We start from the raw sequence: 288358 nt of genomic DNA, 5'->3' as shown, positions 1-288358 counted from the left end.
CCAAGAGACCTGGGCTCGTACGGAGCATCTCAGGGTAGGCTTTGCTTCTTTCTATGTCCCGGCAGTCTGGAGAGGGAGAGGTCATCCGTCAGGAGGACTCGCAATTTGGGTTGGATCCCATTTGGTCTGCAATGCTAAGGCACCAAACACCTTTTCTAAAGACATCCAATGTGTGGTCCTTGTTTGGCCCAATGCCTTTAAATTAGCATTGATTAATGTGTACTCGCGCCCTGTTAGCATAGCTAAAGAGTCCAGCACTATTGACGACCTCTCCTCTTTTATTTCAATAATCCCGAGTGATACCCACATATTGATGGGGGTGATTTGAATTGCCATTTTGAGCCCCTAGAGGGCCTTAATGAAGGAGCCTTAATGGCAGAGGATGACCATTGGTCAATTCCCTTGACCCGCCCCCGCCCCCACGGCATGGTCCCCATTAGCCATACAGTTCATGGCACTAACCATCACTCACTCCCTACGTGCATGTAATGGCCGTACCCCCTCTGACATCACAGCCAAATGTACATTTAATAAACCGGGACAAATGTCCCATCTTGATTACATCTTGCTGAAAACCAGGCTTTTGCCAGAGGTAATAGATTTCACGGTATTGACAAGAATGGACAGCGATCACAATGCTCTAATTCTAGAAATAGGCCTGCCCGAGACCGGCAGGAGCGGTGCTCTACCCCTGGGGGATATCGCTAATGATCTTACCCTGTCTAATAACAGGCGTAGAGTTAGATGGTCCAAACTTATGGAACATCCAGAACAAATAGCAAAATTGTATAACTTGGAAATTCCCTCTTAGATGGAGGTTGCAGCGCTAGTTAACCAACCTTCCCCCTCTGATTTTATAACACAGTTGGAGGTTCTCCACGTGGGCCTAGTATCTAACTTGGTAGAGGTATTGAACTCTAGGGTGTCTAAGAAGGGAACCATGGCCCCTTGCTGCTCCAGGTACACTTCAGTGTGTAGGAAGGCCAAATCAGAGCTATTACTGGCCCTTAAAGATAATAACAGAACCGCAATAAAAGACAGGAGGGCTTATTATAAATGGATAACCAAGTGTGCCAATGAAGAGTGGGACCATGAAAAGTGTTCCAGTCTATCTTCTGCACTAGACACCAAAGATTTTCAGAAATTCTGGTCTATAATCAATACCGGCTCTGGTGAACCGAAAATTGCTATAGAACCTAATATAGCAGCAGCAGAAGTATGGGAAGGCCATTTTCGGGCTTTGTATTTTAGCGAGGCCCGCCCTGACGATTCTGCTAACTTACCAACTTATAGCTTACATACCACCCAGCCAGAGGAGAGCGAGGTTACGGTGGCCGAAGTGTGTGCTGCTATTAATAAACTCATCACCAGTAAAGCACCAGGCCTGGACAAACTTCCGGGTGACCTTTTTAAGCAAGAGCCCAAAATTTGGGGTCCATATCTCCAGATCCTTTTTAACACCATCTTGAGCGGTATGGCTATCCCTAGTACTTGGCTGGGAGCAGAGATAGTCCCTATCTTCAAGAAGGGCTCACCTCTACTCCCATCTAACTATAGACCCATAAGCCTTATTGATGTCCCTCAGAAGACCTTTGCGGGACTCATCTTGGATCGGGTACAGGACTAGATGGAGGAGTTTGCAATACTTGGCCCCTATCGGGCAGGGTTTAGGAAGAATACCTCCACTGTGGACCAAATCTTGCGACTAGTACATCTGTATTGGAAGACGGTGCGAATAGAGTGTGGCAGCATCTATATGGTATTCGTTGACCTTCGCTCTGCCTTTGACCTGTGCCTAGGGGGAAACTTTGGAGTGTCCTTCTCTAGCTGGGCATCTCCTTTCTATCCCGATGAGGCTGCATGAGGCTAACTTTGCCCAAGTTAGATGCAGGAAGAGCGGAGTATTGTCATCTAGATTCCCCGTTGACCGGGGGGTAAGGCAGGGTTGTGTGCTTGCACCAACCCTGTTTTGCCTCTATGTAAAAGGGGTAATCGCGCATCTAAATGGAGTCCAGAACAATGATGCGCCTAAGCTAGCCGGCAATAGGGTACCGGCTATTATGTTCACCGATGATACTCTCCTGCTCGCTAAATCCCCATTGGGCATCCAGCGAACATTGGATGGTTTTGTAGAATTCTGTACTGCTCGGGGCTGGAGATCAACTCGCTTAAAACAACATTTATGATCTCCAGTCCGCCTAGAACTACAAGACCGAATCCAATTCTAGGCATAACTAGACTCGAAGGGTGGGCACTCTTGATTATCTGGGGGTCACCATTGAGAGCCTGTCGTGGGATCCCCAGCAAACGAAATCACAACTTAAATTGGCCCAACTCTCGGGTGGAATCCTTGGACTATCCAACATGCCTACGATTAAACCAGTTGGACCCCCGTTGGAGGTTTACAAATCACAAGCTAGGGGTGCTATCATGTATGGAGGCGATTTATGAGGACATTGCAACTGGGCCAAAATCACCAGGGTCGAGAATACATTCTTAAGACTGCTGTTAGCACTCCCCTCCAGTACCCCGCTTCTCCCGCTAAGGCTTGATCTGGGGATTAGGCCAATCGACGAGGAGTTGGCTTTAAAACCACTTAGGTACTGGCGCCGGCTCTGGGTAACACCGGAGCTGCTAAATTACAGACAGGAGCTCAAAGAAATACTTACCTGTACGAGCGCATGGAAGATTACCTTGCTCCCTTTCATAAAGAATGAATTTACAAGGATAGGAGTCCCTGTCTTATGGGCTGGGGCTGTAAAGAGTTTTTGCGTACCATGCTTACGAAGGCATTTTGTGCTGATAACCTTAATGTGGCACTGTGCAGTTCTAAATTCTGATAGATACATCTGCCGTGTGGATTCCTCACCTTGTGAATATCCCCCTTGCGCCAGCAACATTCGGAAATTCTTTTTCGTAGCCTCGCGCCGACGTGGATAGGACGTCACAGAGACACGGCTCCGCTCGCGACTCCGCTGACGTCACCGACGCCTACAATAGGCCCACGCCGGCGTGATGACATCAGTTCCCTTTTTTCCGCGTCGTCGACGCTAACGGTTATCGGGAATCTCTGTAGCCTTCTGGTACATTGTTGCCGTTTTGTTACTTTATTCTGCTTCTCTGTATCCTGTCTCTTCGAAGATGTCATCCAAGAAGACTGGCTTCAAGCCCTGCAGGGAGTGCGGTAAAATGATGTCCATTACCGACCCCCATGAAGACTGCATCTGGTGTTTAAGTTCCGACCATGATGTGGAGGATTGTTCTTCGTGTCGGAAGATGAATCCGAAGGCCCTGAGGGAGAGAGAAGCCAAACTTCTGGTTGCTAAGGTGAAAGCTGGAAAGGAGAAGTCGTCGAGTTCTCGTTCTCGAAGGGCGAGGTCGAAGTCCAGGGCGAGGTCGAGATCTGCTTCTCGAGAGAGGTCGTCTTCGAAGTCGGCGTTGGATCATGTTTCGAAGTCGAAGAAGAAGCACAAGAAGAGGAGACATGAGTCCCGACGTCGCTCTGGTAAGGAGTCGAGGTCGAGGTCACCGAAGAAGGTACGTTGGAAGGTGGTGAGGCCTCGCCATCCGAGTCGCGTGGGCGGTCTCCATCTCCGGCTCCGAATGCTTCACCGGTTCCGAATCCGTCTCCGGCGCCGTCCCCGGCCCGAGAAGAGGAAGAGGCCCCGGAGGATGTGGATTCTGCGCCTGTCGATGAGCCGAATTCGATCCCTCCTCAGGACCGGCCTGATGGTTTTCAGCCGCCCTTTCCTGCTCCAGGCCAGGCCCCTTCAGCGTTTCTCAACGCAATGTATGGTGTCTTCTCAAGGGCGTGGTACCCCTCTGGTGCACCTTCGGGTCCCATGGGTCCTTTGGCTTTCAGCCTGGGAGTTCCTCACTCCTATCCTCCGGCTCCGTTTATGCCTTACATGCCGGCTCTGACGCCGCATTGGCAATTCCCGGCTCCGCCGAAGTCGTCGACGCCGATTCCGGCGTCGCCTGCTCCTGTTCAACCTCGAGGGCATTCTTCTGTGCCGTCGGATTCGATACCGGCGCCGGCCCCGAATCCGTCGAAGCCGCTGGTGGATCCGGCTGCGAGGCGTGTAAAGGAAAGGTCAAGAAGAGAAGCACAACGCCTTTTGGAGGAGCAGAGTTACTTGGGCTCACAGTCTGATGTTGAAGAAGGTGAACTAGAGGAGAGCTGTTTTGAGGAATTGGCGGATTCAGGGACCCTTGATTTCTCTCCAGAGTGGGAGTTGCCCTCAGGCTCAGGTGCTTCCTCTAAGGATATCCAGCCTTACCATCTGGTTATGAGGAAAGCTGCTGAGCTTCTTCAATTGACTCTGCCTACAGTGGAGTTCAAGTCTAATCTCCTCACAGAAGTCTTGCATTCACCAAATTCTGTGGTTGAGCCTTTACTTCCATTCAATGATGCCTTGACTGATCCTATTATGGAATTTTGGAAGAAACCTTTGTCGGCTCCTGCGGTATCAAAGAGTGTTGCAAGGAGGTACAGGGCCGCTCCTGAGGACCCGGCTTTTCTGTCTTCACATCCTTCGCCAGAGAGTCTGGTCATTCAGGCTGCCTGTTCAAAGAAGGGTCTTAGTGCCTTTCCTCAGGTTCCTTGTGAGAAGGAAGCAAAGAAACAGGACCAGGTGGCTAAAAAGACCTTTTCATTGGCTAGTATGGCCTTAAAGTCAACTAATGCCACATGCCTAATGGGGAGGCATGTGCATGCCCTGACTGACTCCTTGCGTATCCTGGCTCCTAAAATTCCTGACGCAAACCGAAAGGATTTTGAGGAGGTGATTTCTGACACTCAGGCGGCAGCCCGCCAGGTAATCCAAAGTGGTCTGGACACTGCTGACTCTGTGGCTCGTATTATGGGCACCGCTGTTGCCACTAGGAGATCAGCCTGGTTGAAGTCATCGGACTTTTCGGCTGATGTTCAGGCGACTCTGCTTGATCTTCCTTTTGATGGCTCAGGACTCTTTGGGAAGAAGGCGGATGCGGCTCTTGAGCGATTCAAGGATTGCAGGACGTGTATTTTCATATTCCCATCCTGAAGTCGCACAGGAAGTATCTCCGTTTCACGGTTGGGTCGCAGCACTACCAGTTTGCGGTCCTTCCGTTTGGTCTTACTACTGCGCCTCGAGTCTTCACCAAGGTGATGGCAGTGGTGGCAGCTCATCTCAGGAGATCGGGGATACCTGTGTTCCCGTATTTGGACGACTGGCTGATCAAAGCGGAGTCGTCAGAGAAGGTGCTCCATCATCTGCAAGAGACAACTCAGTTGTTGTTCAGGTTGGGTTTTTCGATAAATGTACCCAAGTCTCACCTGGTGCCCTCCCAGCGCAACCTGTTCATAGGTGCCGTACTGGACACTACTGTTTGTCGTTCATTCCCTCCTCCTCAAAGGATTCGCGACATACAGGAAATGATTCCTTTGTTTTACCCTGGAGCGGTCGTTCCAGTCCTGAAGGTCCTTCGCCTGCTCGGTCTGATGGCTTCTTGCATTCTCCTGGTCAACCATGCACGCTGGCACATGAGGGCACTCCAGTGGTGTCTCCGCAGGCAGTGGTATCATCACAACGGAGATCTCGGGGAGTCTGTGAAGATCTCCAGAGAAACTGCAGCGGATCTGTCTTGGTGGAGCGTGGAAGGCAACCTGTCACAAGGAAAGCCTTTCCATCTACCTCCATCGGTGGCCACGGTGAAAACGGATGCATCCACTCTAGGGTGGGGTGCTCATCTGGGGGATCTGGAGGTCAAGGGTCTTTGGTCTCCAGAGGAAAGGTTGCTTCACATCAACCTTCTAGAGTTGCGGGCGTTGCGTTTGGCGCTCAAGGCCTTCCTCCCTTCCCTTCGCGGTCAGTCGATCCAAGTCCTGACGGACAACACGACCGCGATGTGGTACATCAACAAGCAGGGAGGAGTGGGGTCGCAGTGTCTCTGCAGAGAGGCTCTGTGTCTCTGGTCCTGGGTTCAGGACCATCAGATTTGTCTGATGGCAAATCATCTGGCCGGGGTTCTGAACGTGCGTGCGGACAGTCTCAGTCGGCAGTTCTCTGCTGACCACGAGTGGAGGCTTCATCCGGAGGTGGTTCGTCACGTCTTTCGGACGTGGGGGACTCCTCGGGTGGACCTGTTCGCCACTCGCGAGAATGCTCACTGCCCGTTATTCTGCAGTCTCCAGTATCCGATGCAAGGAGCCTTGGGGGACGCGTTTCAGTTGAGTTGGGGAAGTCAACTCCTTTATGCGTTTCCTCCCATACCCTTGATTCCTCGGGTTCTGAGGAAAATTCGCCAAGACCGGGCCCAAGTTATATTGGTCGCCCCGGATTGGCCAAGAAGGGTGTGGTATACAGATCTACTCCACCTCTCCTCTCACCCGCCGCTCCGTCTCCCTCTCAGGGCAGACCTCCTCTCTCAGATGGAGGGGCAGGTTCTACACCCCCACCTCCAGACATTGCACCTTCATGCCTGGAGATTGAACGGGGCAACCTGATTTCCTATTCTCTCACACCTGATGTGGTGGATGTCATTTTGTCTGCCAGACGTGACTCCACTAAGACTGTCTATTCTTATAGATGGTCTAGGTTTGTTATTTGGTGTGGTGAGAATGATATTGATCCGTTGAGGGCCCATTTATCGGATGTGCTCCGGTTTGCTCTTTCTTTGGCGCAACAGGGGCTGGCAGTCGCCACAGTTAAGGGCTATCTTTCGGCGCTGTCGGCTTTTATTTGTTTGCCTGATCAGCCCTCTCTTTTTAAGTCACCTGTAGTCTTGAGGTTTTTGAAGGGTCTTGTAAACAAGTTCCCTCCTACTCCTTTTATTGTACCTCAGTGGGACTTGAATCTTGTTCTGACTTTTCTGATGGGCTCTCCCTTTGAGCCTCTTCATAAATGTCCTATGAGGCTTTTAACCTTTAAGGCAGTTTTCCTGGTTGCAATTACCTCGGCAAGGAGAGTGAGTGAGCTTCAAGCTCTAAGTTCCAAGCCCCCGTTCCTGACTATACATGCTGATCTGATGGTTCTTAGGACCAGGGCTGATTTTCTCCCTAAGGTGGTGACTCCTTTCCACCTTGGTCAATCCATTACCCTCCCTACCTTTTATCCTCCCCCACACCCTTCCAAGGAGGAGGAGAGGTTGCACCGTCTGGACCCTAAGAGGGCGGTGTCTTTTTATTTGGACAGAACTAAAGACTGTCGCTTGGACGATCAACTCTTCATTGGCTTTGCTGGCTGCAAGAAGGGGAGAGCGGTCCATAAAAGAACTTTATCAAGATGGATCGTTCTGTGTATTAAGATCTGCTACTCTTTGGCCGGTAAGGAACCTCCAGAGGGTATTAGGGCTCATTCCACTAGAGCTAAGTCAACTACCTCTGCTTTGGCTAGAGGTGTTCCTGTGGAGGACATTTGTAGGGCGGCAACTTGGTCTTCCCTCCACACTTTCGCGAAGCATTACTGCTTGGATACCGAAGTCAGGAAGGACGGCCACTTTGTGCGCTCTGTCCTTCAGGATTTCCTGGTTTAGAAGAGTGGACACCCTCCTCCGGGAGTGGGGACTGCTGTGGGACTCTATTCACAAGGTGAGGAATCCACACGGCAGATGTATCTATCAGAAGAACAAGTTACTTACCTTCGGTAACGCTTTTTCTGGTAGATACTATATCTGCCTGTGGATTCCTCACTGACCCACCCGCCTCCCCGTTGTCCACTCTTCTATGCCAGAGTTATTGTACTGTAATGTATATTTATTTTGTTGTCAAGGAAATGTTTCATTTGCTTTCCTGCATTTGCTTTACACTGTGTGTTTTGCCTTGGCTATTGTATGCTGTGTATACTTTGTATATATCTACTGTCATTGGTCCGTCCGTGTGCCTCGATGGCACGGAAAAAAGGCGGAACTGATGTCATCACGCCGGCGTGGGCCTATTGTAGGCGTCGGTGACGTCAGCGGAGTCGCGAGCGGAGCTGTGTCTCTGTGACGTCCTATCCACGTCGGCGCGAGGCTACGAAAAAGAATTTCCGAATGTTGCTGGCGCAAGGGGGATATTCACAAGGTGAGGAATCCACAGGCAGATATAGTATCTACCAGAAAAAGCGTTACCGAAGGTAAGTAACTTGTTCATTGGCTCTATAACTGACTCTTTTCTTATGGTTAAAGACTCATACCATTTTGAGTGATTTTTAGATGACATATATCCAGTTTTAGCCAGAAAATTGTATGTACAATGGAGGCACTGAGTTCTGCCTTTACTAGTAACTGGTCAACTCCTGCCCCGAAAAAATGTCCTGCTGGTGATTACGATACTGAATCTGAGTTGCATGTCTTTTTTTCTGTCCTGCGTATTATAAACCCAGAAAGTATTGGCTTGTTCCTCTGTGCAAAAATCTTGGCTTTCGGCAATGTGCACAGGCACTCGGAGTACTAAAGATTGACACAACTGAACCTATTGTATTCGCTGTTTCACAATTTCTGGCAGCCTTGTGGCGTACGCGCACAATTTTAATTTCTTGTGTTTAAGTCTGGCATGCCAGTTAAGTGACTTATCTTTGTTTTCTTTAGTGTTTTTATTAGAAACCTATTTATTGCTCTGATTTGAATGAAATCTGAAAATTATTTGCTATGATTAACTGATAATGCCATCTATTTGTATCGTTGTCACATGTTTTTAGTGTGCTTTTATGGTATTTTACCAAAATAAAGATTTTATGATGATGACTAGAGTAACAAAGACATTTTTACACCAGTCTATGCAAGATTACAGCGAGGTGTCACCATTGAAGACGTCCCGGGTAGCGTCAGCACTTTATAACAAGCCTTCATTCAGAGTCGTACATAAAGAGTAGGTATTAGCACATCTTCAAGGACATACTGTGCATATCTAGTTGGTACGCCAATTAGCTTTAAGAACAAAACAGCTTTCTATAAAATGCACTCCACAGTGTTACTTTCGAAAACACCCTATGTATCACACAATCATTTCGCATCTTTTCAAGATTATCCACTGGGCATAAACTTTAAAAAATGAAAGCACTTTTTTTTTTTTTTTTTATTTCACAGAGTTTTTTATTGAGAGAGTTTGGTATTGATATGAGCAGAACAAATAATAGCAGATAAAGACCATGGTACACGTACATAATAAACCGAGAGGCGGTGAAGTAACATAATATGGAGTAAACATAACATGCGGGGGGAAAAATATACCAGGTAAATAAAGAAAATGACAATCAAGCATCAAGTCCGTACAACACGGAAAGCACTTTTTAAAACCCTTCTCTGGGTGGGAAAAATTGGGCAAAAACGATATACTGGCACGAGGGAGAGGAATTGGGCATTGATATACATTGTGCATAACATGCAGAAGTACCTATACCTTGGTGTTCAAGAAGGTGATAACCTTAGCACATCTTTCCATCCAGGCCACTGCTCTTTGGTTCCATTTAATAAGTTGTAAGATGGAAACTAGCTTTCAGCAATGCTGAGCAAATATATTTGGCGGCTGCAAAGCAGCCACTGTGGATATTTATAATCACGAATGACATCACTACTGTTAAACAAAGATGGAAAACTATAACGGGCCGTAAGTGGAAAACCACCATACTATACTTAAAAAAGAAATAAAACATACACTGCCATGTAATGGCTAGGATGACAAATGTTCCCCATACAAACAACATTATGAATTAGATTTATTTTAATTTTTTTGTCCTCTACATAGCAATATTTCTCCTCTGATAACGCTACTTTCAGTGAATTCTCTCTCTCGCTGCAATAGTGCTGCATGTTCCTTTTTTTTTTTTTTTTTTTTTTTTTTTTTACAAATCTTGATTGTGATACGTGCAGAATGTCCCTGAATCCGACCGCTTTCTGATTCACCCGGTTTAGTCACCTACTCTGGAAGGGAAGCTGAGCTCGGGGGCATGGGAGTCTGATGTGCCAGCCGGAGGAAGAGGAAAGCCGCTGCCAAGCCCTTACCAGAAGGGCTGATTCCTTCTGACATTCACAGGGGCACGCTGAATCTAGGGAACCAGGACATTACAGAATGCGTGAGCTCGTGGCAAACGCACAGCTCACCACAGCAACGGGCACACTTACAGCGGGAGGGGGGACGGCACACTTACAGCGGGAGGGGGGACGGCACACATACAGTGGGCGGGGGGGCGGCACACTTACAGTGGGAGGGGGGGACGGCACACTTACAGCGGGAGGGGCGACGGCACACGGACAGCGGGAGGGGGGATGGCACACGGACAGCGGGAGGGGGGACGGAAGAAGGCAAGGACAGCAGCAAGCACTCACCAGAGGTCGGGGCAAATGACAAAATAAAAGGCGGCCAAAAAAAAAAGTAAACGCCCACCGCCGCAATGACGTTGTCAAAGGGGCAGGATGAGAAAAATCGCCGGGAACGCCCACCAATCGCCTCGCTGAAAGACGGATGCCTCTCTCTTCCAATGGCTAGCCTCCATTTTTGGAGCTAGCCAATGGAACAGACAGGCGGGACTTTTGTCCATACTAGTAAACAAAAGTTTTCGCTTGCGCGAAAGTCTGCTGCATCGCTTTCAGGTTTTCAAAACACATAAATAAAAGGTATTGCCATTTACAATGGCAATAGTTCAAACTCTCGCAAAATGAATTGCAAATGCTTGTTTAATTTGTTGTTTTGGGGATATCACTGCATAGAAGCATCTTTTCGTCAAAAAATACAAGCAATTAAATGAATTTCAAAGCAGAAATCAATCGCTAAAGAAAACTACATTGCAAACCACAATTTTATAGCAATACCAAACTGAAAACAAACACTGGCAAAGCCAATAGATTTAATGTTTGTGTGATCAAGCAGGTGCAACCCATTGTACTAAAGGTGCTGACAAAAGCATCAGAACAATAGATGCTATAGAAAACAAAGGTTAACTTTATATTCTATAGCATCCATTTTACAAATACTTTTACCAATTCTCACTTCCCAACGGATGTAAAAAGTCCCTCATGCATTCAAGTGGACACAAAAGAATGCACCCAAACAGCCAACAGACAAAACTGTGATAATGAAATAATCCAGTCACTTAATACAAGAGGAGTTAGAAAATACTGCAAATAAATGGATGAAGGCTCCAGAGCTAAAGAAGCTAACAACTGAAGGATGATCATCCAAAGCATGAAGACAAAGGCAAATTGAACAGCTCGCACTCCTTAGCGCTACACTTGCAGCAGCGCTCTCATTTTCAGCTCGTGATCTTCAGCTTGTGATTTTAAACCTCCCGTTTTGTCATTTAATTTGTAATTTTGTTTGGGCACCTTCCCCCTGATTTTAAAGCCTGGCCACGCATACCCCCACTGCTGCCACCTTACCTGCACTTTAATTTGGAAAACTCACCACATTTCGCGGGTCCTCTGCCCCTGTCTCGTCCGCGGCCATATTAGGTGAGGGGCACAGATCGCCCGCTCTAGTCTGCTTTCTGTTTCTCAAGGCGAGCATAAAGGCAGGCAAATTGAACAGCTCGCACTCCTTAGCCTTAGCGCTACACTTGCAGCAGCGCTCTCATTTTCAGCTCGTGATCTTCAGCTTGTGATTTTAAACCTCCCGTTTTGTCATTTAATTTGTAATTTTGTTTGGGCACCTTCCCCCTGATTTTAAAGCCTGGCCACGCGTACCCCCACTGCTGCCACCTTACCTGCACTTTAATTTGGAAAACTCACCACATTTCGCGGGTCCTCGGCCCCTGTCTCGTCCGCGGCCATATTAGGTGAGGGGCACAGATCGCCCGCTCTAGTCTGCTTTCTGTTTCTCGAGGCGAGCATAAAGGCAGGCAAATTGAACAGCTCGCACTCCTTAGCCTTAGCGCTACACTTGCAGCAGCGCTCTCATTTTCAGCTCGTGATCTTCAGCTTGTGATTTTAAACCTCCCGTTTTGTCATTTAATTTGTAATTTTGTTTGGGCACCTTCCCCCTGATTTTAAAGCCTGGCCACGCGTACCCCCACTGCTGCCACCTTACCTGCACTTTAATTTGGAAAACTCACCACATTTCGCGGGTCCTCGGCCCCTGTCTCGTCCGCGGCCATATTAGGTGAGGGGCACAGATCGCCCGCTCTAGTCTGCTTTATGTTTCTCGAGGCGAGCATAAAGGCAGGCAAATTGAACAGCTCGCACTCCTTAGCCTTAGCGCTACACTTGCAGCAGCGCTCTCATTTCCAGCTCGTGATCTTCAGCTTGTGATTTTAAACCTCCCGTTTTGTCATTTAATTTGTAATTTTGTTTGGGCACCTTCCCCCTGATTTTAAAGCCTGGTCACGCATACCCCCACTGCTGCCACCTTACCTGCACTTTAATTTGGAAAACTCGCCGCATTTCGCGGGTCCTCAGCCCCTGTCTCGTCGGCAGCCATATTAGGGGAGGGGCACAGATCGCGCGCTCTAGTCTGCTTTCTGTTTCTCGAGGTGAACATAAAGGCAGCCATGTCGGCGCGCAGCGGTAACGCGCAGTGGGGACGCCAGATTGACGCCGGAGTTACGCCAGAGTTCAGCCCGTCTGCGCCCGTCCGCGCTCAGGACGGGCTGCAGGTCGGGCCGGACCCTGCTCCTACTCTTTCCCCTCCTGACGGGATAACCAGGCTATATTCAAGGTCAGAAATTCTCTCACTTAGACCTGCTTCCCAGTCCTGTCTTCATCGTTATTCGCCTGAGGGTATCCTGAACTCTTATAGCTGTAGGGCTTGTATGGCCCCTTTTGATTTCTCCTGCAATGGCTCTGTAACATCTCTTCTCCCGCCCAAACCACCTGATGCGCCCTTGAGATCTGGCTTCTTGATTAACGCTTGTTCGCTCATTAAGCACAACGTCGCCTTTCACGATTTCGTGGATGAGCGACACCCGGATTGGGTGTTTATCACGGAGACCTGGGCCTCAGATACCTCAGGACATGACCTGATTATGGCCATTCCTGATGGTTACTCTCTCTATAGACAAGATAGACCTTTGCGCAGAGGAGGAGGCATTGCTATTCTTCTTAAATCCACCTTCTCTTGCCTGACTAAATCTCTATCGAAGTTCTCAGATCGGTTCGAAGCGCTATACTTCTGTATTACCCTCTCTCCATCGGTCTCTTTTACAGGGATTTTGATATATAGACCCCCCGGTCCCAGAGCCAGTTTCCCTTCAAAACTATTGACACTCTTGGAACCCTACTTTGGAAAAGCGGGTTTCACCATTCTGGGTGATTTTAATTTTCATTTGGATGAGGTCAATTCGAAGGACACAATATCGCTGGTCGATTCACTAGGAGCATGTGACCTCGCCCAGCTTGTGAATAGTCCCACTCATAAGGCTGGGCACATACTCGACTGGGTATTCTCTAACGACACCAGGCTCTCTACTGGCCTCCCGCTACCGTTGGTTTGGACTGATCATTGTGCCGTGCCATTGGAATTTTCTTTTCCTGCCTCATGTACTATTAACATGGGAACCTCTCCATTCATTCTTAGGAGAAATTTTAGGAAAATTTCGGATGAGGCTCTTGTCCCGCTTGTCTCCACCCCGAATCTTTATTATCAAAAGACATAGCTGTGGCAGCTCAAGACTTGACGGATTCTATTTCTAGGGCAGTGGAACAACTTGCCCCCTCATCTCTGCGCTATGTAGCTCGCCGAAAGCCTACGGCACCTTGGTTTTCTGATCAGTCGCGACTCCTGAGGCAGGGATGTAGGAGTAGTGAGAGAAACTGGAGGAAATCTTGGGACTCCAATGATCGAGAGGCCCACAAGTCTGCACTGCGGGAATATAAACGGAGAGTGGTGACAGAGAAGCAGGAGTACTTCTCCAACCTCACCAGCTCCCTCTCCTCCTCTAGGGAGCTCTTTAAAATCACTGACACCTTATGCTCCTTGCAACTCTCTGATCCCGTAGTCAGTTCGCAAGAACTTTGCAATAACATCTCCGACTTTTTTCACAATAAAATTCTTGACATACATGTCTCCCTGGAAGCTCATTATCATGCTTTGGACCAAAGCGTACTGCCTGTCATTTCCAGTCTGGATTCTTTAGGTACAGATCCCTCCTGTTCTCTTATGGAATTTCCATCTTTTTCCTTGGAAGGACTCCTGGACCCTCTACCTCTGAAAAAACTGAAAGAGTGTAGAAATAGCCTTCTTCCTCCTATGCTTGAGGTAATGAATAAGGCTATTACCCATGGTTCTTTTCCTTCTGTGTGGAAGAAGGCGATTGTGAAACCTCTCCTTAAGAAGCCGTCCCTCGATCCGGCCTTGCTGAAAAATTTCAGGCCGATCTACCTCCTCCCTGCCCCCGCCAAGATGCTTGAGGCGCATCTGAATTTCCATCTGTCCTCCTTCCTTGACTCATCCGAATACCTTGACAACACGCAACCCGGTTTTAGAAAACCTCATAGTACTGAGTCCGCCCTCACTTGTGTGGTCAATAACATCCGACGCAAAGTGGACTCTGGCCAAACCACGGTTTTGGTTTTGTTGGACCTCACGGCCGCGTTTGACACCCTGTCCCCGGCCATTCTTACATCTTGGCTCAGGGAAGCTGGTGTCACGGGACCGGCCTTGAGTCTCCTCAACTCCTTTCTGTTGGAAAGGGAGCAGAGAGTGATGCTCGGGAACCACCTCTCCCCTGCCAAGTCATTGCAGTGTGGGGTGCCACAAGGGTCTGCTTTAAGTCTGACCCTGTTTAACATCTATGTGGCTCCCCTGGCAAGACTAGTAAGACCGCAGGGGATGGAGGTGGTGTCCTATGCAGACGACACCCAGATTATGGTGTCGCTGGCTCACTCCTCTGTCATGACATCTGCCGCCAGTTTCAGGGTATGCATGCAGTATGTGGCAGACTGGATGACTATAAATTCCCTGAAACTGAACAGCGAAAAGACGGAGGTGTTGATCTTTGGGAAGGACCAAGAATTCTTGGTCAAGTGAGTGGTGGCCACCTTCTCTAGGCATCAGCCCCACCCCCTCCCAATCTGCCAGAAACCTTGGCGTAATTTTCGACACCTCGCTTTCCCTTTCCCTTCAAGTCAACAGGACCGTGGCCACTTGCTGGGGTGTGATCAGGATACTCAACAAAATCCGTGGGTATCTTTCCCCCCAGGCACGTAAACAGGTTGCAGTTGCCTTGGTAGGATCGAGGTTAGATTACTGCAACTCTCTGTATATGGAAGCCAATAAAAGCCTCATACATCAACTGCAGATTGTGCAGAATGCTGCAGCTCGCTTTGTCCTGGCCCTTCCTAAAACCTCCTCCGCTACTGCAGCCAGGAAAGAACTCCATTGGCTCCAGCACAGAATCTCTTTTAAAATTCTGTGTTTGGCCTACAGAGCTTTGACAGAAGGCTCCTCTAGTGCTATTGGCTCTCTCCTTACGCGCTATGTCCCTACAAGAGGCCTTCGTTCTGCGGGACTCTGTCAACTTGTTGTTCCGCGTTTTAAACTAGCCAGATGGGGAGCCAGAGCTTTCTCCGTGGGTGCCCCTCAGCTCTGGAATTCGATCCCTATCGAAATAAAAACCCTTCCCACAATTGAGTCATTCAAAAAGGCTCTTAAAACCTGCCTCTTTAAGAGGGCCTATCAATGAGAGAATGCTGTTGAGTGGGGGGCTTAGCTACTATATTTGATTTAGGCGCCTTGACGCCCACTGGGCTAAGTTTGCGCAAGATAAGATCTGTTTCATTTCACCTAAAGAATGTTTAGAATAAGTTTGACATGAATAACACAACCACCATAGACGTCTCATCAAAAGGACGTTCGTTCCTTACCCAGTGATAACATACATCTTTCTCAAATGGATAAAATAGCATTTCCAAAACCAGGGGAAAAAAATCTGCACTTTTTGGGTTAAGTTCCACCTGACATTTTTTGAACATTGGATGAGCCACAAAACAGAAATTATCCATTTTTTTATTTTTTTTTTATTTAAGTTCTCTCAGTGTAAAAGGAGCCTGCCATCTTTTTACCTCTTTGGGAAATGTGACCCTTCAAATGAGAAATGGCACAAGAGGGTACTTTTCTACTTTTGGTGGATGTATTCGTTTGAGTGCGCCATATAAAGTAAATATTCTTTTTCCATTTTAAATTATTTTTGTATTGTTGACGAGTTACCGAAAAAGAGGGGGAAGGAAACCCCTCTAACTCACGAAACAAAAAGAGCTTTAATTATATCTCACGGTGAGTAAATTTAGAATGAGGAAGATACTGTGAGGATAGATTAATGTTCTTATTCAATAAAATGATGGCTTTAAAAATAAATATGAAAGATGAGCCAATTGAATGCCTTTGCAGGCCACAAAACAATATATAACAAGGCACCTACAACATGGGGTCATTGGGAGGAGGAAAAGTGAACACAATAACAAAATAACTAGGTCTACATGAAAGAAGAGGGATTCATGAACACCGACCCCTCCCAACTCATCTCACAATGCCTGTGTGCCCTGACAAATATCCACCGTACGCTCACAGAACAACAACCTTTGAATCAGGAAGGTACTCCGAATGCTTAGTACACAATGCTTCCTACAATGGAGATAGCGTGATGCCGATTTCACATATAGAAAAGGCGGGCGCCTGTGTTGTTGATCTGAAAGGTTCGCCCATGTTGTTGATTTGAAAGTGGGTGCCCGTGCTCATACCTATAGTGCGTCGCCCAGAGGGGGGTGGGGGGGTGCGGGATAATGGGCTGCAAGCCATGGGGACATGACTCTGCTCAAGTGGTAATTGATGTCAGTGTGGCGCCCATATCAAAAGAAATGCAAACGCACAGCTCACCACAGCAACGGGCACACGGACAGTGGGAGGGGGGACGGCACACGGACAGCGGGAGGGGGGACGGCACACGGACAGCGGGAGGGGGGGACGGAGGAAGGCAGGACAGCAGCAAGCACTCACCAGAGGTCGGGGCAAATGACAAAATAAAAGGCGGCCAAAAAAAAAAAGTAAACGCCCCCCGCCGCAATGACGTTGTCAAAGGGGCAGGATGAGAAAAATCGCCGGGAACGCCCACCAATCGCCTCGCTGAAAGACGGACGCCTCTCTCTTCCAATGGCTAGCCTCCATTTATGGAGTTAGCCAATGGAACAGAGAGGCGGGACTTTTGTCCATACTAAAGTTTTCGCCTTGCGCGAAAGTCTGCTGTGCAGCTTTCGGCGAGGCGAAACCTAAAAATAATATACACAATTATTTAAGGGCTACTCGTATCATGTACTGCGTTTTAAAGTAAGTCATTCTTGTTACTGTATACTTGTTTCCCTGACTGTCGACATATTTTGTCTATCGCTCTGATTGCTCCTCTTGCTATTTTTCTGGGTTTTCTATACCTTAAACCTGTTTTTTCAGAAGATATGCAGTGCTTTAGAGGGCACCAATTCAACCATTCATCTCCCCTCCCTATATTTAAGTTTAAATTGTTTTATGCTGGCTTGTTGTAAAGCACTGATAACCGCTCTACAGTGGCCTCAGGGCACATCTGTCTCTATGTCTGGGCCGTTCCGGAGTACCGGTTGTTTGCCAGCCACTGGTTTCTGCAGCTGCTGGAGCCCTGCAGGGAGGGGAGGGCTGTGCAACACACAATCTCATTGGTCGAACCTGTGCTTCTCCCCATTTTAACATTCACCCATCTGCTGGTCGCTACTTTAGAAATAATCCTAAAGTGTTTTGTTTTCTTACTACAATGAACGTCTTTATTAAATGAACGGGCCCCCTAGCATCATAATAAAAAAAATACACATGGGCCGCACAATGTGCGTTTAGCACAGCATTAAATCATTGCCGACTTTTCATATGGAATCTCTCTCTCTTCAATGTTCTCTAGTATTGAAGAAATTAACAGTTCTATCACAAATCTTACAACATAGGTCATGTTTTCGTCGAGCCTAGGCAGCTCGCTTATGGAAAGCTGCTTTAAAACATTGGTTTATTGTTGTTTCCTAATGTTTTCTTTCTGTAGCTTGCTTTCCGCTCCTCTCACATACTCTTGTCCACTGAACTCTAGCAGCTGTGAAGGGGAGAGGGTTGCCACTGCCACCATATATCACCGGCATGTGCATCTCTTGTTTAAACTGTTGCAAATGCTGCCTCAACTCTTACGAGGAGGTTGTGCTGCTTGTAGCGGGCAATGCCAAACAGTCTTCATAGAACTCATGGTCAATAGGAGGTTCTCATTTTTAAAACATAACATTTGTTTGTGGAGGCTTGCCTGTGAATTCAGCAAGCCTTTCAGTGTGAACTCAGCAAGCTTTTGAATTTTTAGGCGCAAGCGTGCATGTATTTGTACAATTAGTGGTTTACCAAACGCGCACAAACAAGTTCATGTGAGGCTGAAAAATACAGTGCTGTTACATTTAAAGAAATCTGATTTTCCCTTACCGCACGTCATTATATGTAACAAATGCCAAGGCATGCAGCTTTAACCTGTTCTGCACGTCTTTTTTGATTGATCAACAATCCCTACTTTTAACCTGTGCAGTTGTAGGTGATTGTTAGAGAACCTGATGTGTACAGTAAATGGTTACCTATTTGCTATGGTTTTAACCAGAGGTAAAACGTGACGCATGTATTTTTTTAAATGAAATGGACTAATGTTTTAGCATCTTGCTAAAAAACGTTGATTTCTTTTAATTATATTCTCAAGCAGGCATTTTTATGTACTTGTGCAACAACCAGTAATCCACTACCAATTCTATGTCAGGACCGGAGGCTTCAGATTATGCTATATCTTCCTTCGCTTTATTAACATAAAGAAACCACAGCAGCTCAGGAAAAGATATAATAAGAACACAAGATGCTTTAAACATAAAGCATTGACGTAATGTTCAACAAAAAATCAACAACAACTCCCAAGAGTCTCTTTGCTTATAATCATAGACCACAGTCCTTTGTCTCTGTCCATCGTCCCTATATAACCGAACTTCCCATCATCTTCCCCCTCTTTCTTCGCTGCTCCCGCAGCCAGATAAGTGCTTTTCTATTTTGTCTTCTTTTATTGTGATTGACTGTCTTGCGGTCTTTGGGGACTCCTTGCATGGTTTATTCCCTTTCAGAGTCCCTGGTTGCGGGAACGTTCTGCCGTTCCTACGCGACTTTATTCCCACTTGTGTGCGGTGTGTACATAGACCGCAAGGGGGCGGCCTGTCGCCTCGCCGACCCTCCGGCGCGCCTCCGCAGTACGAGGAGCCGCGCCGTGGGGTCTGCTTGCGCAGGGGCCGACCCTCGCGTACCCCTCTGACACCTGGTGATCCGGGTCTGTACTTTCACAATTTTGACGCCCTCTGGGGTCTGTATAGCGGTTTTGACCGCGTGAATCGCCTCCGGGCGAGATCCGTGCACCTCTTTAACAGTGTGTGGCCTAGCGCGCTTGAGGGGTACGTAGACCCGGTCCCGGCGAGGAGGGTCTGCGCGCTTGGGGGTTGGTGCAGCCCACCTGCCACGTCAGCTGGCCCAAAACGTGATCGCAGCCGCTGGGCCTGCCCACATTCGAGAACTTTCTCGGTTGCCGCCCTCTTGGGTGCCCCGCATTTGCCCCTTGGTTCCGAGATGGAAGGGGAGTACGAGGAGGAGGCCTGCCCCTATCTGCAGGATGATGAGTTTTACCAGGCGGTGGACAACTCCATCTATCGTTGTGTGACGGAGGTGGTAGGGCCCATGGAGGACCGCCTTTCGGCCCGCATCGTGGAGGAGTGTGCGAAGCTGGCAGCGGCGCAGGTGCCGCCGTCCCCCGAACTCCCGGGGACGTCCGGCGGGCTGCCGCCCGCTCCGAAGAGACCCCTAGGTGAAGGGTCCAAGGCGTGGATAAGGGCGCTTTCGAGCGTCTCCGTGACGCCTTCCTGGCCAAGGCGACGGCGGTGCCTCCGACTTGGTGGAGCCTGGCACTTCGGGCGGCCTGTCGACGGCGCCCGCCTCCCCGATCTACGACTCTCCGGACACGGATGACGACGGGGAGTCGACCCGTTCTTGGCTCCCGGCGCCTTCAGGGAAGGAGATGCCCCGAGACGAGTCGGGCATGCTGGACCCGGACGAGATCGTCCACCCCCGATCCGCGGCCTGGGCCCCGGGGGAGACGGTGGCGAAGTTTGTCGCGGGCAGGTTGCGCAAGCCCCTGGAGAAGGAGGCGAGGGGTTGCCTGCGCGGGGAATGCCCTCGGCCTACTTTGGAGGGGAAAGTGGCCATGACACCAGAATTGGACCCCAAGATGGCCACCTTCCTGGCGAAATTCATGAAGGACCCCAGGAAGGGGATCGTCCGGTCCTGGCGGGCCTGCCAGGACAAGCTGTTGGATGCGGTCGGGCCCGCCACGAAGATCCTCGATATGGCGGAGGAGGCTCGAGCGAATGGCACCGCCATTCACCGGAGGTGCTCTCCAACTGGGCCCAGAGGGTGATCGTATTCTTGGGCAACGCCAACTGTGCCCTGTCCACGGAGCGGCGGCGGTCGCTCCTTATCAAGCTGGACCCGAAGCTGGGGGACCTGGCCTCGTCGGAGGCAGGTGCCGTGGCCCAGGGTGGCCTTTTCGGTGAGCCTTTCATCCGCGAGCTTGGAAAGTTCGTGAACACGTTCACGTCGCTGGACAAGGCCCAGTCCAGCATCAAGAGGGTGTTCCACCAGCGTTTTTCTGGAGGGGCCGGTCGCGGCAGGGGCCGCGCGATCGGCCGTGGTCAGCAGACCAACAACCGTGGACAAGGCTCCGGAAGAGGTCAGTACCAGACCTCGGCCAACTACACCAATTTCTACCCCACGAGGGGACAGCGCTATGGTGGCAGAGGATTCAAGAAGAACTCCGGACAAGGAAATGCCCCCGGTGAGTGTACTTTGCTTGGATCAAGTTCTGATTGGGGGGCGGCTGGCAAGCTTTTACGGGGAGTGGGAATTGCTCACTGCCGATGCTTGGGTTTTGCAAACTGTGAGAGGTTTCCATATAGAGTTTCACGACCAACCAACTCAGGTGAGGCCCCCGCGCCCGATGGTTTTCTCAGAATCCGACGCGCGTTTGATAGACGGGGAGGTCTCAGACTTGCTGCGCAAGGGAGCCATCCGTCTATCAACGCGCCACCCACATGGGTTCCTCAGCAACGTCTTCTTGGTAGACAAGACGGATGGGGGCAAGAGGCCTGTGATCAATCTCAAGGAATTCAATGGGTGGTTGGTCTACCGTCACTTCAAGATGGAGGGGATCCACCTCCTTCGGGACGTGCTCCTCCCTCGGGATTGGATGGTGCGACTGGATCTCAAGGATGCCTACTTGGTCGTTCCCATCCACCCCCCTCATCGTCGTTTCCTACAATTCCTGTGGGACGGCAAGGTGTTCGAATTCACCGCCCTGCCGTTCGGTCTTTCTTCGGCCCCGTGGTGCTTCACGAAGGTCCTTCACCCGGTGGTGGAGTTTCTCAGAAGCCAGGGGGTCCGTATGATAGTATACCTAGACGACATCCTCCTCATGGGACAGTGCCCAGAGGTGCTGGCAGGACAGCTGCGTCAAGCTGTCGGCCTGCTTCAGAGACTGGGGTTCGTCGTCAACGGCTCCAAGTCGGTCTTGGTTCCCACTCAGCGGATCACCTTTTTAGGTTTCGTGGTGGACTCGGTACAGGCGGTCTTGAGCCTACCGGGTCGGAAGGTCGCAAAGATACGACACCTGCTTCGGCAGACGATCGCGAGGGATCGTACGTCACTGCGCCACGTCGCCAAGGTGGTGGGTCTTCTATCGTCCTCCATCCAGGCGATTTTCCCGGGCCCGCTGCACTACAGGGCTCTTCAGCGCCTGAAGGCGCAGCATTTGCGCTGTGGGATGTGTTACGACCAGTGGGTTCCCCTCACGGACGAAGTGAAGGAGGAGATGTCATGGTGGCTGTCTCACATGGAGGCATGGAATGGGCGAGCGATCTTCGGGTCGGCTCCGGACTTGATCATAGAGTCCGACGCAAGCAGGTCGGGCTGGGGCGCCCGGTGCGGGGATTTTTCCACCGGCGGCGCCTGGTCGTCCGCAGAACAGCAATTGCATATCAATTGTTTGGAGCTCCTTGCGGGCTCCTTCGCGGTTCGCTGTTGGACCAAGGATTCGGTCAAGGCTTGTGTCCTGCTACGGATGGACAATATTTCGGCGGTCCGATATGTGAACCACCTGGGAGGTCCTCGGTCCCGCGCTTTGGCGGATCTAGCGAAGGACTTCTGGGATTATTGCCTGTCTCGTCACATTGCGGTGACGGCAGAGTATCTGCCAGGCCAGTCCAATCAAGTTGCGGATTGGCACTCTCGGCATCTCAGGGATGCCAGCCAGTGGAAACTGGATCCGGGAGTCTTCCGGTGGCTACTTTCCCTTTGGGGCCCCTTCTCGGTGGACCTCTTCGCGTCCCGCCTCGACCACCAGCTGCCGCGGTTCTACAGCTGGAGGCCGGACCCTCTGGCGGAGGCCACGGACGCGTTCTTACAGGATTGGAGTCGGGAACAACCGTTTGCGTTTCCCCCGTTCTCCATGATCATGCGAACGGCGGCTCAAATACGCCGCCAGGGTGCGGACCTGGTGTTGGTTACACCGCTGTGGAGGTCTCAAGTATGGTTTCCGGTTCTTCTGGAACTTTCCTGGGATTTTCCAATCCTACTCCCCCTGTTTCCTCTGCTCCTGACGAGCCCGGATCAGGAACCTCACCCTCTCGTCGTGCAGAACACTCTCCGCCTCGTGGCGTGGAGGCTCTCAGGAGACGCTGGACGCTCCCGGGCCTTTCGGGGTCAGCTGAGCACTTGCTCTCCAAAGCATGGGCCGATAGTACGACGAAGCGTTACAGATCCGCTTGGCTTAAGTGGATGCGTTGGTGTTTACGAAGGGATCTGGATCCCGTGGTCGCAGGCCTCGTTCCCGTGCTGAATTTCCTAGCGCATTTGGCCGACAAGGGTCTAGCGTATAGGACGATCAATGCTATTCGATCGGCGATTTCTGCTGGCCACGATAACATCGATGGCCATCCGGTAGGAGAACATCCTTTTGTGTGCCGGCTTCTGCGAGCTGTTCGCCTCGCGCTGCCGCCAGAGCCCAGGTACTCCGTCCTTTGGGACGTCAATTTGGTTCTGAATTTGTTCCTGTCGTGGCCGGCCAATTCCTATCTGTCTCTTAAGGAGCTGTCGGCGAAGTTAGCCATGTTGTTATGTCTGGTCTCTTGTAGGCGCGTCTCGGACGTGCGCGCGCTGGATGTTTCTGCACGCATTTTTTCCCCGGATGGGGTTACCTTTACGGTGGGCCGACGCACTAAGACGTCGTCGCGTTCCATTTCCTATCCAGCCTTTACTGACACTCCTAAGTTGTGTGTCGTGCAATGCCTCAAAGCTTATGAGGACCTGACCTTGGATCTGCGCCCTCCGGGCGAGCGTCAGTTGTTGATTGCCCTGCGGAAGCCACACAAAGCTGTCTCTTCCCCCACTATTGCTCGGTGGGTGCGTTGGGTCATGCAGGAAGCGGGCATCAATACTTCTCTCTTTGGAGCACACTCCGCCAGGGGAGCCATGGCCTCTAAGGCATTCTCGGTGGGTGCTCGTCTGGAGGACCTTATGCGAGCGGCGGATTGGTCCTCGGATTCCACCTTCAAGAGGTTTTATTTTAAGCCGGTGGTGGATTTGGCTCAGTTGGTGGTAAGTAAGCTTTAAACTAGCATAATCTGAAGCCTCCGGTCCTGACATAGAATCGAAATTTGCCTAGCTTACGTAACGGTAAGTTTCAATTCTATTAAGGACACGGAGGCGAGGATTATCCCACCCGGACTACGGTGGTGTCTCTACCCACCCGTATGGCAGTAAGTAAAGCGTTTTCCTTTACGTTGTCAGTACTGTGTTGTTCTCTGCATGCTCCTCGCCTTGTTGTCGCATTTCCTGGGCCACCTCGCTGATGCTGTTCCTTTTTTGGCAGGCAACGACGGTGCTAAACAGGACCAAAGAGGCTTAAGCGTGATCTGCGCGAAGAAAGAGGAGGAAGATGATGGGAAGTTCGGTTATATAGGGACGATGGACAGAGACAAAGGACTGTGGTCTATGATTATAAGCAAAGAGACTCTTGGGAGTTGTTGTTGATTTTTTGTTGAACATTACGTCAATGCTTTATGTTTAAAGCATCTTGTGTTCTTATTATATCTTTTCCTGAGCTGCTGTGGTTTCTTTATGTTAATAAAGCGAAGGAAGATATAGCATAATCCTCGCCTCCGTGTCCTTAATAGAATTGAAACTTACCGTTACGTAAGCTAGGCAAATTTCGATTCAGCATGTATATACTCTCTACTGCATCCTATGAGTGGCACTAAGGAAACCTAGTCTGTTTGTCCCACTTAGACACTGTCATCTCTCCCCTACATACCCACTTCCCCCATCGCTCGCACACTCCCACTACCCACTCTCATCTCGCAATACCACTGCCCTCTCTCATCCCTCCCTCGCACTTTCTAGTTCTACTCTATCCTGCCTACTCACACATGCTACCTTTCTCTACCTCCTCATGCTGTACGCTATTCTAGCTCTTGGCTTCCCCCTGGTGTCCCATCTACTTGTCCCTTTATCTCTCTGTCTTGTACTCTTTCTCACCCTCTCTTACACACATTTCCAGCCTCTCTCATATGGTTAACTTCAGGGCTTCAAACACAGTGCCTATCCCATAGCTTTTCAAAGTTTCCATCCCTCAAACCCACACTCTCCTCCTCTTCCTAGGGTACCTTGTGTGTGTACACAAAATCAACTCTCCCTATGCATCTATGCCATGCTCTCTCTGTCTTTCTATCCTTCTTACAAGAATATGTCTGCTCGTGTCTCAAGTTCAATAACCGCTTCCTACACAAACTACCTATCCCTCTTAATCTTCCTTTGTCTATTTTCTGTAGCTCTCGCCACTATCTATTCACCATGCCACATAATTCCACAACACAAATACACTACACACAATTCCACATCTATCAATTCCAATACCGCCCACATAATTCCACTTCACACTCATCTACTACACTGAAACAAAACGCATACGTGAAAAACATTCTCTATTAGAACGTTCTATCTCTCACAAATGCAAGACCTACTGCATTGCAAATGCTTGTTTTCTCTCTTGTTAGGCTAAACCCAGTGCCAAAGCCAATAGGTCTCAAAGACAAGACCTATTAACTTTGCCAGTACTGTTTACAACATGTCCTTTAAATAAAAATAGCGTTCTCGTTTATACCTCTGTGTTTCTAACCCGTGTTATGGCTTATTCATTTTACAAGCAAGGGAAAGTTTGTCTTTTCCTTAGCACTCATTAATTTCAGATGATGTTATAAAGGGATCCAAATTCAGTGAAGGTTAAAATCTAGATGGAGAAAAAGCAACAAGTTTTTAAGGTTTTCACAATATGCAGATGGAATTCTCTGCAGGTGCGGTCATGTGGTGGTGACAAAAAAATAAAGGCGCAGTCCTGGGAACCTGGGTCCATGAATGCAAAACAAAACTATTTTACCCTGTGGGGGGGAAGTTTGGGTTCACATTTAAGTTCAAACCGTATAAATTTAATAATAATTAAATTCACCATATCAGATGATAAAACAAATAGCAGGTGCTCCAAATCCGACGTAGTGAAAGTGGATAGTGACATCAGGGAGGAAGATAGGCGTAGTAACAACAGGATATATACTGATTAGCTTGGCTTATTTTCTTTTTTGCAGGTTGCTTCAATTGTCTTGTTTGCCCTGATGATGACCCTGACAAATTTTTTATTACGGTGTTAAAACGTCAACAGTTTTACTAGCCGATTGATTTGTCACTATGTACTCTCAGTTCGAGTTTTACATAGATTAATTCCATCAGCACCATGGTATCAATGTACATATCAACTGTATATTTTAGACACAATATTTTGTCTACACAATATTTTTACTCCGATATCTTGTTTGGATACCAATCCATACCATGTATTTTTCATATTATGCGCGCTGAAAATGGACGTTCAGTGGCCTCTAAAAGCGTTAATGGGGGAGCTGGTAATTACAGTATTTACTTCCTAACATTTGTTTGCAAGGCTTTGGCCTAGCTTGCCATTTTGCTGCTAACCATGTGCATAACTAATCTGATTTGAGTGAGAGATACACCCGAGCCACAAAACATCACGTGTCTTCTCAGTAAGTAAGAAGACGAGCTCTAGATTGAAGTGTTTCCTTATGGTATATTTTTTGTTCAGTTGTTAAAATGTCTGTATGCACTTAGTTATGCTTCAAGCTGAGCTCAAACCGATTTCCATTTGTTTTCTAGGACCTCTTGCTGTACTGGCCTGTTGCATATCAGAGACGCCTGCACTGTCCCCCTCCGCATCATGTCCAAGTTAAAGAGTTTAGAAACTGTCCGAGTGGTTGTAAGGTGTCGTCCTATGAATAGCAAGGAATTGACTGGAGGGTATGAAAAGGTCGTAGAGGTGAACGTCAAGTTTGGCCAGGTGGCAGTGAAGAACTCTAGAGGTGCCACGAATGAGCTACCCAAGACGTTCACCTTCGATGCAGTCTATGATTGCAACTCAAAGCAAGTTGAACTCTATGATGAAACTTTCAGGCCACTGGTGGACTCTGTCCTGCAAGGCTTTAATGGCACTATCTTTGCATATGGGCAGACTGGAACAGGTAAGACATTCACCATGGAAGGGGTGCGTAATGACCCTGAGAAAAGAGGGGTCATACCCAACTCCTTTGAACATATATTCACGCACATCTCACGGTCTCAGAATCAGCAGTACCTCGTCAGGGCATCTTATTTAGAAATTTACCAGGAAGAAATACGGGACCTATTGTCAAAGGATCAGAGCAAGCGCCTGGAGCTGAAAGAGCGACCCGACACGGGGGTCTATGTGAAAGATCTGTCCTCATTTGTAACTAAAAGTGTGAAAGAGATTGAGCATGTAATGAACGTAGGAAACCAGAACCGTTCAGTTGGAGCAACTAATATGAATGAGCATAGCTCTCGCTCCCATGCCATTTTCATGATCACAGTAGAGTGCAGTGAGGTGGGACTCGATGGAGAGAATCACATCCGTGTGGGGAAGTTAAACCTAGTTGATCTTGCTGGAAGTGAGCGCCAGTCCAAGACAGGTGCTCAGGGGGAAAGGCTTAAAGAAGCTACTAAGATTAACCTCTCTCTTTCTGCCTTGGGGAATGTTATTTCTGCTTTGGTGGATGGTAAAAGCACTCATATTCCCTATCGAGACTCAAAACTTACAAGACTGCTCCAGGACTCTTTGGGTGGCAATGCTAAAACAGTGATGGTGGCGAACATTGGCCCAGCATCATACAATGTGGAAGAAACTCTAACCACCCTTCGCTATGCCAACCGTGCCAAAAATATCAAAAACAAGCCTAGAGTAAATGAAGATCCCAAGGATGCCCTACTTCGGGAATTCCAGGAAGAAATTGCTCGGCTGAAAGCCCAGCTAGAGAAGCGTACAGTGGGCAAACTTCGGCGAAGGGGCAGGAGAAGAGGGGGAGATGAGGGAGGCGATGGGGAAGAGGCTGATGATGATGAGGTTGATGGGGAGGATGATGGTGAGGATGGAGTAGATGATAAAGAAGACTACTGGAGGGAGCAACAGGAGCGCTTGGAGAAGGAAAAGAAAGCAATTGTTGAAGATCACAGCTTGGTGGCAGAGGAGAAGATGAAGCTGCTTAAGGAGAAGGAGAAGAAGATGAATGATCTAAAGCGAGAGAAGGAAGCCACCGAAATGCTGGGTGCTAAAGTCAAGGTGGGTAATAAAAGGAAATCGAGCATTTGGTGGGGATTCGTCAAATAGATGTACTGTTAGTTGTGATATTTCCCTACCATACACGTATCCTCTTCAAATGTTGCAATGCTGTGGGGAAATACCATAAAACAGTGCTTTGAAATTTGGTATGCGCTGTTAAATCACTCCAATTGAATTGCACCATCATGTGCTAATTGCTAGTACTTCCTTGTCATGTGTGATACCTTCAGGTAATCCCTTTTTTGCCCTAAGAATTTGCCCTCTGGGAGTTGTGCTTTGACTTTGTTTGTCCAAAACAAATCTTCCCCGGCATTAGTTACAACACAAAGTTTGCATGTTAGCATGTTTGGAAGTGTGTCTAGGTGGAATTGTAAGTCTGGAGGTGTGTCCCAAACATGTAGTATGGTTCCTGGCATCGGTGTGAAAGTGTCAAGAGCTTTAGCTGTACTTATTCACTTACCAGCCTTACAAATTGAAAGGTAGGTGGACATTGGTCAGGTGGTTTGTAGCAGTCTCTTACTTGAAGGACAGTGAAATAGACTGTCAAAAAAGAGATTGCAAAGGTGTAAAATATAGCCTTGGCGTTCAAGGCCCAGCATTCCAATTGTTCCACTAAAAGGCGTCTTATATCATATGGTGCAACTCCCACATTTTTATTTGGAGAAGTTATGTTGCATTCTTTTATTATAAACCTCTGCTCCTTGGACATAAGAATTAACTCCGGATATATGCATACAGCTCCTTTCTGTAAGCATGTTTTCTTGAACTAGGGAATAATTTTAGACATTCATGCCATATGATTTCAATATAATTTTGGAAATGAAAACATAAAGGGGTGGGCTGTTTAATGGGAATACAATTATGCACAAGCAAAATTTTACTTTATATTATGGCCGACTCTTCACTGTATGTGTGGTGAAGGGATTCGTAAACTTGGAATAACTCAGTGGAGATCTGAGGGGAGGGGGGGGTCTGTCTCACTTCACCAGATTTTATATACACAGTAAATAAATAGCCAGACTGTCTACTGGATTTTTGATTAATCAAAAATTGACATTTGCTAAAAAAAGGCAGATTTTATAAAAGTGTAAATGGATCTACATTCATTCTACAGGAATGTTTATTAAGCTTTGCATCTTACCAGGTGGAGGTTGTAGTGTTACATAATTTACTGTGCTAAATACTGTTTTGAATGGTATTTTTTTCACGAACTTCTAATTTTGTTGTTGAAATGCAAGCATTAGTGGTAATAGTATAGTGTACATTGATGTGGACAAATAAATGAAAGACACTTAATCAGTATGTTTGGGTGCAACAAAGGGAATGGTGAGTCACTTTTGGTTTATTTTGATGATATATCTCAAAGTTACAGGGGAGTCCTCAAGGGGCATAAAAAGATGATCAATGAAGGATGGGACATGAGATGGTCCATCAAAATTGGAAATTGGGAAGACTCGCAACAGGTTAGGTGTTCGGAGCCTGACAGGATGTTTTTTAGAGGGGGAAAATGGAAGGGGAACGGGTGACAGAAAAGGGCTGTGTGAAATAATTTGTGATCGGTCATAAAGGATAGCCCATGTAGAAAAAGAGAGGGTGGGGTGTGAAAGGATACACATTGGGCCGCTGGAATACTAGAGGTTCAGTAAAACTGTTTGTGGGGGCCACTGTGGAATGCGGTGCGCAATTGTGATGTATCATAGTGGGAGAGAGCATGGTGAATGGTGGGATGGTCTAACATGATCAGAAGGTCCCATCAGGATTGAGAACGGGTGGATCCAGTAGTTGTTGTGGAAGGATCAACAACATAGACTCTAATGGATGAGTCTTAAAATGATAAGATCCAGACTGCTGTTTGTTTGAACCCATTTTGCAACTGTTCAAAGCCAAAATGAGCCCTCTAGTGTTGCAGGGAAGTCAAAATAAAATCTCACTTTTATGGGATTTACGATCCGCGACCATGGTGCTCTTGCATAAACAGTGTAAGCCTGCAAAGCAGTGTGCCTTATAGAGACCCATTAAGTTGCTCAACATATTGATTAAGATTTGGGAAAGATCCTTGCAAGCGGTCTCCTACAAGTCATTGATAAATGGGTTTTATGGCCCTAAGGTCGACACGCCACAATTTATGGCGACTTTTCAGCTGCTTAACTAGACACCTCTTAATGCAAGTTAACAATAAATAAGCTCTCGCAACTACATATGTGTATATCAAAACAAGGTTCAATGACCAACAGTAAAAAAGAAAACGCAGAAGCAGGTTCTTTGGTGTGATACTTCTTGTTACAGCAAGTTGTTTACTTTTCTCCAGACTTTGAGAAAGATATCAATCGCCGACACGTACACGAGAGACGACCGCCGGGAACAAACAGAGGAGGGATTGCCAGAAGCGGCACACCGCCTCAGAGGATACTTACTCGTTTCCTCAAAATTGGCACGAAATAGGAATCCCCTCCCGGCTTCCCGCCTGAAGGCATAGCGGGATACAGCGCTACACTATCTCTACAGGATTACCAAGGGGATATGATAACTTCACTCCGATACTACCATTGATCTTTCTTTCAACCAGCCTCGTCTGTGTATGTATACGCAGAATACCCTTTGCCTGAAACAGAGCTTGTAAAGACCCAGACTTACTCCAACCACACTGTGGTATTGGGAGTTTAAGCCCTGAAGAGTCGTGTTTGACTCACCCACACACGACGAAACACGTGTCGGCGATTGATATCTTTCTCAAAGTCTGGAGAAAAGTAAACAACTTGCTGTAACAAGAAGTATCACACCAAAGAACCTGCTTCTGCGTTTTCTTTTTTACTGTTGGTCATTGAACCTTGTTTTGATATACACATATGTAGTTGCGAGAGCTTATTTATTGTTAAATTGTCTTGTCTTTGACTTGTTTAGACGGTTAAGGAGGTTTTGCCGTCTGCTCTTTACGCACTACACAACGATACTCTTGCTTTTCACACACTTTGTAACGTTTTAGCCCAGGCAGTGCGCCCCCCTAGTCCTAATTTTCTAAAAACCCCATGCTCAGTACCTCTTAATGCAAGAGCCGGTGGTCATCCTGTCCCTAGATGCTGAATAAGCCTTTGATTAAATGGAGGCGCTTATCTAGTCACAATCTTGCAGAAGAGGGGGGTGGGCCTGGGATTCTCTGGTTATGGATACTATTTACAAACCCTGTGGCCAAGGTACAGGATAACCGCATGCTACATTTGGGGTAGGATGAATTAGCAGTTTGTGCTGAAGCCATTGGCATTCTGGGTGAGGATAGATGCTCAGATGAGGGGCTTTTGATGGGACCCAAACTGAAAATGTGTTCTTCCTTTACGCAGATTATATACTGCTCTTCCTGGCCGACCCCTGGAAATCCATACCTTGAGTTCTAGAGATCTTCAGGACATACTTAGTTATCCACATCAACTGGCACAAGTCTGTGGTGTTGTTGGTCACCCTGTGGCAGTTGCAGGCTGATTGGGAGGTTCCCCCTAGTATGGGTGCAGAAAGGGTTCCGGTAACTGGGCATCCACGTAACACCTGACGAGTTCTACAGGTGGAACCTGGGGCGGATCCTGGAGGTGTACAGTAGAGACATGGAACATTGGCGGGGGCCTCCCTATTTAGCTGCTGGGCAGGGCCGCTCTTTAGAAAATAGTGATGTTTCCCAAATTACTCTGTGGTTTACAGCCCATGATATTTGACGTCCCCAAGACCTTCTTTCCTTTGGTGGACACTGTGACACGTTCACTGCTCTAAAACGAAGAGGGTGGGGTTCCCAGAAGGGCATTGATGGCCCTTAAAGGGGGCCAATACGACATAAGTATAGCACTCCTGGACTTACTGCTTTACTACTGGGTCCGTTCAAGCAAGAGCCTGCAGTGCCAGCAAATATAAGAGAAATGGATCAGTGGGAGGGGGAGATGTACGTTCACAGTTTGTACAGTGCGAGTAAACTGGCCAGACATCTATCCCCAACAACATTAGTTATTGCTACATGGAGGACAGCGACCCACCTCGTGGGATGGGAGGGTGACACTGGAGCCTCCCCTTTGGGACTCGGATGAGTTGATGAAGTTCCAATTCTTGGAGGGACAGAGATAATGAGATCTACTAGGCATTTCGAATGAGGGGGACATGTGGGGCTCCCAGTGATCACTCCTGTTCCGAGAACTCCGGTGACAATATGAAGTCACTGACAGCCAATACTTCAGTGTACAAGTGTGCCACGCACTCACGAGGTTTAGGGCCAGCCCACAAAATGCAGCTGAGGAGACCCTTATAAAATATATCCTGCTCGCAGTCCTGCTGGGAACAAAGGCAGTATCCCAGATTTACAAAACATTCATTGCTAACTCCACACTTCTGCTGCAGGCCCTAGTGTAATAGTGGGCAAAGGATCTAGATACCATAGAGGAGGGGTGCTGGGACAAGGCGTGCTGAAACCCACGTGAGATGGCCATCGGGGCCGGGTTCCACCTAATACCGTTTAAGATTCCCCACAGAGCATATTTCACTAGAACTAGGCTGCTACGTATGGGGAGGATTGACATTGAGAGTGCTTGAGAGGCTGTCAAGTGGGAACATTGATCCACACTATATGGGATTGCTAGTGTTTAGTTGGAGAAGTGAATATGCAGGTAGCTTGAGAGAATGTTTCCCTTTTCCAGCACTGATCTTCCTGGGAATATGAGGCGATCAGAACCTGACATCCATTTTTTTTTTTTTTACTAGTTTTTATTAAGCATTTTGCAAACAGTGCTGTCGCCTTGAAGTCCATGAAATTGACTTGTTCAATAGCGATGCAACAGTAAACAAGATATATTAGTTTCATAACAAGAGGAAACATGAGCAACTCAGGGAAGTGCATCTGTACAGTTACAGAAAATGGAGGAAGATTGATCGGACAGAGCTACATAAGCGCACGCATCCAGCACACACAGACATCCGGTCTCTCACCACACACACACATGGACGTCCGTTGGCACTGAAGGAGAAAATTGAGCAGACACTGTCTAGATATACATTATTGTTCTGCAACATAGCCTTAGTCATAGCCAAAATAGAGATAATTGGGTTATGGGGGGGGGGGGGGGGGGTAATCGGCGGCGCCGAGAAGACTGGATCTGTAACATGGACTGATGTATGAGGGCAGAAGAAAATTTCTACAGCATGCGGATGCCCATGTAAGCTCTAGAAGGTTTGGGAACTCTAGAGGGGTTACCATGAGATGGACTGAAGCCGGACTACATTTCCACAGACCTATAAAGGGAGACTCTGGGAAGGGTTGTGGGTCCTGGAGGAGGGGGTGGTTTTTGGTGTGGCATGTCACCGCTTCAAGACTGCCCATAATGTTTGGTTCTGTCAAAGATTACTGACTAAAGTTGTGGAACTGTGTCTGACCAAATGTTCTGTCTTTGTCTTTTGCTTTTACTGTTATGCAATGTTTTCAGTATCCATGCAGTATAAAAAGTTTCAAAATGGTGAGCCCTGCAGAGCGTGATCTGTATGAGCAATAGTTTGGGTTGCTGATGAAATAGGGTGGGAAATTGGATAAATTATGATGCTACGCTGGATACAGCAGGTTTACTGTAAGATGGAATGGCTACAAAAAGTATCCTGGGGTATGGTCTTGTGCTCAGTCTCACTCCATAATTGTTCGTTGACTTGGTCGACACGAGCCAGCAGTTCTGATAAGTGTTGTGTAGTAACTCAGACTTGGCGCTCTACTTTCTTTTGTGTGCGTACCTATAATCAGTAAAATGTTGTGGATATTTAGAGATTACATTTGCTTCTCTTTTTGGCTACTTATTTTCCAGGCCATGGAGAGCAAGCTTCTTGTTGGAGGAAAGAACATAGTGGATCACACAAACGAGCAACAGAAAATTCTAGAACAGAAAAGGCATGAAATTGCAGAGCAGGTAAGAAGGAAATCCTTTGTTTTTGGCCTTAACCTGTGGCAATTTTGTAATTGTTGTATGTGAGGGATCCAACTAGGATAATGGAAATGGCAGAGCAAGCCAAGAAAACTCCTTGTTGAGCAATTGGTCTTCAAATGATAGTTAAGGATCCTAGTTGTATGTAAAAGAAAATAACTGTACGATCCCAGGGCTTCTTGTAAGGAGTCTTGGCTTGCAAACCATTGTAATGGTCTTACTTGAATCTGACCAAACTTGTGTTCCGTAGAAACGTAGAGAACGAGAGATGCAGCAGCAGATGGAAAGCCGAGATGAGGAGACCTTGGAGCTAAAGGAAACATACAGCTCACTGCAGCAGGAAGTGGACATCAAAACTAAAAAGTTGAAAAAGGTATGACCCATTTACTTGGAAGGTGGAATTGGTGCATGTAATAAACCAAATGTTTGCTTTAAATATTGGTGGCATTGGCAGGGGATATCTGTTCCAAGCCTCTTTTGTTAGTGTCTTACTCTGTTATATTTCATCTTCTGCTCGGTCCAGCTATTCTCCAAGCTGCAGGCAGTGAAGGCAGAAATCCATGACCTCCAGGAAGAACACATCAAGGAGCGCCAGGAGCTGGAGCAAACGCAGAACGAGCTCACCAGGGAACTAAAGCTCAAGTAGGTGTATGTGCGCTTAAAGCTTTGGCAATCGGAGTGGTGCCGATTGTTGTTTTTTTTTTTAAAGGAAACTGGGTCTAATTTCAGTTTGGCAGACTATATTATGTACTGTAAAAGAGTATAAAATGGGTTGATGGAGGACACCAAACACATTGATTACCCCTTTTCTCTTTCTTTAGGCACCTGATCATTGAGAACTTTATTCCTCTGGAGGAGAAGAACAAGATCACAAACCGGTCGTTCTATGATGAAGAAGGAGACCAGTGGAAATTGCACCCTATAACTCGGCTTGAGTAAGTCACTGTCCTTACGCATTGTTATATATTACTTAATCACTTTGCTGTATATATTCATACATTACTGTGTTCCTTTTTAGATGGCCGCACTCTCTTTAAACTTGTTTCTTTCCGACCATACTGACTTCCAATACCAGTTCTTAGCTTGTGCTCTGTTAGCCTCTTCTCCTTCCCTCCCTGCTGGTTCTGAAATGCCTGTACCAACAGCCAGGCTTGAAAACATTTTCTCGTTTATAAGGGTTATATGCTTCAAGACCAAAGAATGGGTGAATCCTAGCAGGCGGTTCTGCTGAGTCCTGAAGCCTCACATTCTAGGTACTGTTCAGAATATTCTTGCACCATGAACTAGGTCCTGGGAACAAAGAGGGGGGCGAGTTGAGACAGGAAAGGGAGAAACCCAGATTTATGGCTGTGCAACTCCAGACTGCGTCATCAAAACAGAAGCCGTCAACACACTCAGACCACGGAAAACATGCAATTCTTGTGTGTAGCAGGTAAATGAAAGTTTGACTCGTCACATAGAGGTTATATGGCAGCAATCAATCAATTCCAGTATACCAATGAATTTATTATTAGATACAGATGTTACAGATGTACAACGATATCCACTTTACAAAAAAATGCAGTTATATATTTTTTAAAACTCTTGAGAGAGCAATATTTTAAAGCGCATAATTTTATTCACAGGATCAAGTAGTTAATGCAATCCTTCTTGTGAGGATCGAACACCATATTTCAGAAATTACGGTTTCAATAAACTGCCGCGAATAAAACGCAGTGGGTGCAAACATAGAGTACATGTTCTAAAGTTTGTATGAAGTCCCGGCATAAATCACAAATAATGTTCTCCTAAGTCTCTGGTAATGTTTTTTATTGGCCAGATATTCATGCGAAACATTAGGAAAAACCAGTGAACTCCATGCTCCAAATTCAACTAGGCCTCTAAAAGCAAGTTCTTTACTAAGCAGAAGCCTATGACCTCATCGGAGGACACTGGCCTGCCCCCGAATGTAAATTTTTTAAGTTTTATTTTTTATTTTATTTATTTGAAAAAATGTTGTATATAGCGCTTTACATGAGTAGGTAGAATTGCTTCAAAACATAGTTACATAATAACTACAGTTTCAGGTACGTAGTGACTGGGGATACATGAATAACAAAGGTGTGGGGGAGAAAAAGCAGGCAGGGGGAGACAGATTTGAGGGAGGGAGGGAGGAAAGGAATAGAAGAGGAAGAATAAAGACGATCCGGAGGGTAGGTGCCGGCCAAGGGGGAACCAGAGCTAAACTCCTCAATAGTTGCGTAGAGCAACTCCACTGGTCATCGGCCAAAGTTTGCTCGGTCGCCGAGGTACATCAGACGGCTAAAGTATCAGCCTCACGAGGTCATTAAAAAGGTTTCAAAAAGAGCGCCTATCACGGTGTGCGATGCTTAGTTACCAGTGATAATGCGAACAATCCCAAACCTCTGCTATGTGTGAATCCCTTAACACTGTGGATTCTCTCAGAGGGGTATCTGAGACTCAAGGGCATAAATGCAGGATCTCTCCCCTACAAGGGGAAAAGGAGTGCTTCGGCAAGGGGCATCTAAGAGGAGGCCAATAAAGGCCATTTTCCTCTCCGTGTGAATCCCTTAACACTGTGGACTCTTTTAGAGGAGAATCTGAGACTCCGGAGCAAAAATGCTAGACCCCTCCCCAACAAGAAGAGAGGGAGTGCTTTGGCAAGGGGCACATTCATGGAGGCCGTTTAGGCACAGTTGAGTGGTAGGGGAGGACCTATACAGTAGAATGGGGGAGAAGAGAGTAGGAAAAAGCCAAGAAAATAATATGAATAGTCTGCCAAAAAGACCATAACTTTATCGAAATCAGATACCTTCATGGTCTAAAAAGGGAGGGCTAGCAGTAAACAGCGAGTTAAAGGGTGAAGAGAGCATAGGCTGAATGTAGTAACAGTCCTATGGATCATAGAGGGAGGCGGGGGAATAAAAGGGCTTAGCATGCTGATCGGGTTAGGCAGACCGGCCAGGGGGAAGAACATCAGGGGAACGTTGCAAAGTCACAATAAGCAAGCAATAGTACAGAACTGCATCAGTAACCAGAATACAAAAAACACAGCTTTGTAACACGTGAACAAAAAAGACTAAACACCATAGAGTCACATAGTCAACAAAGAACCAGGCAGATCAAGAACAGGGACATTTGTGGCCCGCTAAGTGGTGTCCATAGCGGTGTTAGTGCTCCGGCGCCACAATACACAGTCTCCTCGATTTTGAGCCCCCCTAGCCTCCCCTCCCCAATGGGTTACACCCTAATCCTGTGGGGAATCTGTCTGTCAGTCCCAGCTGCGCTTCTCCTTTGAGCCTCCGTAGTTGGGGCGCTATCGACATTTGCTGAGCTGGATGCAGGGGGGAGGGGGAGGTCAGGCGAGTCCCTCCACCCCACTTTATGGTGCCCCTTAGCGTACCCGTTGTTTGTATGCTTTAAGTGGGGGGCCCCAACGTCTACCTCAAGCAGCTCTGCAGGTTTTTTGGGGGGGGGGGGGCGTCGAGCCGCCGCTTCTAGACCTCCAATAGCTCCCATCGAAAGCTTTCAGGCACGCTTCCACTGCCGTTCTCACTGTGGCTGTAAATACTCAAAAGACCCTGTTCGAGGCGAGAAACGTTTGCTGGTGCAAGGATATTTAAATTACTAATTTTATTAAATATATGTTCCCCCATTGTATGCAAAAATTCCAATAATTAAAATCAATGACTTCAATAGCGTAGAGCAAAAGAGGGGGTATCTTTGCACTGTATATGGAAATTAAATTAATAAAATGTCTTTGTCCTAAAGCCCTATAAAGCGATGAAAGTGCATTTGTCTGGGTCATCGCTTATCCAGTAAGATGTGTTCCTTTGTAGAGAGGTTAGCGGAGAAATTTCTACCCAGCTCTTCTCTTATTAAAAACATTAACATTGTATCTGCAACCTACATAGCGTTTCTTTAAAGACCATAACGTTACTTTTATTGATCTTTAAATAATGACTTTCAGCATACCCAAGTACACAATCCAGGCTTTTCTGTAAACCTGTGGGAGTTAGATCCAGGATCACAATGCTATCCACATGAAGCAGAGAATCTATATTATGGTGACCTAATTTGGGGGGAGAGGAGGGGGGGGTCTGGGTTCATACAATGCCATGGATAAATCATAAATTGGAAGGAAACTAGTAAAGGAGCTGAAAAACATCCTTGTTTAAAACCATTATTCGTTTAGATGTCTGGTGATAGCCCATGGTCACCTCAAAGTAATACATGGCAGCAGGTAGAAGAATGAAACGCTATTATAAGATTGATTCTATGATCAGGCTTTTTTAAATTCCCGAGGTTACACCACAGAGTAGGTCTATCTACACAGTTAAAAACAGAAAAATTCAATATATGCGCATATAGAAGCATATTCTGAGGTATCGCACATTTTTGCAAAATCACTTGTAGGGCTGTGCTTTTTTTTAATCTAAGGTAGAACTGTTTTTGGTTTGAAACCTGCCTGCTCCCACTTAATAATGTTATTGGCATCCACTCAGTTTTGTGAATGATTGAACAGGCTCTTAGCAACAAAAAAAATCCAATAGAAAAAACAGCATCATTTGCCTATAATCCCAAGGAAAAGTAGCTGGCCCCTTCTTATGTAGTGGAAAAATAATGCTGCCTGCCACTAAGAGGGAATTGTTCTAGACTGATAACCATAATTAATAATAATAATATGAAACTTATAATGCGCTCAGCTTACCCTGGGGCATCCCGGCGCAGACAGACCAAAAGGAGAGACTCAACTAATCCCTCCTGTCTCGCATTAGGAAAGTTTGAGCTATTGGTCTTATAAATTACCTTTTTTTTATTTAATGTTTTGTTTTTTAAAATAGCCAAAATAATAGCTTTGTCATTTACAATGCCAATAGTTATAACTTTTGCAAATGTGACACCTATAGCATTTGTAATGCAATAGATGTATTGATATTACAAATAACAATGGTTTTTGATTTATTTAAATAATTAATACTTTTATTTAATTTGTAATGGCAATAGCTTAAACTTTTGTAATTAACTTTTGTGAAGATGATGTTCAGTGTTTTTTATTGTGACGAAAATTCAAGAACAAAAGTGAAATATTAACATTTTTGAAAACAGCTTGAAACATTGAAAGAACATATTCGAACCAGTGATGCTGTAGTTGCGCTGAGTGATGCTGTGGTTGCGCTGAGTGATGCTGTGGTTGCGCTGAGTGATGCTGTGGTTACGCTGAGTGATGCTGTGGTTGCGCTGAGTGATGCTGTGGTTGCGCTGAGTGATGCTGTGGTTGCGCTGAGTGATGCTGTGGTTGCGCTGAGTGATGCTGTGGTTGCGCTGAGTGATGCTGTGGTTGCGCTGAGTGATGCTGTGGTTGCGCTGAGTGAGGCTGTGGTTGCGCTGAGTGAGGCTGTGGTTGCGCTGAGTGATGATGTGGTGATGCTGAGTGGTGCTGTGGTGGTGCTGAGTGATGCGGAGTGATGATGTGGTGATGGTGAGTGGTGCTGAGTGATGCTGTGGTGTTGCCGATTGATGCTGTGGTGGTGCTGAGTGGTGCTGTGGTGCTGAGTGGTGCTGTGGTGGTGCTGAGTGATGCTGTGGTGGTGCTGAGTGATGCTGTGGTGGTGCTGAGTGATGCTGTGGTGGTGCTGAGTGATGCTGTGGTGTTGCTGAGTGGTGCTGAGTGATGCTGTGGTGTTGCTGAGTGATGCTGTGGTGGTGCTGAGTGATGCTGTGGTGGTGCTGAGTGGGAGATGGGGAGAGGGAGAAAAAGGAGAGCAGGGAGAGGGAGAGGGTAAAGAGAGGGAGACAGGGGGGGGGAGAGAGAAGAGAGAGGGGGAGAGAGGAGAGAGACAGACGGGGAGAGAGGAGAGGGAAGTGAGGGAAATGGAGAGAGGGAAAGGGAGAGAGGGTAGAGGGAGGGTAAGAAGAGAGGGGGAGGACGAGAGCGAAGGACGGAGGGGAGAGAGAGGGGAGGGAGAGAGAGAGGAGAGCAGGCAGAGGGGGAGATGGGGAGAGGGAGAACAAGCATTGGCATGGCCAATAGGGCTTGCTTTTGGGACCTTCTAAGTATTTATTTATGCAGTATAATATCCTTTGTGCAACTACATCAACTGTTGCGGGGCTAAACTCTTATAAGGTCCCAAATGGGAAACATATTGGTTATGCCAATGTTTTGTGTGGTTGTGTGTGTGGTTGTGTGTGTGTGGTTGTGTGCGTGTGGTTGTGGTTGTGTGCGTGGTTGTGTGTTTGTGGCCTGCGTGTGTGGTTGTATATGTGTTTGTGTGTGTTTGTGGTTGTGTGTGTGGTTGTGTGTGTGCTTTTGGTTGGTTGTGTGTGTGTGTGTGTGTGTGTCGTGTGTGTCTTATTGTGTGGTTGTGGTTGTGGTTGTGTGTGTGGTTGTGGTTGTGAGTCAGTGGCCGGCTCATCAGGAAAACGTTTTGTCCCTGAAATTAAAGACCGGATAAATCTATAAATCAAAATAAAATCAAGTGGCAAAAATGGGATTACATTGTTTAAATGTCACCACTTCATCATTGCCCCAACACACCTGACAAATCTAAACTCAACAGAACATTTATTAAAATGCAGAGCTACCAATTTGCTTCAAACCATATTCAGCACTTATTGCACCAATTACTTGCAAACGGTAGTTAGGAAAGTGAAAGAGGCATGCTAATGAAATTTAATGAAATATTTAGCAGGACCCGATCTTAACCCATTTGTGAGCAATACCACTGTTAACTAATCCAACATCAGACACCCGCTGTAGGGTAGAGAAGAATAGAAGTGTAATGCAGTAAAGGACTGTTCGAGGCATGTGGGCTGCTGAATTCATATCTGTGCATAGTCCGCCACCTAGTGTTGGGTCCGGATGATTGCACATTGTTGTCCTGGAAGAGTCTTCGAAGTATCACGAGATAGGTGGCTCCTCCCCTGGACTACAGTGCGCATGGGCATCGCCTCCATCCCCAGATTGTTTTTTTCCGCCATAGGGTTCGGATGTGTTTTCGGTTCCCTCCTTCGGAACCGATAGTTGTTCGATTTTACTTGAGACCAAAAGGTCTTTAGGCTGGGCGTCGGTATAGTTACGTTCGGGTTTTCTTACTGACTCTCAGCTCCGATCTCCTACTGCCCTTCCACGTGCTTCGACGCGGACGGGCCTACACTACCACATTTGCTATGGAGCGGACTCCATTCAAAAAGTGTCCGCTGTGTCACTCAAAATATTCGCACCTCGACGTGCACCCCGTGTGCAACACATGCTTGTCACCGGATCACCGTGAAGACACCTGCATGGCGTGTTCAAAGTTTAGGAGTAAGAAAACTTTGAAGATTCGCCGGGCTAATCGACTCCAGGCACAGTTGTCGGCTTCGGCGCCCCCACCTGATGACATCTTTCAGGAATCGGTCGAGGAAGAGTTCGACGTACAAGAGTCGGACTCTGGCCCCGCGTCCGAGGAAGAGACCTACGACGCGGATGAGGAGGCCTGCGACGAAGTCTCCGGTGAGGTAGGGGACGACGAACTGATTTGTGCCACGATGGGAGATAGCTCAGAGGAAGAGCATCCCCAACCAGTCTCCGGGGTTACCCCCCGTCATACGGCCCAGGTCGAGGGATCGCCTTCGGGCCTTACCCAAGATCTTACTATGAGTCCTACGTCCCCGCCTCCGGGCCCGGTCACGGACATTTCTAACAAGAAACCGAAAGTGAAGCCAACTGGTCCCGCACCCTCGGATGCGAAACCGAAACCGAAAGTGGCGTTGGTGAAGAAGGTTCTGGAGGCGTCAACTTCCACGAAACCCAAAATGGCCGACTCGAAGAGCCACGCCAAAATGGCCGACCACAAGAGCCGCGCCAAAATGGCCGACCCGAAGCCCTCTGGGTCGGCGCCGAAGGTGAAGGCATCCGACGCGGCTGCGTCGGCACCGAAAGGGGTCGCGGACCCGAAAACGGCTTCGAAGAAGCGTCACGCTGATGGTGCACCAGGCCAGGGGGCGTCGGCACCGAAGAAGAGGCCTACCGGCGACCGGACTCTCGGAGACGAAGAGTCGCTCGCGACGGTTCAGCCCTCGGCATCCCTTACAAAGAAGGTGGGGGAATCCTTAAAGCGGATCCAACAGTCCACTGTTGTTCCCAGCCAGGACACTGTAGTGCCTAGGCCCACGCCGAAGCCTGCCAAGGAACAAACGCCGATTCGTTTTACCCTTCCTCCCAAGTCGGCGCCGAAGGCCTTCGCGCCTAAGCAGAGCGGACACTCTCAGGAAGTATTGACGCCGAAGGCTGCCTTGGTGGTGTCGAAGCTTCGGCTCCAACCGCTCGCGGTGGAGGAACGTCGTGAGGTGACCATCGACGCCAACACCGGAAAATTGTCGCTCCTCAAACGAAAGATTACGTCGGAGCCGCCATTGGAACCTTTTAGGATTCCACTTAAGAACAAAAGGTGCTCTGCGGACTCTTCGGCTCTGATGGAACCTCTGTCTCCACAAGCCATGGAACACTCGCCGGCCCATTCCCCAGTGCCTGATGTGGACGAGGAGGACGACGAGTACAACTATCCTGCGTACTCGGATCCGGAAGAGGAGCAGGTGCCCTGGACAGCAGGAGGCGACACGGACGACCCGCAGTCAGGCCAGGACACTCAACTTTTCGCCGCGAAGACGTCCCCGACAGAGGACTCGGCGGCGTTTAATGCATTAATAGAGAGAGCTGCAGCGAACCATGACGTCGAACTGCACTCAGACCCTGTGGATGCGGACTTCTTAGTCGACACCTTCTCGGTAGCCGAAAAGCAAGTCAAGACGCTACCGATGCTCAAAGGGGTGCTGAAGCATGCACAGGAGGTATTCAAGGAGCCCACCCGGGCGCGGGTGGTCAATCCTCGCATCGACAGGAAGTATAAGGCGGCGCCCACGGATCCCACGTATATTAAGGGACATTTGCCATTGGACTCCCTGGTGGTGTCCAACGCTCGAAAGAGGGCGAATTTGCAGACTACTGGTGATGCTCCTCCCCCAGACAAAGAGTCAAAAATCTTTGAGGCATCAGGCAAACGCATTGCTGCACAGGCAGCGAACATCTGGAGGATCTCTAACACTCAAGCCCTGCTTGCACGTTATGATAGGGCCCATTATGACACATTAGAGGCCATCCTGCAACACTTGCCTGACCAATACAAGGAGGCGGGGGAGATGCTCATTCAGGAGGGTAAACTCATTACAAATGCATCCATCAAAAGTGCCCTAGATGTGGCAGACACTGCCTCCAGGGCTATCAATACAAGCGTGTTACTTAGACGCCATGCCTGGCTTCGAATTTCTGGGTTCAAACCCGACATACAAACCACAATACTGGGTCAAACAGTCAATCCTGACCATCTGTTCGGCCCCGAGGTGGATGCCTCCCTAGAAAAAATGAAGAAAGATACCGAAACCGCCAAGTCTATGGGGGCTTTACAAAGTCAGCAGTTTCGGGGTGGTTCTTTTCGCCGCTCCAATTCAAGAGGCACCTCAAGAGGCCAGGCATCCCAGTCCACGCAATACTACAAGGGTAACACCCAGTCCTCGTATAACAACAACAAGGGCAGGGGTGGCTACAGAGGCAATAATATCAAAGGCAGGGGACGTGGAAACAATGCCTCCAGGTCCACCACCTCCAACAAGCAGTGACGTCTTGTCACTTCCCCCCGATCACACCACACCTGTCGGGGGGAGACTCCAGCAGTTCCTGCCGGCGTGGAGGTCCATCACCACAGACAGGTGGGTGAGGTCTCTTATCCAGTACGGGTACTGTCTAGAACTTACGTCCATTCCACCGGACATACCGCCAAGAAGCCGTGCTATGTCCGACGAGCACTTGACCTTGTTGCAGCAAGAAGTACTGGTCATGCTGCAAAAAGGGGCGATAGAGCTCGTTCCATTGCAAGAACGGGGAACAGGGGTTTACTCCCTGTATTTTCTAATCCCCAAAAAGGACGGATCACTCAGGCCGATCCTGGACCTCAGGCCCCTGAACTGGTACATCAACTCAGAGCACTTCCATATGCTCACATTGCAGCAGGTGCTTCCCCTGCTTCAACGGGGGGACTTCCTAGCAACGCTGGATCTGAAGGATGCCTATTTCCATATTCCCCTGCATCCTTCACACAGAAAGTATCTCAGATTCAAGATCTTAGACCAGCATTACCAGTTCAGAGTCCTGCCGTTCGGGGTCACCACGGCACCGAGAGTTTTCACCAAATGCCTAGCGACTGTAGCAGCGCATCTCCGTCGCCAGCACGTCCATGTCTTTCCATACCTAGACGACTGGCTTATTCAGGCAAAGACGGAACAGCAGTGCGTAGACCACGTGTCACGCACCATTCACCTCCTGCACGATCTGGGATTCTCTCTGAACTACCCAAAGTCCCATCTCCAGCCCGCCCACGTGCGACAGTATCTGGGCGCGACAATCGACACTCTGGCAGCCACTGCGCAGCCGAGTTCAGTGAGACTCGCCAGTATCCAAGCGCTGATCCAACGATTCAGACCACAAGCCTCGCTTCCAGCGAGGGTGTTCATGCAGTTGATAGGCATGATGGCCTCCTGCATCTCCATTGTCCCGCACGCGAGACTACATATGCGTCCGCTTCAGGAGTGCCTGGCACGTCAGTGGACTCAGGCTCATGGGCAACTGACAGACCTAGTGTTGGTGAGCGGTCGGGCGTACAACTCTCTGCATTGGTGGAATCCACAAAACCTTTGCAAGGGCCGACCATTCCAAGAGCCTGTCCCACAGATCATCCTGACAACGGACGCCTCTCTCCAGGGATGGGGAGCGCATGTACTCCATTACACGGTGCAGGGACTATGGACACTTCAGCAAAGGAAGATGCACATCAATGTGTTGGAACTGATGGCAATCTTCATGGCCTTAAAGGCGTTCAAAGTACATCTGTGCAACAAGGTCGTGTTGATCCGGACGGACAACATGACGGCCATGTACTACATCCAGAAGCAGGGGGGAACACACTCTCCACAGCTGTCTCATCTGGCTCAGAGCATGTGGAAGTGGGCCATTCAGAGGAACATCTTCCTCATGGCAGAACATCTCCCAGGCAAGGACAACCAGATGGCGGATCTGCTCAGCAGACACAGCCATCAGATGCACGAGTGGGAGTTACATCCATCAGTACTCCAACCGTACTTCCAAAGGTGGGGTCATCCAGAGATAGACCTGTTCGCCACAAAGGAGAACGCAAAATGCCAAAGCTTCGCCGCCAGGTTCCCACACCCCCAATCACAGGGCAATGCGATGTGGATGAACTGGTCAGGCAGATTTGCGTACGCTTTTCCCCCAGCACCTCTGATACCGCTGGTGGCACGCAAGCTCAGGCAACACTCGATGACGCTCATCCTGGTTGCTCCGACGTGGGCTCGCCAACCATGGTACACCACGTTTCTGGAACTCTCCGTGGTACCGCATCAAAGGCTTCATCTCACTCCCAGCCTTTTGACGCAGAGCCATGGCGACATTCAGCACCCAGATCCGCAACAGCTCAACCTGGCGATCTGGCTCCTGAAGTCCTAGAGTTTGGCTACCTCAATCTTCCTCCCGATTGCATGGACATCATTCGGGAGGCGAGAAAGCCCACTACTAGAGCTTGTTATGCGGCTAAATGGAAGAGGTTTGTCGTCTACTGCGTGGAGCACAGCATTGACCCGCTAGACGCTTCCATTCAAAACATCATATGTTACCCCTTTCACCTGTATCGGTGTAATCTAGCTTACTCTTCCATCCGCATTCACCTGTCGGCTAAGGCAGCATACCTCCAAAATAGGCAACACCTGTCACTCTTTAAGGTCCCTGCTATCAAGGCTTTTCTGGAAGGACTCAAAAGAGTCATTCCACCAAGGACTCCACCAGCTCCGGAATGGAACCTCAATGTGGTTCTTACAAGGCTGATGGGTCCTCCCTTTGAGCCACTACACTCTTGCGAGCTGCAGTTTCTGACCTGGAAGGTGGCGTTCTTGGTAGCAATCACATCGCTACGGAGGGTTAGCGAACTGCAGGCGCTCACCATCCAAGAACCATTCTTCCAGGTACATGCCAACAGGGTGGTGCTCCGCACTAACCCTAAGTTCTTACCCAAAGTGGTCTCGCAGTTTCACATGAACCAAACTATTGAATTGCCGGTGTTCTTCCAAAACCCAGAGACGCTGGCGGGGCGGATGCTCCACACCCTTGATGTGAAGAGGGCCTTGATGTATTATGTGGACAGGACAAAAGATTTCCGCAAAACCAAACAACTTTTTGTTGCTTTTGCCACACAACACAAGGGAAATGCAATCTCCAAAGCAGGAATAGCTAGATGGATAGTAAAGTGCATTCAGATCTGCTACGCTAAAGCAAAGCGCACTCTCACTATACCACCGAGGGCCCACTCCACTAGGAAGTTGGGGGCCTCTATGGCGTTCTTAGGTAACATTCCCTTAGAAGACATCTGTAGAGCAGCCACATGGTCTACCACACATACTTTCACTAAACACTACTGTGTAGACGTGCATTCAAAACAACAGGCAGCTGTTGGTCAGGCTGTTCTAAAAACGCTTTTTCAGACTGCTGCAGCTGGCACGGGCGGCCGCCGCTAATGGAGGGACTGCTATGTATTCTATGCACAGATATGAATTCAGCAGCCCACATGCCTCGAACTGCAAATGCTACTTACCAGTATGCATCTGTTCTTGGCATGTAGGGCTGCTGACATTCATATCGCCCACCCTCCTCCCCGGCGCCTGTAGCAGCTGCAGTATGTATTCATATACAAACATATGCTCATAGCATGGTCATCACTCACTTCTTCACTCCATCTCTGCCTATGGCTAAAAACAATCTGGGGATGGAGGCGATGCCCATGCGCACTGTAGTCCAGGGGAGGAGCCACCTATCTCGTGATACTTCGAAGACTCTTCCAGGACAACAATGTGCAATCATCCGGACCCAACACTAGGTGGCGGACTATGCACAGATATGAATGTCAGCAGCCCTACATGCCAAGAACAGATGCATACTGGTAAGTAGCATTTGCATTAAAATACTCTATAAATGCACGCAACTGTAACTGAAAGAACCCAAATACCTGGCCTGACAACAATGACGGTACGGGGAAGTTAGCCTGGCACTGGTTAGGGATGGCAGAGGTCCGAGCAATGCTGGGACTGAAACCTGGTTGCATAGTTTCTAAGTCGGCAGTTCTAGCTTCTGGCAGGCCATAAAAACATGAAACTTCAAGCCTTGCATGACACTGAAGGTAACTAACTCTAATTAATCGCTCAAACACCACAGTCACAGGCATTGATTTTACAAGTGTATTGGGAGAGGAGACAATTAAACAAAATGATTTCGTTGCTTTTTAATTCAGGTAGTTTCCTGCTGCGCCTTCATCCATCGAATTTAGAAATTATTTCACAAAAATACAAATAAGACGGTAATGACTACCAAACAAGGAAAAGAGCTACGGATTTGAAGAGGGCGTCGTTGAATAGCTGTGTTAATATTAGGCACACAAACTGCTATGTTCTTTTCACTCTGTTCTAATGTGTCAGTACAGGACTCTGACACCCCATTGACGTGGGTTCGTCTCGAACAAAACTACAATAAATACATTCCCAAAGCCATAGCTACGCTTTCGTTTTCCTTTTTATTTGTAAACTCATTTTCTGGCTGAAAACCAGGGCTTTGCAAATCTTCTCTGCGAACATTGAGTGGTTTGTAGAACGTGACGCCTCGCAGGCCTTCACTGACTGTTGTTACTGGCCCTGACACAGGACCCTCTATCTAACGTGCGGTGCATAGTAAACTCTGTCAGGGAAAACGGCTCCTAGCAGGTCAGACGCCAAATGGAAGTGGAGGGACAAGGGAAGAAGTAAGAGAGGAGAGGGCATTGGAAGTTGTGGGAGTGGGACATCTGTTCGCATATGCCCTCTGCACAGCAACCCCACACAGGACAACGAGACAGTAAAACCGAGGGACTCTGCAGTGGCACCTACGCCTCTTAATCACTTCACAAGTGCTTACCTTAAACTGATTTGGAGGCAGGTTTGGGAGTTTGTTCAACCGCTGTGTAAGAGATGGGTCTGCACTGTAATAATGTCAGCTGTATCTGACCATATACGTAATTACACTAAGGATTTGGAAAGTACTTACCAATTTATTTTTGTATTTATTTAATAGCGCAGCGCTAGTACTAGTCCCACTGGAGTGTGTCGGAGCGGCAGCGCTATGCATCAAACACAGAGACATAGAGAATGAATCATGCAACCAAACGCGGTTGCCGTGATAAAAAATCAAGCGCCGCCCGTTTTTTAAATATGAATGCGTGCGGCAATATCAACCCTCTGAAGCATATGGCAGGCTGGAAGTGCTTGGCAGCCTATAATAATGAGCATGACTGGAAAAGAAGAAAGTTTACCGACTAGAATGCTCTGAATTTCCAGCGGCTCACAAAGGCAGGTGATCGTCATCACAGGACGGTCCTGCAAAGCTGGCAACTGATCCCTTGTTGTCTTCCGCAGAAAATACGGGCAAGCCTTTTCAAGGTGTGCATGCATGCATGCAATGGCAGGGTGTAATGGAAATAAGCGGCGCCATGCTCAAACACAGCACAGACCCCGTGTATAACAAGCATGAAAACAAGAATATTGAGAAAAGGAGAGGAGAGGACGGAGAGATGGGAAAAGAACGGAGAGAGAGGGATAGAGAGGAGGCGGTGAGGCAGCGAGGATTGGAAGTGTAGTTAGGACACTGATGGGGGTGGGGCACTGGGGAGATTAAGTGACAGCAGCCTGGCGGCAGTGAAAGAAGTGTAAGGGGGGGAGGAGAAATGCGACAAGGCAGGCAGGGGAGGGGGCGGAGCAGGGAGAGGGTGTGAAAGCAGCAGGGGCCTGGAGTGCGGCTGAGGGAACTGATGTGCACGCGCTTTTAAGCTCAATGCGCATGCGCATTGAGCTTAAAAGTCACGGGCACTGCAAGGAATCGCCACGATTCCTTGCAAGTTAGTTAAAGAGTGGTTAAGCCCCCATAGTCTCGCAAGCTGCATGCGCATCGAATAGCGAGACCTAAAAAGGGGTGCCAAATAGCCAAACCAAAGTTATTTTTCCAGCTTTATTATCGACATTGGATTCAATCTGGACCCCTAGCTTCTGAAGCTCTTGCTCAATGTATAATACCCTTAATCTGAGCCCTCGAATAACCCACTAAATCACCTGCCTTCAGAGTAAATGCAACCGTGGAAGAGGAATTCACTATGACAGAGAAGTTTGTTGCACAGAGTTTCGAAATATAAGAAGTCCAGTCTGTGCTTGAGATGGGACTTGTTTTGGGCCTAATGCTCCTCCTGCAAGAAGTGGATATTATATGCCAAACGTTTAAAGAGTCAAATCTCATCAGTCTGCTCCTTTTTTTTAATTGTAGATTTCCATCATGTGAGCTGACCTTTTTAATAACTGTATTGTTTTCCTTCTATCCTTTGAGAAGGATAAAATTAGCTTCCTTTGTAATCTATTAATCAATTTATTGAGACTGAATCTTCATAGTAATTTGATTCGGGTTTATGTACCTATAGAGTAACAACATCTTCAGAGGTAATCTAGGGTTGCGGGGAAGCAGAATTGGTAAAGAGAAGACAGACTGGACTGAAGTAGTCACAGTAACAACATTATCTGCCTAAGAGGAAACTACATGCAAAGGCATGAGGAAAACCAAAACAGTCAATGAATTGAAACAGAATGCAAACTGATTGGAGAGTGAGTGCCTGCCAACATAAATAGTTGCCAGGCAATGAACAACTGCAGACATCTGCTTCTTGTACCATACCAGCTACTTGTAACCTTGAAGAGGATCATAGGTGTCATGGATTGGGCTAACCCACATTTGGGAGCTCGCTGCTCACTGATATCTTTCATTGGACAGTACACCAAGTATTACTGAAGTAAATCCTTAGCTTTCTACTCCCAGGTGCCAAAAACTCCACAGTGTCATGGCCCTCAAACTTTGGGACACAGATTCTGCCACAACCTATCGTTCACCCCTTGGAGCTTTTTGGTGCCGAATAACAGATGTGTATTGTTGCTCCACTTGTTGGACTTATTTTATTGAAAACCAAAGGCTAAATGAACAAGCCTAGTTTTGAACCTGTGATAATCTGGTCTTGCACAGTATCTTGGCCCTTACAGCATCCAGTCCTTTAATTTAATCTTGTTCCAAAGAGACGCTCATTTTTTATTGCACCTAAGGCATTTCTAGCAGCAGTAGGGTCTTGTGCTCAAATGTCTCCCTAATTACTCCAGGACACAATCGCCTCCAGGAAAAAGACAGTCTTGTCAATTGTATCGGATGATATGCTTCAACATCCTCTTCCTCTAAGGACCCCACTCATATCTGCCAAGGTTTTAGCTTGCTTATGTGTGACATTTTCATAATTTTAGTGTAATTAGGAGTGACATTCACTGACTGTGACACTTTCTCGTGGGCAAAATCAAGCAATGAAAACTAGTAAAACATGTAAATATTAGAAATTACACCCATTTGAGCAACAGGAACCTCTCAGGTTTTAAAAGTTCTGCAAAGCACCATAAATGGAAAGAAGTAAGTCACAGCTAATCCTCATAAAAAATACTGTTTTGCAAATATAAGCGTGGTTTATGTTCTCTTGTGAAAACTGTCGCTAGACAAAACTCTGATCTTCCTCCAACACTCCTTTATTCACTAGGGTTAACTTGACATTTTCATTGTTGCATGAAAACTCCTGGACACACAAACAAGTCAATCCACTGCCAGTTGATTTTAAACCCATGTTATATACAAAGCACACTTCACCACTCAGGTGAACAGCAGGTGCAGTGTGCAACAGAAGTTCCACAAGTTAACTAAATGGATCTCATCTGTGAGAAAAACAGTGACTCACAGCTATCCTCATATAATATAAAGTTCTGCGAATATGTGTGGTTCATGTTCTTTGCAGCAGGGTTAGAAGACTTTTCCCAGTAGCCTCGATATAAGAGTCAAATACGTTATGGGATAAAACTACAAAAACTCGCAGTTAGACAGAAGAAAATGGACACTCTAGGTGTGCCTTGATCAATCCTTTAACCTGTAAAGAGTATCTGCTCAACAGGCCTCCGTTTTGTGCAGGCAGCTCTGTAGAATGGGAATTCACCCTCCAGGCAAAGCTGCAAGAGAATGCGGCTGTTCTGGGTGCATCATTTGGAGTGGCATAAACTAGGCTGGAAGAGACACCAGCTCCGCCAGAAATCTGTGGGTTAGACAGCGGTGTTGCCAAAAAATAGTGGGAGAGTCCTCAGTCCTGCCAGACCTCCACCAGAAGGGCACATCTGTGGCAAGAAGTCCCTGAAGATGCATCTCTCTGTCCCAGGCAGCCCCAGTGGAGGCACCAGCTCTGCCAGTCGCACCTAGATCTTAGTCCTTTTTTGCAGATGTACCAAGCATCCCCTTGGACAGTCAATAGGTGCGATGGGCTGGCCAAGAAAAAAAGCTCAGCCACTAGCTCTGCCAGTCGTGCCAGGGCAGCCACAAACTCTTCCAGGCAGGTTACCCAAGTGCCTGCTGCCTGATCCCATGCCTGCTGTTTCTCCAGCCCTGTGATGGGTGGGCTAACTCAGCTGTTCATCTTGCCTGGTTATGAGTATTCACTTTTATATCCTGAAATACCAGTTTTAACACTCATGTTAAGAACTAATATATAAAGTCAGGGCTGCTTGTTCGTTTATTTCACTTTTAAAGTAAGTGCCAACGCAGAAAATATACACTGGTCTGAAAAAGAACATACAAGTGCAAAGGCATTGGTACAATTTTTAGTACATGTGTGAGATAGAAATGGATAAAATATGTTTTGCTTTTGTCTATATCGGGGAAAGAGTATTCCTCTAGTGGCAACGTGGTGAAGTGATTAGAGAAAACCATCACATGCAGTGTATTTATTGTGTCATATTAGCCCTTGTGCACTCCCTTTTTGCCAGATTCATCACTACACACAAAAACACAATTGGTGCAAATGAATGTGCTATGTTGTATTTGCACTGGTGTAAAGTTAGTGCACTACAGTCCTTAAGCACCTCAAAAAGAAATGGCAGTCGGTTAAACCCCATCCTTATTTGTAATAGTAGCATCATGCATAGTTCCTTAACTAGGCTTGGTTGAGGTAAATCGGATATACTCCACTAAATCGTACATGTTGTAACAACTAAGAATCTCTACCCCCTTTTTTTTGGAAAGCAGTGTTCCCATTGTTTGCTTAATCTCCCACCTCCCCCAACTGACGCTTCCGTGGATGTTTTCCTATAACTTTAATTTAGGGTCATTTATTAGAAGTACAGTCCAGGGAATATACAGGAAGACTCCTTTTTTTATTTTTTTATTTTTTTTTATTTTTTAGAAGCATTTTGTGGATTTAAGTGTCAGACAATATCACGGGCGGGCCACACATAGAATGGTGAATGCTGCGGCCAGCATGAGAGGGAATGTAATATTATTTTAAACGTGATATGTAAACTGGATTGACCCTGTCGGGGATTTCCTCTCAAGGTACTGCATTGGCCCAAAGTCCCTGCTGCAGTTAAGTGTACCAGCTCTGACTGCTCTCCGTCTGATCAATTGTCCGACCTGCAGGAAAGAGGGCTCAGTATAGATAGCACTGAGCCCCTCCAACTTTCCAGGCATGGTAGTGCTGGATCTTGGTTGTGCTCCAGCTGGTCTCGAGTCATGTAGAGTGTACCTCCAAAGTTGTAATCTTAGTGGTACTGCACGCATCTAATTGTACTGTTCAGAACCATTAGGATGATCACGTTTCTGGGGTCTTATGGCACAATCCTGTCTGGGCAGGTAAGAGTCCTCACCCATGACAACTGAAGGTGCAGTATGGCCAATCACAGCGACAAGCCAGAGAGTACAGTAAATTGTAACAAGCCCGGCCCAGAGAGTCCGTTTCAAGAGCAACCAGTCACTTCTTCTCCGGCCCCGGTGCAATGCCCGAAAGACACAAAGATTAGTAAGCTTAACACTGACAGTGCACATGCTGCACTGAGAGCAAAGCACCTCAACCGATCTATAGGAGCTATAAATGCGTGACGAGTTTAATGCTGTGATGCGTTCTGAAATGCATTAGATTAACGCTTGCAGCGTTCCACTTGACAAGACTGAGACTTTAACCTCAAACTAGACTGCACAAATATACGGGCAAGAAACCATTTGACCTTTTACCAGGACATTCTGTTCCATTTTAAACTGTAGATATTCTGTATGTGTTGTGTCAAAAAGAACCTCAGCCAAATAAAGAGCCAAGAAGACCAGGTGTACTGTTTTTTTCTCTTAGCAAAATTGGCTGTGCATCCATAAACCAGCATCAAGCGCCGATAAATGCTTATACCAACGTGCATGCATACTTCATTCTTCTCTGTACCAGTTTATTAAGGACTTTTTTGGTAGGTCTTAAGAAGGTTTGTTTTTTACTATGTTAAATGGGCATTTACCATAGTACTGTCTAAACTATTGAGCCCTCCATTTTAACCCACACAAAGCCATATTATTACCCCATCCAGGAAAGGTGATGTTTCTAGTAGCTGTTATATCTGCACCTAGGGTTTGTTTGATTTGGGCACTGTTACAATGAACTATATACCAAAGTGTCAAGTGAGGTTGGGTAAAGAAGCCATGCAACCTTCCGCTGTAAAACAATTTTACATTTCCATGTTGACCTACATTTTTTACTACTTTTTCTACAAACAATCCCATGGCAGCATAAAGTTTTTCATATAGTAGATGTCGAAAGAGCACTGACAGCTATCTTACGAAAACCAAGGACATTAAAAAATGTAACCGACGTATGGCCAAATTACGGACTGCTCATGGCAAATTCCAACCAGACCATTGCTTTTTCGGTTGACCCCTCTATCATTCACTGTTACCAGAAGACAATTTTAGTCTTTTCTGGATGATCTAGAGCTCATGCAAATCAAGTGAAAAGCAGCTAATGCTTCCTATATTGGGAGTATCCTAATTGCTGAAATCTTCAGAGCAGCTATTTATTGTTCAGTGTACAATTTAATGTATTTCTGACTAGGTGATAAGTCTACGCCAAATACCCAATTGGGTCCAATGTTTGCAAAACCTTTACAATTAATCTTCTAATATATTCCCCACCCTGTTTATTCTTCCTATATTATGTTTGAGTTTTATTAAAAGAAATGACATGAGCTTGCCATTGCATGTTGTGTGAATGAATATCTGATGGAGAAGATGCAATTCCCTCTTAGTTAGTAAAACAAGCATTTACAATGCAATGGTCTCGGCATCATTAAAGGTAGAGCTATTGGCATTGCTCATGACATTTCTTTTAATCATAAATAAATGGCATTGTCATTTACATTGCCAATACACAGCACTCTGCACTCAACAGCACTCACTACTCTGCACTCAACAGCACTCACTACTCTGCACCTGCACTCACAACTCTGCGCACTCACAACTCTGCGCACTCACAACTCTGCGCACTCACAACTCTGCGCACTCACAACTCTGCGCACTCACAACTCTGCGCACTCACAACTCTGCGCACTCACAACTCTGCGCACTCACAACTCTGCGCACTCACAACTCTGCGCACTCACAACTCTGCGCACTCACAACTCTGCACTCACAACTTTACCGCCTGCTTTCAAAGAGGAAGCAGTTTCCATTCTAAGGAGCTCTGACAGTCTTATAGTGTTGAAGATGTCAGCAATGTGAAGCCACTTCTTGCCATAGAATACTAGCAGATATGTTGTCTAGGTGCCATGTTACTGGTTTCTGCCCCAACAAACTGCCCTTCGCCTGGTGTATTTTCTTTACCCACTTGGCGAATTGTGCGATCTTTCTTTAATCACTTAATCTCCCACTGCCTTTCTTCCTTTATCTACAAACATTACGAGTCCTGAAGAAGAAAGCACTAGACAATATAACAGGTATATGCTAACGCTGAATAGAAGCTTAAGGCCACTAAAGGGTAAAAATGGTTCTAGACTTGATCAGAAAGAAGGGTAGGAAAACAGATTACAGAAATGCATTGAAAGCAGCGGCAGATTTAAACTTTAAAGTTCATCGAGACTGCTCAATATCTTGCCTGCTGAATATTCTCAAACCGTCTTCAAGGAGCACTGTGACCCTGTAAAGAAAAGAGCTACAGGGCAACACCCAATCAGAGAGCCCAATGGAGTCAGCTCTTCCCAGCCAAGGGGGGGACGGGAGAGACTCGCGGGGGGGGGGGACGGGAGAGACTCGGGGGGGGGGGGGGGGGGGGAGAGACTCGCGGGGGGGGGGGGGGAGAGCCTTGGGGGACGGGAGAGCCTTGGGGGACGGGAGAGCCTGGGGGGACGGGAGAGCCTCGGGGGACGGGAGAGCCTCGGGAGAGCCTCGGGGGACGTGAGAGCCTCGGGAGAGCCTCGGGGGACGGGAGAGCCTCGGGGGACGGGAGAGCCTCGGGAGAGCCTCGGGGGACGGGAGAGCCTCGGGAGAGCCTCGGGGGACGGGAGAGCCTCGGGAGACGGGAGAGCCTCGGGCGGGGGGGGAAGAAAAATAAAACGGCAAAAACAAAACATGGAAAGAAAAATAAAACGGCATAGAAGACAAGACCGCTATAGATATTTTTTGCATAGTGCCCCAGAGATATTTCGGCGTACATTATCAGATGTGTGTGTGTGTTTTTACTGAGATTTGTGAATGATTGTTTCAAGTGTGCAGATCCCTATAGATTCTAGGCGTACAGAGCTCTATAGTTGTTTCTTTGTTCAGGCGACCAGCGGATTGTAGTTACTTTGGTGTACAGAGCCCAATAGATGCGTTGGTGTAGACAGCCTTTTAGATATGTATGTACGTGTGTGTGTTTTGTACATGTTTTCCGGTACTGCATGGTCGTGTACAGGGCCCTGCAGGTTGAGAAGCCCTATAAATATGCATGTGTGTTTTAGACGCACAGAGCCCTGTAGATACATGGGTGCACGGATCCCTATAGACGCTCTGGTGTTCAGAGCTCAGTGGGGTCAGTACTCTTAGAGCTATTTCGTGTACGCTGACCTGGTGATTTTTTCGTGTACTGTGCTCCTTTAGAATGGTGCTTAGGTGTACAGATCTCTTTGGAAGGTCATGGGCACAGAAGGCAGAAATATTTTATAGTTCTCTGTGAGTCTGGAATTCTTAATCACGGCTCTGCGGAGAGTGTGACCGTGTGCCAAGAACCCACGGCTGCGCTCGACACTACAGCCCAGATCTATCACTGGAGGCGGAGGGAGCCTGCGGGTAGGGCAGAGGGAATGGAGGGAAACGGCTCGTTAGCATATTCGGCCCCCTTCGCTGCTTAGCCACACATTGCCTCTTTCCTCGCAAGCACCAAGGTTAGGATAAAGCCCCTCCCCTCTTTCCTTATCGCTGTACAAACACTGGGCCGCTGGGATTCATCCACCGCGGAACACGAGAGGCAGAAGGACAATAGGCCGCGCGGACAAAATGGGGGCGGAGCCGAAGCAGGCGCAGGAGTCTTTGTCTTCCGTCTGCTTCAAGGGGCTGGGGCCTAGAAGGCATAGACACGCACAGGCATACTCGAGGTCCGAGGAGGCGTACACCATGGGTTCACGCAGTCACAAACATACAAAGACGTGCAGGCACACTCATGGGTTCACGCAGTCACAAACGCCACATGGATGCAAACAGTCACACGCATATGCAAAGACTTGAGACCCACACACATACGAGTTAACGCAATAATAGAAACGCACATGGGAGCATGCAGTCACAAACACATAGATGCGCGCATACACACGGTTTCAGGTAGTGATAATTATGTGGATGCTCATGCAAAAGCGCACATAGGCGACAGCAGACACAAATACACACTTACATACACATGAGTGCACAAAAACCTTTGAAAACAAAGGAGCCGGCCCAGTAGCGAAACAGGGGGGTTTGAATACACATCTCCAGCTGGCTCCATTTTAGAAGGCTTACTGGACCCAACAGAGGCTCACGAATCTTCTGTGGTGATCGCCACACAGGGACTGCCAGGTGAGGGGCCCAAAGGTCTTACACAAAAGGCTGGTACCCTAAGACCCTGCAGACATAGGTTGGTCCTTTTTTGTACTTAGCCGATTACCCATTAGGCATCGTACATGTGCCCAAGCCCCACAAACAATGAAACACAATGAAAACAATCTGATTTGTGAAGGGCCCCATGGCTGAACGTGACGGGACGGGAGAGCCTCTGGAGAGCCTCTGGGGACTGGAGAGCCTCGGGAGAGCCTCGGGGGACGGGAGAGCCTCGGGGGACGGGAGAGCCTCGGGAGAGCCTCGGGGGACGGGAGAGCCTCGGGAGAGCCTCTGGGGACGGGAGAGCCTCTGGGGACGGGAGAGCCTCTGGGGACGGGAGAGCCTCGGGGGACGGGAGAGCCGCGGGGGACGGGAGAGCCGCGGGGGGGGGGGGAAGAGAAAAATAAAACGGCAAAAACAAAACGGCGGCCACAACGACTTTCGGATTCGGGGCGGGAACGAGGACAGCGGGAGCATGCGACCTACCTCATGCACAACAAACAGCTTAATGGCGGCTGGCGCTCCTGAAATTTTTCTGAATTGGGGGCGTGGTTTTGATGTTCTGAGTGACGGACAACGTCACTGTCTAAAGAACATCAAAAATGACGCCCCCAAATCCGAAAAGGACGGGGCTACATTGGAGTGACTGAACTCTCCTCCAATGGCTGGCCTCCGTTTAGGAAGCCAGCCAATGAAGGAGAGATGGGGCACGGAGGCGGGACCTTCGGCGCTACTCAGACTCATTAAATCTCCGGCCTAAGACTGCGCAAGCGCAGCCTTTTAGGCCTTCGACCTAAAAAATAGGATGCAGCAGTTACAATTAAAGCTTGAGTCTGTTTGTTATTTTTAGTTACATTCAGTATTAAAAAAAAAGGAAAAGAAAATGTACATTTTAAACAGACGTGACACATATGTTTAAAAAAGCCTGAAACTTTTCTCTAGTAAAAGTAATCCAAAATTATATTTGAGGCAAATATAAGGTTGGGGCAGAGTTAAATCCTTCCTACCCTTTTAAGGTACGGATACTGATGTCATTAATTATGTCATTGGACATGCAAACTCCTACTAACTCTGTTTGAAGACGTTGAATGACCGACAAAAGATTAGGTTGCATGGACTGCTTAAAGACCAAAGTACATGTGAAGAAGCAGTATCTTCAGGAATAGGGCAATGTGGTGAGGGACTCCCTATACTGCCGCTCCTTCCAGCATTTCTCAGGATTTGGTGAGGTGAAATCTAGACAAATATCTAAGAGTGCGAAACAAAACCCATCTGTTCAACCTCAAGACCCATAACATCAAAGGTAGAGCCACTGACTACATACTCCCTATTGATGAAGACATGTTTAAGTCTGAGGTAAATGTTGTTGAGTGCATCAATGTTGAGGGATATCTCACCAAGCAGGAACTTCCAGGTGTCTGCAGAATGGGACAAAAGAGGAGAAGAAGCATGGTATCAAGTATGCTGGACTTTAACTATTCAAGGACTTACACACCACTCTGAGCAATCTTGCCCGTGTTAACACTGTCCTCTGCCTTTGCTTTCAGGTCCCCATCTCCGGAGCAGAGGTAGTTCTGGTTCTGTCAGCTGCTGGTCCCAACACATTTGGTGCTGATTCAGTCTAGGCTGCCATACTCAACTTTCCCACCTCCATCTACAGAACCCCCGGGCTTCTATTTGAAGGCCAACTATTTCAAGAATAAGATCCAGAATTCCAAGGAGGCATTCAAGAAGTCCTTACCATTCAAGACCTGTCAGGAGCCTCACTACATCACTCTTCCTCTCAACAGCATTCAAGATCTCACCACTCAAGTTCTACTCACCAGTCACAATCTATATAACTATTCAGATCTTCTTGTTGCTCAAGGTCTCACCATATAAACTCTTAACATTGTTTTTTTCATCATTGAGTCGGAATTACCAGACTCTGCCTGATTCACCAGCTGCCAGAATTAACTCCAGTCAGTGAAATTACGACTTTCATACGGTTTTGTAAAAGGTGCTGCAAAACTTTAACATACCAATACCAACATCTGAGCCTAAGACTTCAGTTATCGTTGAGGCTCTGCACTACAGTTCCTATGCAAGTCTGTTGCTTCCCTTAGTTCCCTTATTTCCAGTTCTGTTAGAACCTGCTATGAAGCGAATTCTAACTCCAGCATCAACAAAGTCTGCTCCAGCACACTTGCATATAATAATATAAGCCACCTGAACAAAACCCCTTCTAGCTATGGGCACACCACCTCCTGATTCCAACATAATGTCTGCTGCAAGCACTTATCTCATTCTCTATCCTTCACAGTACCTTCTGAAGAGAAGAGTGAGGCACTGTTGGTAGGAAAGTATGTGGGAGTCCTTCTGCCCTACTCTGGCGTTATGACCAATTCTTTGAGAGACTCTGATGATTTCTGGCCAAACTACCTTGTGAACGCAGAAAATATTTTTCAAAGATACTACACAAGGGAGGGTGATTGTATTCAACCAAGTGATATGTGCTGCTGACTTAGCCGATTTAGCCATCCATGGTTCTATCGTAGGGGATTACCATGAATAGTCATAGGCGACGAATAGTCCCGATCATGTGTGGGGACCCCGGAGTACTTTATCCAATCTAACTTCTTAAGTGCTGAAGTTCACCTTTCTTTGGGAAAGACTTGAAAAGTCACTTAAAGTCATAATGCAACCCAAGGCTACAGGGGCCAGAATTCTTGATCTTGGAGTTGCAAAAGAATCTGCTTTAATGAAATATGCCCCTAGAACATGAATAATTTTGAAAGGGCACAGAAAAAGAACCTTCACAAACTCTTTTGAGATGAGAGAAACAGAGATGAATAAGTGCAAGGCAATGTAGCCCATAGGCTGCCATTGTAACTGAAGAAAAAGGAGGCTGTGCCTTTAAGAGCAGAGCGACCTCCAATATCCCATCCTGCTCAGCCAGAGGTAGTTCTCCTCCTTTCTTATTTCCGGCTGCTTCTGACAGGACCCGTGGAGTTGATCTCGACCTTTCTAGATTTTTTTTCTTCAGTATAGAACTATAAGGTTCTGTGTTTTTTGCTTCACTCGACGTCTTTTGTCTTTCTTTGTTCAGTGAAGTATTTTCCTGACCGGATAAAGGCTTTTTTCCTAGTTAAAATGCCATCTCTCTTTGACAAATGCCCTCGCTGTGGCAGGAAAAAGGCAAAAACAGACCCTCACGAGGTCTGTATTATTTTACCATCTTCTCACCTTCCTGCCTCTTGTGAAATCTGCAAAACCTTCTCCAGATAACCTTGTGTGACCGGAAGAAGATTCGCCGGAAGGGAAGAAAGATGAAGACAGCAAGAACCAGTGGGACCTCTGATCGAGGGGGTGGTAAATCTTCCACCAGAGCTCTTTCCTCAGCCGCCAGTGGTCGTGGGAGGTCTGAGAGGTGTTTTTAAGACAGAAAATCGCTGTCCCGGTCAACTTCGAGAGGCGGTGTGGCACCTACATGCTCACCGTCATTGACTGGCTCACACAAATGTCGCCGCTCGATGTCCAGAACCACGTGAGTAATTTTGAGGTACCTTGCACCGACAACCGACGGCGAGACTTGCATCAACGTTGAGGTATTCTGACTCACTGTCACTGAGACGTGGTCGATCGACGTTGAGAGCCAAGCAACGACGAGAGTGGTCAACGTCGAGAAGCCAGTCGACGACCTGAGCGAGCCTACGCTGACATAGAGGAGCAAATTGTCATTGAAAACTAGTTGTCGATGAATGAGGTCAAAGTTGAGAAGATCATAGTCGTCGAGGAGACCGTAACAACCCATTAAAAGAAATAGAATCTACTCTTCAAGTGATTCTCTCTCCAGATCACCTTCTCTGGTAGAAGTACCCTATTCTCCCATCCTGGTATCTCTTCAACCGGACTCATCGGCTTCACCTGTGCCCCTGCTTCCGTTGCTACCTGCTCCTCCTCCAAAGCTGGCACCTCAGCTTCCAGCTCTACCGACACCTGTCATTCCATCTCCTGTGGTGCCTCTGGTTCCGGTTACACCAACATCTAGGAGATCTCGTTCAAGGACACACCATCACTCTCGCGATGGACCCTCGCGTTCCTCTAATGTATCGCACCATTTAAGGTCGCATCGCCGATCTCATCACAGGTCAAGATCACATTCCCTCTGCCATGGGAATACGTCTTCTTCCACCAGTGGATACTCTCCGACCTTGTCGGACACACCTCGACCTCTATCCTCACCAATTGATGACATCAACACCTTTCAAGAGGTTCTGATTTGAGGCGCATCAAAATTGAACATACCTATGGCGGTCCCCACTCCATCGACTTCAGTGATCTGGGAAACTCTTCAACAGCCTACGGCCGCAAGACCTTAACCCCCACTAGTGCTGGGTCTTCTTGAGCCAGCCGTTGAGTTGTTCCTCACTCCAGCTGTGTCAAAAGCAGCACCCTCCAGGCTCCAGAAAAGATATCGCCCAATGGAGCAAGATCTGCTATGTTTACGTGCCGACCCTTCATCTGACTCCATGGTGTTATTAGCTGCATGAAACTCCCATGCCACATAACCATCTGCTACCTCTCCCCCTGATAAGGAGAGCAAAAGATTGGACTCGTTGGGACGCAAACTATGCAATACGCGGATAAATCCATTAAAGCAGCCAGAGCCACAGCCCTCCTTGGAAGGTACGATCACGCCTTGTGGGATTCCATTCTCCACTTCCCCGGACACCTCCGTAAAGAACACCAGAAGTGTTTTCTAGAATTCGTCCAGGATGGAGCTAAGGTCTCCAACCAGGTCATCAGTGCGGCAGCTCATTTTTCTATTTTAGCCACCCACAGTTCATTACGGAGACATGCATGGCTTCAACTAACATCTCTCAAGCCTGACGCTCAGCTGCGTCTTCAGAATTTACCCTTTTCAGAATCCCCCCTGGCTCGCATGCCAATGACGAAATGGCAAGAATGAAGATGGAGATAGATACTTTGAAAGTGTAGAGAAACCTAAAGACCAGCGACGTCCATTCAGACCCTACCCCCGTAGTTTCCTGACACTGAGGGTTCAAACCCCTCCATGGCAGTCCCTAAGATCACACCAGTATCATCAGGCCTACCAGTCTCAACGCAAGCAAAGAGGGGACGTACCTCTCAATCAGCTAACCAGGGAGGCAGACAAGCTGCGGCCTCATAACCTTGAATCTGCTCAAACCGCCCCCTTTCCGTTACCCATTCCGGTAGGGGGAGGCATTGCAAATTACCTGGCAGAGCGCAACGCATTACAACAGATGCCTGGTTCTTGAATATTGTCAAACGTGGCGATCATCTCGGAATCACTGCCCCACATTCATCCATTCCACCAAGGTTATCCGCGTCTTGCCTCGAGCTTCTACAAGAGGAAGTCAACACACCGTTACAAAAGAAAGCGGTGGAATTGGTCCCTCGAAACCAACGAGGCTGAGGTATTTACTCCAGGTACTTCCTCGTGCCAAAAAAGGGCAAACAAGAGTTCATGCCTATTCTTGACCTCGGAATCGCAAACAAGTGGATCCAAAAGGAAAAGTTCAGGATGCTGCTGTTACATCAAATTTACCTTCAACTGGGGTAACTGGCTTTGCTCAATAGACCTTGACAACACTTATTTCCACATTCCCATCCCAAAGTCACATTGGAATTGTCTCAGATTCGTCCTGGGGCAGAGCCACTACAAATACGTGGTTCTACCATTTGGCCTCAAATCCGCACCCAGGACATTTTCCAAATGCATGGCTGTGGGGACAGCTCATCTACAAAAATGCAGAATCTTTGTCTATCCTTATCTGGATGACTGGCTGATCAAGGCGTCCACCTTCACAAAAGCTCTAGAATATTTCCAATGGACTTGCGATCTGCTTCACCGTTTGGGTCTTCACATACATTTTCAAACGTCCACGTCACCACCAGTCCACAGGTTGCATTACTTAGGAGCTATCATCGACATGCTTCAGTAAAATGTTTGTCCTTCGGAGGGACAACGTTTATCCATTGTCCAAAAATGCTGCAACCACCAGAGGATGGCCCGTCCAACAGTATGCATAGTCTGCTCTCTCCATGGCTTCAATGCCTCATGTATTTTTCTGATTCCGTATGCTCACCAGGAGTGCTGGTAGGATCATTGGAACCAGTTCTCAGGAAGGACCAGATCAGCCTATCCGCTCATGCTGTGGAATCCCTCCAGTGTTGGTGTTCCCCGAAAAATCTCCTGTGGGGAATGCCTTTTCACCAGCAGGACCCACCACAGACCATAGTGACGGATCCCTCTCTGCTGGGGTGGGGACCCCACACGGATCACCTGCAAATAGAAGGAACATGGTCCTTTTAAGAACCGACATGCAATATAAACCTCCAGGAACTCTGTGCAGTTCACCTGGCACTCAAGGCGTTTCATGCTTCGTTCACGACCAACACCTTCTTATTCAGACGTGCAATACCCCCACCATGTACTACATGAACAGACCGGTAGGAACACAGTCTAGAGCCCTGTCAAGAGAAGCTCAAGCGATTTGGTACTGGCTTCTTGCTAGGAACTTGAATCTGATTGCTGTTCACCGCCCAGGTATGCAGAACATCCAGGCACAAGCCCTCAGCAAGGTTCTCGACGAAAACCACGAGCGGTACTGAATGCAGAAGTCTAGCAAGACACCTTCAACTTGTGAGGCACACCCTCTACAGACCTTTTCACCACAGCGGACAACAACAAATGCCGTGACTTTGCTGCCAAATTTTGCCATCCATGGTCATGGATCGAATGGTCCAAAAAATGTGTGTACACTTTTCCTCTGATACTGGATGTCCTGCGCAAACTGTGCACCACGACCGCCAAGATGATCCTCATAGCTTCAGAATGGGCGAGACAACTGTGGTTCCCAGGCCTGCTTTACTGGTCTTTCCGTCCACATCTCAGGCTGCCATGCAGGAAGGATCTTCTCACGAAGTTCAGACGTCAGCTACTACACCCAAGATACAAGGAAAAAACATGGGTGGCATATTCTTCCCTGTTCAAGCAGCCAGACTATGGAACTCTTTTCCCACCATCGCCCCCCCCCCCCCCGCCCGCCCCGCCCCAACATAAGATCCCCGCACAACCACCTTATCTTCAGAAAACTACTCTATAATTGGCTCTTCCCCACATAAGCATCATACGCAGCAGAAATATACAGCATATCCCTCTGTATGTAAGCATTTTTCTGATGGATACATCTGCCAGTGGATTCCTCACCTTGTGAATATCCCCCTGCGTCAGCAACGTTCGGAAACTTCTTTTTTAGCTCGCCGGCGTGCAAGACGTCATAGGAGCACGGCATCGCATGCGTCTCCGACTGACGTCGCTGACTCCTTATTAGGCCTAATTCGGCATGATGACATCAGTTTCCTTTTTTCCGCATCGTCGACGCGAACGGTTTCGAGGGATCTTCTGTTGTGTTAGTAGTAACTTTGTTACTATTGAGAGTTTTCTGTACCTTTCCGGTGTCACTGTCTTCTGTCGCGATGTAGTTGAAGAAGACTGGGTTTAAACCGTGTGGTGCATGCGGAAAAATGATGTTAATCACAGACCCGCATGAGGACTGTCTATGGTGCCTGGGTTCGGATCACGACATCCAGGGTTGTCAATCCTGTTTGAAGATGAATCCGAAGGCTCTTCGTGAACGTGAGGCGAAGCTCCTTGTTGCTAAATTAAAGGGTAAGGAGGCCAGGAAGAGTTCGAGATCGAGACGCCCGAAGTCAAGGTCGAGGTCCCGGCCGATGTCGGCTTCGAAGTCGACTTCGGGACATGTTTCCAGATCATCAAAGAAAAAGCATAAGAGAAGGAAGCGTAGTTCAAGGCACCATTCGGGGAAAAGGATCGGATTTGAAAACTAAGTCGGATTCGAAGTTGTCTTCTAGAAGGCATCGTAAGGGCATGGTATCTCCCTCTCTAGATCTGAATCCTGAAGGTGAGGTCTTGCCTTTGGAGTCGCAGGAGCATTCACCGGCTCCGGTGTCGAATCAGTCTCCGGATCCATCTCAGTCTTCTGAACATGAGGAGGAAGAGGTTTCTGTTCCTCGAGGCTCGACGACTCCGGTACACCAACCCGAGGAACAAGAGGAGTCCATTCCGGTGCAGCCTCCTCAGGAGCAGCCGGTGGGTTCGAATCCTCCTTTTCCGGGTCCGGGACAGGATCCTTCGCATTTTTTTTTTCTTTTTTCAAAAACCTTTTTGCACCTTCAAATTACACAGCGGAACGCCTACAACCCAACGGGCCGGCCGCTATAGTAGTCTTTAGATCAAATGGCAACAGTGTACATTCAATAGTCCACTTTCCAGTAGTAGAAACAATGGTACAGCTGCTGAAAGGAAAAGGTGCATCACAAGCATAAGTCATTTCAAAGATTATTGGTTTTTGGTGTAATTTTTTGTTTTTTCTCCCCCCCCCCCCCCCCCCCCCCCCCGACCCCCCTGCTCAACAAAAAAACGAAAAAAATGTTAGGAATATCAAAGCGGTCATGTAAATAGCAATGTCGTGCTTACGCAGTCTTCTTACCAAGACGTCCCTCACCAGAGTCCCTCCCATTCCCGCAATCTGATCCCAGTTCACACCCACTCGTCATTGTGGACATCTCTCCCAAGTAGTGATCCCCAAAGTTCACCTGCGGGTTCCCTGCACCCCAATATGGCTGAACGTCCCCACCCCGTCTCCGGCGCTCTCCTTCCCTAAGAAGTGCGGTATACTAGCCCACTGCCTCTTCCTCATCCGAATCATCTTGATCGTCTTCTGGCAAAGGATCTCAAATCTCCCCCCTATATACATTCCACTTGGTCCAAATTTTATTCCACTTCCCCGGGCTGGCACGATTGGAGTCTACCGCCCGTTCCGTTATCATTACTCTATCCATATTCCGACACCATACTGACTTGGTTGGTACCTCCGCCACTCCACATTTTTGTGCAATATCCCGTTTCGCTATAAGCAACCCCACTGTGACCCAGAGTTGACCATGTCTAGAAATATCTGTAGGCTCCCATACGTTTAAAAGGCACCTTTTTGGTTCTGGTAATAATGATGTTTCTAGTGTTTGTGAAATCGTTCGCAGTATTTTTCTCTAATATTCCTGAATCCGGGGGCAGTCCCATATGGTGTGAAAAAATGTACCCTCCTCCCTGCACCCACGCAGGCAGTAGGGGTGTTGTGTCCGGTGAATACGATGTAGCATTGTCCTTGTGTAGTACACTCTGTGTAAAAAAATTTATTGAACTAATCGCAGCCGCGCTGAGATGCCCACTTCCTTAGGTGAAGCTAGTGCCTCATTCCACTCCTGCTCATCCATCTCACTGGTGTCCCCCTCCCATTTCTCCTTCAAGGGCAGTGTTGGGTCTGGTAGGTTATTAAGTAGTTTGCTGTACGTAAGGGATGTAGAGCGTTCGACCATGAAGTCCGTAAGGAGGCGGTCTTCCAGCGGGGAGGACTCGGGCAGGTCAGTGTCTGCGGGCAAGGCCGTTAATAGTGCGTGGTGAATCTGGACGTATCTGTAGAGCTCCCTGTCACTGAGTTCGTATAGTTCTTTCAGTCTCTGGAAGGGTATCACCCCACCCCTCTCCCAAAGATCGCCCACTGTGGAAATTCCTATTGTGTCCCAGTGTGAGAAACCCTTGCTGTTTCTCATGTTGCTGAGGGCTCGAGAGTCCCACAGCGGGGTTAGCTTGGTAATTCTACCTTTCCAACCCAGGGCCATCCTTCGCATTTTTTAAATGCCATGTATGGTGTTTATGCGAGAGCCATGTACCCCTCTGGAGCACCGGCTGGTCCCATGGGTCCTTTGGCATACAATTTGGGGGTTCCCCAAGCTTATGCTCCGGCGCCGTTTCTGCCGGCTCCTGCTCTACCTTGGCATCTTTCGGCGCCGCCGAAGTCATCGACACCCTTTACGGCTTCACCGGCTCCGGACCGACCTCTAGATCCAGCTCCATGTTCGACGCCGGCTCCAGCTCCACGTTCGCTGGCTCCCGGGCCTTTGGAGTCTATACCGGATCCGACAACGTTGATTCGAAGAGAGAGGTCGAGGCGTGAAGCACAGCGCCTTCTGGAGGAGCAGAGTTATAGGGAAGCTGAAATTGAAGAAGGTGAGCTTCAAAAACAGGACGATTATTTTGATGATCTGCGAGACGCAATTGGTCTCGAACTGTCTCCTGATTGGGAGTTAGCCCCGTTCTGATGCTCCTTCTAAAGATGTGGCTCCCTACCATGTGGTAATTAAAAACGGTGCAGAACTGCTGAATTTGACATTGCCATCTGCTGAGTAGAAGTCGAACATTCTGACTGAAGTCCTCCATTCTCCATCATCTGTGGTTGAGCCTATACTTCCATTTACTGATGCCTTAACTGATCCCATCCTGGAGGTATGGAGTAGACCTCTTACGGCTCCTGCAGTTTCTAAGGTCGTTGCAAGGCGTTATAGAGTGACTCCTGGGGACCCTGACTTTTTGTCTACTCATCCCTTACCAGAGAGTTTAGTAGTACAAGCTGCCTGCTCTGAAAAATCTGCAGGTGCTTTTCCCCAGGTACATGGTGATAAGGATTCTAAAAAGCAGGACCAATCTGCAAAAAAAGTATTTTCATCAGGCAGCATGGCCCTAAAATCTACAAATGCCACTTGTTTACTGGGTCGTTATATCCATGCCTTGATGAATACTGTTAAACAGTTGTCTCCTAAGCTTCCTGAGGAGGACAGGAAAATTTTTAATGAAGTGGTGTCTGACACGCAGGCTGCTGCTCGGCAGGTCATAACGAGCGGTATGGACACAGCGGATTCAGTGGCTAGAGTCATGGGTTCTTCGATTGCCACTAGAAGAGCTGCTGACTGAAGACTTCCGAGTTCTCTACAGATGTTCAGGCTGCTTTAATGGATTTGCCCTTTGATGGCTCAGGCCTTTTCGGTAAAAAAGCTGATGCTGCATTCGAAAGGTTCAAAGACAGCAGAGCAACGGCCAGGTCTTTGGGTTTGCAGACTAGAGGCTCTGTGAGCAAAAGATACAGGGGATTCGGAAGATCTTCTTTTCGTCCCTATAAGCAGGCACAGCAGTATCAGCAAAATCCTTTGTACAAGTCATACAGGGGCAGACAAAGAGCTCGTCCTCATGGAAGTCAGGCCTCCTCCTCATCCTCCTCCTCCACTTCTTCCTCTTCTGCCCACCCCCTCCTACAACAGCCAAGCAGCCCTAGATCTGCCATTCCGGATCATGCGGGTCCTGTGGGGGGCCGGCTTACCTATTTTCTGCGGGATTGGGAATCTGTTACATCAGATCTTTGGGTTCTCAATCTCTTAGAGGATGGGTATGCTCTCCCTTTCGGGAATTTCCCCCAAATTACCCTCCTTGCCAAGGTTTTTGCACGGAGGACCACCTATTGCTTCTGTAGGAGGAAGTCCTTAAGAAAGGGTGTGATGGAGGTGGTTCCGGCGCAGGAGAGGGGTCAGGGATGCTACTCCCGGTATTTTCTGATTCCCAAGAAGGGTGGCAGACTTCGTCCAATCCTAGATCTCAGCGTCTTGAACCTTTACCTGAAACAGGAGAAGTTCAAGATGCTCACCCTTGCTCAGGTTCTTCAAGCGCTGCTGGAAGAAGACTGGATGGTGTCGAGCGACTTGCAGGATGCGTATTTCCACATTTCCATCCTGAAGTCCCACTGAAAGTATCTCCGTTTCACTGTGGGATGGCAACATTACCAGTTTGCGGTCCTTCCGTTTGGACTTACTACTGCGCCTCGAGTCTTCACCAAGGTGATGGCTGTGGTGGCAGCACATCTCAGAAGGTCAGGGATTCCAGTATTCCCTTATCTGGACTATTGGCTTATCAAAGCAGAGTCTCCAGAGAAAGTGCTCCATCATCTGCAAGAGATAACTCAGTTGTTGTACAGGTTGGGTTTTTCAATAAATGTGCCCAAGTCTCACCTGGTGCCCTCCCAGCGAAACCTGTTCATAGGTGCTTTACTAGACACAACTGTGTGTCGAGCATTCCCTTCACCTCAAAGGATTCTCGACATACAGGAAATTATTCGTTTATTTTACAATGGAGCGGTCGTTCCAGTCCTGAAGGTCCTTCCACTGCTCGGTCTGATGGCTTCCTGCATTCTGTTGGTCAACCATACACGCTGGCACATGAGGGCACTCCAGTGGTGTCTCAGCAGGCAGTGGTATCAGCACTACGGAGATCTCAGGGAGTCAATCAGGATCTCCAGAGAAACTGCAGCGGATCTGTCTTGGTGAAGCGTGGAAGGCAATCTGTCTCAAGGAAAGCCCTTTCATGTGCCTCCATCGGTGGCCACAGTGATAACGGATGCATCCACCCTAGGGTGGGGTGCTCATCTGGGGGATCTGGAGATCAAGGGTCTTTGGTCTCCGGAGGAAAGGTTGCTTCATATCAACATTCTAGCATTGAGGGTGATACGTCTGGCACTCAAGGCCGTCCTCCCTTCCCTTCGCGGTCGGTCGGTTCAAGTCTTAACCGACAACACCACCGCAATGTGGTATGTCAACAAGCAGGGAGGAGTAGGGTCGCAGTGTCTCTGCAGAGAGGCTCTGCGTCTCTGGTCCTGGGTTCAGGACCATCAGATTGGCAGTGACTTTACTGACAAATCGCAACATCAAAAGGCCTTCTAGCCTCCTACATTCATAAAAGGAAGAGGCAATCATCAAAAACTAGCTGTTGCAGAAATGCCATCCAAGTAGTGAATGCCCATTCCCCCCTATTCTGTTCACCACTCCAACCAGGGTGGAAGGACCAACGTTGATCCGGGAAGAGTAGACGAAAATGACAAAAGCGAGAAGGGTGCTGAATATTGTGAAGCAGGTTATTCTTGGAGATCTTTAAGATTCCTATTACCACATTCCTGCCCAACAAAAACATTTCAAATTTCTAAGATTTCTGGTGGCCAATGTGCACGATCAATACAGAGTCCTACCTTTCGCCCTCAAGTAAGTACCACAGACCTTCTCGAAGTGCACAGCAGTAGTTGCTACACATCTCGAGGATGAGAACTTCAATCTACCCCTACTTGGACAATGGCTTGTAAAGACATCAACATTTCAGGAAACCTAGCCTCATTACAACAGAACAGGATCTGTAGTTTAATGATTTGGCCACATAGTGAATCATACAAAGTCTCAAACAATCTCAGTTAAGGCAAATCATTACCTAGGAGAAATCCTAGATATGCAATTGGCTAGTGTGTGCTTCGGAAAAGACACTGTTCTATCCATCTGAAGTATCAAATGCTTCAAATGATACCTGATGGCCAGTCACATTTGATGACTTCTGGGCTCCATGGCATTCTTTATCTTTCTTGTCCCAAGCCCGCTTACAGATAAGACCATTGTAACCATGCCTGGAAGACTAATTTAGCCAGATTTGAGGCACTTGAGAAGACATTAATTCTCTCTCAGGTTGCAGTCGACTACTCCTTGGTGGTAACGATACACCAAACTGAAGAGTGTTCGTTTTCATATCAATAATGTCCCAAACCATAGTAACTGATGCTTTCCTTTCAGATTGGGGGACACATGTGACTCTGCTTTAGGCTCAGAGAATGTCATTGGAAGAAAGAGAAGACTTGCTACCACAACCAGCTGGAGTTCAGAGTAGTTCATTTAGCCTTCAAGTCATTTCTACATCGCTTCAAAACAACGTTCTTGCCTGTTCAAATTGAAAATACAATGATGCATTACATTAACAGGCAGGGATGAATGAATGTATGAAAAATGACTTTTATAGTGCACGGTTACTCCAAGGATGGTCCTGTCACTCTGCACACAGGCCACAAATACAGAGTGCAAATAAGCCAGCTATCCCTGTTTAAGGAGCCATGTTTTACATTTTTTCCTGTACAGTGAATTGCATCAATTGACCGCAACTCTATTGGGAGATTGTTCCATGCTGACGGCCCTAGAAAAAAGAAGGACCTTCCCCCAACTCTGATGTAGTCAATCCTTGAAATTCTGGCTTGGGTCCGATCCCGGTGGTTCTATCAGTAATCCTCAAACTAACTAGGCTGATTCTTATTGCCCTACCGTGTTTTGAGAGATGCATGAGGTTCACAGACATGCTTCAGTCATGGTGCAGGGAACATTGCTGTGCATATGCATTCTCCCCAGGGACACTCTTAGACAACCAAGGCATATATGCAGAGTACATGGGCTTGGTCTAGCAGAGGTGGGTATTTTGGTCACCATTAGTATTCGATCCTGCAGGAGGAATGTGGTTTGCTTTGGTAAGAAGAGATGGGGTGGCACAAAAGCAGATCAGGAAAGGACCAGAGTGAAAGTGGCCAAGGTTTCTGGCCCATGGCCTTTCCAGGTCCAACAAGGTAGAGACAACCCAAAACATGCCATTACCTCTCTGTCCTTTATCTGTACGCCTTGTCTGGACATCTTGGAAGAAAGGTTAAGAAGGGTCTGGAGCAGGAAGGCCAGATTAAACCATCTCAAGGGTTGGGAAGAGAGGTAGAGCATGGCCCATTATATACAATCTAGTTAAGTGGATCTAGCTTAAGGATGAAACGGGCAGCAAGTTTTATCTTTTTAACACTGCTAGGTTCAAACTCTTAATTCATTGGAAGTCTTTGACATATATATGCTTTCATGTTGGAGCGGTCTTCCAGGGTCCCATAAAAGCAGTATAATGCCTGCTCAGCTGCGTCATTACTGGTAATGGCATGTTGTAAATCCCCACTAATCTATACTCTACACTTGTAACTGTTTTGAAGCCTCGGGAATCAGGAAGATGCGAGAGAGGAAGTCTGCGTTCCCATTCTCAGAACCCTTCCGATGTCAGACTTCAAAATAGAAGGGTTGAAGGGCAAGTAACAAAAGCAGGACACGCTGGTTGTTACCCTTGTTCCTGCTCATCCACAGGAGCGGGGCATGGTTCGTATGGAAGAGGAAATGGGAGCCCTCAAGATAATATCTTAAATTGTCCAGCGTCCACTTGATCGCAAGGCACTCCTTTTCTATGATGGGGTATTTCAATTCCCAGGGAAAAGGTTTGTGGCTCAGGAAGAGGATAGGGTGTTCAATCCCCTCTGGAGATACTTGCGATAGAACAGCCCCCAACATCTTCTCATAAGCATCTGTCTGTAGCAGGAAAGGTTTGGAGAAATCAGTATTGGACTGGATGTAATGGCCCTTTTGAGTTCAAGGAAGGCTTATTTGGCTTTGGGTGAGGGGTGAAGGAGGTCCCTGGGTTTTATTTATTTATTTAGAAGTTTGGTAAGGGGAGTGGCCAACTCAGAATATTGCGGTATAAACCGGCGATAGTATCCTTGAAGACCCAAAAAAGCCCTTACCTCCTTTTTCGTGGTAGGGAAAGGGACCTGGGATATCGCTCTGACCTTCTCTTGTTTAGGTTCTATGTATCCATTACCCAGGAGGAAACCTAAATACTTGACCTTCCTGAAACCTGCCCTGCATTTTTTGCATTCATGTGTAACCCAGCTGACCTGAAGGGCCTGAAGGACTAGATGACCATGTCAGTGGTGTGAGTCCCAGGTGGGGCTGTAAATGACAATATCGTCTATATAAGCTGAGGAGTATGCCTGGTGTTCGGACAATACCTTGCTCCTGAAGCGTTGAAACGTGGCAGGTGTCCCCTGTAAACCAAACGGTAACACGGTAGTCATACAAGCCAGAAGGTGTTGAGAAGGCAGTGTGGTGATGTACTGTGCCTCACCGAGTTTCTCTATTAATTCATCCTCCCTTGGAAGGGGGTACGAATCGCACTTTGAAATGGTGTTAACAGCTCTGAAGTCTTTGCAAAACCGGACGGATCAGTCTGGTTTCGGCACTAACACGATCGGTGAAAACCATTCGCTTTGAGAAGGCCGTATCGCACCTAGGGTGAGCATATTTTGGACTTCTTGCTCTATTGCATCTCTCCGGGCAGCGGGGATGCGATATGGCTTTAGTTTGACAACCCTTCCGGGCTGGGTGGGTATGGAGTGTTCCGCCAGGGAAGTGTGGCCGGAAAGGTCTGAAAACAAGGGTGCAAAGGGGCGTAATGTTTCCTGTAGGGACTCTTTGGTCTAATGATCACTCCTGATTGATCACTAGTTGGTTGACATGTCAGGTTCTGTTACAGGGGCAACCACATATAGGTTCTTGGGGAGTGGTCCCAGCCACTTCTTTAGGAAGTTGATGTGATACTGTTGTGTTCCTCTAGGAGTGACCTGGACTTGGTGGGATGTCAACCCAACCTTTTATACGATCTTATAAGGACCCTGCCACAATGGCCTTGTTTTCGTGATAGCGGAGGGCAGAAGGATCAACACCCAATCGCCTACCTTTAGCTGTCTCCACTTCTTCCCTCTGTTATACAGGATCTGTTGCTTGGTTTAGGAATTTTTCCAGATTAGCGTCAGCAAATTCCCGCAACTTTTGTAAGCGGGTACGTAGACCCTGTGTATAGTCTAGGAAGGACTTGGTTTCTTCTTCTTACTTTTCCTGCTCCCACACCTCTTTAGTTATCTCTTAACAGGCTACAGGGGTCTCGGCCATTGAGTAGTCGGAACGGGGAGCAACCTAACCTAATCTGGGTTTGACTCCTGATCACATATAGCGCTAAAGTAGCGTGTCCCATTCCTTCCCTTCTACACTCGGGAGTTTCTTTATTGTGAGTTATAGGGTACCATTATAGTGCTCACACAAACAATCAGTCTGAGGTGGTACACTGGTGTCTTGATATGGTAGCTGCAAATTGTTATGGCTTGCTCAGATTGATGTGGAAGATTCTTCCCCTCTTGCCATTTGACGCCAGACGCTTGGTGGTTCAATCCTTGGTTTTATCACGGTTGGACTACACAAATGTAGTCTACCTGGGTACGCTACTGGGAACTATCTGGAAACTTCAGATAGCACAGAATTGTGTTGATCTTCTCTTGATGCGTATCCCAAGGCGTAAGTCAGCTAAGCTTGCACTTAGACGACTGCATTGGCTTCCTGTTGCGGAAAGGGTCAGGTTCAAGGCAATGTGCATTGTCCATAAGTGCATCTCGGGTAAAGGTACAGCCTTGCTGCAGCCCCTGGTGCATTTATATGACACCAAGAGGACTTTGAGCTCAAGCAACAAACAACTGCTGTTGGTCCCGAAGGTTAAACGGTCCCGGACCGGAGGATGGCTGTTCTCCTATAACGTGGCCAGGCTTTGGAATCCGCTTCCAGAATCCATCCGCCTTGAAGTTGACCATCTTCGGTTCAGGAAACAGTTGAAGACATTTCTTTTTGCTTGATCACTGATGAATGATTGGTGTTACATTATACGCTGGGATGCCCTATGGGTAGCCATGCGCTATATAAGTGCGTATTCATTCATTCATTCATATGCGAGATATCAAGGGACTTGCAGACTTTGCTATTACTTTGGACACAAAAGGGGTCCCCTGATCCGTGAGGATCTCACGGGGAAAACCAACCTGGGAAAATAACTCCAGGAGTCTATCACTGATGTTCTGACTAGTGGGCGTACGCAAAGGAAAAACCTCAGGGTACCTGTGGCATAATCCACGATAACCAAGGCATAGAGATTTCCCTTCTTGGTTCGTGATAGAGGACCAATGAGGTCCATACCTTTTCTTCCGAAGGGAGTGCCAATGATGGGAAGGGGTTGCATTGGCATAGCGGCTGGGTTTGTATGGGTTTTTCCTCTGGCATATTTCAAACTCCTGGCAGAATTTCGTGACATGGAAAAAAATACCGGGCCAATAAATGTTGCAGAAGTATCTCTATGGTTTTCTGTGCTCTCCTGTGACCCGCAAGTACGTGAAAATGTGCAAAGAACAGGACCTGCTCCCGGAAGGCTTTGGGTACTACGAGTTGGGGGTTGGTCTCCTGCTTTCGCTACCCTATATAGGAGTTCATTTTGTAACCGGAAAAGGGGATATACTGGGCTTTGGAGCTGATGGTTTTGTCTTGCGTGATCGCAGGCAGATTGAAGAATGGGATCGTTCAACTGACTATACCTAAAGCTCTTATCTGAAAGCCAGGGGGTCTGTGTGAGGAGGGACGGACGTGTTGTTGGATGGGATGATCCGAACTGGAGGTTGTCTTTTAGGAGCGCTAGGAAGGATGGGTTGTCTTGACCTAGGATCAACTGTTCAGGGAGAAAGGGTAGGATTCCGAGTCTATCCCCTAGGGTCACTCCGGTTGGGAGGGAGATAAGTAGGTGAACTAAGGGGCAGCTTCGTACGTCCCCATGTTCACATCTGTCTGATAGACTACTAGCCGCAGATTCCTTAACGTAGAATTATCCCCAGGTGTGATGGGCCCGCCGACCCCTGTGGCGCCGCCAAGGCCGACTCGACCTCTGACGAGGCAGCTGCCTGCTTGGAGGGATGAGAAGGGCCCGGGGAGGGATGAGGGGTCCCCGCCAGCCTTGACCCATGACTGGACGAGAGGGGTCCACTGACCCCTCACCAGGAAACGTGGATAGGGGGACGATACGCGGGCCACATTACCCGTGGAGAGCCCACGCCCCCAACAGGCCGGAAACCAGCCCTCTGGGACCAACTGCGACACTTACTGACAGGTGAGCGACGCTCTTGCAGCACAGGAGAGGGAGGAGGACGACGACTATGACGGCCTCTTCGAAAACCTTCCGCTGAAGCTGATCGAGGTGACGAAGCCGATCTGGACATGCTAGCCGAGAGAAGTTTAATCCGGTGTTACCACTGCGACTTCGGCTTCAACCGTTGGCACGCCTCTCAATCGGGGGAGCCGTGATCCTCCCCCAAGCACCTCATGCAAATGAGGTGAGGGTCCGTCGCCGACATCAAGCTTCCACAAGACGAACACCTCTTAAAACCCGAAGGCATCCGCACACTGTTCCCACAACACACGCAAGAGCGAAGGGAAATGCCTGGAGCACGAACCGGATCCGCGTTGCACAGGAAAAAGCTGACGTAGGTGCGCCGGGGTGGGACTTATGTGACTTCGCTGATGTCACGTACGCAGACGCCGCCTGGGCGGAGTCGCATGATAGCGCCCTTCCCCCGGCGCGCAGGGCAAAAATTTTCCGGATCCAGTCTCCCGCCTGGGGATAATTCTACGTTAAGGAACCTGAAGCTAGAATCGTCTCTACCAGATGCATAGTTACAGAAGTTAAGTAACCCGTACGATAGGCACTATCTCTCCATTTGTAGAGAAAGAGGGTCTACCAACGACTGAAGGATACCGGACTGTTGACAGCCGAAATATAACGGGGCTCGTACCTTCATTTGGCCTCCGGCCAGACGGCTGCTCTGGCCGCTCTTTCAAAGCTTAATAAAAAATGCTTCAGGATCTTCGCCTGACACGAAGGGATGCGTTGGGACCGGTCCCAGCGCGGTTCTGCAGTTGGGCTGTCAATTGTACTCGGTCATCAGCGACACCTTGCAGCCGCTCCTCTTGACTAACCATTGAGTCCTTGAAGAGCTCCCTGTCTGCATGGGCTGAGGCAATCTGTTTTTCTACAGCCCATTCCAGCTTCTCCTGTCCACGTATGAGTTGTTTGATTAGGTTCTCCATCGCCCTAGACCTAGGAGGTGTTACTATCCCACTTTTGACACCACTTGTGAGGTGGCGGAGAAGGAGACGGAGAGACCAGAATAGGATGTGCCAATATTGCTTTATTTTCTGTGCACACGTAGGGGTTTTCCACAAACACAAAACACAAAAGTTCAGGGCCGGTGCAGATTCTTCACTCTCTTCCTTCAGAGAGCAAGGAACTTCTTCATGCCTTTGTAATTTTCAGGAACTTGGTCTTGCCGTCCAGCCGCACCAAACATAAGGAAACCAAGGAAAAGAAAAGCCTCGGTAAGGGGGCTGTTCTGTCCGTTGCAATAGTGATCAGGGAAAAGTGAGGGAAGCAGGGTGCACCCGACCATCACCACCAGTGGTTTCCACTCTCAGGTTTAACGTGCCTCGTGACTATCGTTATCAATCTGAGTGTGGGCAGACGTTCCTTGTGTGCCGCTTAGCCCTCCCTTGACCTCCCTGTTTCCCCTTCCCCACCCAGCCACGTACCTTGTGGAGCCACGATCCTCCTGGGCTGTGGCCGCCTTTTGCACGTTGCCGGATTAGTCCGGCTTCCTTCTTTCATCGTCTGTGATTGGCGTCTCTCTTCGTCTGACTTCTGGTGTCTCTTCATCCGCGTCGGCGAAGACCCTCAAATTCCGAGTCCCGGACCAACCAAGAAGGTCTTGACGTTCCGTTCTTCACCTGGCAGCTACAGCTTCCTCGTTGCTGATCCTCAATGAGAACGCCCAGGATACGTCTCCTCTTCCGCTTTGTAGGAGAACGAGTCAGCTGACCATCCCACATGATCGGCAGAGGAGCCTTAAAGGGACAGTCCCGATCTGGTCCAAAAGATGGGGTATGAAAACAGTGGAGCGGACAGGGAGTAAGGTAAGAGAGTAACTGGTCCTGTCGTAGGTCCAACGAGACTGGTCCACTACCCAGCTCCTCATCACACAATGGGAATATCCTCCCCACTGCTCAACACCTCCCCTGGGAGAGAACCTTTAATCATCCCAACCCTTTCCTTAGGGTACTTAAGGGCTTACCTGTAGGTGGGTCCCTAGATTAATCGTGGGACAAGATTCATATCAAGACACCACTTCTTCTTTTACCGTCTGGGCACTCTGGACTTCACTGGACTTGACTCTGGATATCAAGTCTGCAACTGGGAAGACTCCTGCTGCTCCTGGTCTCATCGCCCTGCTCGTCTGCTGCAACGTCCATGCATGTGCTCCATTCAGGACCCTTCCAAGGCCTGTGGACGTCCAAGACACCTCAAAGAATCTCCCATGAAGTGAAGGAGTCCCTTCCCTGCATCTGGCGGCCCCACAACGAAGCTGACCGGTCTGATGATCTTGAGCTCCCATGGACTCCGAAAGGCTCAGCAACACAGGTGGTGGCTCTTCACATCTCTTGAGGCCTGCCCTGTCCTCTCACAAAGTTTGAGGCCAGTATCCCTCGTCAGAGCAACAGGAACCGAACCCCTGTGCACCGCACAGGCTTGCCATTACAAAGGCTTGTTAGCTTCCTGCCACCAAGATCTTCGGGCTCCAATTAGCCCCAACCAACTCCTGTGGCCAAGTTCATTGTCCTCAACTCATCATTTGCATCTTGTGCCTGCATCTTTGGTGAGCTGTTCAAGGTCCTCTTGCCACTCCAGTGCCTCCGGCCTGTGGGTCCTGTTGCGGGTCTTCTTTGAATTCTGCCGGCTCTTCTGATTGCTCTGGACCGGACCACCCCCCGTCCCCCTCTCACCCCCCCCCCCCCTCCCCCTGCCCCCCATTCTTGTGGTGAGTCACCCGGACCTTGCTGATCCCTGATCCCGATACTGCAACTTCTTCGCTTTCCACATTGTTTGCAGTTGCCAAGGCTTGTTGGTGCTCCAGACGGACACCGACCCCTCAACTCTCGAATCCGATGTGGGACAGCTCGTAAACGGCACCTGGTCTTCCACAACGTCCCCTGGTCCGCACAGCTGCAGCTCCAAGGTCATCGTCCGCTCTCCTGCAACACCCGACTTCGGTGGGCATTCTTCTTCCGGGTCTCCGGGTCACTTCCAAGTGACACAGACTCTGTCCCCTCTGCTTGCAGGTACTTCTCATTGTGAATCCACCTTTCGGTTCCACCGGACACATTCACCTTCTCCAGCATCAGCATCTTCCTGAAGTCCTCCATTGAGTTCGACAGAGGTTCACGACTCCACTTCGCGCCTATGCACCCGGCTTCCCTGGTGTAGGTATTCTGGTTCCTAGGGTATCCACGGGTTTAGTGGCTCTCCAACCTTCTATCTTCAACTGGGTTTCTTCAGGGTCTACTAGGGTCTTTCTTCTTTAAAATTGCATCTGTGTCTTACTCGTTTACTGGTATTGAGCGGCAGTTGTGTTCACACACTGCACACGGCCTCCGTGGGGTTCCTGGTTACTTACATTGGGTGGTTCCTTGGGTCCTTGGCATTTCTACGTCTTCTGGGTATAGTCTTGACTTAAGTCGTGGTTTGCAAACCACTATTTTAGTATCTGGTTTGGTCTCCCCTTGGCGACCACTGTGTATTTGTGCTACTTACCTGTTCTTATTGCAAAGTATTTTGTGCATTGTGTATATCTCTGGGTAGGAGATACCTGTATGTGTTAGTGAGTGTCTTATAATAAATACATATTTTTATAAATGTACTGTGAGGTTCTTTTTCATGTAATCTATACGAATAAGATTATCCTCTGGTAAAACAAGCTGCTTTCACTTCTTTCTGGGCTAAGCCTGAAGGCTGCTTTCCACAGCTACCACTTAGATAGCTTTCTAAGACCACGAAACTTTGGAATGAACTCCACTTCGAAATCAGAGCGTGCAGGGAACATGTTCCCTTCAGGAAAAAAACTAAAAACATTCCTGTTTAACTATTGATATGGTAGAACTTTAAATTATCACATGACAGGCTATTTGCTTTCTGATGACGCCAAAGGCGCGGAGATACCCCCCCAGGGAGTCGATTCCCAGCGCGGTACAAGTTTGCAAATAAATAAATAAATAAATAAAATCACCATAAGGATTGTCTGGATTAGTGTAGGGTGTCCACTTATATAAGTGTGCACCTTATACTAAGTCCGCTTCCCACACTGTCTGTCCGGTCTAAGGAGCATTGGAAAGACCAGGGCCCAGAGAGGCTCAGTTTGCGTTGTATATGGTATGATGTGCTGTGTGCTGTAATTTTATTTGCACTCTTCACACAAGCACTGCTTTCACACAAGCACTGCTTTTCTCTAAACATCAACCAATCACTGTTGATTTAATGAAGACGTGCTTGTATTGTGAAAATGGATTTGAACCTGGGGAATCAAATTCAGAAAACATTTAAGTAAACATCATGAATAGTTATTGGGTTCCTCTTGCTCTGCAGTAACCAGCAGATGATGAAGCGACCACTGTCAGCTGTGGGATACAAGAGGCCCCTGAGTCAGCACGCAAGGATGTCCATGATGATTCGACCAGAAGTGCGATACCGGGTAAGATGAGCCGAACACTTCTTTTCTTTCCATTACCAACATCCTCAGTTCCATTCAATGTAAGCAAAAGCTTTAAGGGTTTCATGTTTATCTCAAGAATGAGGCTGAGGACATGTTCCTTGTATAACTTGAAAATACATAAATTATGAGAAAAATATAATCCGAGCAAAACACTGTAAACACTTTATAGGGAACTTTTTCAGCACAGAAAAAATAGTTTGTCATTATTTAAAAATCCATTGTCTCTTATGTACGGACAAAAAAAGTAATGAAAACATCAAGGACAAATAGCTAATTGTGACTATTCTTTCAAGTTAGTTAAATTTTTCTCCCCTCAAAATAATTATTATCCTAACAGTCCATTAGCAGCTCAACAGACCCTTTAACCACAAGTGCCAATATTCTTTTGATCCTGCAACACATGGAAACCTTCCAGTCTCTGTTGACGTTTACAGGAATCTTATGCCCTTGAGCACAATTTGTTTTGACTCCACTCTTGTGATCCTTTTGCTCGATGGTATGCCACAAATAGATCGCAAAACAAATGTGCTCCTGACACCTCCCTCCCCCCTGTATAATCTGAGACTACATTCCCAAAAAATTAACTTCACTGTCCTAAACTGCATCACTCAAGATCCTTTAGAGATCCACCATGTCCTGGAACTCTGATAACTGGATTGCACTTCATTTAGAAATGCGGATTCAAGCGGCTTCCTTATTTCATTGCTGTACATACAACACAACAAGGTTAGTAGGATTCAATCCAGAAGGCTCCTCAACTCTGGACCGGCAAGCAACTGCACTGTTCCACCCCCTGAGAGGTGAGCAGATGTTCGAGATAATGCAACACAGTCAGCAGATACTGATCTAGGCGGCTCCTTCAATTCTGGTGGTGGCAAGTTAACGCACCGCTCAGAGGTTAGCATACACTGAATGGTACAGTCTCGCCACTCCTGAATGGTCAGACACCAACAGTGGCAAATAATGGGGCTGCCTCCCTTGAATTTTCTGAGTGGATTGGTCCCTCCCATAAGGTATATCCTCTTGTGTGCTCATGACATGGACTTTAATAATTCAGCTCTGGAGTATTACCATTACTTCTTGTTTTTTTGCAGGAAAGGTTTACAAAACTCATGAGGTTATTCCCGAATTCCAGTTTCCTTTTCACACTGGGGCCGCAATCATCACTTTTTTTTCATAATTATAGTCCACATCACCGCTCAAAGGAATGTGACCTTCCTGCACGTATCTAATGGAATTAACTTTTCAAAGCTATGCCCTTCTATGCCCTTCTATTGGATTACTTTGGTCATAATCCCTTGCTTCTTTATTAACTCATCTTGGATCTAAAATCAAGTGAAAGTACCGTCATTCCCTTCAATCAATCAATCAATCAATCATGATGGATGGAATTTTTATATCCATTAACATTGCTCCATTATCACACCATATTCACACACGAGTTTAAAAGCTGTTTGTGTTTTTTTTATTTTTTTTGAACGGGTGGAAGTAATCTTATCACCAATACATCTCAGAGTACATATAGTAACAATTCTTCACCTTGGCTGCTTTGATTACATGATTAATGCAAATAGGAGACTAGTTTCGTCATTATGTAAAAAAGACGATGCATATGTAAAAAAGAAAATCCATCAAAAGAAATTGTTTTTGTTTTATCTCTGCTGATTTATTTTCTTACAAGATATTTTCCAAGGACAGTATTTTTCTCATATTTGAACTGTACACTAAGGTAACAGCCTTCTCCAGCATATAAAAGGACACTTCTAATGTCTTTTAATACCGTACTATTACTGTCTCCAGCACACTCTCATTACAGTCCACATTAGGAGTCACAAATAAGTATTCAAATCGTATCCACTTCTTTATTGTTCTACTCATTGGAGGTTCTCAACTCTCAGCCAAAAAGTGTTTTGTCGTATGTCCTGCTACTTCTTCAGGGCTATAATCTGTCAGTAGTCCTTTGCATCTGGTGATAATTACAACCCGGATAACAGTCTCTAGTCTTCTTGGATTTCTTGGCGTCCAGTCTATTTGTGTCCCCGAAAGCCGGAGTAGAAGGCCTTAAATCTTGAATGAGTGACATCTGTCAAATATCAAGCCCTTGATTCCCCGGAGTATGGGGAACTTCTAAGTGGTTGCGTCCGTCAATTCGTGGTTTATACTCATCTGTTGCCAGTATGCTCTGTATCTCTTTGTAATGCAAGGGCTTGATATTTGAAGAAGTTGTGAGACATGCAACGAAACACGTTAGCTAGGATTTGAGAACATCCAATGAGAAGAACAATAATGAAGTGAATAAAATTTGAACACTTATTTGTCAATCTTAATGTGGACTGTAATGAGCCTGTGCTGGAGACAGCAATAGTATTGTTTGGTTGGCATAGACAACTTACCAGAGAGAAGGGTGGTGCTCTCTATCCTTCAGCACTGCATATACAACTCAATACAAAGAGATTGTGAACTTCCCCGAGGGGTGCCATCACCCTATCGAGTAGCCACACACCATTTAGAAATTAGTCTTTTGATACTGCTTTAATAATTTGAACTAAAAGTGTGACTTATAATCTCTATTTCTACTGAGGAAATTATGATCTACTACTCTCCACTATTTTCTTTCTCCTTGATGTATGTTGCCATTTGACTGCACTGCCTAGGTACTCCAGGTCCTGAGTCTCCTCATCAGAGGATAAGCTCCTGCCTCCTCCTACAGTCCTGTGCCACCTCTTGTCACACAGCAAGGTCCCATGCAGCCTTTTGTCGGAGAAGGAGATCCCATACTTTCTCTTTCCCATGGTATGAGGCCCTCTCTTGCTCATGAGGTGAAGCTCCTGCGCATTTTCTTTCCCATGGGATGAGGTCCCATGCTGGCTGTTTTCAGTGGGATGAGTCCTGTTTCTCATGGCATGTGTCCCGGTGCCTTCTCTCTCGGGTATGATGAGGTTTGTGCCCTTTCTTTCCCCCGTAGGATGAGGTCTTGTTTTTTTGTTGTCTTAGGAGCATAGGATGTTGTACCTTCTATTAGAAGGATGAGGTTTTGTGATATGGATCCCTTAGAAGTGTTAATAGTTGAACTATGCGTTCATTGCTGGTAGACCAAATAGTAAACCAATAACTACTGGTGTTCATTTCTTTTCTAGGCCGAGAACATTGTGCTGCTGGAGCTAGATATGCCCAGTCGTACGACTCGAGACTATGAGGGTCCGGCGGTTGCCCCTAAGGTGCAGGCAGCCCTGGAAGCAGCACTACAGGAAGAGGATGACCTTCATGTGGACGCGTCGACTTTCGAGAGCATAGCTAACAAGAAGTCAAAGTCTAGGTAGGACCATCATCTGTAAGCTCACGTCCGTGTCCCTGTGGGACTGTATTTTTCTGTTTATCATAAGTGACATAAGTTTCTTTCTCTACAGGCCTAAGACTGGGAGACGTTCGGCAACATCTTCATCATCAACAACCAGCACTTCTAGCTCTCAGCACTACCCGCAGTCACGTGGATTGGTTCCAAAGTAAAGCCATGAAACTTTCTCGAGCATGTTGTGTGCTCATTTGTGCAGGCCAGGGACTAACCAACAGCAACACAGAGCAAGGGCATTCATCTGCAGTGTGCCTCTGACCGAAAAACTCTTAACTAGTCAGAGGCTTTTTGCAGTTGAACTTCTTTCTGGTCTCTTAAAGGCTGCAGTTACAAGTTTGGACTTGTTTTGCATATATAAATTCTGCCTGACAGTCCAACGGAAACTGTGCCATCAATCCGGAATTCCTGGGCTCACTGTATATCTTTTCAGAATGAAGACCTTGCCTCTGGTGCTCCCTCCACAGACGGCACCTATGCTATTTCCATCTGGAAGTGTACACCTCAGGGGAATGTAGGCAAGAAACAAAACTCCATGTGGAGATAGTAAAAGAATGGGAGGGGCAGTAAAGACTGAGCTGGTGGAATATAATACAGAATAAGCAGGAGAAAGTATACAACTCTGGAGGACTGCACATAGAGCCAGAGGGCAGGTAGATGAAGGTTGCATAACACAAGACTTAAGTGCGTGCAGAAATTTAGGATCAGGAAAGGAAGACCGCTTTGGTGTTAAGCCGCGCAGAGGGTGATTAGCAGTGTATGTACCGAGGCAGAAGCCTAGGAAAACATTTAAGTTTAGTTTAACCATAGGATATGCATACATGTTCCTGGAGCTAACATTTGTGCATTTCCTTTTCACCTCGCCATGCCTTAGCATTTTTTTTGGCTTTAGCTGTCCTAGAGCTTTGTCGATTGATTGCAGTGTTGGTCATTACAAGTCAGAGCACCAAGTTCTTAATCTCATTCAGTAAGATACTCCCTCTAAATTGTTCCCTTTTGGTTAAATATGAGATTTTGAAAAGGTATTCAGGGATACAGCACAAAAGGGAGCGGGGTGAGCTTACCACAAGCAGGATTTCAAATGACAAGACTCCCAGAAGAGAACAACAGACTGAATTGGACAGATTTCAAATCTTCACTCCAACTCCTGAAAGAGTCTATATTTGATACTGGACATCTCTGTAAAGGGATAAGGGTGACCTAAATGCAAGCAGGTATTCTGCTGATTGATACCAGAAGTAGAGTGGAGGCTTATGTACTTTTGATATAGTGTCTCAAACCATTTGGGTGATTCGTCCAGGTACAGGTGTTCCTGTTGTCAGGACTGTTGGTCATGGAGTGGTCCAGAGTTACTTCTTAATGATTGGCGAAGTGGTGTTCTGATTTTGTGTGATCACGCTTCTATGTTGAATGAGTTACTATCCAGTGGCAATGCAGCTGATCAGTCATCGGGCGGAGCTGTGTTGTGGATAGCTTTCTGCAAGAAAAAGTTTCATTAGGCTGAAGCTGGTGATGTTTGAGACAAGTGTTTGTTTTATGTATTTAAACACAAGTATATTTAGCACTTTACTTCCAATTTTTTATTTATTGCAAAAGAGTATTGGTGTGTGTGTGTGTGTGTGTGTGGCTTCTTTCTCATGATCTCAAATATTCTCAGGTACCTAACGGCCACCTGCCACTAGTTATGACACTAGTGTGAAGGGTTGATACTGTGTCTATAACTTCCTGCAGCTCTAATTTACTTCTTAATCCTGGTAATCCGGTTTCTGTGCCTTCATTTGCTATTCATGCATTAAAGCCTTGGTATTGACCAAGAGATCCTCTGTGTGTACCAGGTGATCAAGACAGCAGTGTTTCCTTTGTCGGGCCAGAGAGAGTGCTCTATAGATCACCTTGCTGAATGACTGTTAATTAATGACAGCAGAACAAGCCTTCTCAATATTTAGTTGTTACTGTTGCTTAGAAAACATTAAGTGGGGAATAGTGTTCCTTAGTTTCAAGTGCTGACAGTACTGCAGTGCATCCGTTTGTCAGTCTATTATGGTTTTCGTGATCTATCCTGCTGACATTGGTACTGTGCATTAAGTGGTAGGACTAGAGTGGTATTCCTTTGTTTATTTTACTGATAGGAATGCTATTCATCGCTTGACCTCTTTTATACTCTGCTGCTATTAGTGCCACATATCTTCTCATGGGTTCTGGGTGGGGGTTCATAAGTTCTCTGCCCTAGTATTCATATCCCCATATGAGTTTTGTGTGATGTTCTTTGATTTACTGTTCTAACCAGACCCTTTGTACCCACTCCTGGGTTTGAACCAGTACTTACCGTTACCATTCTTTATCCACTCAAGAAATAGAGATGATTTCCTTGATTTATTTTCCAAATTTGTGGCTCTGTATTGATTTATGGATTTGTGAGGTGTTCATTGGTTAACCGCCCTAACTGGACTGCTACATATTTAACCCCTTCGACGCTAATGACAAAGCAAGCTCGTCATGGGCGTTACCTGCGCTGCGCGGATGACGAGCTGGCTTTGTCACGTTACGCGGGATTTTTGAAAATGCCACGCACAGCGGGAAAAGCCGCCGCAGCGATGCGGTTAATTAAGAGTTTGCAATGGGGTAACATGGCTCATTGTCCTAATCTCAAAGCAGTGCACCCACTCCTGCATTAGAGATGGTGTTAGTGGTTTACCGCCTTATTTGGCAGCTATGTAGCCACCCGTGGATTAGAGCTTGTGTTCCCGGGTTTACCTTCCTAATCCTGTACCTATATATCCAATGTATGTGTTTGGTGTAGGATCTCTTGACCTAACTGTGCTAACGTTACTGGTATGTATCCACATGTTTGATTTACTGTGGTCCATTGCCTGATCAAGTATGGGCCTTACTCCTTATGTACTTCGCTGATAGCTTTTTGGGCTATTGTAATGCTGTGCCCTGATGGCCATGCTTCTGGGTGCTTGGGTGAGGCTGGGATAGCACTTGTTCTATATGTACTGTATGTACCAGGAGAACTACACTTATGCCTTCGTGGCTGAAACAAGTCTCTGCCTATAAACTCTTACTGTGCTTCTTAAGGCATACCTGTGTAACATGTGTATGCTGCTTCTGAGACTAGGGTAGATTCTCTCTGCCACTGACAGATAGTGCAGCTAAAGTTTTGTGGCGAGGTGGCATACCCGTGGTAGCATGTGGGTAGTGCCTCTACAACTAGGGTATATCTCCTCAATCTCACATGCTGACAATGCTTCTAAAGATTAGGCTGGGTTTGAGATTGTGTTTTTTTTTCCATATATCTTGTGGTTAGTACTTCGGCATCTGCATCTATGGTAGACCACGCTTCTGGAGCCTTGGCTTATGCTTGATTAGTGTATCTTTGTCAATTCAATCCCTTCAAGTGTGGGTTTTCTGGAAGATTTGGCAGGGCGTGAAACTATACCGTCATGGTAGCAACGCCGACTACAAGGATGAGGCTTCTTCCATTGCTTTTTAAGTCTAGGCTTGGGCTGAGAGGGTGTACCTTCGGGAATGAAACACTCCTGATGGGGTGAAGGCTTCTGAAAGCCCTTCCGGGGCCTAGTTTGTGGCTTGAATTGTGTACCTTTAGGATTGTTTCTCTCCCTCTAGGACTCCAGTGCTTCTGGGGGTGTGGTGGGCATGAGAGATCTTCAGGACTGTAGCAATTTATCCAGGACTGAAGCTTCTTACAGAGGTTACTACAGTGTTCCTGAGAGCTAGCTTGGTGGTAATGTAATGTATTTTGTGGAGAGTAGTACTGCCTTGGAGGTGGGCAGAGGTTTTTGACAGTGCTTCTGAAGGCTTGGCCAGGACTAGAATAGTAAATATTTAGGACTTTCTCTCTGCCTTTAGTGATAGGCTTTCAGGAAGTGCCTCTGGAGGCTGGCGATCGTTGAAATGGTATACTTTTGTACGTTACATCACTTCCACAACTGAAGCTTCTAACGGGGCCTTTGAACACCTGGCATGATTCAAAATAGGGCTATTGTACCTTGTTAACAGCACTTTTGCCTCTTGACTAGTGCAGGGTTCCTTTATTGCAACTTGTTATTTGTGCTTCTGGAGGCACAACACTCTGGAATAGTGTATCTTTAAGGCTGTTTCTCTAACTCCAGAGGAGAGGCTTCTAGCAGTGCTTCTCAAGGTTGGTTGGGATTCAGTGTGTGTACCTTTTAAGACCATGCCTTTGTAGGTTGGCTGCTTTTAGCGATTCTGGATCCTTGTCTGGGGTTGAGAAATTGGGCTTAGGGGCTGTTCTCTAACTTCGAGGGCTTCTGTCATTGCTTCTTGAGCTTGGTCTTTGGTTGAGTCAATGTACTTGTATGACTGTGCCTCTATGCCTGAGCTTTTGATAATACTTCTTGGATGTTGGCTTGGAATTGAATGGTTCACCTAGAAAGTAGACTTCACACCTCCATAACTAAGGCAAGGGTTCCCTTCCAGCAGGTAATAATGCCTCTGGTTGTGTGATAGGGTTGGTGTTTTACCCCAGTGGATGCTGCCATCTATGACTAGGATGGTTGTCTTCTCAAAATCTATGGTATAGTGCTGTAGCAGGTTAACAATAGTTGCACTTATTATCTACCTCACATATTGAGCTAACATTGTACGTATTGCTCCAGATGCCACAAGGTTGAATGAATAAGATGCAGCACATTACAGTGGTGATGCCAAATTCTTGCATAGAAAGGCCTGCCGTAATTGATTTGTGGTTGAAATTCCATAAGCCCTACTTTCATTTTATAATTTCCTTCCAGCATCCACTATGTCTCGCGTCAAATTTGCTCCTGCATTCTCCTGCCATTGGTACCTCCTATCTCTCGCTTTCTATTTCTCTCTCGCGCTTTCTTTCTCTCACTCTAGAAATGTTTCACCTCTTTCACAGCCGAACAAAGCACTGAACCATATTACTTTTGTGGGATGTTACTATGAAAAGTAGATTGTTTCACATGCCCCTCTGAAGACAAGTGAGGCCCTATTAGGGAATGACTGGAATTTAAGGCTTCTTCTTGAAGTGACAGAGAAAAGCTGAACTCTGAAAGGAAAACCAAATTTGCACACAAACCACTTGGCAAGGATAGTTGTGCAAGTGGGCAAGAAGAAACCGGGGAAGTGCATGCATAGCTCCCTATTAATTACTCATATTGTGTGAAACTTTTGCGAAATGGAACAGTGCAGAGCAGACAGTGGTGGAATGTTCCTGCTGAAAACTTCCTGGATTCACTGTACATCTCTGGGCATGCTCCCGGTGACAAAGATATGCTGAAACGTTTAGCTAACTGCTATAGACAGGAACAATGTTTGGAGGGTGGGAGAAAGTCTCCACATTGTACATTGGTCTCATTCCAGTGGTGGATGCTGTAGTTTTGTGCTTGCTGAATAGTCAGAAAAAGATGAACGGTCTTGGTGAGCCACCACTCTCTTTCCATGGACTTTAGGATTGTTTTCCCATTTGTCATTACTCCTTCTGCTCCAAGATTGTACAATGAGTCTGTTTATTTATTTGTGTTCTTTGTTTGTCTAGGAATGTAAAGACAGTTCTTATAAATGATATGTATAACTAAGTAAACCAGATTTATAACATTGTGTGCTATTCCAAATTAATCAATGTGTTTCTGCGTTCTCAATCTAGAAAAATGCCAGAGATGGATACTTTAGAAAGTATATTTCATGCACCGTAAAGAGTAATCCTAGATTGCACATATACATACTAGCTCAACCTACTTGAAAAGACCAAGAACCCATACGAACTAAGGAACGAATTACTTTTGTGAATAGTGTAGTGAGTCATTTGCAGATGGGTGATGACCCATCGATCACCTAAAACATTTTAAGTGAAAAGCCAAATGAGAGAGTGCATCAGGACTAGTGATTAACTGGTCTCTGCTTTAAAAGTGGACTGTCCGTCAGTATCAGAATGGATCTCTAAAGCATTTAATTGTAGTGAAAAAGTCTAATGGTTTTACTTCACAACACGGAAGCTTATGTTTTTTTTGTTGTGTTTTTTTTTACTGTGGTTCAAGAGTAAATGTATTTTCTATATAGGAAAAGCTTAAGCCTTTCCAAACTTTTAGTAAGCTGCTTTCTAAACTTGGCACGGAAAACATTTCCATAAATTTAGGTCTTTTAATACCGTTAGCTTCTTTGAGGGTTCTTTCACACTTCTTAGGTGGGATTCAACGAGTTTATGTCCTTGTAATCCTATAGCAAAGTTCATTTAGTGTGCATGTTAAAAGGAGCTTTTAATCATGTAACAGACCTAACAGTTTTGTATTTAGGAATGTAAGACTGTCGAGCACCATCATTGAAGCAGCTTTCTTGATACTAACCTTTCCTAAGTCCTATGTAATATTCCTTTACTGCAAATATTGAGGCCCATTGCACACCCTCAAAGCATTTAGCTGTTCTGGGACAGGTTTTATCCCTACAGGATTTCAACCGCCAATATTGACAGGAAAAATATCCAAACTATGTCTATATATCTTATTTGATTGACCATGCTGTACCTAGTCAGTCCTTCCGTCCATTATTAGTTGCATTAATTTCTTTTGACAATTACTCCATTTGTTAGCCAAATAGCTTGTCCCCACTACGTGGTGTTTAATGGACCCAAATCTCCTTCCATTCTCCTAGTTTTGTCTAATAGAGTTTGTGCCGGAGGCAGGGGTTGAATCTTGCCTGTAACTCGGGTCTGGAAATAAGATAGCTGGGCTAGTTTGTGTATTCTGCCCGAGTTAGAGAGTGAATATGTATATGGCTGTAAACACACTGGATAATGTTCATTGTGTATCAATAAGTATCCTGGTAACTAAGTTATCTATATATTTTTTATATGATTGTCTATATTAAGCCATCAAAAATGCGTTTATTTATTGTGTTTATATATTTTGGGTTTTGTACAATGTACCTTATTTTAGTTGCTCATCTAGACATTTTTCTTAACACTATTTTATAGGCCGCATACAGGACGGAGGAAAAAAGCAAAAATAAACATAGCATGGCCAATTCGTGAGCAGTTGCCAAGTACCACTATCATTAAAATACATTACACATCACAAAAACATGTAGAGCGCATCAGTCACCTGAATTAGTTACAATTCCAAAACAGCTGTGGCTTTCTAATCCTCCTCAAATTCATATTGTACAGGCTCCTGTCACCTAATACTGTACGTTTCTCTCATTAACATTAGGTCTTTTTTCACCTTGTCATCACTGACTGGTCCCACCTTTATAATGCGTACATCTCTGCAAGTGTTCTAGATTTTGGTAGTCTACACGGGAACCCACCTCTGGATCACTTACCTAGACAGGGTGCAACCAAACATACAAACAGTGTGACAATGTGAAGAGGTGAGGTTATTTGTTTTTATACAATCCAAATCCTTTACAAGTGTTTGCTTCAACCTGCAGGTATGTATATGCATATCCTGTTCTGATAGATACATCTGCCAGTGGATTCCTCACTTTGTGAATATCCCCCTGCGTCAGCAACGTTCAGAAAACTCTTTTGTAGCACGCCGGCGTCACAGGAGCACGGCATCGCGCGCGACTCCGGCTGACGTCACCAACTCCTTATTAGGCCTACGTCGGCGTGATGACATCAGTTCCCTTTTTTCCGCGTCGTCGACGCAAACGGTTTCTGGGATCTCTTGTGTTGCGGATAGTAACTTTGTTGCTATTTGTGTATTTCTGTATCCTTTCGAGCTGTTCTTCTTTGCTGAAGATGTCGTCTAAGAAGACGAGGCTTAAGCAATGTGGATCGTGTGCCAGGATGATGTCTATAACCGATCCTCATAGTGATTGCTTGTGGTGTCTGGCATTTACAGAGGATGATACTAGTCGCATATATTCCCTTATAGAGGAAGCAGAAGACATATGTCCAGGTACAGGTTCTAAAGAAACAAACATCAAACAACTTCTATACATATCAAAACGAATCGTAAATCAGAAACTTCATGCAAGTACTTTAATAAAATATCACAAAGCACAAAGAATTCCTCGAGGATTGAGAATAGCTCTTAAATCTACTTTATGCAAGAATAACGCAAGATTCACAGAACGGTGGCACGCCATATTGAACAAGTGTTCATTAGATTTAATATTATTGATTATTGAAGAACTGGCAAAATTAATTGAGGAATTAGTAAAAGAAGTCAATCAAACTAAAGACGAATTAAACAAACTAGTAACAAAAGAGGAATGGGATCAAATATTGGCAGATACTAATAAAAAATTGGATGAATACACAAAAGAAATAAATGATAGAAAACTCAGAAAATTTAAAAGAGATACCACAGACTACCGTTTGGGAGAAGTGTACACATGGGCAGAAAAATATGCAAAAAGTCGACAACAAAGGGCCAACACTGATAAATCTACAGACGAAACATCCTCAGACGATTCTCAACAAAGACGTCCACATTGGGACAACAGGAGACCAAAACCAGGGCAATCCAGAGAACAACCTAGCCAATCGGCTGATAAACCAACAGTTAATACATCGACCATACAACAAACACCGGCGCCTTTTTTAGCGTCAGGCACCGGACAACAAGTAGAACCCGGAGGAGTAAACGCACAAACCGATTCGGTACCAGTCTCCAAAAACACGAGGAGTCAGAGAACTTAGTTATAAACATATCACAATACCAAACCAGTAATTTGGAACTACAGACATTACAAAAAGGATCATCTTATGTCCCTACCTACCATTCGAACTTACTAGAAACTAAAGTGTGTATATACAAATTTCTCAGATTGCTTAGATTAAGACACTTTTTCAATAACGTCATAGAACCATCAACCACCATGACAGACAATTCTGAAAATACCCTCATGGGTTTAAGAACTAAAAGTAAATTCACAGCTCCAGTGAGCCATAAAGTCTTAGATGCTTTTGAAAAGGTCATTTTGATGGAAATGGAAGACACATTCAAACTTCCCAAGCCAAAACATTCTAATATGTCACAAAAAGAAAAACAAACCTTAAGAAATTTAGCAAACAATCAAAGTATCACCATAAGGCAAGCAGATAAAGGGGGCGCATTGGTTATAATGGATACCAACTACTACAATGAGAACGTGCAAACACACGTTCAAGACAAAAATTTGTACACACGTATAAACACGGATCCTACAAAAGAATTTATCAAAATCTTAACTACTATTGTACAAAATGCAGTGGACCAAGGTACAATAGGTCCTAAAGAAAAAGAGTACCTCATAAAGGACAACCCCACTATTCCTTACATATACATGACACCCAAAATCCATAAACATGCGACATCTCCTCCATTAAGACCCATTGCAAATACATTCATGCATCGATATGAGCTAGACCATATACTAAACAACGAGGAGTGGACCAAGAATTTAATACTGTACAAGAGGTATATCGATGACATTTTTGTTTTATGGAAAGGAAATGAAGCAAGCCTAATCAAAGTGTTAAACCAACTCAATCGGATCAATGAAAGAATACAATTCACCTTCATCATGAATAAAGAAACATTATCGTTCTTGGATGTACAATTGACTAATAACAATGGAACCTTCACCACAAGTATATTTACAAAAAAAACGGATAGAAACAATCTACTCCATTTCAAAAGTTTCCATCAAGCTCCCCTCAAACAACATTTACCATTTTCACAATTGTTGTGTATAAAGCGTATTGCTTCAAATGATGACCTGTATCAAAAACACAAAAAAACTTTGGAAAAATGTTTAAAAAGAGGCTATCCCCAATCTATCTTGGATTCCGCATCTGAAAGAGCGGACAAATTACAAAGGGAACATTTGTTAAAAACAAAAGCAAAAGATGAGGAACAAAGAATTGTATTTGTATCCAAATACTCAACGAACAGTTTGAAAATCAAAAAGTCAATCAAAACGCATTGGCCAATGCTGGCTCTGGAGGAAGATTTCAAAGGCTTATTCAGAAATCAACCGATCTTTGCCTATGAACGAACTAAAAATCTAAAAGAATTGGTTAAAGAGACAAAAAAAAAGAGCACAGCGCGCATAAAGGCACTCTACCATGTCACAATTGTGGCAATTGTTCTGCAATCATTAAAGGTAATACTATTAATCACCCGATGAAAGGCACAGTTGTGAAACTAAAAGTCACAGGAACATGCGACACCTCCAACGTGATCTACATGTGAGATGTCCTTGTGGCCTCTCATATGTAGGAAAAACTCAGAGAAAAATTAAGACAAGAATAATGGAACATAAAAGCAACATTCGCTTGAGGAACGAAAAATACACGATAGCGGTACACTTTAATGGTGCCAGGCATAATGTGAGCCAACTAAAATTTTGCATATTGGAAAAGGTGGCAACTCTCCCAGGCAGAGACAACAATAGCCATTTATTACGCAGAGAAGTGTTTTGGATTGACTACTTATGCACCCTACAACCTAAAGGGTTGAATGAAAGTATGGATTTACATTGTTACCTATAAATTGAACTAATGAACTAATTGATATCAGACTGTCAGCTAACACTGATATATTGTCCAGCTCGAATAACTCGACGCCGGTCCCGGCTCCGTCGGAGTAGTTACCGGATCCGACGACTTCGGTTCAGTTGGAGTGGTCGAGGCGTAGGGCACAGCGTCTCATGGAAGAGAAGGAGTATGAGGATCCGGAAGTAGAGAAAGGAGAACTTCAGGATGAAGAAGATTATTTTGAGGATCTGCATAGTGCAAGAGGTCTGGAGTTTTCGCCAGAATGGGGGTTGCCTGCAGTTTCTGATGCATCTAAGGATGTGGCACCATACCATGTTGTAATTAAAAAGGCTGCAGAACTGCTTAACTTGACTTTGCCTTCAGTAGAGTTTAAGTCTAACATTTTTACTGAGGTTCTACATTCACCCTCTTCTGTTGTTGAGCCGACTCTCCCATTCACTGAGGCTCTTACTGAACTGATAATGCAAGTCTGGAAAACGCCTTTGACTACTCCTGCGGTGTCTAGAACTGTGGCAAGACGGTATAGGGTTGCACCTGGTGACCCTGAGTTCTTAACTTCCCATCCTTCGCCAGAAAGTCTGGTTGTTCAGGCGGCTTGTTCTAAAAAGTCGGCAGGTGTTTTTCTCCAAGTTCCAGGGGATAAGGACTCGAAAAAATTGGATCAGAATGCCAAGAAAGTATGCTCGTCGAGTAGCATGGCCCTGAAATTGACGAATGCTACTTGTCTGCTGTGCAGATGTAAATGTACAGGAATTTATATAGCGCAAATCACCAACCGGTTTCTAAGCGCTTGCTTAGGGAACCCGTCCTGGTATTCCCCTGTGAGATAACCCCGCAGGGTATCCGCAAGGTGAAAGCCAGGCATCCGGCCGCGAGGGGCCGTTGTGGAGATTAAGCAAGCTATTGCCCAGAGTCGCAGAGTGTGAACCCGTGAATCGAGTAGGCACCGGAGCGAGAATTGTCGAGTCCATGGACATTTTAGAACTCAAGACCCCGCCGAGCCGGGAATTGAACCCTTGTCCCGGACTGACCTCTACTTCCAGGTCTGCCTCCCCTAACCAGTGAGCCACACTTCTCCAGATATGTACATGCCTTGATGGATACAGTTAAGCAATTATCATCAAAGCTTCCGGAGAAAGATAGGAAGAACTTCAATGAGGTTGTGTTTGACACGCAGGCTGTGGCTCGCCAGGTGATTCAGAGTGGCATGGACACAGCAGACTCTGTGGCCAGAATAATGGGTTCCTCAGTCGCCACTAGAAGGGCCACTTTGTTGAAATCGTCTGAATTTTCATCTGATGTCCAGGCTGCTCTGTTGGATTTGCCTTTTGATGGCACTGGCTTTTTTGGAAAAAAGGCTGACGGGACCTTAGAAAGGTTCAAAGATAGCAGGGCGACTGCAAGATCTTTGGGCTTACAGGCTAGAGACCCTTCCACCGAGAAATTCAGAGGTTTTGGAAAGTCTTCTTTTCGTGCCTAGAGGCAGAGCCAACAACAGCAACAACAGAATCCTTTGTATAAGTCCTATAGAGGCAAACAAAAGGGGCCGTGCCCGAGGTCGTCAAGCCTCCTCCTCAACTTCATCTTCTAATACCCACCCCCACCTACAACAGCAAAGCAGCCCTAGATCCACCATTCTGGATCATGCCGGTCCTGTAGGGGGTCTGCTTACCTATTTTCTACAAGATTGGGAATCGGTTACATCAGATCTTTGGGTTCTCAATCTCGTAGAGAATGGGTATGCTCTTCCCTTTCTGGAGTTTCCCCTCTTTCCCCCCTCCCCTCCCCCCCCAATTACCCTCCTTGCCAAGGTCTTTATTCAGAGGACCACCTGCTTCTCTTGCAGGAGGAAGTCCTGGCTCTTTTCAGAAAGGGTGTGATAGAGGTGGTTCCTGAGCAGGAGAGGGGTCAGGGATGCTACTCCTTGTATTTCCTGATCCCCAAGAAGGATGGCAGGCTTCGTCCAATCCGGGACCTCAGGGTTTTGAACCTCTATCTCAAACAGGAGAGGTTCAAGATGCTCACTCTTGCGCAGGTTCTTCAAGCACTGCTGGAAGAAGACTGGATGGTGTCGATTGACTTGCAGGATGCGTATTTTCACATTCCGATCCTGAAGTTGCACAGGAAGCATCTCCGTTTTACGGTGGTTTCGCAACACTACCAGTTTGCGATCCTTCCGTTTGGACTTACTACTGCGCCTCGAGTCGTCACCAAGGTGATGGCTGTGGTGGCAGCACATCTCAGGAGGTCGAGGATTCCAGTGTTCTCCTATCTGGACGACTGGCTGATCAAAGCAGAGTCGCGGGAGAAGGTGCTCCATCATTTGCAAGAGACAACTCAGATGTTGCACAGGTTGGGTTTTTCAATAAATGTACCCAAATCTCACCTGGTGCTCTCCCAGCGCAGCCTGTTCATAGGTGCGGTACTGGACGCTGCTGTGTGTTGTGCATTCCCTCCTCCGCAAAGGATTCGCGACATACAGGAGATGATTCCTTTATTTCACAATGGGGTGGTTGTTCCAGTCCTGAAGGTCCTTTGTCTGCTCGATCTGATGGCTTCTTGCATTCTATTGGTCAGCCATGCACGCTGGCACATGAGGGCACTCCAGTGGTGGCTCCGCAGGCAGTGGTATCCGCACAACCGAGATCTCAGGGAGTCAGTGAGGATCTCCAGAGAAACTGCAGCGGATCTGTCCTTGTGGGGCGTGGAAGGCAATCTGTCTCAAGGAAAGCCTTTTCAGCTGCCTCCATCGGTGGCCACAGTGATAACGGATGCATCCACTCTAGGGTGGGGTGCTCATCTGGGGGACCGGGAGGTCAAAGGTCTTTGGTCTCCAGAGGAAAGGTTGCTTCACATCAACCTTATAGAATTGCGGGCTATACGTTTAGCGCTCAAGGCCTTCCTCCCTTCCCTTCGCGGTTGGTCGGTTCAAGTCCTGACGAACGACACCAGCGCGATGTGGTATGTCAACAAGCAGGGAGGAGTGGGATCACGGTGTCTCTGCAGAGAGGCTCTGCGTCTCTGGTCCTGGGTTCAGCACCATCAGATTTGTCTGATGGCAAATCATCTGGCTGGAGTTCTGAACGTACGTGCGGACAGTCTCAGTCGGCAGTTCTCGGCCGACCACGAGTGGAGGCTTCACCCGGAGGTGGTTCGACACGTCTTCCGGATGTGGGGAACTCAGTTTGCCACTCACGAGAATGCTCACTGCCTGTCATTCTGCAGTCTCCAGTTTCCGATGCAGGGAGCCTTGGGGGACACTTTTCAGTTGAGTTGGGACTCACAACTCCTTTATGCGTTTCCTCCCATACCCTTGATTCCTCGGGTTCTGAGGTCATATTGGTCGCCCCGGATTGGCCAAGAAGGGTGTGGTACACAGAGCTTCTCCACCTCTCCTCGTGCTCGCCGCTCCGTCTCCCTCACAGGGCAGACCTCCTCTCCCAGATGGAGGGGCAGGTTCTACACCCCCACCTCCAGACCTTACACCTTCATGCCTGGAGATTGAACGGGGCAACCAGAGTTCTTTTTCTCTCCCTCACAATGTGGTGGATGTCATTTTATCAGCCAGGTGGGATTCCATCAAGTCCATCTATTTTTATAGGGCGTCTAAATTTGTTGCTTGGTGTAGGGAGAGGTCCATTGACCCTTTAAGGGCTTGTTTGTCCAGTATTTTTCAGTTTGAACTTTCATTGGCCCAGCAGGGTTTTGCAGTGGCAGCTATCAATGGTTATTTGTCGGCCTTATCGGCTTTCCTTTGTTTGCCTAACCAGCCCTCTTTGTTTAAATCTCCAATTGTTTTACGTTTCATTAAGATCCTTACCAATAAATTTCCCCCTACTCCTTTTATTGTACCTCAATGGGACTTGAACCTTGTTCTTACATTTTTGATGGGTTCTCCTTTAGAACCTTTACACTCATGTCCCTTGAGACTTTTGTCTTTCGAAACGGTCTTCCTGATCGCAATTACCTCGGCAAGGAGGGTTGGTGAGCTTCAGGCTCTTAGCTCTAAGCCCCCGTTCTTGACCAATCATGCTGATAGAATGGTTCTCAGCACCAGGGCTGCTTTTCTGCCTAAAGTGTTAACTCCATTCTATTTAGGACAATCCATTACCCTCCCTACCTTCTATCCTCCCCCTTCCAAGGAGGAGGAGAGGCTTCATCGCTTGGACCCTAAGAGGGCGGTGAGCTTCTTCCTGGACAGGACAAAGGATTTCAGGTTGGATGACCAGCTGTTCGTTGGATTTGTTGGCTGCAGGAAGGGAAGATCGTGCACAAGCGCACTCTTTCAAGATGGATAATTTTATGCATCAAGATCTGCTACTCCCTGGCGGGTATAAAAGCTCACTCTACTAGAGCAAAGTCTGCTACTTCTGCTTTATCTAGGGGTGTACCTGTTGAGGATATTTGCAGAGCAGCGACTTGGGCCTCCCTCCACTCTTTCGCAAAGCATTACTGCTTGGATACCAAGGTGAGGAGGGACGGCCACTTTGCGCGCTCCGTCCTCCAGTATTTTCTGGTATAGGAGAGTGGACACCCTCCTCCGGGAGTGGGGACTGCTGTGGGACTCTATTCACAAGGTGAGGAATCCACTGGCAGATGTATCTATCAGAAGAACAAGTTACTTCCCTTTGGTAACTCTTTTTCTGGTAGATACAGTATCTGCCTGTAGAGTCCTCACTGACCCACCAGCCTCCCCGTTTTGTCCACTCTGCTATACCTCAGTATGTACTTTTATGTATATTTGTGTATATATATTGGGTTTTTGATACCTTTGGTATGCATTATGTGTGCAGTTTTGAATTGTATGTACACTGTATACATGTATATCTACTGTCATTGGTCCGTCCGGGTGCTTCGAAGGCACCGAAAAAAGGGCGACACTGATGTCATCATGCCGACGTAGGCCTAATAAGGAGTCTGTGACGTCAGCTGGAGTCGCGCGCAATGCCGTGCTTATGTGACCTCGTCCACGCCGGCGTGCTACAAAAGAGTTTTCCGAACGTTGCTGACGCAGGGGGATATTCACAAGGTGATGAATCCACAGGCAGATACTGTATCTACCAGAAAAAGCGTTACCGAAGGTAAGTAACTTGTTCGATAGGCTGTTTGGGATTAGCTCGATGAAGAATAACAATTGGTGATATAAAATTCCTTTTTCCTGCCAAGCCATTAATATTTCAGGTGAATGACGTCACTGTGATGGTAAGGTTAAAATGGCACCTAGAGCTCGCACCGTCACCATACACTACTAATTACCCCACATATTACATCAGACATGACCTCATTGATAATATCACTGCAACATTTGTGGTAAAATTATTGAGGTGAAACTGTACTTGGCGGTGGCATGATTTATAATTACGTCAGGGCACGAGTTATGTTAAATTGAGAACCATAATGCTGAATTTCTATGGTATTGTGCAAGTACAATTTTAATTCAACTATAACGTCCTTGTAAGGTGGTGCGGTGTGAATAATCAGCTTTTACGTTGCCTAGTATTGCTGTGAAATAATTACTAATCTGCTTGGAAAACCTTTTTTGGTTGCCAGAGAATTTCAGATTGTCAGATAAGGGAAACGGCTTGATGCTGTTTCTCTCTGGTCTTGGTCTACAGGCTCCTGGGTGACAGAGCTCAAAATCTTTGGAACTGCATTTCAAAAGTTTTCCTTCTCTGCTGGTCAGTGAAACTAAGAATCCGTATTTTAGGCATAAACTTTGACTTGTGCTGTGCTAATCCAAGATGAGGTGACCTTTTTGAAAAACTCTCTACTTCCAGAAAACATATTTTCCAGCTGCTATGTGGCTAGGTCAATAGGGGTGGCCTTGACATGCTGGTGTGATTATTATAAAAAATAATTATTACAAGCATATACCAAAAACTAGAGAAAAAAAAAAATAAAACAAAACATGAAGCCACCCAAATGTAGAAGCAATGCATGGAATTTTATTAGAAAAGTAAAGGTGCTTTCTATCAGGGAGGTGTATTTAACACAGGTATAGAAACACTATTCACTTTCAATCAGTATTCTTACTGGGGCAAGGAAAATCAACTATTAGCTTTGTTTTAGTGTACATTAAAGTCCTAGTTTAAATGTATAAGAATGCCTAAAAAGAAACCGGAATAAAGAATGCACAGATAAAAGCATTGGTAGAGTTAATTATTGGCCCACCAACGTTGGCATGGAGCACTCTTTTCTTAGGTGGATGTGCACATGTGATCAGAATAGAAGTGTCTTTGCCCACGGTGCAAAAGAGCCAAAGGCTGAAGTGGGGCTGATCAGTGGCCCAGTGCTGCCAGCTGTGGGCAGAAGCAAAATGTGAAAACAAAGACAAAGTGGGCTGACTCATAGCCCTGTATAAAACTTTTATTTATTTGTTTTTCTACACGAGGCTAGCTAAAACTGTCTCCAGACCAACCTAAAAATTGAACTAAACTAAGCCGTTGTAAAGCCGGGTTCGGATTTTAAATACACTTTAAATGTTGATGCACATGCATTGAAAAATGCAGCAACTGTCTGTCAAAATGAACTAATTCCCTAAAAGCACAATTGTTAAATATCAAATCGTTGTACGTACCCCTGCATGAAAAACACAGTCTAAAAGTACAAGTTATACACTGCAGCCAACCAATCCCTATTTCTAAATCTCCTTCATTGCCTCTTCCAGCCCGCAGGAACACTTCATTCATGGACTCCTATACAACAAGGAAATACATTCTCTTGATTAAAAAAGAGTTAACATTTTGGGTTTTTAGTTTGAAAATCTATTTTCACTGTCGTGCTGTTTAAGAATAAAGCTATGAGATGCTTTATTGCCACTGGGTTTGATACATTGAGGAAGACAACCTTTAGCATAATCGGTTCTGCACGAAGGGACACAAAATCCTTGCCTTTTCTTCTTCTGGGATTTCATCTCAGTGTTTCCCCTTGTCTTAATCCTGTCACTCCATCATTCTCCCTGCGTGATATGCTACGCTCGCTCCTTTTCAATCCCCATGCCTGCCTGCTTAGTGCTGATATCAGGTATTTATAAAACCGTTTTATATACCGGATAGATGGTTTCACAAAGTAACAACAAAGCCAAGAAGGTTGTGCAATGAACAAAAAAAAATAGAACATAGGTGAGGAGTAATGGGGGGAAAAGAACAGAGGACAAGGTGAAGACTGAGATAGAAGAATGTGGAGACGAGAAAGAGACAATGAGCAGGGTTTGGGTATGTAACTTGAAAGTGGAGCGTGACTCAAGGAGGGTGGGTATGGGCAGACAGATTTGACAAAATGGGTCTACGGAGGCAGGAATTGGCTGAATGGTAGCTGTAGTCTGACTAGCCTGGGGAGGGGAGTTCCCTAGAAGAACATAGAGGGGACTGAGGCTGGAGATGGGGAGACGGAGAAGATGGTGACAAGGCTTGGAGGAGAACAGGACATCGGAAATGGAACGGGAAGTGAGCGAGGGAGAAAAGGGAGATGGAGCAAGGAGGGTGATGAAGGACGACAGTGGCTGCAGTTTAGTGGTAGATACGTGGGACAGAGAGAACCTTTAAACTCAAGCACCCAATTCTAATTGAGTGAGATACTGCCTGAAGAGACAAGTCTTTAGAAGACTGTGGTAGGACTGGAGCGTAGGATGGGTCCTGATTTCCGCAACAAGAGAGTTTCAGAGGAAAGATGCGGCTCCATAGAAAGATTGATTCAAGACATGGGAAGTTCTATAGTTTGGGATTTCCAGAGGGTTGTTTTTGCTCTTGAGTTGTCTCATTCCACCAGATAGCTTGAGGAGACTATTCGGGTAAGGAAGAGACCGAGCATTTTACTCTAACTTATACACACCTGCTTAAATTTAATTCTCACCTCAAAGGGAAGCCAGTGTAGCCCAACTTGGGCTGGTGTGATGTATTCAAACTTCCTTGACAACGAGAGGTGTGGCTTTGGCCTGGGGCTTTCAAGTGCGAATTAATAGTTGTTAGGGCACATTGAGAGGCACCCACAAGAACAGCACTGCTGATGTCCACATGTGATTGAACTAGTGTGTGTGCTGTAGTTTTTAGAAAAGGAGGAGGCAAAATCATCATTATTTTATTAAGAACCTGGATTTGAAAGTCGGCCATTACACTGATTTTGTTTATGTAGGGGTTCATAGATTGGGGCAATATGGTGATCAAAAGAGAGGGAGAGAATTCTATAATCTTAAGCTTTTTTTTAGCATGTCCAGACTGAAGGTCGTTTGTGTTTAGGGGAAAACAAATTTAATTCTGTCTTGTGGTTGAGAGTAAAGAAAATCGCAGACATCCAGGCCTGAATGTTCAGAAGAATCGTTCCCAGAGTAAGGTTATCAGGCAGTGTCATTATTTTCAAATCGATTTGGATGTTTGTGAATACAGGCACAAATTTAAGAGAGGTTCTGCGTAAAGGTTAGAGTTAGGGCCAAGATGGCACCTTTGGGACCCCACAGATAAAAAGATCTAGTTTAGAAGCTGCAAAACCTCTTTTCAATTTGAGAATGGCCAGAAAGGTGAACCACTTGAGAACAGTGCCCTTAATTCCAAAATGGCCTATGAGGAGGACAAATATTTGGTTGTGATCACTTTGTTGAACGCTGCAGTAACATCTTGCAGAACCAGGTGGCATTTGAAGGCTATTGTCCACTATTTTTAAAGAAGCAATTTTAGTTCCATGATCTACTCTGAACCCAAATTTCTGAAACATGAGTACGATGCCGTAGTTGATCTACTCAGTAATTTGTAGACACTCCTTGCTAATGACCTTGCCTAATAAGGAGATGTTAAGAGGTAGGATGGGCGTTTGCTGGCAAGTTCGGGAGAATATTGGGGGTTTTGAGTAGGGGGATGATGTGGCAGCATTTCGAAGTCTAGAGAATTTCCATAGTTTCGGGATGCATTGAGGAGTTTGCATCAAGCCTCAACAAAGTGAGAAAAGTAGACCTTGATTAGAAATGCAGTTATGAGGTCCTCGGAGTAAGGTGTTTGTTTTAATGATTATTTGTATGGTTGTAATGAGTTGGTCCTGTGTGACTGTTCTGAAGACATTCCATGAGAAATGAAATGAATGAAACTTATATAGCGCACGACTTACCCTGGGGCATCTCCGCGCTTGCTTAGGGAACCCGTCCTGGTATTCCCCTGTGAGATAACCCTGGCAGGGTATCCACAAGGTGAAAGCCAGGCATCACACCGCGAGGGGCCGTTGTGGAGATTAAGCAAGCTATTGTCCAGAGTCGCAGAGTGTGAACCCGTGAGTTGAGAAGGCACCGGAGTGAGAATTAACGAGTCTGTGGAATTTTGAGCCCAAGACCCGCCGAGGCGGGGAATTGAACCCTGGTCCCGGGCCGAACTCAAACTCCAGGTCTGCCACCTCTAACCCCTGAGCCACACTTCTCCACTGAGCAGATAGTAATTTTGGTGTGAAGTAGTGTTGCGTGTTTATCTAGGTTCCTGATCGATACTGTGACCTTATGCCCCTATTCAGCTATAAATCCATTTATTCCCTATATTGGCATAACCGTTCAAGTGCGATTTTCAGAAAAGTCATCTCTGGCCTCACACGAACAGAGCCACATTCCAGAATAGTTCTCTGCCACTTCCTTTGCGACCAATTAGTGCAATGACAGAGCAGAAGTCACTATCTGATACTCCTAGATTAACACTCCGAGTTCTTCAACAAGATAAAAACTCAGCAAACCTGGAAATCCCCGCTTGCTGTGTTTTGATTAGTAATGGAACTCTAATGAGCAACTGATAACTATCACTTCCTAGTGACATCTTTAATTGACGTCTTATGTCCAGCAAACTTGCGTCAAACCCGGCACCTGTCAGGTATAAATATTACCAACGTTGCCTTAAGCAATGAGCTACTGTTGCTGATACTAGCTGTCTGCAAGACCCCGTGTTGGTGAAGCTAGCACTCTGTCGCTGCAGCCTGCTGTCCCTGTGGTGGTGAAGCTACTGATACCATTATCGCTGCTAAAGCGCGAACGATGGTGCAGTACGCTTAGGAGCTGAACAGCCGTCCCTCTGCGAAGACATCCAGCAGATTCCAGCTGCCCGCGGACGCTGTCCCCCCTCCTTCCTCGACGCGCTGAAGAGAGCCGCTGCCTTTCTCGTGCAGAGAAATCCAGCTCCGGCGTTTCCGGTCTACCCTCGCGGGTGACTGGGATATCGAGAGTGACCCCTGAAGGAGATACCAATCCTCCATCATTCTATTCAGAGGTATGGTGTTGACTAAACCCTTAGACGAGAATTCTTGAAACAAACCTTGGCAAAACCAAATTAACTTAAAGCTACTTACTTACTCCCCTTCCACGTGTTAGGCTTAGGTCAGGCACACTGGGGTAGGCGTAGTTAGAAGCACCAGTTGAGTATTTTAGCCTAATGTCTATATGAATGTATATATGTTTTATTACTTTTAAACCATTGTATGGCTAAGAAACCATATCAATGCTTTTACAGTTCTATTTCGCAATACTTATCTTACTGTACGTACTTTTTATCATAACAATTCTTGCAATTGTGGCAATACATTTCTCTTGTACGAGAAGAAAGACTGTTCAATAAATGTTAACCCTTTATTGACAAACGCCCGTCTCTCTATTCTCTACATCTCGTGAAAGTAAACTGCACTAGACTGACTGAGTGAAATACATGTCTATTGTTTCACACGACCCTAGAGATTGACTCTTGATCTGAGGAGCAAAGTTGTCATGTTGCACGGTTGTTGGAAAGCTGAATCCCTTCTTGTCTGTGCCAGGGAAGCTGATCACTTCCCATGCAGAAAAGAAAGTTTCCAGTGACCTCTGAGCTAGTTGGTAACACAACCCAATTAAGTTTAGCATAGTCAGTGGAGGCCTGGAATATCTGCAGTTCCACGTCGATACTACTGTTTATGTTATTCCAATGCGCAGGGCCTAGTGGGAAACTAGGAACTACACTACATGGCGCCCAAACGTTTGGTAAGGCGATAAACTAACGCAAGACAGTTAGAGTAACTCAGTCGTGCATGTTTCACACAGACCCCTTTCTCCCGTAAATACTCCAATAGACGTCTGGAGTGGGTGAAAGGTTAAAATCCGCCCGACCTTAGTAGGAAGAGATTCCTATGTAAAGCCCTGGTTTATTCAACGTTGAAGGATACAGTGTTCCAAAATATTGTGCACCTAATCTTTGTCTCCTTGGAGACCTACTCTGCAAAGCCTGCATTTATAAAATGTCAGACAGTGAAGAAGAAAGGGAAGCAGTTAGACTGGCAACCCAACTAATAGAGGAAGACACGAGTCTCCTAGACACAGACCCGGATGCTATTATCATCCCGGTCCACTTAAGAAGATCTATAACTTTAAAACTTATAGAAAACGGACTGACACCTCAAGGTGGTACAGTAATTTTCGTGATAGAGGCTCACGAATATCGGCAGACAGAGGTATTCTATTCATGGATAAACTTTCCAGCGGTAAACGCTAGAACAAAAGAGTTTCACTATTACAAAATAGAGAAACCCCCGGAAGAGTACGCTCCTTTTGAGGAGATTGAAATTCCACTTAAATTTCAAGAGCACCTGCTCTGGTTTAATGGCGCCCTAAAACATACTGATCACATTACCAGGCTCGGTCCACTAGGTAGACCAGGAGCCACGTGGCCGGTTCTAGCCAGCTACACACCACATCCGGACATTGTAAAAATGTCTAGAGAAGAGCTGTTAGTACAGCTAAACACATTAATAAAAATACATAGGCAATTAGTCCAATATGTAATGCGGACTGCAACAGTCCAGCCAGCTGTTAATACACCACAGCTGACCCCTCATCAGGGGAACACAAATAAAATTACACCACAGAACATACAATCATGTCTTGGTAAAACACCCGTAAAACGGGAACAAATTCCTTTCTGGTTAGCACAGAAAATCACTCAAATAGAGGCAGTATTTCCTGATACTACCCCTATTGAGAAACACAGAATCTTGACCATCTGCCTTCCTATGGGAATCGCACCACACGTGGAGGACTGTGACACTTGGGGTACAGTCTTTGCTTCCATTTACACAAAAACACACGGTGTTCCCTCTATGGCGGTAATACCAGAAGTGCTCAAACAGATTCAAAATGAATTCGGTACAGAGCCCGCTTTAAATCTAGGTATGAAATTACTGAAAGACTTCAAGCAGGTCTCGACTATATTATTAGCCAACATAAAAGGAGAAGCAGCATCTGTGGCGATCCGCCAGAAGTTGAAGGAAACAGATATAAAAGATCCTGTTGAGCTTGCAAAAATCATAGAAAAGTGCTATGAAGAATTAGGTAGAGACAGCTTGTGTGGGAAACCGGTAAAGCCCCAACTGCTCGAAAATCCTGAAAAATTATTTATTAAAAATAATTCAAACACTCCTAAAAAGAACTGGGATGGAAATAAACAATCCACTCCCAAGGAAAAAGTTTTCCAGTCCAGAGGAAGGTCTCCTCGACGGAGGGAAAGAACTCCGACTCGAGAACGCCAGTCTCCCCAGAGGGAGCCCTCTGAGAAAAGATATAACCTTAGAAATAGGGATAATCTGAAAAAACCTGATAGATATCAAAGTATTGATACACGTCCCTCTCGATCTCTTCCACAGAATTCGGAAAGAAGAGGACGGTCAGACCCAGGAGAGCACACCAAGTCTAAAGACAAGGAACCTGCTCAGAGTAAAAAATCTCAATTTCAGAAAAAGAAGGTAGCCAGTATTAGAGTAATCAACCATGCAGAGAATACTGAGGACACAGTTGAAAAACGGGGAGTGGGCATTGACAATGTTGGACAGTGCAGCAGAAATCAGTATAGCGCGCAAGATCTTGATGAGTCATCTGGAGACAGTGGACACGAATGAATACATTCAAGTTGAAACTGCCGACGCCAGACTTAGCGAGCCCCATAAAATATACGAAATAACATTGCGTATAGAGGGTGATAAGACTAGGAAAATTAAGGGTCTGTTTTGGGATAAGCTCTCAAAAGGCTATGATATTCTGTTAGCTGAAAAAGATTGGCCCCCGGAGTTTGTCAGGGAGTGCCCTCGTGGCGAAGAAGTGATTATGCCTGCCTTCTCGAATCACATTCCGATTCACAAAAAATACACATATGCAAGGAAATGGGCAGTGGCCCAGGCACCTGCATTATATAAAAATCATGTAGGATGGGATGAGGATTCACCTCCTCACAAAATCCAATTAAAAAGTGAACCAACTGCCCAACGGCAGTATCCCATAAAGCAAGAAGCTAAAAAACAAGTCAGGGAGATCTTAGATCAACTTGAGTACCAGGGGGTGATTGAAACATGCACCTCTCAAATGAACAATCCTTTGTTTCCTGTCTCCAAGCCAGACAATTCATATCGTCTAGTTTTGGACTACAGACACCTTAATACATGTTGCAAAACTTTTGCAGTACAAAACTCGCATAGTGCAGCCCTAATGAATAATATAGTTAGGAAAAAATATAAAACGACATTAGACATAGCTAATGGTTTCTTTTGTCAAAACATTGCACCAGAAAGCAGATATTTGACCGCTTTCTCTGCATTTGGGTCACAGAAAAAATTCTGTCGACTCCCACAGGGGTTCAAGAACAGCCCAGGACTATTCTCAGCTAGGGTAACAGAGTTACTACAAATATATGATGATGAGGCATTATCTTACGTAGATGATATTTATCTCACAGACGACGACTTGGATACTCACTTGAAAAGAGTGAACACCATTATACTTGGGTTCGCAGCAGAGGGTTACAAATTCAACTTTAAAAAGTCTCGAATTGCCCATCTGACAGTACTATTTTTAGGGTACGAATTATCAAGTGAAGGGAAAAGCCTAGCGGACAACTTCTTAGAGAAGTGCGCTGTACTCCAAGCTCCAAAAACTCTGAAGAATTTACAATCCATACTAGGTTTTCTGAATTTCGGAAGAACTTACATTCTAATGACGCAGAGAGGGTTAAACCTCTCTACGAACGAATTAAACCTGATTTTAAACAAATCAATTGAACTCAAAAACACACAGAAATTTTGAGATCACTGCAAACAGACATGTTAGCAAAAACAAAATTAGATACACGTGACAACACACGCGATCTTGTAATCCGAGTCATCCCAGGAAGATGCGGATTCACATACCTAACCTCTAATGAGGGAGAAAAGGTACCAATTTCAATTAAATCTCACTTGTACACACAAGCAGAAAAAACATTCAGTCACACAGAAAGAACTGTGAAAGCAGTGCAAATCGCATTAGCAAATGAACGAGAACTAGCACACGGCAAACGGATTAATATCCTTACAGCGGAATCCGCCTTCGAGGCGCTATTCAGCCCAGTAAACCTGCCTACAGTGTCACTGGATCCGAAATGGATACAGTGCATAGATTCTCTAGGAGCGGAAGATGTGAAATACTATTTCGCCCCGCAATTTGAAGAACTGAATGATTTAGAATATGAAGAAGAATATCCTCTGCCAATCGAAATTCTGCCTCTCCCACAATACGCATGTATAATCTATACAGATAGTTTTGTACAGCATTTCAACGTAGAGAGAAAATCCTACGATGCAGCATGTGCGATTATTAAAGGTCGTTGGCTGTGCGGTAAATTCAGACCTAAAAGTAACAAAAACTGAATCTGTAAGAAACTGTTCGGTTCAGAGAACTGAAATCAGATCTTTAAAGATGGCGCTCGAAAATGCAGAACGTGAATTCCCGACACTTATAGTGTGCGATTCTCATTTTTGCGTCAACTCTTACAACAATAAGCTGCAGAGTTGGATCGAAAACGACTGCAAAGATGACACAGGTGCCACAATAAAGCATAAACTGCTCTGGAACGAGGTAGCTCTTTTACACAAAGAACTACAAAAGACTCACGTGATTCACGCACAGAGTCTTCAACGTGATGGCGTTCACGTTGCAGGGAATTCATTGGCTAATACAGCCACAGCGGAAGCAACTAAACCGGCTTCCGTAGCCACAAAAAAGCGTACAGATAAATACATAGACGGGGAAACCATGCTGGCAGTAAAAACGACCGTAAAAGGCGACTGTGCAGCACTACCCGTGAACTATCCACTCAATTATGCATACGTAATCGATGCAAACTCCGTTCCTTTTGCTTGAATCCCTGGAGTGGGGGACAGAGTAATTCCAAACAGGAGCAGGAGGGGCTTCCTCTTACTGGAAGCACACATGGGGTTGGGTCTGAGACACCAAACAATTAAGGTTTCTCTGAAAGAATTACAATCAGAGTACTGGTGGCCAGGAATGAGCATAGATATTCAATGTTTTGCTCAAAATTGTGAGAACTGCAACAGAGATCGCAGTAATGAACAGGCCAGTGTAGTTTCAGGATCCCTTCTAGACCGCATAAGGCGGTCTATCTGCGCAATCAAAGAAGAGAAGCGCGTCCCAGTGTACACCATTAAGACGAAAAGCACTTAAAAAATGAGGCCCCCAGCGCTCGGCTGACGCTAGAACGGTTATAAAAGATTTGCGAGTCTTTATCGGCACATACGCAATTACCACGTTCCATTCTGACCAGGGTCCTGCTTTTAGCTCTCGAGCTTATAGGGAGGCCATGGCCAGCATGGGAATTGGGTTGTGGTATTCTTGTCCGTCGCACCCCGAAGGGAATAGTGTGGTAGAAAGAAAAAAACGGGACATAAAGCAATCTATAACAGCGAAGGTATTAGGTTCAGGCGCTGGGTGGGTCAAACATTTAATAAGTGTCCAAACTAGTCTTAACAAAATGCCAAGAAATTCTCTAAAAGGTTTCATACGAACTATTGTTCGGAATTAGAATGTGTGTTCAGGACCTCGATAGTCAGATGTCAGTGGTACAAGAAAAAACAACAGACTTTGACATCAAAGATCGTTTGGCTGTTTTACAGGAACTGAATGAAACAAGAAAATCATTAAGCAACATAAAGTTAAGGCAACAGCCAAGTACCACTGACGAGGCACCACCAGCAACAGCCCCAGCAAGGCCTGTCTGGATTCCAAAGATTGGGGATCTAGTCAGAGAAAAGATCGCGGTTAAGAAGGAATTTGGGCCTTCTTACAGAAAAGCAGTACCTGTCTTGGCAGTCACCGGAACAAGATCAGTTGTGCTACCGCCCCTTGCTGGTAAAAAGGAGAACAGAGTCGTGTCTATCGATCTGGTAAAACCACAAGCATGTGGCCTATAATCAACAGTAGGCCCAGTGGACTCCCAAGAAATAACAGAATACCCAAACTTGCAACAATCCAAGAGGTTCAAACTGAAAGACTAATCACATTCGATCAGCCTGCAGTGCACAATGAAGGACTATGCAATAATGCCATGGAAATTGTGCCTCTTGAAACACAGATTGAAACAGTTCGTCAAGAAACAACACCAGTCTACAATGATGTGGCATCAGAAAGTGCTACCGAGAGACAGATTGAAAGAACAATCCCATCAATTGACAGAACTGCCTCTGGTTATTTCATCAACTTCGACAACTTCTCTGAAGATCAAAATGACCCCGAAGTGATGCCAGAAACAAAAAAGTATTCTAAAGAAAAAGCAACGGAACTCTTTCATCAACTGAAGGAAATCTACCTTATTTCCCCTTGGCTAGAGTTCTGGTTCGGTCTAGGTGTATTTTTCCTCCTGCTTTGGCTCATCATGGTACTGTGTTTGGGGAAATTCATTGAGGGAAAATATATTACAATGGACACAGCAAGTCAGAACATCAACCTAGTCCTGAAACCACACAGATCATCCCACGTGAAGAAAAGAGAACTGTCAACAGTAAATGTCACAGCAATTCCAATACCTGGTGGGGTAGTATGGGAGAAAACAGACTATGAGATCTATGGTCCGGTCGAAATCCTGAAGTATCCTCATCAACTAAAGGTTTCCTTATGTGACTTTGTGGCACCTAGTACATTCTCTGATGATTGGGACTTTAACAGTATTAATGACATGATGTCTGATTTAGTAATGTCAGCTAGATTCACAGATCATGATTATTTACAAGGTTCATCTAGTTATGAGCAGTTATTCTGTTACACCCACTATGGGGATCACTACTTGCATAAATCTGCACAGCCTAGAAATGTTTTTATGTATAATCAATGGGAACATTGTTCTACACCACCTAAAAGCAGTTCTAAAGCATTTTTTGAGAAATTCAAATACTTCTCAGGGTTTAACACCAGTGATGCAGAAACGTTTTATTACAAACTGTTAGATAAAACAGGAATGAAAACAATGCTGACAAATTCTAAATTGATATATTCAGAAACATTTTATGACAAAATGATGACATTTGGTTTTGATTATTGGAAAAATAATATTGAATCGAAAACAATTTGGGGTACAAAAGATTGGCAGGTGAAAGGCATTGAAGCACTATATAGAACCTGCATGATACCAGAACAAATGTTGTTTTTAAATGACACAATACACCAAACATCTTGTCTTGGCCTAGCTAAGATCAAAGACCTTAAAACACCGTCTATACCAAAGCCAATACCAGCAAATGTAACTGCAGATATTGAATTAGACGTGTCACAAATTTTACATTTCAACAGAACACATCCTGATTGGAAAAAGTGGTTAATCTGGCCTACAGACACAAATAGCTGTCAAGATAGATTCCTGAATAAAACACAGGGGTTAAAAATGACCAGATTAGACTCGAGATATTCCCAGAGACAACATCCAGGGATTATAACAACATACAGTGTAGGGAAACTCTGCCTTGAATGGCTAACAACATCCACACTGGCTGAAATTAAGCAACACTTGTCTTTATTAAAAGATGGTGCTGATTTGCGCGATTTCATTCTTGGACCACGCAAACAGCGTCAAAAGCGTTTCATAGCGACCAGTATCTATGCTGCTTACAACGAGGCTTGGAAAGTAAAGCAAATTGAAACTGCTGAAAAAATACGAGAAATTGATCGTATTAATTTGGAGAAATCACTTTCTGTAGTAGACAATGGGTTAATGACTCTGTCTTCCAGAATATATTTGTTGGACAATATTGTATCCTCTGCCTTCGATGTGATAGACAGAGACTTGCTAATGTTACAACATGGCCGGTCTCAATTACGCTCTATTATAGAACTAGGCTGGACGCTGCAAAATCTTCGTTCAGGCTATGTGCCTTGGCATTTAATCAACACAACGTCATTATTTTCCATTTTTAACCTTACTGATAAACAGATCAGTTTGGCACAGAAAGGAGCAGACTATACAATCCTGAGCATCGAAAAACTCGAGAGATTACCATTGACAATGTCAGAGAGTCCTGTCATTGAATGGATAATACACGGAATTATCACTATTCCGATAACAACTTTCCGATTTAAAAAGTGCCTTGAGTACATACCTGCTGGCCAGTATGAACAATTGGGTAAAGGATATGTAAAATCTGAATGGAAATTACCATACACTCATTCTTGCTATAGTGACAGCGACAAAAATATATTTCTTAGTGGTGAGAACTGTAAACATTCACTAAGCGGTATACTTTTGTGCCAGGGTATTAATTTACACGGAGCATGTGATGGAAATTCTAACAACCTTTCATGCCACCAGCGAGTCACACCTGCAACTCAGATAGAGCCCTTCTTTATGCAACTTTCAAACGGGAGTTACATTCTTAGAACGGATGACAGATGTTGTGGCCTCGTGCCAGGGAAAAGTTATCTAGTGAAAGTAACATCCATGGTCAAATGCTGTATGCAAGCATTGTTTCCGAGTGGGCCTGCAGACACAGTGACTCCCATCTGGCCTCGTCTGAATCTCTATTCTATACGAATTGATACATTAAGCAAAATGAAATCTGTACTTTTACAGACAACAGTGCCTATAACGTCATCAAAAGAGACGTATGATCTTCTAGTTGCAAGGACAGCTACTGAAGTTCATGACCTTTTATCAACAAATTGCCCCGTGCATTTCGTAGAAATGTTGAGCCAACTCCTTAACATGTCTAGTGCAACAAGCATCCCAGGCATATTTAAGACAGTCTTTACGGGACTGCTAACACCTTTCCAGGCAATTTTGGGAATCGTTCCTAATTTTGTGCACTCTGTTTTTGGCGGCATACCATTATTTTTGGGACTTGTAGCAGGGATTTTATTTTTGACCCTCCTGCTTCGTTATGGCAAGCCTCGGCTCAGACATAGCTCCCATGGGAATGGAAGAGACAATCCTAGCAATGCGCTACCGGGACATGATAACTAACGTCCTTGGATTGGCCAGGCTGAGAGATCTAAACATGACCTGGTTCCTTTCATTCAGACCGATATGGCAACATTGCATTTTACCTGTGCTAAGATGTATGCTTTGCGGCGATGAATGCGTGTTGGACATCTGTCTTTCACTTCCATCAGCAGTACCAATGGACGTCGATACTTTGCTCAGTCCAATAACGGCTCACGCATTGTGTTGTCCCCAGCGGCTACCAATCCTGATGACGGCATTCGTGGAGACACCTGTACTACGACTAGGTGGTAACAGTGGAGCGAATGACAAAAGCAACATCACCCAGGTACGACCTTCTGTGAGCATTGCTGCTCCCGACTATGATGACAGCAATCATTCTCACACCTGCCAAGTTACAACGCTATCTAATTTGGTTGAACTGTCACCTGATTTTGTAGACCAATTTTTTGAGAGCCTGTCTGATACGATGTTCTCACCCGTGCAGAAACAATAACTTTGGAGAAGCTTTCCGACACACAGCGTTCCCATGAACTCTGAATTCGGCCTTCAGTTTTGATCAACAAAAACTGCAAAAGCTTTGGAACTCTATTTCCCCGTTCAAGCATTAATTCTTTTGAATTGGACATTTTTAATATTGACCTTCTTTGGCACGAACAATTCTTTGCTTAACGTAAAAACTATTCTTAGAGAACAGAAGCTTCACACTTCTATTTCCAAACACATCTAGAGACATAACAACATTACATCAGCCTCTAGCACATGTTATTACAATGCATTTTTATGTGATGATTTATCTCGCCTTTCTTCTGTTAGAGATACTTCATGTGTAATTCTTTTTGCATAATCGTTCAATGATTTCATATGCAATAATTTTTGAATGATTACTATGCTTCAAAAAACGTACAGTACCTAAATTTCATGTATTTCAAGTACGCCTATTTCGAATGCATTTATGTATTTTGGGGTGGGCAATGTTACACATGCATCTAATTGCTTTAGTTTTAGTAATTTGATGGACATGAATACATGGAGTGGGTGTTGCGTGTTTATCTAGGTTCCTGATCGATACTGTGACCTTATGCCCCTATTCGGCTATAAATCCATTTATTCCCTATATTGGCATAACCGTTCAAGTGCGATTTTCAGAAAAGTCATCTCTGGCCTCACACGAACAGAGCCACATTCCAGCATAGTTCTCTGCCACTTCCTTTGCGACCAATTAGTGCAATGACAGAGCAGAAGTCACTATCTGATATTCCTAGATTAACACTCCGAGTTCTTCAAAAAGATAAAAACTCAGCAAACCTGGAAATCCCCGCTTGCTGTGTTTTGATTAGTAATGGAACTCTAATGAGCAACTGATAACTATCACTTCCTAGTGACATCTTTAATTGACGTCTTATGTCCAGCAAACTTGCGTCAAACCCGGCACCTGTCAGGTATAAATATTACCAACGTTGCCTTAAACAATGAGCTACTGTTGCTGATACTAGCTGTCTGCAAGACCCCGTGTTGGTGAAGCTAGCACTCTGTCGCTGCAGCCTGCTGTCCCTGTGGTGGTGAAGCTACTGATACCATTATCGCTGCTAAAGCGCGAACGATGGTGCAGTACGCTTAGGAGCTGAACAGCCGTCCCTCTGCGAAGACATCCAGCAGATTCCAGCTGCCCGCGGACGCTGTCCCCCCTCCTTCCTCGACGCGCTGAAGAGAGCCGCTGCCTTTCTCGTGCAGAGAAATCCAGCTCCGGCGTTTCCGGTCTACCCTCGCGGGTGACTGGGATATCGAGAGTGACCCCTGAAGGAGATACCAATCCTCCATCATTCTATTCAGAGGTATGGTGCTGACTAAACCCTTAGACGAGAATTCTTGAAACAAACCTTGGCAAAACCAACTTAACGTAAAGCTACTTACTTACTCCCCTTCCACGTGTTAGGCTTAGGTCAGGCACACTGGGGTAGGCGTAGTTAGAAGCACCAGTTGAGTATGTTAGCCTAATGTATATATGACTGTATATATGTTTTATTACTTTTAAACCATTGTATGGCTAAGAAACCATATCAATGCTTTTACAGTTCTATTTCGCAATACTTATCTTACTGTACGTACTTTTTATCATAATTCTTGCAATTGTGGCAATACATTTCTCTTGTACGAGAAGAAAGACTGTTCAATAAATGTTAACCCTTTATTGACAAACGCCCGTCTCTCTATTCTCTACATCTCGTGAAAGTAAACTGCACTAGACTGACTGAGTGAAATACATGTCTATTGTTTCACACAACCCTAGAGATTGACTCTTGATCTGAGGAGCAAAGTTGTCATGTTGCACGGTTGTTGGAAAGCTGAATCCCTTCTTGTCTGTGCCAGGGAAGCTGATCACTTCCCATGCAGAGAAGAAAGTTTCCAGTGACCTCTGAGCTAGTTGGTAACACAACCCAATTAAGTTTAGCATAGTCAGTGGAGGCCTGGAATATCTGCAGTTCCATGTCGATACTACTGTTTATGTTATTCCAATGCACAGGGCCTAGTGGGAAACTAGGAACTACACTACAGTAGTCCAGGAATGTTTTGCATTTATTGGATGAGGTGTCTGAGCGCTGGCTGCTGGAAAAATGTAGGCAATAATGAATTTGAAAAGTGATGGTGCCAGCTAGGAGAAAGCTAAACTTGGAATTGTGGAAATTTGGATTTGGCCAGTAAGCTATGTTGCTTGTAGTTCCTTTTCAGAGCTTTGAGTTTTCTGCAGAGAATTGGCAATTTAGATGCCGGCCATTTCATTTCAGGCTTGTGGATCGCATGTCTTTTAGCTAAGGTCGGAGAAAACCTAGGTTGAGAGGGTATGATGACTGCTTCGGTTTCAGAGAAGCAACTGTGTCCACAGCTGAAAATGGTTTTGTGTAAGAATCCAGCATGGCATTAATGTTATTTTGAGGGAGGTACTGCAACTTGGGTGTGATGAGAATATGAACGTGTTGGATGTAACGTTTTTAAACAAAAGTTTCCATATTTTGTAAGGCTGGTTATTCGAGAGGAGGGAGAATGAGTGGAAAATGGATAGGGTTAATGGTCAGACCTATCAATTTTAAAATGATCATTGCATTGAATCGTAGCAAGATTAACAATGATGAATAACACGACCGTTGCCGTGGATTGAGACATAGTAGTACTGTTTCAGGCTGTGAAGTTGGACGAAAACAATTAGGGAGTTATAAAGTTGGCTTTTTTCATTCCCCCAGTCGACAATGAAGTCACTTAGATATGTGTTGTTCAATTAAATCATTTGGGAGGAAGCAATGTATTCAGCAATTTAATGCTCAAAATCAGTTTTTAGGTTAGCTGCAGCCTTCGTCGCCAATCCCAGCAGAAAATACATAACCTCCAGTCTTTCATGAGCTGAATTTTGAGAGCTGCTGTGTTGGATTTAGGCGATGGTAGAATCCTTAATTTGCAGTGCTCAAAATGAAAACAATATCTATTCTATTGGGAAAAAAAAGAATTGGGCTATGATGGCCAGTACATCTGCCCCATAAGGGCTAACGAAGACTCCTCTAACTGCTCTGCCAACTGCCTGTGCACTTGTAGATGCACCTTTAGTTCAATCCCTTTCGGTATCATTGACACCCTCTACCTATATACCTTTGCATTTAGAGAAATGAATTGGAAAACACCAACACCTCAGTCACCTGGTGCAGTCTGTAGTGCCTATGTGCCAAGTGTGAGCTCCCTCAGCATGGCTCCTCTGGTCCAATTCCTTGTGTGTGGGAGCTGCAGTGGTACGAGTATTGCTCGCATGCATAGAATAGACGCAGCAGTGCATGTTTTGACACACCCACAAAACAGGCACAAAATAACTATCCAGCAGCAGTGTAAATGTTTTACATACGGTCAACAGTTATGGACAACATTAGCAGAGCATCCCCCACACACACACAAACACACAGCGGATATAGCAGGAGTATGAGAAAGTCTAGACTCCTTTCAAGTTCCTGTTCTGGGTGTCTGCCAGATGGATAAGCAATGTGAAGAGTTTGTATATATCTTCCCTCCTGTGCCTGATATTATGCCGCAGTGAGATCTTAATTTGGTCTTTATGCTATTAATATGCATTCCTTTTGAACCCACACCCAGTTGTTCAATGAGGTTGCTTACCCTTAAGTCTATTTTCTTCATGGCTCCTACTTCTGCATGTAACATGAGTGAGCTGTAGGTGATGTCAGCGAAGCTACTGTATATCATCTTCCCTGATAACTGGATGCTCTCATAGACTCTGAATGTAGGCCCACCGTTGTTTGCTATGAACTTAGCTTCCCAAATCATCCCTGATAAATATGTGGGCATTCGTTGTGTTCATGAAGATACAAACACCTACCCAGTAGCATGCCTGGTCCTAATCAACTAGTCGGATCAGAAAAGCCTAGTAGAAGTCACGGTGCTCTCCATTTTTCATTAAAAAAATAATTCTGTGGACAGACCACCTCTATATCTTAGACCTCTCTCGGAGGGACTTGAATAGAAGCACCAAGACGCATATCCCTATAGTAAAACCTCATGAGGCGGCGTTCTTAAAACCGAGCCCTGGTCCTTGGATAGGAGGCTCAGGATTGCCCAGTTAAATGATGTCTCTTTACAAAATGCATGGCAGGCCACTAGAGAGAGTCAGAATGACCCTAACCCAACATTTTCACGTTTTGACCTCTGGAAGGGGTTATTATATCGTATTGAGGTTCTAATGAAGTACCTCCGCTCCTTGTACTCCTTGAGTTTTGAGACAGGTGATGTTCTTTGCTCATTCCCAACTGCTAGCTGGACACAGTGTTTTAGAGAAAACTAACCATTCCATCTTAAAATACTTTCACTGGCCTGGCATTTATGCTTAAATTAAATGAAATTGCCAGGAGTGTAGCATATTCCAGAAGAAAAATCCATACCACCCGCCCCCCAGGTGCCTTTACAAACCATGCTTATAATAGGGAAAACATTTGAAAGAATTGACATGGAACTTATTGGGCTTCTACCCTGTACAGCTCTAGGGGGCACCAATGTGTTAGTCCTAGTGGACTATGCATCACGTTATCCCAAAGTTATACATTTAAGGGCTAGGACCACCAAATCTATTGCTCAACACCTCATCGATGTATCTCCCGCATAAGGTTCCCTCGTGAAATTCTCGCGCTGATCAGGGTACCCCTTTTGTTTCAAACCTCATGAAACCGGTGTGTACGCAGTTGGATATTGAGCTTTTAAGAAAATCAGTGTACCATCCTCAGACAGACAGTTTGATCGAACGCTATAACGGTAGCCTCAAACTAACCTTTAAGAAGATGCTCTCTGGGGATGGAAAGCATTGGAATCAACTGCTGCCTTTGGCCCTTTATGTTTTGCCTGGCGAAAGATGCGCTCTGCGAAAACCTAATGATTATGGTAGGGGAGACAGGAACGGCCCCCGTCTTCCATTGGCTAGCTCCATAAATGGAGGCTAGCCATTGGAAGACGGCTCTGTCCGTCAATCCCGGACCAGATTCGGGGGCGTTCCCGAGAATTTTTGGCTTTTGGCGACGTCACGCTACGTCAGCCAAAAGCCAATTCTCGGTAACGCCCCTGAATCTGGTCCGGCATTGACGGCACCCGGAAGAAGTCCAGGTGAGTGCTTGCTTTTTTTTTTTTTGCCCGTTCCCACCCCCTCTCCCGTTCTCCGTGTCTCCAGACCCCGTTCCCGCCCCCCTACCGCTGCCTCGTACCCAAGAAGTCAACACATCTCGTGCCTAATTCCTGGTGCCCAGCTTTCTCAGCATAACCCTCAGCCTTTGATGGTGAGCCCAAAACTATGCGTCTAACTAACTCCTGGAATGCGCCTGTGAGGCGGATGGGTGTGTGGAAAAGTTAACAGGAAGAGTCGATCCACATAAAATGCTTTCCTTTGAAAAAGAATGTGCCAAACTCTTGCCCCATTTACTCTCAGTTGTGTTGTGTTAAAGCTCGTTTATAGAGCCCACGCAAGGGGTTCTAGGCTCTCCGATGTCCGAATATAAAACTCCAGTTGATTAAACTAGTGTGAACTCCACACAGTCTCCTTCAATTCACAGCTCCTGAAACACTAGCAGCATATAGAAAAAAAATCACATGCAAATACACAGCAGACAACAAATCCAATTTGTAAACAGATAACAAGTCCTGCTGCTTTAACAAATGAACTACTGATGCTGAAATACAATTACGAAATTAAAGTTGGCCGAACCGGATACGATGGACACCGAATGTCTTTCTTCTCCTGGTTGTTCTTTCTATTTTGTCAAAGTTTTGGGTCAGGTTTTCGAATCCAGAGTCAATGAAAATGAGTACCTTTGAACTGAGTATTAAATAACTACTGTTCTTTCAGCACTAAGACACCCTTTACATATATGGAACAATAATAGTAATCATTTTATAGAATTCTCCCATGCACGCTAAGTAGAATCTAATTGTTGTTTTTTCTGCAGGATGCGTGTTCCTTAGCCTGAGAGGCAAAGGACCATCGCCTCAACCGAGTAGATGAATCAAAAGTGGAAAGTATTTTATATATGTTAAAATTCAGCGTATGACAAAGGTCGGTCCTCTCAGGAGTGGTTCAAACTATACATATGTGACGTATTTTGAAAACAAAGCAGCATGAAAGGCCCCTATATTATGTACAAACTATTTCCTAAGAAAAGAAAAAAAATGGCATTCAGGAATCGATTTCAAAGAGTTTTATTTTTTTCAAGTTGATTCATCACAGAGAACTAAGGAAAGGTTTTTTCTTTTTTTTAATCCAGAGATTCAATTATATTAATCGCAGAATGAAAGCGTTCGTCATTGTACGTTTTGCGCTCCAGGTCTTTAAATGCACGAAACATGTGTCTGCCACTGCCCGTGGGTGGCGTTGCTCGTTCCAATCTGCCCTCCGCTTACACACACTCCGCCTTTAAACCCAATCCAAGATCAGCCGACATTTTGGTAACTGATCACAACCTCAACTCGAGTGTCATTTCACTTCCAGCACACATTTCTTTTCAGCAAATGCCGTAAGGTTCGGATCGCTGGTATTTAGATTCAGGTGATAATGTCTCCTGACGTGACATCCTTTCAACAGTTAAAATACATTGGAACCGAGCCGGATGGTGTTCTGCCTCGTGGGATAAGATCTTCGATTCATGGGTATTTATATAGCGCCTACGACCACTGACGAGGCGCTAGGGTGTTTAGACCAGATATTTTCGGGTTCTTTTTCGGAGGAAAATAGTAAACTGGACGAAAATATTCGAAGCGATCTGAGAAATATAAGTGTAACATCTTATTTGAATACATTCAATGTGGTAGTATTATAAGAATATAAACTTTATTTTACAATCTGACTTCGAACCGCGTATAACTATGGAATTGTTGCAAATTGTTTACAATGCTATTGCCAAGGTGTAGACAATTCAGCGTCTGAGAAAGTAACTCAGGCTCGTCTTTATCATAAATATTTGCAAATTCAATTTTTCAAAAAATGTAACTATCTTATAATTAAACCATCCTGTTTATTATAGAAGACGCAGTTCGAATACGAAGTACTTTGTCATTTATGTATTAATCATTGAAATAAAACGAGGAAACACAGCAAACTCAACTACCTAATGTTCCAGAGTGTATGAACACCTGTTGCTCTGTGTTTGGCTGTAGAGGTGAATAGATAAATTTAAGGGGTTTTCGTTCGTGTTTCGTGTTTGTAAACATATAGTGTATACACACCCTAAAAGATATCCGATTCGTGCACGCTTTTATCAACGGTCACATTTAACCTCTCCCCAGAAATCCCCGGAGCCTGGGCAGGCCTTCCAAGCGCTGCTCGGAGCTGTAAAACAGCCTCCAACAAACCAGATCATATTTGCATGGGAGATGTATGTTGCCAGGCGGGTGACCTCCCCGCACAGTGACAGTAAACCCGCGAAGAACTCTGCACTACACAAGCGCTCTTCACCAAAACCGCCTTAAATACAACCTTTGGCGCTTTTTCGGACATGTCAACATATGGATATAAGGAAGGTTGGTTGGGAGAAGGTAGAAGAGATCAGTTTGTCTTCCTTTCCTCCGCTAGCGCCCAGATGCAGCAAGGACAATCCAAAAATACCTTGTCTTTTGAACCAGAGTTTGCATGGATAAAACTGCTTTCTAGGCGCTTCCTATAAAAGCAGCTTCTATGTGTTGATGAAAGGGAATTTAACGCTATGTTTAAGTTCGACGAGAGCCGGTAACTAAGCGTTCATAGAAATAATGATTTTTTTTACACATAGCGCTGGTGGCCGACTCTCCCTATTTAGGCGCCTCAAATATCCACTGCTACCCAGCTCAGGGCACCGCTTGGGTCTGTACCGAAATGAGTAAAAGTTACTCCTGGAACCTGCGGATTTTGACCCGGATCCCCGTCACTGTGGGGGTCTGCAGGCTGCGCCCTTCCCCAAGTCGAATTCAGAGCTGTGGGTGGGGTGATGGGGGGGGTGCATCTTTGGGGAAGGGGGGTCGCAGCAGCTGGCATTAACAGTAAGCGCAGCCCCTCATATCTGCAAAGAAATCAGCACTTTGATGGGCTCGGGTGGGCGGAGGTAGACCCCTTGTCTTGTCCCAGGTAACTGGACATATATACTGTGCACGCCGCTCTCATGCTGCACGCCCCCTCTCTCAATCTTCTCCCCCCCGTTGTATCTTTCTTTCTTCTTGCTTTAAGGAATCCTAAAAGTAAACGAGGTGCTTGAACCAGCCCTTACCGCCGGGCCCTTTGTACTGTAAGCGGCTGCTCCTGGCAGGTTGTGTGGCCCTTAAGTGAACAGTACTGCAATGTCCCAGCAGGGCCTCTGTACTTTCCGAGGTAGGGTTCAGTGCCAGCTTTATTTTGGTTTATATCAGCAATTGTACCTACAAAAGGGCCCCTCCTAATAAAATCTCCCACGTCCCTGTCCTAAAATGTTGGCATGTATGTTACCATGAGTAAGTGCACACCTACTGCAGGTGGCACCCTCAGCCCCCTAGTGAGGCCTTCTTCAGGACTAGGGGGGACCCTAGAGCAAGACTGCCCCTGCTCACCCGGTGAGGACGCTGTCATGGCCCCCTCCTCCCATTGGCTAGCTCCATAAATGGAGGCTAGCCATTGGGAGAGGGCTTTGTCCGTCAATGCCGGACCAGATTCGGGGGCGTTCCCGATAATTTTTCTCTTTTGGCGACGTCACGCTACGTCAGCCAAAAGCCCTCGGGAACGCCCCCGAATCTGGTCCGGCATTGACGGCACCCGGAAGAAGTCCAGGTGAGTGGTTGCTTTTTTTTTTTTTTTGCCCGTTCCCACCCCCTCTCCCGCTCTCCGTGTCTCCGGACCCCGTTCCCGCCCCCCTACCGCTGCCTCGCTCTCCGTGTCTCTGGCCCCGTTCCCGCCCCCCTACCGCTGCCTCGGCTGCCGGAGTTGCAGGAGAGCCCCACGCTGCTTGGAGAGACACACCGGCCGTGTGTCCCGCACCCGCCACCAAAGAGAGAGGGGAGCATCCTCCTGAGAGCCCAGTGAGTGTAAGTGCTAATGTTTTGCTTGCACTAGGGACACGGCCCATGGTATGCCACTGGATCTTATGCGGGTGCAGATCTTAAAGTAAACCTGACTTTGCTCCCTCCCCAACCTATCATTTCAAGCCCTTTCATCCATTCATTATAGCGATCCTGGGAACTGCCCCTTCCTCAGCCAATCACAGAATAACTGGCTCTTTCCCAGGACATGTGGGAGCTGCCTGGCGGGTTGTTTAAAATGCACGCGCCGTATGTTCAAAAAGGCTACTGTTCATTTAATGTGTAAGTGCAAGTACGAGATAATGGTCACTGCTGCGAGGTCAAAAACTGAATGGGCATAGTCTGTCGTATTTAATATGAAAGGTGGGTTCAAACAATAACTTTCAGTGTCAAAGGATTGCACTACTGTGCAGGACATCAAATTGTGTTGCTTTCAAGGAAGCCCGCTGCATGTCTTTTCCCATGCCTGATACATACGAGTCTGACACTACCCCCTCCCGCTGTCCGTTCCCGCCCCCCCTCCCGCTGCAGCATTTTGTTACCCACTTGTAAATTCTTGTTTGTTATTCCAGTGGTTATTTGGGTTAGTCTTGTGCTCTTAAAGAAACCACTTGATGCATCTACTTCTGTTCCTGTCTGGCAGATTACATTTGTAGACGTTAGGTGTGATCTTTAGTGGGGCTGGTTATGCGGAATCATGTACATGTTTGCAGTTATAATAGATGAGTTACAGGGCATTAGGTACTGTCGAATTGGAGGGATGAGATGTTTAAAGGAGAGATTGTGATTTTCATCCTCCATTAAGTTCCAGCCCAGATTCCACGAGCGACGAGTGAAAACAAATGCAGGCATCGGCTAAAATACGTATGACGCAACGATTTTTCTTTTCAAATGAACAACTTCTATGTGTAATTGTCCTATTTCAGCTATATATTTTTTTCTCTGGGGGTAAATATGTATCCCTGTTGGGCAACCTTTTACTGTACACTGCTATAATTTTGTTGCCGTTCGTATTACTTGTTAGATGTCTCAGTGGGAGAGGCCAAGGAGTGTTTGATCATGACATCTCCAATCCATGCTTTATGTTTCTGAGTAAGTATATGTACCCTGGTAGTTAGTGGAGGAAGATAAGAGAAGTGTTGCCAATTCTAATTTGGGTTGAAATAATTATAACACCAGTGCGTTTAGGTCTAATAGCGATGGCTTTAATGCACATAATCATTACTTTCAGTAAGGGCATACTACCATTTCGCACTGGTCTCTTTATTTCCGGACTGCAGTGCCCATTATTAGCAATGTTCAAAAAGGTTACTGTACATTTATTGTGAAAGTTCAAGTACGAGAGAACGGTCACTGCTGCGAGGTCAAAAACTGAATGGGCATAGTCTGTCGTATTTAATATGAAAGGTGGGTTCAAACAATAACTTTCAGTGTCAAAGGATTGCACTACTGTGCAGGACATCACATTGTGTTGCTTTCAAGGAAGCCCGCTGCATGTCTTTTCCCATGCCTGATACATACAAGTCTGACACTACTTAACCACCAGCTTAGAAGTAATGTCTAATCAAGGAATCTTGAGTTTACTGTATGGTACAGGCCTTTGTTTCTCCGGGAAGTATGTGCTATATTTGTACAGCTCCATCCTACAGACCTTCCAATCAATGTTTTTTCTGCAAGAGCCCCTTATCTGGAAGGTCGTAGGCAGCGTCCTCTGTATTCCCACCCTCAGGCCATGCATCTGTGTTCTTCGGTTCATGGTTCAAGGTGTAGCGCTAACATGACCATCACAGATCTGTAATGGGGCTTTCAGCCTGCTAAGAAGGTCTGTCTAATAACACTGGTAAAAACTGTATGACTACGGGTGTTGCCCTACACCTCAAACCAGAAGGCCACTTAAAGTCATGGCATGAAGCACGCAGATGTCTAGAAGTGCTGGGACCTCTGTAAATGAGTTACAAACTCGAGAATCTGAAATTGTGTCCTTCCTGGCCATTTCTTTAGCACAAGAGGCTGACCTTGGTTGTTCTGGGTGTGTGGGTGTGTGTGGCTCTGGGTGTGTGGCTCTGGGTGTGTGGCTCTGGGTGGCTGGCTCTAGGTGTGTGGGTGTGGCTCTGGGTGTGTGGGTGTGTGTGTGGATCTGGGTGTATGTGTCTGGCTCTGGGTGTGTGTGGCTCTGGGTGTGTGTGTGTGGGGGGGCTCTGTGTGGCTGTGTGTGTGGGGGGCTCTGTGTGGGTGTGTGTGGGGGGGGCTATGTGTGGGTGTGTGGGGGGGGGGACTCTGTGTGGGTGTTTGTGTGTGTCATTTGCGAGAGAATAAGCTATTGGCATTGTAAATGACAATGCCATTTATTTATGTTTAAAAAAAAAAATAATGTCAAGAGCAATGCCAATAGCTCTAACTTTAACAAAGGCAAAACCATTGCATTGTAAATGATTGTTGTCCCCTGTAGCCAGGTACAAAGCAGACTAGGGATACTACCCTTTTGAACTGCTATTCATCAGACAACCTTGCAGCCTCTTAGAGATTACAAAGAGTTTTGGGAAAAGGATACCAAGAACAAAACAGATTCCCTCTTAGACTATACCACAGATTTACAATCTTGCCTAGGGGAATTGCAGGCCTTGGCTCATCAAAATCTAGAAAAGAGTCAGAAAAAACAAAAATAATTCTATAACAAGGGAAAAACGTGGAGAGAATACAGTGTAGGTGATTTGGCCTTGATCCAGTTACCAGCTTCAAGTACCACCATGAACACCGAGTGGCAAGGCCCCTATAAAATAATAAAGAAAATTGGGCGAGTTACTTATCAGTTGCAGTTATCCCATAATAAGAAACAAATCTACCACATCGATCTCTTGAAAAAGTGGTTTGGCCAACCTTCCCAGGATGTACACGTAATACCGGTGAATCATACAATTAGAGAAACCAACATCAATGAAGCTATAACTAACGAAGAGAAGGTCGCCCTCTTATGAGTCCTTAGATCTTTCTCTGAAATCTTTTCGCGTTGGCCTGGTAAGACGCTCCTCGCTATACGTTTATCCCTACCCTGAAGGGGGTTGTTATAAAACAGCGTCCCTACCAAGTGCTCGAGGCCCGTCACATTGCTCTCCAGGCAGAAGTAGAAAAGATGTTGGAGATGGTGTCGTCATCCCCTCTACCTGCAATTAGTGTTCCCCACTAGTAATAGTGCTGAAACCAGTCAATAGTCTGCATTTCTGTATAAACTACGGGGCTGTTAATAAGATCTCTATACTAGATGGCTACCACTTGCTGAGTGTTGATGAACTGATTGAGAGTTTAGGTGCATTATTTCACCACAACAGACTTAACAAAAGGCTTTTGGCAGGTCCCTTTACATCCCTGTGACCAGGAAAAAAAACGCCTTTGCCACCCCGGTTGTTTCCATCAGTTAACAGTACTCCCCTTCATGGTGCCCCAACCACCTTCCAGAGGCTCATAAACTCCCTATTACAACAACATCGGGGGTACTCATAGGCCTATCTGAACAGTAAAAGCTGGTAGGAACCTCTAACATCATCTTCACTTAATTCTGAGTTACAGAGATCTCATCTCCACATTAATGCAAAAACACCAAATTTGCTTTTAGCAAAGTAGAATAACTTGGGTATCTTCTAGGGGGGAGAGTTATTGAACCCCAGATTGATAAGGTAAAAGCCATACCAGATACCCCTTTTCCTACAACAAAAAGAGAACTTAGGGCTTTCTTGGGTTTACTAGGTTATTATTGTTTTATTCCACAGTATTGGGAACTGTCTGCGCCATTAACAGATCGCCTGAAAAAGTCAGTCCACTGAAAGCTTTTGAGCGACCCACAAAGAAAGGCCTCAAGGCACTGAATAAGCTAAAAACGGCCCTCACAGCCAGTCCTGTCTGGATATCCTCTGATATTCACAAACCATTTATAGTGTAAACAGACGCTTCTGATGTGAGTATCGGGGTTGTTCTTCCTCAAATGGATCATGAGGTCAACGAAAGACCGATTATCTTCATTAGTAGAAAGTTTTTCCCCATGTGTTTCCAAAGGCTACTCCTGTGCCTTTAAGGACAACTCTACTGCAACTGAGAAGGGGCGACTTGATATTTGGGCTGGGAGTCAGGACCAAGACATAAAGACGCCTGGATATCTGGGCAGTGTGTCACTGGAAGATAAGGAGGAGCGAAGATTCAGCATACTGAGGAGAACCCCAGAGACCACTGACGGAGAGAGAACTGGGAATACGAAGTCATAGCAACTCATCAAGGAACCGGGAAGGGAACCGCGTCTTTAGGAACAGGTGGAGACGTGTTGGTGTACCCAGCCATCAGCATGGAAGTTGACCGAGGCAGAGGGGGAGGCTGCATCCCTCTTCCTGAGGATGAACCCCACTGACGTGCCAGGAAAATGGATAGGTAACGGACTCTAAGGCTCCTTTAAAAAGTCACAGAAGAAGGGGTAGACCATCGGCCGACTTGGTTTAACAATAAACTACAAAACCTGAAATCTGATTGTAAACAGGCGGAGAGAAAGTGAAGAAGGGAATATGAGGACAAGGATAAACACATCTGGAAAACTAAGATTGTATGTTATAAGAAAGAGATTAATAGGGCCAAAGCAGAATACTTCTCCAACACTATTCTTAATGCCTCCAATAGCTCTAGAAGTATTTTCACCATTTTGAATAGCCTAACTAGTCCTGAGTGCACTAAGAATCAGATACCACATCTCAAGACCTTTGTGATAATTTGGCTTGGTTTTTCAATGATAAAATTAAAACTATTATTGATGACCTGGGTGGGGACCATCCACAACCTGAGTCTGTGATCATAGACACTAAGGGTCCTAGTGGTATTGTTGAGAGTGGTACCGATGCCTCCATCAACAGTTTAGAGAGCTTGGCCATTAACAACTTAACAGATTTTTTGCCACTGTCAGTGGAGGACTTTAGTAGGGTAGCCTTTGGCATCTCTTCCGGATCCCCTTTAGATCCGGTGCCTCAAAAAATCTGGAAGGAGTTTGAGGCAGAGCTGTTTCATACACTTCGGCTAATTTGCAATCAATCTCTTTCTAGTGGAGTGGTCTCGTTTCAATGGAAACAGGGATTGGTGACACCTCTGTTAAAAAAGCCAACACTGGGCCCGGCCTGTCCCAAAAATTATAGGTCAATCTCCCTTTTGTCGTCATCTCGTGACCATGATGGATGAGCTTCGGATGCGGGAAGACCGGGGTCAAACAGCTGTTCTTATTCTGCTTAACCTGTTTGCCGCATTCGACACGGTTAACCATGGGATCCTGTTGAATAGACTGAGGGAGGTGGGGGTGATGGGCCGTGCTCTGAACTGGTTCCAGTCCTTTCTCTCTGATAGGAGGCAAGCTGTGTCTCTCCCCCCTTACCAATCTGCCTCATCACGCATGGCGTGCCATAGGCAATTAGCCCAATTCTATTTAATATTTGCATGAAACCCCTGATTGCGGTCATAAAAGAGCATAATATTAACATCGTAAATTATGCAGATGACACGCAGCTGATTCTCTCCTTAGAGGGAGATCAGTCGACATCTTTGGAAGTGTTTCATGGCTGCCTGGGTGCCACAGCTTTTTGGTTGAGGCAAAACTCTCTGCAGTTTAATGTGGAAAAGACCGAGGTGCTCTACTAATCAGTGGGTAGGGTTCCTTCTGTGCTGCCTGGTAACTTCTGGCCCACAGATACATTGACATTGACGTGTGTTAGTGGTACAAAGTACCATTTTAAGCAGGTTAGACTACTGCAATGCTTTACTATTAGAGTCTCCGAAATATCTTCTGGATGGACTTCAGAGGATTCAGTCAACGGCAGCTAAGCTAGCGCTAGGATGCCCCAGAGGCTCTTGTTCCTCATTGGCCTTAGCGGAGCTGCATTGGCTTCCACTGAGACAGAGAATTCAGTTCAAGTCTCTCTGCCTAGTGTTCAAAGCTCTGCATGGGTCTGGACCTGCTGCCATGCGGAGAAAGTTTGAATGGTATGTTCCAGTAAGAAGCCTGCGCTCCTCATTGGTGAGACTGGTGAAAATACCGAGAGTCAGGAAAGCAAAATCGGGCGGCAGAACCTTCAGCGTAGCAGCTGCTAGACTCTGGAATGAACTTCCACTAGAACTGAGACAAGTCAGTGATGTCCTTCCTTTTAGAAAGAGACTAAAAACGTGGTTGTTCCCCAAAGTCTAAAGAATTTGGTTGTCAGTCCCCCGCACATTTATTAACTGTACACTGAGTATGCTAGCGCCAGGATGCGTGTCAGGTGATAGAGCGCTTTATAAATGTAATAAATAAATAATAAATAACATAAAAGAAGGCTCGACTGCAGGCCAATTGTAATTATTGTTGTGGTCACGCATTGTTCTTTTCCTGTCTCTCCTGGTAGTGACTATTGGTGCGTACGCCAGCAAAGCTTTACAACTGGAAGCTCTTAGGCAAACCATTTTCTTTTCCCTTTTTTCACCCACTGAGCGCTATTCTTTTCAGCCCAGAGTAAAGGGGCTATCACAGTGTACAACACGGTGAAGGTAGTGGTGCAGAATATGGAGAGTAGGTTACTTACCTGCTTTTTTTTTTGCTCTGCTTTTCTCCTGAGGGATTGATGAGTAAAACTCCTGATCAGGGCTGGACAGGCCTTACTGGGCATCGTGTGTTTCCCCGGGCGGCTGGCAGGGTGGGGGGTGGTTTTGTTTTGGAGGGCGGGGGTTTGCAGCAGTGCTGAAATATCGTCCCCCAGAGACAAAAGGAGTAAGCAAGCGTTTCCAGCCTCCCAGGGCCTGGCAGTGCGTGCCCCTGGGATATTTCAGAAAATTGCTAGCGCTGCTCTGGGTTCCCAGTCCGGCCCTGCTCCTGATTCCATACCTGTGAAGGAAAGGGAGAACATTATTAATCCTATGTAACTTACTTATTACAAAGATGTATCTGAACAAATAAACAACTCTGTGTCGATGTAAAATTGCTTAGTTGGCCTTTCATTATAACTCATGGAAGTCAGGATATCACAGTGGCTCTTTGCCTCCTTGGCGTTCCCCTTCCAAGGAAAGATCCCATAGTCGGTGCTCTAAAGGCCTAACTCCAGCTTTGACTTCTGACGCTAACCCGATTCTGGTCCTGTAGCCCCACGTTCTCCTGGGTCTTGTCAACTCTACCGCAGATCGTGGCCTTCAAAGAGACCATGCTGCAGTTATTTAAGGTGGTTCCCGAATCCTTTTAGGTGACTACAGGACCAATGGCTCGGGTCAGGGACTCTAGTTGAACTTGTGTCAGTGAGCACTGCCTTAGCATTGATTGACTCCCGTATTCTTTCAGCTTGCTCTTTTGCCAAGTTGCGCTTCAACCCCTTTGCCGCAGACTCTACTGGCTGTGCTTTTAATGGCCCTGTCCCCCATCAAGAGGGGCCCTTAAGGGCTTCTACTTCAACTAAGATTGTAGATTTGAACAGACTTTGGTTGTGGTGCACCAAATAATGCACTATACCATCAACAGAGCGCAACCTCAGTATGAGGATGACTCCCCTCTTACCTTGCATTTTGAAGGCATGTATTTCAGTAGGATTGAGCCCCTGTTTGTCTCAGACTGTGATGCTCCTCGGGGTCTTGACAATGTTCTCCCTCCCTTATGAAAACTACGATAAGGACCATTTGTTCCTTCCCATTTCATTGATGCTGGATTATATCTTTACCTTCAAAATGTTAGTTAGCATGGACACTTCACCAGAGACTACATTTCTTTTGCAGCTGTACTATTCAGAGCCGCAGAGGTGATAGACGTGCAATTGCCAACAGCGTTGACACATGTCCATCTTGCTTAACACCTTGGCTGCTTGAGGTCATCTTCTGCTGTGCTGGGCCATAATGTTAATGAGTGTGTTCATGACTAGCTCAGCTCGTCATGAGCACAGGAGCACTGTCTCATGACGAGCTCAGCTCGTCATGAGCACAGAAGGGGTTAAGAACTCTTACAGAGTGAACCTCCTTTGTATCCGCTGTTGCCTTTCATTGAAGTTCTGAAACAGCCTTACTCGACCACACCAGTGTATTGCCAGATGACCTAACTTTCCTGATGCTGGCATTCTATCCCAGAGGGTCTTATCATTTAGGCCCCTACAAGCTAAATTATGCCAAATTCTCCCTCCACTGCTCCACCAGCAGGAAGAATGAAACAAAATAGACACTATAGACAAAGGAATTATTTAAACGCCTAGTGCTCCAGTCCTTTCTTATAATTGTCAAGGTTGTTAGACAAATGTGCATTTTGTATTGGTGCCATGTTGGGGGAAGTGATGGTTGGCAGTCCAGACACTTTGTTTCAAGCCCGTCCACCAGAATGCATCTTTGTCCATCGATCTGATATTGAGTCACTCAGGTAAAGGGAAAAATGATGTACTCTAATCAACAGCTTTTGGCTCTTCATTCTGATATTTTTGTCTTGGATTCCAGGACTTTAAATTAAGTAAAGAGCGTATCTATACTGAATCCAAACATGGAGAGGAAAACTAAATAGAATGTGGCTTCTTCTATAAGAATCGGTCTATATTTGAGGCTACAATTAAATGGTCATCATTTCTAACCATTAATTGTCTTGCACTCTCAGCTATGCTCTGTACTGTCCACTCTGCTTTGGTGCATTGAGCAGAAAATTGTCCCTTCTTCGAACAATTTACTTTACAGATGTTGTTTATCACTGAAACGTTTCTATCTTATGAAAGCTCATCCATTTTTAGATAAATTAGTCCCTCAAGGATGCAAACATATTCACGTTATGCACAAAGACAAAAGTGAGGATATAGCCACAATTAGCTATCAATATAGTTATCAGCTAAAATAAAATGATTCTTTCAACGCTCCACAATGTGACCATCTGACATTCACTTTAAAAACTAAGCACACTCAGATCACCTTTATTTTAGTGTACCTTCCCCCTAATTTCCTTGCTGATTCCTTCAATGCCTTGCGCCGAAAGTGAGTTATATTTGTCTCCCCAAGGATAACGCTGTATCAGCTGGAGACCTTTGGTTGGAAAATCCGATGGGTCTCTCGCTTCATTTTAAGCAAACTCTGGATGTTTTTTTAACTACAATTATCTAGTGATTCAACACATCTAGTTAGTCATTTTCTGGACTCTATTTTTGCTACCAGGACAATATAAGAATTTTTAAGTCACTGGCCTTATGTTGTAAAAAAAGTTTGCCATCCCATTTAATGTGCATCTTCCTTTAGCCAAAAAGAGTCGTTCTAGTAAAGTGGTAATAGATCAGCACATCTGAAAGAACGTTTTGCTGTTGTGGGACTTGGTGATAAAATCTATAGTAATTTTAACTTGACTGACTCTACTTCAGTGCCATCGGACTACTCGACTCTTTCAATATAAGTCGAGTTAATACAATAAACAGGTTTTTACCACTCTAGCTAGAATCTTTCAGCTGAAAAGTAGAGATTATGCTTGGTCGTCATCTGAGCTTGTGAAGCTAAAGTTTGAGCTACTTCACTTGGAGACTCTAAGCTCCTATACACCTCCACTGCCAAGAAGTGCTACTTGAAATAAAATAAGCTAAGAAAGTATACTTCTATTCATGGTTACAAATCACTCTCAATCTAAAGAATGTTTTTACATCATTATAGAGCTTCAAAATCCTATCTCTACTCAAAAGGAGCTTCTTCTGAATTTTAAGAGCGCATATCTAGTATTCTTTCCTTTGATAAAGTAAACACAATCAAGGAGCAGTTTGGTGCTCAAGTAATTATCAACGAGGTCCGGTTGCAGGATACGCTAGGTGCCAAACGGGTGTTGGGCGTTGCGGTCGGTGTGCCATTGTCGCCTCCACCCCCCTCCCGCGACCTATGGGGTGTGGATCTTTTAACTTACAAACTATACAGGTTCCTCAAATTCTGAGGGAAATCCCACTATTTGTTGGTTTGTTTTTTGCACTTATTTTTCACCTAATTTTAACTTTCACGTCCTCAGGTAAGGGTGGGCCTTAGCGCGCCCACACCGCCGAGGTACACATCTATACGATCCTGAAGAAAGCCCAGTAAACCACACACATAAGGGCAGAAACATTTCGACCCCACTTTAAGTGGAAATATCCAAAATAATATTTGGTAGGTTTCCAAACACATACAATTCTAACCATGTCAGGCTGACCACTGAATAAAGTTTTTCTTCTGGTACAGCTCCTTGACATTTTTCACATCATTGTCACAAAAACCAGCTCCGCAGTATTCTGGCGAGGTAGCACACCAGGGAGGCCTTCGGCTTCTCCTGGTGGGCCCGATGATGAAGCATGTCACCACCCAGGGTGGTGAGTGAGGGCTTCTAAAAAATCCCTAATGATCTCCAGTGTGAATTATTTAGGTGGATTCCTTTTCTGTTCCTGTGCTTACATTTAGCTCAACACTCTTTTGTTGTTTAACGCAAGTAATTATCAAGCCATCCCCTAATTTAGCCTCTAATTGTTGACCTCCTGGGTCTCCTGTCGACACTATTCCTGCATATCATGAGCTGAATGTTGTAGCTAAGGTTGCCAAAGACCTTGTTTTAGTACTTCACTGATCTTTAAGAACTGGGATTGTTGTTCCACAGGACTGGAAAATGGTCAGTGATAAAACCTATTTAAAAGAAATCCTTGCTGGATTGCACTGAACCAAAATATTTTAAACCGATCTCCCTTATTTTTCAGAGTGATGAAGAGGTGGATGATTCAGCATTTACCCTATTTTGTGGAATGGAGCGATCTATTAGGTATGTTTCTGGCTGGTTTCAAACCGGGTATGCAGCAAATTTGTGGTGGTTTTGAAAAACAGTCAACCCGAAGTGGCCAGTGGATTTATACTCTTTTGACCTGTCCCACTGGCTTTGAGACCATTGTGGGTTAAAGAGTACAGCACTGGCCTAGCTGAAAGATTTTCTAGCCAATAAGTAAATGGTTATGTTTCAACCAATTAGGTCACAATAGAGCGCGGTCTGTTGCAGGGATCAATTTTATCTACATTGCTTTTTAGCATGAGACCACTGACTTTTAAAAAATATTACATAACATTGTATATGTATGATGGTGATACTCCACTGATTTTTGATCTATCGCCCCAGTTAAACTCCAATTCCTTGCTTTCAGATTGTATATTGGTAACTTGTTGGTGGATTGCCGCCAATTTATTGAAATTCAATATCATCAAAACTGAGACACTTTTAACTTCTCTGCTAATTCAGATAAAGGATCTCAACTGGCGTAGTACAATTGGCGCTTCACTAGTTGCTGCTACACAAGATTGCAATCTCGGCATTCTAATGGATGGCAAACTTTGACTTAAATCTCCGTTTACAAAAGTTTAAAAGACCTACCTTTTCTTTTTGAAATTCTTGAAAAACATTTTCCCTTTTTTAGGTCTTGCCTAGCCAGCACTTGCGCTGTCTCTACGAGGTAAGCTGCATTCAGGGACGAACTTGAAACTGCCCATTTTTCGCCCATCTTTTCAATTAGCTCTTGTTACTGTACATTCCAAATGTTTACTTTTGATTCGTGAATAGGCTTTAGTAGTCCCTCCTTAGTACCACCTTTTTTGCTTTTGTAACCTCCCATGAGGACTGGCCCTTTTACTTGTGGTGTTACTCAGTATGTTTCATGTTCAGTCTGTGAGCACAATTTTCTTAAAGAGTTTCTCCTACCTGCTGTTGCAGGCATACTTTTCGCTTCCCATCTAACTCACACAGCAATCGTTTCTTGCTCATCATCAGAGGCGTTTGTAGGGCTTCTGTTCTGTTCCGTGTTTTTCCCTCCCTGCTTGTTTTTTAATATTTGGGAGCGTAGTATATCAGTGCTTTGCCAATTTCACGAGGGCTGCACCAGTTTTGCTTTTATTGTTGTGTATTTCCCGGCTCCTCTGTCCCACTTTCTCTGCTCTCCCTCCCCCTCCCAATCAGTCAGCAGACTCCAGCCTGGCCTGCCTCAGAGGAGTGCAGCAGGGCCAGGCAGATGAGAGGGGGGGTTGTGCTGCAGCCTGCCTCAGAGCAGGGGGCACTGCTGTCTGCCCCTGCTCCTCACAGCCCAACCCTCCCTCTCTGCGAGTATGAGCTATTTCTATAAACGAAGCGCGGCGCCTGTTTCACGAGCGCTGTACTCGTTTTGCTTTCCTTGTCCCGTCTTTGCCCCTTCCCCTCCACCCCACTCTCTGCTTTTTCTCCCCCTCCCTTCTAATCAGTCACAGGGCTTCAACTTGTGCCTACCTTACAGCAGAGCCAGGTGGACAGAGAGGGAGGGCTGTGCTGCTGGTTGAGCGTCATAAATGAGGTTTTCTGGTGAACAGTATATCTAATGGATAGCCCTTGAAGTACGCCGTATAGGCTCCCTGGCTTTACTCACATTCATAATTGTTCACCAGCATGTCTTGCGCATTACTCACTTGAGCACGCTCAGCGCAGAGTGCGCATGTCACTGCTGCCGGCCGGCCTGTGAGGAAGAAAGAATAGTGAATATTTGTCACGCACAAAGGTCAGGGGTCTTAGCCACTTTACAATTTTATGGAAAAAATATATATAACTCAACTGACGCTGTGAAATGCTCTGCTGCGTTTAACTGAAGTTCTTGACTGGCATGTTTGGCGTGAAATCTAATTTCTTTTGTTTTCTATGTTGCATAACTGCATAATTTTAGCTAGAGCTAATTTCTTGCAAGCCTGCAGTGGAAAGCTAACGAGGGTCTATTGATTATGCTTTGAGCCAAAGATGAACTGTTGGGCTGTTTCCTTTCATAAGCAGCGGTCACCCTTTGCTCTGTTGTAGGGCCTTGGCCTCCTGAAAGCCTTGACTGTAATGAAACTGTCATCCTGCTGCTTACAGTGGGAGAAGCAGAGACCGCTTTTCACCATACATCAGTCCCACAAGTCTGATAGGCCATTTGTGTAAAACTTTACTGGGGGGGCTTGACATATGGCGAAATAGGTTTAGAAAGTGATTAGCTCACATTTTTATGATTCACTTTGAAAAAAGTACCACTTAGGTACAAACAGCGCTAACACCAGACATGCTTTTCTGTTTAATATACCACAATAGATGTTTTCCCTTATATCTTAATTCTTGGTGTTTATGAAACATAGGGTCACTTTACTGCATGTTCGCTCAATGTATTCCCAAACATTAAAGTCTTTGTAAACTGCTCCTTTGAAGAACATGGGCTGCTTTACAAAAAAAAACACAAAGATTTGCAATGCAATAGGTCTCGCATTTGTGAGAATTTGAGCAATTGGCATTGTAAATGAAAATGCCTTTTATTTATGTGTTTTTAAAACCTGCAAGCAGTGCGTAAAAATCAAGACCTTGATGTCGGGCACCTACCTGAAGTTCAACACAAACATGATAAAATTCCTGTTATCGGGCAAGAACAGTAAACAAGATACAATAGAAACCTTTGCTCAATTACATGAACCTTGACTGCTCTGAAAAGCTATTTCCAATGACTACCAAGTCACTTGTATTCATCCTGGATACCAACCTCATTCTTGAAGAACCAACAAAAACAAAGATGGGCTGGTACCAACTTTCTACTATAAGGAATGTCAAATTATTTCTTTCAGAAAGCGACTGTAGAACTGCTGTTCAAACCCATGTAATCTTGCATCTGGGTGGTAGTAATTTCCTAGCCTCCCAGTCTCCACACCAACACCTCTTAGGGGGCATCTTACATACTGCAACACATCTCATCCAGGGCCTGAAAAATTATGATCACATCACCCCCAGCCTGATGGAACTCCATTGGCTGCCCTAGTCAGCCCACATCATCTTCAAAGCCAGTTGCATCATTTACAAAGGTATCTGGACCAGCACCCCTGCTTATCTTGCAAACAAGCTCACCATCTATTTTGGATTTCCGCACTCCTGCAGCCAGGACAACATCAGACTGGAGACCAAGAGGTGCATAAAAAAGAAATAACAATGCAGCACGTCTTTTTCCATCTATGCACCTAGGCTCTGGAACACCATCCACGTATCCATCAGGACCTCCTCTTTAAAGAACACTACTTCACAATGCATTAACCAGCCACAGCTTAGCTTCTTCTCCTCTTACTTGCTGACCTTATGCTTGTCTTTGACTATGTACAATGCCCCACTACCTTTTAGCTAGGTTTGCACTATAGAACTAACATATATATATATATATATTCCAAAAAGCACAAAGTCAATGAAGTACGCTCTCAGGGCAAAAACAGGCAAACACCGAAGATTTCTTTAGTGCTGTTTATTCCACAACGCGTTTCGCCGTGAAGACGGCTTGATCACGTGGAAAACAAATTGCAAAGCCATAGGTTATATCTATTAGTATCATAGACATAGAAATGAGACTGAACATAATTGCGTGTTTGAATAGACTCTAAGTGCATTTCATGTACTGAATACAACACGTATGTCCTCAAAACGATATTTGTCACATAATATGGAACATCCCCAAAATGTGCCAACAAATAATTATATGCTGCATCAACACAAAAGTAAACAGAATAGTAAACAAGAAGTCATTACATGGATTAACTTGTGGAGCGTACCACAAAATCCTGATGTGCTTGTAACACAGCGTTTCTGAAAAGGGGAGCGTACCATCTTTACTAAGTGATGTGTCACCAGAGAAAGGGCCACGAAGTCATACAGTGGTAGTGACATCGGGATTGACTCCTGAGGACAGGGAGTAAAGGGTTGGACCTAGATCGTCCGTATCGCGTCATCAAAGTACATTTGGTATTCGCAAGTGCTCAAATAAAGTGTAAATTTTCTACCATACAGTCTTTGCAAAACCATGCAGTGCCCTTGTGCTCAAAAGAAGTGGAGAAGGGGAGGGGTCCCGTGAGGTGCAGTGCCAGTGGAGTGGGCCCCTTCTCGCGTGTTCCTAAAAGAACAAACAAATATATAAATTAATACAAGTTTTAAAATCAGATTAAATACATTTTCTATACCTATGTAGTTATACATAGAACTGAACACAAGCATAAGGTAAGGAGGATAGCTCAGTTAATTATCAGCATGAAAGACAAACATGAACCAACTTCAGCTATGGTAGATTACGAATCTTTAAGGTGTACTGCCAATTCCTCATCCTGGTTGAGGCCTCCCGGATCCTTGCATTGGAAGTCTATGATTAGTCTTGACTCCCTCTGTCGCAGTTTGAGAATCCTGTTACCCCCTCTAGGATTTTTGGGTACCTGTTCCAAAATTGTGTAGCTAAGGTACTTGGTATTGGAAAAGTGTTGTTCCTTAAAGTGCCTTGCCACAGGGTATTTGGGATCAAAATTAGTGATTGCTCTGGTATGTTCCAGGATCCGCTTTTTTGCCATGCATGTGGTGCTGCCTATGTACCATTTCTCACACGGGCACACTATTGCATAAACGACAATGGTAGAGCTACATGTGAGGAAGGACTTGATTTTCTTATTTATGCCATTGTAGGTGACTTCCTTGCATGATTTACTGTTAGCACAGGCCTTGCAGTGGCCACATGGAAAAAAGCCATCTAGACCTTGTACATTGGCAGGGGGGTATGTGGTGATATCACTGTGAACTAGCAAGTCCCTGATGCTTTTCCCCCGTCTGTATGTTATGCTGGGTCTTTTGGGTAACTCTTTGCCAATGACATTATCTGCTTTGAGTATATCCCAATTTTTAGTTATAACCTTTTTGATTGCTTGGGAGTCACTGCTATACGTGAGGATGAGTCTCGGGCCACCTCCATCTTCCATATTGGTATTGGGTTTGTCACAGATGGTATCAGATCTTTTTATGGCATTGGCTCTTTCCCTCGCTCTTTTGACCACCCAATTGGGATAACCTCTGGCTTTGAACCTGTCACATATGATCTCACTCTCTGCTTTGTAGGCTTGGTCATTGTTACAGTTGCGCTTGGCCCGCAGTAGCTCACCAAAAGGAATACTCCATTTTAAGCTCTCGGGGTGACTGCTAAGAGCATGCAAGATGCTGTTGCCAGCAGTGGCCTTGCGATAAAGTTTGGTCTGTACGGACTCATTGACAATCTCAATTTTGACATCGAGGTACTCAATGTCAGTTTTGCTCTTGGTGCCACTGAGAACTATGCCACGCATGTTACAATTGAGTTTATCAATAAAGTCATCTGCTTCCTTCATTGTCCCCTTCCAGACAATGAAGAGATCGTCTATGTACCTCAACCACATAGATACCTTTGTAAAATCCTGTTGGAAGATGGGATCAGAGCGTATGTCTTTTTCCCACTTTCCAAGGAACAGATTGGCAAAGCTCGGTGAAAAACATGAGCCCATAGCTGAGCCACTGACCTGTTTAAATAGTTCTCCATTGAACAAAAAGATGTTGTTTTTAAGGCAATACTTAATCATTTCTATAAGCATGGTAGTGTGTTCCCTGTATTTCATGGATCTTCCCCTGAGGAAAAACTCACATGCTTCCACTCCCTGGTCATGATCAATTATGGTGTACAAGCTTTGGACATCTAGGGTTACCAAGATATAATCTTTTTCCCATCTAAGATTTTCTATCTTTTTCAGAAAATCTTTTGTGTCCTTAACATAACTTTCAAGTTCCATTACAAACTCCCTCAAAAATGCATCAATATATTTGGAGATTCTCTCCGATACACTCCCTCAGGATGACACTATGGGTCTCCCTGGGGGTCTGGTGGCATTCTTGTGTATCTTGGGCAGTAGATACAGTACTGGGAGAACAGGATAATCACATTTTAAATAATTATATTCATCCCAAGACAAAATGCCTCTCTCCTTCCATTCAAACAGGAAATCCCACACACAATTTACACTTTCATGATAACATTTCCAATCAATGGGTTCATAGAAATTGTTGTCATTCAATTGTCTTTTGGCCTCTGAAATGTACATATCCCTGTCCAGCAGGACAATATTACCTCCTTTGTCCGCAGGGCGTATGACTATTGTCTCATCGGCCATAAGGGTTTTTATGGCTTGTCTTTGTTTGTAACTCATGTTGGGTTGTTCCCTCAGTTTGTACTTGTGGTGTTTCTGTCTAAAGTCATTGAGGCTTTTGTTCACACACTCGTGAAAAGTGTCTATATTGTCGTGTGGTAAGGTGGGAAGAAAGTTAGACTTGTTTTTGAATGCAGTGTTGGCTGTAGTATTAGTGCATATGCCTAGTTCTGAAAGCAATTGTGTGGTGCTGCAAGCCTCTTCTTCCTGCATTTCGTTGACGCCTAGATCCATAACAACATTTAAGGTCTCACTGTCTCCAATGTCAAAATTGTACATATCATTACTTTCAGGATCTTTTACAAAATCTTTAGCAAAGGGTCCCTGATCACCTTTCAGTTTGTACCATTTGCTCAGTTTGAGTTTTCTCGTAAATTTAAATAAGTCTATTCTGTTATCGGTATAGCTGGAAGGATATGAGGGACAGAATGACAAACCTAGACATAGGGTTCTTTTTTCAATCATATTCAGTTTTCTTTTTGACAAGTTAACTATGGTCATGTTTACCATTTCGTCATCCATTAGTATTTCCTTTTGTTGGCACGTCCTCTGCTTGTTCCCACTGCGCCACGACCCTTGTCTTTTTTGCCATCGTTGTCTGATTCGTATTCTCCTGTTTGCTCGTTTCCCCTTCCGCGTCCTCTTCCGCGTGTTCCTCTCCCACGTCCTCGGGGTTTTGGTACCGGGGTCTCCCGCGTTGTTAGACGCCCCCTTCTCAGAGTCCGGTATTCGTCTAAAAAAGTCAGCTGCTTTTTTCCTTTCGCAGGGGTCACGGTAATCAGGGAAACATCAGATTCACTCCCACTCGTGATATTGGCTTCTGTTGTCACGTTCCTGTTATCCCCGGCTTCCTCCATAAGACTGGTGCCGGTGGTATCATTTTTGTATAAATGATCGTACTTGTGACTAAACGTGAGTATTCTTCCGCTGTCATAGTCAGCATAGTCACGGTTGAGTTTCCTTTCTTTCCTTGCTTTGATTTCCTCTTCATGTTTAGTTAGTCTTTCTTGAATGGGTTTGAGTTTTGCGTTTAAACTTTCAGCTTCCATAGCTTTATTGAGGTCTTCCATGATTCCTTTTATTTCCTTAATGAGTTCCTCTCGGTCCAGCCACGCATACTTTATTAAGATTTCAAGCATTCTGCGAGAGCTGTTTGCAGAGTTTGTGGACCACTCCTCTAACATTAAGGGATTTGGTTTCTCGTACGTGGGTGTGGTAAATATACGTAGTCCTCTTGGAACCATGTTTTGATCTAAGTAGTGTTGCAACGATGTAGCCTCCCACCATTTGGTGACCTCAGTTTTCTTCAACTTCTCGTATTGTTTAAGTTTTTGTTCAATGGGTTCCAAAGTCGTGGTCGGTTCATTGATTTTAGTTGAATTATTAGGGATTGTTTTCCTTGCAAACATAGTTTTTGCAGCTTTCATGCGTTCTTCGTCCTCCTCCATGTTGAAAAACCTTATTAAACAGCCCAAGAATGATGTTGCTTTTAAGGTGTGTGCCTGTTTGCCCCCCCAGTAATACCGGGTTCCTTCTGCCACAGATAATACGGTAATCAGGGAAGCTGGTACTGTAAGTATGCACGCACGTTATAGATCTGCGTGAATGTTTTTGTAGTTTTTAAGGTGTGTCGAAGTCCGTTATACCCCCGTGAGGTCTGAGCGGCAAATGGTGGTGTCTCCCGCTGCCCCGGAGTGTATGAGTGGCCGTAGACAACCTCCGTTGTCTCACAACTTCCCCCACCCCGAGGACGGAAAGCTACCAACCCCGCTCACCTTCAGCCGGGTAACTTTCGGCGGACATGCACTTCCTTGTTTCCAAGCTGTTCCCCGTCACAATCACAAAGGCCGGTCAGGGCGGGATCCTCCGTAACAATTAGTTCAACAGAAAGACTCCTTCTGGACCCCAGGTGACCCGTGGAAGGTGGCGTACGTGTCGGCGGAGTGAAGCCGACTCGAATCAATTCCAAAAAGCACAAAGTCAATGAAGTACGCTCTCAGGGCAAAAACAGGCAAACACCGAAGATTTCTTTAGTGCTGTTTATTCCACAACGCGTTTCGCCGTGAAGACGGCTTGATCACGTGGAAAACAAATTGCAAAGCCATAGGTTATATCTATTAGTATCATAGACATAGAAATGAGACTGAACATAATTGCGTGTTTGAATAGACTCTAAGTGCATTTCATGTACTGAATACAACACGTATGTCCTCAAAACGATATTTGTCACATAATATGGAACATCCCCAAAATGTGCCAACAAATAATTATATGCTGCATCAACACAAAAGTAAACAGAATAGTAAACAAGAAGTCATTACATGGATTAACTTGTGGAGCGTACCACAAAATCCTGATGTGCTTGTAACACAGCGTTTCTGAAAAGGGGAGCGTACCATCTTTACTAAGTGATGTGTCACCAGAGAAAGGGCCACGAAGTCATACAGTGGTAGTGACATCGGGATTGACTCCTGAGGACAGGGAGTAAAGGGTTGGACCTAGATCGTCCGTATCGCGTCATCAAAGTACATATATACACATACAGACAAGAGATAAAGAGGGCTGACCAAAAGCTCCTCTTTATTTAGATATTTAGATTTTGATTTTTGGGGGGGGGTAACTTTGAGGCTGGACAGACCACACAATCTGTCTCTATTTACAACCTGAAAAGAGCTCAATATTGAACCATGTCTAGTTTTAGTATTCCTAAATTATGGCTTTTTTTGGTGGGGGGGGGAGGGGTTATGAGGCTGGTAAGAAAACTAAAGCGGCCTCTGCATTATACATATAAAGATGGACGAATGTTGGATTCATAAATAGGTTTATAGCGTGTAACTCTCTTAAAACTTAACCAAGTCATCAACTGGGTATTGGTGATAAAAGTCTCAATCACTTAGGGTAGAATTTGAGTTGTTTTTGAATTTCAACCTAAGCCCATGGTCGCATTATTGAAGTAAAACGCACACACACCTTTTATGGCTCTGTTGTTGGTAAATGACCCCCCAAAAATACTGGCAGGTTTCTCCTTGGCGAAGTATGCAATGGGCATTGAGATTCCTGCTGTTTCTGGCACAACAATGGCCAACCATTTAATTTTTGCGCGTGTATGCGTCGGCCACAGTGAAAGAAGTACAACAGTTTCTTTGTGTTCACATGAACATATATTAGAGAACAATAATAGTTTCTGTCATCAGAGTTTGTACTGATTAGGGTGTTTACCCACTTTTGGTAATTGGCTTATGAACGAAGTTGCCTTGATAAACACATGTACAGTGAAAGAGTTATTATTATTATTATAAATTTTATTGAGCGCACAGCTACCCAGAGGGTTTCCCGGCGCTGACCAGAGAACAGGGGTATGACCATTAACAACTAGTTTACTGGTTAAATACTAGTATAGATGTGTGTGCGCATAATCGAAACAAAGGACAACTACGCACCTGTAAGTCATAGGTTTACTGCTTGGACAAACAAAAGATGTACTGCAAAAATAGCTGTCTTCTGTTAATAGATCGCTGGATACACAGGAAAAGAGCAAAAGAGACAAACATGTAAACATGCAAAGACAGATATAGTGATAGATCCAAACATAGATGCATCCATTTTTCCAACACATGGATGCCATCCTTCTAATAAGCAAAAACTCTGATCGACTTGCGAAGACTATTGGACGAAATGGGAACCTATGGTAGAAAAAACAATCTGGATATCAACTTGGAGAATGCTAAAATTATAATGGTAAGATCACAAATTAAAAAAAACAAGGAGCCTGGTTTAAATTATGGACAGGCTCCATTTCCAAGTGATACAAAAAAGTGATGGATGGAATGCACGGACCCCATGTCTGGATATACCCATTCCACGTCCACACTAAAGTATACAAAAAGTGATGGATAGAATGCCTGAATTAATCTCTGCCACTGGTAATTACTTAGAATTCATCCCAGTCCATCGTTAGTTTCAAACCAGCCATGGACAAATCAGACATGAACCTGCTTCAATTGGAACAGTCCAGCCAGAACTGGACCTCCCTGGACTAGAACGCAGGCAAACAAACCAGGACCGACTGGTTTCACTCTAGTTAGGGCTCATCAGCCAGGTAAAGCTTAGTTCCAGTGGCACAGTTTCCAGCTATCTCAGCACTCCCACCAGGAGATGGCAGAAGGGCTGAGTCCGCTCACTATGCCCCAGGACCATTAGGTGGCTTCAGGTGGGAGACACACGCCTGCCCAGACCGCCCTTAAGACTTCAGCAAAACAATGACAATATTGCCATGGAACCCCTTAGATGGGTTGTCTTTTGAGCTGCTTAGTGCCACGTAGAGACAATTTAAAACAATTAAAAATTATGCAACGAAGAGGGGCCATGCAAGTGCATCTTGTGCCCCACACCTGTCATTTATGAAACTCTTCAGCGGCTGCACCCACACTATCCCCACACGAAACTGAGGCACCTATCCTGCTAAGCAACTGTTAGCAACTGTTTGGCATTAGCTCCAATAATGTTTAATGGTGTATGCATATAGCACCATCACCCAAGAATTAATAGCAGCCAGTGATGAGTACATGGCAGTGCACAGCCCCTACCTGCATGCGGCCATATTGCCCAGTGAGTCAAGCTCTCCCCTCTGACAGCCCGTGTGATCTGCAAGTCATTGCTTTAAATTCTGAAATGGGCAGTTTAGCGTGCATCCTTCCATGATTTACAGCAAACAAATGGGGTATGAGTCACTACATCTCAACAAATTGCTATATCACTGTGTGCTTAGCCATATGTATCTGTCTGCCAATCTCTATCTACGCAGTTATCTTTCTGCGCCTCCAAAACGTCTATCACTAGCACTATAGCTATAGTCTGTCCTAATATTGACAAAACACCATACATGTTACATACAAATCATGCAAAAATTAAGCACACTAAATCTTTTGAGTGTGTAATATGCAGGGCATGCGGCTAAGAAACGAGTACTATTAATGGAGATAAAAGCTAACCGAGTGCCTAGATCACCATATTCATTTAGCTGCTGGTTGGCACTAATGGTGTTAACGAAAAATTACAGAAATTTGGTATAGATGAATCGTTCATTTTGCTGTCCATAGAGCTAAGTGTATTTAGTAACAATACATGGCCATCCTTCCTCGCACAGGGCAAATATGGAACAAAGCAAAGTTGAATACAATCGCTTGTCTTTCAGACATGTCTCTGCCTGAGACATCGTTAATTCAGTACAATGCAGATATAAAAGGCTGCACAATAACACCCCTCTGTGTCAACAGAAAATCACTGGGGAGAAGGGTATACAGAGACTTGGGTCTGGCCAGAAAGAAGGGCTGGCGGATGAAGGGAGATGCCAGAGCACCATTTTCCAACTGCAGTCTCAACAGCTTTCGAAGGTACAAGGGAATAACTACATGGCTCAACATAATTTGGTTAGGGAACATGATAATTATTCAACCAATACATTACCCATGATATAATGTACTTTAGTATGGGGTAGGGTTTTGCCTAATTCATTACAGATAGTAGAGATGTGGGATGTAAAATGCTTTGAGTATTTCTAATGTTTATTTTATTCTATATTGTGACTAAGGCTCCCGGTTTTATGGTATTTATTTCTTTGCCATTTCCGTCTGAATTTATCCATATTTGTGTTTTGGGCATTTTTTCTGTATTTATCCACATTTATTTTTGCCACAAGCAAAAGACGTTGCTACAGCTAGTATTTTTCTACATTTATTTTTCCTTCACCTACACTTTTCTGTCTTTGTTTCTGTCTTTCTCTCTTTATTTATTTCTATCTGTCTTACTTCCTTCCTAAATTATTTTCTTCCCCCCTCCAATTTATCCCTCTCTCTCTTCTTCCCTCCCTCCCTCCCTCCCTCTCTCTCTTCTTTACTGAATTCCTGCTTTACTTCCTCTCTTCCTGCCTTCTTTTCCTGCTCCCATTCTTCCTGCTTTTGCAACAACTGCCTGAGAGAGGCATGGGATAACTATCACTCCTCACCTACCCGTGGCTGGAATTGTTTATTTATAAAGACAAATGTCATCCCGTGTAGCACAGTACTTCTTCATTTTTAACGGGAAACTCCTTCCAAGATTGCCGAACGATCCTGCACATGCTTCATGAAGCATGTGTTCACGTCAGTCAGTCTTGTAGCTCAGCCATGCTTGTTAATAGTCCTGTACTGTTAAGCTACAAAGTAGTACAAGCATTTGCAATGCAATAGGTCTCGCATTAGGAAAGTTTGAGCTATTGGTCTTATAAATGACAATTTTTTATTTATATGTTGGTTTTGAAAATAGCTAAATTAATAGCTTTGTCATTTACAATGCCAATAGTTATAACTTTCGCAAATGTGACGCCTATAGCATTTGTAATGCAACATGTTGTATTTACGTGACTTAGATGTATTGATATTACAAATAACAATGGCTTTTAATTTTTTTAAATAATCTATACTACTATTATAAAGAGAGAACTGGGAACCTTTGAGGCGGGTAAACTCCAGAAGTACACCACCAATCACGACACCCAATACAGCATTGGAAAGGGGAGTTCCAGGAGATGGTCATAGGCTATACATCTATTATTTTCTCTTTATATATCTGATCTTCCTTTTGTTTTGTCCACAAGTGAAGGAATTGCACCTATGCTGGGGGGTTCAACAATTATTTGTCTGTTATATGTCGACGATATATTAATTCTGGATTTAACACCAAAAGGATTAAATAATCGTCTGCAGGCACTTTATGCATATGCTGAGGCACATTACTTGAAGATAAATGTATCAAAAAGTAAAGTAATGTGCATGACGGGAAGGAAAAAAACAAAATATGTGAGCTTTCTTTGGTCTGTAGGGGGACAGAGATTAGAAGTGGTAAAATCCTATGTCTTCCTCTGAAAAACTATTGTTGGTAATCCAAGCGATAAGGCTCACATAGCAAACAACACCCGGAAAGCAATTGTTCAAGGTAAAAGTCTATTCTCCCTTTACAATTCTACAGGTAAAAGACACTTTGCTATCTTGTTAGAAGTTTACCGCGCTAAAATCCCAGCATCACTACTATATGGTATTGAATTACTCGATATAAGTGATTGGGGTTTCCTAAATTCCACGGAAGGCAAAGTTCTGCGGTATCTGACTACAGTTAATACATCATGTTCCACAGCTGCCCTCGGGCTGGAATTTGGCCTGCGTAGCAGCTGTGTTCAGGGACTAGCAGGGATAGTGCGATGGGTCTTTAACCTAGCTAGGGGAGAATCTGGCACTTTAAGACATCTTATCCAAAAAGAATTGTTAGGATCTTTTAAAGAGCATTCCTTAATTGTGAAAAACTTCAGAACCGCAGTTGATCTTTTACAACTTGATGAAACAGTTTTATTTTCGTTATCCGCATATCAACTGAAATCCACCTTGAAGCTGGCATCTTGGGAATTAAGCTTTAAGATGGATAGGGAAGCTCGTATTATGAAGAAAGATGTCTCCAGGATCATAGATACCTGTCTAATAAAGAAAGCGCAACCATATGTTACCTGGAATCTTGCTCATGGTGTGCGCAGATTTTTATTATTATTAAGGCAGGATCTACTTCCATTGAATAAATTATTGTCCAGATGGTATGGCTCTTCAGCTAGATGTAATCTTTGCAATGACTCTATCCAGGATACTAACCATGTGCATTTTGTATGTCCAATTTTAACCCCTTATAGGCGTAAATGGCTAAGACCAATTTGTCTTCAATTAAGTATTCTCTCAGCCTCTGCCCTATTAGATTCTATCTATAATCCTCCTAATGAAATATTTTGTTATAACATTTTTAACTTCTTTAAAAGTTTCTTAGAAATATATTAGAGGGTTTTAACTGTTTTCTTTTTTTGCAATTTTTATCTATGATTGTGCTGTAAATGTATTTGTGCATGTTGTTTCCTTATGTGGATCTCTTTTGAGTTCCAAAATCATAAATAAATAAAACTTGAAACTCGAAAACTATACATCTGGCCACCATATACATTACAAAGTGCAAACAACATTAGGGGTAAAGTAGTTCCCTGTGGGCGTTGTTCTGCTGTTAGGGAGTAGCATGGACGTGTCAAAGTAAACATGTGGGCGGCACCAACTTCACTCTGTTACATGGGTTGCAGATTCAAGCACACAGAAAAGCACTCCGACTTCAGGCACCAAGATTGCAAAAGCACTCGGCGGTTTCTTGTGCAAAATACGACAAATGGCATGCGACTTACCCGGGCAGTGACTTCACTCGCCGATACATTCATGCCGCGTTATCACAGGGCCCGTGAATGCCATTAACAAAGGGGCGCGGCAACAAGTACAAGAGGCGCGGCACACGCACGCTGTCATAAGGGGCGGGCACAAGTCAAAGAGGGCTGCAACTTCAAACACACAGAAAAGCACTCCGACTTCAGACACAGAAAATATTGCAAAAGCACTCGGCGGTTTAAGGTCGGGCAAATACAACAAATGGCATGCGACTTACATGGCCAGTGATTTCACTCGCCGATACATTCATCACAGGGCCCCTGTGAATGTCATAAACAAAGGGGCACGGAAAAGGGCTGGGCAACAAGTAAAAGAGGCGCGGCACCATTGGTCACACACGCACGCTGTCATAAGGGGCGGGCAAGACCTCTTAACTATGCATTCCTTCCCAGTGGGGCCAATGTTAAAACAAGCATTTACAATGCAACGGTTTCGCCTTCGGAAAAGTTTGAGCTATTGGCATTGTAAATGACAAACTTTTTATTTATGTGTTGGTTTTGAAAACAGATAAATAAATGGCATTCTCATTTACAATGCCAATAGCTTACTCTGTCGCAAATGCAAGACGTATTGCATTTGCACACACACACCCACACAAGAGCCCCCCACACACACACACACAAGAGCCCCCCACACACACCACACAAGAGCCCCCCTCACACACCAGAGCCCCCCACACACACACGCAAGAGCCCCCCACACAAACACACACACGCAAGAGCCCCCCACACAAACACACACACGCAAGAGCCCCCCACACACATACGCAAGAGCCCCCACACACACGCAAGAGCCCCCCCCCACACACACACACACGCAAAGAGCCCCACACACACGCAAAGAGCCCCACACACACGCAAAGAGCCCCACACACACGCAAAGAGCCCCACACACACGCAAAGAGCCCCACACACACGCAAAGAGCCCCACACACATGCAAAGAGCCCCACGCAGAGGTCAGGGGTGGCACAGAAGCAGAGTTTCACCAGCTGAGGCTCGCATGAAGCCTCTAACATGAAATAGAGGGAGGGTAAGGGAGAAGTGATGAAAGAGAGGAGGTAAACAATGAAGGGAGAGCTCCATACGTGGGGCGGGGGGTCGAACTTGGCCAGAGGTGGAGGAGGTGTACCCCAGATTCGAGGGACTGCCCCTTCCAGCAATCTAGGAAGCTCTTTTCAGGAGAATTTGTTTGAAAAAGCAGGTGGAGCAAGTTGTTCCAAGGGGAATAGCTGTTTTTATTATTACTGCTGATAAGTTATCTGTGCCACCTGCTCTTGTAAGTTTTAGCATCTCAGTTGTTTTCTTAATGATTGGTATTGAGAACCCCTCTTTGATCTCTTTATTAGCAAGAAATGTTATCAGGCTATAAAGTCCTCCAACAGTGAGAAATGCCCTGCGTGGCCGAAACAGGTCGGTGTGACAGACTGGCTCTGTTTACTTAATTAAATACCTGAAGTGAAGGATTTCTGAGTGCGGCGTATTTTTGCTAAAAAAAAAATAGATATATATATAATCCTGCTATTGTTGTATACACACAGCTTGTCAACTAGTAGCAAGGTGATCCTCATAGCTATATGCATTGCGTAACTCATACAAAATCATTATAAGTTTCTTTGATGAAGCAAGGTAATAGTGTATTGCCTGTTGCACAAAACGGTGAAGGTTTAAAATCATATGATGTATTAATCAATACAAGACAGGTTCCTTTTAAATCCAAGTACAGTTTGAAGTAGAAACCCCAAACTGAAACTGCATATTAAAAAGATTTAATTAAAAAAAAAGAATGACTGGTGCAAACTAAGTCAGACTGTATTATTCATTCAACCACATATCGCTTGTTCTTTTTCAAAGAAAAGGAATACTGAAGAAAATATTTAGAGCGCACATAGAAATCATTTTTTCACCACTTAGTACAAGGTTTGGAGCAAAGTCTGCTTTGATGCCGCTAAGAATTAGGAACAACGTTTTTTTCCGTTTAACGTCCTCCGTGCATGAAAAGCATAGGACAAAATAATTCCAATGGGTTAATGTCTCTATGGTTACCAGGTCACAAGCTCAAGCTCGAATGCCATCCCAGGATCCCTGGCTGACATCAAAGGGGCTGATTTACTGTAGCTGCTACTTCCTCCAGAGGCAGGCAGATGGCGTGGCCGCCTCCACGGAAGTATGTTCTTAATCTGGGGCCCTGAGTTTTAGCTGCGATAGTAGTTTGTGCAGGGGTCCTCAACGAAAACATACACCTTAGCGATGCCTATGCAATGCATGCATGAGGAAACATTATGCAGTACGTTGTATCGAAAATATTGGCGTTTCTGAAACCTTTAATGTTGCTGTGAGGAAAATATATATATAGAATACACAGTATCGTTCCGAAAAAGGCCACGTCGACCAAAGTGCTTTACTGCCGGTGGGAAGTCTGCGTTCTTAACTTAAACATAGAAACCTGCCACATATCACCACGGAATGCTTGTAACGTCAAATAAATATACAACAATAAGCTCCACTGAGGTGCCGAATATAAAACGATCATACTAAGAGTGCGTGCTGCACTTGAATGGGCGCCGTTTCTCATTGGAGAACCTGTTACTGAGTATCATCCCTGGGGTACAGGGGGAAATGCATTGTGTATGAACGTCCAATTGAAGAGTTGCTGGTGAACCCCTGTATTCTAAAGGCACAGTTGTAGAAGCAGCGCTCCTGCCTCAGCTGGTTTCTCCCCTCAAATCAGGGAGATCGGGTATTGGGCTGTTATCCCCGGGTCCCACGCGCAATGCGGGGCACTCGGGAGGCGAGGCGCACGTCCGTGACGCTTTGGCGAGCGAGCGCACAGCCCCCCAGCGCTTCCTCTCTTCAGCCGGTGTCAATACCGGGTGCGGGGGGGAAGGCGATCTCCCCCAGCTTCTGGGCCGAAGACTCACCCTCGCAGGCACGGCCCCCGTCGCAGCTCCCACTGGCCTCCGCTGACGTCGAGGGTTCCCCCGGAGTCAGACACTCACAGCGCGGCTCCCGGGGCAGATCCTGATGACGCGGCGAGGCTCCAACCAACGGCGGCGCAGCTCACGGGGACAGGCCCACTGCAGCGGCCAATCAGAGCGCGCCTCTGCCGACGAGCCTCCGAAAAGCCACCAATGCGGTCGCAGCCCCTTCGTGCCTCGGCCAAGGTGCCGAGCAGCTGCCGGTTGACCCCCGGGCGGGACGGGATACCACAATTTGTGAGGACACGGGGGGGGGGGCGGGAGAGGACGAGGGGGGCGGGCGGGAGAGGACGAGGGGGGCGGGAAAGGACACGGACGTCGGGAGGGAGGCGGGAAACGTGGGGACGGCGGGAGGAGGGACACAAGGCAGGACAGCAGCAAGCACGGCCCGGCCGGACACAAGGCAGGACAGCAGCAAGCACGGCCCGGCCGGAGGAGACTCGGGGGCGTTCCCGGCGTCGCGTGACGTCGGCAAAAGCCAAAGAATCTCGGGAACGCCCCCGTGTCTGGTCCGGCATTGATGGACAGGCCCCTCGTCCAATGGCTAGGCTCCATTTATGGAGCTAGCCAATGGGACGGGGGGCGTGTTCCAGAGTGCTTACTGTACTCAATAGATTTCTCTGGAGGAGGAGCCTAACGGCTCCGTCCCCCAGCGAAACCTAAAAAGGGGCGCAGCTTCAAAAACAAACCAATCACGCTACATTTAACAAATTTTGCACAGTACTTGCAAAAATAAGTATGGAAGCCCTTAACGGATTTGTCTAACGAGCACGTTCCTAATAGGGGGAGAGCCGAGGGAAAGGAGACACACAAGCTCCGAACGCTACGAAAAAACTCGCATTGCCATTATTTCAGAATTACAAACAAAGGCTTTCTCGCAGTGCCACTCTCTACTCGCATTCTCATTGACACCACTTACTTACTGAGTGTGGCCATTATTTCAGAATTACAAACAAAGGCTTTCTCGCAGTGCCACTCTACTCACATTCTCATTGAAAGCACTTCCTTACTGAGTGCGGACATTACTTCCGAATTACAAATAAAGGCTTTCTCGCAGTGCCACTCTTTACTCGCATTCTCATTTACACCACTTCGCAAAGAAAACGAAAATTAATGAGTCCGGCCATTAGTTCACAATTACAAAGAAAGCCTTTCTCGAAGTGCCACTCTCTACTCGCATTCTCATTGACAGCACTTCAACAACAACACGATAATTACTAAGTGCAGGCATTACTTCAGAATTACAAAGAAAGGCTTGCTCTCTACAATTGCTGCCCAATATAAAATGGACGTTCAGCCTTTCAACTACATAAAACCTTCCCACGGGGCTGCCATAATTAAAACACATGACAAATTCATTAACGCTATTTCTACTTTGACACAGAGAGTGCTGTATGCTAATTCACGCCGCTTTGATCTATCGCACTCTTCTCTCGCCACAATTCACTAACTTTCATCGAAACTGTTGCCCTTTTTAGGTATCATTCATTACGATATGCAACTTTTACTTCTCCCTGGGGGCCAACACTAAAAGAATACCTGCCATAACTCAAATAGAGTTTTACACTTTTTACTACTTCGCAAATAGGGGATCACCTCTAAACAAAATGCCAATTTCAGTAAGGCTAATTGAACTTTCACACTCAGAGGTGCTGTATACTAATTAAGAAAGCTTTGTCAATCGCACACTTCACTTGCCTTTATCCACTCAACTATTGCCACATTTAAGGACCATTAACTCTGCTGTGCAAATCAGACATCTAGATGGTACCAAAACAACTAAGGGAATAATTAAGGACCACTACTTTTAAAAAACAAAAGACTTTTGGAAAGGAGACCCTTTCACAATACTGTTCTGCTAACAGCCACAGTACTACGTTTGACACATTCAAGACTTTCATTAAAATTTAAAACCTTACCCAAAACATACATCACCTATTCTGAAACGCGGCACAACATAAACATTAAAGGACATAAACACCACTGCAATTAAACATTCAAGTTAGCTGCACTATCATTACACATTTGTTTGCTTTCACAATCTATACTACTATTATAAAGAGAGAACTGGGAACCTTTGAGGCGGGTAAACTCGGGAACCACAGCGCCAATCCAAACACCCGATACATCATTGTAATTGTCAGGGTCTGCAGATGGACATAGGCTATATAAAAAAAATATATATACGTTCTTTAAAAAATGTACGATAAAAAAAAGTAGTCCCTTGGAAGTAGCGCCGGCTGCGACGTGCGTGCTGACATCAGGAGCGCGGGGAGGAGCGGCGTACAGGAGCGCGAGGAGGAGCGGCTGACATGAGCACGGGGAGGAGCGGCGGACAGGCGGGGAGGAGCGGTGAGGAGCGGCGGACAGGCGGGGAGGAGCGGTGAGGAGCGGCGGACAGGCGGGGAGCAGCGGTGAACTCAAGGAGCGCGGGGAGGAGCGGCAGCTGAGGTAGGTGAAGCAGCCGCGGGTGCGCTCCGGGGGACGCACAGACAAAATCAGGGCGGGCGGGGACCCTGAAGCCTGATTGCTCCCGGACAACGTCGGGACGGGCTGCTAGTTTTAGATAAATGCAGAAGTGTTAGTACCATGTCTGAGTCCTATCTACGCTGACATATTTTTGTTGTTTTTATTACGCCCGCTGCCATAAAATTATGGATGTTTATAGTGTAAACTGACTGTTTCTATTGTTTTATAGAAGAAAATTATCTATATGTAAATCGAGATGACACATTTATCACCATATTTGTTTTGTATTAATAAGGATTTAATATCTCCAAGTGTTATTTATTTAATAAACCTGAGATAAAAATCAGTGATCAAATACTGTAAAACCGTCATTCAGGGGCTGCTCCAGGAGCTGTGCAGTGAAGAGGCCTTCATCCTGGCTCTGCTGACCATTCCTGGGTAAGGGGTATGACAGACAATATCCAAACAACCATTTGTTTTGACAGAGGGTATGCTCTGTGATCCATCTTAAAAAAACTACAGGCTTGCTTTTTATGCGCCTTCTAAAATTTAGTATAGCACCCTTGACAGGTTAAGATGTTAGAAATATACTAACTATGGGTCTGATTTAGATCTTGGTGGATGGGTAACTAAATCTTAATGGTGACGGATAACCTGTCCGCTGAAATATAAATCCCACAGGAAACAATAAAATGTATATTTGGAGGACATGATACCCATTGTGAATGAGTAACTTGTCCGCTAAGATTTAAATAAGGGCCTATGTTAGAAATGTTCTTATTTTTTCACCGACTGAGTTATGTATTCCTGCATTTATTGTCTCATTCTACGTGGTTACAGTTTCTATTTTATGCACTAGACTTGGGGTTTAGGAATAAACATTTTAATGTTTATAGTGGTTTCTAGTGCTATTTTCAGTTATTCATACAAGAAGGAAGGTTTGGAGTTTCCTGTGTCCCTGAACTATAAAATCATTGTGAACAAAAACTACCACCTGTGCAGTATTGCTCAGTGATTTGTGTATGGGTCACAGTCCAACGAAATTTTTAAGTTCAGGGATTAGAAATCCTATCCCTGCGACGCTGGAGGGGTCCCAGAGGTCACATAACAACTGCATATATATATGTGTATATATATATATTTATGTTTCGAATACTGATGGATTAGCACAGCCTACAACAGATGTGAAGCAGTGATATTCCGCAGCTTGTGCAGCAGTGCAAGGAAGATTTCAGGCTTTAAAGTGTTTATTTTAAAAAACACAATTTTATTATTTTTATTTTGCGTGCAAAATGCAGAAAACAGACCGTTTCAAGTGCAATGCATAGACAATGGTATATTGCAAACAACAGCAACAGGGCAATATATAGGGGGCATTCTCAACCTGCAGCAGACCCAAGTCCAAAGAGCGCCCACCACTTCTTCCAGATCTTGTTGTGTCTCTGCGGACAGCCCCATGTCTGGAAATACGTTTCTTCCATGACAGCACACCAGTCCACCCCTTTCCGCCAGTCAGCCAGGATGGGGGCCTGAGGTGATTTCCGCCTACAAGTGATATCTCTGTTTGCGACCAGGCTAGCCACCCCCACCAGGATTTGATCAGCACAAGGCCCTCCTAGGTCCACCAGAATACCGAAAAGGCTGAATCTCAGCGACAAGTCCACCTCTCTGTCCAGAAGTTCGAAGAGGGCCAACCCAAGTCCACCTCAATATCACTGCAATTGGGTACAGGACCAGACCACGTGGAAAAAGTCTGCGTTCGAGTCAGAGCAGCGCAAGCAAGTGGGTTGTGAAAGAGCCCCTGCGTGCCACAAGCAATGGGGTGTGAGGTGGGAGGCATTGCAAGTAGTACAACTGGGTGAGATTACTATTATTCACAAGCCTCTCTTCCCCAGCACTATCTCTGCTATGTACAATGCACACATTGCTAACAAACAAATCAGGAATATGAAGATGGTAACACATATTGTGCTAGACAAACATCTCTAGGTGTCCAGTATGACTGCTGTTTCTGGTCTTTCAATAACTGGATTGGAGGGATCTACAAGGGAATGAATTTTTCTCACCATCATGACGGCTGGCAGAGGTTACTAGAATATAAAAGCTATCGGTCCAGGGGCACTGCATACAGGTACCACACTGTTGGTTGGATCACCAAGATGGGTTTCCAGATATTCCTATTTGTCTGTAGGTGGTAGCCCAAATATCTGTAGCACATCCTCCAGTCTTTCTTCTTCTGTTATTTCATTTGACATGATGCAGTGTTGCTATTGAGGGGTGGTGGATGTTTGTACTACTCGACCTTCATGGCCATGGAAGACAACAATGGTGCTCAATGTTATAATACATGTGTGAAAAAACAAGGGACACCCTTCTCACACAGAACCAGGGTATTTTACAGTGTAACAGAAAACAACGGTTCCTGTGGACAATTAGTCAAAGATACTTAATACATATTAGTACAATCACAATAATTGAAGGCAAGGAGATATCGGAAAGAGAAAAGGCATATAGCATGTATTTGGTATGAAAATAAGTTGCTTTAAATAATGTAAACACATTATGGTAAATCCAGTGCATGGTGTCCCAAGTGATTGTGAGACCTATATTTCAAGGTTGTGACATAAAAACAAGGTTTCATCAAAAATGTAAAAAAGCGACCATTAAATCAATACATAATGAGTGCTCCCAGCCTACAATAAAAGTCGCTGACAAATGATTTGCTTCACTTAGTTGATGACGTTTTGACCCATTGACAATGTAGGGTGGCTTTGTATCTGTCACTTGAAGGTAACATTGTTGCAGGATTGAAAACATTGCATTTGTGCAAATGTACGTGCAGACTAAAAAAACATACTTCATAATGGGGAAGGAGATCATTAGTCAGGTGTTCTGTCCTAGTTTTGTTGAAAATCAAATCAACAGAATGTCATACATATAAGTGCACAGTATGTTCCAAAAATAATGTTTTTGCCTGTTGTAATTAAAAAGCTGCAGCCGCCCCAGCTCTTACACCTGATGGCAATGCTTTAGCTACTACATCAAGTGTGGCGGAGAAATATGCGCATGGTCTTTCATAATCACCCTGCTGCTGGGTGAGTACCACAAGATCACATCCTTCTGAACTAAAAAGTGAATGTCTTTAGACTAGTCATGTAGCCCCATATAGGAGACTTGCCGAAAGGCCGAAAGGCAAGGAAGCTACGTTTATGGTACGCTGACCTAGGCAAGGACTTGGGAGTGTCCTGGGTGGGTAAGAACCAATAATGGCTTTGCCAATAGTGAACATTTTGAAATCTAATGATGTCAATAGCCAGCCTTTCCTAGGAATGTACGCACCTGTTTTATTGTGGTTACAGGTGATACAGTCAAAATTGATTTTATGTGCTCTGTGTCTAATTGTCTCCGCCCTTTCGACAAGAGGTGTCCCAAGTTTCGACAAGAGGTGTCCCAAGTAGGAAACCTCTTGTTGAACGATTTATATCTTATCAGGAGGTACCTTGTGTCGCCTAGCAGATAGGAAATTCAATATGTTTACTCAATCTGTTATGCACTGGTCTTCACTAGTGCTTGTCAATATTAAATTATCGATGTACTGTATTGAGGTAGTAGTTTTATGACACTGGAATGCATCCAGTTCCTTCCTCGTTGTAAATTGATGGGTTTTCGGTGTAACCCTGGGGAGCTCTTGTAAACAGTAAGAGCACCCGCTGATAGTAATAGAGAATAAATACATGCTGTCCTCATGCACATAGAAAAGAAAGCAATCTTTAAATCTATTATGGAAAACTGTGTAATGTCAGGTGCCAAAGTAGATAGGATAGTCACTATGTTTGGGACTACAGGGAATTGTGGTACAATAATTTAGTTAATCTTGTGTGTAGATCAACTATGAACCTTCACCCTGGAGACCATTTTAGTTCACTCATCTTTTTCAAAACCAGACGTATAAGTCTATTACATGGGCTCCCTGTTATTTCTTTCACTATTCCTGCCTTCACCAAATCCTGGACGACCTCTCGTAGGCCCTGTGATCCTGCTGACATTTTATATTGGGGTATACGAGGCTATGGAACATTTTGGCGCACAGCTATCTGTACTAGGTCGAAGTGCATCTTCCCTACATTTGTATGCGTGGCCCATAGCCTACTGTGAATCAGCTGCTGTATGTATACTGTAATTGCGTCTTTCCCTGTCCGGACGATGTAGAGAGGCAACAAGAGGGCAGTCCTCATCTATCTCAAGATATACCCTGTCTGGTGTGCACTGGATTGTGTCATTTCATTTTTTTTTAGGATTTCCAAACTAGGAAAATCAAAGCACGTTTCAGAAATCAGGAAAGAGAGTTTGTCCATAAAGGGTCCTATTCTGTATTTCAGTTGGGCTGACATGGGGTTCGTTATGAACACATTGGTGAATCCCACAGATGTCTCCTTTTGTCCCTAGAGAGGAGTCTGTGGGAGTGTGCTTTTGATCAGAGATGAGCTGGATACACCAGTATCTAAGAGGAATTTAACCAGTAGTCCTTCCACCTCTCCTTATTCATATGGGCCTTTATCATCCACTGGGATGATAGTCTGTTGTACCATTTCTCTCAGGCACCCCAAGCACCAATCTTCAAAATTAGCGAGATATGGGCATTCTATCTCATCATATACATAGTCGGCCTACATTATTTGCGTTCCCTGAACCTTTTGGTCAAAGTAATTGTTCACTTCTTGTGTAGCCTGCTCAATGCATTTTGCTGTTGTTGGTCTGACCTGTTCATTGGCCATCGCCATGTTCCTCTTCCTCTCTGTCTGCATGGGTGGATGCAGTACCGGGCCATTTGGCGCTGCCCACTGCAGTCGTAGCAACCCTGCTGTTGCTGTGTGGGTGTTATTTTAAATGTACCTGGTAGTGCCTGTATTTGTGCTGGGGAAGGTCTGGATGGCCCTCCTCTTCCTCATCCCCTGCTTTTTCTTCTTCTAGCTGTGCTATACACCTGTTCCTGCTGCATGAGGACCCTCTCTTTTCACTTTCTCTCAGACACTCATCTTAAAAATCTAACCTTCCCTTTTCAAATTAACCTCCTTTGGGCCATTGCCTGAACAGGACTTTGTGAGTTAAATGTTGCCATTTATCCCAAAACAATGTCATATGATAACCTTTTTTCTTTACAATGTACGAGGCCGACGTTCCATGCTCCGGAGATGACTGACTTTCATCTCGCCTTTTAGATTGACATTATGACATACAACAAAACATTTTACTCAACATCTTTAATTGTTCTAGTCTACTCAATAGTCTCTGTGTGGTCTAAAATGGAAACCCAGTTTCCCCTTTTATAGGGCCTTTATACAGCAGTCCAACCCTAGATGATATGAGGTACCCCTTTCCTATATCTCAAGTTTGTTGGAGTTGAATACCCTATTTCCCTCCCACAGTGTAGTCCCGGTCCTACTGTCTTCCCTGGTCTATGATGTCTTGGGTTGGTCCTGAGGAATTCCTTTATCTGAGCTACTGGGAAATCAGTCCGATAAAGCAGGCACTCTTCTGAGACAGCCAGACTCCCTAGGCTCTTGACCGCAGCACAATGTAGTTCTAGATCTCCAATCAGTGCATCCGAGTCACAGCACTATTTGTGAAAGCACAATTTCTGAAAGGAAAAATCAGTCAACACACAGACATGGGATGAAATAAAGCACAACATTTATTTGCCTAAGGCACACGCAATCGACCAAATGGCCAAAGTGTCTGCCGTATTGTGTTGTGCCTTTTATACATGAGAACATACATTGGAATACTTTGCGAGGGCTAAGTCACATAGTGCATGCAGCTGTAGGATCACCCTCATCAAAACAGTTAAGTTTCTTAGAAGGAAATCTATGGCCTGTGGCTAATTACTTTTCTTAGTTTCCAAGGTAACAATCAAGATTTTAAAAAAATGCTGAGATAAAGCAGCTTTTCCTTGCCTGCACCCCACAGTATGTGGTCAAAGGGTGTAAACAGTCTCATTAAGAAATATAAATGCTCTTGGACACAAATTAGAAGAAAACAGGGTAACAGATTATTTGATTTGCATAAATTTTAACCAAGGAGCATCTACTGTCCAAATATAATTCAAGCAACAATTTATGCCATTAATCAATGATCAGAAAAATTAAAAATGTTCAAAAGCAGGCTTGTTTCTTCTTTTAGTCAATTCTTTAATGTTTTCATTTGGTGATGGCATCCAATAAATCGCTGTTCATTGCATTTTCACAAACTGTTGCATATTCTATACAATTTCCACAGCTACAGCCTACGCGTTTCGTCCCTTCAGGGACATCATCAGGGCTTAAAATGTAAATATCCTTTCTCCAGTCCAAAATTCTGATGTATTAGCTAATTTCCTTATTACTATTGTTCAGTGACCATGACACTATCGAATAAAACTTAGAAGTTCTCTCGAAGTAGAACTGAAATGGCCACGTATCATTATGAATCTAGTGCCCTATATTCTCTTATTCATTAGTGCAACCCGGCGACTGATAAGTTGTATGTAACCTTTTTTAGGTCTCGCCTGTCGATGCGCATGCGCATCGAGCAAGCAAGACTATGGGGGCTTATCCACTCTTTATCCACTGCAAGGAATCGTGGCGATTCCTTGCAGTGCCCGTGACTTTTAAGCTCAATGCGCATGCACATTGAGCTTAAAAGCGCGTGCACGTCCGTCTTGTTTTACCCGCTCCGCCCCCTCCCCTTCCCGCCGTGTCACATTTCTCCTCCCCCCTCCCCTCTCTTCCCTCCGTCTTGTTTATTTTACCCGCTCCGCCCCCTCCCCTTCCCGCCGTGTCGCATTTCTCCTCCCCCCTCCCCTCTCTTCCCTCCGTTCATCACACGCGCAGCAGGAAACAACAGTTTAACAACGACAGACCCAACCGTGGCGCGAGCACACACATACAGAACACTTTCAAGATGATTTAGTCTCCCGGATGAGTACCTAGCTGGCACGGTGCCTCCGCCTCCTAAGTGTAAGACAGTAATGCAAAAGGGAGGCTTGTCAAAACGCCACTGCCTAAAAAGACAACCTTAGAGACAAAAGCACTAAACGAATGCCGATCGCCCCGCGAGCCCGGCACACATCCATTGCTCTCCGTCTGCTGCCGGATCAATACTGCGACCTCATTTAAAAATAAACAGGGACGCTGCAAGTAGGTCGAGTTTACTTTTGATATAGGATTCACTGCGGGGGAACAGGGAGCTCTGCTTGACCTCCTGCCTCGCGCATGCCACCCGGCAATATTTCTTCGCTATTCTCAGAAGGAAGCTTCATCTAAAGTGTGCTACCGGGCTGACTCTATTTATTGGTGTACAGGGGAAGCCTCGCTTTAATTACGATATATGCATGCCGGTGCATACTCGAGCTCTCGCAGCTGAGCATGATTAATGCTCTGACGCCTTGCGTCTTTTGTTCTTTCTCTCTTCCTTCATCCGCGCGCTCTTGCAGGTTGCACAGCTCTGTCCTCGTGAAGTTCCCAAACTCGCTAACCTCTGCGTACAGCATCCGCTACTTACAAGTATGTAGTGATGATGACAAGAGCAACTAATATACAAAGATGTTTATTTGCTATCTAAGCTGTGAAATTGTTTTTATTCAAACATACGTGATGACAAACTCAACAGGTGATTCAAGTTCAAAGCAATCACGAGTCCCCGAACGTTCTGATTTTCGTTGGCTCAAAGTGCCATGTGCTTCAATTTAAGAGAGAAACTGAACCTCCTGTGAGCCATTGTTACAAAATGGCGCATTATTTAATACTCATAGGATGGGGTAGAACAGCTGCACGGAAGAACAGAGAAAGATGGATTCCCACTGCGCTTATTAATGTGAAAAGCCTCTAATTCATTGACAATGCAAACATTTATGTGTGCCATTGAGTTAAGCTATGTTATATTACTTTGTCCTAGGAATCAACTTCCTCTTAAGATAACCTAACACCACTATTTAGGTGTACGATACTCACCGACAAGAAAGAATGCATAAGACATCAGTGGGTTTTTCAGATCATTCAATAAACACATAGGGCATATGAATGGCTTCCGGAAATACACAAGGTACTAAACAATATGATATGGGTCCGTCCCTCACCTTCAACACCTCACCCTCGCTCACCCTCACCCACACTCACCCTCACTCACCCTCAACGCCTCACCCTCACTCACCCTCAACACCTCACACTCACTCACCCTCACCCTCTCTCACCCTCTACCCTCACTCACCCTCAATACCTCACCCTCACTCACCCTCACCCTCACTCACCCTCACCCTCACTCACCCTCACCCACCCTCACTCTCACCCTCCCTCACTCTCACTCACCCTCAACCCCTCACCCTCACTCACCCTCAACCCCTCACTCACCCTCACCCACCCTCACCCTCACTCACCCTCACTCACCCTCAACCTCACACAGTGCAATAGGTCTCGGAGCATTTGAGTTAGAGCTTTTAGAAATGTTTATGGCTTTTTTTTTTTAATTCTTTAGCATTGGCTACAGGAAACAAAAATGCTAAAGATTTACAAAAAAACCCATAAACAATTCTAAAAGCACTAACTCTAATGCTGCGAGACCTATTGCATTTCCAATGCTTGTCTCTATCGCCACTGTGAACGCTCTTTACTTAACTTCCCTGAACAGAATTCTCATCAGGAGTCATATCGAAGTAGACCCTTCTCAATAGTCTGAAAAAACTCCCTCTATTTTCAACCTGTTATAATGAAGCAAGGTTCCTTCTGACGGCCGGTGCGATAATTCCCTCCGAGTATTTGATTTGCCAGGATTTTGTGCCCCAAACATACTTTTATTGACTAGAGTCTTGCCAATATGTATAAACTTGTTCCAAAAATGATTCAAGGAAATCTGATGAATTGCAAAATAATAATATGCTGGTGAAGCAGATCTATTTTCACTTTTAAAGTAGACAAAATGCTCCATGAATGCCATTGGGCTGACAACTAAAGACACCTGACTGTTCTCAGTGTGTAATATATTTGATCATGCTTTACATATTTGATGTTGACAAGTTGATGTATGGCTGTTATGATGACCATAACAATAAAAAAGCAAAATACTCCCTGGTAATTTTCAGCATCCAGATAAGGCTTTTCAGTGTCAAACAAAGCATATGAATCAAGACCACTCAAAAGCTGTTTAACTGTGCATTTGTTCAATGAATTTGACTAAGGACCTGATAGTACGTTGGAATCTAAGTAAATATGTTAAAATGTATTTGCATTACTTCCAAATGACGTAAAATTTGAAATGGTGGTTCCAGTGGAAAAATAGAAAAACAATTTAAGCAATACACATGCGCAATGGCTATATGTTTATAAGGGACCAAGTAATGTCTGCGGACAAAAAGAACTCTCTGCACAGTTTGTTCATCTAACCTTTTTTTTAATAATAAATGCACACAGAAATGGTATAAAAGACTTTTTTTAAAATTCAAAAAGCGGTATACTTTGTGCGGTGTATCCCCAAGTGAAACAAGGACCCATAAGTGAATATATACAGTGAACAGTTTTTTATTAAAAAAAGGGGTTGGTTTCCATAATTACAAGAAGTGACCATTCAATTATACATAGTGAAAGCCTGAGTGTATGATGACACTGGCTATTTAAAGGTCTTTTCTGTAAGTTTGTCGATGACGTTTCGACCCTCCGCTGGATCTGGGGTCTCCTCAGGACTGTTAATGTGGGGATATCTGGTTATTAAAGGGGCGCAGCTTGCGTGAATGTGAGGTGTCCCATTTGTGGTGAAGGGAAGAAAAAGTGAACTCATGTGAGGACCCAGCCGGGTACTCAAAATGAAGAGGGAACTGTGAAGCTGGCTCTTGCAATGATCTACTGCGGGCTTTTCCTGCCACCTCAGTAGCGTCAATTCCTTTGGATTGACACTCATGGATGTTGAGTGTTAAGAATGTCAGCGGATCAATCTCCTTCAGGGTGTGGGGCAGGCTGTAGATAGAGCTGCTGTTACGCCTGCCGGTGCGGCTCTTGGTGCGATCACCGGCAGGCGTAATGGTGATGGGAGATCCGGTCTCTAGGACGGAGATTCAGAACTGCCCTGGCTGCCACGTTCTGCTCGACCTGGAGTCTATGGAGTAGAAATTCTGGGAGGCCCATATAAAGGATGTTTGCATAGTCTAATCTGGAGGTGATAAGGGCCTGAACTACCGTCTTTCTATGGGAGAGTGGTAGTAGGAACAGAAACCTACGGAGCTTTCCCAGGAGACAGAAGCACATGCCCGCTACCGACTGTACTTGAGATGTCATAGATAGGGCGTCGTCCATTTTCACCCCCAAGTTTTTTAGAATCCCAACTGCTGCCTGGGGGGGGAAGGGGGCATGTCTGGGGGCCACCATTGTGTCCAGGTGTCGAGCGGGGGGTGCCAGAGAAGATAATTTCAGACTTTTCTGAGTTACATTTAAGATAATTATGTCTGAACCAGGCAAAGGTTTCTTTCAGGCACTTGTTAACCTTCTCCCCATTAAACTCCGCTCCCTTCTTACAAGCAAACAGCAGTTGGATATCGTCGGCATAGGATATATTCGTAGCCTCATTTCCTTCAGCCAGAGTAGCCAGTTGAGCCATGTACAGATTTAAAAGTACAGGGCTCGGAATAGATACCTGTGGCATGCCCACACTCAAGGGCGGCACACTGGCCGAGAACAGGTGTAACCAGACCTCCTGATATCTGTCCTCCAAGAAGGAGAACCACTTCAACTTCATGCCCCGAGCACACAACTCCCGCACACTCTGCAGGAGGTGGCTGTGGGGCACGGTGTCGAAGGCTGCAGAGAGGTCCAGAAGGACCAAAACCGCTTTACCGCCTTTATCCAGGGTCTCTGAGACCTCCAGCAGCGCCGTCTCCGTGCTAAAGTTCTGCCTGAAACCAGACTGACTTGGATGGAGAAGGTTGTTGGCTTCCGCAAAATCGCTGATCACCAAGTGGACATATTTCTCAATAGTCTTTGCAAAGAAAGACAAGAGAGAAATAGGTCTATAGTTAGTTACGACTGTGGGATCAGCCGTAGGTTTTTTCAATAAGGGAATGATTTTCGCGCTCTTCCAGTTAGCAGGGACCTGACTGCTCAAGAGAGACGCGTTCAAAACACTATTCACTGCGGGATGCAAAATCCACGCCATTGAAGCCAGGAATTTGGCATTATTGCCTATGCTTCCCATGCACTGTCCCCCACTGAAGAAAATAGAAAATGACACTTTGCTTGTACCTGGGCTTTGGAGCATTTTTGTTTTTTTATTTGGGGTAACCATTGCAATGTCCGTTCTGATCACAAGCCTTTAGTTAAACTGCTTACCACTGAAGGTTTGTTTAAAGCTTCTGACAGGATTGAATGTCCATGAGACTTCAAGACTTTGTTTACATTATTGAATATGGGCCTGGGAAGATTAATGTGTAGGCAGATTTTTTTTCTTGTATGCCTACTGAATTTCAGGAATGTCAGGAAAATGAATGGGAGGATTTCCATACTGCGTTGGTCCATGATTAAGGTGTAACACCTGTTGATGAAGAATGGAACTGGGGTGGCTTGGTGAGCAAAATAACGATGGATTAAACCCAGATTGGTGACTGGGGTGAATGTTTTGCCATTGTGCAACATACCGACCATCATCTTGTGTGTTTTGATGAAGAATGGAAGACACAATATCCTTTGGGTCCTAATTTACAGCAGCTTACTGTCTTTGTGGAACAAGGTTGGCCTATGAAGCATAATATAGTGAAAGATTTGAAAGCTTTTTGGTAAGTGAGGAATGAGTTGTCGGTTCTACAAGGTGCTGTGTATAGAGGTGAGAAAGTGATTCCTCCTGTTCCATTGTGAGTTAAAATTGTGCAGTTTTTTCACGAAGGGAATGTAGGCATCTTTAAAATCAAACAAAGAGTTAAAAGATGGTATTGGTGTCCTTGCATTGACATGTGTGCTGAAAGAATGGTGAGAAGATGTGTCTGGTGTGAAAACTCAGATAGGCCTCTTAGAACTTTGAGACCTAACGTGTGAACCTATGATTCAAATAAAAATATGGCACACAGTGGATACTGACATCAGGGATCCCATTGGTTTATGTATTTTACAGGTGGCCTGTGGTCAAAGTAATAGAAACAAAAATTGGAAATGCAATAGGGCTCCCATTAGGAAAGTTTGAGCTATTGGTCTTATAAATGAAATTTTTATTATTTATGTGTTATTTTTTAAAATAGCTAAATTAATAGCTTTGTCATTTACAATGCCAATAGTTTTAACTTTCGCAAATGTGACACCTATAGCATTTGTAATGCAACATGTTTCATATTTACGGGACTTAGATGTATTGATATTACAAATAACAATTGCTTTTAATTTTTTTAAATAATTAATACCTAAATAATGTATTTAATTTGTAATGGCAATAGCTTAAACTTTTGTAAATAACTTTTGGGAAGATTATGTTAAGTGTTTTTTATTGTGACGAAAATCCAAGAACAGAAGTGAAATATTAACATCTTTTTGTGATTTGTAATAAAGCTTGAAAGCTTGAAAACAGCTTGAAACATTGAAAGAACATATTTGAACTAGTGATGCTGTGGTGGTGCTGAGTGATGCTGTGGTTTCGCTGAGTGATGCTGTGGTTGCGCTGAGTGATGCTGTGGTTGCGCTGAGTGATGCTGTGGTTGCGCTGAGTAATGCTGTGGTTGCGCTGAGTGATGCTGTGGCTACGCTGAGTAAATGTAATGTAATGTAAATGTACTGGATTTGTAAAGCGCACTGCTGCCCGTAGGCGTCCTGGCGCTGAAGACCGCTGGGGAACCCGTCCTGGCTTTCCCTGTGAGATGGTCCCTTCTGGGTATCTCCAAGGTGATCCCGGGCCGTTCTCTACTTCTGGGTCTGCCGCCTCTAACCAGTGAGCCACACCACTCCACTAATGAGTGATGCTGTGGTGGTGCTGAGTGATGCTGTGGTGGTGCTGAGTGATGCTGTAGTGGTGCTGAGTGATGCTGGGGTGGTGCTGAGTGATGCTGTGGTGGCGCTGAGTGATGCTGTGGTGGTGCTGAGTGGGAGATGGAGAGAGGGAAAAAAAGGAGAGCAGGGAGAGGGAGAGGGTAAAGAGATGGAGAGAGGAGAGAGAGGGAGAGAGAGACGGAGACGGGGAGGGAGGAGAGGGAAGAGAGGGAAAGGGAGAGAGGGAAGTGAGGGAAAGGGAGAGAGGGAAAAGGAGAGAGGGTAGAGGGAGAGAGGGAGGGGAAGAAGAGAGGAGGAGGACGAGAGCGAAGGACGGAGGGAGGGGAGGGAGAGAGGGAGAGAGAGGAGAGAGCAGGCAGAGGGGGAGATGGGGAGAGGGAGAAAAAGGAGAGCAGGGAGAGGGAGAGGGTAAAGAGATGGAGAGAGGAGAGGGGGAAGAGGAGAGAGAGAGGGGGAGAGAGGAGAGAGAGACGGAGAGAGAGGAGAGGGAAGAAGGAAAGGGAGAGAGGGAGAGGGAAGTGAGGGAAAGGGAGAGAGTGTAGAGAGAGGGAGGGGAAGAAGAGAGGGGGAGGACAAGAGCGAAGGACGGGGGGAGAGAGAGGGGAGGGGGAGAGAGAGGGGAGGGAGAGAGAGAGGAGAGCAGGCAGAGGGGGAGATGGGTAGAGGGAGAGAGTAAAGAGAGGGAGAGAGGAGAGAGAGGGGGGAGAGGAGAGAGAGGAGAGAGAGACGGAGACGGGGAGAGAGGAGAGGGAAGAGAGGGAAAGGGAGAGAGGGAAAAGGAGAGAGGGTAGAGGGACAGAGGGAGGGTAAGAAGAGAGGGGGAGGACGAGAGCAAAGGACGGAGGGGAGCGAGAGGGGAGGGAGAAAGGGAGGGAGAGAGAGAGGAGAGCAGGCAGAGGGGGAGATGGGGAGAGGGAGACCAAGAAGCAAGTTCCTCCTGCAAACTAGCTTGAAAAGCCAGAGCTTGGGGTATGGTGGGTTGAGTCTACACGGGCACACCATGCCGAGCAGCTGCAGCCCTGGCAGGGCTCTGAGGCAGCGTCTTCTGCCCTGGAGAGACGGCAGGGTGAAATAAGAAATACAACAAGACGGACATGCGGACTGTCAGAACTCCCGTCAGCCTTTGATGTAAAACACATTAAGAGGCATTTGCTGTCCTCATCTGCTTGGAGCTCTGGAATAAGACAAGAGGGTGGGTGCGAGCAGTTCACGGTCTGCTGCTAACATTGCCAAGCACAGGCACAATGAAAGGAAAACAAGGAATGCGAATGTGAAAATGCGCTGAAACTTTAAAAATAAATGTTACTAAATTCGACTGAATCAAGACTCTTGGGGGCGAACGTCAGCCTTTGATGTAAAACACATTAAGAGGCATTCGCTGTCCTCATCTGCTTGGAGCTCTGGAATAAGACAAGAGGGTGGGTGCGAGCAGTTCACGGTCTGCTGCTAACATTGCCAAGCACAGGCACAATGAAAGGAAAACAAGGAATGCGAATGCGCATGTGAAAATGCACTGAAACTAAAAAATTAAATGTTACTAAATTCGACTAAATCAAGACTCTTGGGGGCGAACTGGCAAAGCCCTTGTGAGTAGACTTAGACATTTCAAACTCTCTATCCATGTTAACGTTTGGATATTTTCGATGGGAGCATAAAAGGAGACACGGCCTGGCGGCCGTGAAACTGAAAGTACGGCCGGCGCTGGGAGGAGAAATGCAGAGCGCACGCTGAGAAGCTTGTGGGAGGGAGGCTGGGCTGCCTTTGATGTGGTAATGCGAGGCAGGCGGCTGGTGGCATTGTGCACGCGCTTTTTAGGGCTTGCGCTTGCGCAATGACCTAAAAAGCACATGCACTGCATGGAATCGCCAGTGGTTAAACTCTGGATAAGCCACTATAGAGCTTCGCCAGCTATGCGCAAGTGCATCAGCAGGCGAGCCCTAAAAATAGATTCTGGGGAGGTACTTACGTTTCTTGACAGGGTTTTTGAGGCTGAAAGATTACCTGTGCAGATTATCTGCGGTAATGGGGTACAGTTTTTATCTAAATTGGCTAAAGATTATTTCAGTAAAATTGGTGTCACGCTTAAGACCACATCTTTGTATAATCCCAGTGGGAATTGTATGTTTGAAAGGTTTAACAGAGTACTTAAGAATGGTATACAGCTAGCTACCAAGAATGGTGCTGATTGGGAAATGCAAGTTTTTAAGATCTGTGGATGTATAGAACCACCAACCATGAGGTTTTAGAAGCTTTGCTTTTTTAAGTTATGAGAGGTAGAGGATCCAGGACTAAATATAATCCTGAGTGGTTGATTCATAATGAAGATTCTGCTTTATCAGTGGAGAATGTAAGGGAGAACATTTTGTCTAAACACCTCAATTATAAACAGATGTTCAATCTCAGGAGAGAAAGTGAACATTTTGTTAGAATAGGTATGTGGGTCAAAGTTAAGAAACTTTGGAGATTAAGAAAGGTGAAAGCCAATTTTCCGATCCTTTGGAAGTTATCAACATTTTGAGGAATGCAGTGTTAAGCGATGGTAAAGTTTGGAACCTCAGACGTGTTGCTGTTTTATAAAAGGATTGCTTTTCCAGGAATAACGCGGGCAGCAGTGGTGTATAAAAATTTGATTTGGATGAAGATTTTGTTCAGAATAGAAATGATTCTTGAATTAAGTTATAGTAATGATCACAGAGAGGAGGATGTTCAGTTGGAGGAAGAAGTAGTAAGTAGGGAGGTAGTAAAGAGAAGTGGTTGAATCTGATTTGTTGAGTGAGGAATTTGAGAAGAATGGTCGCAGACGCAGAGATACAGTAGATCCACATTTTGGAGTCAACAAAAGAGTTCGGGTCCGACCTAGGTGGATGTCTGATTTTGTTTGTGAGACAAATGCTATTGAGTGAATTTAGTTTTGTAAATATATATATATATATATATATATATATATATATATATATATATATATATATATATTGTGTTTTATTTATTAATTTATGTTTGTGCACGTTTTTTATTAACACGCATATATGCGCAGACCTTCTCTGGTATATGTTGTATGTGCTTTCATAAGTTAATATTTGTATTTTTCAGGTAGTCCATGCCTTTGCCATGTTCTAGATCCTGCGGGCGTTAGGACAGGCAGATGCAAAGAATCGGAGCTGCCTCCTACCTTCATTCACTTTGTATGCTGGTATTCCGACTTGAATAAATGATACTACAAATAATACTTCGTGGATTTTTGATCATTACATCTATCTTTTGAATCTGCACACAAGGCCGCCGGAAGTAGGCGTCCCGCAGCGTCAACTTCATAGCCCGGAGACACAACTAATAATACTTCTTGGATTTGATCTTTACATCTATCTTTTAAATCTGCAAACAAGGCCGCCGGAAGTAGGCGTCCGGCGGCGTCAAATTCATAGCCCGGAGACACAGAAAGTTACACAGGCGGTCGGAGCCAGATATGGGTCAGGCAAACTTCGGGGACATGAAGTCTGGCACTGATCTCGTGAAATAGCAAGGTACTTTGCCTGACTCTAACAAGTCTGCTAAAATGACGCGGCATCCGCAACAATGGCGACGGGCGGGCCTAATTTTCTGCGGTGTCAGACATTTTAATAAATGAACAGATTGATGGCGATCTTTACCAGAACCCACGAATGCGCTCGTGTATGTATCGGTCAGTGCTCGTTAGCGCTGAAACCTCAAAAATGTATTGATCCACTTTTTTCTGCCTACGGCCATTGACTTTACCTACGACTTTAAAATGGCTACGGCAGAAGACGTGGCTCCGCCTACATGCGCAGTCTATTCAAGGAGTGCGGGACTACAATACCCATAACCCAGCGCGGTTTGTTTTCGTTCAAAAAAAAATCCCGGCTGGAAAGTAGGAGCGGCGGCGGTCGGAAAGAGGTTGCACGAATAGGAGGGAGGGCCACACTATCCTTTACAGCAAGCGGCGGGGACGACCGCTGACCTCTGACCCCAACGTGGAGCCGTGGTGCTCTAGCGCGCGTCGGTGGTTCGCGGTCTGGCGCGTTCTGCTTCCCTCCTTTTGCATTGCCTCGTCCTTCTGCTTCCCGCGACCGTTGGGCCCCGTGCTGTCCCGCCAGCTTTCCCCGTGGCGGGTGACGAGACCCCCGACCTCTCCCCGCCCCTCACCCGCTCAAGCGCACGTAACATGAAGGACAAGAGGAAACGACGGGAGCGCACGTGGGCCGAAGCAGCCAAGATGGTAAACCCCTAGGAGGTGGCGGTGGTGGGGGCAACTACTTGGGGTATACAGTTTAGGCGGGGAGCGGTATCCGTGATTTGGGGAGGGGTAGCACATGGGACTAACCTCAGCGAGCAACTCATGGATTATGAACACCGTTTTATAGTTACAGTTGGGTTTATGAGTGAAGCGGTCGGTACAGATTTTCTTGTGGCTACACATTGTATGGGTGTTTTGGATTTGTGCGATTCCCTCAAAGTCATGGGTTTGACGGCACACCATGTGTGTGGGATGGGACGGGTTTATGGTAAACAGGAAGTAAGATGATCTGGTGAGCACAATGAAGCTTGGGGGGAAGTGGGTGGGGTTCTGTGGGATGAAGTGCAGCGGGGAGGACTGGGTGACGAACTAAAAGAGATGGCATGGCTGGTTTGCTGTATATTCAAAAGGGAGGTGTGGCTCCTGAGTTTTGTAACAGGGGATATGTGTACAAAAGGCCTATTGCCTCATGGGGGGGGCGACTGTTTTATGAGTGTTGGTATCCAATGTAGAGCCTTATGAAAAGCATGCATGTTTTGGGTGACCTCTTCTCTACACCAAATACTTTTTCATTTCCTTGGTCATTGTCTGTAGAGGCACAGTGATCGAACAAGCGTTGACAAAGTCAGGTCTGGATTTGCCGCTTCACCAATTTGTTGAAGTCAGAGGGCAGGGTTGTCAAGTAAGAATCTGGAGCCATTCTGATAGGCGGAAAGTACTTTATTGTATGTTAGGCCATTGCGTTACAGCAATAGCAGGTAGAGCTTGTCTGGGCTCAGTCTACCCTATGGGGCTGCGGGAAATGTGTGAGAGATTGGCATACAAGGCCTTGCACTAAAATGGCTCCATCATTTTTAAAAGAGAGACATGAAACCATCATCCTGGGCCCAATTGGTCTTGTAAGTCCATCCTGGGCAAGGGTGTTCTGCAGTGCTCTTGTTTGGGCCCTACTTTGTTTAACATTTATATGACTCCCTTGGTCAGGATAGCCAAGTGTTTTGGCTTTGTAATAATCTCATATGCGGATGGCAGCCAGTTGATGTTTTCATTTGAGCCTGACCTGATAGCAGCAAAAACAAGTTTCACCATGGGTATGCTAGCCATCTCTGATTGGATGAACGGGAACTATCTCCAATTAAATGCAGACAAGACTGAGATCATGCTGCTTGGGAAAGCTGCCTCTGTTTGGACAGACGATTGGTGGCCTCACCAATTGGGCTCCACTCCGGTACCCAAACGAGCAGTAAAAATGTTGGCATGAAAATAGACCAAGCACTAACAGCGAAAGAACACATGTTGGCCACCTCAGGGGTATGCTACCATAATATGCGCCTTCTGCACAGAATTTTCCCCTATCGTCCAACTTCTGCCCATAAGATTCTAGTCCAAGCCTTAGTAATAAGCAGGTTGGACTATGGCAATGTCCTGCTAGCGGATGTCAACGAGACCCTAGTTGCCAAACTCCTGGTAGTTCAGAATACTGCAGCCAGACTTGTTCTCAATCGCCCATCAGGCACAACCTCGGCTCTGTTGCTAAGGGAACTGCACTGGCTTCCAGTGATGAAAAGATCCTGTTTTTAAGATCTAATGCCTCACCTATAATGCTTGTAAAGGGAAAGGCCTGTTATACCTGCTACAAAAAAACAAAACCTATGCTCCAGGCTTGGAAAGGCTTTTTCCTATCTTGCTCCCTACTACTGGAACAATCTTCCACTTCATTTCCGCACATGACCAAACTACTGCAAATTTAGGAAGCTTCTAAAATCCCACCTATTCTGAACTCCTCTCTTCCTCTCCCAACCCTGTTTCCACTACAGCGCAGAGATGCCCCCGGGTGAGTTGCGCGATATATTAAATATAAATAACATAGCAAGAGCTTCCTATCAATGTAACACAAGAATATGCTCTTACATCATTCACTCACAGCGTTCCGGACACCAGGTCAGATATAGGCACTGGGGAAACACATACTTCTATAGACATTCCTTTCTTACAAAGAACAGCTATTTACCTGCACATAAAGTACATGGACAAGAAAGAAGAAATGGATTTTATTGTGTAGTTAATTAAAACCATTACAATTTAGCATAACATGAACAAAATACAACCGGGTTCTCAATTGAGAATGGGACTTAATTACCATCACAATAAACATTAGTTCATTATGTTGAATAGTCCATGCGTTCCTTTATTTAAGAGAGCAAAATAGATTAAGCCAGCCGGAGCTAGAAAGTTCAGAAGTCATTCTTAAAAATGAGACAAAAGGCACATTCCGTATAAAGTTGATGATCTATATATAGTATTAAAAAGTTGATTCGCTGTGCAAAATAAGCATAATATACGCTGACCGGTTTTATGAAGATTATAAACCATGAAAATGGAATTCAGTATGCAAAATTGAGAACTCAATACTATAAAATCCCTACTTTCCGAGAGTATTTAGTATGCAAAATGGATGGGGTCAATTGGCTCCATTATTGCATGTGGCTGTTCCTAGATTGCGTGCAATTTCTACAGAACATCTTTAGTTTATGCAGTGCCCTATACAACCCATTGATACTATACCAAGTTAAAATTCTAAATCAGTCCAGTTAAAACGCTTAACGTTCTATGTTTCTTCAGATTTGCGAGGGTCAAGTTTGTAAAATTAATTTGTACTGTTCCCTCTGCCCCGCTGTGTTTGTAGCAGTTTGCTAACTTGTTGGAGAAACTTTGTTGTCCTGCATGAGAGCTGCAGTGTCTGGCTATTTAATAAAGCCATTACGGCGGGGCGACAAGATCTTATTCGTAGAGCTGGAAGTAAAAGTTGCCGTCTCAGTTGACTGACGACAGGACAAATACACAAAAAATGTTGGGCTGTCTCTTCCGCACTCTCACAGAGTGGGCACAAATGGGTCGGCCAGGTTTGTCTCCTTGATGGAATCTGATCTTTTGAGGGAAAAACCTCCCAATTGAATAAGGAGTAGTGAGTGCTGTATTGTTGGCGGTATATGATTTACTAGATACAGCTGGGGCAACCTGACCCCCCCCCCTCCCCCATACGAGGATAAAACCATTGATACATGCTTTTTCTTTGCAAGGCTGTTTTATCCAGTAACCAGGTTTTCTGTTTGGCTGCTTTATTTGTTATTTATTTATTTTTTGAATGCGCGTAAACTGGTTTTTGTGCCCCATACTTCGTTCATATTGAGGGCGGTTAATGCTTGTTGAGTCGCTGTTGGCCAATCATTCTTAACTTTGGGCTGATTCTTTAATTCTGACCAGGAAAGACCTGCCAGGGAGTAATCGTGTGCCACTCTCATCCTCCAGCACAGTTGGATTTTTGCTGCTGACCATACCAGTAGTTGATTGAATAGCCCAAATTCCAGTCGGACCTGCACCAGGGTGATGTACTGCAGGATTTACATTTTTTTTAAAAAAAATAGTGGATTGTTGTACATTTGCATTTTTGCCCTTAAAAAGTTCAGAGCCGTAAGTGAGTGTTGGAAAAAACTTGGCTGCAATTACTTGTAGAAAGTGGGAATTGGGCGGGTAGTGTGTTTAATGCAAAGTGCAGTTTGTACACCTGGGCTCGTTTTCTGGTTAGATGGCCTTTAAATGTTCATTTGGAATCTATCACCGCCCCATAACATTTGTATAAGCCAACCAGCGCTATTCTGTTCTCTGCTGCAAACCATTTTTGTGTTGTGGCTGCTGGTTTTTACTGAAAAACAGACCACCTTTGTTTTATTATAGTTTAAAAGTTATCCGAGCGCTGCTGTATATTCCAACAGTTTGGTTATTAATCGCTGGAGGCCAATTGGTGTCTGGCTACTTAAAACTATATTGTCCTCATATAGTAGACTTCTGACTTGGTGCTTTGCTAGCTTGGATCGCTTTGGACTTCTGACAGCCTGGCATCTAAATCTGCTGTAAAGGTATTAAATAAGCATGGGGCTAGCACACATCCTTGCTTTAGGCCTCTTTTGCCTGGTTTTACCCGGACCCGCGTATGTGAGTACAAGTTTGTTAATGATTTTAGTAACTTTGGCGACATGCCCCATTTTGTCATCTTTCTCACCATAGGAGCTCTCTTGGTACCATTGAAAGCTGCTTTTAAGTCCTCGAAACAGGTGTACAATTTGGTGGACTTTTGTACGGCTTTTTCTGCAAGGAGGTTCAAAGCCAAAAGTTTACCCATTGTACTTGTACCTGAATCCGGTTTGTGTAATTGGAAGGATATTGCTAGAAGTCACTCCTTCAAGATCTACAAGGAGATTCGAGGCATGTCATTTGGCTTCTACATCTATACGAGCGATCAATCTGTAATTTGCTGGATCCGATCTACTGCCAGCTTTGAAAATTGGGTGAAGGATGCTGCCTCTCCATGATGAGGTATGCTATTTGTTAGGAACGCATGGTTGAACAGGGGGTGAGGTGCTCAGTCCAGAAAGGTTGTTCAAGCTTGAATAATGCATTCAGAAGACTATTTGGGCCGGGGGGGGGGGGGGGGGGGGGGGGCTTTTTTTTTTTGGTGTGTTTTTTTTTTTTTTTAAAGGTTTTCTCGACTTAAGTTTCATGTAGTCATTTTCATTCAGACAGATTTTCAAGAAGCCCACTTTTCAATTGAATCAGCTTGGTGGTATTGGTACTTGTTTATCAGACATGTTCAGATATTCTATCCAGTCGGCTTCAGAAATGTTTACTTTATGGTGTCGGAATGAGCTGTTTGCTATGTTTATTTCTGCCCAAAACTACTTATTTGTTTAGCTTGTTTGCAGCAACTTTATCCAGATGCTTGATTGGTGTAAATTATTTTCTGACCATACTTCCTTTTTAGGTCTCGCCTGTTGTCGATGCGCATGCGCATCGAGCAAAGCGAGACTATTGCGAGTTATCCACACTTTATCTGCACTGCAAGGAATCGTGGCGATTCCTTGCAGTGCCCGTGAGTTTTAAGGTCAATGCGCATGCGCATTAAGCTTATGCGCATGCGCATTGACCTTAAAAGTCACGGGCGCGTGCACGTCCGTCTTTGTTTACCCCTCCGCCCCCTCCCGCCGTGTCGCATTTCTCCTCCCCCTCCCCTCTCTTCCTTCCGTCGTGTCGCACCTCTCCCCTCTCCGCCCCCTCCCCTGCCCGCCCCCTCCCGCCGTGTCGCATTTCTCCTCCCCCTCCCCTCTCTTCCTTCCGTCCTGCCGTGTCGCACCTCGCCTGCACGTTTTCGGCAAGGAACTTTGCCAGCGCTTGTTTCTCCGTGCAATTAATTAATGTTCTTACTTATAACTGCTGAGTTTTTCCTCTTTCACAAGAAGGCATGGCGAGCATTGTACCGAATCCCGCCCTTGGGTGAATTTAAACCCACTGTGCCAGGAATTGTCTCATAACTAAATCAACGCCCTTATTGAGATAATTAACACGGTGTGCTTGAATTTCCTTTTCAGTTTAAGCATTTGGAGCCGCTCCGTAAACACACCAGAATATTTTTTCCCATTTTATTCCTATTTACGCTACCACAGTTACCGCATTTTGCCTGTTAATGCCCTTAACAACGAGGATGTAAGAAGTAACTTGTGCAACACACAAGAATAACACAGAGGTGCCTTAGTACACTGCTCCTGCACGTTTTCGGCAAGGAACTTTGCCAGCGCTTGTTTCTCCGTGCAATTAGTTAATGTTCTTACTTATAACTGCTGAGTTTTTCCTCTTTCACAAGAAGGCATGGCGAGCATTGTACCGAATCCCGCCCTTGGGTGAATTTAAACCCACTGTGCCAGGAATTGTCTCATAACTAAATCAACGCCCTTATTGAGATAATTAACACGGTGTGCTTGAATTTCCTTTTCAGTTTAAGCATTTGGAGCCGCTCCGTAAACACACCAGAATATTTTTTCCCATTTTATTCCTATTTACGCTACCACAGTTACCGCATTTTGCCTGTTAATGCCCTTAACAACGAGGATGTAAGAAGTAACTTGTGCAACACACAAGAATAACACAGAGGTGCCTTAGTACACTGCTGAGAGAAAAAGGTGTGTGTGGCTTTTTTGTTTCCATTCAAATCATCTGTGTTGGAACTGCTTTTGCAATACAAATGAACTCCGTTTCCTGTACGGTGCCAAAACCCATAAATTTGCTGGATCATTTAGCGCTCAAGTGGGTGACAAATTATACAGATGCGCATTATATTTGCGCTGTGTGCTCAAAGTGTTATTTCACCTAAATTTAACAATCGAGGAAAAAGCAATGTTTTTACACCTTTTATTCCCTCATTACAAGGTTTGGGTCACTGTTCTCACCAGAGAGTAACCGTGGTAACAGGAGTGCCAAACACAGGTCAGCTTAATGTGCTTCCAGTCCCAAATGCACGCTGATGTAAGATAGACTGTAGAACCATTTCCACCATTTTTTTTCTACTAACGCTTATATTCAAATGCACCATTGGCTGATGTTCTCCAGGAGTTGCCACATAAGAATTATAAGAATCAGTGACCAATGAAACGTAATTTTACCCTCAACCCCTCACCCACCCTCAACCCCTCACCCACCCTCAACCCCTCACCCTCACTCACCCTCAACCCCTCACTCACCCTCACTCACCCTCAACCCCTCACTCACCCTCACTCACCCTCACTCACCCTCACTCACCCTCACTCACCCTCACTCACCCTCACTCACCCTCACTCACCCTCACCCTCAACCCCTCACTCACCCTCACTCACCCTCACTCACCCTCACCCTCAACCCCTCACTCACCCTCACTCACCCTCACCCTCACTCACCCTCAACCCCTCACCCTCACCCACCCTCAACCCCTCACCCACCCTCAACCTCACTCACCCTCAACCCCTCACTCACCCTCACTCACCCTCAACCCCTCACTCACCCTCAACCCCTCACTCACCCTCACCCTCAACCCCTCACTCACCCTCACTCACACTCACTCACACTCACTCACCCTCAACCCCTCACCCTCACCCACCCTCAACCCCTCACCCACCCTCAACCCCTCACCCTCACTCACCCTCAACCCCTCACTCACCCTCACTCACCCTCAACCCCTCACTCACCCTCACTCACCCTCAACCCCTCACTCACCCTCACTCACCCTCAACCCCTCACTCACCCTCACTCACCCTCACTCACCCTCACCCTCACTCACCCTCACCCTCAACCCCTCACTCACCCTCACTCACCCTCACCCTCACTCACCCTCAACCCCTCACCCTCACCCACCCTCAACCCCTCACCCACCCTCAACCCCTCACCCTCACTCACCCTCAACCCCTCACTCACCCTCAACCCCTCACTCACCCTCACTCACCCTCAACCCCTCACTCACCCTCACTCACCCTCAACTCCTCACCCACCCTCAACCCCTCACCCTCACTCACCCTCAACCCCTCACTCACCCTCACTCACCCTCAACCCCTCACTCACCCTCAACCCCTCACTCACCCTCACTCACCCTCAACCCCTCACTCACCCTCACTCACCCTCACCCTCACTCACCCTCAACCCCTCACCCACCCTCAACCCCTCACCCACCCTCAACCCCTCACCCTCACTCACCCTCAACCCCTCACCCTCACTCACCCTCAACCCCTCACTCACCCTCACTCACCCCCAACCCCTCACCCACCCTCAACCCCTCACCCTCACTCACCCTCAACCCCTCACTCACCCTCACTCACCCTCAACCCCTCACTCACCCTCACTCACCCTCACTCACCCTCACTCACCCTCACCCTCAACCCTCACTCACCCTCACCCTCACTCACCCTCAACCCCTCACCCTCACCCACCCTCAACCCCTCACCCACCCTCAACCCCTCACTCACCCTCAACCCCTCACTCACCCTCAACCCCTCACTCACCCTCAACTCCTCACCCACCCTCAACCCCTCACCCTCACTCACCCTCAACCCCTCACTCACCCTCACTCACCCTCAACCCCTCACTCACCCTCACTCACCCTCAACCCCTCACTCACCCTCACCCTCACTCACCCTCACCCTCAACCCCTCACTCCCCCTCACTCACCCTCACCCTCACTCACCCTCAACCCCTCACCCACCCTCAACCCCTCACCCACCCTCAACCCCTCACCCTCACTCACCCTCAACCCCTCACCCTCACTCACCCTCAACCCCTCACTCACCCTCACTCACCCTCAACCCCTCACTCACCCTCAACCCCTCACTCACCCTCACTCACCCTCACCCTCAACCCCTCACTCACCCTCAACCCCTCACACTCACCCACCCTCACTCACCCTCACTCACCCTCACTCACCCTCACTCACCCTCACTCACCCTCACTCACCCTCACTCACCCTCACCCTCACTCACCCTCACTCACCCTCACTCACCCTCACTCACCCTCACTCACCCTCACCCTCAACCCCTCACCCTCACTCACCCTCAACCCCTCACCCACCCTCAACCCCTCACCCTCAACCCCTCACTCACCCTCACTCACCCTCACCCTCAACACCTCGGCCTCACCCTCACTCACCCTCAACCACTCACCCTCACTCACCCTCAACCTCACTCACCCTCACCCTCACTCACCCTCACTCTCACTCATCCTCACTCACCCTCACCCACCCTCAACCCCTCACCCTCACTCACCCTCACTCACCCTCAACCCCTCACCTCACTCACCCTCAACCCCTCACCCACCCTCAACCCCTCACCCTCACTCACCCTCACTCACCCTCAACCCCTCACCTCACTCACCCTCAACCCCTCACCCACCCTCAACCCCTCACCCTCACTCACCCTCAACCTCATGCTAAAGATTTACAAAAAAACCCATAAACAATTCTAAAAGCACTAACTCTAATGCTGCGAGACCTATTGCATTTCTAATGCTTGTTATATTGACGTCTGAGAAGGTTGATTTGAAGATTCCGATTTGCACAGTTCGTTGGTGCGTTTCTCCGGAGTGCTCTAATCTCCTTGTGTAAAATCCTTTTTTTCCATAATACAGAGTTTGAAAACCAAGATGCTTCTTTGTGTTGCATTTGATGTGGTGAGAAATTGGAAGTAAGGGTCGGTATTATGAGTTCCCAAGTTTGCCATGATATCTGCAGGTTAGTATTTAACTCTGTTGCCATCAAAATAAGTCATTAGTGTGGTTGCAGCTTTTCCCTTCCATACTAACCTTTTCTGTTGTGTGAGTTTGTTTGTTCTGAAAAGTATTGGAGTATTGTTGGCTGTTCTGACCGATGATTTTTGAGTGGGTTGCCAGTCTCATTGAGAAATTTTGATTAGAGCATTTTTTGGGGGGACTATTTCCGAGATCTACAAGTAAGTTGGGGCTAGTGAGGTATTTGGTGATTGGCCCATGTTGTCCTGATGATTCTGTTTGTGTTCAAGGAGCTTCTTGTTCCTGATACAATATGTTTGAAGGCATCTGGGCCTTTTCTTATCTATTTTATTATTCCTCGATGACCTCAAATGCTTGTGTTCCCTTTTTTTATTAAGGGGAGACTTTGTTTCAGCGCCTGCAATTATGTGTCTGTTGCTGTGAGCTTGGTCTCTACATTGTTGATTTGTTGGTGGGAGTGCGGGTTGCAGGTCGTCCATGGATGGTTGGGTTTTATCTGTATAACCCATGATACAGTCTCCTTCATTCTCGCTTTCCAGTGTCCATATTGTGGTGGAAAAGGCTAGTATACTCTGGCTTGAGTTGGCCGGGGCGCTGGGTGGTGAGGTCCTGTTCAGCGGTTTAACTTCTGCCAAAATGTCTGCCATTCTGGAGGGAATGTATTTTAGATGGTACTGGTACATTGACACTCGTGATACGTGGTATACGTGTCCTTTTGTACCCGCTCAATTAGGGATTTTAGATCTTGAAGTTTCTTCTCAATGCCTGAAACATGGGTGGCTAAGACATGTAAAAGGTCAACTTGGACCTCTAAGTTTTCTGAGTGAAAGGTGCAGTTGAAATGGTCTCCATTGTGTTAATAAATGGGACCCATAAAGGTGCTGGGATTGGTGAAGGATCTTCTGTGTACTGAGTGTCATTGCTTTGCTTTGGCTCGGTGATGTCACTTAGTTCACTCTTGTTGACCTCATTGAACTCCATTTCTGGAGGACTGCTTTGTCGGGGAATGTTGGTGTGCCCAAACGGTGCCTTTATCGGTGAGAGCAAGATGTTCTAGTCGTGGGACAGTCCAGAATTCGTTTGAGTTAGATGGTGCACTTTCTTCCTTGGGTACTTCCTGGATAGGCTTAAACGGACTGAGTAGTAATTCCTGCCCTTCTTTTGAGGCTTCTGTTAGTCTTCCAATTACGCCAGTTTCTTGGATGTCCTGACTGTCCCCAGTTCGATTAGGTGACCGGCTTTCACCTGCGTTTTTGTCGCGGAGGTCTCCTTGTGAGCCGGGGGACGTAATCCAGTAGTGTGTTCCTCCGTTGTTCTCTCCTGGCTTCGGCCGAGGGTCGGCTGAGGACCGGACCCTGTCGGCTCCACACACCACTGCTGCTACTAAGCTCTGCGCTCCACGATCCAGACTCGAGCAATCGATCACAGTGCAGGTATACATGGACAGTCACTCGGTCACCAACATGATTAATTTGCCCAGCGACAACCTGTTAAAATTATCCGTATTCACACCGACAACAAATAGCAGTCACAGTACCTCTGCAACAGGTCAAAATATGAGAATTCCCACACCTCATGTCAAACAAAGAAATGAGACAACAACTAGGTTGCAGCTGCTGTTGCTCAACAATCCAAAACGTGCACGTCTTGCAATCTTGGACATCAGTTGTGCGATAGCCAGGGCACAGAACCCACTGGATTCCTTCGACAAATGATTTTCTCTGTTGTAGGAAGGTGGATATCTGACTATATGGTTACCCCCACTTTTTGCATGGTGTTTTGCTGGTTTTTAAATTAGTTGGACTGGGACCCTGCTATTCAGGGCCCCAGGCTATCTGCTTTCTCTATAAAATGGGCTCCATGTACTTTAGGTACATACCATATTGGTTAGTGGGTCACCCTTGTGAGCCCCTGTATATGGTACTTTAGGTACCCAGGGCATAGGTGCACCCTAGGCCTACCAGGGGCTGCAGCATGTATTGTGCCACCCCTGGTTAGCATTCCAAACTGACATCACAGGTCTTTTCATACAGCCTGGGTAAGGTGGTGTAATCACCCCTTACTTAGATATAGTATATCTACCTTATATATAGACACATAGTAACCTATAAGTCACTCCTATTGCAGGCCTTCACAATCCTGGGGGCAGAGTGCTTGTTTTTGTGTGAGAGGGTGCCCTAGCATGAGTTGAGCCCCTCTGCAGCTTTCGGAACCATCTCCTTATAGCTGTTCTATGATATAGCCATACCATATACTCTTACGTGCATTATAATTCTCGTGGTTAATGCTAGCTTTGGTTTTGCTTTATCAAAACATGTTGTGTAAGGTGTCAAACACTTTGGAATACTACCCCCTGCCAATTTTGGCAGCGGGGGTAGCATTCCACCCTTCTAGAGGGAGAAGACATGTAGTTACTGTTAAACCCTGTTAAAGTTAAACAGAGCCCCAGCATCACAAAATGGATGCTGCTGCCACAGACACGAGTCTGCCCTCCTGCTGCTGGACGAAACTCCGGCAGGGAAGGTCTGGACAATAGGTTTCCTGTCCAGGGAGGTGCTAGCACCTCCCCAGACAGGCTTTTCGTGTATCGGGGCAGGGAGGGCTGCATTTAGTGAATGCTTTCCAGACACTGCCTGGGGCACACAAGGTGCTTCATGCATTTCCCAGTTTAAACCGGTTGCTGGGGCACTCGGCCCCAGCTCTGGCGTGAAACTGGACAAAGGGGAAGGGGTGTAACCACCCCCCTCCCCAGGTCCACCCACTTACTAGAAGTAAAGAACCCCAGTCCCTAGGACTTTAGATTCCCCTGGACGGAACTCTGCAACATATATCTTGGACCTTCAACATTCCATATCGACTGGAAGACGGAAGATATCTCCCTTGTGGTCAAGGAGTGACCACCTTGTTCAAACAGGCACCAACAGCATCTTTGCCGGTCTGCATTTCCGATGCTCCAGCCGGATCCCGAAGAATCTGCGACACAGGACAGACTTCCAGACATCTGACTCTGACCTGCGCTCCCAGCAAAGCTGAGACCTGTGGCAGGCACGAGAGACGTGGGACTGGGTCTCCTGGATATCCTGCATTTTTGCTACTGCACAGACTTCCCGAGGTATCCCGAAGTTGTGCATTGGGGTACTTGAAGCCCCAGCCCGAGCACCTTCTGCACCAAATCTCATATGCCCACACTCCACGAGTTTTCCGTGGGCACGCTTTGTTGCATTTCAGCTCGGCGCGTCTTCGTGTTTCCTAGTCCGTTGGCTAGTAAGCCCCCAAGAAGACCACTCCTTGATATATTTTTTTTTTTGCTTTCCTGGTTGCTCCAGGCTTGCTCCAATTTCTCCCCAAAAGAGAAGTTCCTCAGACCTTGCTGGTTTGCTCCGAAGCCAATCTAGACATCTTGCGTGGATTGCGTTTGCCTAGGCTTGTTGGGTCCAATCCGTATACCGACACCGCAGTCCTCTAGATCCTTCGTGGGACAGCTCGAATCCAGCTCCTGGTCGTCGTCGACGCCTCCTTGTCCCTGTGGCTGAAGAGACAAGCTTCACTTTTTCACCTTAAATCACCCGACATCTGGTGGCATCTTCCTATCGCCATCCTGCTCACTTGCTAGTGACTCAGACTCTGTCTCCTCTTCTTTCAGGTTCTTCACATCTCCGATCCACCCGGACACTTTTCCTCTGGACGCGTGCAGCACTTCTTCGCAGCTCTCCATAGGAATCGACGACGAAACCCAACATCAAAAGGCACCTATGCACCCAGCTTCCCTGGGTGAGGTAACACGAGTACTCCGGTGCTACCGTGGGTCTTGACTCTCGAAGTGTCCTAGTCTAAAAGGGTTCCCTCGTAGTTCACTTGTAAGTACCCTTAAACAGTAACTTTGTAACATGTTCGTTCTGCTTAGAAAGTCAGTGGTAACACGCAGCTGTGTTTAGACACTGCACGCGTCTCCCGTGAGCCTCTTGCATCCTAACGTTTGGTGATTCTAGGCAGCCCCAGCGATTCCCTAGGCCTGCTTTCTAACGCTCACGTGGTTATTATACCACTATTTTAGTATATGGTTTGTGAGGCCCCTAGGGCATAACGTATACTGTGCAACTTATCGTATGCTAATTAAGTTCCTTGTATTGTACTTTTACCTCTGACCTCATAAAGAGTGCAGAGGTGTTGTGTTGAGAATAAATACAAATATATTTGATCTATACCTTGAGTGGTGTGCTTTCATTTGGTACTTCAGATAATATAAATGGTAAAACTCGCTTAACTCGTCTCCAAGTCTTAGCCTGAAGGTGCTCTCCACAGCTACCACTAGGATAGCTTTCTATAATATACCAGACCAAATTCTCACATCTGTCATTCTCATGTCTAAACATTCTAGGTACAAATAAACACAAAGTTTTAAAAATGAAATACTTAGATCCAAAATTCCCTTGATGAGACTCCCAACACAAAACCTGATGTCGTAACTACACAATGTCCCCTGACCGCGCTCTCACATTACTATATTGCACAGGGTATACAAACACAATAACTCTCACGCTTTTTCTATCATCCACAAGCCACACACAAACTCCATAATGACAACACACTGCACCACACATCAGTGCAACCCTGCGCTCCAGCAGCTTCCACACCCAGCCACACTAGCTGGCCAAACAAAGATGATTTAGTGCTAAGCCATAGAATTAGAAATTACTTAATCGAAATCCAATACTATGCCATTTGGAAATCGCACCAGAAAAGGTCAGGACATCATCCAAACACAGTGATAACAGGCTTCAGTAGGCGCATACTGTGAAATTGACACAATACGAAAATCAAACATCAGAGCCGTCTAGGAATGAAACCATTCTCTCCAGGCCACATCAAAAGGTAAATAAGTACGCACCAACTACACGCTAAAGCTACATCAAACGTTACCATTAGAACACAAGACTTGCCTGCTCCATTAAACACAGACTGAACAAAACAATAACACGTCTTTTGGCGATCAGCCACAACACTACAGCGTACTACACTTTTTATTTTTTTATTTTTTTTTGGAAAACCTTTATTGATACTTCAACCAGTTACAAGTATGGGCCTACAACCACCAGGGCTGGCCGCTAATCAATATCATTTCAATCAAGCAATTAGAACCAAACTCGGCCTACCGGGAGGCGAATACAGCACGACTTCAATTAAAACTGGCAACATAGCATACTATACGAATAGCAGGACAATAAAGGTTCCATTTTATAATACAAGATAGAAGGATCAGGTGCCATACAATATCACAAAGGTGTATAAAGGGCGGGCAAAACAGTAGGAAGTCCCCAGTTAGGTCGATATCATTCAAAACTGTGGCGCTGAGGCATACGATTCAGGATCAACAAGCATACAATTAATTTCGCACCAGTGGAGCGCCCGCCCGATGGTACTGAAGTACCGTGAAAGTATTGGCACAGATAAAAAGTCGACAATTGACAAAGGAATAGACCCACTACGCTGACCCGAAAAAGAAGAAACAAAAGAAAAGGCAAAGATAAGAAGAAAAAAAGGCCATAGAAACAAATAGTAAAAACAAAATTCCCTCCCTCCAACCCCCCACAGTGCACCCCTGCAGATGACTACGGCCTACCCCCCTAGCAGCGTGCCTGTCGTCCCGTAAATGAACCCGAAATATAGAATAACAAAGGGAAAAAAAGGAAAAGGGAAAGAAAGAGGGGACTAAAACCCTGCCCAAAAAGGAGAAATGGAGGAGGGCTGTGTCATACGCATTCCCGGACTCTTCCCCCCCGTCTCAACAAAGAATCCCCCGCAATGTTAACACAATCAAGCGGACCACAATCAGGGCTCGAAAATTCCCCTCGACCGCTCGCATAGTCGAGCTAAATTTAACAAGGTCGAGCTGTTTTTAGGTACTACTCGCCCTTTCTGGCAAGTAGGAAAATAAACCAACTTTTGTCCTCTGTCTGGGAAAACGGAACAAATGTGACAAGATTACAAGATTTAAAGGCATTTTTATTGCTCACAAAGTTAATGAGCAATAAAGATGCCTTTATATCTTGTTATCTTGTCACATTTGCTCCGCTTTCAGAGACGGAGGTCAGGTAGGTTGCAGTTAGGTCGAGGACATTTTTTAAGGTACGAGTCCTGCAGGACTAGTACCATTTTCTGGATTTATCGAGCCCTGACAATAAAACAGTACATCAGAGGAAACTAGAAATCCCGCCCCGGACTCCGGTAACCAAATAAAGCAGTCCCGTTACCGATAGATCAATATTGTGAAACCTCAAACAGTCTCAGCCTTGGCCCCGTAGATCAAATTTGCTGATCCCCTCCGATAAAGAGCGCCCCACCGTAAAATTGTCAAAGGTCAAACAGAAGTTGTCGAGACATAGTCTATTAGTCGAAGAAAGGATGGCAAGTACCAAAGTAGACGCTCGAGTCCATCGATGCCCCTCCCCGACTCTAAGACCAGGCACTATCCCATCCGCCATCTTGATGGACCAGCTGGGAAGGGGGTGCGACACAGTCCCACACAGATCACAATGACGAGCAAACGTCTCCAAATCGGGAAAAGCAGTGAAATGTTCCACCAAATGCAGTTCCAAAGATTCCGACTTTGTAGGTGCATCGCCAATCTCCACATGTTCGAACCGTTCCACTTCTGTAAGGGCATAGAAAGCTCCAAGCGCCGGGTCAAATGGTATCGCTGGGGTAGCAATAGGGAAAGGAACAGGCCACCGGGTCTCGGGCAGCAAGTCAGAGTCCGGTCCCGATCCTCTAAGTCCGTCCACCGCCAACATCAGATTCCAGGCCTGGGTCTTCATAGTCGCCTGAAGTGCCTCAAGGGCCGCCATCACTGTCCGCAATGACGGACCGCACTGGACCCGCTCCGCCGGGTTTCGCATAGCATCAAGCATATTGACCCCCACGGAGAGGCGCCGTCCCCGGGATAAGATTAGGCGAAGCAGGAATGAACCGTGAGGGACCGATCGTCAGTAGGCGTTAGTGCGCACCAAGTCTCCGATCCAACGGCACTGGCGCTACGAACGCCAGGCCCCGGGTCTCGGACCCCCACACACACACCACCTCGGGCATCACTCGTCTCCGCACCTCCGGTACAGTTCCAGGCAGCAGATCGGCAGCAAATCAATCATAAAGATGTCGGAAGTTCCGTGGACCGGACCCTGCCGCTCTCTCCGGTCCGCTGTTGTTCAACTAGGACCCGGCTAGACCAACACTTGAGACCCCGGCTTCCAGACTGGGATAGGCCTCAAATTAAACCTCGACATAACTCCACTCCACCATGTCGGAAAATCCTCGGGATTGCGCCATCAGTTCGCAGAGTAGTTCATGCACCCAGACATGGGGCGAGAAACCAGGATATACGACAGGATCTTCGAGCGAGAGACGGGGGTCAGCGGAGCCGGGAAGCTATGCGGCCATCTTGCTTGCTGTCGTAGCTCCTCCTCCCAGCGTACTACACTTGAGCACATTGTCACTCCAGAAGGGACTTCCCTCTTGCAACCCCTCGTGTACATGGTACTAACTTTTTTTCATATTGCATCTATGGGGTACTCCAAAACGACTTCTAATGAAGGGTACTATACTTCCCCAACTTAGCACACCACTGGGTACTCCTCCCCCCCATGCAACTTCACAATAGGGTACTACACTTCTCCCTACTTTGAATAACATAGGGTGCTTCCTGCTTGCAGCCTCTAGCACAGGGTATTGCTATTTCTCCTGTTCGCACCAACATGTGTCTACTGCATTTTTCGGTCGAGCCTGGGGAGTGCAAGCGCTGCTGCGAGGCATGTAGTAGTGGAGTATGGCTTTAAAGCCCCACCCAATCTCCGCCCATATTTTTAATTGGATTGTGACATTGTCCTTCGTAAACGCTGGCTTCCGAGTGGTTATTTGGCTGATTTGTCCCTTCCTGTCTGCATTTTTATTTTGTTTACTTTTTTTTAACAACGTTATTTATTAACTTTGAAACCCCAACAGGGCGGTTGTACCCAAAATGTAAAAAAAAATCTTCAAGACATTTTTCAGAAGTAGCAGATTTCAGTGACACATCAATCAAGCACATCATTTTCGACAAAAATGATAAAGAAGTACATGCCATACTAGTGAATGTAGATGCCTCAAACATCATGCAGTGTGATGGCTTAATAAGATCTTTACTTACTTATTGCTATTACTATCGGAGGTATCCTTTCCATTTCCCATTGGGTTAAAGAGCTCCCAGCATAATTCTCTCCACGTTGCGACATCCTCAGCTAGTTTATCGTCCTTTCTGCAGGCTTTCATGTGCAGTTGTTCGGCAAAAGGCCAATTGCCTACATCCCTCATCTAACTCTCCAGTGTCGGCACTTGTGTGCTCATATAGCTACCCTCTGTTTGGCCATAACCATATTTAGTTGTAGCAATTTATAGGCCTTCTTATGTCTCCTAGGCTTCAGCCGTAAGAGATATTGAGCTAGAATGGCCTCCACTTGGATACTTACCCCCGCACACCTTGGCTACCCCACTAGTCCAATACTGCTTCACCTCTGAACATTCCCATGCCAAATGCAAAAACCCTGCTTGGGCCCTGTGACATCTAGGGCATTCATGGGGACGAATTGGATCTATAAGATATAGTCTCGCAGAGGTTATATACACCCTCTGCGGAAAATTGTAATGTATCAATTTTAGTTGCTCGTTGCAGGATACTTTACGTGTTAATGTACATGCATTCACCCAACTTTGCGCTGTCAATGGCGACTGTAGATCCTCCTTTTATGCATCCCGTGCCTTGTGGACTAGGGATCCCAAATTTGTCCTCATAGATTTATGTAGCAGTGAAACCAACCTGCGCCCACTACCGCATGCAAGCAACCCTTCCAGGGTCTCAGTCATCTGGGGCATGTTCAGATACGTAGGCCATGTAACCCTGACTAGCTTCACCAAACCTGCATACTGTAGGTACTGCCCCAGATCAAAACGCCTGTTCAGAAGTGTCATTTGTGTACATGTCTGCAAGAACCAGACACCCACCCTCCCTCCAAGCCCAGAAGGACATATTCTCAACCGTCTTACACACTTGGGCCAAGAGATAGATGTTTAACTCACGGTGGAATGGTGCGTGCCTAAGCACACGTTTCACAAACTTTTGCCGTAAGAATGCCTTTTTTAATGGAATATGATAGATCCGAGTTTGCACCTCCCCCCTCTAACAGTATAACAGGAAGGTTTTCTGACTGCACATGGCCACAAAGTAGGAGCTTCTCCCAGTTGTCTCCCTCATCCAAACACTGCACCGTGTGTTGAAGGTGCGCTGCATAGTAGTATAGGTCTAATCTGGGTGCCTCAAGCCCCTCCTCCTCATATCACCTGTAGAGGACCTGCATTGCTACTCTACTAGGTTTCCCCGCCCAGTAAAGGATATAAAGTTTGATTTCAGTTGTCTAAATACCAACATGGGGATGTTGCACATTGAGTTTTATAGGGCATAGAGACATTGAGGCACTTGTCTGCATTTGTGACCTACCATAACGACTGGACCTTTTACTGGTGTTGTTGCTCTTCCCCCTATTCCACTCGCTACCTCGCACTATGCTGCCTGCTTTTATTTAATTTTCTTACTAATGGCGGTTTGCTTTAACTATATTGGTCGTGTATTTAAATGTATTTATTTTAGCTGCGCGGTCCGTATTTAGCGGCAGCGCTTACTTGTGTATTTTTTTTGTTCACTAGTGCCCATATAGCGCTTTCACATTCATAGACGCCGCGTTCCTTTCTTTACACAAACCACGTTTAAAGTAAGGTATGCAACCGCCATTAAAGTGTAAGCGCGGCTTGGATCTTTTTAGTAAAAAAAACAATCTGTTTGTCAATTTGTCAAAGCTCCCATGCCGCGGTTTCACTATGTCGGACACGCCCCTTTCTTTACACCCGGTTTGTTTAAGGAAAGGGGCGGGGCCTCTATGAATGTGAAAGCGCTGAATGGGCGCTAGTAAGAAAACAAATATTTGCAATGCAATATATCTTGCATTTGCGAGAGTTTAAGCTATTGCATTGTCAATACCTTAAACTCGTTAATGCAAGACCTATTCCATTACAAATGCTCGTTCTCCGATTAAGGATTGGATACCAGAATATTATGCAATATAGGGATAGTACTGGAGAATTCAGCCTATTATACCATGGATGTGGAGGGTCTACATGGGTTGCGGGGTAATGACAGTGCATGGGGTTGTGTTTAAATTTTCATTGCATTTCATTATTTGTTTTTCTTAAAGTCGACAATTATTGGCAGATCGCCTCTGGGTTACAGAGCACTGCATAATATCTGAAGATTGACGCAATAAAAATAGTTTAAAAAAATGCTTGTTATCACATGTGATAGGTTATTACTCTTACCCCACATCTGGCAGTCTTGGAAATGCACAACAAGCACACATCTACACAACAACATCCAGATGGGTACTACACCCTGTTTTTTCCCAACTGGTAACTAGACTCTAATATGGAATTGTAAGTAAACACTTACACTAAATTTCCTAAAACAAGCTACAGGTGGGTAATTGAAACTTCCAATCTTTCTTGCAGTATTAAGAATTCAGCACACCAGTCAATAATCTAAACTGCATTTCCCAGACAACAGAAGTTTGAAAACAAACCAAGTTGAAAAAGCGTTACCAATAACACCTGTATGAAACATGTCTATTCGCAAGAATCTCCAACTAAGCTTCTCCCGAGTCTAACATGCTGCACAGTGAGAAACCAGGCATATTTCTTAACAAGAGTATATAGAATAATGCTAACTCCATAAATACCAAATACACCCACTAACGAATTTACTGAATGTCATATCTCAACATCGCAATTTGACCAGTGATAGGCATGGGATGTTTCGACTTCAGGATGCTATACCCTCAAACAATCTATCTCCAATGTCCTTGGAGACAGTCCTGTTCCTCTTTCTGAATTTAATTAGGAGGCCTTGGGTAGTCTTTCTTCAACGTCTACAGACTTGTTCCAGACCAACATCTGCTTACTACACTTCGTCATGATGTCAGTCTACATAGTCTGCACCTCCCTCTGACAGCCAGGGTTACAATCCCAGACATTTGAGTCTTATTTTTTTGTTTGAATATATTTTATTAGCATTTGTTAATCACTGGCAATGTTCAGTGCATATGACGATAATAAACTGTTGAAGAGTAGAAAAAATAATTATACAGCATTTGTAATCTTTTTTTTTTTTTTTTTTTTTTTTTACCATTATAGCGACTGCATTGCTCAACAGTGATGTGCACAGTAAATGAGAAACTGTTCTTGTGCAGTGGTGGTTTTGCAAATAAGTTGTTGAGGCCGCATGTGGTGTGTCGTCTGTCTCTGTATATGTGGTGTCGTCCGGTACTGCCGATAATGCTGGGGAAGATGTGATGATGAGTTGTGGTGTGGGGCTGCATGTTCTCCCCAGGACAATGTGTTCCCTGACCATATCCTGCAGTCAATGCATGGCGTATCGTGCATCATATTAGCTTTAGGGGAAATGTGGAGTGCCAGATGAAGTGCAACTGCCAATATCACACATGCAGACTTAGAAGAATCTTACCAGTGGTGAAAGTACTCGTAACATAACCATTGTATAAACAGGAAGGTGGGATAATTCAGGGGAGAAAAGAAGTACGTAGAAAGACTTCTTCAGATGTGCAATTTGGAGGGGGGGAACTGCAAAAAAAAAAAGATGGTCCAAAATAATTAGTGAGGTGGGAATGCCAATGCTGATGCTAATGAGGCGTGAGGAATGCCGATGTGTTATCGCAGGGGGAGTTCCATTAGGTCGCGGCAAAGATGTTGGCCTTGTCCATCGTGTGGGGCTTGGGTCCCCGTTTAGGGGGAGGGGAAGGAGAGGGGAGAGTTAGTGCAGTCGTGTCTAGTATTTAGGGGAGCGGTAGCACCGGGGGTGGGGGGTGTTCGGTACTTTTTGCGTTATGTCCTTGTGTCATTGTTGCGCGGTAGGTTTGCATGTCGTGTCATGCGTCCAGTTACAGGAGGGGAGAGAGGTGGCGGGCGCGTGGGGTCACTACTGTGTCCCATGTTTGTGGTCTGTTTCGAAAGAGGGCCATATCTCAAGTGATTCCTTGTTCTATGCTTGCCTGCTGGAAGGACTGCAGGGTATCATCCCATTACTGTGCAATGAGGTATTTTCTCAGTCCCGCCGTCTCCTCTCGGCGCAATATTGTGCCTTCCGCCTTTGCCTAATTGGTAAAGGAGGCATGCCAGTGTCGAACATGTGGGGGTTCGCTGTTTTCCAGCGTTTGGTGAGCAGACGCTTGGCCATGACGAGCCCCAGGTCCCAAAACCTAGCCGGTACTTTGTTCAGTTTAGTCCTTTTATAGAGCCCCAGGATGCAGGCTTCCCATGTACGCGGTATGTCCTCTTCAGTGCATTGTGCCAGCAGTGTTGTGATCGTGTCCCAGTGTGACTGGATGCTGGGGCACAACCAGAGCATGTGTAAGAGGTCTGCTCCAATCAGGGAGCATCTCTCATGCATTGTCGGTGACCGAGAAGTATCTGTTAATTTTATCAGGCGATAGATAAGCGCGGTGTAAGATGTAAAATTGTATGATCTTGAAGCGGGAGTTACGTGGAACATTAGCTGGGCTATTCAACACCATTGCCCATTCTTTGTCCGTCCAGGCCCTTCCTCTACGCACCGCCCATTTGTCTCTTAGCTGTAAGGTGGAGTGCTGCGTATGTGTCAAGAGAGCTTGCGCTAATCAGTGCACCACGTGGGTGCCATTGCCCATGACATGTAGATATTGCATGAATTGGTGCATTGGCGGCTCCTCAGACATGTCACCGCCGGTATCCGCTAGCGTTCGCACCAGAGACGCATGCAGCTGAAACTGTCTGGCTGGCAGGCCAGTGTCTGCAGTGAGTTCAGCAAAAGTGAGCAAGTCTCCGTCCGAGTAGAGGTCTCCTAGTGTCTCCACTCCTGTCTGTGCCCATCTCTCCAGCATGGCTTCCGTTACCACTACATCCTCTCTGGGAGTGCCCAGCAAGGGCAGCACCGGGGCGTACGACTTCACCATTCGGGTTAGTTTTAGGCAGCGTAAGAAGCACTTGCGCACCACCGCTAGGTGTAGTTGTTAAGGGCGGGGGGTCTTACCCAGGGGATGGAACAACGTGCAAATTTGTGTGTGAGTCCAGTGAGTGGTGTCTGTGGCAGTGTCTCCCAAATTTCTGCCACTCAGCCATCCCGATACCCATTGCAGCTGCGCTGCCAAATAGTACAATTCCAGGTTGGGGACCGCCAGGCCCCCAGCTTCAGTGGTCATATACAGCTTTGCCAGCGCTACACAGGGTCTACCTGTATTCCAGATTAGGCCACGGAGTAAGGCTTCCTATTCACAAAACACTCTGGTAGGGACTTAGTTCGGGATATTGGCGTAATAATACAATAGTCGTGGTAGGACTATCATTTTCGTCAGCGCCACTCGGCTTGGCAGGGTTTTCCAGAAGGCCATCTGCGCGCGTAACAAGTAGATCGCTCTCATCAGGTTCCCGTCCAGTATGTCTGATGGGTTCATGTATATATGTATTCCCAAATACTGCAATGTGGTGGGATACCATTTGAGTCTTTTGCCACCAATTTGGACATCACATTCAGGCGTCTCCGGGCTAAATGGATAGGCGCCCGATTTGGTCCAGTTGACTCTTAAGCCTGACATGTCCTCAAAGGCCTGAAATATGCCAGCTAGAGATCTTGGGGTGTTGGTCAAATCCCTGACTTATAGAAGCAGGTCATCCGCATAGAGCGAGACTGCGTGCATACCATCTGCCATCGGAATTCCCCATTCCTCCCCCGTGTCCCTAGTATCGTGGCCAAAGGCTCTATAGCCATGGAAAACAGTAGTGGGGACAGGGGGCAACCCTGTCTGGTGCCCCTTCACACTCGGATGGCGCCCGGGAGGAGTCTGCCCGTGCGCACACGGACGGTGGGTCTTTGATACAGCAGGTTAACCATGTCAGTATAACCATCCCCCAGGTCGTACTTTTCCATCACTGCTGCCAGGTATGGCCACTCCACTGAGTCAAAAGCCTTTTCGAGGTCTAATACTAGGCACCCCGATCGCGGCCATTGACTGGTAGCGTATTCTTGTACACGAAACAGCCTGCGTATATTATATGAGGTGTTGCGCGTGGGAACAAAGCTGTTCTGGTCTTGGTGCACCAGCGTTTGAACCAAAGGGGCCAGCCGTTGGGCTAGGGTAGAGGCGAGTATTTTATAGTCCGTGTTTAAGAGGGCCAGCGGGCGATAGGAGCCCATGCGTGTACCATCTCTGCCAGGTTTGAGGATGGAGATAAGGTTGGCCTCATTCAGCATGGGAGGGAGGAAGGAATCTTCCGCGGCCGCTGCATATATTTTCAGTAACTCGGGAATGAGGATGTCCGAGCAGGCCTTGTAAAATTCGGCGGGTAGCCTTCCGGGCCGGGGGATTTGCCATTGGACAAGTTAAAAATGGCTGTGCGAAGCTCCTCAGATGTGAGCGGTGCCCCAAGATCTTCCTGTTGCGCAGCAGTCAGTTTTGGCATTTGCAAAATCGAGAGGTATTCCACGATATCAGCTTGGGGGACTCATAGGCGGGAGTTATATAGTGATTTGTAGTGTCCTGTGAAAGCTTCGTGTATTTTATTTTGATTGTAGACCACCTCACCCTCATTAGTGCTTATCGCTGACACCGGCGCCGCACGATCCTCTTGTTTAATTAGCCAAGCTAATAGCTTGCCTGGTTTGTCGACAAGGTGGTGTGTGCGTGCTGAATGAGCTGCGTAATTAAGGTTACGAAGTCGTTCCAACAGTCGCGCGTGTTCCGCGCGCGCCGTCAGTAGGGGGCCGTCAGCGCTATTTATTGCGTCCTGTTCCTGTTGTAGTAGATCAGTCTCCACCTGTGTCAAGTCGCCCTCTAGTTGTTTCTGCATGCGTCCCTGGGTGCCTAAGCATTGTCCCCTAATCACAACTTTAAAAGCGTCCCATTCGACCTGGGGGGAGGATGCCGTGTCTGTGTTGTCCTCAAAGTATTGCGCTGTTTGTGTGAGGGGGGAACCTCTGAATGCTGCATCTTGCAATGGAGCTACCTGCAGCCTCCAGGTGGGTATGGTCGTCCTAATGCTATGTCAAGTTTGCTCCATCACAAAACTGGCGTGCCAAAGAACAGTGGATTCAACCCAGATCTCTTGACTGGGGATTGATAATTGAAAAAGTTCAGCACTCCGTTCATCATCTTGTTGTTCTTTATTGGAAAGTTTGGCAACTTATTTCAGTGCATCAACACGTGCTCTAGGCTCTCAGTACACTGGCCTCATAATGGATACACTCGAGTAGTAACTTGGATATTTTAGTAAGAGTCAGTCAACAGAAGTGTCCCCTTTTTGACAATATTTATTTAAGCCGTCAAACATATTGATGCTTTGTTATAAATCTGACAATATGTTGGTTTAGATCTCATGCTAGAATTCGTATTTGTACTGGGTGGGGGAGTTAAATTGAACCTGATTGAATTGCAGGATCTTCAAAACTGTCATCCCTAAAAAAAACACACCCTAGATGACTGAAACAGTGAGTGCTGAATATCAGTTAATCCCACGTTTGGTCGAATCGGTTTGTAGCCCGTATGCCAGAACGTTCTTAAAAACCTGATTAATGGAGTCGTGGTGGTTTAAAGTAGCTTGGAGTGTCTGGGCCCTCATAAATGTTAAGTCGTGCGCTGCCCTGACCGGATTGAGTGGAGTCGCTTGTTGGCGCGTAGAAATGGCGCTACATGGCCTTTAATGATATCAATAGACAGACCCCCCAGGATATAGCGGCATGGATTAGCAAATTTAGCGGCACAAAAATGGAAATTTAGCGGCACAAATATGGAAATTTAGCGGCAATTTTGCGGCATATTATTTGGCCATTTTTCCTACAACAAACACAGATATCTTAGTTTTTTTTAGTTATTTAACAACATGAAGCTGTGTATGTATACTAATGTAAGCATTCCTCCATAGAAACACTCTTGATTGTGGGTTTAAATAATTCCCTTTTCCTGCAGCTTGATAGTTACCACTACATTGTGGACATTCATTTCGTGTAAAGATCTGGTTTAGGGGTTACTTTTTTGTTAAAACCTCCTGAACTCCTACTTGCATATATATTGGGAATTTTTGGAAGACGAAAAATGACAATTAACTGCACAAGATGCGTTTTTTTCAAGAAATTATTTTTTTACATGTTCTGTTTTTGAGATTATCAACTTTGACTATTATTTTGCTCTTCCCTTTGGTGTATTTTGCCTGCCAAAGAAAGCACAAATCCACCGGCTCCCAGAGTTTCATCTGTCCATGCTTGCCCACTCCAAGCTGTTGCTGCATCCTACCAGTGAGGAAAAAGTTTGGTCCAGTCACTAAGAAGCCTTCGGTTTGTGTCTGCAGAGGTCATTCTTTCAACCTGCTGTATTCTGGCCACGAGGATACAGTTTAAAAAAACGCATTGCTTTTGTGGAGCCGAAGATAGATGCTGCTATTTTTTTAAGTAATAAAGCCCCGTATTAGCATTGGCTGCACATGTTGTATTCCCGCCGGGCCTTTTTCACACAGGTCAGCGAACAATCCCCCTACCATATGGACCCTCGGCTCCAGGGGAGAGGGCGGCGCCTCGCCCCAGTCACCGGGAGGGTCTCCAGCGGGGAGCCAGAGGCGGGAGGGGCACTTCAAAGCCCGTCACAGTGAGGTGCTAATGCCCCATTAAGACAACGTTCATCTCTTCAATGCTGCGGTGGTTTTCTTGCAGTCACCTAGGTCCATCAGCCCCTGGTAAACACAAGCCGATGTGGCTTGAGAGGCCAGCGCCTCTCAGACCGGGGGTAGCCGCTCCTAAGAGTTGGTCATTCTTTGTACCCAGTAAAAGTGAACACAGCGTCTGTCCTTCGTTTTCCAAGAAATGCAACAGACAACGCGAGAGCTCAGCTGACATATCTGTGCCTCTTGTAGCTTTTCAGAACATTCTTTACCTAGGTTATATTATATTTGCGAGCGGTGTTGAGATCTGGGTAAATACATGCTGGTGACGCGATGTTGTGTTGAACAGGAGGAATTAAAGTCCCTGAGTAAAGCATTCTAGTGAGAGACAGCGACCGGTCGCGTTTCCATTTAAGAAGCACGTCTAATGGCTGTAAGTCACTCTTCTGGGGCTGCTGGGGTGACCCTGGGGCACGGGAGCAGCGCCCCCTACCCATATCACCCCCCCCCCCTCATATCCATGTAACAAGTGCCACCTTTCTATTTATATCCTGGGCCTCAGGCTCAGCGGTGGAGGGGGTATCAGGCACGGGTGCAGATAGACAGAAATCATTTCATGCACCTAAATGGCCTTTTTCAGTTGTTAGACAATTGCATGAAGTGTATTGAACCACTGCAAAGCACTGCAATATTCAAAAGAATTAATGTTGTCAAATAAGGCACAAAATAATAAATCTTCTCGAAAGACACACTATTAAAAAAAAAAAACAATGTCCTATTCAAGATATCGGAGTATGTTCCCAGAGCTTCAAGTGTGTACTAGAGAGAGCAATCTCTATGAAAACGAGTAGCACCGCCTATTCAAGCGGAACAGAAAAGGGTGCGTGTCCAGATGTAACTAATGCAGTGGTGATGTTTTGGTGTGTGATTTGAAATGATTTGGGTTAAGTGTGTAGCAAGTTATTTTATAAGCCATGGTGTAAATATTGCATGTTGTTCTACATATATTTTTTGCAGTCAGGGTTACAGGGAGTGTAAAGTGGCAAAGCAACAACATAGTTGGATAGACCAGTGAAGTTTTTTTTATATAGAATATACATTTTTGTGTACTTTTTCCCACAAGGAAAACGAAAAACAAGCTGTGCATTGCACTCATATATCACATTGTATTCCCATGGTCCTAAACATTGATCCTTACATCGTTCTACAATTCCAGCGAGCCCGGGCAGTTATGAATATAAGGAAGTATAATATTCCTGAAAATAAATTGGTATCCACATTCTATCAGGGCAAGTGGCTCTTACAACATTCCAATTGCCAATGTTGAATGAAACTGTGTTAAACAAAGGGTTAGCATCCAAACCTTTCAGTGCATATGTAGGCAGTACCAAACAAAATCTGTCATGTAGTTCTTATATCACTTTTAGATGTCATTATGGTTTGATTTAAAAATATGGGAACTGTGGGTAAGGATAGTATCTAAAATGAAGGAATATGTGCAAATGTCTGGCTGGTGGGTTTGTTTTCTGTACAGAAGAGCTGTACCTTTCTTGTGGCACTTGGCTGGCTCAGCTCTTTTATCTGTTCTCCAGGAGGCTTCTGTGAGCTGGGTCTTGTTTCTGAATCTTTTTGTTCAAGAGCTTAATCTGTGTCTAAGCATACAACAAAGCCACAATATGTAAATACATTTTTATTAACATGTTCAAATATTAATCACACACACCTTTTCATACAAGTTGTTTTAATTACATAGATGTACAAACAATCACGATTGTGCTTCAGAACGACCAGTATAGTACGATCTCTGCTAGTGGTTAATAAAAAATGCACATTGCCTCCGATATGAATGATCATCAAGCCAATTAGCTTAGAAGCTTAAGGGGTCATAAAACCATATTGCCGTTTGCATAAGAAGCTAACATTGTTTTAAAAATCCGCCCCCCGCCCTCCAACCCCCAGAGACTCCCCACAAATTTGTAGAATCATTTGTCCTTACAGTAATATAAATCTCCCTAGGTAGTAACCTAGAGGAGGACACTGGTACATAGAAACTGCTATGGGTGCAAGCAGGCCACTCCAGACTAATAATGATGACATTTAGACCTCCACTGTTATCAAATAAGGTCTATGCACCATCCTCTTTGAAGTATTTCTAAAGTTGTTGGATCCTTATGGTGTATGCTGGGGGAGGGTCGGAAAGTAGTTTATTATTAGACTGTAAGATGTCGAACACATTTAATACTGTACTGCTTAAGTTTATTTTAACGTGACCTGAAGCAGTGAGGCTTAAATCACAAGAAATGTGTGAAGTACTTAAGCTGTGCATACACAAGAGAGAGCTCCACATGAAACTCCACAACCAATTTAAAAATAAGGTGGACGCTTTTTATGAGTTAATCAAGGCCAAGACTACAAAAATCTAATCTGGGGTACGGGAGATATTTGATTATAGATAATAGTGCCAAACAGCACAAAATTCCAGTGATGATCAATGGATATGGTAGACCTTGATGTAGGGCAATTCGAGGCAGACTGCATTGGACTCCTGGTTTGATACATGTGGATTCTTCCCTTTGAAAGTCTGGAAGTCAGAAAGTTAGAAAAAAGTTTTTATGTTCCAACACAGAATGAGACTCTGTTGGTTTTTCCGAGGTGCTGGGAGCCTTTATTTGGTCAGGTGCTGTGGAGCTGCTGGTCACATATGGTTTTTCCCACAGGCACCTCTGAAGCTCTGGAGGAAAAGTGTTTTTTTTCCCTCTTGTCTACAAAGGTTCAAAAACTTTCTATTGGTGCCCAGAAAACCAAAGGAGTACATTTTTAAGGCCCTGAGGACCACAGAGGAGCGCTTTTAGAGTATCTTTGGGGAAATACTCAACTGAACTGGGGCAACTGGACTACAGCCAAAGAACTGATAGTTGTGTCCTTTAGCCACACAGATAGTCAGCGAACTGCGCAAAAGAGGGAGCATGTCCAGTCTGTTTCCTTCACGCTAACGAACGATGTCCAGCGCCACAAGACCGCCTGAGGAATATTGGTAAAGATCAATACATGAAGAGTCCACTGTGATCTGGCCTTTAGCTAAGGCTTTTTGCAAAATATGATCTGTCCCGGAAGCTCAAGAGCCTAGCCGCTATCTGCTGCAAAGGCATCCATGGTGGTGGCTTCCTGGCAGACATACGGCGGGTGCTCTTCACCGCATACATTCTGGTCAAGCCCTGCAGATCCTCCTCCCTCTGCAGCTAGGTCTCCACAACGGCTGTTGCGTCCTCACTTTCCGTGCGCTCAAGAAGGCCAATAATGTGCAGGTTGTTCCTGGTGGCCCAGAGAGGAGTAGAGCTCAGAACGGATTTTTCTACACGATCTAGTCTGTCATGTAGGCCATGAGGCAGGCAGAAAAATTAGTATTTCCCGTCACTGGGGGTTCCTTATTCCCCACAAGTAGGCTATGGGCCAATAATATAGCCAGTCAGGCAGAACTTTGGCATTACGGATCGCTGTCATGCCTGGTAACATGCGGGAGAGACCAATCCAGCACGATATGCAATAAGCAGTTAGTCCCTCCCCCTAGTAACCATAGGGTAGTGGCCCAGTTTCGCAGTAAAGGAGTCTAAGAAAGCAGTGGGCCAAAATGTGGTGCATATATGCACCCCAGTACGAATCTAAGCGTCCCTTCAACAGGGCATACCTACCCTCTGGGTCTATCGAGGATTTCTCGCTCATAATGGGAATGCCTGTGCAAAGCTAAATTGCCCTCCCTCTAGAGCAGGGGTCTTCACACTGGGAGCCGGGCCCCTAGAGGGCCCCAAGTGGTCCCAGGCGGTGCGCCAGGCCCTTGCCTGAAAAAGCATTATGCTACTTTTCATTTCTTTCAGCAGAAAAAAAATGAGCTTAAATAAGCCGCTCTTTAATGGGTCATCATTTGCTTCTTTTCCCATTTTATATCCTTGCTGGGAGAAGGTGTCAAAAGGAAAGGGACTCCAAATATTCTTCCAAACCCCCATTTCTATTATTCACTCTGTGGATACTTTTACACATTAGAAAGGCCTGTCTGACCAGATTAGTATGTTTGGCATTCATGTATGTGATTGCATTTGTAAAACCGAACGTAACTGCAATGTATAAATAAGCCTATACATATTTAAACATTGCTAGTTTAATAGAATAATTGTGAAAAGTTGAGGGTTGCCGTTGAACTTTTTTTTTCCCCACTGGGGGGGCGCGCGACATTGAAAAGTTTGAAGACCACTCCTCTAGAGGCAGACGAGTGCGAGATTTAACGCGACCTGCCTGCTTCTATGGCGAGGGTGTTCATCCTCGTAACGGTCAAGGTGAGTTTCTTGGAGATCAACTATACAGGTGTCTGTCTTTCAGTTGTATGTGGATCCTGTTCTTTGCTGCCCCCATAACCCTAAAGTTCCATGCGAAGTGTGTAGGTTATCGCAAGAGCAACACAATATTACCCATAACCACAAAGGACAGCGGCTAATGGACATCCCGCCAAATGAAATATAATTGAAAGGATTTTTGCAAACATTAACGGCTATATGGCAATTGCTGGGATGGGAGAGTAAGAGGTGAGGTTGGGAAGGTTCATAGCCTGCCCAATCACTCGCAAGTATCAACATCAGCTGGCCAGCCTGGCGCAGAATTGGCAAGTAGGAAGCGCCAGCACTCTGGTGAAATATTCCCAGGGGATGTGTAACTAGAAGACACAAACCATGTATTTTTCTTACCATCATTGATATACATGCATTATGTTAGGAGGCAAGAGCTCGGAAATGTCAGTGCAAACCACCCGACTAGAGCTCCCCAACAGTCATTCAGAGCAAATCTTCTGCAATTTAGGAAGTCACATGAAGGTCTCCCCGGGAACAGCTCGGTGTCTGAATCTGGTATTGTGACATCAAACCCTACACTGGAGAGACCATGGCAGCTGGCAAAAGCTGGGGAGCTCCCTGGCCCTCCTCGGCCTGATCAGCAGAAGGGGCCATGGGCATAGTCCCGCTCCGGCACCCACTGTTCCCTCCCTATTACAGCTTGGCTCTAGGCAACTCCAAGCTTGAACGAAGTCCTTGAAGAAATTAGTGCATTCTATGGCCACATTGTGTATCCTTGCCGGGAATAGCAAGGCGTATTTGAGACTCATGTCGCGCAGTGTTTTCCTCACGCCGTGGAATGATGCTCTGCACCACTCTACAGCCTGAGCGAAATCTGAGACACATCCATCATGAGGAGTCCACTATGCTTTGACCTTTAGCAAGATATGATCTCTGTCCCAGAAGTTCAAAAGCCTAGCTTCTCACTGACACTATGCCCCACAATGGTGGCGGGTGCCTGGCTGGCATGCGGTTGGTGTGCTCCACTCCACTATGTACATTGTGGATAAGCCCTACAGAGCCTCTTCCCTCTCCAGCCAGAGCTCCATAAAAGCTGTTGCATTCTCACACTCTTTGCTCTCAGGGAGATCAATAATGTACAGATTGTTCCTCTGTCTCCACAAAGGCTGTTGCATCCTCACCCTCTGAGAAGCCAATAATGTGCATGTTCCTCTGGGCCCTGAACTCCTCTACAGTCACAGCAGGTCCAATCCTCTTCTGATCTTCTGCAGGTCCAATCCTCTTCTGATCTTCTGCAGGTCCAGTAAGTGTTTGTGGTATCCCACCGCACCACCTCCGGAGATCTGGCCTGGGTAATGGACAGGTTCGAGGCATGTGGGCTGCTGAATTCATAGCTGTGTATAGATCGCCGCCTATTGTTTGGTCCGGATGATTGCACATTGTTGTCCTGGAAGAGTCTTCGAAGTATCACGAGATAGGTGGCTCCTCCTCTGGACTACAGTGCGCATGGGCATCCTCAGATTGTTTTTCTCCGCCATTGGGTTCGGATGTGGGTTCGGATGTTACTATCTTAGCTCAAGTTAGGAAAACTTTCTACAAAGCCAAAAGGCTTTCGACAGCGTCGGTATCGTTTCGTTCGGTACCAGTAACTTTGCTTCGAGAGGACATCGAGGAATCAGGCGGTTTTCTCTCCACACTCGACCCGATCTTCGATCTACGATGGAAAGCTCATTCAAGAGGTGTCCACTTTGCAATGCAAAATTCCCGCACATCGATGTCCACCCGGTGTGCAACAAGTGCCTGTCCCCGGATAACAATGAAGCCAACTGTATGGCCTGTGCCCGGTTCAGGTCAAAGAAAACTCTTCGGATTCGACTCGCGGCTCGATTAGAGTCGCGGAGATCAGCGCCTAATCCAGAAAACATCTTCGGTACCGAAGACGAAGAGGTCATTGATCTGGAGGATCGGGAAGAACACTCGGATCCTGTTTTGGAGCATGACTCGGAGTATGACGCCGAAGATGAAGAGATATTGGAAGAAGAAGAAAACCTTGTCGATAAGGTAGGAGACGCCGCAGAGGCCCATGGGGCCGTAGAAGATAGCTCCTCGCCTGAGCTAGGCCCAACCGTTGATACGGGGGCCGACGATTAAGCACTCTATGAGGCTCAGGTCGAGGGATCGCCACAAGGCCATACCCAAGATCTATCGAATCGTTCTACAGCCCCGCATAAAGGCCCGGCTACAGACCTATATAAAGAGCCATCGGTATCGAAAATGCCATCGGTCGATCCAAAGAAATCTAAATCGAAACCGAAAGCATCACTACAAAAAACGAAACCAAAAGTGCAGCTAACTCTGGTCGGTTCCAAGGCCTCAAACCCCTCGGAGCCGAAGAAACAGGAGGCCATCGATACCGAGAAGTTCAAAAAGGTCATCGAGCCGAAGGTTGGGGCACCTAAGACCAAGGTCAAGGCTGTTGAACCAAAGAAGTCTGCGCCAAAAAGAGTCGACGCAGAAAAAAAGACTCGAACCGAGAGAGGGGGTCGATCCTCGGACAAGGCCCGAGACCAATACAAAGACTGTCTCCAAGGATCCCGTCGAGTCGACGCAGCCGACCCCATTCGTATCCAAACAGGTGTCGGAGTCCCAACGCATCAAAGAAAAGGCTGCAGCGGTCGGACCAAAGAAGGCCCCAACCCCGAAGTTGGTCGGAAAAATTCAGACCGCATCGACACCAATCAAATTCGGGTTGCCACCGATGGTGCGACCGAAGATGTTCGAACCGAAAAAAGGTATCGGAGCTATTAAAGGAGTGTCGATGGGACTAGGGGCTACAGAAGAGCCTGAAGAACAGGAGTCGAGGCAGTTCATCGACTCGGACACTGGTAGACTATCCATGTATAAGAGGAGAATAATACCAGAAACACCAATGGAGTCCTATAAGATTTCATTAAAAAAGAAGAGGGATTCAACCACATCACCAGTTCTTGTGGAACCTCTGCAGTCCTATGGACAAGAACCTCAGACTTTTTTCACCCACATACTCAGATGTGGATGCAGGGGATGACGATAATGAGGATGCCACTTATCATGTGGACACTGATCCCGACGATCAGAACCAACCATGGGCAGACACAGCTGAGCCAAGGGATCCACAGAATGCCCCTGACACACATACAATGTAAAAACGTCTCCTACTGAGGACACTACTGCCTTTAACGCCCTTATTGAAAGAGCGGCGGGTAACCATGATGTGCAACTACATGCTGACCCTATTGAGGAAGATTTTCTGGTTTACACCTTTTCCACTTCGGAAAGAACTGTCAAGACTCTGCCCATGCTGAAAGGGGTCCTTAAGCATGCTGATGACATTTTAAGGAGACCACCAGAGCAAGGGTGTTAAACCCTAGAATTGGAAAAAAATATAGGCTGGCACCTGTGGACCCTACTTATATAAGAGGTCAGTTGCCATTGGACTCATTAGTTGTTTCTAATGCACGTAAGAGAGAACTCCAAGACTACAGGTGATGCTCCTCCTCCTGACAAGGAGTCGAAAGTACTGGAAACTTCGTGAAAAAGGGTGGCAGCGCAGGCAGCTAACATCTGGCGCATTGCCAACTCTCATGCACTCTTAGCCAGATATGACAGGGCCCATTATGATACCCTTGAGACACTGTTGCAACACCTACTAGATCAGTACAAGGACGGAGCGGAGCTACTAATCCAAGAAGGGAAGCTTATAACCAATGCTTCCATCAAGTGCGCGCTAGACGCAGCTGACACTGCAGCCAGAGCCATTAACACTAGCGTCATGTTAAGGAGACATGCCTGGTTAAGAATCTCTGGATTCAAACCAGAGATACAAACTGCTATCCTCAATCAGCCAGTTAACCCGGACTACTTATTTGGACCTGAGGTTGACACATCCCTTGAAAAGATTAAAAAGGACACAGAGACTGCAAAGTCTATGGGGGCTCTCCAGTCACAGCAGTTTCGGGGTGGCTCCTTTCGTCGCTCCAATAATAGAGGACCTTCAAGAGGCCAAAACACACAGCAGACACAGTATAATAAAGGAGGTACACAAACCACCTACAATAAACACAACAGGGGTGGATATCGTGGAAACAACATCCAGGGCAGAGGAAGAGGAAACAACAATTCCAGATCCTCTGCCAATAACAAACAGTGACGCCCTGTCACTGCCCCCGACCATATAACACCTGTCGGGGGGCGACTGCAACAGTTCCTGCCGGTCTGGAAATCCATCACCACAGACAGGTGGGTGAGAGACATTGTCCAGTACGGGTACTGTCTAGAGCTGACATTCACTCCACCCAACATACCACCAAGACACCGTCCTATGTCCGCAGAGCACTTACACTTATTGCAGCAGGAGGTCGTCAGTATGCTGCAAAAAGGAGCCATAGAGCTCGTGCCTGTACTCGGGGGTGTACTCTCTGTATTTCTTAATACCCAAAAAGTACGGGTCTCTCAGACCCATACTGGACCGAAGGCCTCTAAACGGATACATTCTGTCAGAGCATTTTCATATGCTCACCTTACAGCAGGTTCTACATTACTCAGTCAGGGAGACCTCCTCGCAACACTAGATCTAAAAGATGCGTATTTCCATATACCCATACACCCATCACACAGAAAGTATCTCAGGTTCACTATTCAAGACCAACATTATCAGTTCAAAGTCCTCCCTTTCGGAGTAACGACAACACCCTGAGTGTTCACAAAGTGCCTGGCGACAGTAGCAGCACTCCTAAGGAGGCTGCACATACATGTCTACCCTTATCTGGACGACTGGCTTAGTCAAGCAAAGACGGCCCAGCAGTGTGCCAGCCACATGTCCCACACCATTCATCTTCTTCACAGTCTGGGATTCTCGCTGAATTATCCAAAGTCACATCTCCAGCCCGCCCACGTGCGACAGTACCTGGGCGCGACAATAGACACTGGCAGCCAAAGCTCAGCCAAATTCAGTGTGGATAAACAGCATGCAATTGCTGATACGGAAATTCAGACCCCAACACTCGCTTCCTGCAAGAGTGTTCATGCAGTTGATAGGCATGATGGCCTCCTGCATCTTGATAGTCCTGCACCCGAGACTACATATGCGCCCGCTTCAGGAGTGCTTGGCACGTCAGTGGAATCAGGCTCAAGGACAATGGAAAGACCTAGTGTTGGTGAGCTGTCGGGCAAACAACTCTCTGCATTGGTGGAACCCACAAAACCCTTGCAAGGGCCGACCGTTCCAAGAGCCTGTACCACAAATAATACTGACGGACGCATCTCTCAAAGGATGGGGAGCTCATGTACTCCATTACACAGTGCAGGGACTATGGACGACACAGCAGAAGAAGATGCACACCAACCTTCTGGAATTGATGGCAATCTTCATGGCAATGAAAGCTTTCAAAGTACACCTGTGCAACAAGGTCGTGTTGATGTGGACGGACAACATGACTACCATGTACTACATACAGAAGCAGGGAGGAGCACTCTCCACAGTTGTCTCATCTGGCTCAGAGCATGTGGAAGTGGGCCATTCAGACAAACATCTTCCTCATGACGGAACACCTCCCGGGCAAGGACAACCAGATGGCGGATCTGCTCAGCAGACACAGCCACCAGATGCACGAGTGGGAGATGCATCCATCAGTACTCCAACCGTACTTCCAGCAGTGGGGTCATCCAGAGATAGACCTATTCGCCACAAGGGAAAACTCAAAATGCCAAAGCTTCGCCGCCAGGTTCCCACATCCGCAGTCCCAGGGCAATGCGATATGGATGAACTGGTCAGGCAGGTTTGCGTACGCTTTTCCCCAGCGCCTCTAATACCGCTGATGGATCAAGCCCTGATCTGTTGACTGGGTAGGGGTATTCTGCTTAATTCAGAAACTCTGTCCATTACCACCCCCTTTTCTGAATCGTTTTGTCCACCATAAGCGTGGAAGGGTATACTCAGATGTGAGTCCCTTGCTCATTGCACCATCAGGATTCAAGCAAGCCGGGCTGATGACGGCTTTAATGCCAGAAACCGGTCCCCGGAAGCTTGTTTCCTTCCCAGTAAAATAATTGGCTTGGTAGTTTGGTTTGCCCTGTTCCCATGATGCACTGGGACAGGGACAGACTAATTTGCATGTAGCCAGGTTCTGAGCTGGGATGGTGCAGTGAGCTAAAAAACGGTGATGGATCAAGCCCTGATCTGTTGACTGGGTAGGAGTATTCTGCTTAATTCAGAAACTCTGTCCATTACCACCCCCTTTTCTGAATCGAATACCGCTGGTGGCTCGCAAGCTGAAGCAACACTCAATGACACTCATCCTGGTTGCTCCAACGTGGGCACGCCAGCCATGGTACACCACGCTAGTAGAACTTTCCGTGGTACCGCATCAAAGACTGCGGCTAACACCCAGACTTTTAACGCAGAGCCATGGCTGAAATTCAGCACCCAGATCCGCAATAGCTCAACCTGGCGATCTGGCTCCTGAAGTCTTAGAATTTGGCTACCTCAACTTGCCACCAGAATGTATGAACATCATCAAGGAGGCAAGAAGACCCACAACCATAGCATGTTATGCGGCTAAATGGAAAAGGTTTGTCATATATTGTAACAATAATGACATTAACCCACTGGATGCATCTATTCAAAACATTATCTGTTATCTGTTGCACTTATACAGATGTAATCTGGCATACAGTTCCATTTGTTTACATTATATCCGCAATAGCAGCTTATCTTCAGAACAGGCAGCACCTCTCACTATTTCAGAGTGCCTGCCATTAAAGCTTTTCTGGAGGGACTCAAGAGTGATCCCTCCCAGACACCCACCTTCACCAGTCTGGAACCTGAATGTGGTCCTCACCAGACTGATGGGACCACCTTTTGAACCTCTACACTCTTGTGAGATTCAATTTCTGACCTGGAAAGTTGCTTTCCTGGTAGCCATTACCTCACTAAGAAGAGTTAGTGAACTCCAGGCACTAACCATTCAAGAGCCATTCATACAGGTCCACGCAAATAGTTATACTACGCACCAACCCTACATTCATGCCTAAGGTGATTTCGCAGTTCCACATGAACCAAACCATAGAACTGCCAGTTTTCTATCCTAATCCGGAAAATGTCGCAGGTTTGTTGCCTTTTCTCCACAGCACAAAGGCAACCCCATTTCCAAAGCAGGAATAGCCAGATGGATAGTTGAGTGTATACAGATTTGCTATGCAACGGCTAAACGCACACTAGGAGCATCCATGGCTTTCATGGGGAATATTCCTTTAGAAGAGCTATGTAAAGCAACCACATGGTCCACTACACATACATTTACGAAACACTACTGCGTAGATGTACATTCAAGACAGCAGGCAGCTGTAGAACAGGCTGTTCTCAAAACTTTTTCAGACTGCTGCAGCTGGCACGGGCAGCCGCCGCTAACAAGAGGGACTGCTATATAATCTATGCACAGATATGAATTCAGCAGCCCACATGCCTCAAACCGAATATGCTACTTACCAGTATGCATCTGTTCTTGGCATGTAGGGCTGCTGACATTCATATCGCCCACCCTCCTCCCCGGCGCCTGTAGCAGCTGTAGCATTCAGAATTACTATGTAGCATGGACATCACTCACTGTATTACACTCCATCTCTGCCACAATGGCGAAAAACAATCAGAGGATGCCCATGCGCACTGTAGTCCAGGGGAGGAGCCACCTATCTCGTGATACTTCGAAGACTCTTCCAGGACAACAATGTGCAATCATCCGGACGCAACACTAGGCGGCGATCTATGCACAGATATGAATGTCAGCAGCCCTACATGCCAAGAACAGATGCATACTGGTAAGTAGCATATTCGTCCTCTTCTCCGGGGTCACTGAAAACCGGTTCTGATGTTGGCTTGTCACCCACTGGGTTTGGTGCCTACTTGACTAGGGGGCAGAAGCTGGGGCTTTCCAGGTGTCGCCTTACACTTACCTGTGACCGGTCAGGCCCCTTTGAAGTTAAGTTCCTGGTCCCTCCTCAGCTGGTCTTTCTGCCAGGGGAGGAAAACACCTCTCACTACCAGGCCATTGTTTCTGCTCTGGGAGCTGTTTTCACATCTTGCACCCCTAGTTTGGGTAATGCACAGACCTGGCTGTTGCTGGAGATCCAATTCAAATTCGTCTCTACCGGCTTCAGGCAGTGTAAAGGGAAATTTCTAAAAGTTATATTTTCATGTATTTAATTAGAAATGATTTGATTATTTTTAAAGATAGAAATACGTCTTTAAATAGAGTCTAGCTGGTACAGATCAAAAGTTATAGGTTAAAGTTTATAATCTATAGTTTCACTTTTCCTGTGTGCCAGTTGCAGCCTAACCAGTGAAGTTTTTGTGGGCTTAGTCACTGGGGGAACATGCCACTTCTAATGTCACATATACCCACTCTTCAATATTATGCTCTTTATCTCGTGGGCTGCAAGGTACATTTAGGGTTATTTAATATTAAAAATTAGATGTTCCTACCTCGGAAAAGGGTGTTTTGGAGAGGTTTGTGCAGCAAAGTACAAGCTGCTGCTGTCAGGCTACTCAATGTAGACCTGAAGCCATGTTTTCATTGCCACAGTAATGGATGGCATAATGGGTGCTGCAGTCCACAACTGGCATTTAATTTTCCCTGCCACAGATGTATTTCTGTGCTATATTACTCTGCCTCATATGAAAGGTAAAGGTGCCAATCTGATTCTAAGCCAATTTCAACATGTTTTGGAAATCAAAGCACATACACCAGGAACTAGCAGTTGAGTCGGGAGGGGAGGGGAGGGGGGGGCGAAAAAAATGAAAAACTTGGAAAGAGGAATGATTGCAGTAGTTGTGTTTCGGTTATTGCTGTGGGGATGATAGTGCATCTGGTCAAATCCACTTGAAAGAGTACAAAACTATAAGATTCCTTCAAGCTACCAATTTACACTCCCAGAAGGTATTAACACAAAGTGTTGAAGATTGGGAGAGGACAGTGACTAACCCTGAAAGGATGGTTCTCGTGAAAGCTTAAAGGTTTGATTCCTTTAGCTACACAACAGTGGTGTGTCCAACACAACCCAGTTGAAAAAGAAACTCCTAGGGAGATCATGTGTGCATATTATTAGTGGGTAATGGTTAATATTTTTTTTGTGGTTGTTGAACTGTCGAGATGATGAGCGTGATTGCAGATGAGGGCAGCATATGACGTTTTGTGATGTTTGTGCCTTTAGGTTCTGGAGAATTATTCTGATGCACCGATGACCCCCAAACAGATCCTGAGTGTAATAGAAGTGGAAGGCTTGAAGGAGCTGAAGAAGATACGGTTAGTGTTTCAATTAATGCTGTGACTCTCCGGGCCTACAATAGTGTTTAGTTAAAAATCTAAAACGAGGGTGGAATTGCTATTGTTATTAGAGCGGTCTTGTCTATTGGCTTCCTAGATATTCTTTATAATTTTTGCTGGGTTAGACTCTTGTAACTTTTTCACACCATGCTTGCGGTACTGGTTACAGTTCATTCTGACAGGTTGTTTGTGAGGGCGCACTACTAAATGACTAACATCTGACTAAAGCAGTGTTAGGATTGCCTTCATGCTAGCTGTGATTAAAAGACTGCAAATTTGTTGTTTTCTCTACCCATTTGGAGTGTCCAGGTCATAAATTACTACCTTTATTTGTGGTTGATATGCATGAGAAAAGTTCCTACAAGCCATAAACTGCAAATGCTTTGTTTGAATGGACACACTGTTGCTTTTTTTCCTTTTTTACAAATGGTGTTGTAGCGGGATTGGCTATACCAACAGCCGTAGAGCACTTAGAGTTGAGACTTGTGCTCCACTGATTCTGGAATTGTTTGCGGCAGTGCCTAGAATCGGCACTCATCACTTGTACGTGTTTGTCTCATAGATGCTTTTTGAGTTTGGCTTGTTGATTACTAACTATATCTTTATTTTCCTTTTTTGTTTTTTTCTGCCTGGAAAATGAATAGCCGGAAGAGGTAAGGAATTTATTGAATGTTTATGAAGCATTGGGCCCTTTTTATACCATTTGGGTGTTGTGGTATTATTCTTTGAGAACCTTTTTATCCCTAGGTGCATTGACCCGGTTTGCAATACCAGCTCTCGTTTACTTGGGCTGCTCTACTTCAAAGGAGGGAGCCTTGTTTTAGGACTTCTGTGCACTGGATTGGTTATACTAGTTTGAAAAGGGCAGGCGATTCAGCGGGGTTTGATGGGTGTCCTTTTTATACTACTAAGTTCTCTCAATGTTTTTGCTCAGTTGTGACTGCATAGGGTGGGTTTTGTATTTTTTTTTTATATCCCATTGGTGGGCTACTTTAACGTGCCCCACATGGTATGGCTACTTAATGGTATGTATTTTATAACTGTCCTGATAGACTTTTAGTGGTTGCTTGTTTTAGGTTCTTGCTTGTTGACTGAGTGAACGCTGGAATAATTACTGCTCAATGGTAGGCAGGATTTTGTACCAAAGCAAGCAGCTCAATGGGGTGGTCTCAGAAATTTGCCCCCATTTAGGGGCATCTGGTATCTCCCTGACTTGGCTGGGGGGGATGATAATACCCGATATTGTGGTATTTACATTTAACCTTTGATCTGTTGTAGCGAATGTAGATTCCTGCTCTGAATGCTTGAAAATTCTTATGACATGTCCATGGGCTTATTGTGTGGTGATTTTACTTGACCACTACAAAGATGCAGGCCTGCCATGTTGCGTTTTAGTGAATGAGAGAGGTTCCTTCATTGGCCTTGCAAGTCCTGTGGCCCTTTGGTTCTCTAATTGGAATGAATGGAGAGGACTTTGTGGTCATTCTGGAATCAGTAAACGTTTCTCATTCAACACCAAACGCTCCTTGGGTTTGGGTTTTCAGTTCTGTTTCCTTACTGCAGTCCTGAATTTTTTTTCAGTCATTTGCTTGTTCCCTTTTTGTAGTGGTACCACTCCGCTTGCATGTCTGAATGCAATGTTGAATTCCAATTCTCAAGCTGGGGATTCCATCTTTTACAAGTTGCCAGGGCGCATCAGCATGTTCACTCTAAAGGTAAGTTTACAATGTGAGGAGGGAAAGGGACACACATTTTATGTTAGTCTCTTGTGGCAAAATTCTAGAATGTGTGACAAAGATAACTGCATTGTTTTTTAAATGCGATCCTTTTGGAGTATGTTGAGCGTGATCCAAGTGAGTTCCGAACTCTATTCAAAGTAGGAACCAAGACTTTGCATTATAACTTGACTGAAAGCAGGAACTGTTCGCATCTGCAGCCTGTGATTTCTATTTCTCTTCAGTGGTGATTTTGATTATTACTTACGTAACATACACATTAAAACTTTCCTGCTCTGCTGAGTTATGCACCATATTTAAATCCCCCACCCCCTTCACCAACTTTCCACTTGTTTGTGATAAGGACCCTTGGTGGCTGGAATTCTTCCCAGCTCTGTTTTCCATGTTCTGTTCCATAACTGCAATCAATGTGGAAGTATTGATCTGTCCTTAGTAAGCCCATCAATTGACCTGTTCCACTTGAGTTGGAGGCACTTTAGTATCTGGAGATCAATTGTTTAAAACATTGTTTTTACAGATAACTTTGTGTTTAGGCTTTTTTTATCGCAAAAAGAATGTCTTTTTTTGGTTTTAGCCATGCATGGTCCGCATTTGTTAATTGCTCACTTTCTAATTTCATAAACTTGTGGATCTTGGTTTCTGCAGTAGTAAAAGAAGTACTGAAAGAAGCTCAATATATGATAGTGCAGACTTCTCTGGTGCTGTGGAGCTTGCATTGTGCAATAGTGCTTTTAAGGTAATCTCTTCATTCCCCAAATTTGCATTCAAAGTGATGTTGAGGATATGTGATAGTTTCACCCAGTTTAATCACCTTACTTGCGTTTAGCTGCCTTGGTAGGATGAAATGTTTTGTTTGCCATGCCTGGATAACAACTCATGAAATACAGGACAGAATAGATGTTATTGGAAAGCATTTAACTTCCGGACTGATATAACTGATTTAATGCTGAGAGATAGGTGATTAGCACAATATACCTACCTTTTGAACATCAGAAATTCCTACAAACGTGGCTACCTATTGTCACTAAAGAATGGGATCTCCTTGTAGTATCCATTATAGAAGCAGCAAGGAGAAATTTGTTTGGAAATTACAGCTCTTGCTTCTTACTAGATTTGACTGCAAACATATATGTTTGGATTGGAATAATTTGCTATCCTTTTATAACCCTTATTTTTGTGTTTTTGTTTTTGCGTTGTCGAGTAAGAAATGCTTGGAACTAGTCTTTTATACATCAGCTGGTGTGATGCTGGAACTACAGTATTTGAATGTGATTAATCGGTGTTAGTGCTTCTAGAGGTTTATAAAGCAATGTCTTTTTAGATGTGGCTGCATAGCGCTGCAGTCTAAATCGAACGTTACCAAATCTTTGTCTAGCTTTGCTCATAAGCGAGTTACTTATGGTTGCTGGATAGTGATTTATGCTGCCTTCTAGGAGGCACCTTCCTTAAAGGGGCTAGTTTACATCTAAAAAGTAAGCTTGATCATCACTGTATATAAATACGTTTTTTCACCATTATACTTCCTACAGAGATAGCTTTTTCAATTAGATGAAAAAAGAATGGTAACCGGAGTGGTGTTTATGTGCTAAACGTAATTTGTGTGTGCAATGGAAGCAGCATGCTGTAGCACAATAAAGCCAGACCTTTATGCAGTAACAATGCTTGTTTCAGAGGTTTCCTGGCTCAGGACTTTTTAAAACCAGTTTGGCTCAACCTACATTTCATGGGAAACTGGCTGAACAGAGAAAATAACTCTGCATGTATTCATTGGCCAGGAATGCTTTTAATGGTGCCACATTCATAGCCATTTTTGTTGATGCGGTTTGTGTTATGGGAACTGTGTTTTATAAGCATTGTACAGTGTCTACAAGTTAATATTGATACTGCAAAGTACTCAAGATTAAAAGCGTATCGAAGGGGATAAATGGATAATGGGCCCATGTGGATATCGAAGACCTTTTCACAAGCCCTTCGCACCAACACCTCACAGGCCCCACGGCCCACACCATAACAATCTTGCACAAAGTAACCAAGAAACTTGGCTGCACGATAAAATAACACCAGCAACACCACTCTGGGAGTCAGAACATCTTGGTAGACTGAGCACCTGCCTGGGATTCGATAGATGGGACGCAATTGACATCTTGTCAGTGGGTGATCTGTGGAAAAGGGATGGGTTGCTCTCATTCACTGAGCTCCAGGCAAAGTTTCAACTGGCAAACTTTGAAACTTTTTGGTATTTACAAATTGGTCATTTATTTATTTATTTATTTATTTAAGGTATTTATAGAGCGCGTAATCACCCGTGAGTATCTCAGCGCTATACCTAGTAGTCATGCCCTTCAATCCGTTATCCTCAGCGTGGAGGCTCTCCCTGAGGTGTCCCCACTAGAAGACAGGCGGCTGATGGAGCCGATGACCCAGAAAGCAATATCCTTGACTTATCGGAAACTGGTAAACAACCGACCAGATCCCCTCATTCGCCTTAGAGAGCAGAAGGAGGAAGACTTAGGGGACTTGGAGGATTTTGACTGCCAGGATGCGATGTCCTCCCCACGTGAAGTGGCTAGTCTCATGAGACTCAGATTGATTCAACTCAAAGTACTACATAGATCGTATCTCTCAGTAGGGGACCTTGGTCAAAATGGGCAAGAGAATAGATGCAGAATGTCCCCTGCACTGTACCCAAGAGGGATCGTTCTTTAACAAACTCTGGAAATGCCTTGCAACCAAACCCTATATGGAGGGAATCCTGTCCAAGTTGAAAGATGTGGGTGGGAAGAGGATTCTTACCTCCCCACAGCTCTGTTTACTCCATATATGGGATTCTACTGACTTAACCCACACTGAAAAATCCTGGGTCTCCTTGTGTTTTTCCTTAGCCAAATGGAACCTCGCCCCAAAACGGGGAGCTGGGGAGATAACATTGTTGGGGAAATGGTAGACCGACATGGTTAGTTCCATGATCGCAGCAAAAGATGTATTTAAAAACAGAGGATGCTCGAGCAAATGGAATACGTATAGGGGTGGAATCTCTTTCCCTCCCACAGTTGAACTGCGCAGGGGGGGGATGGGGCGGTCCAGCCGCAGTTGGGAGGTGGAACGCACAAGCCACATATTTGTAACCCAGGACCTAATGATACAGACAGTATTGTACACTACCTCTTGAATTTGAGATACTGTGTTTACTGTTGTATGGACGAGCTTTTTCTTTCCAATAAAGAATTTTTTTTTTTGTAAGTATCGAAGGGCCATAAACAGATACAACAAAACAGTTGGTCCCAACAGGAATTTTTGAAATTGGGTATAACTTTGTGCTCGATATCACAAATTTGAAAAAACACTGACATGAATATCAAGTTTGTTTATATAAAGATACATCACTTTCTTAGACACATTAATTCATGTGACACAAAAGCTCCTCAGTGAGTGGAAAGCAGGTGTAGATAGGGGCGCTCCTGGATGGATCAGAGAAGAATAAGAATTAAGAGTGTAATCGTATATAGTGTAAACCATGGTTTCAGATTAAGACCGGTTGACAATATTATTTCTAATGGGCCATAAGTCATTAGATACACTTTATGAATGCCGTCTTTATCTAAATGTGGAGAGGTTTTCAGTCACTTTCAGAAGGGTTGAAATGGCGCCATTTAGACCTCAAGAACAGCGAGGGCTATTTGAACCTTGTAGTGGGGTCTTCAGGACAGAAGGGGAGGAATCTGAAAAAGGTCAGGACACCAATCAATACCTAGAACCCTTGTGGAAGACCGTGATAACAGGTACAGAAAAGTGTGGCGCAGCGGCTCACCTTAGGCCCACTGTCGAGTTGCATGTGGGGCAATTGTAGGAATGGGCTAGGTAGCTCCAATGGGGAAGAAGGACCTCATCTGGTCCAGATCATAGGTGTGCTAGAAATGAATTACACATCTGGGATTAGGAAAAAGACTAAAGACAGCTGAGTCACTTCTGAAAAACAATAGAAACAGGAGAATAGTGTGTGTAACTTACCCACACGATATCTATGGTACTTGGATTGGGAAAATGATGGACTTGGTACTTCAATTCCGAGATTCCCATCTAATCGGCTTAAGTTATTCTGAAAAATAAATAAAAAGCATCCCAGCTGAGCAGAGCAACCCCAGTAGATGAAGGGTAGGAAAGACTGGCCAAAGATCATGCACAATTTACCTGGTTTATGTGGTTGTAACTGGAGCGTCTTATCTGTGCAAGCTGGCCGGTAGCCGTGTCTGAAATAGACACGAGTAAAGCGTGCACGCGGTCACACCAGGAGGGCAGACGCTAACTACTGTCTCCACGTCAGCGCATGTGAGCGTGTTGAACTGACCTTGAGAAAGGAAAAGAAACCGGGCGTTCGAAAAACACAGCTTTTGGTGCAAATTGTATTTGGAATGGTGGACATGGAAAAATCTGGGTGCCCGACAATGCGGAACACCTGTCATTGGATATGCACAAACCATAATCCGAGAATCTTTCAAAACAGTGGGCAGCAGATACGAAACCTATCATGTAGTGAAAACATTTGTAAAACAATAGTACATACATAAGTCATATTCAAACAGCAGGACACAAGAACATCAACATAAATGTTAGAACACAAAAGTTAATGGCGATGGCAATAGGTGTCCAACTCATGACACTCTGTAAAGATGACAAGTAGATCAAGTAAGTTGGAACTTCTTTATTGAGATAATTATTACTGACACCAAGGCACGTCTCTCTGCTGTGAGCCTCTCGCAGCAACTGTCAACATAACTGCCAGTGACCAGGTGGAACATCCTGACGTCACAATGCCTTGGCAGGACGCGCGTGCAGTAGACGGGGCGCCCGTGCAATACATTGCTAGGCACGCTAGCTTAAGTAAACTTAACACATCTCCCTTTCATAAACAACAAGAAGGACACTGGTCACACGACTGAGGTTAATGGGAAGGAGAGGAGACCAACGGCTACTCACGAATGAAATCGTGTAACTTAGCTGGAGGTTTGACCACTCTCCCATATCTGCTCACAGTGGGCTAGTCCTCAAAACTGATGTCCTGAGACATAACATCTTCATAAACAGAATCATCTGCATCAGAATTTACATCGCAGTTGGTCTAGTACCTGTACTCTGCCGATGTCTCCTTGCTCTGCCTACTACTACTGTCTTCCACCCGTGAACTATCAGAAGTGTTCTCACTCCCTGAAGATACTTCGTTTGTACCTAGATACAATGTTTGTACCATCTGGACGAGACCCTCCAATATTCTCACCATCCAGAATCTAATCGTAGTCTTGAGAATAGGAAACCTCTAGATTATTTGGAGTGCATTGAGAACAAGCCATTCTCTCCCCATCTTTACACATTTACAGAGCAGAAAAATGCCAAGTTTTGCCATCGCTCAAAAGGGCAGAGTTGCAAAACACCTTCTTGACCTCCATGGGTTGTGAGTAGTGATTTTTTGCCTTGCTCGAACCTCTGGAATTCTTCACCCTACTCTGTCACCTTCTTTGATGACAACCTTTTTACATGCATGCTTTGTGTCATAATATTTCTTACCAACACTTTGTGACTTCCGTAAATTCCCTTGAATCTCCTCTGGAGACCAACACTCTTTTGGGGGTAGCCCAACCCACGTTATCCTTGGTTATGGGGGTCCTCCCTCTCAAAAGCGCAAAGGGACTGGTACCAGTAGATTCACAAGGTGTTACTCTGAATGACCAAAGGTTGTTAAGTTGTTTTCTCCATGACATGTCTTTTTGATTCGCTAATTGAATAATTCCTTTATTCACACGATTGAACCTTTCGACAGCACCATTACCTGCTGGATGTAAAATGTAAATAAATGGATGATAAACGGAAGTGGTTTTGTGTTTTACCCCATGTTTCTTCAGAAAATCTTGAAAAATTTTGGACGTAAATTGTGGACCATTGTCAGACACAATGCAATTAGGAAGGCCCTCTCTAAATAATAATTTGCGCAAAAACCCCACAACACTTTTTGCTTCTGAATCTTGTACCACTTCTACCTCCGGCCATTTAGAAAAATGGTCTACCAGTACAATAAGATATAACCGCTCCCCCCTGCTCTCGAATGGGTCCGCAAATGTCAATACACAATCTAACCCAAGACATGGATGGACAAGAAAGGGGTTGAAGAGGTGGTCTCAGTGTGTGTTTGGATTTGTCTGAATTCTCACAGGCTGTACAATTCCTGACACTTCTTTCAATTTCTAGGTTATAACCGGGCCACCAGTATGAATTCCTGACCCTACTCTTGGTTTTTCCAATGCCAAGGTGCCCCTCGTGGCAAATCTTGGAGTTTAGTACGTAAACCCTTGGGAGGAACGACCTTGCCATTTCTCAAAATCAAATCACCTTCAACCGACAACTCTTCCTTAAGCTCCCAAGAAGATCGTATTTGTTCAGGAATTTTTCTCTTTTCAGGCCAACCCGCTCTTGTATACTTTTTTTACCTCAAGAAGTAAATCATCCTCCTCCATTGCTGCTGACCACTCAGCACCAGAAATACATGGTGTCTCTTCTACAATATTGGCTATGCAGAAAGTGTCGATGTCTGAAACTTGGTCATCATTGTTGGGTAAAAGTAAACGGCTCAAACAGTCTGCAATCTTGTTTTTTACACCAGGAAGATACTCAACCTCATAGTTCTACTCTAGCAACTTCATGGATATGCGTGGCAACCGAGGGGAAGCAACTTGAAGACCCTTGTAGAGAGTACCTTTACTAGGGGTTTATGATCACTTTTAAGGGTGATTTTATAACCCCAAATGTATTGTCTAAAATGATTCGATCCCCATGCACATGCTAATGCCTCTCTCTCACCGAATACCTTTCTTCTGTGGGTGTGATTGAACGTGAGGCAAATGCTACAGTCTCCTCCTTTCCTTCTCCATTTACCTGTGAAAGCTCAGCACCTAACCCCTTATTGCTTGCATCAGTGGTTACAATGCTGTTGAGAGAAGGGTTGAACCCTTGGAGGGATGGAGCATCGCATATTTACTCTTTTATCCTGTTAACTGATTCTTCACAAATTGCATTCCACTCAAATTTGCTTTTCTGTTGGATAAGTTCTCTTAAATGCAAGGTTTTAGAAGAGAAATTTTTCACAAACTTGGTATAAAATTCCAAAAGGCCTAGGAATGCTGTGACCTCTTCCTTGTTCTTGGGTGAGGGGGCTTCCCTGATAGCTTATAACAGTTCTTTTTTTGGTCTTATGCCATTTCCATCGATTTCGTGTCCCAAATAAGTGACTTTATTGGCAGCAAATTGGCACTTACGCAAATCAGCTGTAAGCCCATGATGTTCAAGCACTCCTAGGACTCTGTTTAGTTTATCATCATGTTCACCCCTGGTGGCGCCTGTTACCATGATGTCATCCTGAAAAATTAGGAGATTCTTTTCCCCCTTAAATAGTTCGCTCATTAACCTCTGAAACATGGCCGCAGCAGAAGCCAGTCCAAACGGTACCCTCTTAAACCTAAAGCATCCCAAAGGCGTTACAAATGTGGTAAGGCTCCTGCTTTTAGGATGTAAAGCCACTTGGTGGTAGGCTGAGCTTAGATCGATGGTAGAGAACCATTTAGCCCCATTAGTATAAGACAGCATTTCACTAATCTTTGGCAAAGGGAATTGATCAACCAGAATGTTCTTATTGAGGTCGCGTAGATCAATAGATATACGGAGCTTGCCGTTGGGCTCCTTTGCGATAACCAAGGGCGAAACCCACTCTGCTGATTCTACTGGCTCAATAATGCCCTCTCTTTGTAATCTCTTTAATTAATTTTCCACTTCGTCAATGATGGAAAACGGTATGTTCCTAGATTTGTGTATACATGGAACAGCTTCTTGTTTCAGTTTGATTCCATGGACAAAACCTTCAAGTTTCCCAATGTGCTCAGGAAACACTTTGGGATATCTTTTCTTAAAGAAGTTATTGCATTCTTCTTCCGTTTGTAAGATCAGACAGGATCCGGGCTGTTAGGATCCAGAATTATTCCCAATTCCCCTTGGTCGATCCACCCTAACACGGACGAACCCACCTTAGAGACATACAGTTTGCCTACCGTTTGGCGAGACTTAAATTGGAACTGTAGTTCTCTGAAACCCAACATTTCGATAGGATCATAATTAAATGATTTCGGAAAAATATCTGGGTTCTGTAACTTCTTGCCAATGACGGGAACACATTTCTCCAACCATACCCCTTTGTTAACTATAGTATAAGGTGATCCTGAATCAGCAACTATAGAAATATCTACCCCACCAATGTTCATGTCACATATAGGTTTCTTCTTTTTGCTACCTCCATCTACATTCAACACAAATAAATGCATATCCTCTTCATCTGAAGATGTAAATTCTTCTTGTTCATCAAGAACCACTGCTTTTACATTTCTTCCCCCTTTCTGTTTCTTAGGACACATGGCACTGAAATGTCCAACAATACCACAATTAGAACATTTTTGTCTTAAAGCAGGACACGATTTATCATTTGCCAAATGGTATTTGCTACCACATCTAAAACATTTTCTATCATCAGAAAGTTTTGCTTTATAAGTGGTATCCTTTCTCTGTTCATAACTAGAACTGGGTTTACTATTTGTTTTCTTTGAACTAATGACTTTTGCCACCATTGATTTGTCCTCTGTAGAGGATTTCTCTTCCTGCAACACAGCCTTAGCACATCTTCCAGTTAATTCTGTACACTTAACTATTTCCACCACTTCCTCTAATGGTAATTCACCTTTTGCCCACAATTTCTCCTGAACATGCTTACTTGAGGATCTCATAACGACTTGGTCGCGGACCAACTCATCATGTAATGCCCCAAATCTGCAAGTAAGCGCTAAATTTTTCAACGCAGCGACGTAATCTTCTACAGATTCCTCAGGGGCTTGTCTGCATTGAAAAAACTTGAGTCTGTTAACTGAAATAGAAATAGTGGGTTTGAAATACATAGTCAAATCTTCTAATGCGACCGTGTACACATCACCTGTCCTAGGTTTCTTGTTAATACGGTTGTAAATTTTCATAGCTTTTGCACCTAAACAATGAAGAAGAATTTTCTTTTTCTTCTCGGGGGTCAATTCCTCATCACCTTCAAAAGTGGACATGGAATTCTCAAAGTATTTTTGCCACTCTTCCCATTTAAGTGCATCATCTCCTGTCGAAGGTATGAAAGGCAAAGGAGGAGATAAATTCCACACATTTCCTGAAGCCATGACTAACTAAACAGTACTACCAAAACAGAACTGATATATTAAAAGTATGAACTTATATGTTCTTGTAATTTTCTTTCAAACAAGATGTACAAATGTTTCTATAGATGTTTGAATGAATGTTATTTCCAATTAGGTATTTGTGTCCCCTGTAAATAGTTTCTCTAGGATGCTGTCACCCAGATTTTTGTGTGTATAATCGTTTAATCATAGAAAATACACTTTTTATAGAAGCACTACATAGTTCCTTAGTTTGAAAACTTTCGAATGGTGTGCGTGCCACCGCTGTATGTGACACGCTTAGTTTTCTCAAGATAAAGTGTGCGTGTCACTGTAGAAAACGCACCTATAGGAATAAATTTGCCAAATTTCCCAACTGTGTAAAGTGATGTTCGTGTCACCGTATGTGGAAACGCGCTCCGTTTTATCCTTCAATAACTTGGACAAAACCCTCTGATTGCGAAGACTGGTGTGCGTATCACCGTGCCTGCAGACAAGCTCAATCGGAGATTCCGATTTTTCCAAAATGGCCGTCCGACGTCGGAAAACGTGTGCGTTCCACTGACGACGTACGTGATTCTGACTGGAAATCCGCTGGTCAGAGATGCGGCGTGTAATCCTGTCAGGAAAGCGGCACACACATTGATGCGGTAACAAAGTTCCAGAAAGAGAAAACAGGTCACACTTCCACAGATGACCCTAATAGCCACTCAAATCGAAGAACTTCCCTCACATCGAGTGCGCACTCCACCAAACCAGAGATTTCTTTCTGACTGGCTTGTGGATGTAAAAACCACTACTGGCATTTACCACATCACACAAAGTCTCACTCAGCGCTACCCTCACAGCGGTAAAAGCACCGTATTCTGGAAGTAGCTCCGGTCTTCTCCCAAAAACTCAGTCCAGTTGCACCAGTAGGAGTTAACTACGGAACCCTGACGACGCGCAGGGCATCAACAAACAGCTGGACACATCGAGGACACCCCCGAAGCAAACGGTGGTCGGAACGATGTCCAGATTGCTGCCTCCAAGAATGTTCAGCTTTGAAAAGGGAACCTGAACTGCCGATCTGCAGGGCCTTACCCCAATGACAATAGGAGGCACTGTCGGGGTGAGTCAATCAGCCATGGATTCATGAAGACTCCGCTATACTCCGATTTTGGCTCGCGGAATTTTAGATGAGATGGCGACCTCAGCTGGCAGAAATCGTACCCAGAGCACAAAACAGGAGGCTTCTGGTGGGTTCTTCGTGGTGTCAGCAGTCCCTTTTCGTCGCCAACTTGAAAAGATGACAAGTAGATCAAGTAAGTTGGAACTTCTTTATTGAGATAATTATTACTGACACCAAGGCACGTCTCTCTGCTGTGAGCCTCTCGCAGCAACTGTCAACATAACTGTCATTCTGCCAGTGACCAGGTGAAACATCCTGACGTCACGATGCTTTGGCTGGACGCGCGTGCAGTAGACAGGGCGCGCGTGCAATACATTGCTAGGCACTCTAGCTTAAGTAAACATAACACACTCCATCATAAAAAATTACAGAGAATCAATGTTGCGGCATATCGAAAGGTCTTAATAAATGACAACGAGGAGTATGCCATATTAGGGGCATACGCAGCATCCTCATATTGAGTCTGATATCGAACGTAAAGAGACATAATTGGGAAACAGTGGAATAAGTCCCAGAAAGACAGAATTCATCCAGTATTGAGGAGTGACAGGTGCCTAGTAATTTTCTCATTCAAACCCCGGTTAACACTATCCAAGAGGTGTATCCATTTACATTCACACAAGTTTAGGTTATCCACCAGATTCACCAGTGTCTAAAAGTGATTTATCAATAACTTTTATATAAACAAACTTGATATTCATGAGTTTTTTTTTTTTTTTTACATTGGGCACTAAGTTATACCTAATTTGAAAAATTCCTGTTGGGACCAACTGTTATGTTGTACCATTTACTACCCAGGTCCTACGGCGTACTGGGTTGCCCCATTGTTTGTAATACTATGAAACAAAGATAAACATCTATAAAATGGCACTCCCTTAAAATGGTATCAGTTGCCTCTTCTGCGTTAACCCCCAAAACGTTTGGCGGAGGCCTGCATTTGCATCTGAACTGAAATCGTCAAATAAAATAATTGGAACAGAGGGCGAATGGGATTTTACAGTCAAGTTTTCAGTCCGGAATCACCAAAAAATTGACCTTCACTTTGTAAAAAAAACTACTTGTGTTCGAACGTAAAACTTTAACTTGCTTGTGCTGCTGCAAACTTGATTTGTACCCATGCACAACATACTTGTCGGCTGGCATACCGGCCCAGCATTTTCCCTTTCCAGTGCTCATATACGCATTGAGGAGGGAGAGAATATTTGGTACATAGGATGCTGTGCTCTGAATTGAAAGGTGTTCACAAAGAACTCAGCCAGTTCTTTTGCTTGAGCCTTGATTGTTACATTTTATTGCCATTTGTATAGTAATCATTCTGCTGTTAGTATGGCATAGCATCCATTTGTATTACACTCTTGTATGGGAGACTGCAAATGATGCAATTATGTGCTAAATGGAAAACTTGGCGTGAAGGAAGTGCAGTGTTGGTAAAGCTGCAGGTGGTCTGCGTTGTACCACAGCAAATATAGTTGTGGTCTGGTGTGATTTGTATGGGTTTTGCTGTCACGGCGTCAGTGTTGTGCGCCTTAACTGTGAGCATTTCAGGAGTTATGCTGAAGGAAAAGTTTCAATTAGCGGTTTATTTTAATGTTTCGATTTTAGGATTTGTCGATGGCGTTTCCAAAGGGTGTTGTGACAGATGGGATGATGAAAGTTAGTAGTGAAAGGTGACAATTCACTAAGGTTTATGGGGTTGAGATCAATGCTTTTGTGTTTTTCACCGACATGGAGTTGATTGGGATAAATGCTGTTTTTTCTGCATAATAGCTTGTGCATTTTATGGTACGGAGTTCATATTTGAGTTTACCGGACAATCAAGTGGCCTGATAAAGAGGGAATTTTAATGGAAAATGTGACCAGGGGTGACTAAGATGACCTAGATTGAGTGATAATTATATGGTCGAATACAATGGTTGCAGTGGAAGGAACCTGTCCAGTTTGTTGTGGATAATTTAAATTTGAGGACAAAATGGGGGTATATGTTTTAGGACCTATTGTTTGCATATAGTGATTGGTGATATTTCTGATGTCTGCTGGGCTGCTCTCCATTGTGATGCTGCATTGTAAAGTCAGTCCTGTGGGGTTTTGCCGGTTTCACCACAGAGGGATGCGCTGCAGTGGTCTCGAAGCCTTTCTTTGCCAGTGAGAGAGGAACAGGATGATACCCCAGATGGAGAAAGTTCTGGATCCAACGAAGCCAGCACTTTGAGCGGAGCTGATAATGATGGTGAGTATCTACAATGAAATTCTCCTAGCCACCTAGACAAGGAGTCAGAAATTGCTGTCTGTTAGTGCTAACTTATATGAATTAACCGACTGAATGAGCATTAAGTATGTACTACATTAATGCTTGGTGTGTGTGCAAATGGATGGTTCGGGGAAGTTTATTGTGCAGTGGTATAATTCATTATTTAGTGTTCCTAACCTGGCACATTTTAACAAGTGCCAGATGTCTGACCTAAAGTCTCTGGATTTCCTACAGGAATTTCACTGTGCACGAAGTAAAATAAGGCAGTAAGAACCTTACATCTCAACTTTCATTTTAAAGGGTCTCCTGAGGAAACTTCTTCAAATGCATCGTGTTCTAATGAGTCTCAGAGCAAACTGCTGGCTGTCACCAGGGAGACCTGCAGGATTGCCTTACAGGTAAAACCTGCTGGAGGGACCAGTTATTGGGGCAGGAAACAATTTCACATGATACATACTGTACATATGTAGAAGAACTATATAGGGGAAAACCCATAAGGATTTTTAAGAGGTTGCCATGGTCCTTTAATAGCTACCTGAGAAGGAGCAATTATTGCATGCTTCTGCAACCTCTAAGGTTGGTTATTAGTAGGAAATCTGCTAATAGCTTAAAACACTAAAGTGGTGCCTGGAAGTATGTTGAGGTTGTCTGGTTGTGCTGCTAAGGGTATTCTTTTGGTGCACATGCTTCATATGAATCATTTATGGTCAAATGTCAGTAGTTTTTTTTGTCTACATTCCAGCCGCCGCAGATGTGTTCTTTTTTTTTTTTTTCATCTGCTATGTTATTGGTTTTGTCAAAAAAGGTTTTGGCAGTGTTAATGTTTTTCCAAGGGTGTGTAGAAAATAGATTTACAGAGACCTGGACTCAAAAATTGACCCAAGTGCTCTGATGCACGGGGTTTTTGTACTTATGCATTTGACATGCTATTTATATTTTAGACTCTGGCTGGTAAATGCCTTGTTTAATAAAGGTATTTTTTTGTCGCAATACGTGATAGTTTTGGTGAACTAAGTTTAGGTTTAAAATGCCATTGAGGATTAGAAGCTCCACATATTATCTGCTCCCTGTGTGTGATTTCTATTTAATACCCCTTTATAAGGGAGGAACATGTACCTCCCTTGTAATTGTACAGGAGCAGTGTTTGCTTAAATGCATTTCATATAATTTTGTTATAAAATGGAGAGAAAATACTCCCGGACTATCAATAACTAATTCCCATAATGCCATAATGTTGCTCTTGGGAAAGGTTCTATACAACTGTGTTAACTACTTTAAGCAGCTTTTCTAATTGACTGCAGTGTTTTATTCCCGAGACACATCCTGCGCTGTTTCTCATATTTATTATACTTAACATATCACTGTATGTAGAATTTCGTTTTCCAGTGTCCCATTTTAGCTTTGATTTACCGGTAACACTTAGGATATTTGTTTTCTCTTTAATTTTAGGAGATAAATCAGAAGAAAAGGGCAGGTTTGCTACTTCCTCGCGTTGTATTGACACCTTTGAAAGTGAATGGTGCTTGCTTGGAGTCCTCGTCTGGTGAGTATGTTATCTTGAATTACCTACCATCTCAAAATAATGCCTTAAAGTGAACTGGAATTCTGGGAATAGATTTTCTTTCACTGACTGAGCTCTGATGAATCTGCATTCTGAGCTATTCATCGGTGTTCTCAGCTAGAAGAGATTCCATGTTGGCGCTTTAGATGGTGGGTCTTCCATTGCGGCCAGGTATTATGGGGTTCTTAGACCAGGCTTTGAGGAGGGGCACTAGCAGTCTTAAATGTGTAACTGTTAAGAGGAGGGTGTCAAGTGAAAAAAGTGAGAGATTTGGTTAAACTATAGTCTTGCATGCATGCGGTCATGATGGACAGGAGCATAGGACAAATGCCTAAAATGGTCTGAATTATTTAGTTCTTAGCAGTGAAAGATTTTATACTGCACAAGACTTGTTTTTCCTGGTGAATTTTTCAGTTCACGTCTGACCAACCGATTTCTGTTCAGCTTTCACAGGCCGACGTGATGGTGAAACCAGTAGTTCTTCAAGCAGCTGCTCTTTAACCCTGACTGGGTCAAGCACAGCAGAACTATGCAGAAACCCTGTACAAAATTTGCAAAACATCGGGAAACCCATTCCAGGTTGGTTGCTAATCGTAAACTCCCCTTAAGGCTGCCCCTGCAGAATGCGAATGCGGGCTCAGGCTCTCAAAAAATTATTCAAATCTGTTCATCTACTTGACCATGTGCTGGCAAGTTGACCGGTGACTCACCATATCGTATGCCTTTTTTTGTTGTTGTTGTTGTTGTTTTCTAATCCTCTTCAATGGCATTTTCAAACACATTCCAATTTTGTAATTACATCTTTATGGCTTTACATTCCGCGGCTGATGTATCTTCATTATCTCATTAAGCAGTTCGTCCCCCTAGCACAAATAGTCTGAGGGTGCAGAGTGCCTTTTGCATTCGGATTTTCTTTACCGGAGTCGTCGCGGTCAGGGGATCCCTTCGTGTAGAGGATGCAGGCAAGTTTGTGAGGTCTAGAAGAGGTCAGCCAACAATGGAGTCTAGGTCTTAATCACTGGTGAAACTTCACTGGACAGGTGAGCCACTCTGACTCAGTGGTGGGCTTTTGGTGCAGAGTGGGCCAATGACGCAGATATACCTGGATCCAGAGTCTTTTGAAGTTTTCCAGGCAGGGCTGCTCTCCTCAGAAGAGCTGATCTTTGTTGATAAGCGGTAGACTTCCTTGGGTTCTGGAAGTCACTGGCCACAGGACAGGCATAGTCTTCTCCATAGGGTCTTTGAGCAGGTGACAGGCGGTAGGGCTGGGGCCAAATCATTTGTCGTCTTCGAGCTCTGTAGCACACCCTGCCTTCGCAGTCTTCTTCTTAGGTCTCGGGAATCTGGGGGTCAAGGTTTAGGTGTGTCCCCAAATACTGAAGTTAGGGTCTTTAATGGTATGAGCAGATGGTAGATAACATGCTACTTGCCTTTAGGGTGACTTTTCCCATTGAATGTCTCCTCCCTTTGGGGAGGGGACATTCCCTAACCTGATTGGATAGAATCCTTCCATTCAAGATGGAGGATTTGCTTAGGATGGGGTCTCATTGGCACAGGGCATCTTAGCGGTGGTCCTGGCAGAGAGGGGACATGCACTCCTGGCTTCTAATTTTCCTGACCTTTCAGCCAAAAGTCGGGCTTGGTTGGGGGGGGCATCTTCAGTAGCTGGAGAAGCCCTAGTCAGCGTAACAAAGGGCAGAAGCCTTTACGGCTCACGCTCTGAATGCTGTTCCTGCTTGGGGGAGGAGGTAGGGGTAGGTGAGAAGCTCTTCCATCCTGACCCATGAGAGCACAAGGGCTCCAAGTTCAGAAGGTCAGAAACCTGTCTGTGTGTGCAGACCTATCAACTGCACACTAGAGATTTGGTCGTTTTTTAGGGGGCGTCTCAGAGATGCCCTCAGAGTTCATTTCACAATAAATCCTTTACTGGCATCCATTTGAGTTTATTGTGCTGAGAAGTTTGATCCCAAACTTGGCATTCAGTAAAGCCACCATGGAGCTGTGGTGTACTCAATATGGCTTTAATGCACTCACCTGTGGTATAGTGCATCCTGCCCTAGGGCTGTGTGGCCTGCTAGATGGGTGACTTACCGATGCCACAGGCTGTGGGTTGTGGGCATGGCACACAGGGATATGTGCCATGTCGACTCTCATGACCTTTACATGCGTCCCCTGGTCAACAGCAGCACTGGGCTGCTTCGTACTCGACTAAGCACTAACATTAAAAAAAATGTTAAATGGGCAAGTATTTATTTAAAATTTAATTGAAGTTAAAGAACGCCACCCGCAAACACAACCAACTGATCCGCACCACCAAAATGACTGCTTTCAAAGAACGACTGGACAACAACACCCACAACAGCAAGGAACTCTTCAGCATCGTCAAAGAGCTCTCCAACGCCGGAAACAACATCACTCCCTCGCTAGACTTCTGCGACTCACTGGCCTCCTTCTTCCACTGCAAGATCGCCGACATTCACAACAGCTTCGGCGCACCAACCACACACCTCACCACCGAACCAACTCCCCCACCACCACCCTCTGCGCCTGGACCCCGGTCAGCACCGAAGACACCACCTGCACGATGAACACCATCCACTCCGGATCCCCTACCGACCCCTGCCCCCACCACGTCTTCAACAAGGCCGACTCCATCATCGCACCCCAACTCCGGGACATCATCAACATCTCCTTCAACACCGCCACCTTCCCGGAGAGCTGGAAGCACGCCAAGCTCAGCGCCCTCCTGAAGAAACTGACAGCAGACCCCACCGACCTCAAGAACTTCCGCTCCATCTCGCTCCTCCCCTTTTCCTGCCAAAGTCATCGAAGTCCATCAACAAACAGCTCGCCGCCTTCCTCGACCCCTCACAGTCCGGGTTCCGAGCCAACCACAGCACTGAGACCGCCCTCATCGCAGCTACTGACGACATCAGATCCCTGCTCGACAACGGAGAAACAGCTGCCCTCATCCTCCTGGACCTCTCTGCAGCGTTCAAAACTGTATGCCACCGCACCCTAATACAGTGCCTCAGCAACATCGGAATCCAAGAGAAGGCACTAGAGTGGATCATCTCATTCCTCACCGGAAGAACCCAGAGAGTCCGCCACCCCCCGTTCAGATCCAAGGCCACCGAAGTCATCTGCGGCGTACCACAAAGATCCTCACTCAGCCCCACCCTCTTCAACGTCTACATGAGCCCCCTTGAAGCCATCGCACGCCAACATAACCTCAACATCATCTCCTACGCCGACGACACCCAGCTGATCTCTTCCTCCAGAGCCAGCCTACACGAAGGAATGAAAGACGTTGCCAATTGGATGAAGAACAGCCGCCTGACACTGAACTCAGACAAGACCTCATCCTGGGATCATCCCCCTCTGCCTGGGACGACTCCTGGTGGCCCCCTGCCCTGGGCACCACCCCCAAGCCAACGGACCACACACGGATCCTGGGCTTCATCCTGGACTCCTCCCTCTCGATGACCAGACAAGTCAACGCCGTCTCGTCATCCTGCTTCAACACCTTGCGCATGCTCCGAAAGATCTTCAGATAGATCCCCACCGAAACCAGGAAGACGGTCACCTAGGCCCTCGTCACCAGCCGTCTGGACTACGGGAACACCCTCTACGCAGGAACCACAGCCAAACTACAGAAAAGACTCCGGCGCATACAGAACGCCTCCGCACGACTCCTCCTGGACATCCCCCGCCACAACCACATCTCTGTCCACCTGAGAGACCTGCACTGGCTTCCCGTCAGCAAGAGCATCACGTTCAGATTCCTCACCCACGAACACAAGGCTCTCCACAACCTGGGTCCCAAGTACCTCAACAACCGCCCTACGCGCCCACCCGCCAGCTGAGCTAAACCAGCCTCACCCTCGCCACAGTACCACGCATTCGCAGAGCCACCGTCGGAGGAAGATCCTTCTCCTACCTGGCGGCCGAGACATGGAACTCCCTCCCCATCCACCTACGGATGACCCACGACAATCTCTCCTTCAGGAAGCAACTCAAGACCAGGTTTTTCGAGCAGTAACAATTCCTCCCCCCGCCCCCCCACCCCAAGCGCCTTGAGACCCTTCCGGGTGAGTAGTATTCTATATAAATTGATTGATTGATTGAAAGAAAGTAAGTAACTAAAGTGTCCTGCACCGCTTAACGTTAAGAACACCTTCATTTTTTTTAAAGGCATTTTGCAGCAAAAGTGTAAACGTATGATAAAGTATCTTTAGAATTCAAAAAGTGTATTGCATCAACGTCTAGAACCATTTCACCGTAGTACACAAGATTATCATTGCAAACAAATGTATTGGTTTTTTTTAAGTGATCGTTTTGAAATATGGATTTAGAAACATTATTTCACCACCATAGTGATAATAATGAACTTACAGGCAAACCCCTTGTTATGTGCACTCTGGGTGGCTTGGTTTACTCTTATTCATGAAAGACATGATTTATTAAATCAAACACCTGGTAAAGTTAATACAGTGCACATCTTGAAGTCCTGTATTTCAAGGTCTTCTATGTGATAATGAAGAAAAAAGAGAAAGTGAAACCAAAACAATTGGCTAATCACAGAATTTGGGTTAAGTGGGGAAGCCGCGATTAATCTCAGGTTATCTGGTTTCATGTTGTGCTATCCAGCCACTAGATATATATCTTTAGCTATCTCTATACCAGTGATACTCTAGTACAGCCTGGGGGCCGCGTGCAGCCCTCCTGACCTTCACATGTGGGCCATAGTTGATCTTAATTAAACCTGCATTCGTTTATTTACACTAACTGAATAAAGAAGAGCAAATATGGTGTCCTGCCCCATTTAACTTTAGGAGTTCATTCTTTTTTAAAAATCTTTTAACAAAAGTGTAAAATTAAAATCTCTTAAATGTTTAGAAAGTGTATTTTATATTAAATGTCTCGCCTTGCTACATCAGGTTATATCAGTGCCTTGAGATTTTTTAAGTGACAGTTTTCAAAATGAACATGGAAACAGTCATCCCTCCTCCCAACCTGGCAACAATGCCAATACTGAACTAAAAGGCAAGTAAGCGATCGCAAGAAACCCTCTGGGTGGTCTGGGTTGGTGTTGTAGATGGACAAGATTATAGTTTATTAACTCAAACACACGAGAAATGTAATACAGCGTATATCTTTACACATGTATATCAAGGTGCTCTTTTAAAGAAAAAAATGTAAGCAGATTTTATTGGGTTTTCAGAGCTAAGCAGAGTGCACATTGCAACTCATGGGTATCTTTAGGGCAGAATAACATTCCCTCCCCCATGAGTCAGCCCACCACCTCCCTTGTAATATTAAATTGTTCAATAATGAATGGGCTAAGCCTGTACTTCTTGAGGTCAGGAAGTCGCTTAGCTCCGCATCCAAGGCCGGCCGTAATCACACTATATGAAGCATCTGATCCTCGACAGGACTTCTTCTGTCAGTCACACAGGTAATCTGGGGGGAATCCCGCAGGGTAGCCTGCTGGTGTGTCCCACTCTGGACTAGTTAGGCTGTCTGCTAGCGCGTCCCAAGCTGAAGGACCCTCAATTTTACCTATGCCCCTCTGTGTTTTTCGCAGGAGGACTCTCTCTTTGCAGCCCGCCCACTTAATCCGCTCCCTCCTCCACACCAGTAGTCGTGGGCCCCTTGCTGTCTTCTAATTCCTAAATATCTCTCGTTTAGCAAGTATATATGCTGAGTCCTGAAATCTCCCTGTTAACTTTTCCTACTGGGTTGGTTCCCTTACCCTAGCAAGACAATGTCCTGGGGTGCGCGGGATCTCCTTTCCAATGCACTCCGCAGTTGTCTGTATGACTCCCTCCCAAAAAGTGTGAATTGCGGGACATATGAATAATGCTGGCCCTTTCTTCTCCGCATCTGGGACAGGTTGCATCCAGTACTTGGAAGTACCTGCCTAAGCGTTCGGGGGTCCAGTATGATCTGTGTAGCACATATTAATGTATACGTTTAAAATGTGCATTTCTAGAGACCTTTTGGCATTTGTTCCATAATTGTATCCCTGTCTTTCATCCCAATAGGGGTGCCCAGGTCCTCCTCCCATCTAGCTCGCAGTGTGTATAGGGGCAGCTCTATAAAGGCATGAAACTGTTCTAATGGTACCCGCTAAGTGCTATATATTGGCAGCTCTCGGAAGGAATGTGTTTGGTGGACCCACCCCAATGTTTCCTCATCGCCAATGTGAATGCCCTTTGAAAAAGAAAATGCCCCTGGGGTAATTTGAACTCCTCCCTACAGTCCTCAAACGGAAGGAGCTCTGAATCCCTATGCAGGCCCCCCACCTTCATCACCACTATTTCCACCCATAAGGCCAGTCCCCGCCAATCCCCCCTCGTGCGGAAGTGCATGTGGAAGTGCATGCGTGCGGGAAATCCAGAGGTAACTCCACAGAATATGGAATCTTAGTGCGCATTTGTTGCAATCTCCTGCTCCAGCACTTCGGTAGTGTACGGAACTCCCAGGAATCATCTACGTTTGATAGTCTCATTCAAAGGGGAACCGGAAGAAGCTCCCTGGGTGGTGGCATAAGGGGCCAGGGGTCTGTCCCTGATTGAGTCTGTGCAATTCCCTGGATCAGCCACTGTAGTTTGGCCACTATGTAACATATAGCTCGAAATCGGGGACTGTGAGGCCCCCCTTTTGCTGTTAAACGGTTCATGGTGGCTAGTGCCACACTTATGTGCCCAGATTCCCCCAAATAAACTCTGTGCCCAGCGTTTACAGTTCTCTGAGCTGGGCCCCTTGTATCCACAGGGGAAATGTAGTAAAAAACAAATGGAGGAGCCGGGTAACCGCCACCATCTTCAGGAGGGTTATCCTTCCCATCATAGAGAGTGGAAGTGCCCCACAAAGTCATGGATTACCTCGGGGATCCAATTGCATGTCCCACATTGCCCTCCACCAGATCAGCTCTGTTGTGGTAGATCTGGGCTATCAGGTAAGTTAAGCATCTGTCTCCAGGGATCTTCATCTGTGATATGTTTGAAGGCATATAATTAGGGCTCCCAGTTTTATGGTATTTATTTTTTTGACATTTCCGTCTGTATTTATCCATTTCTTTTTTGCTTATTTTTTCTGTATTCATTTTTATTTTGCGTTTTCTTGTATAAATTAGCTGCAATGGGTATTTTTCCACATTTATTTAACTGATAAAAATATATTCATATGAATGTCTAAAAGATTTCAGCAGTATACAGTGCAATAGCGTTATTTGAAAAGACCTGCATTGTAAAATAGCATAAATAACTGTCATCTGCACTTAAGCTAATAGGGAAACCTATTGTCTTTTTATAACTCTTCTACCTCTCTCTGTACATCTACTGACCTGGCACTAATGATTGACCGTAGAAATAAAACATCCAAATAATGCCTATTTTCCGTATTTTTCTGTATTTAAAAAATAAATACAGACAAGAAAATAAATAGTTTTCTGTCTGTATTGATCTATAAAAATCACTAAAAACGGAAAACTGAGAGCCTTACATATATTTCTTGCTGAGATGCATCCTGCCCCAGGGCTCTCGCCTCGTCCTCTCCCCAGATGCGGCAAAGGTAGTACCTCCAGAAATGCCTGTGCCACTGCCATGTTTACTTGCGTAATGATAGTGTATGTGTAGTATCTGGCGAATATATCATTAATTTTTTCCTGGGAGTACACCCTGTTACCTCTCTCGTCCTCTTCTAAATTTACTATGGCCGATCCTCATTTTGTCTGGTTAGCTAACCAGGCTAATAACAAACCATATTTGTCCCTTTTAGCGTGCGTTCTGTCGTTGTATTGTTTGTAATCAAAGCACATGATGAGTTCTACCTGGGCTGCCACTTCCTCTCTAGTCTCTACTAGTGTCTCCTGTAAGTCTGGTCTCTCTGGCCGTTTGTTTTCTAATCCCTTAAGGGCTTTTTTCAGCTGTCTGGACCTCACCTAGCAGGGTATGCCATACCCCTTTCACCCCTGCCAAGCAGTAGCCCCGAAGAACCGCCTTAAAGGCACCCCACTCCATCTGTGGTGAGGACAGCGTGCCAGCATTGTCTGCAAAGTACTGGAGTATTTTCTCCCTTATCGTTTCCCGAAAGAGTTGATCCTCCAGCGATTCAGGCTTGAGCCTCCATGTAGGGATGGATGGGCAAGGCTGGGCCCACAGCAGCCACAAAAGTGCAGAATTGTGATCTGATATAGTATGGGTTAGGTATTCGACCTTTTGAGCTAGACTATGGACATCTGGGGTGCACAGAAAGACATCTGGTGACCTGAAATGGAGTAATCCCTCCCAGTTGGTTACATCGGTCTCCACGAGTCTTAGTCCCCAGTGTCTTTGCCACTCTTTGAAAGCGAAGGCTGTGCGTGTAGTTTGTGAGTCTCGTAAAGGGGTGTGTGAGAAGTCTGCGGTAATATTGACCACCCAAGATCGCCTGGGAAGTCGAGAAAGGCCCTTCACACAAAGGAGCTCCAGAGGGAAATAATGTAGGTTGCCCTCAACTCACAACTTTTTCATCACAAAAAACCTGCTCTATATCTCAGGATAAAAACCGTGGGCATTCCCCACACCTCTTATTGGAGATACTTTAGGTACTAGCTAATCAATGCTGTACAGTTGGGTGCTCCTATCCTTATTAAAAAATCTTTGTATAACTATCTTCCACAAACCATATCCTGTATGTATTTCTCACTTCACACAATGTCTCTATCCCACCACCAAAAAGTGTGTGAAAGGTGTCACCTCACGGAAAACACCCTCCAGGGAGCTACTGATGGGGAGCTACTGATAAGTTCTCATCAATGTGCTCCACTTATCACCGGCAGCCTCCACACCATATAAATTATATAATGTATGTGAAAAAAGTGTGCGCAACTTAATTGAAACAAATCTTTGTGAAAAATAGGATCCCCTTATGCAAGAACATTGGAAAATAATTTTTCTAGCTCTACACTGTAAAAACGAGCTTAACCACTGACACGATTTCCATTTTATTCTCTACTGTGTGGTTTGCTCACATTAAAAACAAGACCTACTGTCGTGCTTCGTCATTGTGACACTTTTTGGTGGTGAGAGAGACATTGTGTGAAGTGAGAAATACACACAGGATATTGTTTGTGGAAGATAGTTATACAAAGATTTGTTTTTTATAATGGGAGCACCCCAAGTGTACAGCATTGCTTAGCTAGTATCTAAAGTATTATCACCAATAAGAGGTGTGGGGAAGGCCCACGGTTTTTATCCTGAGATATAGAGCAGTTTTTTTTGTGATGAGAAAGGCGCCAGCTGTCTGGACAGGTTTGTTAGGAATGGTCTATGTTTGGGTGCGAATACTTTTACCATAGAGATGTCATCCCTCCCAGTCGGCCTCTTAGCATCACAAATCTCCCCTCAGGGTCCACCACTTGATCCACAACCCATAAGGTAGCCCTGCCCTAATCCAAATCAGGATTCTCCAGATGTGTAGTGTAGTAGGCGTGGCCTCGCCACCTACATTGCAGTGCGGCCCCCTCTTTAGCCGTCAACTGTTAACTGTAAGAATGTAATTTGGGTACCTCGCCCGTTTAGGTAGGAAAGGACCTTGTATATCTTGGACATGGTCTGCATTCCCAGGATCTTCCATGTAAGGAGGTTATATGTTGCGGAGCTTGCCATGGTCGAAGTCTTGTCGTTCAGCCATCTCATGGTCTAATTCGTCGACACACACACACCCCTCCCACCCCAAGAACCCTCCCTAAGGCACACTCTCAAATCCGGAACCTATACCCAAACGTCCCCTCCTAGGACAAGCAGATAAGAATTCTCCGACCCCTCCCCCCCCAACCCCCCCCCCCCCACCCACAATCCAAACTAAAACAAGAAATTAATGTAATCGTGGAAGCCCACCCACGCACGTCTAGTGCAGGGGAGTGATCTTGCAGCCCTCGTGGTACACAAATCAGCCATCCAGCCCTTGTGGCCAGTGAACCCCATCTCCCACGTTGTTCACAGCGTGTCACCCCTGGACTAGTGCAAAGCACCCATACCCAAGTCCCTGCCCTTTAACCAATTCATCAAGCTGATCAGATGATGTCATTGTATGACCTCAATATCACTTTGGGCATCTCCATACGGTAATTCCCAGAATAACTAGAGCTGTGGTCAGAGTCCTGTATCGGTGCACTCCGGCATGGTATAGCTGGTGTCCTTTCCACTAATCATTGCCATCACCTCTGTCTCACTCCGCCGCTCCAGCTGCACCTCGTTTGTGGGCTATTGTTTCTTTCTTTGCCCTTTTGCTGCAGGTGCCGCCTAGCCGCACCCTCTGCCGTCTGGGACTCTGGCCAAAGCTCATGCCCTGCTGATGCTCCATCCATTCGCAGGTCTCTTGCGGGGATCAGCAGAACTCGGTTTCCTCGGACTTACCACTCTGGCTGTGAACAACATAGAGATGTCATCAATTCACATAATTCACATTGTAATAGAGTTGGTGGAGTTTTTTCTTGACTTCTTGGAAGGAGGCCCTCTGCACTTCAAAAAAATCTGGGAAAATGCGCACCAGCCCATTGTCAACTCTGAGTTCATCTTTGCGTCTTGCCTGTACTAGGATGTGGTCTCTGTCCCTGGAGTGTAGGAGCTGTACTATCACAGGTCGTTTGAGTGCGCTGGTGCGAGTGCATACAAGGCTGATAGCCCCTCTGGTGCCACCTCCATGCACAGCCAGTGCTCCAAGTTGTCTACTATGTTGTTGCCTTCCACCTTCTTTGGCAGACCCATCACTCTATCGTTCCTGCAGGAAAGATTTTCAGGATCCTCCCCTCGGAGCTCCATTGTGCACACCTACACCTCGACTGCAGACAGTTGGCCCTTTAGGGCAGTCAGAGCAGGAGTGGACTCCCATCAATTGGTGTACATTTGAGGTCACCCTTTCAGCAAGGTGTCTGTGGTCATCTTGCAGGAGTCCCAGGTCCGTGCTGGTAGTCAATTTTTGCCTCTAATCTCTCGCTTGAAGCTATGATGGCCAGCAATATATCTTGTAGCGTGGCTTCTTCGGGTGCCTTTGACTGTCTAGTGGAATTCTCACTCCTGTCCTGGGTGTCTATCGGTAGGTCAGCTTCTTGGTCACACTTTTGGGTTGCTTTGTCCATGGTAAGTAGTGGCAAGCAGCTCCTCGCACCCTCCACTTGTCATAGCGCAGCTCTGCACAGGGTTTGGCTGACCCGAGGGGGTGGGTGATAATCAAGCCCCTTCTCATCCGGCAACATTTCTACTCTGTTTAGCTCAAAACTGCAAGCATGTTAATGATTTTGTTTCTAACAATTAGTGGTTTATGCAACTCAAGTTTGGAGGGCTGTGGCTCGTATAAGACTTGTATCTTTCCCCATGCAGATGGCCTGTCACAGTTGATAACTAGTGTACAGGGCTAATTTTCTGTAGAGCTCTGTTAGGATCCTCCAGGTGGATAGTGTCCTCTTTAAAAATCTGAAATTTGAGTGTCGGGCCGCTACTAGGGAAAGAAATCATGGCCAAGCTTGAGGGCTGGGTGCAGCAATTGCTATCCCCTGTCATTTCTAAGTGGAATTTTCAGATCTGCTATAAGAGAATTTGTGCCTGCTTTCTGTGTGCACCATTTGTATGTAAACATTTCAGCAAATTCTCAGGTGGCTTTAGAGGTTCTCATCTTGTATAATAATCTACACTGTTATGTTGCAGTGGCTGAGTATGGGAGTTTAAAAAAAAAATGTATTGCATCAATACGCAGCAACATACCATGGCCCCGTTGCACACGTACACGACAGAGTATGGGAGTTTTATTTGGCCATGTCTTAACGCCAAGCTTCTTCTTGACCTACCTCAGTACATGGTTTTGTTTTGATGCATTTGTTTTTCTTACAGATCCAGCAAAGCGAAACAGAGCTGGAGAGATAGATTGTGAAACACCGGGTTCTATTCTTGTAAACACAAATCTCCGTGCATTAATTAATCTGCGGACTTTCAATGCACTACCTCATCATTTCCAGCAGAAGCTACTGGCGCTTCTTCCGGAGGTGGACAGACAGGTAGACATTAGCTGGGACATGCTCCTTGTGAAGTCACTTATTTTCTTAAAATTCTTCTCATGTTCTTTATTCTTTTCTCTAGGTTGGAACTGATGGTCAGGTGCGACTTAGCAGTACTGCGTTGAACAATGAGTTTTTTGCCCATGCTGCCCAGAGCTGGCGTGAGCGCTTGGCAGATGGTATGCATGTTTCCATTACTTTGAGGATTGAAGGTCTGCCTCATTTAGTTTGATGTGTTATTGTATACCATTACCAAGGTGTGAGACTGAAATCTATTGTTATGGACTCGGCAGTCTTTATTTGCAAGGCTTGTATTATTGGGAACTTTAGATATGCTTGTTTCTTGTGAAAATGGACAGTTTTAACAAACACAGGTTTAGTCTGTGTCAGGTATGTGGCTTATTTTTTGTCCTATTATGTCTGCAAGACATTGGGGTTAAGTCCACTATGGTATTTTCTCAAGACAATATGGTTTCTGTATGAAGCAGAGGAATGGCTGTGTGGATATTTTTGGTTAGGGCATGGCAGTCTGAGTGCAGCAGAGAAATGTAGGTATAACCACCAGGGGTTGGGTGAAAGACATGCCCCTTTTATATTGTATATTTTCTAAATTAACACTGTTGTGCTACAAACCATCTTACTACCGAGTCTATTACGCATAGAAAATCTTGTTTACCATCTAGAAGAGAATGTTTAATGTGAGCCCTTGCTAGATGTAACTACATTCTTGACTTTTGGTTTATGTACCCTGTAAGGTGAGTTCACTCCAGAAATGCAGACTCGCATAAGACAGGAAGTAGAGAAGGAGAAGAAGGTTGAGCAGTGGAAGGAACATTTCTTTGAAGACTATTATGGACAAAGGTGAGAAACTATCTTTGGAGTACAAAATACATTTTGGTGTCGGTTTAGTAGGTAGGGAATTCTGTGTATGGTGCCTGTGAATCGGCGTGTTGGCCTGGTGTACTGTCTCCTTATTTTAGGTAGGAATTTCTTTCACATTCAGAGGTGCCTGTAACATGGTTGGATTGCTATGCATTGTCATGCATTATGCATTGCTGTTTTCTAATAATTATTTTCTGAAGCTCTGCTGGCTTCTACAAGATTTACTGTAGTAGACTCTTTCTGTATATTGTACAAGTCACTCTTGGACCAGATGTCATCAAAAAATATTGTCAATACCCTTTTGCAGAATCTGTCCGAGCCCTGCTGCAGGAACTAGACCCCCAATGGAAGCATATAACTGGCTCCTGGAATGACGCAATCCAGTGTCCTTTAATCTTCAGTTTACTGAGGAAGGGGAAAAGAGAATCCCTGTTCCCTTATCCTTATGACATGGCCCACCAGTTGTGCAAGAATTATGTCTTGAGGCTATCCACCCAACCACCCCATCATTCCTGCAGAATATTCAGCACAAACTACTCCCCAGGCACAATGAGAGGTGTTCCATCACAATATCTGGTCTCTCAGCTTTACAGCCTAGTACCCCACCCACTGGAATGTATCCATTTGGACATCCCAGCTAACTGCAGTATCTTTCCGGTACAGGCATGTGCACCAGTAACCATGAGAACTTTAAAGGCCAAATGGAAGCACTTCTACACATGGAGGAAAGACAGGGGCTGTAATCCAGACATCATTCAGACCATCAAATTCTTCCATACTTTGTGCACCAGGCACTGTCTTATCCTGGTTTTCACAAAGAATCACAACACTATTTATGGAAAGACTTTTTAGGATTTTCCCTCCTGTACAATGTCCATGGAAGCTGAGCACTGTATTGAGCCAACTCCTACTTGCTCCTTAGAACCTATCTGTAGACTGCACTTGAAATTCATATTGTGGAAAACTCTACTACTGCTTGCTTCTGTATCGGCAAGGAGTGTGGTGGAGTTGCAGGCATTTTTCAAAAGTCTTTTCTTAGATTCAGCCCACAGTCATCCTACAAAGCAATCCCATGTTGAGTCCTAAAGTCCCTACGGTCTCCCCTCCTTAACCGCCCCCCCCACCTACCCAATATTGCAATATTTGTAGAGAAATCTTTACACTCACTAGGTGTACACAGGTGCATTATATTTTTACATGGGCAAGACAAGACTGCGTGTGATCAGATATACTCCTGCTATCTTTAAGTCTTTAATTGGATATTGTAAGTGCCAGGAAAGCCATAGAGAGTACATGGGCTGGAAACTCGACAACTAGAGTTCCCCAGCACAATGATGGCTTCTCTGAAACCAGAAGTATTTGGTCCCAAACTACTCCTCTCAATAAACCGTCACTAATGTCTGTGTGGGATTTATTGAACCATGTACCCAGAGGGCACCTCAGAGGTGCCCCCTGAAAACCTACTATCCATGGTGTGGTTACACCAGCTGTAGACCGCCCTCTACCATCAGACCTCAATCTGGACCCCTGCTCTTTGGACCAGAAACCATGCACATCCTGGACAGAGGTGCCACACCTCCTCCCCTATGATGGGCTCCGTGCTCGAGAGGGATCTTCAGAGGCCTGCTGCCTTTGTAATGCGACCTCCAGCCTCTACTTCTAGCAGCAGATGGCAGTTCCCAGTTTACCCCCATACTTTGAGCGGGAAAACCTAGGAAGAAAGGGAAACTAGGTGAAGCACCTTTCAGTCCCTGCCATCTTGAATATGGGCAAACTCCTCCAAGCAGGACTAGGACAATGCTCCCTCTCATAGAAGGGTGGCATAATTGAGGATGTAGTAACCCCAGGTAAGGTGCCCAATGGCCCTACCTTACACTCCCTTAAAACGTCCCTAAATTTTGTATTTAGATGGCTCCCTCAGACTCTATAAACTAGTTTCTGCCGACCTAAGGAGACACCGTACAGCGAATTCTGAAGACACCTGCTGACTTGGCCCCAGCCCTACCGACCTGTCTCCAGCTTCAAAGACCTTGCAAAATAAGATGCCTGTACTGCAGCCAGCGACTTTCAGAGTCCGAGGAAGACTGCCTCCCCTTTGACAAAGACCAGAACTCCTGTGGACTGTGGATCTGTCCCCCCAAGAAATCTACATAAATGACTCTGGTGCCCTCTAAAACAGCGAGTCCTGCCCACTCTGCACCAGGCGCCTCTGGCCCATCTCCAGGTGGCCCATTGATCCAGAACAGGTTCCTCCGTGATCCTGACCTCTAGTCCAGTGTTGACTGACTCCTCCTGGACTCTACGGGGACGTCTGTAGACTGAATCTAAAGGCTCCCCCTGACAGCGACATGCTTCGGTAAGAAGAATCCAATGTCCAAGAACACCCCTGCACCCGAAGCCCCTGGGCCTTGGTAAGTTGAACTGACTGTGTCCCTACGATGTAACACCCTAACTTACCTCTGCTGTCGCTGGTCTCCCTTCTGCAGCCTCCGGTGCAAAACCTGCAGACGGTTTGCAAAACAGAGTTTCTGCATTAAAAGCATTGGCCACCCAACTTTGTATTTGCACCCTGCACTCAGCCGCCCCTGTGCCGCTGGTGGTGTATGTTTTGCTGCTGCCTTGCCCCAGCACCCTGATACTTGCTCTAAAGCTTGGCCCCTGCAATCGATCTACTTAACATCAAGCAGCGTGGCTTCATGCACCCCCATTCTCCATTGAAACGCATTGGGCCTTTCTCCGAATGTGACCGCTGCACTGTGCCGCTGGTGGTGCAGACTTTGTGCTTACCTGATCCTTTTTCTCTGCTGATCTTAAACCCAGAAGGCTGGAACTGTAAGTTGGGCCTTACCTGTGAAACCGCATTGTTGTTTTCCTCCATAGTACGTTCCATGCCATGGACGTAAGGGTTATGTTCATGGCTGCAGCGCTGGTGTGCCACGAGCGTAACAGTTAGGTCCATGGGACACCAATGCAGAATCCCTCTAGCGTCATTACATATGAAACTAAAATGAGCCGATCGGCTCATTTCAGTGCTACGGTGCTCGTGGCGCTATCTTAGCCCCCCATGCACTGAATCACACAAGAGAGGTACCATTGGAAAGGGGAGAATCTCACTCCATAGTAAATTAGACAGTCAGTTTTTCTGACCCCCGGAGCCCCCAATGTGCCCCCCCAAACCCCCCCCTCTCTTCAGCTCCCATGCCCTAGGTACCCTGGGTACCACTTACTAGGGACTTGCAGGGGCAGAAGTACCAATTGTGGATATGTTTTTAGGGAAGAAGCATTGCCACAGGCGACCGGGTTGGCCGGGACCTTGGCTTGGACTACAATTGAAACCACATCAAAAAGACACATTGACGCTCTTAAGTACTTCTCGATCTTACAGAAAGTGGTAACACCTTTCAACGTGGGGAAATCAGTCACTTTTTTTTTCTTCTGGAGTTTTATAGCGCGAACTTGACCCAAAGGTATTGGGTATCAGAGCGCTTTACATGAGCACCAGTTGCTTACACAAGAACACATTCATTTTTGTTAAGTATGGGGAGATTGTGATTTGCCCAGAATCACAGCATGTTGAGCGTCATTGCTGAGACTTTAACCCAGTTCCCCAGATTTGAGAACGACCCCCCCCTAGCCTTAAACTACATCCTCTCCACCTTGCCCACTTTCTACGCTCCTCCGCACCCCTCTAAAAAAGAGGAGCGACTGCTCGATCGGGACCCAGAAAGAGCATTTATGTTCTACCTTGACCCCACTGAACAGTTCCGGGTGGACAACAGACTCTTCATGGGGTACTTTGGATGTAAGAAAAGTCCTTCGGTTTGGAAGAGGACTATCTTGTGATGGGTCATCCTCTTCATCAAAATTTGCTACGGTCTGGCCAAGAAACAGCCGCCTGAAGGTTTAAGGGCTCATTCTGCTAAAGCTGCTACCACGGCGTTGCAATGGGGTGGTGTTCGAGTCCATGACGTTTGTCCCCAGGCAGCAACATGGGCATCCCTGCACATGTTTACCTAACATTTGTTTCTGATAGATACATCTGCCAGTGGATTCCTCCCCTTGTGAATATCCCCCTGCGTCAGCAGCATTCGGAAATTCTTTTTGTAGCTTCGCGCCGACGTCACAGAGGCACAGCATCGCGCGCGACTCCGCTGACGTCAGACACCATATTAGGCCCACGCCGGCGTGATGACATCCGTTCCCTTTTTTCCACGTCGTCGACACTAACCGTTTTCTGGGATCGTACAGTAGCTTTGTAGTAACTTTGTTACTTTGTGATTATTTTCACTGTATCTTCGTCTTCTGTCGATGTTTTCGAAGAAGACTGGTTTTAAGGCTTGCGGGGAATGTGCCAAGACTATGTCCATAACTGACCCGCATGAGTGCTGCTTCTGGTGTCTAAGCTCCGACCATGACGTCGAGGATTGCCAATCGTGCAAGAAAATGACTCCGAAAGCCCTTCGGGAGAGAGAGACTAAGCTCCTCGTTGCGAAGCTTAAGAACAAGAAAGAAAAGAAGACTTCAAAGTCTCGCTCTCGACGTTCGAGGTCTCGAACGAGGTCGAGATCAGTGTCGTCATCTGCTCATGCTTCAAAGTCTTCTAGGAAGAAGCATAAGAAGAGGGGTCATGAATCACGTCATCACTCAAGAAAGGACTCCAGTTCGCGACCGAAGTCGCAAGTGAGGCTTCTTCGAAAGGAAGTGGAGGTTTCGGCGTCGGAAGCTCAGGACACAGATGGTGAGACTTCGCCTCCGAATTCGCCACGGTCACCAAAGCAGCAAGCGAACCCTTCTCCGAATCCATCTAATCCTTCTGGTTAGGAGGATGAAGATGAGGTGGAGGAGGTTGGTGATGATGAGGTGCAAGTGCCAGCGGGTTTGTCGACCCCGGTGCCGCAGGTCGAGGAGGAGGTCGACGTTCTTAGGCTCCGCCTCCTCAAGAGCAACCATGTGGACCTTATCCAGCCTTACCGGCTCCTGGTCAGGAGCTATCCCAGTTCATGAATGCAATGTTCGGAGTTTACTCCAGGTTCCAGGGCGATGTACCCCTCTGGTGCACCTGTTGGTCCCACGGGTCCTATGGCATTTAACTCTGGCGTTCCCCAGGCTTATGCTCCTGCGCCCTTCATGCCTTTTATGCCGGCTCTTACACCGCAATGGCATTTTCCGACGCCAGCGAAGCCTTCGAAGCAGTCGATGCAGATTCCATAGGTGACGCAGATGTCACAACAGCCGAGACGATGCAGTCACGCAGAGTTGACGGATTCCACCTACCAGTGCACCGGAGTATTGCTCAAAAGAAAAATCTTCTGGATCCAGTCTGTCTAGGAAAATTCGAAGGTAAGGAATCTGTGGCTAGATCATGTCTCTACCAGGTAAGGCTTTTACTGAAGGTAAGTAACTTGTCCGTCAATCTTCTGGAAAGCCCGCTGGGTTGTAACACAAGACTTCTCTCTACAAAAATTGTTGGTGCCATAGTCCCGCAGGATGCAGTGTGGGAAGAAACCCTTAGAGATGCTGTCTCTTCTGTTTAAACGAGTGGAAAATATTCAGTAGGAGTTTAAAAAAAATGCAGTCCAATGATGGAACTAAATCAAAATGCTTCTAGTTTAAAACTAAGAAGATATTTTTTAAATACCATATAGGTATGTTAAGCACAGTTTTGAAGGAGCTACTGAAAGTATATTAGCTAGATAAGACTTTGTAAGACCGAAGGATCTCTGTTCTGATACAATAGAGCATTCAGAAAGAAAAAATAGAGATATTCAATACATCCACTCTGCAGCTTGGAGGACAAAGAGCTAGATACGAAGACGGCCAGCAGACCTTTTAGAATGGGTTGACCTTGCCATTTGGGGATCTGGTTTGGATTTTCATGTTAAGTTAGGTTTCTGCTCTGGTGCAGTACATTGAGATGTACATTACAAAATTAGCTATTAAACTTTCCTTCGATGCCCACAGGGTCAGTCACTACACAACTAACGCATCATTCTGCCTTATTGATGCCTCACCTAGTAATAGCCCATCATGTGGTAATACCCTCGTTAATCATTCTTTGTGTGCTTTTAGGGCCCTTTGTTGATCCCACCATTGTTAGTTACTCTTGCACCCCCTCTACCTCTTGTTGCCATTACTGTGAAAAGCATATAATTTTGCCTTTTTTGTTCTTGAACTTGTTTGAAAAATCTTCTATGCTCTGTTATGCCCTTAGCGTTAGGACTGGGCGTCATCTGCACTTAAAAATTCATTGAGTATTTGTAATTATTTGATATACTTTTGTTAGGATAGTGTGTTACTTTAAAGCTTCTCCACTGAGACTGTCTTTACTTGCTTTTCAGGTTGGGGTTGACTAGAGAGCAGAATGAGCAAATTTGCTTGCAACAACCTGTTGAAAACCAGTTAGAGCCGCGTTCTCCAGTGGAAGTATTCAGAGCATCCAGGAGATTAAGAGACCTACATTGCAAGAAACGTTCTCGACCTGCGCCAAGAATCAGACCTAAGAGTAGTTGCAAAGAACCAAAGACCGAAACATCCCCTAGTGTTGAAGAGACAGAAAGAGATCCAAAGTCATCAATTGACAGTGAGATAAACCTGGAGAGGGTCCTGGGAGAAGGAGAAAGATATTGTCGTCTGTCTGCTACACCAGCTGCACAAAGTGAATCGACCTCCTCACCCTCCTACCTTCCCAGTAGTTCAGAAATGCTGCCCTCTTTAAATATATCTGACAGAAGGGTTCCATTCCTGCCACAAGGCTGCACAGACCAAGAGTTGAAGGACCAGAAGCGAAAGTGCATTGAAGAGGTCACAGCCTCTAGCTCCTTCTCCGAAAAGAAGCCCCGTCTTGATGATCGCCAGTCCTTTCGTAACACAATTGAGTGTGTTAGCACCGAAAAGCCACAGCCCACTAAAGAGGAGCCCAAAGTCCCACCTATCCGGGTATGTGAACCTTCGGCAGCTGCTTGACAGCTGTTCATGATGTGGCAGATATTTAAATCCTAGTGATGTGACTCCCTATTGTTCCACAAGATCTGCTCACATCAATTTTGTCCCTCAGCGCAAAAGTTATGGATGGTAACGTCCAGTCGTATTTCATATATTTGAATACACAATTAGCGAATGGTGGCCAAGTATTTAACATGAAACCAAATTCAATTGATGCGGTTTGAAGTGTAAGTTTTTCCAAAAAGGTGCTAGTTTGTGGAACAATTGAAGATCACACTCCTTTCTTTCTTGATAATGAATCCAGTGGTGATGTTTGTAGAAGGGTACAGGGATAATTTAACCTAACGTAAATATGTTTAAAAAAATTAGGGAGGGACTAGTAAATTTAGCCAAGTGGATGTCCTTATTTATTTATTTCCATTAATGCATAGCTTGGGCCACTGTTTGTATTTCTCAAAATTCTAAATGTTGCAGGGTGTGCCTTCAACAGATAATGAACAAATCTCCAGACAAGGCTAGTAAGCTTAAAAATATCTTTCAAAGTACTTGGTATGTCTGGTTTCTCCTTCATCCCTGCTCTTGCTATTTTGCATGTCATCTGGAGGGAACGGTGTACAATACTATGGTCGACTGGAATTGTGTGGGTGAGTACTTAATTGTGCTGCTTGAAAAGGGAATTTGTTTTGCTACTTTGCTATTTTGACACAAATTAATACCTTGTGAGCTAGGGTTTCATCTCATTAGTTCCAGTTTTTCACCTGAATACAGCAATAAGCAACTGAACAAATGGCTAGTTATACCTTGGGGAAAGGGCTGCCTGTGAGGGTTTTTTCTTTTCAAGAGCTTTGTTACATTTTTACCGCAGAGGAAGGCAGTTTTATACACATCTTTCTTTGGAAAATAGGAATACACTGTTTGAGCCTTTTGTGGCTGTAGATGCACATGCTTAGCATACTCCTACCATCAAGCGTTGGGTCCAGATGTGTGAATGTTTTTATTTCAAACCATGAGGTAGAGGGACTCCTCCTCTTGGTGATAAGCGCTTGGGCAACAAGTCGATTGTTTTCTTTCCGCCGCCAGGTTCTGACCTGCGTCTCTTGGGTATTTCATATTTCGGCGAGATGCTTCAACCATGGCCCCCACAGGGCCTCGACCTTTGGGCAGCCTTCAGTCTCCATCGTGTTTTCCAAGAATGTCTTGAAGGTGATGGAATTAGACGCCCTTTTGTTATTGTGCTCCCTGCCATGGGAAGTACCCACGGACAGACTTAAACCAGGTCAGCATTCTTTGCATGTCACCAGAACACAGAGAAGCTGATTGTGGCACCCGCTGCTCCTTCTACTATGAGAAAACCCTTCGAGACCGTTGCACACATCGGCTTGAGATGTCGCATAGGAGCATAGACGACACTCCAGGCATTTTCGATCATGACTGCGTCTAAGAGGAAGAACACATCCTTAACAGTCTGTTGCGGAGAAAGAGGCGTTCTCAATCCAGGGCAGTTCCGGATCAGAGGTGGAGGGCATAACTCCTGCTCCGCAGTTTGTGAGCACAATACCCCTTGCCCCTTAACACAGTTTCGATCAGCCCAAAAGGCATTCGACTCCTCTGGAACGTCATACAGTGGTCCACCACTGTCATCCTGCCATGGTTGGCACAGAGCAACTGTTTCAGACACCCCACCTTCTGGCTCGGTGCCGAAAAAGCAACCAAAGCCGAAACCTTCGGCATCGATCACTTCGGTCTCCAAACGCTGGCTGGTGCCTACCCAACCATCTGCTCCACGCTGAATTCCACCGCTTCAAAGCTGAGCAGAGCTTCGGTGCCAAAATCGAAACCTCTATTGAACCTTAAAATTACCAAGCCTACTTCTAGCAGACGAGTGATGCCAATCTTCCCATCGACTTGAAGAGCAACGGATGCTAGACAAAAGCAAATTTGTCATTGGCCTCGATGTGTCGAATCCTTGCCCACTCGTCTCCGCAGATTCCTCCACCACTCAAAAGACAGTTGTCTTTCCAGGAGGCTCTGAACATACCAGTTCCTACAAAGAAACTCCGGAAGGCAGACAATGCCATCATCTCTTGCATCACCCTCACCACCTTCACCCTCCACCACATTCAACAAAGGACCCACTGGATATGTTACGTCGGGGTCGCTGCGTTCTGATATTGCTGGGCATATTGGGGGACAGGACACTTTATGTACTCCACCACATAACGACCCCTGGGATACCTATGATTTAACCCACCAGAGGACGCAGATGCATATCTCATTCGGTCTTCCCCTCCTGATGACTCCACATCCTATTGGGAGCTCATAGCAAGAGCTACATCTTTCCACCAAGTGGAACTACAAAACGAGCCCTTAGAAGAAGACTTCTTCTTCAAAACACTTTCTTTCTCTCAGAGCCACTCAATACCTCCCAATGCTCAAGGGCATGCTTAGGCATACAGAAGACATTTTTAAAGACCCTGTTGGAACTAGGATTATAACACTCAAGGTGGATAAAAAGTAGGCCTCCATCTGACCCCATCTATTTACGGGACCAACTTCCACTAGACTCCCTAGTTATCACCACTGCTGGAAGTGAGTCAACTGACAGGCATGTGAAGAAGCCCCACTGCCTGATAAAGAATGTGAACATATAGCTGTGATGGAGAAGAGTTCCATTGGCGTATCGCCACATTTATGTGCTTTCTTGGAAGGTACGATCCTGCTCACTGGAATGAGATGGAGGGCCTTCTCCAATACCTCCCAGGTGAGCACAAGAAGCAGGCCCAGAACTTGTCTCGGAAGGTAAGTTTATTTCTGTAGTTGGGGATCTCTATGTATAGTCATAGTCTAGTGAATAGTCCCGCTCATGAGTGTGGACCCCGGAGCAATCAAAAAGAATCTCTTAAGCTGTCTAACAATGCAGTCCTGTACAGACACTTAAGAGAGAATTTAAAGACATATAATGCAGCCTATATCCACAGGCTACACTCTCCAGTACTTCAACTAGACATTCCACCAAAACCACACACAGCACAGCCTGCCAAGTTTTCTTAAGAGAAAAACTTCCCCTTAAACCTACAAAGCCTCTGGAATGATAGAGGAAGGGGAGGACCGAAAAGCCCCATAGGCTGCCATTATGTGGCTCAAAAAGGGATACCGTGCCTTTAAGAAAACTTTCTAGAACTTTCTCAGTATCCCAGAATGCCCAGCTGGTCACCTTTACTTTCAGTTCTTTTTTCCGGCTCCTGCTAGCAGGACCCTGGAGCAATGAGCTCTCCCTTTTTGGGTTTATTGTAAGAATTCTTGCACTTTTATAGTGTGTGAGTGTTTACACTCAACGTGTTTTGATACCATCTTCCTTCTCTAGTATTCAGAGCACTTCTTTTTTGTCTAAAATGCCAGCATTGTTTGATTAATGCCCATAGTGCTCAAGGAAGGCGGCCAAGTCGGACCCACACTTTGTGTGTATCCTGTGCCTCCCTTCTACTCATCTGCCTGAGAAGTGTGAGATTGGCCAGACCTTCACCTCCAGAACCCTGAGAGACAGAAAGATCAGGCTCCAAGGACTGGAAGAAAGAAGGCTGCAGAGTCAAGGTGGGTCTGGGCATGCTGGATCTGCTTCCTCTGCCCATGCTGAGGCCTCTGGGGGGCTCCCCAGCGTCAAGAAAACCAGGAAACATCACCGTTCTCAGTCTACGTCGATTCCATCGACGACTGCGTCGAGAGGCATGACTGCGGTCTGCTCCCTGTCTCCCCAGGGCTCTGGGTCAAGGCGACGTCGACGTCGAAGGGGCTGTCTAGGTCGCCGCCGAAGACGTCGTCATCGTCTGCGTCATCATCTTCGACGTCGTCGATACTTCGATGTCGTAAGGATTACAGTATGCGTCGGCGCTCGCCGTCGAGGGGACACCGCTGTTCGCCGTCGGCGCTTGCCGTTGAGGCTATGCCGCCGTTGGCCCTCGACGTCAACTCGGCGATTGGCGTCAAGAAGGACCCATTCGAAGTCCAGGCACAGACCTTCAGCGTCGAGGAGGCGAAGCACGTCGTCTAGGCATAGGTAGATGCCAAGAAGACGTTCGTCGACGTTGAGGAGGCGTTCTTCGACACTGAAGAGGCGCTCGACGCCTAAGAGGAAGAGGTCATCCTCCAGGAGGCGTTCTGGAGTCCTTCCTGATCCTCAGGGGCATGACGGCGACGTCGGTTACCAACGGGGGGGCCTTGCCTCTCTGTCGCCTACGCCAAGGAAGAAGTTGAGGGAGTCTCCCAAGCCGAAGTCACCTAGTCCTCCTCCTCCACTGCCTAAGGAGCCGCCGCCGTTCACTCCTTCGCCACCACCTCCTCCTGTTCCTCCACATGCACCGCCACGGCCTCAGATCCGTTTCACTGCCGCTCCTCCCTACGCCGCTTAAGTGGGCACCTCGGCCGAGGACCCTGGTCAGGCCGCCATCTCGGGCTCCGCCGCAGGCACCCGCAAAACCGCAAGTGCCTCCGCAGGCACCCGCGGAACGTCCAAGGCCTAGGAGACCTAGATCTCGCTCCGGACAGAGTGGGAGATCAAGGAGTCGCCGTCGCTCATCGACGAGATCAAGACGACACCGTAGGAGGGGTCGATCTAGGTACAGCACAGTCGTCCAGCGCAAAGGATTATTCCCCAACTCTATCAGGATCCCCTCGGACGAGGGTATCCACTGTGGACGAAGTGGTCTCTTCACGAAGTCTTATTGAGGGGTGCGAGCAAGCTAGGCATCCAAATGACTGTGCCCACGCCTACGACCTCCGTGATATTTGAGACTCTCCATAAGAAACACCTATTGAGGCCTCTGGTGCCTGGATTGGTGGAGCCCGCCATGGAGCTCTTCCTCACTCCGGCGGTGGCGAAAGCAGCGCCCTCCAGACTGCAAAAGAAGTACAAGGCTCCTGATGCGGACCCAGCTTTCCTCCGATTGGATCCAACTCCGGATTCCGTAATTGTGACGGCGGCAAGGAAGCAACATGCCACCACCCTGTCCTCCAATGTGCCTCCGGACAAGGAGAGTCGCTGGTTGGATTCAGCGGGCAGGAAGGTGTGCGGAACGGCCGCTACCTCTATGAAGGCTGCCAGTGCATCTGCGCTGTTGGGGCACTATGACCGGGCGCTTTGGGAGTACAGTTCGCCAACCTCCTCCCACGGGAAAAGGAGGATTTTATGGAGATTCTGAATGAGGGATTGCTGGTGTCGAACCAGCTGATCAGCGCTGCTGCAGACTCGTCGCTACTGGCAGCCCACATATACTGCAATGGAGTGAATCAGAGGTGCCACACTTGGCTCAGATTGACATCACTGAAGCCGGAAGCTCAGCAGGGGGTGGCCAACCTGCCCTTCTCGGGTGAGACCCTATTCGGTAAACACGCCGACGATGAGATGGCCCGCATGGAGGCGGAGGCTGAGACTCTGACGGCGGTGGGCTTGGAGAAGCCCAAGGACCAGAAGAAGATCTACCGCCCGTTCCAGAGACTCTACTGGGGTCGATGGCCTCCTGTATCTTCCACACACACGGCTTCACATGAGACCGCTGTAGGAGTGTCTGGAGGATCAGTGGGACCAGAGGAGAGGCAACTGGGACGACAAGATAAGACTCTCTGCATGCTCTACAGTCTCTGAAATGGTGGTATTCAGCAGAGAATCTCCTCAAGGGGGTTCCCTTCCACAAGGACATTCCCACTCAGACTAACTATCGTGACGGATGCTTCTCTCCACGGCTGGGGAGCGTATTCCGGGGAGTTACAGATCCAGGGAACGTGGTCTCAGACGGAGTCCACGTATCACATCAATTTTCTGGAACTCGGAGCTGTTAACTTGGCACTGAAGGCCTTTCATCCGTCTTTTCAGACCAACTCTCTGCTTGTACAGACGTACAGTATGACCACAATGTATTACCTCAACAAGCAGGGGGGCTCGATCGCGCACCCTGTCGCAGGAGGCGCAGGCAATCTGTCACTGGCTTCTTGCCAGAGGACTGATGATAACGGCTACTCAAACAGCAGGTGTGCAGAATGCTCAGGCAGACGGACTGAGCAGACTGATTCAGGAAAACCACGAATGGGTCATAAACGACGAAGTGCTCGGAGACGTCTTCGACAGGTGGGGCACTCCAGAGGTGGATCTGTTCGCCACCGCCAAAAACAGCAAATGACGAAACTTCGCATCCAGGTACTACCAGCAGGGAATGCTGGGGAATGCGTTATGGATCAACTGGTCGAACAACTTTCTGTACGCTTTTCCACCCATTCCCATGATTCCGGCGGTGCTCATCAAGCTGGCCCAGTCCAGGGCGCGGATGATCCTGATTGCCCTGTAATGGCCCAGGCAGTGGTGGTTCACGGATCTGCTTCACTGGTCTCTCCTTCCTCACATTCGGCTGCCGTGCCGGCAGGACCTTCTCACGAAGTTCGGGGGGCAGATGGTGCACCCCAATCTCTCGTCTTTGAGTTTGGCGCCATGGCTCCTGAGATAGTGCAATTATGGCCATTTGAATCTCCCTGCAGATTTTATGGACATACTAAAGGAAGCCAAGAGACCTTCCACTAGGACTTATGCGTGCAAGTGGAAGAGATTTTGCATCTGGTGCAAGTCCAAGAACTATGATCAAACGACATTTAAGGAAGATGTCATCCTTCCGTACCTTTTACATTTGGCGCAGTCTTGCCTTAATTTTTATTCTATTAAGGTTCATCTCGCTGCGCTGACTGCCTACAGGAAATGCCCTTCACAGACCACCTCATTCCAGATCCCTGTGATCAAGGATTTTTTGGAAGGCTTGAAGAAAGTATTTCCTCTTGTCCGGCTTCCTTCGCCTTCCTGGGAATTGAATGTGGTGCTGTCCAGATTGATGAGAGAACCTTTTGAACCTATTCATAAGTCTTCGTTGCAGCACCTGTCCTGGAAGGCGGCGTTCCTTGTGGCCATTACATTGGTCCGCAGGGTGAGTGAAATTCAGGCTTTGTGTTGCCAAGAACCTTATGCTGCTAAGGTTGTTATGCGTACTCGCTCTAAATTTCTTCCTAAGGTTATTTCTGATTTCCATTTTAACCAGACCATAACTTTACCTACGTTTTTTTAGAATCCTTCCTCTCCAGCGGAAAGGTCTCTACATTACCTGGATGTCAGGAGGGTGTTGAAATTTTATCTGGATAAAACCAAGGATATTCGTAGGTCAGACCAATTGTTTATCAACTATGGATCGGTCAGAACAGGCCTTGCTACCTCGAAACACTCCATTTCGAGGTGGATTGTGTCCTGTATACAGTTGTGTTATCAAAAGGCTAATAAGACCTTAGGGGGTAAACCTAAGGCTCATTCCACCAGGGGCAAAGCTGCCACGACTGCTTTGTTACGTAATGTTCCTATTGCAGAAATCTGCAGGGCGGCCACTTGGAAGTCGGTCCATACCTTTGCTAAGCATTACTGTCTGGACACCGATTCCAGGGCAGACGCTCAGGTTGGGCAGGCTTCGCTGCGAAATCTGTTCGCACAGTAGTGGTGGTGTACTTATTTTCTCTCCACCGCCGCTTTGGTGTGGAGATGGGCTTGCCATTCTATTCACTAGATTATGACTATACACAGAGATCCCCTACTACAGAAAGAGTAGTTTATGTCCTGTAACTCCAGTTCTGTAGTAGGGGTATCTCTGTTATAAGAAATGAGGTGCTGTCAATTGAAAATTGATTGCATCCCTTAGGGCACACTGGTATCAGAGGATTATGTACCTCCACACTCTTGAAAAAACAATCTTCACGAATGTGTTCAAATTTTGTAGGTAATGTTTTAATTCAATAAAGTCATTGAAGTAGGTTTCCCCACATGCTAAATGTGAATCATAAATATCAGTAATTATTTCCTCCAAGCCCAATGCATTTCGGGCTGCTGCCCTTCATCTGGGAGCATCTAAAGAAAACGACATAAGAAAACACCTATGTATATTCCTCCTAAATGTTAAACAAATATACCATCATACATACAATAATAAATATCCTAAAAATACGATAACTTTTGCATGATATCAATGGGCGGGTGCACAATGAAAAATTAAAACGTGCTGTTAAAAGGTTACCGTTGGTGTACGTGAAAAGAACAACTCTAGAACAGGTGAGACACAGGTAGTGGTGTTACGCGGTTGAATGATGCCAAGTTTACTTAGGTAAAACAAGTTTCTAAAGCAATGCTGCTTGATGTACCTCTGTGTTTAAAATCGGGCGCTGAACGCTGCTTATGTTAAATGTAACGGGGTCCGTGCATGCTTGTTCTGCTCTGGTTAGTGATCCAAAGCGGTGCCATGGTAACTTACGTTTAAAGAAGATAATCAATGTGGAATTCCAAACGTGTACGGCCTGGATCGAGGTACGCTCGGCAGTGGCGTGTAAAGTTAATGTGGAATTGAGAATCTAACCCGATGTGCCGGTCACGTGATCAGAAACATAGAGTTAAAAATAGGACTGTATTCTGTGAGTGGAAACCAGAAGTGCTTACGAATATGTACAGGAATAAAATAAACGCACAAATAATGAATGTTACATGTGATAAATGCAACTTAAGCAAAAAGGTATATTAAGGTATGGGAAAAGCATAATCGGTGCATCTGAAAGAAACACGTTAGTGTTAGATTCCTTACCTTAGAATATCCCCAGGCGTCAGTCTGGATCCGGAAACTTTTGCGTAGCAGTACCCCTGCGCGTCGGTAGGCGTCGTCTGCAGGCGTCCCCTGCGGCTCCGCGTCCGTCATTGGCGTCGTGCGCCGTGATGACGTCGCTGGAGTACATAGACGCCGCCTCCGCGCGCTGACGTCAGTTCTTCTTTTTTCCGCGCCAGTGGACGCAGATCTGAAGAGCAGTACTCCGGTCTTTGACCAAGTTTTTCGATTTTTCTCTATTGTGCCTGATAGGATGCCTGGGTTTAAGAATTGCGATGACTGTGAGCGCACGATGTCGGTCACAGACCATCACCGCCTCTGTCTCCGGTGTCTGGGCCCCGACCACGACGTGGACTCCTGCGTCGACTGCCGGGCCCTTACCAACAAGGCTAGGCGGGAGCGGTCCCGCAAGCTACTGGAGCTCCGGTTGTCGGCCCCACGTCGGGACCGGGAGCGGTCCCGGTCCGGCCGGAGGTCGAGAGAGCGTTCGAGGGAGCGGTCGCGGAGCCGCGCCGGGCGCTCCGGAAGTCGACACCACTCGTCAGGCTCGTCAGGTAGGAAGCACAAGAAGTCGGGGCGTCGTCATCGTACCCCCGACTCCCCCCGACGCTCGCGCGATGCGGCCGGGGGCTCGGGTGACCCCAACCCCGCGGCTCCGCGAGAGTCGCCGGCGCGGCCTGCCTCATACCCTCCGGTCCCTGGGCATGGCGCGACGCCTGAGGAGATCGAGGCGTTCCTCATGGCCATGAGGGCGCTCGCTTCTCCGACGGGGCCTTCGGGCCCAGTGCTACCGTCTGGGGGCCCTGGCGGTTCGGGTGTCCCTGCCTCGGCGCCGTCGGGTGCTCCGGCCCCGGCGCCGCCGACGGCTCCGACCCCGGCGCCGCAGGGGCCTTCGGGATCGGCGCCAGGTGGTCTTCCGGCCTCCCCGGCGCCGTTGCCATCGGGGTTACCCCCGACGCCGCCCCCGCGCGGCGCCGGTTCTCCGCTGCCGGTTCCGGCCGGTGGTGGGGTTCCGACGCCGGCTCCGGGCGGCGCCGTCCCCTTACCTTCTCCGACGCCGGACGCGGCGCCAGACGGGCGTCGCTCGACGCCGGTCCCGGCGCCGATGGGGCCCATGAACCCCGAGGAGCCGGTCTTCATCATTGACTCCGAATACGGAGAGGATGAGGAGTACGGTGAAGGTTGGGAGGGGTCCGAGGACCCTCTGGCTCGCGAGTGCCAGTATGACCCGGACTGGACAGGTGACTTGGGGGATGCCAGTGGTTTGGACGACTCTCCTAACCCTGGCTTGATCTCTCCTCCAACCGTGGCATCGGTGGAGGGAGCTGCCTATTCTGTGGTGCTGATGAGGGCTGCCAAGGCCTTAAACCTTTAGCTCCCCGTCGCGGCCGTGAGGCCTAACATCCTCACCGAGGTCTTCAAACCGCAGTCATGCCCACTGGAGCCACTGCTGCCGTTTAATGAAGCCTTGTCTGACGTTCTGTTGGGCACGTGGTCCAGGCCCGCTTCAGGTGCGCCTGTTGATCGGAACGTGGCCAGGCGCCACCGTCCTTGTCCGGACGACCCCAAGTACCTGTCTACCCACCCCACTCCTGAGAGTCTGGTGATCCAGGCCTCGACCTCCCAGTCCGCATTCCCGTCGGCCCCGCCCGACCGGGAATCCAAGAGGTATGACCAATTTGGCAAAAAGGTCTTCTCGTCCATTAGTTTGGGCCTGCGGTCTTGCAACACCGCCTGCCTCTTGGGCCGCTACACCCACTCTGTGTGGGATACGGTCGCGGAGCTGCTGCCAGAATGCCCCATGGAGGTGCGGGCAAAGCTCGGTCAGGCTGTGGCTGAGGGCCGAGATGCAGCGAAGTATTCAATTCGGTGTGGTCTAGATACGACCGACTCGCTGGGCAGAGCTATGTCTAAGACGGTGGCGATTCGTCGCCACGCCTGGCTGAGATCCGCCAATTTTTCGGCTGATGTCCAGAATACCCTGATGGACATGCCGTTTGATGGCTGTCACCTGTTCGGTGACAAAGCGGACCACGCGCTGGAACGCTTCAAGGACTCCAGGGTCACGGCCAAGTCCTTGGGTCTCTCGACCCAGCGTCAGCAACCGGGTTCGTTTCGTCCCTTTCGTGGCCAAGGAAAGGGCGCCCCCACACGTGCTGCCAGCCACGCGCCGCAACAATCCTTCCAACGCGGTGGCGGCCGTGGAAACCGCCGTGGTGGCGGTCGGGGACAACGGCGGGGTCAGACCACACCTTCCCCCGCAGCATCTACCCCAAAATCCTCCTAGTCCGTGCTTTCGGCCCCATGTGACGCCAGTGGGTGGCAGGGTTCGCCATCACCACGCTCACTGGCGCACGATCACTTCGGACAGGTGGGTGCTGCAAATTGTCCGAAGGGGCTACTCCCTCCCCTTCGAGACCTCTCCTCCAGCCATGCCACCGCAGAACCACCGTGTGTCGGGGGACCACTTGACGCTTCTGCAGGAGGAAGTTACGGCCCTCTTGGCCAAGGGGGCCATCGAGCGCGTTCCTGGGCCAGAAGTAGGGCGTGGTTGCTATTCCCACTACTTTCTGGTGCCCAAGAAGGACAAGGGGGGCCTACGTCCTATCTTGGATCTAAGGAACGTCAACGGCTTCCTCCGGAAGGAGAAGTTCAAGATGTTGACGTTAGCTCAGGTCTTGGCTGCTCTAGACCCACAAGACTGGATGGTAGCGTTGGACTTGCAGGACGCCTATTTTCACATCCCCGTCCTGCCGGCCCACCGGCGTTACCTGCGGTTCACGGTAGGCCTGGAGCACTTTCAGTTTATCGTGCTCCCCTTCGGCCTTACCAGCGCCCCACGGGTGTTCACGAAGGTGATGGCGGTGGTCGCAGCCCATCTGCGCAGGTTGGGGGTTTCAGTCTTCCCCTACCTAGACGATTGGTTGTTGAAGGCGGGCTCGCCCCAAACAGTCGTCCACCACCTTCAGATGACGGCAGACCTCTTGCACGACCTGGGGTTCTCCATCAACGTGCCGAAATCACACCTGTGTCCCTCTCAGAAGCTACTTTTCATCGGAGCGGTTCTGGACTCGGCGCAGTTTCGGGTTTATCCTCCGGAACGGCGGGTTCGGGATATTCAGGCTTTGATTCCCATCTTTCAGCCGCTATCCCGAGTCTCGGTCAGGTTGACGCTGCGGCTGCTGGGACTGATGGCTTCCTGCATCCTTCTGGTGCATCACGCCAGGTGGCGGATGCGGGCTCTGCAGTGGGACCTGAAGTTTCAGTGGGCCCAGCATCAGGGCAACTTGTCCGACCACGTCTTGATCTCGGAGGGCACTGCGAGACAACTGCAGTGGTGGCTTACGGACCGCGATTGGGTCAGGGGCAAGTCCCTCTCCCTTCCCCAACCGGAGCACGTTGTCGTGACGGACGTGTCCCTCCAGGGCTGGGGTGGCCACTTGGGAGAGGCAGAGATCAGAGGCATCTGGTCTCCGGCGGAGTCCCGGCTCCATATCAATCTGTTGGAGCTGCGGGCGATTCGTCTGGCACTGAAGGCATTCCTCCCCTTTGTCAACGGGAGTGTAGTGCAGGTGTTCACCGACAACACCACCGCCATGTGGTACTGCAACAAACAGGGCGGAGTGGGGTCGTGGACCCTTTGCCAGGAGGCTCTGCGCCTCTGGCAATGGCTGGAACGTCAGGGCGTGACTCTGACGGTTCAACACCTGGCAGGTTCTCTGAACGCCAGGGCGGACGAACTCAGCCGTCGGTGCTCGATGGATCACGAATGGCGTCTGAACTCGGACGTGGCGCAAGGCATCTTTCTGCAATGGGGAGAGCCTTGGTTAGATCTATTCGCCACAGAAGAGAACGCGCAATGTCATCAGTTCTGCGCGTTGGAGTTTCCAAGACAGCACTCGCACGGCGACGCCTTTCGGCGCGAGTGGAGTTGCGGTCTGTTATACGCCTTTCCGCCTATACCACTTCTGCCCAGAGTGCTGAAGAAGATCAGGCGCGACCGGGCCCAAGTTATCCTTGTGGCTCCGGACTGGGCTCGAAGGTACTGGTATCCCGAGCTACTCAGCATGTCAGTCGGTCCCCCGATCCGCCTGCCCCTTCAGGAGGACCTTCTGTCGCAGCAGCAGGGGACGGTCCTCCACCCGAACCTGTCCAGTCTCCACCTCCATGCTTGGAGATTGAGCGGCGGCAGTTGAGGCCATTTGACTTGCCTCCTGAAGTCTGTGATGTTATTCTGGCAGCCAGGCGTCCCTCCACTAAGTCGGTATACGCCTGTCGGTGGAACAGATTTGTGGCATGGTGCACAGCAAAGGCTGTGGATCCTCTTTCTGCCCCTCTTTCGGAGGTTCTTCTGTTTCTTCTTTCTCTTGCCCAGCAGGGCTCTGCTCTGGGCACTATCAAGGGCTACCTTTCTGCCCTTTCAGCCTTCTTGAGGCTTCCTGATCAGCCTTCTTTGTTCAAATCCCCGATTGTAACTCGGTTCTTGAAAGGCATCACTCACATGTTTCCACCTGTTCCGTTTGTGATGCCTCAGTGGGATTTGAACCTGGTTCTGACTTTCCTGATGTGTGCTCCCTTTGAGCCCCTTCATTCTTGTCCTCTCCGTCTCCTGACTTTGAAGACGGCTTTCCTGGTTGCCATCACCTCTGCCAGGAGGGTGAGTGAGCTCCAGGCTCTTTCTGTCCAACCTCCTTTCCTGTCCATTCATCCTGATAAGGTGGTTTTGAGGACTAGACCTTCTTTCCTGCCCAAGGTTGTTTCGGCCTTTCACATCGGGCAGTCCATCACCCTCCCTTCCTTCTTCCCGCCTCCGCATCCTTCAAAGGATGAAGAGCGGCTCCACCGTCTGGACCCAAAACGTGCGCTTTCATTCTACATGGATCGCACACGCCAGTTCCGGGTGGATGACCAACTGTTTGTTGGCTACGTGGGTGCGAAGAAAGGACGGGCGGTTTGTAAACGAACCATCTCTCGATGGGTCGTCCTCTGCATCAAAGCGTGCTACTCTTTGGCTCGGAAGGAGCCTCCTGTTGGGCTGAGGGCCCATTCCACTCGGGCCACGGCGGCTACTACTGCCCTGGGCCGGGGAGTCCCCTTGCAGGACATTTGCCAAGCGGCTACGTGGGCCTCGCTGCACACGTTTGCGAGGCACTACTGCCTGGACAGTCAAGTCCGGAGGGATGGCTTCTTTGGCCGTTCTGTCCTCCAGGACTTTCTGGTGTAGTTTTGTATTGGTTCGCAGACCCACCACCGGGGTTGGTATTGCTGGGGTATGTATTCTAAGGTAAGGAATCTAACACTAACGTGTTTCTTTCAGATGAACAAGTTACTTACCTTCGGTAACGATATATCTGTAAGAAACATTAGTTAGTGTTAGATTCCTTACCGAACCCACCCATCCTCCCCGTTCTGGGAACTGATACCTAGGGTTAAGGACATCCCTTTCAGGGCCCTAGTTTTTACATGGCACCAGTGTTGGTTCTCTCATGGCTCTGCGTCTCCTGGCGCGGAAATGCTGTGTGCAAAGAACTGACGTCAGCGCGCGGAGGCGGCGTCTATGTACTCCAGCGACGTCATCACGGCGCACGACGCCGACGACGGACGCGGAGCCGCAGGGGACGCCTGCAGACGACGCCTACCGACGCGCAGGGGTACTGCTACGCAAAAGTTTCCGGATCCAGACTGACGCCTGGGGATATTCTAAGGTAAGGAATCTAACACTAACTAATGTTTCTTACAGATATATCGTTACCGAAGGTAAGTAACTTGTTCGTTAATGCTACAAAAAGGAGACTGTCCAGAACTAATGTCCCTGTCCAGGGGGTTAATCAAAGGTATTATAGGTAGCAGGAAAATTCGATCCGTTCATTTAACCCATGAGGTTTCATGGATTGAGGTCTATAAATCCAGTAGTTCTCTCTTTGGAGTAAGTTTTGTTGTCACGTCCCTCAACTTTATTGATAACTTCCAAAATCATGTATTTGAGTTGTGAGACAGAATGTTTCATTTCATTGAAATGGCTTGCTACAGTCGATTTTTGATTGTTAGTACGAATATTGGATTTATGTTCATTGAGGCGTAGTTTGATTTTTCGCTTTGTTTTCCCAACATAAGTCTTTCCACACTGACATTTTAAAAGATAAACAACGTTGATGGTGTTGCACGTGGCTGTGACATGTAAAGTGATTTCATGACCTTTCATCGGATGTGTTATCTTGTTGCCCGTGATGTATTGTGACAATTGTTACAATTATTGCATGGTCTCGTTCCATGTGAAGAGTTGGTGGTTTTAGTTTGTTTGAGAATTTCTCCCAGATTTTTTCCTCTTATGTATGCAAACAATGGTTGGGATTTGAACATGTCTTTAAAATCAGTTTCCAATTGTAATAACGGCCAATGTTTTAGTACTATGTTCCTGAATGTCGTACTCACATTAGAAAATTTCGAAACAACGACCATGCGGTCACTTTTAGGTTTCAATCTGGGTTTGGCCAGAATTTCCTGGCGATCGAGTGGTTTGATCTGATTTTTAGCAGTTTCTAATATTTGGTTAGGATATCCTCTTAAGCGGAATCTATCAGTCATTTCATTGATTCGAATTTCAGCCACTGTGGGATCCGATGTGATGCGCTTGACTCTGAGTAGGTGGGATGTAGGTAGGTGCTTTTTGAGGGATGCCTGATGACAACTGGTGTAATGTAAGGTATTGTTTCGATCTGTAGATTTTCGAAATATGTCTGTGTTGATTTCGTTGTCCTGGAGTGTAATCCTAACATCCAAAAAGGTAATGGATTCTGACTCAATGTTCCATGTGAATTTGATGCGATCGTTGGAGGTGTTCAGAGTAGCAAGAGCTCTTTCCAGATTTTCCCTGGTATCCTTCCAAAGAATTAACAAATCGTCGATGTAGCGAACATACATTTTGAGATTTCTACTCTAATCTGGATTGGATCATATGTGGATATATTCAAACTCACCCATGTAAATATTCGCGTAGACTGGAGCTGCGCAATTGCCCATGCTGGTGCCTACTAGTTGCAAATACCAGTTATCTTGGTGTTTAAAGTAGCTCTGGTATAATGTAAAGGTTACTAATTCCATCAGGAAAACTTTGGTTGGTTCATCCATATCTAATTTCAAGATGGCCTCTTCCATGGCCTCAAGGCCTCCTGAATGGGGGATAGATGTGTATAATGAGTTTACGTTGGCAGTACACAGTGCATTGGCACGTCTATTCAAGCCAAAGACAGCTCTTGCGGCAGCATTCTGCACCACTTGGAGCCGCTATGGGCATCTCTACCGTGAGGAAAGTTGCAAAGAGGGCCACAATAATGCCAGTGGATTTGTACCGCTCTAGATACTGGCCTGGTCTCGCCACCATCCCGGAGCTAGAGCAAGTGCTCCCTTCACTGTGGTTATGCAAATGGCATCCAAGGTTCTCCACCTTACAGCTCTCCACCTTGTAGGTAGAAACTAACGTTTTAACTGAAGTGCTCCAACCAGGGCAGAACAATACTGTGAGTCTCTTACTGGTGCACCTTTAGGGCCAGGGCAAAACCGTGTTCTGGCCCCGCAATGAATTGCCAGATTGTGTGGCACCATTCTCCTAACGCCAACGACCCCTGCTTTTCTCACCCATCACCTTTCCCCATAGTGCTTAGTGGTGCAAGCTCCCACCTGCAGGACAAACTCTAAAACTTTCTCTGGTGAGGTACAGTCATCTGACATTTGCCTTTTTGGAGATAACGTGGGTTCTGCTCTGGAGCACTTAAAAGAAAGCCGGAACATAACATGCTCATGCCTTTGTCTGCTCAGCCCCGCCAACCACACCAGCCATTTCTATCCTTCAGTGGCTCTGGCAGTGTCATCCAATAGATAAAACTGCTTCAGCGGGGTTTCTAGCTTTTTTCTGGACGTGGATGCGGCACCCACTGGTCCCTTGGTTGCCAGTTCTTACCCACCCTCCCTTACTCCCTGTTCTGTGAATTGAACTCAGTTCATTAACAAAAAAATCCATAGTCTGGACATCTACACACTGGTCGCCACCAATTTGCTATTAAAGCTCTGCGCCTTAGGGTATGGATAACCTCAAAAGCAACGGACGTCTGTGTTATGTTATGTTATATTAACTTTTATATAGCGCACGGCTACTCAAAAAGAGTGTCCCGGCGCTTTAAGTAAGGAGGGCTGCAACACAATAACATAACACGGTTAAAAAAAGAAAAGAACAGAAGGCAGAGAGGGCACACGGCCTACTGGGTGAACAACCAGGTTTTAAGACCTTTTCTAAAGGCAAGTAGGCTGGTGGCTCCCCGAAGAGTGAGCGGCAGAGAGTTCCACAACTGTGGCGCCAGTAGTCCAAAGGAGCGACCTCCCAGGCGAGCTCTCTTCACTCGCGGGACAGCCGCCAGGAACAGGGATTCCGACCTCAGAGAACGAGCCGGATGATAAAAGGCAAGTCTCTTTTGGAGGTACTTTGCCTCCACCGCATGAAGGGCCTTGTAGGCCAAAGTCAAAGCCTTAAAGGCGATCCGTTTGCGGATTGGAAGCCAATGCAAAGTCTGCAGCAGGCCCGCTGCATTGGCACGTCTATTCAAGCCAAAGACAGCTCTTGCGGCAGCATTCTGCACCACTTGGAGCCGCTGAAGCAGGTACTCTGGCAGGCCCAGGTAAAGAACGTTCGAATAATCTAACCTGGAGCCGATCAGGGCCTGCACAGTCAGCTTCCTGTGCTCCTCAGACAAAAGGGGAAGAAACCTCCGCAGCATCCTAAGGAGGCCGAAGCAGGTGCCCGACACCCCAAGGATCTGGGATTTCAGCGTTAGCCCCTTGTCCATCTTGACCCCCAAGTTCTTAGCAATTTGGGAAGAACAAGACGGAGGGAACATCTTGATGGGCCACCAAGCCTGCCAATCTGGCTCCGTGTCACACCCAAAGAAGAGTACCTCGGACTTATCGGAATTGCACTTGAGGCTGTTCAGTTGGAACCATTGAAAAACAGCCCCAAGGCAATCCCGGATACTCTCCCCGTCAAAGTCTCCTCCTCTCTTACACGAGAAGAGGAGCTGGGTGTCGTCTGCGTAGGATACGATCTGGGCCCCAAACGACGCCGCCAAAGGGGTCATGAAGATGTTAAAAAGGGTCGGGCTCAAAATAGAGCCCTGTGGAACCCCGACTCCCAGAGGCGGCATCACGGCGGAATCTGGCGAGGCCCAGACAGTTTGCCGGCGGCCAGCTAGAAAGGAAGAAAACCAGCTGAGCACCGTCCCCCGCAGACCTATCTCATAAAGTCTTACGAGAAGGCCATCATGAGGGACGGTGTCTAAAGCCGCCGACAAATCCAGCATCACCAGCATGGCTTTGCCCCCAGAGTCCAGAACCCCTTTAATGGTTTGATACCTCGAGGAGCGCGGTCTCTGTGCTGAGATGTGGACGAAAGCCCGACTGGGTGGCGTGCAAGATCTCATTAGTCTCTCAAATTGGAGAGCACCGCCTGAACGTGCTTTTCCACAATTTTCGTAAGAGCCGGCAGCAGAGAAATAGGCCTGTAGTTGACCGGGGCATTCAGATCTAGGCCAGGCTTCTTGAGCAGCGGAATTACCATCGCCTGCTTCCAGGCCTGCGGAACCACTCCCTGGCTCAGCGAGAGATTCAATAGCGGGTTCGCCAGCGGAATAATCACCTCTGCAATTTTCGCCAGAAATTTAGCGGGGCACGGGTCCAGAGGCGAGCCCGATTTGAGATTGCCCATAAGGGCTAAAGAGGCAGGGGCAGAGATAGGTGGAAACACGCCCAACGTCAAACCTGGCGAAGCCAGAGGAGACAAGTTGGCCTCGGGGTTAATCAGGCCCGCTGATACGACCGATGGAAAAGAATCCGGTATAAGTTGGATCTTGCTCGTAAAAAAAATCAGCAAGATCCGAAGCCCAGGAATCAGATGGCCTCTCATCAGCGGTATTGGACCGTGGGGATATAAATTCTCTCACTATGGAGAAAATCTCCTTACAGGAGTTGGAAGCGGCTTCTATTCTCCCTGCCAAGTAGGCTTTTTGTTCCCAGGCGAATGTCCCGGTGATAGGCCTTAACCACCGTCTTATAGGTCAGCTTGGCCGCAGTATCGTATTGTGCCCGCCAGGCTCTTTCGGCCACCTTACACTGCAGCCGCATAGCCGACAGTGCTGCGGTGAACCAAGGCGCGGAGACCCGTTTCGGTGTCAGGCGAGGTGTCAATTCCGGGGCGAGATCGTTTAGCCTGTCTAAAAGCCATACTTGCAGGGCCTCCAGATCCCTCTCCAGGTCGCCTGAAAGGGGGCAGGGGTGATCCAAGGCGGCCTGGGCCAGCATCGCAGGGGTCACTCGATGGTAGGCCCTATGGACTCGAACCTGCTGCTGTGACAGAGCAGCAGCCGATTTAGCTATGCCTTTGATCGAAAATTTGGCAAGCAAATGGTCTGACCATAGTACCGGGATAATCTCTATCGCCTCAAGCGGGGATGACGAGAAAACCTGGTCGAGGGTATGCCCCTTGTCGTGCGTAGGCCCCTGCAGATAAGGGATCAGTCCCAGCGGGGCCATAGCCTCTGAAAGTTTAATAGCGGCAGGGTCCGACGGATCATCCATCCGGAAGTTGAAATCCCCTGCCACGATGCAATGTTCCGCTTTCAGGGCTAGTCCCAGCAACACGGAGTCCAGATCTTCAAAGAACGTTCCGGGTGGACCAGGCGGTCTATATACCAGTAATCCCTTAACTGATTGGTGCGGAGACAGAGTGATAGAAAAAGCAAGGGTCTCCGAGCCGCGGATGTCCTCCACTGGCAAGATGGCACAGGACGTGCCTTTCTTCACCACCAGTGCCACTCCACCACCCCTTCCCTTCGCTCTATCCTTCCTGAAGATGTTATAATCAGGCGGGATAGCCATGGCGTCATCTGGGTTGGAGAGTTCACCCCACCACGTCTCAGTTAGCATAAGACAAAATGGCTTTATCGTATCCAAAAGCTCAAAAATGTCCTGTGCATGTCTACCCGCCGATCTCGTGTTTAATAACATGCAGGGAAAACCAGCACTGACAATGTTATTGTTAGGGGACAATGACTGAGCGCGGTTGGGGTGCCAGCCACAGCCAGGGCAGGTGGACTTACCTCGGTGGCGGCCAGGGAAGACAGTGCAACAGCCACAAACTGGATTAAAAAGAGAGCGAAGCTCCCCAGGGGTATATCGCCGCACAGGCGAACCTGTGTGACACATGCCTAGTAGCGGAGCCCAACCCGCCGCCCGACCGCTTCCGGGGGGTGCCTTTATTGACTAGGCACCTCATTTTCAGAGGTGAGCGGTGTCGGTGTAGAGCCGCATGGCAGCACCTATTGGTGTGCAGAGGTACTCCTCGAAAGCTTACAGATCCAGTCTTTTGTCTTGGAAAGTATTCAAAAGGTGAGGAATCTGAGGTTAGATAGTTTCTACCAGAAAGAGCTTTAACAAAGGTAAATAACTTGTTCTTCCTGACCATCCGCTAATCTTTACCTGGTAGAGTCCTTAAGACAGGACATGTTTTGGACACTTTCAGGACGGCTTCGTAACCTCTGGACTAGTCCACAAGGATGCCTTTAATCGAGCTGGGTTGGCAATTTTTTTGAGCTCTGACCCAGATGCCATTCCTGTCTCTGCACAGGCTCCTGCCTTGTCGCAGCTTTCATTGAAGATCCGGACTACTAAAGCTCAGCCTTCGTGTCTGTGGCACCACTACGACCATATAACGGGTGAAGCCTGTGGAGCCGATTTTGGATTCCCTTCCAGCAGCGGTTTGGTAAATGAAAGGTTTTGTATTTTCTCAGATGGTAAACCCCTTTCACAGTACCGAGACCCCAGAGATTTATCCAGATTGAGGCTCAGATTAGTGCCCTGGAAATGACCAGTAGTGACTATCGGCAGATGGAGGGAGAATAATGGGAACCTTTTAGGCAATTTCTACAATACATAAAACGGCCCTTACCTAGACCATAATGGCAAGTATCCGTTTGTGAAACTGCTGATATGTTAAAATGTGAGGCCTTAGGGAGGTCCTGCATGTGTCCATGCTCAAAGTTCTCAACTGAAGCTTATCCAAAAGTCATCTTGTTCTCTCCTTTGTTTGGCAAAGTTAGTCAATTAATGTAGAAGAAGGTGGATGATGGGTAAGGATTAAAAAAGTAACCACTCTGACTAGTTATTCATTCAGTGAATGGATTCATTTACAGTGTATTTTTGTTGTTTACCTAGTGCTTGAATGTATAATGAATACTGATGAAAACGAGCAACTAATGTCTACCTGAATTGAGAACTAAAACTATAGAAAGGTATCTATGTATTTGTGGAGTGAATTTACATTTGATATTTTACAGGTCTTTATTTTTTTTTTTTCAGATTCATCTTTCACGGATCAAACCACCCTGGGTGGTTAACGGTCAGCCAGCATACAAGATTTGTTCCCAGGATATCCCAAGTTTTGAGTCTCCCAGGCGGGGCAGGTCTGGGTTCAGGAACAATTCCAACATTAAGACCCGTGTTCTTCGTGCCCGTGCCCAGAGAGAGGCTGCTCGCACTGCCATCGGTGGTGGTGGTGGGCCCGGAGGGGGCAGAGGGTCTGACGAAGGAGGGGGAGGGAGAGAGGCCAGTTACTACACAAGGGCATCAAAGCGAACTTGTAGAAATCGGACGTCAAATACTCAACGAACACAACTATTCTTGTCCAGTAGGCTAGATGTAAATAATCTTGATACTCTTAAGCCAGTTGCTATCAGCTCTACAGCCAATGAATATCTCAAATGTTGTTCTGAGCAAGAATTTAACTTGTCCCTGAAACAGGACTCTGACCTTTCAAAAATTAATTCTGAATCTCTTCTCGACTTCAAGATCGACCTAGGTTTACATGCTACGACTGTCAGCAATCAGCTGGGTGCTCCATCCTCTCAAGGATCACTTGTACATACCAAAGTTTCACCTCCGGTGATTGGCATCCAGGACACAGCTTTGTATTCTCAAAGCAGCAACTTGAAAGCTGATTGCATTCTTCACTCTAACTCTCAGGAGACGGAACTGAAAAGAGTATTTGTAGAAACTGAAAACCTCCACGGTGTATTAAAGAGACCAGCATTTACTATTGTTGAGAATGTCCAAAGTGCTTCAGAGCACTTGAAAAAGACCCACACTTTTGGTGTGGTCAGTTCTTGCTCCAGCTCGAAATTGGCTACTAGCAACTCACCATCTGCTATTAAAGAATGTGAGGAACCATTGAACAGAATAGGACTTAATGAAACTGGACAAAATGCTGTGTTGTGTCTAAATGTTGCTAAAGGGGTCAGTGGCAGAGCGACCATGAATGAAATAAAGACTAAAATTGAAACATTTCCTGAACTGGACTCCATCATGGATGCAGTGTCGTGTGACATTCATGACAGGGAGGAGATCAATGAAACCACAATAGTAGAATCTCTGTCTCTCCATGTCACGCTGGAAGGTCTTGGTGATCAAGAAGTTGCTTTGGAAGATCTGAGGAAGAAATGTCAAGAAATAAAAAAACAGGTTATTAGCAGTGTGGAAAGTGTATCCTGGTGTCAACGGGAAAGCTCATTTGAGCCCTCGTCTAAACGTGAAACCGATCTCTTGAAGGCAGGCACAGAAAATGAATCCTCTCTACAGAGTGGTGGAGAAATTGCATTGGATGTAAGTGTGTGTAAAGTAAATGAGCTTGTAAAAACATTCAGAGAGGAAGATCTGTCCTGTTCCACGTACTGTTCTCAAAAAGAAACATTTGAAAGTGGGTCTAAGCCTCTGGATTTGTTGATAAATGCTTCTGGCGCTTGTAGTTCTTTGAGGTCTACTTTTCTTACCACTTCTGAGAGCCCGAGACAATCTTCAAATGTGAACCCTATGTCCTCAATTAATTACACTAATCCGTTAATGGTACAATTGTTGCAGAACAGTTCTTTGACAAAGGCCTGGTCCACAGTTCAGCCTGATGGGAAGCCAAAAAAAGAGTTATCCTTTCCTTTTGCTGCACCTCCATTTAGCAGTTCTGGTCCAAATTTCTTAAGGGCTATGAATGATGACGCTACTAGTTTGTTCCCTAGACAGGAAGAGCTTAAGAACCAGCCTACTCCACAAAATGGTATGCAGTTTGTGTCTGGTAATCTCTCGCAGGAACTCCTAAAGGGTGTGAGTGAACAGGGTCTTTCAGAAAACTTGTCCTTATTGGCAGCAATATCTCCCTGTAGCCCTGAAAATCAGGAAATCCCTCTTGCTTTCATAAAACACCCCCCAGCACTGTCCCGTGATTTGTTTAAAAAGGAAAGCCGTATTTGTGCCCACCAATCCGGTGCCCCTAGTCGTCTTACCTCCAGTACTGATTTTTTTCCAGGTGCAGTCTCTGATGATGAAAGTTACCCAGATATTCAAGATATAAACCTCTTAGACTCTCGATTACCAGGTAATGTATCCACATCAGAAGGTCTTCTGCGAGCTTCACGGACAATACAGGCAAATGTTATATGTGCTCGTGGGCATGGGTTTCTGCATGGTGGTACCCAAGTAGGTGCACAGGAAGATTGGTTACCAGAGGACTATCAGCATGACTTTGTTAGTATGAAAAACAATCTGCCAATACTTTCTAGCTCCCTCAGGGAAAGTGTTCAGACCAAAATGGAGAATCCTATCTCTCCAGTTGAACTGAAAGACTTTCAAGGTGCTCCACTGGTTATTGACGTAGCAGACCTTGGCTTTCCCAGAGGCTCTGTGAAATGCAGCCAGGATACCCTAGAACCTTCATCGCTGCCCTCACAGCTGAACATCAAAAAATCGTTTTATGGGAAGCTGTTGAAGTTAAGCAGGGGTTTGTGTCACTGTGCTGCCGCCAGCAGTCTTGTCCCACGATTTAGCAAAAACGTTGCCTTGCAGCTTTCTAATCAGCCAGATTCCATCACTGCTTCTCTTTCGGTTCAAATGTTTGCACAGAGTGCTGGTGTTGAACAGATATCTCTGCATTGTTCCTGTCGCCTTAAAGCCATGATTATGTGTAAAGGATGTGGGGCATTCTGCCATGATGACTGTATAGGCCCATCAAAGCTCTGTGTACTTTGCCTTGTGGTCAGATAATAAAAGATGACCACAGGATTTGGCATATTTTAATGTGTATTTTGATAACCTTGGGACCTACTCACAACAATTGTGTTATGGGAGTGACAATAATACACTTGGTTTGGTGAGTCTACTTCCCACAAAACTAGTTATAAGCTTATGTTGCTAAACAAAGTTGCACTCCAGTAATTTTCATGCCACAGAGGGGCTAGGAGAGATTGAGTAGCTGGATGTTGCTGTGCACGTAGGTTTGTGCCCATGTTGTTAAGGCATTGCCTGCCCTCTACGTTATTGGCCATCAAAGGATGTGCTCTTTTCTTCAGGGCTTTTGACAATTCTCAGCCATATATCTGCAATCAAGATTGTTGTGTTTGTATCCATGCCACTTGAGCTGTATAATATGAACCTACTTTAACGTTTTAGTTTAGGGTGTTGGAATACTGAGAATGGTGTTAAGAAAGATTCACTAAGTTTTTAACCAGTATTCTAATTTCTATTGTTGTATCAGTGACATGCCAGCTCCATGTAGAGCAAGGCAACAGGGAACAAACCTGAAACGACTTTCAGGAGCAAGGGGGATTGAGGAAAGGAGTCAAGACTTATTAGAGAATTGGTTTGTATGGGGGAACCAACGATCTGTGGGTTGATTAGCATTGTACTGATTTGGCACCCTAACATATGAAGCTACTCTCCTACTGAGGGTAGTTACAGCAAAGAATGATTGTTTTGTAGCTAATTTACTTTTTATGTAACATATGGGGCTTGCCTGTGCCACATGATCCAGTGCTGTCTGCCCCCAAGAGCCTCCCTGCTTGCCAAAGAACATGAAAGATTTGGTAGCAGTTATAAAGGGGGGTGTTGGAGGGGGTAGGCTATGCAGGCATTGCCTCCCTGGCCACACAGTTCTGGGGGGCTATTTTGTGAGAGAAAGATGCATATGTGGGGAAAGGGTAACTTGCAAGCAGGACTCGTTCAGGTTCCTTATCCAGGGTGTACAAAGTGAAATTTTTGGCTGCTGTTAAAACCCTCTGCATCTCCAGTATTTTATCATTGTATTTATGTTGCATACAGTATTGGAAAATTCTATAAATGTATGGTATGTACAGAGAACATAAAGTTCTGCTACTCATTCTTTATTGACCCTTGTTATTTCTCTACATGAAAAACAGCTTAATTAACCAGCTTGTGACAACGCGAAAGTCCTGAATATTAAGATCTACAATAGACTCTTGTTGTTTACCAAAGAGTAATTGCTGCAGTTGTACTGGTTTGGTGGGTGATGGTATGCAGCCTTTTTGTATATATTCTGTTTCTTCACTTTTCTTTAGACTAACCTTCAAGTTCGTTGTGAGTGTTTGGAATATTGTGCCCTTGGCAGTTTTTGGGCTTCAAGCCCTGTTGAGAGTGCCTGATTTTTTGATTATATATTTTCAGCTACAGTCTCTGTAATGTCTTGACTTCCAGAATGTCATATCTTGAGCAATGCTTACACAAACCACTTGTATGACGGGACATGCTGATGGTAAACTCAATTTAAGAGCAAGTCTATTTCATTCCATAGGAATGACTCACTCCTGCTCCTGAAGTCGCTTTAAATTGTGGTAGCACAAAAAACCTAAGGTCACCTCCCTTCATGGTAAGAAGCGATCTGAATTGGAGATTTTTCTTCCTCTGAATCTGGTTCCTGTGTTGGACCCTTTTTCTAAAGTTTTTTTTTGGGATTGTCAACTCTTCCTTTGGACAAGTTCTGGCCTTTAAACCGGATGTGTTGGAGATACTCACCTCAGCCCCTAAAAACTCCTACTTTTGGGTGTTAGAGCACCTCTGAAGAAATGAGTAGGTTCCCACAATTGCAGTGCTAGCCGTGTCTCGGGTGGTTTTTGTCTCCCCATAGTGTACAGAGGCCTGCTCAGCATGGCAGATTCGATCTGTTTCAGCTAGAGTGATCAGTCCGTAGTCTAGTATTTAGAAAGCTACTAGAGTTAAAATGGAGTTTTACATAGTTTCATTTTCATTGATTTTTTTCCTCCAGTGGCTATTAAAGAATCCTTGCAGACTGCACAATTTCTTGGCTTACACAATTGAACAAAAAGATGATGGAATGTAAATGATAACCGTTTGCCTTCGTTAGGCTGCAACCCTGCTTACGTGCAGATTTACAAAATGTTAGTGGCCTTGATAAGTCTTACAAAATTAAGTTTTGTATCAAGAAGGCCCTGCTTCTGCTAACTAGGGGCAGTTCTCTGCACTTGAAGATGGCAGAAGAAGGAAAGGTTTCTCAACTGTAATTCTAGTTCTCTTCCAGGGGAATACTCATCAGTCATGAGCACTGAATAGTCCTGCCCACATGCGGGGATCCTGGAGCACTTTAAAAATTAATTGTATATGTATAACAAACTTTGTACCATAGTGCCTTTCATAAATGTTTGTAGCCTACTGGAAGGTTAAAAATGGCCAGATTTCTTTACTTTTTCATTTTAAAGGAAAGCAGTTATTAAAAATGCGTCCCTATTAAAAATAAAAAGTGACCATAGAAAATCTCTCAAGCCTTTTTTAAAAGGGAATATGAGACCTTGTGTGCTGTGATGCATAGCAGAGAAAACGGGCTCTGTGTCTTTAAGAACCTCAGAGTATCCCCTCTTTCTCATTATGGCTCAGAGTTAACGGTAAGGTCCAGTAATTTTTACAGAACTTGAGAATCCAGGGTGAAGCCATTGTTGAGTGCTGTAATAGTTTCTGTTTTGGGAGGTGGGAGTGTTGCTTATGACTTTGAGGATTCTCCTGGAAGAGAACTAAGTAAGATTAGAGCAAAATATCATGTTCGAGGCATGTGGGCTGCTGAATTCATATCTTAGCATAGATCGCCGCCTAGTGTTGGGTCCGGATGATTGTACCTTGTTGTCTTGGAAGAGTCTTCGAAGTATCACGAGATAGGTGACTCCTCCCTTGGACTACAGTGCGCATGGGCATCCACTTCATCCTTAGATTGTTTTTTTCCGCCATTGTGTTCGGATGTTATTTCCTATACTCCAACTTCGGAACCGAAACTAACTACTTTCTAAGGCCAAAAGGCCTTCGAACTCAACTGTTTTGTTTTCGCTCGGTACCACTCGACTCCATTAAACTTTTCATCTTGATACGGTCGTCGACGCGGGCCGTTGGGCCTTATCGACGCCACGTGCAACTTTCCTCGATGGAAAAGAGTCCATTTAAAAGGTGCCCACCATGCCACTTCAAATTCCCTCATACTGACAAGCATACAGTATGCAACAAGTGTTTGTCACCTGAACACTAAGAAGAAAATTGCCCAGCGTGTGCCCAATTCCGATCCAAGAAAACAATCGGGAATCGATGGGCTGCCAGGCAAGAGATGCAGAAGTCTGCACCGGAACTGGAGAATATCTTCGAGGACTAACAAGATCTCCCCGAAGCTGCCGACTCTGATCTAGAGATCGTCACAGATGAGGACCAATCTGACTCCGATGACTTTGGGACATCTCCCTCAAGACCTTTTACTCCTTTTTTTCCTGATATGCCTTTTGTACCTTACTCTCCCACACATTCTGATTCCAATGAGGGAGAGGACATGGGGGAAGATCCTCAGTACACTTATGATGAACCAGGGGATCCTGATCCACAAGATGATACATGGGATGACCAAAATGATCCTGACGAAGCGCAACCCATCCCAGACACTTCCCCATACCCTACAAAACCGTCGCCTACAGACAACACTATCATGTTTAATCAACTTCTAGACAGGGCAGCAAATATGACAAGGTTGACATGCACACTGACCCTATAGAGGAGGACTTTTTATTTGACACTTTCCCCACTTCTGAAAAAAAGGTAAAAACACTTCCTATGCTAAGGGGTCCTAAAGCACGCACCAGACCTATTTAAAGATCCTGCTAGGGCGCGGGTGCTCAGAGGATTGAGAAAAAATATAGGGCAGCCCCAGCAGACCCTACTTATATTAAACAGTTGCCTTTAAATTCATTAGTAGCTGCAAATGCTCGTAAACGGGCAAACTCAGACAACAGGAGATGCTCCCCCTCTGATAAAGAATCTGAAATACTAGAAGCCACAGGGAAAAGGGTAGCTTCACAAGCCGCAAATTCATGGAGAATTGCGAATACACAGGCTCTTCTAGCAAGATACGACAGAGCACACTACGACCAGCTCGAAAGTCTAATGCAACACCTACCATAACCTTTTAAGGCGCAGGCTAACGACCTCAGGAAGGCAAGTTCATTACAAATGCCTCCATCAAATGTGCGCTAGACGCAGCCGATACAACGGCCAGGTCTATCAATACCAGCGTTCTTCTGCGCAGACACGCGTGGCTACGCATATCTGTTTTTTTTTCTTTCCAAAACCTTTATTGCTCCTTTGTCTTACACAGCTTCTGGCCTACAACCCAACGGGCCGGCCGCTATACCATTGCCACAATAGTCTAATTATTGGAAAAGTCCATACATTTGCTGTTGTTTTCGTGGTTTGGTTATTTCGCACTTCAGTAAAGGCACATCATTCACAAGTAGTGTACTAATTTGGATAGGTTTGTTTTTTTTGTTTTTTCAACAATAAACAACGTAAAAATCAACAAAGAAATCACAGGTAGGTCGTCACATGCTGAAGTGAGTCCGCATACATTGTGCTGTGCTAAGTTTCTGACAAATTACTCTGCATTTAGGTCTGCAAGGTCTCACATAGTGTTTAGTACGAAGGATATGTGTACATGGAAGTTCCTACTGGGTACTTGCCCTGTCTGTCCCTCTGTTTCAACCCTCCCGACTCCCACGGTCTCCCTCAGTTCTTACCCCTACCTCCACTCAACCCCTTCCTAGGATCACTAATCGTCCTCCCCTTCCTCATCAGATGATATTGGTTCGTCTTCTGGTAAGAGTTCACAAATGTCACCCTGGTATGTGTTCCACGGGGTCCAGATCTTGTTCCATTTTCTCGGGCAGGCCCTGCTAGCGTACACCTCCCTTTCCGTGATCATTACCCTGTCCATGTTCTCACACCATTGTGTTCTCGTCGGCACCTCTGTTGCCCCCCATTTCTGTGCTATGTCCCTTTTAGATATGACCATGCCCAGGGTGACCCACTGCTGGCCATGTCTGGACAAATCATTGGGGTCCCACACATTAAGTATGCATTTTCGTGGTTCAGGGACCAGGGAGGTCCCCATAGTCTGTGATATTGTGCGCAATATACGTCTCTCCAGTATTCTTGAATGCGTGGGCAGTCCCATATCGTGTGGAAGAATGTCCCTTCCTCCCCACACCCTCGGAGACAGAATGGGTGTTGAGCGCGGTGTATGAGGTGTAGTGTCGTTCTAGTTTAATATACTCTATGTAGAATTTTGAGCTGTATGAGCCGGAACTTAGCTGAGATGCCTACTTCTTTGGGCGAAGCCACTGCTTCATTCCACTCGTTTTCATCCATAGCTGCTACGTCTCTCTCCCACTTTTCCTTAAGTTTGTCCATGGGATCTGGCAAATTGTTTAACTTACGGTATGTGAGCGAGGTTGCTCGCTCTGACATAAAGTCCGTAAGGAGGCGGGCTTCAAGCGGGGAGGCCTCTGGTACCTCCGTCTCTGGGGGGGGATGGCTGTGAGCAGCGCCTGCCGAATCTGGGCATATCTGAACTCTTCCCGTGGACCCAACTCATATTGTTCTCTCAGCTGTGTAAATGGAATCACCGTGCCCCGTTCCCACAAGTCTCCTACCGTGGACAGGCCTATCTCATCCCATTGGGAGAAGCCCTTGCTATTTCGTAGGTTCCCCAGCGCCCGGGAGTCCCACAGGGAAGTAAGTTTGGTTATTCTCCCTTCCCATCCTAGTGACTTCAGCGCCCTGTGCCATATCGCTACTGTGAGTCTTGTGGGTCCCATCCGTTTGCGTACCACTCGTTGGTCATACAAAAGGGCCAGTAGGGTACTTGCTCCAAATTGTGTCCTGTCTGCTCTGAATGCTGGGTCGTTTTGAGGGGCGTGGATCCACTGATTTATGTTTTTCAGCTGCGCTGCCCAGTAATACAATTTCTGGTCTGGCAGTGCAATCCCTCCGTCATACCACCCTTTGTGCAGTTTAGCCTGCGCAATGCGAGACGGGCGGTTACTCCACAGGAGACCCGCCACCAACGCAGACACCTGCCTAAAGTATCCTGGTTCCACCGGGTACGGCGTATTCTCCAGGATGTATAAGAAACGGGGCAGTGACATCTTTTTGTACAACGCTGCCTTACCCAGCATCGTTAGGGGCAGTCCGGCCCAGAACCCAAAGTCCTGTTTAAGCCGTTCTATGGGTGGCTTCAGATTTTTCTGTGCAAATTCTACTGGATCCTTGGTAACATGTATGCCCAGGTATTTAAAGGATGAACCGGCTTCGTTCAAGGGGCAATGAGCACTCAGTGTCGGGCCCGGGCCCTTCAGAACATATAGTTCCGACTTGTTCCAATTCAGCGTGTATCCCGAGACTTTCCCGTGCTCATCACACAGTGCCAGAAGCGCTGGAATGCTATGTTCCGGGTCTGTGAGGTAAACTAGCATGTCGTCTGCGTACAGGAAGACGCGGTCCTCCCACCCCTCAGCCCAGGAAATCCCTCTAAGCAGTGGGGTAGACCGTATCAGGTGTGCTAACGGTTCTAGGGCGATTGCGAAAAGCAGTGGTGACAGCGGGCAACCCTGCCGAGTGCCTCTTCCCAAGGGAAATGTGTGCGAGATATGGCCATTCGCTACCACCTGCGCCACCGGTCTCGCATACAGCAGTCTGACCCATGCTATGAATTTGGGTCCAAACCCTAAGTGTGCCAGGACCTCAAACGGGTAATTCCATTCGACCAGATCGAATGCCATTTTTGCATCGAGGGCCAGTATAACCGCTGGTTCGAGAATCGAATCCGCTCTTGCCAACACTCCGTGCACTCTTTGCAGATTCAGTGCCGTGTTTCTGTGCGGCATGAACCCGGACTGGTCGGGATGTATGAGGTCTGGTAGATGTGTCATTAATCGGGTAGCCAGGAGTTTGGCTAGTATTTTAACTTCTGCATTGAGCAGGGATATGGGGTGATAGGAATTGCAATCTTCCGGTGGTTTCCCAGCTTTAGGTATTATGATGATGGTCGCTACTCTTTGGTGTGGTGGGAGCTCGCCCTTCGATAAGAAATCCGTATACATGGCCAGTAGGTGTTCACTGAGCCTCTCCGATGTGGCCTGATACCACTCTATCAGGGTGCCATTTGGGCCAATCGCCTTACCGGGTTTTATCGCTCGTATTGCTATTTGGATTTCTTCCATGGTTATATCTGCCTCCAGTTCCGCTGATGCCTCCGGCTGCAGCTTCGGTGTGTGGATAGGTTCTAGTGCCGCCCTGGCCATTTCTACTGTCACCTCCCTTTCAGATGTGTAAACACCCTCAAAGTGGTCAGCGAGTATTTCTACGATTCGCTCCGGGCTCGTATGCAGTGTACCCCTCCCATCTTCTACTTGTTGGATACCTCTAGAGCTCCCTCCCTTTTTGTCTAACCAAGCCAACATCCTGCCCGCTTTATCCCCTATATCATAAATCCTGTTCTTTGTTTCTGTTATTTGCCCCCTCACTTGGTGCCGCAAATATTCCGTATACGAGTGTTGTTGGAGGTGCAGTGTGTGGGCCGTGTCCGGCGTGGGGTGTGTTTCGTGTCTTACTGTTGCTTCTCGCAGCGCTAGCTCTATTTCGGCCAACTCGAGCGCTTTTTCCCTTCTATAGCCTGTTAGTGTGGTTATTGCTTGCCCCCTTAACACTGTCTTGTATGCTTCCCACAGGGTCGCTGCAGACTGTACTGACTCTAGATTCTCTTCGAAGTAATGCATCGTCGCCTTCTTGAGTGCTTTCCTGACCTTGGGCACCTTGAGGTATGCAGCCTGTATGGGGTAAAGCCGTTTGCGTGTTTTCTCCTGGGTGGAGAGTGTTAAAATAATCGGGGAGTGGTCCGATATGCCTCTGGGTTGAATGTCTATGGTGTCTACGTGTTGCATTCTCCCAGTGCCAGGAAGTAATCTATCCTCGATAAACTATTGTGGACAGCCGAGTTGAAAGTGTATTGATTCATGTTAGGGTGGGCATGCCGCCATATATCAACTAGACCCATAGCGGTCAAGAAACGTTGGAAGCGTGAGGGACCCCCGGTCAAACCTGTGGCTGGGAACCTGTCAAGTATATTGTCTACAGTGGCATTAAAATCCCCCCCAAGTATGATGCCTCCCTCTGGAAGGGTCAGGAGAAACTCACCCAGTGCTGGAAGCAGGACCGAATGAAGTGCCGGGGGGATATATACCGAGACCACATTAATAAGTCTTCCTTCCCACTGTCCCTGTAAGGCCGCGAAGCAGCCCTGCTCATCAATCTTCGTACTCATTGGTATAAACTGCGAGGATTTCTTAAGTAAAATACCAGTCCCTCGAGAGCCTGATGTGAACTCTGAATGCACCATCATTTTATAGCCCCTTCTATCAAGCGCCTTGGAAGTCCCACCCTGTAAATGAGTTTCTTGAAGGAGTGCTAGAGCCGGCCCTTGTCTTTTCAGTGCAGTAATTACTAGCCCACGTTTGACCTTATATCCCAGTCCCCGTACGTTCCAGGTTAGTATGCGAAGGGGTGCTCCCTGGGATCTAGGCGCCCCCTCTTCCCGACTACGTTGTGAGCAGTCTGGATACATGAGCATCTACACGACGATCAATGGCAGTGTGTCTTGTGGCCTCGGTGTCCCACCCCTCCCTACCAAGGAAGCAGCGCGGGTACCTGCCAGCACAACCCGACCCATCCTGTAGATCTCTAAAAAACTAAACCAACTTCTCTCCCTCCCCAATCTGAACATGTTGAAATGTGTAGCCTGTTTCAGTTTGCGGCTTACATTGAACATTTAAACAACTCCTCCCTGCCTCCCTGCCAAACGGGCCTAGAACTGCCCGCCACCCCAACGCAGCAGAGTGCTTTACCCAACCCATAAACAGTACTTGCTTGCTGGGGTGAAGTGTCCTCTGGAGTAGACAGGCCCCCTGCCCTCTCCAGTCTCCCCCTGGTCTCACCCAAGAAGCCTTTTCAGTGTTCATTCAACTTGGTGCCGGGCGACTATTCATCCACATCTTCCAGTGTGTTGGTGTTGTCCGGCGTGTGGGAGTGCGTCGATCCAATTTCATCCGATGCCTGAGACCTCGGTTGGCTGTCTCCGCGTTGGCTCTGGTGTGTTCTGTGCGAGCGGCGGGGTAGCCCTACTTGTCGCCATCCATCCAGCCATTCGCGCGCCGCCTCTGGCGTGTCGAAAAACTAAACCTTACTGTCCGCGACCACTCTCAGCCGGGCTGGGAATAGCATAGAGAACGACAGTTCCTTGGCTCTCAGTTCCCTCTTGATATCAAGGAAGGTCCTCCTCCGGCGCGACACCTCCGCAGTATAGTCCGGGAAAAAGGGTATCGGAGAGTTTTGAACCTGTAGCGGCGCGGCCACCCTTGCAGCCTGTAGGATCGCATCCCGGTTACGAAAGTTAAAGAGTCTCGCCAGTATAGGTCTAGTGGGGGCTCCAGGCTTGGGTTTTCCCCCCGGAACTCTGTGCGCCCTTTCAACAGAAAAATTGCGATAAACCCTTGGGTTTGAGCTGTGTCTTGATCAGGTCTTCCACATATAGATCCATGGCTCTGGTTCCTTCTGATTCCGGAACCCCAATAATTCTTACGTTGTTGCGCCTGGAGCGCCCCTCCTGATCGTCCAGCTTCTCTTTCAGTGTCTTATTCTCCGCCGCCACTCGCTCCATTGCTAATTGTAGGTCTGATACGTCTTCAACCAGAGATTTGGTGACCACCTCGACCTGCTTCACTCTTTCTCCCATTTTTTGAAAGTCCGCCCTAAGGAGTGGGACTTCAGTGGCCGTGGACCCCACTGTTGCCTGTACTTGCGCCAGCGCCTTCATCACTTCAAGTGTTGCTTTCTTTGTTCCATCGGTCTCTGGTGTCTTCCCCGTCGATGTGTGCGGTTCTGCCTGGGATTGCGCCTGTCTGTCATACGCAAATTTCTCCAGTTTGGATTGCGACATAACGTGTTTCGGGCCTCTGCCAGCCATAGTTCTTTCCGATATTCTTGTTATCCACCGTTTCCGTGGCAGATGATCCCAGGAGGGGGGTGTCCCAGTGGCGTTGCTCACCCACTGCCACTACTTGATGAATAGGCATTCAGTCCAGATGTACAAAGCAGCTTGCCTGATCCTCCTCGTTCCACTGTGCCCTCGGTCGCTGCCTTTCGCTGTGATCGTTTTGTCTGGTGGTGCTTGCCAGACAACAACTTCAGTGCCCGCTGTGCCGAGTGGTGTGGAATCAATGTCTCCCCCTGGCCACTGCGCGAGTCTATGGGCCTTTAGGTCGGTTTTAGGGCTCCCCGCCTGTGCATCCGTTTTTCTCTGGCCCACGCTCCCACCGCTGCTGCACCCCAGCGCTCCTCTCTCCCCCCAGCCGTGTGCAAGGGAAAGATTTGCCTCCTAGTAAAGTACGTCGCGCTTCCAAATTGGCGCGAAATGTCTGTGTGCAGCGGCGGGCGCTGTGGGTCGCGTGCGTGCAGTCCCTTTATTCCGGGGGGGGGGGGGGGGGGGGGTCAGACAGCGAGCCGTCCTGCAGGGGCCCTTCCCGAACGGGCACACCGTTCTCCCCTCCCCGCTGTTATTGCGCACTGCGGGGGGACTTATCTCCGTGCGTCGATGTCTTTTCTTTGCCGCCGCCGTCCGTTTAACTTCTCCTTTCTGTGGCTGAGTGGGAGCCCGTCACTCGGGGGGGGGGGGGGGCCAGGGGGGCGCTCCGGTCATTGGTTTCGAAGTGTCACTGGGTGTGGGGGGGGGGTCCGGGTAGCGCGCCCTTCCGATCACCCCTTTCCGTCTCGCACTCACTTCCGCCCGGCTCCCAATCCTACCGGAGCCCGGTGTTGCAGGATCAACGCAGTCCCCCTGACGACGGAGGTCGTAAGTCTGCCTCCCGGCATCCGATTTCGGACGTTTTTCTTCCGGGTGATTCCCGCTCAGTCCTGGAGCCGGGTTCCTCCGTTCAGAGGTTGAATTAGTCCGGATTAGTGTGCGGATGTTAGTGGGGACACTGCCTCACTCACGGAGCCTTACTGCTATGCGACCGCCATGTTCGGCCGCTAAGCCACTCCCCTGCATATCTGGTTTTTAAAATGAAGTGCAATCCACCATCCTCAACCAACCAGTAAACCAAGATTTCCTGTTTGGCCCTGCAGTAGACCACATTCTAGACAAAATTAAGAAAGACACAAACTGCAAAATCAATGGGGGCACTTCAGTTCCAACAACATCGAGGTTCCTTTCGCCAATCCTCATATAGAGGCGCAGGAAGAGGCAACACATCACAAAGCTCCTCTACCTTCAAATCTAATACCCAGAGCACTTTTAACAAAGGCTCCAATCAGACCCTCCAGGATTTCGCGATTTGCAAAAAAATCGCGAAATCGGCAGTTTTGTAAAAATGCCGTGATTTTTACAAAACTGCCCACGAAATTTGGAATATGTCATCAAGATATATGGCTCTGATATTTTAAATGTGAGGAAATATTTTGATTATTAATCCATAGATCTTCTTTCCATAATAGTGTTTCCTTAGTAAAAATACGTTTGCATCACTATCAATCTTCTATAGAAATGTTAAATGAGTCCTCTTTTTTTTTTTTTACCACCGAGCCCTCGAACAAGCTAAAATGCATTACACAGTATATCGCCATCAAGTGGTTATTTAAAGAATTACGCTGCAGATCATTCTGCAGAGAAACTCGAGTCTGTTCATCCATGTTTCAAATAACATTTACAGCTATGGATTTAGGAATGAAACCACAGCCACAGACTACATGAGCAAAGGCGTACGTATACCCACATTTTAAAAATGCATGGCAGTGAAAGCATATGAAGAAGACTGAGCTATGGAGACATTACTAGATAACAGGGTCTTCATTTAAATGGATAATAACTGAAATCAGTAAGCACAAACATATTTAGAAGTTAATATAGTACCCCTATCAGCCTTTACCAATGCAATCTTGCTGTAATTATCAAAGTAAATAAAAGGTGTTATTGCCTACATAACTGGCACTCGTTTTGAAAACCTGAGCAGGATGAAAAGCTGGGTTATCCTCAATGAGATTTGAATCTTTGAACTTGACACTGCCTACAGATTTCTAGGGTCGGATTGCGATAAAAATTGGTCCTGGTATGCAAAAATGTGGCCCTGGCTTCGCACCTGCCAAGGGTAGCACCATTCATCCCTAGACACATCCCTGCCCCATATTCTACACAATGTGAACTGTATTTAAAGACCACTTCAAATACATTGGGTAATGTCATGAGCAGGAGCGGGCATGAGTCCATCCTAAAGCTGTAAGCCTATTTCAAAGTGGAATACTCTTCTAAAAGAGTTTCCATTGATTTCAGGCTGAAAATGCCGCTAAATTTCCACATTTGTGCCGCTAAATTTCCATATTTGTGCCGCTAAATTTCCATATTTGTGCCGCAAAATTTCCATATTTGTGCCGCTAAATTCCCTAATCCATGCCGCAATATCCTGGGGGGTCTGTCCAATAGAGGGGCAACAAAAACAAAGGCAGAGGATGTGGAGGCAATATCACCAAACAGTGACTTCATCACACTCCCTCCAGACCACTTAACACCAGTCGGAGGCAGAATCAACAAGTTCCTACCTGTCTGGAACGCAATTACCACAGACAGGTGGGTGGGACAAATTATCCAGTATGGTTATTGCCTGGAACTCACTTCTACTCCACCCAACATATCCCCAAACTCCGTCCTATGTCAAAAGAACACATAACACTGTTACAACAAGAGGTCCAATCCCTGCTACAAAAGGGCGCCATAGAGCCAGTCCCTTTTCAACACCAAGGAACAGTAGTATACTCTCTATACTTCCTAATTCCCAAAAAGGACGCGTCGCTCAGACCCATAGTAGACCTCAGACCTCTGAACCAATACATACTGTCGGAGCACTTCCATATGATAACTCTACAACAGGTACTCCCGTTACTTCAGCACAGCGACTTACTTGCCACATTAGACCTAAAAGATGCATACTTCCACATACCTATACATCCAGCTCACAGGAAATATCTCAGGTTCACAATAGAAGGAAGTTATCCCTTTTGGAGTAACTACAGCCCCAAGAGTGTTCACAAAATGTCTAGCCGAAGTGGCAGCACACCTCAGGAAGCAACACATCCACGTGTTTCCATACCTCGACCATTGGTTTATAAAAGCCAAATCGTACGCCCAATGTGCAAGCCATACGTCTCAAACACTCCAGCTGCTGCACAGTCTAGGTTTTTCCATAAATTACCCAAAATCTCATCTACAACCCTCCCACATGCAACAATATCTGGGAGCTACAATAGATACATCAGTAGCAAAGGCATATCCAAATCCAGTCAGGATAGCCAACATCCAGACTCTTAATTCAAAAGTTTCAGCCACAACACTCCTTACAAGCTTGAGTGTTCATGCAGCTCATAGGCATGATGGCCTCCTGCATATTCATTTTCCCTCATGCCAGACTTCAAATGCGTCCATTACAAGAATGCCTAGCACGGCAGTGGAACCAAGCTCAAGGACAGCTAAAAGACCTAGTGTTGGTAGACAGTCGCGCTTACAACTCTCTGCAGTTGGCGACTGTTCCAAGAGCCAGTTCCACAAATAGTATTAACAGCGGACGCATCACTGACAGGTTGGGGAGCCCACCAACATCAATACACAGTCCAGGGACTCTGGACAGTCAAGCAGAGGACACTGCTTATCAACCACTTAGAGTTGCTAGCAGTATTTCTGGCACTGAAAGCATTCCAAAAATACATATACAACAAAGCTGTGTTGATCCGGACGGACAACATGACAGCCATGTATTATATCCAGGAACCGGGAAGGACTTGCTCTCTACAGCTTTCTCACCTAGCGCAGAGCATATGGAGGTGGGCAATTCCAAAGAACATTTTTCTCCTAGCAGAACACCTGCCAGGGAAAGACAACCAAATAGCGGATCTGTTAAGCAGACACAGCCAACAGATACACGAATGGGAGATTCACCCTCAAGCTCTCCAACCATTCTTTCAAGAATGGGGGCATCCAGAGATAGATCTGTTTGCCACAAACGAAAACTCAAAATGCCAGTACTTTGCCGCCAGGTACCCACATCTGTTGTCACAGGGCAATGCGATGTGGATGAACTGGTCAGGCAGATTTGCGTACGCTTTTCCACCAGACCCACTGATTCAGCTAGTGGCACGCAACTACGTCAGCTGTCACTGACAATGATCCTGGTTGCTCCAACATGGACGAGGCAACCATGGTACACAACATTCCTCGAAAAGGCACAAACTACAAGGACGTATTTTAAATTATTACATCTCTCCATGTGTATAAAATCCAATTGCAGCACCTCAAACGGATACGTCGGAGGCACAAAGTGTCCAGCTGGAGTTGGAGTTCCCTTGCCAGGATTATACATCAGACAAACCATACCATTCTTGACCAGATTCTCCGCACACTTAGGAATTCCAGCATTCTGCCATACTGGAGCCAACAACTTATAAATCCCTTTCTCACTAATGTGAGCCATTCCATGCGCTATCGTAACCACTGCAAGCACATACACATCAGGTAACAACCATCGCTGATGTTCCGACAACTCAATCCAACAGCCAGTCTAATCCAATTTTCCCGTACTCTCTCTCCATAAACTCAATTCTTTCTCCGTAGCTTCAGCCTGAATTGACTTCACACTCTATCGTATCCTCACACATTCCTCTATCCAGAACCCATCTCGCTGGACCTGCAACATTCATTCGACTCATCACATCTTTCGCTGCTTCTTTCGCAACTTCATCCGCAAACGCATTACCACGACCAACGTCATTGGTAACCTTCTTATGTGCACTGCATTTCACGATCGCGACTTGCGTCGGCAACGTAAGTGACTCAAGAAGCTCATTCACCAACTGACCATGCTGAATCTTCGTACCATGCGAAGTAAGAAATCCACGCTCTTTCCACAAACGCCCGAAGCTATGGGCAACACCAAACATACTGGCTATCGGTATACACAGTCACTCTCTTTCTTTCCTTTCGACAACACACACGCTCTCATCAGTGCAATCAACTCTGCTGCTTGAGCTGAATTTTGTGGGATACGTGCAGCTTCAACAATCTTATGCAAAGTCGTAACCGCATATGCTGCAGTCGTATCACCATTCGGAAGCTTAAAGCATGAACCATCTACCCATAAAGTACCATCGGACTTCACAAGAGGAGTATCTTTCAAATCAATTCTACCCTTCGTTTCTTCCTCTGTCCTAAGAAAGCAGTCATGCTGTCCCTTAACATCTGTCTCTACAGAAATCGACAACAACATAGCTGGATTCAACGTGTTGCATCGCTTTATATGCACATGACTCGCCAAAAGCGTCAACTCGTAACCGGGCAATCGAGCACTAGTCAAGTGCTGTGTTTTAGTCCTGTTTAATAAAGTATCTACTGCATGTGGAACCATCACAATCAACGTATTATCCATCACCAAACCAGCAGACTGTCGAATAGAAACAGCTGCTGCCGCTGTGCTCTCAAACAACTCTGCAGTGCTCTAGCTACCGGACCCAAAGTCGACGAGAAATACGCACATGGACGCTTTTTATCGCCAAACTGCAGTGTCAGGACTGACAATGCACATCCCTCTCTCTCATGAACATAGTGTAAAAGGCTTACTGTAGTCGGGAGTACCCAACACGAGCCGAACACAAAGCATCACGCAATTCAGAAAAACTCTTCTGACATTCGTCAGACCAAGGAGGAGGATTCTGAGTATCCTTAAGAGTAAGTGCTAACAGAGGTTTCGCAAGTAGAGAAAAGTTTGGAATCCATTGCCTACAGTACGAAGTAATACCAAAGAAAGCACGCACTTCTCTCTGTGTAGTTGACACATTCATTTTCGCAATCGCTTGAATTCGTTCTGGGGTCAACCTTCTTCCCTCCTTCGATAAGAGATGACCTAAGTAGGTCACTTCTTGTCGACAATACTGCAACTTCGAAAGTGACACTTTATGATGGTCAGACAAATGTCGCAACAAAGAAAGAGTAGCTTCTTTACAAGTCTCCTCATCAGCAGCAACTAACAAATCGTCCACATACTGAATAAGAGCAGCACCATCTGGTAAAACAATCGTATCAAGCTGTGTTTTCAAAGCCTGACTATAGATGAATGGACTTTCACAATAGCCTTGAGGAGCGCGCTTAAACCGGAAGCTTCGGCCTCCTAAGGAGAAGCAAAAAATATCTCTACTCTCCTTGGCAATTGGGATGCTGAAGAAAGCATTCTTCAGATCAATCACCGAAAACCAGGCAGCTAAAGCAGCAATCATAGTCAACAAAGCTGTAATGTCCGGAACAACAATTTTGTTCACTTCTCGAAGATCGATCACAAACCTATACACTGGCGGTTGAGAAGAATCAGTACGTTTCAGAACAGGCAACACCGGACTGTTGCACACATTACCTCTCGTCTCTATCACATCTTTCTCAATCAGATCATAGATGATCGCTAAAAGCGCTCTTTCACCATCACTAGAAATCCTATATTGTGGAATACGTGGCAATCTAGCATTCGCTTTCAGTGTCACAACATATGGTGGTATCTCCAAAAGACCCACGTCATTAGGACCAGTTGCCCAAAGAGTATCAGGGAGAGAACGCAATTCCAATGGAAGCCGGTCTTTAGACAAATATATCGGAGAGATCACTCTCTTACCCAATGTAAGCTGTACTCCTGAAGGAGAAAAATGCAATGTCGCATACAATCTCTTCAACAAATCCAAACCCAACAGATTCTCACCACAACTTGTCGTCAGAATGAGGGGTGCTTCCAATTCACAAGGTCCAAAAGAAAGAGACAAAGGACTAGAAACTGGATTACGAACTGGGGCGCCAGAAAAACCTATCGAAATATTCGTCAAGCCAGACAAAGGTGCGCCAGGGAGTTTAGAGTGCATGATAGAATTCTTCGCTGCACCAGTATCCAACAGAAAAGGCTCTGACACACCTGATGTAATCACTTCAACATAAGGTCTACTCTGATCTACTGGAACTGACACTACTCCCTCTTTGTCTATGGCTGTCCTAGCAATCATTACCGTCGGCATTCTCACTCTCAACATAGTAATCGTCAGCATAGTACTGAGTCGACTGACCAGACGCAACATTCTGTTGATCAAAACAATTCATTGAATTCTGTGGAGGAAAAGAACGTGCATTCTGGGGGAACACACCACGTCCTCTACCTCTAGGAGCTTGCTGAACACCTCGACCTCTCACACCAGACACACCATTCGCACGCTGTAACAGAACCGGACAACTATTCTTGAAATGTTCTTCTTCTTTACAATACGCACACTGGTTAGGGCCTACAGGAACACGCTGCTGAAAAGACTTGGGCCTTTGCGATCCTCTCTGAAACTGCTGAGATTGCTGAAACTCACGCGTATTATAACGAGGCGGATATACCTGTTGCAAAAGAACCTTCATCTTTAAATCTTAAGTCTTTTTCTCTGCTTTCTCTTTCTCATCCTTATCTCTATTCTCGTAATATTGTGCAGTAGCCAATATCTGGGCCCGACGAAGAAACAGCCCATGAACTCTCTGAATCCTCCAACTTATTACACAACTCTGGAAGTAAATTATGAAAAACTTATCTACGAACAATCTTTGGCCACCTTCGGTACTGATATCTTGACCACTGTGATCGATAAACGTCTCTTCAAACCTAGTGAATAAATCACACACTCATCTTTCTTCTGCTTACAGGCAGACAACTTATCCCAATTCACTCTCATAGCAGGCATTAAAGTCTTCATATAATTAATAATCCTACCGGGAAGTTCCGCAACTAAATCCTCAGGTTTAGCCCCTCCACCTTGAAGACCATCTGCAAGAACAATATTCGACCATGTATCACCTAACTCTTGCGCATGATCCACATGACAAATCTTTCCCCACAAAGGTTGAGGAACCACATTACCAAACATGTCTATATCGGCTAAATTCATAATGCACGCGTCGACTGTCTGTGACAACTCTTTGTAATACCCTGCAGGATTCTTACGAGGGTAAGGTAGAGTCTGCTTAAGGGCCAAAACTTCAGCTCTCTTCCACGGAACATGTACCCAAACAGCTGGAAATGAGCCGGTACAGCTTGAATACCCTGATTCACATTAGCCACAACTGCCTCTTTCCATACCGGAGGAACTTCTCTCATAGGGTACTGTCTCACTTTTCTCCTAACAGAAGGATCAGGCTCAAACAACGACTGAGAAGGAAACACACTCCTAAACGCAAGTAACGTCGCAACTGCTTTCTCAACATCGGAACCCACTATCGTCCCTTTCGCAAACTCTGACTGTACATCAAGCAACTCCAATGAGGTCTGACCCAACTCACTATCTTCCCATTCCTCACGGAGGAAAGTACACATGATATCGAAGACGTACCTCTGCTTCGGTGCTTCCCATTGTCGGAAGACATCCATAACCGAATCTAAATCATATCTCAAAGAATTAGTAACCCATTTACGAGCCAAATTATCTAACACTGCCCGCTCTTCGGGACCAGGAAACTGGCTAAGCAATTGTTTACGCTCTGAAACGGGATCACATTCAATGACCCAAAGGAAGGAGACAAAAGACCAGTAACAGTACTAGTCATTCTCTGCCGAACAGAAGGAGAAGTTGTCAGAAGGACAGGAGACAAAGCAGACTGAGATGAAACAAACGTAGGAGTAGTAGCAGAA

The 288358-nt window shown here is 46.1% G+C and overlaps 2 protein-coding genes across 4 annotated transcripts in view; both read left to right on the top strand.

Annotated features, from left to right (window-relative positions):
• The window catches only part of KIF3B (kinesin family member 3B), a 105689-nt gene extending 16953 nt beyond the window's left edge, over nucleotides 1-88736 (top strand). Inside the window, exons 2-10 of the mRNA XM_086932671.1 lie at nucleotides 26231-27704; nucleotides 33521-33622; nucleotides 33888-34010; nucleotides 34161-34279; nucleotides 34459-34572; nucleotides 79657-79762; nucleotides 82921-83099; nucleotides 83191-85605; nucleotides 85742-88736. Of these exons, the coding sequence (XP_086788797.1) occupies nucleotides 26292-27704; nucleotides 33521-33622; nucleotides 33888-34010; nucleotides 34161-34279; nucleotides 34459-34572; nucleotides 79657-79762; nucleotides 82921-83099; nucleotides 83191-83290 (2256 nt within the window). The 5' untranslated portion in view covers nucleotides 26231-26291 and the 3' untranslated portion in view covers nucleotides 83291-85605; nucleotides 85742-88736. The remainder of the gene's footprint in view (nucleotides 1-26230; nucleotides 27705-33520; nucleotides 33623-33887; nucleotides 34011-34160; nucleotides 34280-34458; nucleotides 34573-79656; nucleotides 79763-82920; nucleotides 83100-83190; nucleotides 85606-85741) is intronic.
• Nucleotides 88737-169945: 81209 nt separating this feature from the next.
• ASXL1 (ASXL transcriptional regulator 1) lies at nucleotides 169946-270623 on the top strand. Of its 3 annotated transcripts, XM_086932670.1 has the most exons (12): nucleotides 169946-170319; nucleotides 209784-209875; nucleotides 211503-211611; nucleotides 224149-224272; nucleotides 224594-224691; nucleotides 225743-225836; nucleotides 226299-226433; nucleotides 237731-237894; nucleotides 237977-238073; nucleotides 238650-238755; nucleotides 245115-245712; nucleotides 266781-270618. In XM_086932670.1, exons 1-12 carry the CDS (start codon nucleotides 170266-170268, stop codon nucleotides 269505-269507), a joined length of 4398 nt encoding a protein of 1465 aa, XP_086788796.1. In that variant the 5' UTR covers nucleotides 169946-170265; the 3' UTR covers nucleotides 269508-270618. The 3 variants fall into 3 exon arrangements, with proteins under 3 accessions (XP_086788796.1, XP_086788795.1, XP_086788794.1); XM_086932669.1 differs by lacking the exon at nucleotides 169946-170319 and having other exon boundaries at nucleotides 209784-209879; nucleotides 266781-270623; XM_086932668.1 differs by lacking the exons at nucleotides 169946-170319; nucleotides 209784-209875 and having other exon boundaries at nucleotides 211482-211611; nucleotides 224119-224272; nucleotides 266781-270623.
• The last annotated feature ends 17735 nt before the right edge of the window (nucleotides 270624-288358 follow it).

The sequence above is a fragment of the Lissotriton vulgaris genome, chromosome 7 (assembly GCF_964263255.1).
Source record: "Lissotriton vulgaris chromosome 7, aLisVul1.2, whole genome shotgun sequence".
In the NCBI taxonomy this organism is placed as follows: domain Eukaryota; kingdom Metazoa; phylum Chordata; class Amphibia; order Caudata; family Salamandridae; genus Lissotriton; species Lissotriton vulgaris.
Note: the sequence above shows the minus strand (reverse complement) of the source record. Positions and strands in the feature narration are given on the sequence as shown.

Bases quoted from the DNA above. Each gene is read 5' to 3' on its own strand.
- ASXL1 (XM_086932670.1), top strand. From the start codon at position 170,266: ATGAAGGACAAGAGGAAACGACGGGAGCGCACGTGGGCCGAAGCAGCC. The intron at 209,876-211,502 runs GTTAGTGTTTCA...CCCTTTTTGTAG, and splicing joins AAGGAGCTGAAGAAGATACG to TGGTACCACTCCGCTTGCAT. The intron at 238,074-238,649 runs GTATGCATGTTT...GTACCCTGTAAG, and splicing joins GCGTGAGCGCTTGGCAGATG to GTGAGTTCACTCCAGAAATG.